Consider the following 212,030-nt stretch of genomic DNA (forward strand, 5'->3'; position numbering starts at 1 on the left):
TAAGTAAAATTTCTTCCTATCTGAACCTCTATTAACTATTTACTCAAATGATTACATCAGACTGACATATTCATTGATTCAAAATAAAATATTCTTGAATGTCTTACACATTAGTCACTATTGGCAGCTGTTAGGGATAGGCCCTTACATAGAAATGTTTTTTGCCTTTACAAATCTCATAGTCTAGTCAGGGAGGAATACACACATCCAAAATAAACTCTGATAAATACTAGGAGGGAAAAGATGGGTGTCATAAAAGTCTATAATTCATATTCCAGGGGAGTAAAGAGTATGTTAATTCATAGTAATCCAATTATAGATATTTACATATATAAGCAAATATTTATTGAGTACTGACTATTCTGTTTGATTTAAATTATTTCTAATTTTACAACAGTTATATGTAGAGGCATTATTTCTAACTTTCTGTTACAAATTATTTAACCAAGTTGTGATTAACATCACAGAAGTGATTCACATCCAATTCTAATTTATAACCTGTACTCTTTAATTCTGAGATGATTGTAAAACCAAATTACTTTGACTCCAGTCTCTTTCCAATCATTTACTCTCTTCTTCTTTTTTCTTTTTGGTACTGGGGATTGAACTCAGGGGCACTTTCCCACTGGGCTACATCCCTAGTTCTTTGTTTTTTGAGCTTTTCCTCCCCTTTTTTTTTATTGAGTTACTGGGGATCGAACCCAAATTCCTTAATTTAATTTAAAATTTTTAGTTGTCAGAGGACCTTTATTTTATTTATATGCGTTGCTGAGAATTGAACCCAATGCCTCACAAATATGAGGCATGCACTCTACCACTAAGCTACAACCCAACCCAAGTCCTTTATTTTTTATTTTGGGACAGGGGCTCACTAAATTGTCGAGGGCCTCGCTCAATTGCCCAGCCTGGTCTTAGGAATTTACCATCCTCCTGCCTCAGCCTCCCCAGTCGCTGGGATTACAAGAATGTACCACTCCGTAACTCTCTTATTCTTACTTTATATAATACTCTAGAACTTGTTCACTTTGAAGGAGGAAATCAGTTACAGAAATTTCAAATATAGTTCTTGGAACATTATAAAGGTATAGTGATTAGTTTGTCAGCAAATTCTAAAATTTGAGTAAGAGACACAGTCACAATTCCGTGACTGTTCATGGAAGAGTTCATGTTGAAGGTGTCATTCTTGATCACTCACTAACGTGCATGGCGGAGGATAAATCACAGTGAAGAAAACAGACATAGTCTTTGCGGTCAGGAGTTTATAGTCTGTTGGGCGTCAGACATTAGACAAATAAATGAAAATATGTATACAACTTGTGATAAATAATTTAAAGGAGTAGAAGGCATCCAAGTAAACATGAAAGACTTAATTTAGACCGGGGACAGAGGCTCAGGAAATTCTATCATAAACCACACAAAAAAGTGCTTTTTCTTCTAGAATGCAAGGTGCTAAACCTTACAAAAAGTGACAGGGGAGTGCAGCGGCGAGATCTTGGCGTCCTATTGTGCGGACCGTGCGAAGCGACTTAGCGGATTTCACTGCGCCGGGCGGGGCGGGGTGGGGGAGGGGACCGACCTTATTCTACATTGTTGTGGCCTGAAGAGTTTTCATCACTTGCACTTTCTGATTTTTATTCTCCAGTGCTTTCCTTACTAGCAACTTTCTGCCAGATCCTCCTATCGGCCGTGTGACAGTCTCCTGTCATATGCGTCTACTGCTGAAGCCTGAGTTGGAGTTTTTTCTCTCCTTGTGCCCTGCAAACCTATTACTTCACACAGATCGCTCGCGGCGATCATTTGACGCGGTCACTCAGTTCATTCCTCTTTGGCCGGGAGGCAGGCGGCCTGGAGTCGCTTAGGATGCGCTACGCTTCTCGCTCTTCAGCTGCCCGGTCGGCAGCCCAGTGCAAGCGCTCGGCGCGCGTTCTGGTCTGTCTGCGCCTGGAACGCGCCGGGGGCCCGCGCTCGCTCCCGTGCCTCCTCGCGCTCGCGGTGGCCGGGACAGTGCGCGCCGCCTCTCGCTCGTCCTCAGGACAACCCTGTCGGCCCTTGCGGCGCGCGCCCGAGACCGGCCCAAGCTTTCCACTCGGGCCGGCGGGCTCGTGGGTTCATTTGCCCCGCCCCCCGGCGCCGCTGCTGGGCGCTTGCGCGGGGCGCGTGGCCGTGGTCCGGGTCTCCGCCGCAGACCGAGCTGCTGCCGCCGCCGCCGCCGCTGCCTCAGTCAGTCAGTCAGTCCCCAGCAATGGCGGAAGGAGGTGAGCGAGAGGAGCTGCTCTCGCCACCGCCGGTCTCTCCGGCAAAGCGGTTGTGCTCATGGCCCAGCCCGCAGGCTCTCCACCCCCGCGGTTCTCCGGGGGCTACTAGCGGAGGAGCGGGGGGCATCGGCAGCAGCTGCCTGGCCCCAGGGGCCCGCCCCCACCTGCAGCCGGAGTCCTTGCTGGACTGCGCCGCCAAGACGGTGGCGGAAAAGTGGGCGTACGAACGGGTGGAGGAGCGCTTCGAGCGGATCCCGGAGCCGGTGCAGCGCCGCATCGTCTACTGGTCCTTCCCGCGGAATGAGCGGGAGATCTGCATGTACTCCAGCTTCCAGTACCGGGGCGGCCCCGGCGCCGGCGCGGCTGGCGGCGCCACGGGGGCTTCGCCGGCCGAGGAGGGGCCGCCGCCACCCCCTGGGGCCGCTGCTCCGGCCGGCTCCGCCCCCGGGGCCGCTTCGGCGGGGGCATCCCCTGGGCTAGGCACTGGGGCTGGCGCGGCTGGTGGCGGCAGTAGCGGCGGCGAAGGTCTGCCGTTCCGCCGGGGCATCCGTCTGCTGGACAGCGGCTCTGTGGAGAACGTGCTGCAAGTAGGTAGGTGCTAGTCCGGTCCCTCTCTGGTCCCTGGCCTCCTCTTTTGCAGGTGCTTCCTCTCTGCTAGAGCTTTGAATTGAGACCGCGGCTTTCTGACCAACTCCTGCCCCCCTGCCGAAGGACAAACAAGTCACACAAAAAACTTTTCTCAACATTTCGTGCAGGTCCACTTCTGCTCTTTTTCCCCACTGGCCCTCTGCCCTTATTTCTTTTTGTTTCAAGATCGAATGGGTCTCTCCTTTTCACTCTTCGTGATATTTCCCACACCGAAGGCAAAAAGGATGGGGAGGTGTGCGGTTTTGCATTCAATAATTTCGGAAATGTGTTGTTTTTAATTTTAAGTTTAGATAGGAGAGGATTATTAGTGAATCTGGAACAAGCCATCTTGGAGTGTTTGAGGGGCAGGCTGTCACAGCTAATCTGTAGTCCTAGCAGATTGAATCTGAGTGTAATTAACTTTAACATTGAAAAAGACAACAAAATACTGTGCATTTTAGACGATTTTAATTGTCTACTTTAATATTTTTTTCCCCCTGACCAGTGATGCTTGGGAATCTAGGCTGAAAACTAACAATAACCGAAGATGGAAATGTGACAGCTTCTTTCTCCACACCCCCAATCCAAGGAAACACACACACACACACACACACTCCCTCTCTCTCTCTCTCTCTCACACACACACACACACACACATACACACACACACAATCTGGAGTGGGGGTGGGGTCTGTCTTCCTTGTCAGAGCGGAGTAAATCAGAAGCTGGTCACGTTGGGTTTTTCAAATGCTTCTCATTTAACAACTCTTCACATTTGCTTTTGTTTTATGTTTTTGTTTGTGCGAAAATGGAAAATGGTTTCTTTTATTCCTCTGGGCCTGCTACTCAGTTTGTTAGTCTTACTAACCATATAAATACAGTACACCTGGATTTATGGAATGGTTAGGATGAAAGAAAAAAATGACATTGTTTAACATTGACTTACTATGTGGAAAATTAAAACACTATTTTTTCCTATTTGTATTATTATAGCATTCTGGAAGTATACATTATCTTTATGTGTTTTATTATTTAATATATGCTTATATTTACTGAAGAAGATACTGATTTTTGAATGGAGTTGAAAGGAGGTTGTTTCACAAGTGCGGGCGCGCGCGCGCGCGCACACACACACACACACACATACACACACACACACACACACACACACACACCCCAAACATCTAGCTTTTTTTTTCAGATAAAACCAACATATTTGAAATTCTTTTCCTTTGAGGAATAGTACATCCCAATGTTTTATATAGAGCAATATACTTCTGATTATTGAGAATCATTGAATACTGAGTTTCTTATTAGAATAACAGCATACCACAGTGTGTTTTGCAAATGTGAAATGTTAAGTTTATCCTGTGCCAGAATACAGTTGACAGTAGATTGGGAAAATTTTGCTTATTTTAAAGAGGTTAGGCCTTTGTACATTTGTGTATATTTTAGAAAGAATGAATTGGATTAACAGGTAATTAAAATATATTGCTTTGAAACTGAAATATTGAAAACATGAAAGTAAATATAGGTTTTTAAAAATCTATAAACTTTAATCTTTCAATGACTGTAGATCAGTTAACTTTTAAGATTCTTATTTAAAATATTTTAAATTGAAAAGACTCAATTTATAATAGATGGATTTGGAATAATTTTCAAATTTGAGGGGGCAAATGAGTTTGAAAGAGGTATCTATTTTTAAAATAATTAAAATGTCAAGTTCTAGGTGAAGTCAGATTTTGTGGGTGGGCCCAGATCATGTTTAAATCAGTTATTCTCTTTTATGGTATGATAGTTGGTGTGCTTATGAAATGATGGATTGTTACACCATAGTTTTAGGGACCCTGGAAAAAATACATTTGAACATTTTCTAATTCACTTCATCAGTTTACACATGAAGATAGGAGAAAGAATGAATCATTTTTAGGTAGTGCTGTTTGAGAATCATGAGCTTTGTAATCTTTATTTTTTTTTCCTGACCATTTTGTAATTTCTGATTATTTTCTGCATTGAATCAGTAGTGAGAAATCAGTGGACTCATGTATTCTGTAGAAAACAACAAATTTTGAATCAGAACTAAAACGTCTCACCTTGATATCAACTACTGGGAAAACTATAGGTTTGTTATGCTGAAAGGATAATGAAGTGAATCAGAAATACTGTTCCTTTTAAAAAGGGAAAATTGCAAATTAGTCTTTTCATGGATATCTGTAGGTTTGAAACTGTGTCAATAGATTTTTTTTTTTTTTTTTTTTTACTAGAGATTGAACCCAAAGGCACTTTACCACTGAGCCACATCCCCAGCTCTATTTTGTATTTTATTTAGCAACAGGGTCTCACTGAATTGTTTAGCGCTTCACTTTTGCTGAAGGCTGCCTTTGAACTTGTGATCCTCCTGCCTTAGCCTCCCAAGCTGCTGGGATTACAGGTTTGTGCCACCATGCCCAGCTGGATTTTTTTTTTTTTTTGCTATCATGTTTTAAATTAATTTCTCTCATATTTGGTAAACTTAAGGGAGGGAAATTTCTCAGAAAAGTCAGATTGATTAAAGGAAAAGAAGTATTAGTGTTCTTTTCTTTCTTAAACACAGAATTTATTTGGAGTTTTAAAAATTGTATAAAGTCATGAAGGGGCCTTCTGTACCTAGTAGAACGTAATTATATAAGTATTTATCCAGAAAATTTCCGTAGATTCTCACAGGCAACTTTGTCTAATCCCAATATTTTTTTTGTCTACACATTATCAAATAAGTACATTATTTGTCCTTACATGGTCTTCAAGATTAGAGCCACAATGCTAAGTACTATTTTATTTTGAAGAGGTGCAATTACAAAGTTAATAATTATAGTCAAAAAAAGATCCATTTCAGGAAGTTATCCATATCTTAAACAAGTAATAAGTCTATAATTAAGTGCAGTTGTATATCATCAATAAACATGTCTGTGAAGTTTTTCTGTAGTGTAATTTTTGTGAACTGGCAGCAGTCAAGTGCTCTACCACTGAGCTATATACCTGAATTTTCCCAGTTGTTGATTTTTATATGTAATTTGTTTTCATCTATATTGTTTGGAGGAAACAATAGATATATATCTTTTTAGCATCTTGTGTAAATTAGAATAGACAAGATCATAATAAAATTTCATGTGGGGGGGAAAAATGACCTAATTTATATTTAAAAGATATTTCATCACAGAGGTAGCTGTGTTCCTTTAAGGGATAAGTGTTGACCTTTTTTTAAAAAAAATATTTATTTTTTAGTTGGATACAATACCTTATTTTATTTATTTATTTTTATGTAGTGCTGAGGATCGAACCCAGGGCCTCACACATGCTAGGTGAGCGCTCTACTGCTGAGCCACAGTCTCAGACCCAGTAGTGACCTTTTTTTTTTAAATATTTATTTTTTAGTTGGACACAATATCTTTATTTTATTTATTTATTTTTATGTGGTGCTGAGGATCAAACCCAGGTCCCGGCACATGCTAGGCGAGTGCTCCACTGCTGAGCCACAACCCCAGCCCAGTAGTGACCTTTTTTAAAGCATAGAAATTTATTAAGTTTTAAATCCTTTAAATGCCTTTTTTTTTTTAAAAAAAAGTAATGAGTTATCTTCTTCCCCCCAAACCCCATCACATCATATACACACATCTTAATGTTTAATAAGTGATTGTTGAATGAATGAATGTTAAGAATGGACTTTCCATTGTTGTGAAACTGAAGGGGCTGGATGCCAGTGCACTTGTAGTTCAAGCTTCTTGGGAGGCTAAGGCAGGAGGATCTCTTGAACCCAGGAGTTTGAGATCAGCCTGGACAAAATAATGAAACCCAGTGTCAAACAAAACAAAGCAACCCCCGCCCCCATCCCCCCTCTACCCCCCTCCACCCCCTCAAAAAAAACCCACCACCACCACCTGGGTTGGGGATGTGGCTCATTTGGTAGAGTGCTTGCCTTACATGCACAAGGCCCTGGGTTCAGTCCCCAGCACCACAAAACAAACAAACAAACCCAAATTGAAGGTAGTGGGGAGATAAGGCTGTTTTTTTGTTTTTGTTTTTGTTTTTAATGTTTGGAACCTGCATATTTAAACATAATGCATGAGTTGTTCGTTCTTTCACTCTCTCTTTCTTCTTCTTTGTTTGTTTGTGGTACTAGGGATTGAACTCAGAGCCTCATGCATGCTAGTCAAGCATTCAACCCCTGAACTACATCCCCATCTCATAAGGCTGAATTTTTATTATGAGTGTGACATTGAAAGATATGGAGAAAACTCCAGACTCTGCATATAATAAACTGATAGCATTAAATAATATAAGTGTTACAACATGGGTATGTCTTCTGTGTTGACCGTCTGTTTTGTGGAAGAATGGTGATTTATCAGTTTCTTCAAATGTAAGAAGAAATGTATATGAATTCATATAAAGGATAGAGATTTAAATATATTGGGGAAAGACAGTGAACTTTATTTAAGAAGTTGTCTCTAGGAATGAAAACATCTAATAGTATTGAAGTATGAATATAAAGCCCAAATTTTAAAATGAAAAGGCTAGAAATTTATTTACACCTACATGGAACAAGTTATTTCTTATTTCAACAATAGATATGAAAAATCAAGGCATTAACTGTCAGTATCCTATAATGGTAAGGGTTATATGAATATATACATGTGTTAAATACAGAATTGTACACCAAAAAAATCAGTGTTCGATATTAGAAATAGACAGTAATTCAGTGCTATGGGTTTAGCTCAGTGGTAGAAGTCCCGTCTCTCTTGTATGAGGCCCTAAATTCAATCCCAAGCACTGGGGGTGGGAGGAGACAGTTCCAGATTTCTTTTATATGAATTTTCTGTCTTATAATTTGTTCATGTACTCATTTCTTTACTGATATTGGCAGCATGAGGGCTTTATGGGCAAATGTAGGCTATTGTTGGGATGGTATGCTATGGAAACCAGATTCATTTTAATATTAGCTTTAACATGATGTGATCATATGCTAAAGCTTATATTAAAATTAAAATATTTTGTCATACTTTTCACAGTGATATATAGCCACAGATTACTTTTTGGTTTTCATTGTAACTCTTCTCTCTCTTAGAATGGGTAATGTAATTTGCCCTAACTGGTGCTCATAAGTTTACTAAATGAATGAGTTAACATTTATTCACTTGTTTTTAGTGGAAGTGTTTCAAAAATTCTTGGTATTTTCCTGTCTTATAAAAATCTAGGTTGGACACCAAAGCTAAAGTTTCTAAGGACTATATTATGTTGCCATTTTTTTAGACTACTTTTTGTTGCTACCTTTATGTGAGTGAGCAGTTATAAACTCAGTGGGTACTTGACTTTGAGCCTCCAGATCCTTTTTGAAAAGTTCTATGTACACCTGTTTTTTGGCCATTTTTTTTCTCTTTATAATGGAGTGGTAAGTATGGTACTCAGCAGTATAGCATTGTTACCTGTTTAAAGAACAACTATTGAGAACTGGGGATATAGCTCAGTGGTAGAGTTCTGGCTTGCCATGCATGAAGCCCTGGATTCGATCCTTCGCAGCACTTACGTGCACACACACGTGAGCACATACACGAACATAAGATTGTTGAAGCAAAAGATGACATGCTTTTCTCCCAAGTGGTTTTCTTGTCTTGAGAACAGTTGTCTGTATAATTATTATCATTTAGTACTTACAGAAATGCAAATTAAAGCCCACAGAAATACCTACAACACACACACACACACACACACACACACACAATTGGTTAATACTAACAGGGATATGGATCAGTCAGAACTAATGCTGGTGGTAATACAAAATGGTGCAGCTACTTTGGAAAATAATTTCTTATAAAGTTAATCAAGCACTTAACTGTAAGGTTTAGCAGTCCTATTCCTATGAGATTATGTGAGAGAAATGAAAACAGGTTCACATGAAGACTTGTACTTTATTTGTTGTTCATAATAGCCCTAGGATGCAGACAACCCAAATGCCTATCAAATAGGTGAATAAGCTGGCTCTGTGGTGTATACCTGTAATCCTAATGGCTCAAGAGCCTGAGGCAAGAGGATCAAAAGTTCAAAGCCAGCCTCAGCAATTTAGTGAGGCTCTAAGCACTTAGGGAGACTGTCTCTAAATAAAAAATAAAAGGGCTGGATGGAGCTGGGGTTATGGCTCAGTGGTAGTGCACTTGTCTGGCATGTGTGAGGCACTGGGTTTGATCCTCAGCACCACATAAAAATAAATAAAATAAAGGTATCGTGTCTATCCACAACTAAAAAATATTTTTAAAAAAGGACTGGAAATGTGGCTTAGTGGTTAAGCACCCCTGGGTTCAATCCCTGGTACCAAAAAAAAAAAAAAAAAAAAAAAAAGTATATTCATACAATGGAATATTACTCAGCAATAAAAACAAACAGATACCCCAGCAAAATGGATGAATCTTATGAGCATTATGCTAGATAAAAGAAGGCAGACACAAAAAGACTACGTGTAATATAAACGTATGTAAAATTTTCGAAAGCCCAGAGCTATTGGGACAGAAAATAGATTGGTGGTTGCTAGGGAGTAGGGGAAGTGAGTTTGAGTAAACTTTTATGGGGAGGATAGAAATGTTCTATATTGTGATGTGGAGGTTACATGATTGTATTCATTTGTTAAAACTTATCAGATTTTATGCTTAAATGAGTAAATTTTGTTGAATGTAAATTATACCTCAAAATTGATTTAATGGGCTGGGTCTGTAGCTCAGTGGCAGAGCACTTGCTTAGCATGTGTGAGGCACTGGGTTCAATCCTTAGCATCACAGATAAACAAAAAACAAACAAATAAATAATAGAGTTTCCTCCACAACTTAAAAAATATATTTTAAAAAGTTTGATTTAAAAGAAAAGAATTGTGGGTCTTTTTGCCTCATATACCATGAGAATGAAGACCATTCTCAGCAATCAGACTGTTGAAGTTCCAGAAATTGACAGTATCACTCTGAAGGAACACACAGTTTTCATGAAGGCCTCAGAAGAACTCTATAGAGAGACTTCAGTCACATCAGTGTGGAAGTTAGTCTCGTTGGAAAGAAAAAGGACAGGCTCTGGTTGATAAATGGTAGGGAAAGAAAAAGGAACTGGTTACTTTTCACACTGTCTGTAATCATGTATACAACATAATCAAGGGTATTGTGCTGGATTTCTGTTGTGTACATTCACTTTTTTTGTGTACATTCACTTTCCCATCAAAGTTGTATTCAGAAGAACGAGTCTCTGGTTCAAGTCCAAAATTTCTTGGGTGAAAAATACATTCAGGGTTTAGATGATACCAGATGTTATTTGTTCAATATTTCAAGTCCAGAAGCATGATTTAATCCTTGGAGGACACAACATTGAACTTGTTTCAAACATAGCTGCTTTTATTTAGCAAGGTAAAACAGTTAAAAAAAACAAGGATATCAGGGTTGAGTTGACTCAGTAGTAGAATGGTTACCCAGTATACTCGAGGCCTTGGATTTAATAACTAACACCCCACCCGCCAAGGCTATCAAAAAAAATTTTGAATGGTATCTTTCCAATTTCTTAATAAGACACCTATAGCATAAGAGTTAATACCATAACTTATGCTATAGGTGTCTTATTAAGAAATTGTTCCTCTGAAAAAGGAACAATTCACCAACATGATGAATAAGATCTAAGAGTAGTCCAACTGCAGAAATAAGATCCTGGATTATGAAACTAATTTGTGATATTTTAATGATATAATAAAAGACCTCTATTGGTTTTGGGGAAAGAGTATGGACTCCAATCTTGGTTTCACATTAAAAATCATCTGGGGAGATTTAGAAAAGGAACAGGACTCACCCTAGATCAATTAAATCAGAATCTGTTGAAAATGAAGACCACATTTTAGAATTTTTAAAAAGCTCCAAGGTAGTTTGATATCTGGCCAAGGTTGAGAAATATTGCTCTTGAAAAGTGGTTACCTTGATTAGTGTTATCACTGTTTCTAAACTTGTTGACAATCAACATATTTTTTTTATGTGAATCATATCAATTTTCTTTTCTATGTCTATTTCACCTGTCTTTAGGTTTATTAATGGATCTCAAGGAGGATTATTCTCTTACCACTTAAGAATGTTTCTCTATATTTTGGAAAGTCTTATTTTAAAGTATATAAATTGTCATAGTTGCCATCATAAAAAAATCATTACATTATCAAAATATAATGCCAAGCTATAATTTCCTTCATGTTTGTTTACTCATTCATTTATAAAATTTTATATTTTTACCAGGCATGGTGATACATGCCTATAATCTCAGCAACTCCAGAGTTTGAGGCAGGAGGTTTGAGTTCAAAGCAAGTCTCAGCAAATTAGTAAGGCCCTAAGCAACTTAACAACAAGACCCTGTTTTTTTTTCTTCTTTTATTTATTTTTTTTAGTCATACATGACAGTAGAACGCATTTTGATATATAATACATACGTGGAATGTACATACATCAATCATATTGTCTATTCTATTCTGCTGCCCTTCCTATCCTCCCTACTCCTCCCCTCCTCTCCCATCCTTTCTCTCTATCCAATCTAATGTGACACACTTTTTTTTCTTTTTCTCATTACAACATCATATATGTATTCTGTATAACAATGAGGTTCTCCTTCCATCTTCTGTGCAACTCCCCTTCTCCCTCTTTTTCCCTCCCACCTCTCTTCCCTATTTAGTGGTAGTCTTCTTCTCATGCTCTTCCTCCCTATCCCATTTTGAGTCACCCCTCTTATATCAGAGAAGACATTCAGCATTTGTTTTTTAGGGATTGGCTAACTTAGCATAATCTGCTCTAATGCCATCCATTTGCCTGCAAATGGCCATGATTTTATTATTTTTTAGTGCTGAGTAATATTCCATTGTGTATAAATGCCACATTTTTTAATCCATTCATCTGTTGAAGGGCATCTAGGTTGGTTCCACATTCTAGCTATTGTGAATTGTGCTGCTATAAACATTGATGTGGCTGTGTCCCTGTAGTATGCACTTCTTAGGTCTTTTGGGTATAGTCCGAGAAGGGGAATAGCTGGGTCAAATGGTGGTTCCATTCCCAGCTTTCCAAGGAGTCTCCATACTGCTTTCCAAATTGGCTGCACCAACCAATTTGCAGTCCCACCAGCAATGTATGAGTGTACCTTCCCCGCCCCCCCCATCCTCGCCAGCACTTATTGTTGTTTGATTTCATAATGGCTGCCATTCTTATTGGAGTGAGATGGTATCTTAGAGTAGTTTTAATTTGCATTTCTCTGATTGCTAGAGATGGTGAGGATTTTTTCATGTATTTGTTGATTGATTGTATATCCTCTTCTGAGAAGTTTCTGTTCAAGTCCTTGGCCCATTTGTTGATTGGGTTATTTGCTTTTTTTGTTAACTTTTTGAGTTCTTTGTATACTCAAGATTAGAGCTCTATCTAATGTTTGAGGGGTAAAAATTTGTTCCCAGGATGTAGGCTCCCTATTCACCTCGCATTTTATTTCGCTTGCTGAGAAAAAACTTTTTAGTTTGAATTCGTCCCATTTGTTGATTCTTGGTTTTAACTCTTATGCTATAGGTGTCTTATTAAGAAATTTGGGGCCTGCCCCCACGTGATGAAGATTAGGACCAACTTTATCTTCTGTTAGACACAGAGTCTCTGATCTGATTCCTAGCTCCTTGATTCATTTTGAGTTGACTTTTGTGCATGGTGAGAGAAAGGGATTCAATTTCATTTTGTTGCATATGGATTTCCAGTTTTCCCAGCACCATTTGTTGAAGATGCTATCCTTTCTCCATTGCATGGTTTTAGCACCTTTGTCTAATATAAGGTAGTTGTAATTTTGTGGATTTGTCTCTGTGTCCTCTATTTTGTACCATTGGTCTACCAGCCTGTTTTGGTGCCAGTACCATGTTGTTTTTGTTACTATTGCTCTATAGTATAGTTTAAAATCTGGAATCGTGATACCACCAATTTCACTCTTCCTGCTTAGAATTACTTTAGCTATTCTGAGTCTCTTGTTTTTCCAGATGAATTTCATAATTGCTTTTTCTATTTCTGCAAGGAATGTCATTGGGATTTTGATGGAAATTGCATTGAATCTGTAAAGTGCTTTTGGTAGTATGGCCATCTTAATAATATTAATTCTACCAATCTATGAGCAATGTAAATCCTTCCATCTTCTAAGGTATTCTTCTATTTCTTTCTTCAGGGTTCTGTAGTTTTCATTGTATAGCTCTTTCACCTCTTTTGTTAAGTTGATTCCCAGGTATTTTTTTTTTTTTTTTGAGGATATTGTGAATGGAGTCGTTGTCCTCATTTCCATTTCAGAGAATTTATCACTGATATACAGGAATGCCTTTGATTTTTTGGTATTGATTTTATATCCTGCCACTTTGCTGAATTCATTTACTCGTTCTAGAAGTTTCTTGGTTGAATTTTTTGGGTCTGCTATGTATAGGATCATGTCATAGGTAAATAGTGCTAATTTAAGTTCTTCTTTTCCTATATTTATGCCTTTAATTTCTTTTGTGTGTCTAATTGCTCTGGCTACAAGACCCTGTCTTTAAACAAAAAATAAAAAAGGGCTGGGAATGTGGCTCGGTGGATAAGCGCTTTGGACTTAATCCCCAGTACCACAAAAAAGAATTATATTTTTAATATTCCTTACAAAATATAAATCAATTCCTATATTATAAGTAGTACATAGTTTATTATAGGATGCACATATAAAATAGCCTTTATTGCAGTGTTTTGTAATAATAGATGTACTACCAAAAAAAGCAAACAGTAGGAAGTGACTAACTGGGAAAATGGGTTCAACTGGATATATTATTTTATTTTAATGTAAGTCCAATTTTAAGAAATATTAAAATTATATCTAATATTGCAAAAAGACTGATAATACTATTTATTATTACAAGTTAGATTATTAACCTTTCATGAAATTCCTTCTGTATGAATGTTCCTTATGCTCTATAATACTTTAATACATACTTGATTCAAATGGATAATACTGACAAGCAGGAAAATGTCAAAAATATCAGATTCAAACCCTTTTTTTCTCAAAACAAACTTTACAGATTTTTGGCTTTACAATGGCTTTGTTATCTTCAGCTAATCCTTTTATTCTTCTTTTAAAAAATTGTTGCTGCTTTTAAGTACCAACATGATGGAGCTAATCAGTAAAATAGATTTTTGTCCATCCATCCATTGTCATGTGGTCTGAAAGCACATGCATTGTGTCTTTGAAAGTCTTGGTGATAATTAAATCTTTCCCTCTATTCATTCATGGTTTTATTGAATGGAAGCCTGTAGCATTAATAGATTCAGGAAGAGCCAGCCTGTTCTTATTTTGCCTTACTCTATAAATACTTGATAAACTGACATTACTAGTAAGCACCACCAACATATATTGATGTTATTAGTAATAAAAAATTCTTCCCCACATTGTAAGAGTGAAAAACTCTTAATCTTGTTAATCATTTTTTAACTTAATATTATATTATCGTATTCTGTACTACCATGTATGTTTGTAAATATGTATATGTGCCGCATGTGCAATTTAGTCTCCTTATTATATTTTAGTTTCCTCAACTGTAAATAGATAGGATGATAAGACCTACTTCACAGATTGTTTTGAGGATTAAATTAGTCAATATGTAAAGCACGTAGGAAGAGGCCCACCACATATTAAGTGTTTGTAAGTATTCACTGTTATTATTATGGCCTTTAGCAAGGTTGTCAAGAGTATTTGGTGTTTTTTAACTTCCCTTCTGTAACCTTCATCCCACCTCTGAAGCCTTTGCATTCTGACTTGTGTTTGCACTTACAAAATTAAAAAATTGATCTCCTAAAGGTTGCTAGTGACCTCATGGTTGCTAATCACAGCATTCCTTTTCCAGTCCTCATTCTTCATGACCTCTATATAGAATTATCTGTTGTCTACTGCACCTTCCTCTTGAAATTCATTCCTAGATTATTGTTTTACTTCACTATTGTGGTTTTCTTCCTATCTTCTTTTTTTTTTTTGTCCCATAAAAGTAGGATATACCTTCTTGCCTCAAGTCTTCTAATTTAGCAATCTAGTTTATTTCTACAACTTCAATTAGTATTTTATGAACATAAGATAGCATGGTATAATATAGCAGTTTAAATTGTTTAAAACAACTGTACTCTCATTTTTGAAAGAAATTTTTGATGAAATTCCAGTTTTTTCAGCAGATACAATCTGAGCTGGTTTGAGGATTGGGATGGAGCCTAGAACTCCGTCATGTTGCCAGATACTTCCTCCCTTTGAAATTCTGAAACACTTCCTAATAATCTTAATGTTGAAATTTAGAGTCAAGAGATATGCCTTAGTTTTGTAGAACTGTCAATTTTTGTGAGACTCTAAATAAGCTGATATATATGAAAATACTTTATAAATGTCACTGTGTTTGATGACCAAGTCTGTATCTTTGGTTCTTCCTCTGGAGTTCAAGATCAGCATGTATATTTGTCTGGAAAGATTTTTAAATAGATAGCCTACTAGCCACTCAAAATGAACATGTCTGATAAGGAGTTAATGTCTAGGATATGTGAAGAACTCCAACTCAACAAAAAACAAACAATTCAATTAAAAAATTGGCAAAGGATTTAAATAAATATTTCTCCAAATAAGTTACACAGAGAATAAATGCAAGAAGAGATGCTCAACATCACTAATCATTAGGAAAATGGAAATCAAAATATCAATAAGATACTGCTTGCTACTCATTAGGATAACTGTTAAAAATCAAATAATCCTCCCAAACAGAAAATAACAGATGTTGGCAAGGAAGTATAGAAATTGGAACTCTTGGGGCTGGGATTGTGGCTCAGTGGTAGAGCGCTCGCCTAGCATGTGCGGGGGCCCTGGGTTCCATCCTCAGCACCACATAAAAATAAATGAATGGAATAAAGGTATTGTGTTCAACTACAACTAAAAAAATAAATATTAAAAAAAGAAATTGGAACCCTTTGTGAGAATAAAATTAGGAAATTACATGGAAAATGACACTGTGGGGCCTCAGAAAATTAAACAGAAATGAAATTCAGCAGTCTGCTTCTGGGAATATAAACTAGAAGAATTAAAGGAACTTGAACAGTTATTAAACACTCATGTTTACAGCAGCATTATTCACAATAGCCAAAAGATGGAAGCAGTTCAGATGTTTGTTGACACATGAATAAAGCAACAAAATGTATTATGTGCATAAAAGAAATATTATTCAGCCTTAAAGAAGAATGGAATACTGGTATAGGTGCTAAACATGGATGAAACTTAAAGAAATTATGCTAATTAAAATAAGCCAGGTACAAAAGGACAAATATCTGATTGTACTTAAATGAGATACCTAGAATAGGCAAATTTATAGAGATTCAAAGTAGGATGGAGGTTATCAGGGCTTTGGGGAAGGGAGGATGGAGAATTATGGTTTAATTGGGTTCAAAGTATTATTAATATGGGATGACTGAAAATTTTGGAGACCGTGGTGATGGTTGTACAACCAGGCAAATGCCACTGAACTGTACATTTAAAAATGGTAAATCATGTATATTTTACTATAATAAAAAGTTAAGGCCACATATTTGATTCTATTTATATGAAATATCTAGAAGAATCAAATTCTAGAAATAGAAGGTAGATTCTTGGTTTTTCAGAGATGGGGATAGGAGAAGTAATTGCTAATGGGTATGGTGCTTCCTTCTGGGGTGATGATAATGTTCTAAATTCTCATACATTTATGAATATACTAAGTACCACTGAATTGTAAGTTTTTATTTTTTCCCCTTGCAGTGCTGGGGATTGAATCCAGACATGCACATGCCAGACAAGCACTTTACCACAGAGCCACATCCCCAATCAGAATTTTATGCTCTAGAAGAGTGAATCTGGGGCTGGGGATGTGGCTCAAGAGGTAGCGTGCTCGCCTAGCATGCGTGCAGCCTGGGTTCGATCCTCAGCACCACATACAAACAAAGATGTTGTGTCCGCTGAAAACTAAAAAATAAATATTAAAAAATTCTCTCTTTTTTATTATTAGTTGTTCAAAACATTACAAAGTTCTTGACATATCATATTTCATACATTTGATTCAAGCGGATTATGAACTCCCATTTTTACCCTATATAGATTAAAAAAAAAAAAGAAAGTTTAGTCCATATTACCAAGTGAAAGAAGCTAATCATGCTGCATGATTCCCACTACATGATTTCCAGGAAAAGGCAAAACTATGGAGACCATAAGGCCAAGGTTTGGGGACAGGGGATGAATAGGTAGAACACAGGATTTTTAGAGCAGTGAAAGTATTCGGTACAACTCATATTGGTGAATACACATCAGTATACATCTGCCAAAACCCATAGAATTAATATACACTACTTAGAGAGAACCCTAACATAAATCATGAATTTTGGGTAGTTATAGTGTGTCAGTAGAGGTTCATCAATTGTAACAAATTGGTATGGAATGTGGATAGCAGGGGTTGTAAGTATGAGGAAATGGAGGTTGTATAGGAATTCTTTGTGAACCTAAAATTACTCTAAAAATAAAATAAAAAAATTCTCTCTCTCTCTTAAAAAAAGAATGAATCTGATGATTTATGAATTTTATTGCAACATGGTATTATTAGAAAAGCAAATATTTCAAAAAAGAAAGAAAAACCTTCAAAATTGTTTTGTAGGGAATGAGGTCTAAATTCCTAAGCATTATGTTTGGAGATGTAGGCTCAAATCTTAGTTCTGCCACTTTCTAGCTCTGTAACCTTGGATGAGCTATTTAACTTTTCAGTCTTGGTTTCTTGCTCTGTAAAATTGGGACACAAATGTCAATACAATAGCCAGGTGCAGTGATGCATACCTATAATCTCTGCAGTTGGGGAGGCTGAGGCAGGAGGATTGCAAATTCAAAGCCAGTCTCAGTGACTTAGAGAGACCCTGCTCAAAATAAAAAATACATTGGACTGGAGGTGTAGCTTAGTGGTATAGCAGCATTCCTAGGTTCAGCCCCCAGTACCACCAGGGGGGGTGGAAATGTTGATATGATAATTATATGAGAGAATGTATGTGAAAGTTGTTCAGAATTTCTTACATGTTGTTAAAGGTACTGTGAATATTAATTCTCTTTTCCCCTTCTCTGTATTTAAAAAATTCTTGCTATTCTAAAACTTCTATTTTCATATCTAGTTAGTTGAAGTTAAAATTACCTTTCAATTTTGTTATTTGACAATTGTTTATTGAGTACCAGTGCACCAGACTCTGATTTACCCACTGAAGACATAGTAGTGAATAAAACAAAGTTTTTGCTTATGGAGCATATATTTTAGTGAGGCAACAGACAGAAGCACTTGCATCTTCTGCTTGTGTTATAACTGTTTTTTACAATTATTATACTCCTTGCTAGTCTCCAGTCTCTCCTGTGACAAGGATTGTATCCTTTAATTTTTTTAAAAAATATTTTTTAGTTGTTATTGGACCTTTTTATTTTTAAATTTATTTATATGTGGTGCTGAGAATCAAACCCAGTGCCTTACTCGTACCAGATAGTGCTCTACCACTGAGCTACAACCCCAGCCCTGTATCCTATAAAATTATAGGATAATTTTAGGTTCAGCGCTCTATCTAGTAGGTTTCTTAATGAACTTTATTTATTTATTTTTTCCTTTTTGGCTTCTGGGGCCTCTTGCATGCTAGGCAAGTGTTTGACCATTGAGGTTCACTCTTGTAATAGACTTTAAATAGATCTTATTTAAATGAGTTGAGAACATTATTCTGTTCATTTGTATAATTTTCAAAATAGTGATCCCAGCCCTGACTGCTTTAGAGTCACTTGAGGAGTTTTGGTGCCAGATCCTGAGGCTCCCTTGGAAATTCTAGTTACCAAGATTAGAGTTTGGGTTCAAGAACCTATATTTTTGACAGAGTCTCAATGTTTGTTTTTTCAAATTAAAGTGTTTTTTTTCAGTATTGGAGATTGAATTTAGTGCTTCACACATACTAGGCAAGCACTCTTCTACTGAGCTACATCCCTAGCCCATGTTTAAATGCTTGGAAACCACTATCCATAGCACTTAGAACAGTGACTTAATTATAATAAACTTAGAAAATGTGGTTGAATTGAAGTTTGTTGATTTATGCTCTAGATTGTTCCAAACCAGATTTGGAATTTATGAGTTAAATTGAATTAAAATGAATAGACTGGATTCAAGAAAGAGTTAATTTGAAAAAGTTACTGAGCTTAGAATTATAATTTGCTTATATTATTTGTGAAAATAACTTGTTGTTATTATAGCTATCCTTTGTTGTTTTTATATGCTAGCTCTTGTCCAGCATGCTGGCACATGCCTGTAATCCCATTGGCACAGGGGCTGAGGCAGGAAGATTGCAAGTTTGGGGTCAGCCTGGGCAACTTAGTGAAACCCTGTCTGAATGCATGTGGACATTTTTCATAGAAGACAGTACATACTTTAATTTGATATTCAAGGGGGTCCATGTCCCAAATAAATTCAGAAAGCAGTAATTTATGTAGGAGAATAAGAATTCAGTGTATTTGAAAACTCTGCAATTAATTCCTGTTTCCTTTGAGACTTGATGTATATAAAGTAGATGAAAGTGATCCATAAATCTTTTTATCCTACCTATTTTCAGGTTATGAACAGAAGAGTTTTAGGTTTTGTTAAGATTAACATAGCTCTACTCTTCATTTCTTTTATTGGTTAAATATTTTAATTTTGGAATCTCTAATGCATTTATCTCTTCTGTTACTTAATTCAAATGCTGCTGTGCAAGTTGCTTTTTAAAAATTGTTTGAACAAAATGATGGCCTAACATTATTAAGCCATAGACACCTGAGCTTTTACAATTTTCACTAGCTCAAGTAAAGTACTACCCTATGAAACTACTGAACAGAGTAGGTCCTACCTATTTCTTTTTAAAGTATGTTTTTAGTTGTAGATGGACATAATACTTTTATTTATTTTCATGTGGTGCTGAGGATCAAACCCAGTGCCTCACATGTGCTAGGCAAGCACTTTACCACTGAGCTACAACCGAAGATCCCCCTACCTATTTCTTTATTGAATCTTCTTTTGGAATCTGTTTTTTTTTTCCCCCTTGGGTTACATTCCCTGGGAAATAGACTCTGAGATGGAAATTTGCTTGCAGAAGATATATTAAGGAGTGCTTTTAGGGCCAAGAACACTTACAAGGGAGTAAAGGAAGCAAGATTAGAAGGTCAGAGAGATTGAACTGATATAGTTGTAAGAGACTTTGGCAAGTTCTAGGTAGAGCTCTGGGAGTTGGAATGAATATGGGTTGACCTGAGGGGGAGCAGGCATACCTTGGATATGACACTTTTATTTCTGGGTAGAGATGGAGATGAACTCCACAATTCCTCTTCTAGGAACTACTTGCTGTTTAGCTACAGGAAATGCTTTTATAAGACAGATTCCAGCTTTCAGCTGGTTCAGACATCAGCTGTGATATCTGCCTCATCTGAAGTTACACTCTTCTAAAGTCAACTTACAGATGGCTGAGCAAGGTGGGAGTATAAAAGTCTAACTTTATAAACTGCTCTTTTAGCCTAACAGGTACTTCTTTGACCAAGACAATACTTGTATAAGGGAGTCATACCTGTTGGCTGAGCTTTTGTCAGGACTGTGTTGCAGTTTGACTTCTCTTTTCAGTCCTGTTTCGGCTGCCTTTGCTTCCCAGGTGTTGCTCCCTAATAAGTATCTTGCATCCTGAACTCTATCATGTTTGCTTTCAGAGAACTCAACCTGTTTGAGGGTAGCTTATGTCAAGGACATAGCTGTGAACTTCCAGCAGCCAACTCTCCAGGTAGTTATGATTGCCTTGATCTTGAGGGAAGGATCTGGTGAATGTATTTCCTGTGACTTGTGGATTCATTTCATATAATAAATCCACCCTGTATAGGAACAACTCCTCCAGGATTCTGTTTAGTCTCTTTTTCTGGGAAAATTTAAGGAATAGGATTAGGGGCCAAATTGCAACCTCTGCTACTGCTGCTAGTCTCCATAACATAATATTGTCTGCTTCCTCTAGTTTCTATTCTAAATTTTTGGCCAGAATCTTCACTGTTCTTGTGGTTTACCTAAGTGGTAAAAAGAGGGTGACTGTCTTCTCAAAGGAGTTCCATCCTTATTACCATATCCTTTCTCAGGCCTTGGCCACTGTATCTGTTCATTTACTGTCAACATTAGGTAGGACCAAGACATGCCTCAGTGATAATCTAGATGCTAAATGTGACTACTCCCTCATGTTACTCTTCTTTGTGTTGGTGGATTCTTTGTTTCATGGCCACCATCTGTTGTTAAGGTAGTATATTATGTGACATTAAAATCATGCCTGTTGGGGCTGGGGTCGTAGCTCAGTGGTAGGGCACTTGCCTAGCATATGTGAGGCATTGGGTTTGATCCTAAGCATCACATAAAAATTAATAAATAAAATAAGGTATTGTGTCTATCTACAACTAAAAACATTTTAAAAAGCCAGGTCTAGGGCTGGGGATGTGGCTCAAGCAGTAACGTGTTTGCCTGGCATGCGTGGGGCGCTGGGTTCGATCCTCAGCACCACATAAAATAAAGATGTTGTGTCCACCAAAAACTGAAAAATAAATATTAAAAAATTCTCTTTCTCTCTTTAAAAAAAAGGTATATCATTGTAGATTTTGACATCAACTATAACATTGTTTAATATGCTGTATTAATGTTTTGATACATTATTGGAGTATTAGTTGCAGAATTTTGTAAATTTTGTAGACAGCACAACCTCATATGTTGTCTCTTGCAAATACTAATATAACATCAGAATAATCAACCACAAAAGAAGTCACTCAACCAAAATCTTATGTTTTTATATTCTATTTTAATGTAGTTTCATTTAGAACTTTACTAGTGAGTGGTTTTCACTTTGAGATTAGAATTGATCATTGAGATGTTGGATTTTTTTTTTTTTGGAACCAGGGATCAAATCTAGGGGTGCTTAACCATTGAGGCACATGCCCACCCTTTTTTTTTTTCATTTTATTTAGAGACAGGGTCTCACTGAATTGCTTAGGGCCTCATTATTTTGGTGAGGCTGGTTTTGAACTTGAGATCCTCCTGCCTCTGCCTCCCAAACTGCTGGGATTACAGGTGTCTGCCTTCGCTCCCAGATGAGATGTTGGATTTTGATTTGTTATGTTTTATGGCTATATGATAAATATGTCATCTATCAGACCATAGACTTAAGTTAGTATTATTGAGGGATTTTATAAGGAAGCTATCTTCTTCTTCTTTTTTTTTTTATTGCTATCTTCTTCTTGCTTTGAATATGAGGCTGACTGATGAGATCTTGAGGAACTCTTAAAGAAGTTCCCCGTCAGTACCTTTAATGAGATATACTTAATGTGCCATACAACTCACCCATTTAAAGTGTATAATTTGGTAGTTTTTAGTATATTCACAGCTATGGGACACTATCATCAAAGTCAATTTTAGAATATTTTTTATTACCTTGAAAGAAACCCTATATCCTTTGGTTATTACTCTCTAGTCTTGTCCCTGCTAGTCCTAAGCAATAACTAATCTACTTTCTGTCTTTATGGGTTTGCCTATTCTAGACATTTCGTAAGAATTGAATCATATACTGGGTGAGGTGGCATACACCTGAAAACCAAGTGATTTGGGAGAATAAGGCAGGAGAATCACAAGTTCAAGGCCAACCTCAGCCGCTTAGTGAGACCCTATCTCATAATAAACATAAAAAGGTCTTGTGATATAGCCCAGTGGTATATGCCCCTGGGTTCAATCCTCAATCCTCAATACTAATAAATAAATAAAGAAGTAAATAACTTGAATCATAGTATGTAGTCTTTTGTGACCGGCATCTTTTAACTTTAGTATCTTGTTTTCAAGGTTCATCTGTGTTGTAGTCTGTATCAGTACTTCACTCCTTTTTATTGGTGAATAACGATCTATTACATGGATATAATACATTTTGTTTATCCATTCATTAGTTGTTGAATGTTTGGGTTGTTTTCCTTTTAATTATTATGAATAATAGTGCTGTAAGCATTTATCTACAAGCTTTTGTGTGGATATGTTTTCACTGCTGTTGGGAAATGATTGTAGTATGAGTAGAATTATTGGGTCATACCATAACTATGCTTAACATTTTGAAAAACTGCCAAACCATTTCTGTAAGTGGCCACACCATTTTATAATCCCACCAGCAATATATATATGAGTGTTCCAGTTTTCTTCACAACTTGATAACACTTTGATTATTGCTATCCTGTGTACATGGGGGAGTGTAGCTCATTCCGATTGGTTTTGACTTCCATTTCCTTGATGAATAATGATTTTTTTTAACATCTATTCATGCACTTTTCTTTGGTCATTTGTGTATCTTCTTCAGAGAGATATCTATTCAGATAATTTGCCTCTTTTTGAATTGTCTTTTTACTGTTGAATTATAAGAGTTCTTTATTTATTTTAGATATGAGTCCCCTATTGAATACATGATTTGCAAATAAATTATCATTTTATTTTTCTTGATAGTGTATTCTAAGGCACGAATGTTTTAATTTTTTGGGGGGATATCAGGGATTGAATTCAGGGGTACTTCACCACTGAGCCAACATCCCCAGCCCTATTTTGTTTTTTATTTAGAAACAGGGTCTCACTGAGTTGCTTAGCGCTTTGCGTTTGCTGAGGTTGGCTTTGAACTCATTATCCTCCTACTTCAGCCTCCTGAGCCTCTGGGATTATAGCATGTGCCACCATGCCTGGCCAAATGTTTTAATTTTTTATAAAGTACAATTAATCTATTTTTTCTTTTGTTGCCTGGTTTCAGCTAGAGGCTGTTGGGGAGGGTCTCTTTCCATACTTTTTTTTGGCTTCTAAAAGTACCTGCATTTCTTGGCTCATGGCCCTTTCCCCCTTTTTTGCATTGTATCACTTGAACCTCTGCTTCCATTGCCACATTTCCTTTCTCTGACTTTGTCTCCTGGCTTCCTCATATAAGTACCCTATGATTTCATTGGGGCCACTCAGAAAATCTAGGATAATTTCCGTGTTTTAAGAACTTTAATCATATAGGTAAAGTCTCTTTTGTCAGGTTTTGGGTATTAGGACATGCTATTGTAAATGAAATTGTTACTTTAATTTCATTTTTAGATTATTTATTGCTAGTATAAATAAAGTTTGTTTTTGGATATTGATCTTATACCTGTAACCTTTCTGATGTTATTTCTTATAAAGCAGCTTTTCCTCTTCCTTTGTAATCTGGAACCCTTCATCCTTATCAGGTGATAAAACTGTTTTTTTGTACCATAGAGTGCACTGGACTAAGGAATAGTTTTTCTTGCATTGAATTGGGAAATTCTTTTTTTATTTTTTATTTTTAGGTGAACACAATATCTTTATTTTATTTTTATGTAGTGCTGAGAATTGAACCCAGTGCCTCATGCATGCTAGGTGAGCACGCTACCACTTGAGCCACATCTCCAGCCCCGGGAAATGCTTTTTTAATGTGCTATTATGTCATTAGGGAATGCAGTTCTAGGGAAGCAAGAGTCAGAGAAAATGAAGTGACACAGGGAAGGGGGGAGAAGTGATATAAAGATGTATTATAGATTTGATTATCCTTTGGTATCAAGTAGCACCTGACTGCTCAGTCTCCCTGAAGGGCAGTGAGAATATTCTCAGGCTCTTGTCTCCCACTTAACAAAATTCATAATTAAGAGAAGTTTTTCTAATGAAGTATATCCCTCTCTAATTTTGACCATTATTGATTTTACAGTTTGGGTTGTAGGGTTTGGTTGTAGGGTCAAAGGAATTTCTTTTGCCACTCTGCATTGCCTACGACTTAAGAACTTTAAATTCCTTGTGTGTATAGTGTGTGTATGTTTTCCTCAATTACCAGGTGGAAAAAAGGGCCTGACCTTGTTATAATCTATGTAGTTCTTAATGGTTGGATATATAAGTAAAAACAAGATTGTATTATATACATAAGAAAATATTTTTTCTTCAGCATCATATTCTTTATTTCTTCCCTATTATTTCTTGTATTGATTATTCCTTATTTTCTGCATAGGTTTTGGGAACAAAAGGAACCATTATGTAGCAAAGTAGCCAGTGTTAAGTTATCATAGATGATATTTGTTCTCTTCCCTCTTGTCTTTAGTCCCTGAACCCTTAACCATTCTCCCTTCTTTCTTCTGAGTTCCCTTCCTGAAAAATTCAGGAACATTCAGTACGTTCCTGAGAAAAGGAACAGAGGAGAAGGGAGAATGACAAGAGCCTGATTTCAAGAGAGTATTAGAGCTCATCTGGAACAATGGCCTAGTATAGATGTAAACTTAACTGTAATAAGAAGAGTATCCACATGGAGTCTGAAAGAGTTGAAGATGACTTTTGCATATAGGTGTGGGGGGCCACAAAGGCATGGAGTATTAGAATTCAAGTGGAGTGAGCAGGGCATGTCAGGAGGTAGCAACAGTGGGTGTAGGCTCTATCTGAGGAGAGAGAGGAGAGTGTTCTTAAGGAAGGGGGTTGTGGTAGCAATGGAAAATAGATTACTTTCTAGTATTGATCAACTAAGTACAGTACTAAAAGCCAACAAAAGCCAGGCTTCTCACTATCAGAAGAGTGCTAAAATATAGACAGGGAGATAAGCTAGAATGAACCTTGAGATACTGGATTGTAATTGGAGATACCTATGTTAACTTGTGGGGGTGTGTGTGTGTATTTTTTAAGGTATATGTGTATATATATATATATATATATATACACACACACACACACACACACACACACACACACACACGCACGCACACATATATACATATCATATATATAAAATTTTGTTCTCTCAGAGGACCTGGGAGCAGTGCTATCCCAATGGTAGTAAGCATACCTAATGTTCAGATCTTGGTTTTAAGTACTTTTCTCCACTAAAAGAATGGGAACTCCTTGGAAAGCTGGCTCAATCTAGGAGTTGAGGCAGAGAAAGCCCTGAATATGTTCTAGTGTCACAAAGCATGGAAGTTCTTAAAGAATCATGACAGTACGTCACAAGATCACAAAAAGTAGCTTGTGGGGGGTTCCCACTGGCCAAATATGGGACAAATTGAGCACCAAATTATGATAGTAATGGCTATATTCCAGTTAGTAAAGAGAAACTCATGTGGTCATTATGTTATTTATAAGAAATGAGTAATTTGAAAATTCCATGTGTATATTTGTATAATGTGAATATAGCTTTCCATGAGATATTTTAACTATAAGTGGAAAAAGCGTAACATGTTATAATAGGAAAGCCTGGCAAACACTACTGTCAGATAAGCAAAATTAACCTTACCAGTAATAGGCCAAATTCTAATTGTATGCCATTTTGATAGGATATAATAGGAATATAGCACCACTTCTATGATATTTCTGTTAAAGATGCATAACTTGTCTAATCCTGATGAAATAATAGACAACATAACTTGTATCTAATCCTGATGAAATAATAGACAATGAAATAATAGACAACATTTTTCAAAAAACTGGTCTCTAGTCTTTAAAAGTATTGGTTATAAAAGTCAAGGAAAGCTGGGCATGGTGGCACATGCCTGTAATCCCATCAACTTGGGAGGCTGAGGCAGGAGGATTGCAAGTTCAAAGCCAGCCTCAGCAAAAGTGAGATGCTAAGCATCTCAGTGAGACCCTATCTCTAAGTAAAATACAAAATAGGGCTGGGAGTGTAGTTCAGTGGTTAAGTGCCCCTGAGTTCATTCCCTGATACAAAAAAAAAAAAAAAAAAAAAAAGTCAAGGAAAAACTAAAAGAGTTCCAGGTTGAAGGCGAGTAAAGAGATCAAAACCTAAGTGCAGTATATGACTTTGGAGTGGATCCTTTTTGAGACATCATTGGGACAATTGACGAAACTTGAATGTGGTCTATGGGGATTGTACGTTTCAGTGTTGATTTCTGATTTTGATTTTGATTTTTTTTTTGGTTATGTAGGAGAATGTCCTTATTTGCTTTTTTTTTTAGTTGTTTGTTTTGTGGTGCTAGGGATTGAACCCAGGGCCTTGGTATATGCTAGACAAGCTCTATATCACTGATCTCTGTCCCCAGCCCAAGAATATCCTCATTTGAAGGAAATATACAAAAACTATAGGGTGATGAAGCAGCATGTTGATAAACTTATTCCCAAATGATACATAAACAAAATTATTGGAGGGCTGGATTTGTGGCTCAGTGGAAGAGTGCTTGCTTCGCACATGTGAGGTGCTGAATTCGATTAAACAAAATAATGGTATTGTGCTTATCTATAGCAAAAAATAAATAAATAAATAAATAATTATTGGAATTGTACTTGGCAACATTTCTTCAAGTTTATGATTGAAAATAAAAATAAATAAATATAATATTTAATCTTTAATTACCATTACTTCTTTTGCTTTGAGTTAGAGAATGTTTTCTTTAGCTAACATTTCAAATCTGTAGTTATTTGAATAAGATTCATTTTTGAATGTTTTAGTTTTATTTCATGTTCATTTTAAAGGTTAAGTTATCAGCAGTACAAATGTATACTTCTTAATTTCATTTTAAATAATATTTGGTTATTCAAATTACAGGATAAAATTTTGAAGGTTTTTTAAAACAGTGACTCTTGCCTTTGTTACTTATAGTGTTCTAATTCTTAAAGCTTTGTAAATATTGGCATTTAATTTACTCTTTATTTACACAAAAATGGCAAAAACAATATTAAAGATTAACACATAGTATTTACTATGTGTCAGGTACTGTGCTACTTATTTAATAAGTTTTAATTTATTTAATTCTCATTCTTTTGGGGTATGTAGTGTTAATTCTCCGAGTTTTACAGATGAGGAAATTAGGGCCAGATTTAAAACAAACAAACAAACAAACAAACAAAACTTGTCCAAGTTCATATAGCTAGTTAACTGCGAACCCTGGTGTTACCGATCTGCTGTGGGTTCTGTAATTCAAGTGGGATAGAAATGACAAATAGGCAAAGTGCAGCTCCTTCATTGTTAGCAGCTTTAAATACCAGACTCTCTGTTCTTAGTGTTAGCAGCTCTCCCCACTTAACCTTAGCAGCTGAAACCAGCAGCTACTGGGAATTCTTTGGAACTCTTAAAATATGCAGAGCCAGCAGCTTTCCATCATTCCCTGCCATTTTTCTGTCCGCTAGGCCCCTCAGTGTTACCATCCTTGGCTGCTGGCTTATTTCAGTGCCAAGAGCCTTTCACATTACCAGCTCTTAGCGCAACCATTTCAAGATAGGAATCATGAATAGGCTAAATAAAACTCTCTGAAAGAGGCTTTAATTAGGACTTATACTGCAATTTAAAAGGAAAGCAGTACACAAACTGTTTCAATAAGGTTGAGGGGAAGGCTGCTTATATAGACCAAAAAAAGGCAGGCTCAGTCATACTTATAATATCCTGTGGCTTACTGCAGTCTTTCTGCTTAGTTTTGGGGAAGAGAGGAGATCCTCACAGACCAGAATGGGGGATATCTGGCTGCAGAGGAGGTGGAGTAATCTGAGGTGGTTGCCATGACCCAAAGTGCCACAGCCAAAGCAAATCTTTTAGTGGGGGAGGTGATTGGGGCAGCCATGGCAGTCAAATATAGAAGAAAGAAAAATTTTTAAAGTACCTCTTGGGGAACATAAGGCTCTTCTTTCTGTCTCACAGGAGGTCTGGTTCCTGTGAAGGTCTTAAACACTATGCTACATTTAGTTTTGCATAATGAAAAATAAATGATCAATTTTATTTATTTATTTATTTTTGGTGGACACAACATCTTTATTGGTATATGGTGCTGAGGATTGAACCCGGGCCACATGCATGCCAGGCCAGCGCGCTACCGCTTGAGCCACGTCCCCAGCCCATGAACAATTTTAATTCCAAAAAAATGTTTGAGAAAGGCAAAAAAAATCAGTTAAAGGAAAAAATTATATAGTGACATTATTTCCTTTCCTGTCTGTAAATAAATAACTCAGACAGGTTTTTTTTTTTTTTTTTTTTTTTTTTTTTTTTTTTTTGTATTCTGCTGCCTTTCCTATCCTCTACTATCCCCCCTCCCCCCTCCCCTCCCCTTTTCTCTCTCTACCCCCTCTACTGTAATTCATTTCTCCCCCTTATATTTTTTTTTTCCCTTTCCCCTCACTTTCTCTTGTATGTAATTTTGTATACCCCTGAGGGTCTCCTTCCATTTCCACAGACAGGTTTTGTATATAGCTTTATCATCTTAAGAACATCCATTCATTCTTATTTTCTCTTATATCAATCACATCTTTAATGCACAGACATTTGTAACTGGCTAGCAGTACTATACCAGAAAAATAACTATGTAGTTGAGCTCAATATATTCATTTCATATATTGTGAATTTATTAAGCATTTGTGTATTAAATATTAAGCATATTAATAGGCATTTATTGACCTTTTTTCTGTAGTACAAGATGGTTTAATTTGGTGATGGTTATACATTTTAACAGAAAGAAAGAATTTACTTTGTGGTATAGATAGAAAAACCAAACAGATACTTTTATAAATGGGGAAATTTTATAATAAGTGGGCTGATTTTATTCATTTTTATTTGCCTTTATGATCCTCCCATAGAAGTTTTAGATACTCTTAGATTACTTTCTGAATTTGGTAAAAAGCAGTCAGTTTTAACAAGGGAAGAAAAGAAGTGCAATGTTTGAAAGTTTTACCTAAGACTGGTTTATAAAATTTGCTATGATGGTTATAATCTAACCATGTGGTTTGTTTAATAACTATTGTAAACTCTGTGATCTTAGCGATCCTGGTAAGGTTATGAGGACATGCTGTAAGAGAGGTTTGCAGCAATTTTTAATAGCTCCTTTTATGGGAGGATATTTTTTCCTGAAAGAGTTCAGCTGCAGAAGATTATGTATCTAAAGTTCTTGTTAAAATATAAAGTTCTGTTTTGATATTAGCAGTTTCTTATTTGTGTAGTTTATTTGCTGCAAAACTATCAATTATAGTTAGACCATGCTCAATGATTAGAGTTCAAACTAGCCCCCAAACAGAATTTTTAAGCTGTTTTTTTTGGGGAGTTGGGGGGTTGTTTGTTTTTTGTTTTTGATACTGGGGATTCAACTCAGGGTTACTCTGCCAGTGAGCTACATTCCCAACCCTTTAACATTTTTTATTTTTAATTTTTATTTTTTATTTTTTGAGAGAGAGAGAGAGAGAGAGAGAAGAGAAGAGAAGAGAAGAGAAGAGAAGAGAAGAGAAGAGAAGAGAGAGAGAAATTTTCATATTTTATTTTTTAGTTTTCGGCGGACACAACATCTTTGTATGTGGTGTTGAGGATGGAACCTGGGCCGCACGCATGCCAGGCGAGCGCGCTACCGCTTGAGCCACATCCCCAGCCCTTTTTTTAAAATTTAAAACAAGGTCTCACTAAGTCTCTGAGGCTGGCCTCAAACTTTCAGTCCTCCTATCTTAGCCTCCCGAGTAGCTGGGATTACAGCCAGAATCATATTTGTTTATTTTCAAAACTATGAGCCACATTTTGACTCTAGCAATGAATGGATCATCTTTCCTTTATTTTGATCATTATATTTGAGTTCATACATGAATATGTTCTTTTTTAAAAAAATATTTTTAGTTTTTGATGGACCTTTTATTTTATTATTTATTTATTTGTATGCAGTGCTGAGACTCGAACCCAGTGCCTCTTACATACTAGGCAAGCACTCTGCCACTGAGTCACAACCCCAGCCCCATGAATATGTTCTTATAAGTAGATTTTCCCCTGCAGTTTGGAATTGTTTTGAAGGTGTCAAAACAAATGTGTTTAGGCCTGAAATTGGGCTCAATATCAGGACACATGCTATTGGAGGTAACAAATTCAGTTGACTTTCTGACTTTATAACAAAGAAATACCATAAACTAATTTTTTTTGACATCAAATTAATTTTGGGGGCAGGTCTTAATTGCTGTGGTTAGTGCCAGATCTTGTTGAAAAGACAACAGAAGAATGTATGTGGCATTTTATTAACTTTTTAAAGAAAATGTAATTTTAGGGAACCGAAAACGTATAGGCAGGAACATGGGCTAATCTGGAAGCCAACACAGGGTAGTTGATGCAGTGGCAAAATTTTTCAGTAAGTAACAACACAGTTAATTGAATAAATCTTTATGTTGAAATTTCTTAGTTTTACATTGTTAAATGTATTTTTTTCCTCTCAAAAAGTGTAACATTTAAGATAGATATGAAAAATATATGTGATTTCTAAAATTAAAAAATTTAAAAATTTCTGTATTGTTATAAATGTAATTATTTTTCAATAAACATGTGAAAGAATGTAAATTCAGTACTGTGCTGAATATTGGTAATTATTCAATCATTTTAAATTTGATAAGAAGTCATTTCAGGGCCACCATCTTTTTTTTTTGGAGTGTATAACATGCCTCTATTTTTTAATTTATGTAGATACTTGTTCTTAGGACCTTAATGTTTACTTCTCAAATGTGATTTAGTTTGTTTTTGAGCGAGACAAGAGGGAATATGATTAATTCCATGACTTTTATGGATTAGAAAATAATTATTTTTTAAAATAGCTTTATTATTTTTTAATTACTCATTTTAAAAGCTCAGAGGAAAAGGTAAAAATCTAGACATTCTTTGCAGATTCTAAACACTTTCTTAGTATATGGGTGCAGTGATTCATGCATACAATGTTATATAAATAGGCTCATATAGTGTTTTTTGTAACCTTTAAAATTCTTTTGTAGAACCTTTACCTTTAAAATGAAATGAAATAGCCATGTACATGCTCACACACACACACACACACACACACAAACAAACATACTTATGCATACATACAGATGTTGCTCAGTTTTAATATTTTACCATCTTACAGCCATCATGTTACTGTTGAGTTTTTTTTTTAATTAGGAAGCTATCTCATAACTGGTAATGTTTACATGCATAATATAGTTTTGGTTTGGGTTTTTCAATGCTGGGGATTGAACCCAGGATCTTGTGCATGCACTTAGGCAAGCACTGTACTACTGAGTTATATCTCCTATCCCTCTTACAGATTTCAGTACAGTTTACATGCTTTGTTAAGAGAGCATTGCAATACTAACAGTAAACTTGTCTTGCATGAGTGGTGCTGAGGACAGGGGACAGATAATGAAACCAATGTTAGAGGTGCAGAATCTTCTTGGCAGCTCTGTTTTCTGAGCATCCTAAGTGTGCACCAAAGACAGTTTAGTAATAAATGATTTCTGAGTGATGCCAACACAAATTTTTTTAAAAAGCATCACATAATGGTCACACTCCACTTTTTTTTTGTTTTGCAGAAGATTTGGTATAAAATTTGTGACAATTATGTGGTGAAATAGGTAAGCAAAGGTAGTGGCAACAGTTAAAAATGGGAGGAGATGGATCAATGAGATAATATCAGGGCAATGCTTCCCAATACTTTTCCCTTTAGTGGAGCACTGCAGATTTACTTAATAGAAAAATTTAAGTCTTACAAATAAAATGTATTTATTAGTAATCATAATTCCAGAAAATTTATTTGTAAATTTATTTGTAAAATTTATTTATTCTATAGGAATAGGGTAAATAGTGCAACCCTCACTGAGTTGATGGGATTATAGTTTATTATAAAAAGAAAGAAAAAGGAAATACTAGTGTTGTGGTTAGTGTTTGCAACTTTAACTGTTTAAAGGGAATGTGCACAATTCTTTTTGTCCCCCCAGTATTGGGCCTTGTGTATGCTAGGCAAGTATTCCACCACTAAGCTGTGTACCCACACCCCAAATTTAAATGCAAGTGAAAAAAAATAGCAAAGAGAGAATAAGCCATCCAGAAGTTTGAAAGACCATAATATGCTTTAAATGAAGAGAATTCATATTTTCAAATCAGTGCTTTATATCAGTCTCAAAATTTTTGTCTCAGGACCCCTTTGCATTGTTAAAAATGAATGAGGACTCCCAAGGAGCATCAGTTTATATAACACATATCTATTGATATTTAATGTATTAGAAATTAAAACTTATATGAAAAGTACATCTCTTCAAAAAAATGACATTTAAGCTAGATCTGAAGGATGTCTATCAGTGATTTCCAGTTGGTTTAAAAAATGAATGGTTATCATATTCTCAGTTACCTCTTCAGATTAGAAAATGTGAAGCCATACCTAGTCACTGAAAATTAAAAAACAAAAACAAAAAACTTGACTACCATGCTTTAAGAACAACAATAGTAAATAACTAATGTTTAGTGGGCACTTACTATATGCTAAATACGGACTTTATAAACTTTATTAAGCTTATGCTAAGTAAGGACTTTATCATTTGGTCTATTCTGGAGTGATATACAATTTATAATATTATCTACACTTTACAAATGAAAGAACTGATACCTAGGAGAATTAACTTGACTACTTAAGAGGACAGAATTTTGATATAGAACCTGATTTTTTTTTTTTTTTTGGCAGTACTTGGGATTGAATCCAGGGCTGCTTTATCACTGAGCTATACCCCCAGACTTTTTATTTTTATTTTAAAATTTTGAGACAGTGTCTCACTAAGCTACTTGAAATTTTGAGGCTGGCCTTGAAATTTTGACCCTCCTGCCTCAGCCTCCCAAGTTGCTTGGAATACTGGTGTATGCTACCTACCATGCTCAGCAGAACCTGAAATTTTTTTTATAACAACAAATAAACATAGGGACAAAAAAACAACAAAAAAGTTCTGTGTGTTTAACGTATACTTGTTATTATAACTTATACTAACTTTTTTTCATGTGAGCCATTTCCATTTACTATAAAATTAAAATATATTAACTTGTGTTTTATAGTAAATTTTTAGTATAACTTACTTAAAATATTACTAACAAGCTAAAGTTGACACCCTAAAAATGCTGTTGGGTTAAAATTTATTATTATTTTTGTTGTATTGGCGATTTAAGCCAGGGGCAATCTTATTACTGAGCTGCACCCCTCAACTTCACCCCTAGTCTTTTTTTTTTCCCCCTCAGTCCCAGGGATTGAACACAGGTCCTTAGAGATGCTAGGCAAGTGCTCTACCACTGAGCGTACACTACCATCCCCTTTTAAAATTTTTATCTTGAGTAGAGCCTCCTGTGTTGTCAAGCTGGTCTCAAACTTGTGACTCTCCTGCCTCAACTTCAGAGTTGCTGAGATTATATGTATGCCACAGGTGCTAAAATATTTTTCATATGACTTTCTCATGTAAGAGATGAAATGCAACTAATTCTAGTATACACAGGATTCAGTACAATTGTTTGTGCAATAACAAGTCACTAAAATTTTCCAGATGCAATGGCAGATAACTCTCAGCACAGCATAATATGAATTCTACACATTTTTCTTTTTAATTTAGCCTCCAGCTGAATTTCATTAGATTTGACTACATTTAGGTTTAACCTTATTTTGCATATGCTACTGAAGTATAATAAAAGAAAGTCATTAATCTCTTCCCATGAGCCCTAATTTTTTTGTGGGGAGGTACTAGGGATTGAACTCAGGGGCATTCGACCACTGAGCTACATCCCTAGCACTATTTAGAGACAGTATTTTATTTAGAGACAGTCTCACTGAGTTGCTTAGCACCATGCTTTTCCTGAGGCTGGCCTTGAATTTGTAATCCTCCTGTCTCAGGCTCCCAAGCCACTGGGATTATAGGCATGCTCCACCGAGCCCAGCAAGCCCTAATTTTTTATGGTCTTTTATCTCAGTGATTTGTACTATTGTGAAAATTCAGAATTTTATAGAGTTTTGCAGACCTAATAATTAAAGTTCAGTTATTTCAGGCGGAAACTGCCATATTATCATGGAACTAAAATAAAGAAGAGCAGAACTAATATTTACTGAGGACCTTCTGTGTGCTAGATGCATTGAAATTCATTGTATAAATTGTTACAACCCTATAAAGATAAGTACTATCTCTAAATTATAGAAGCAAGAAAATGCCCAAGAAGTTAAATATCTTCCTCAAACTCCCACAACTAGTTGTATGTATAGCCAGTATTTGAATCCGAGTCTCTAATTTCAAAGAGAAGAGTTCAGTAGCATTACTTAAAAATCTGTAAGTTGGGGCTGGGGTTTTGGCTCATCCATAGAGCGCCCGCCTAGCATGTGCGAGGCCCTGGGTTCAATCCTCAGCACCACATAAAAATAAATAAATAAATAAATGAATAAAATAAAGGTATAAAAAAATCTGTAAGTAGTTCATTGAATAAATACTTGTCCTTTGGAGATAATATTTGCCAAACATACATTTGACAAGAGATTGGTATCTAAGATATATAAAGAATGCTTACAACTCAGTAATAAAAAAGATGATCCAATAAAATATGGACAAAAGATGTGAACAGACACTTTACAAGATTTTATATTTGGCTGGGTACAGTGGCACATGCCTATAATCCCAGTAACTTGGGAGGTTGAGGTAGGAGGATTGCACATTCAAGGCTAGCCTCAGCAACTTAGTGAGACCCTGTCTCAAAATAAATAAAAAGGACTTGAGGTATAGCTCAGTGGTAGAGCACTCCTGGATTCAATTCCCCCACCCAAAAAGTATTATATACATATCTGGGAGTTAACTCTGTGATAAAGCATTTGCCTGGCTTATGTGAACTCCTGGGTTCAATTTCTAGTATTATAAATAAATAAATAAATTAAATAAACACAAATTGCTAATAAACACATGGAAAAGCTTCAACATCATTTATCATTAGAGAAATATAAATCAACATTCCCACTGCTCTAGCTAAAATTAAAAAGCCAAATATTGTTAAGGAGTGAGGATGTTCTCAGTGGTAGAGTGCTTGCCTAGCATGCATGAGGTCATGTGTTCAATTCCCAGTACCACCATCAAAAAAAAAAAAAGGTCTCAGATATATATTATTATTAGGAATATAAAATAATATAACCTTTCTGGAAAATGATCTGAACATATACTTACTTTATGACCCAGGAATTTTACTTCTAAATATTTATCCAAGTTAAATAAAGTTTATTTTAACAACATCAACAAAATTGTTGATAGTAACAAAATTATGTACAAAATTGTTCATAGTAACTTTGCTCATACTAGCTCCAAATTGGAACAGCCTAGTTGTACTTGAACAAGAGAATTGTTAAATAATCCAGTATGTTCATACATGAACTACTACTGTTCATTAATTAAAAGGCACAAACTACAACTACAGATGTACATAGCAAAAATATGTCTTGAAAAAAATGCTGAATGGAAAAAACTCTACTCAAAAGAATATGTATTTTTAAATTTTATTATATGAAGTTCTAGAATAAGCAAAATTTTAATCAGTGGTTTTAAAAAAATCAAAACAATGATTGTCTCTGGAGGAGACTGTTTGACTGGTAAGGACATGAGGGAAATTTCTGGTGTAATGGCAAGGTTCTTTATCTTGTTATTAATTACATTTTTGTATCAATCATTAGAAATATGTATAAGTACAACTGATTTTTTAATATTGAATATTGTAAACTTCCTAAATGAAAATTTTTATTATCTCTTATACTTTTGTGTGGATTTCTTAGGATTTTCTGTATGTAAGATTATGTCATCTGTGACTAGAGATAGTTGTTTTACTTCATTCCAATTTGGTACTTATTATTTCTTTTATTTGCCTAATTAGTCTTTCTCAATCACCTTTGCCTCCTGTTCCTAGTCTACCCAATCTTGTATAATTAACTGCCTTCTGGATATCTTTTGAATCCATCAAACTTGGTATATCTAAGACTGAACTTATGTTTTCCACCCAAGTCTTTCTCCTCTAAAGTCTCCTTTGTTGGAAGTAACATCACATTCAGATAATTGTTTAGCAAGAAAACTAAGAATCAGCCAGGCATGATGGCATATACCTATAATCCAGAGACCTGGGAGTCTGAGGCAGGAGGATCACAAATGCAAGGTTAGTCTCATTATATCTAACACATCACTAAGTTCTTATGGTTTTGCTTCTTAATTATCTCTTAAATCATTCTAAAACTTGTCCTCTCTGCCACCACAACCCTTTGCCAAACTTTCATCATCTCTTGTCAGGATTATTACACTTGCCCAATAGGTTCCCCCAGAAACCACTCTTGACTTTCTGTTATATGTTCTTCACCTTTCTGTCAGTATGATTTTTCTGAAAAGACAAATGTAACCATGCCATTACCTTACTTAAAACCTTTGAATGGCTTCCTGTTCAAGTTAAGCATGACTTGAACCTGTGGCTCTTTGTATAAAAATCAAAATATGGTATGAAGGCTCTGTAGGATACTACCTCCCCAGACATAGTTACCCAGGCCTTCTTTTACTTCTTGAATAGATACCTATTGAAGTATAAAAGGACAGGGATCATATACCAATATATATCCAATATATATGGTAGGTACCAATAAATCTTAATTGAATAAATAAAAATTCCATATTACTGGGTGTAGTGGCATATACTTGTAATCCCCACTACTCAGGAGGCTGAGAAAGGAAGATGACAAGTTTAAGGTTAGCCTGGGAAGCTAAGGAAGATCCTATCTCAAAATAAAAAATTAGAAGGGCTGGTAGAGTGACCCTGGATTCATTACACAGTTACACACACACACACACACACACACACACACACACACAACAAAAACAAAAACAAAAACAAACAAAAAAACCAACCAAAACAAAAACAAGAAGAAATCAAATTATATGCCAAGATGGATGCAGATAACATTAATTCTCTGGATTGCGGTGATGGTTTCATGGATGTATGTCTAAACTTACATCCAATTTAACACATCAAAATTTAACAAGTCATATGCTTTATATTAATACAATTTATTGCATCTCAATTTTTCTAAATAAAGCTTCTAAACAAAAAACTGTATTCCTTTTTAGAGTCTTGAGACATCCTTTGTGTCTGAAATCTTTCACCCTTCATTGTTCAAATAATTTTTATTTATCCTTCAGTCTTTGCTTAAATGTATTTCTTCAGTGTCTGGCTTGGACTCTCCCTTACTGTCTTCCTAGGTCAGGTTTCCCTCTCCTAAACATTTATTATAATTATGAATAATTACATAGTGTTTAATATTTTCTCTTATTGTAGAATCTAAATGAAGATATAAATCTTGCCATTCTTATTTATAAATCTGTCATTGGAATACATTATAGGCATTCAATATTTGTTGACTGTGTTAGCAAATGAAATGTGTATTCATTTTTACTTATTGTGCAAATATCTGTTGAGCCATACCGTAGGCCAGGTACTATATTAGGTTTAGATTTGGATCAATGAATAAAACAGGCTTTTATATTTGTTCCATGGAACTTACTTAAAGTTAGGACCCAGAAAACATCACAGTCAGATGGTGATAAATGCTATGGAGGAAAATAAAGTAAGGAAATGGTGTAATAATGTTGAGATATGTGGAGAATTTGTCTCATTGCTCATATTGACCTATGGGCATTAGAATCTGGGTGGAATCTGAGCATTGAGGAATGACCTGGGAGCACTGAACTCTTTGGAGTTAAGTGGGCATAAAAGGCATTATGAGGGTCTGAAGGTGATTAAGGAACCTGTTCAAGTTGAGCAAGGGGAGGGAGGATCAGGGATCTTGCCAGTATCACACAGAATCCTGGGTTCCTTTTTTTTTTTATTCCAGAAATGGTGGTATTTAGGTGATCTTATTTATGTTCATAAAGAGGTCTGGTTCTTACCTTGATAGTTGCTGATAGATTACTAAGTACTCATTATGGGCTCAATTCTATGGGACAAACAAAAATCTATCTGGATTTAGTCTCTCCTTTCCCTAAAGTAATACAATCTTGTGGACAAGACAAAGTGTAGAAAAATAATTATAATATAAAACAGAATGTAATTGTAGAAATATAAAAGTACTAAAGGATCGAAGAAGGCAAGAATGATTGCAAAGGATTGAGGGTATATTAGCAGAAATGGGAGCTGGATGGTGGTAGAAGAAGGATAAGATTTCAGTAAACAAAAATGTATGCATTCTAAGCAAGCAGATACTTCTATTTAGATGTCTTTCTTCAGTGCAAAATCATCATGCCTAAAGACAAATATTTTCCAAACTCAGATCTTTCTCCTACTTTTTCCTTTTCGTAACCATTCTCCCTAATGTTTAGACTGTAAACCTTTTAACAACTTTTGTATCTCTCTCCCTCTAAAATAATAACAGCTGCAATGAGTACCATTTATTATAGATTAATTGCAATGAGTCAGACACTGTGCTAGATGTTTTACACACATTATCATGCAACTAGTATGATCTGCTTCATAATACTTAGAGTAAAAATGTAGTCCATTTCTTATTTCTCTAATTTAGATTAAAACCAACCCAAGTCCCTAGATGCTGTATTTAGCAGACAGATGAATATTATCCCTTCCCATATGTTGTCTAAAATATAGGCATTTCCCTTTCCCCTGCAGTTGTCTTAAAACTTCAGAGAGTTTATTCATTCTAAACATAATGTATATCTGATTTCCACTAGTCAGCAGGGAAGAATTTTGGTGACTTTACTACTGTTTTTTGTTGCCAGATGGTTCAGAGTCAAAACACTTGTCTCAGCTGTCTGGTGCTGCTGGTCCCCAGGCAGCAATATTTAACTCGTTCAGCTTTTGGTAAAGACCTGTAAGGTCTTTTCAAGTGAGGATGACTTCATGGACAACTCACTTTCTCAGTGCTCCAGTTGACCTAGGGTATCTCTCTTTGTACACTTATTAGTTTCTGGTCACTTCAGGCACACAATTTAGTCCACTCTTTTATAAGATCCTGCTGTCACAGAAGAGTTGTGCCTAGCTGAGTTTGGGTTTCTTTTTATTTTGCAGACCCTACAATTAGTGTCTTTCTATGAGATTCTCTCAAGGATTAAGCTATTTTTTTTTTCTGCCTTCCAATGCAAAAAACTTGTGTTGTTCCCCTGGTTTACCTTGGTTTGCTTAAGCCAGTTAATCATCCCTGTTAACTAGGGAGGGAGGGGTCTAAGGTGTGTTATTTATTCTAGAACCTTAAAAATTTTTGCTAGTCTCTGTTGACTAAACAGGAACTTTTTTCTGTCTTCACATTTATATAAAAAATAAAACTACTTAAATGACTGTTTTTAGGACCAAGGTCAGTTTCCCTCTATTAAAAAAAAATATCACCTAAAGTTTTTGAACTGATGGGCATAAGATCTTTTGGGCTGTTGGTAAGATTATAGATTATTGGGCTCACAACTCCAGAGATTCTGATTGATTAGATCCAGGATGAAACCTAAAGATCATATGTTTTTTAAAATGCCCAGTAATTCTGAAACAGATATTCTGCAGATCACCATTGTTAAGTACGAAGAGGATCTATCACTTCCTTGTGCTTTATTTTACTACAACACCAAATTATTTGTTCCTGATCCTCTCTCCTTCTTCTGTCCCCTCCTTAAAGCTTTTCTCATGCCCTGTCACATTCATGTTTTTGTGTATCTGTTTGGATACTGTGCTTACTTCTTCCCTTGTGTGTGTGTGTGTGTGTGTGTGTGTTGAGAGAAAGAGTGAACTCACTTCATCCTTTAAAACTGTACAGATGTTGCCTTGTCTGTGATTCTTCCAGGTAGAAAAAAAAAGACTTTAAAAAATTTTACCACTTTTCATATATTGTAATTACCACTCTATATTATGTTGATTTATACTAATGTAAGAGTTTGGGCACTTACTTAATCTGGAAAATAGGGTAGAGCCTAAAGTAAGTGATGCTTAATTTGAGACGTGGAATTTAAGTAAGAATGAGCCAGGTTAAGAGGTATAGAGAAAGCATATCAGGTAGAGAATATTGAATTATATAGAGAATGTAGTTCTAGGGGTGAGAGTTAACATGTTTGAGACTAAAAGAAGTTTAATAAAGTTAAGGGAGTTTAGCTAGGATCCTATCAAAGAGGTCCTACTAGGAGTCTTAAGCCAATTAGAATGCTAACTCTGAAGTTTGGAGAAGGAATTAGAATTATGCTTAGAGTAGAGGCCAGGAGAATGGGTTTCAAAAACTATAGTTTTTAGAAAAGATGCCCTTCAATAGATGAATGGATTAAAAAATGTGGCATATATACACAGTGGAATATTACTTAGCAACAAAAGAGAATAAAATTATGGCATTTGCAGGTAAATAGATGGCGTTGGAGAAGATAATGCTAAGTGAAGTTAGCCAATCCCAAAAAAACAAATGCCAAATGTTTTCTCTGATATAAGGTGACTGACTCATAGTGGGGTAGGGAGCGGGAGCATGGTAGGAATAGAGGAACTCTAGATAGGGCAGAGGGGCGGGAGGGGAAGGGAGGAGGCAGGGGGTTAGCAATAATGGTGGAATGTGATAGATATCATTATCCAAAGTACCTGTATGAAGACATGAATTGGTGTGAACATACTTTATATACAAACAGATATGAAAAATTGTGCTCTACATGTGTAATAAGATCTGTAATTATTCTGCTATCATGTATTTAAAAAATAAAATCAATTAAAAAAAGAAAAAAGAATGTTGAGTGCTCCCTTCATTAGAACATATACTAAAATTGGAAACATATAGAGAGATTAGCATGGCCCCTGTGCATGGACAACACATACATTTATTAGCATTTCATTAAAAAATAAAATGACAATATTGATTTGGGATACTTGGTACCCATTAAGCATATATAGGAAGTAGTCAACATGACTTATTAAGTATGAGGCAGTAGTTGGAACAAGGATGATTGCCAGATTTCCGGCCTTATGGTAATGCCATTTACCAAGACGAGGGGGCTGGAGAAAGAACAAATGTATTTGGATGATTAGGGGTTATGTTAGATGGAAAAAATGTTGAATTCAGTATTCAACGTGTTGAATTTAAAATGTATGTGAAACATCCAAGTGTAGATAACAAGTGGAGTTTGAAGAAAGAGGAAGAGGTTTGATGTAGCTGTTGCTGAAAAAGAAGACCAAGCTGATGAAGAAAATATAATAAGAACGTCTGATAATATTGTGGGCCCAAATAAAACTTGTGAACCTGAATTCTCAGTAGCATTAGTTAGTCTCATTGTATGTTTTTTGTTTATCAGTGCTTTCTAGTTTAAGTGCCAACATAGAGAACACAGATAGTTCTAGAATTAAGGTTTTGCCAGGTGGTTTTCAAATGAAGAATTGAGTAACAGATTTTAGACAAGAGAGTATTTAAAATAATGAACCACAGAATCTAAGCTGGATGATGGTGATTTTATTTATCAATATTTTAAAAGTGATTATTATAGACTAGGTACCCAAGAGAGCAATGAAGAATAGAGAAAATGAATGGACTAATGACTGGAAGTTCAAGTGATATAGAAAACATCTATAATGGGATAATTGAGTGAACACTGAAAAAGAAAAGGCATTAGTAGATGATGGGATATGAGACTTAGTGATTTTGGAGGTGGAACAGTTTGGGGTGATGCTGAGGTCTAAAATGTGGATAAGCAGAGGTCTTTTTATTTCTCAGACAGTCTCAGTTTCTGGCACTATCTTTTAGTCCCAGGTTGTTAAAGCTTTTGTCCATAGAATACTCTTAAAAAAAAACTCTTGGGGGAAAAAAAAAAGCATGGCCAAGAAAGTATGTAGCTAAAATGAAGTATGGGATAAAGTTTAGAAGCAGGTTGTGTGGATAAAGACAGTCAGCATAATGGCATGGACACTGGATGGAGTGGAGAGATGGGGTCAGTGGATAATGCCAACAATTATCTGTGACCTTGGATAAGTTGCTATGAAATAATAACAACAGTAGTAACTATTTCACTTGGAACAGGCATAAAGTAAATATAGATAAATTCTATTTTAACTTTGTTTTGAAATAATTCAAACATACAGCAAAATTGTAAAAAAAGTATAGGGATGACACCACTGAATATGAGGATATTGAAGCAACTAGACCTCTAATATCTTGTTTTCAGAAATGGTATAAACCACTTTGGGAAAAGATCTGGTGGTTTTTTATCAAACTACACGTACAACCTACTTATGATCTAGCACTTCTACTTGTAAGTTTTTACTAAGATAAATGAACACATGTCCATTAAGAAAACATGTATATTAGCAGACAACTGAAAATATTGTCAGCAGGATAAAATATCAACAGAGGAGTAGCTAAAAAACTGATATATTTATGTAGTGAATTAGTAATCCATAATAAAAATATATTTATCAGTAGTTGGATGTATATGTGTGTGTGTATGAACAGAGATACATGTATGTGCTTTTATGTCCCGTTTCATTCTTGCACAGAATAGCATACTTTATATACTCGTTTGCAGTTTGCTTTTTTCACTTCACTATATAGCCTAGAAATCACTCCATATCAGTTGAGGGTTTTTGTTTAACTGCTGCATAGTACCTCATTAAGTATATATACAATAATATAGTGTTGTTCAACCAGTTTCCTGAATGAATATTTATAGAGTTTCCAATACTTTCAAACAACAAATAACCTTGCATGTGAGTATTTTGGCATTATTGCAGGATAAATTCATATAAATGGGATTGCAGGGCCAAAGGATATAACTGCATATGTAACTGTTTTAGTCAGCTTTTTCACTGCTGTGATTGAAAGACTCGACAAAAACACTTTTAGAGGAGGAAAAGTTTATTTGACTGATGTTCGTGGTTTCACAGTCTCAGCCAATAGACAGACAGCTTCACTGCTCTGAGCCTGAGGTAAAGCAGAACATCAAGACATAAGGGTGTAGAGGAAGAAAGGAGCTCAGGACATGTCAAATAGAAAACAGAAAGAGAGCTTCACTTACCAGGGACAAAATATATACCCCAGTGGGTTGGGGTTGTGGCTCAGTAGTAGAGCACTTGCCTACCATGTGTGAGGCAGTGGGTTCAATTCTCAGCACAACATATAAATAAATAAAATAAAGGTCCATCAACAACTAAAAAAATTTTTTTTTTAAATATATACCCCAAAGACTTAACCCCAGTGAACTGCCTCCTCCAGTCACACCCTACCTACCTAGAGTTACAACACCCAGTTAATCTATTCAAGTGGATAAATATATTGGTTAGGCTAAGGCTCTCATAACCCAATCATTTCACCACTAAACTTTCTTGTATGTTGTCTCATACATGAGCTTTTGGGTGACACATCTTATCTAAACCATTGCAATAGCTTTATTAGACATTGCCAGATTTCCGTCTAAGTGGATTAGGCTACTTCTCATTTCCAGCAGCAACAAATCAGAGTGCTTATTTCTGCATGGACTCATCAAGAGAATTAAGTTGTATTTTAAAATTTATGCCAATCTAATGGGCAAGAAATAGTAACTAAGAATAATTTTAATTTGTATTTTTCTTATTCTGAGTGAAGTTGAACATCTTTTTGTATGTTTAAGGACCATTAAAAATTGAATATATTGGGCTGAAGATGTAGCATTGAGCCAGGAATATAACTGCTTGAGAACTTGCTCTGTGTGTGTGTGTGTGTGTGTAAGGCCCTGGGTCCAATCCCCAGTAGCACACACAGGCAAAAAGCAAAACAAAACAAAAAAAACCCCTGATAACATTTTAAATCTTTTTTTAAAAAATAAATTGGTCATATCCTTTCCCATTTTTTTCTCTCAACATTTTAAAGAACTCAGTTATTAAGAGGACCTTCAGTTTTTGTGGTTTTCCCTCTTGATTTTTATAAGTCCTTTAGCAGTTGTCATTTGTCTTTTAACTTTGTGGTGTTTGGGGTCATGCAAATTTTTTTCTTTTCATTTTTTTGTAGTCATAGTTAATAATCTTTTCTCTAATTTTTCTGGACTTTGGAACATAGCTAGAAAACTTCTCCTGCAACAGATTATGGAAAAACCTGCTAATTTTTCTTCCAGTACCTGTGTAATTTAACTTTTTTACATTTAGATCTCTCATTCATATTAAGTCTGTGTGTATGGTATGAAGAGTAGAGCTAATTTTATCTTTTTTACAAATGCTATCCCGTTTTCCCATCATCATTTATTTAAAAATCAATCTTTTCCCTTGCATTTGAAATACCACCTTTTTCATACACTGAATTTCCAAATTGAGTCACACATATGTGTATATATTTCCACAAAATCTTATTGTTATATATATTCATTCTTACTTTTGTCCACTTAGCCTATCTTTTACTGATAGTGGTATGTCAAAACTTCCTGTTATTAGTGGTTTCTATCAGTCTTGTTACTTTACCTCCTTGTTTCTGCTTTATATGGATGATTTTTGTCTTATTGATGTATAGATATGAAGAATTGTTACATAATCACTTTTAATTTTGATTTTAGCAATATAAAATATCCTTTGTTTCATTTTTTTGGCCTAATTCTTCTGTTTGATATCAGGAATACTTTCTTATCATTTTCATTTGTCAGATATATCTTTTTTCTGTCTTTCTTTTTTAATCCTTTATGCCTTTCTAAATCTCCAATTTAGGTGTAACTCTTGTATGCAACAGAGTTAAATTTATTTTATTTATTTATTTTTTGAAAGCTATTTCTCAAAGATCTGAAATAACACATGTATGTCCCCTTTCACTACTCTTTTTCAACATGATACTGGAAGTCTTAACAGATTAATTAGGCAAGAGAAAGAAATAAAGGACATTGAAATTGGTAAGAAGGAAGTCAAATTATGCCTGTTTGTAGATTATGTGATATTATGTAGAGAAAATCTTGGACTCTACCAAAAATTGGTTAGAACTTATAAGTTTTTTAAAAATTTTTATTGTTGGTTGTTCAAAACATTACATAGTTCTTGATATATCATATTTCACACTTTGATTCAAGTGGGTTATGAACTCCCATTTTTACCCGGTATACAGATTGCAGAATCACATCGGTTACACATCCATTGATTTACCTATTGCCATACTAGTGTCTGTTGTATTCTGCTGCCTTTCCTATCCTCTACTATCCCCCCTCCCCTCCCCTCCCCTCCCCTCTTCTCTCTTTGCCCCATCTACTGTAATTCATGTCTTCCCCTTGTTTTTTTTTTTCCCTTTCCCCTCACTTCCTCTTGTATGTAATTTTGTAAAACCCTGAGGGTCTCCTTCCATTTCCATGCAATTTCCCTTCTCTCTCCCTTTCCCTCCCACCTCTCATCCCTGTTTAATGTTAATCTTCTTCTCATGCTCTTCGTCCCTACTCTGTTCTTAGTTACTCTCCTTATATCAAAGAAGACATTTGGCATTTGTTTTTTAGGGATTGGCTAGCTTCACTTAGCATAATCTGCTCCAATGCCATCCATTTCCCTGCAAATTCTATGATTTTGTCATTTTTTAATGCAGAGTAATACTCCATTGTGTATAAATGCCACATTTTTTTAATCCATTCATCTATTGAAGGGCATCTAGGTTGGTTCCACAGTCTTGCTATTGTGAATTGTGCTGCTATGAACATTGATGTAGCAGTGTCCCTGTAGCATGCTTTTTTTTTTTTTTTTTGTTCTACCACTGAGCTATACCCCCAGCTCAAGATTGCACTTTAAATGCAGATTTCTTGGCCTCCAGAATTTTTGTAATTGAGTATTATCAGTAAAGCCTGGACTTTGAATTTTACCCCCTCACCCACACCTGCAGTGATGAAGGAATGTGCAGATGTGTTCTCTAATGTACCGCAGATTGACCTTTGAGAAATTCCTGAGCACAAAAATGGGTCAGTAGTATACCATTTTCAAAAATGAGAAGAGTAGATACCAGAAGCCAGAGACTTGTTAAGTCTAACTCTGGAAAAATTCAGCTTCCAATGAATGGAGTCAAAGCATTTCTGGAAAGCATGGTCTTTTTAGGTCTTTAGGAAATAGACCGAGAAGGGGAATAGCTGGGTCAAATGGTGGTTCCATTCCCAGCTTTCCAAGAAATCTCCATACTGCTTTCCAAATTGGCCACACCAATTTGCAGTCCCACCAGCAATGTACAAGTATACCCTTTTCCCCACATCCTCGCCAGCACTTGTTGTTTGACTTCCTAATGGCTGCCAATCTTACTGGAATGAGATGGTATCTTAGGGTGGTTTTGATTTGCATTTCTCTGACTGCTAGAGATGGTGAGCATTTTTTCATGTACTTGTTGATTGATTGTATGTCCTCCTCTGAGAAGTGTCTGTTCAGGTCCTTGGCCCATTTGTTGATTGGGTTATTTGTTTTCTTATTGTTTAATTTTTTGAGTTCTTTGTATACTCTGGATATTAGGGCTGTATCTGAAGTGTGAGGAGTAAAGATTTGTTCCCAGGATGTAGGCTCCCTATTTACCTCTCTTATTGTTTCTTTTGCTGAGAAAAAACTTTTTAGTTTGAGTAAGTCCCGTTTGTTGATTCTAGTTATTAACTCTTGTGCTATGGGCGTCCTATTGAGGAATTTGGAGCCCGACCCCACAGTATGTAGATCGTAGCCAACTTTTTCTTCTATCAGACGCCGTGTCTCTGATTTGATATCAAGCTCCTTGATCCATTTTGAGTTAACTTTTGTGCATGCCGAGAGAAAGGGATTGTTTCATTTTGTTGCATATGGATTTCCAGTTTTCCCAGCACCATTTGTTGAAGATGCTATCCTTCCTCCATTGCATGCTTTTAGCCCCTTTATCAAATATAAGATAGTTGTAATTTTGTGGATTGGTTTCTGTGTCTCTATTCTGTACCATAGGTCCACCCGCCTGTTTTGGTACCAGTACCATGCTGTTTTTGTTACTATTGCTCTGTAGTATAGTTTGAAGACTGGTATCGCTATACCGCCTGATTCACACTTTCTGCTTAGAGTTGTTTTTGCTCTTCTGGGTCTTTTATTTTTCCATATGAATTTCATGATTGCTTTATCTATTTCTACAAGAAATGCCGTTGGGATTTTGATTGGCATTGCATTAAACCTATAGAGAACTTTTGGTAATATCGCCATTTTGATGATGTTAGTTCTGCCTATCCATGAACAGGGTATATTTTTCCATCTTCTAAGATCTCCTTCTATTTCTCTCTTTAGGGTTCTGTAGTTTTCATTGTATAAGTCTTTCACCTCTTTTGTTAGGTTGATTCCCAAGTATTTTATTTTGCGGGGGGATATTGTGAATGGAGTGGTTGTCCTCATTTTCATTTCAGAGGATTAGTTGCTGATATACAGGAATGCCTTTGATTTATGCGTGTTGATTTTATATCCTGCCACTTTGCTGAATTCGTTTATTAGCTCTAATAGTTTCTTTGTAGATCCTTTTGGGTCTGCTAGGTATAGAATCATGTCATCTGAAAATAGTGATAATTTAAGTTCTTCTTTTCCTATTTTTATGCCTTTAATTTCTTTCGTCTGTCTAATTGCTCTGGCCAGTGTTTCAAGAACTATGTTGAACAGAAGTGGTGAGAGAGGGCATCCCTGTCTTGTTCCAGATTTTAGAGGGAATGCCTTCAATTTTTCTCCGTTCAGAATGATGCTAGCCTGAGGCTTAGCATAGATAGCTTTTACAATATTGAGGTATGTTCCTGTTATCCCTAGTTTTTCTAGAGTTTTGAACATAAAGGGATGCTGTACTTTGTCGAATGCTTTTTCTGCATCTATCGAGATGATCATATGGTTCTTATCTTTAAGTCTATTGATGTGGTAAATAACATTTATTGATTTCTGATTATTGAACCAGCCTTGCATCCCAGGGATGAATCCTACTTGATCGTGGTGCACAATTTTTTTGATATGTTTTTGTATCCAATTTGCCAGAATTTTATTCAGGATTTTTGCATCTAGATTCATTAGAGATATTGGTCTGTAGTTTTTTTTTCTTTGAGGTGTCTTTGTCTGGTTTAGGAATCAGGGTGATGTTGGCCTCGTAGAATGAATTTGGAAGTTCTCCCTCTTTTTCTATTTCCTGGAATAGCTTGAAAAGTATTGGTATTAGTTTCTCTTTAAAGGTTTTGTAAAACTCTGCTGTATACCCCTCCGGTCCTGGGCTTTTCTTAGTTGGTAGTCTTTTGATGGTTTCTTCTATTTCCTCAATTGATATTGGTCTGTTTAGGTTGTCTATATCCTTCTGACTCAATCTGGGTACATCATATGACTTAAGAAATTTATCAATGCCTTCACTATCTCCTATTTTATTGGAGTATAAGGATTCGAATAATTTCTAATTATCTTCTGTATTTCTGAAGTGTCTGTTGTGATATTGCCTTTTTCATCCCATATGCTAGTAATTTGAGTTCTCTCTCTTCTTCTCTTCGTTAGCATGGCTAGGGGTCTGTCGATCTTATTTATTTTTTCAAAGAACCAACTTTTAGTTTTGTCAAATTTTTTTTAATTGTTTCTTTTGTTTCTATTTCATTAATTTCAGTTCTGATTTTAATTATTTCTTGCCTTCTACTTCTTTTGCTGTTGTTTTGCTCTTCTTTTTCTAGGATTTTGAGATGAAGTGTGAGATCATTTATTTGTTGTTTTTTCCTTTTTTTAAGGAATGATCCAGGCAATGAATTTTCCTCTTAGCACTGCTGTCATTGTGTCCCATAGATTCTGATATGTTGTGTCTGTGTTTTCATTTATCTCTAAGAATTTTTTAATTTCCTCCTTGATGTCTTCTATAAGCCATTGATCATTCAGTAACCTATTGTTCATTCTCCAAGTGATGCATGATTTTTTCCTTCCTTCTAGAGTTAAATTTATGAGTCAATTGAAAATATTTTTTTCAGTAAGTGAGTTAATAAGCCTATTCCATTTATTAATGTATTTAACATGACTAGTCTAAATGCTGTTGTATTAATTTGTGTTTTCATTACTAACTGTATTTCCTCGTGAGTCCTTCCTCCCATGCCTTTGTTATTCTTTTTAAATTTATTTTGATATATGGGAAGGTCTGTTTTTGTTTTTTTGTTCTAGTGGTTTTATGTTTATACCTTATATCATGCCCACAATCATTTTTTTAAAACTTAACCTTTTGCTACATGGTTTGTCACTTTTAAATGATATCCTTTGAATTTCCTATTACTTTTACCATAGTTAATGATCTTATTTTACTTTCCAGTCTCTCCTTCTAGAATATATAACATTACATCTAACTTTAAGTCCTAAGTTAGAAAATTTATAACTGCCTTTCTTTTGTTTTTTATTGAGATGAAATTCACATAACACAATTGTTTTGAAGTATGCAATGCAGTTTCATTTGGTGCTTTCACAATATTATGTATATACCACCTAGCTCTAGTTTCAAAACTTTTTCATCACTTCAGTAAAATACCCCATTCCCATTAACTTTTATTCACCATTTGCCTCTTTACTCATCCCCTGGCAATCTCTAAACTGCTTTCTGTCTCTTTTCTGAATATTTTATATGAAAAGAATCATACTATATTTCATTTTTTGTGTTTGACTACTTTCTTAGCTTAATTTTTTAAAATATTTTTTTTAGTTGTTGATGGACCTTTATTTTATTTATTTGTTTATATGTGATGCTGAAAATCAAACCCAGTGCATCACACATGCTAGTAAGCAAGCGCTCCACCACTAAGCCACAACACCCATCCCTCTAAACCATTTTATATTTCCACCAACTTTGTTCAGGGTTCCTGTTTCTTTACAACCCCACCAAAACTTATTACTTTCTGTTGGTTATAGTAAAACAGCAATCTGAGTGTGAAATGTTATCTCATTGTGGTTTTGATTTTCACTTTCTTAATAATTGAGGATGTTAAATATTTTTTCATGTGCTTATTGGCCATTTGTATTTCATCTTTTTTTTTTTTTTCTTTTCTCAGTACCAGGGACTGAACCCAAGGCCTCATACATGCTAGGCAAATACTGTACCACTGAGCTACATTTCCATTCCTTTTTATTTTATTTTGAGATAGGATGTTGCTAATTTCAGGCTGATCTGGAGTTTGGGATCCTCCTGCCTCAGTCTACTGAGGAACTAGAATTATAGGCATATAATTATAGGCATTGTACCTGGCTGTAATTTCTTCTTTGTAGCAACTTTTCAATGGTAATTTTAATGTTATTAGATAATTAACCTTTTTTTATATCTTCATTTATTTGTTTTATGTGGTGCTGAGGATCAAACCCACTGCCTCACAGATGCTAAGCAAGTGCTCTATTACTGAGCTACAATCCCAGCTCCTACTTTTTAAAAACATGGTTTATATGGGCAAATGAATAAAGCATTGTTTTATAAAGAATACAATAAATGTGAAATAGGATTATCATAAAGATACATTTTTTTTAATTTAAAGAAATATTTAGCTTTCTTTGTATTCTGTACTACCATATGGGTACCATAGGTGATGAGCCTTTTGTAAATAATAAAAGCAAAACTCAACTCTCATATTATTGTTATGTACGTGTTTTCATACTTAAATCCTTGATTTAACTTAGTTCCCTTATGCATTTTGTTAAGAAGTTTTTTAATTTTTAATTTTTTTAGTTATAGATGGACACAATATCTTTATTTTTGTTTGTTTATTTATTTATTTATTAATTATGTGGTGCTGAGGATCGAACCCAGGGCCTCACATGTGCAAGGCAAGCACTCTACCACTGAGCTATAACCCCAGCCCCAAGGAAGTTTTTTAAAGGCTGTTTTCAGTCTGGATAGTATAGATAGTGCTGTTTAACACATGTGCCAATATGTAAAATTACTTTCACCTATAAATTATAATTTAACACTGGTATAATGTTTATATATGCCTTACATGAGCATAGCAATTCCATAAAGATCTATGCTAAGTTGTATATTCAATTGATTACATTTATCATTAAGCCTCATAAAGTCTATTAGTTTTCAGTTGGTATTTATAGGTTATTTTACTATTCGTAAAAATTATTAGGTTTTGTTGCTATTGTCCTTCCTTAAGCAGCTGTGATCTTGTACTATGTTCATAAAAATTAAAGGAAGAAAAAAATGGTATAAATGTTATAGGTCAAGAGCTATAAGGAAAAATATCTGTATTTGGTATATTATAAAAGGGTTCAATATCTACCTTTGAGAAATGAGGGACTACTGAATATTATTAGCTAACCAAGGGAGGCTATTGCTGTGTACAGCTTTGCTCCTTTTAGAGAACTTCATGATGCTCTAGAATATGCAGTTACAATGCTTTGGATCTCACTCACAAAAGCCTGAATACATCTTTGATTGGTTATATATTAAAGGAAATAGCCCACAGCATGGTGCCAGACAAGTGTAGAGCCCAACCAATTTGATCCTTAAGCAGAGAGAAGAATTCTATTCATCATTGAGAGGTTACATTGTAAAATGTGTAATTATTTCAGCCTAAATTGGTTTACAGCTATTTTTTTTTCAATAAAACTTCTCTTCAAATTGTGAGGCAAGAAGACAGTTTTCATTTTGATGACCTTTCTTGCATTGTGTTTTTCTTTAAGTCCTCCCATCCTACCCTGTGGCCTACTCTGTTTACTGTTCAAGTCTGAATCATAATGTGCATCTGGAGCAATCCTGAATCATGTGACTGACTGAAGTGTCTCTTGTCATTTATTAGACACTCTTTGAATGTCTAATTTTGACATAGTATTTGGTTATATCATGAAGAAACTTGTTCCTGCTCTTGGTGGCTTTTGGGGTTCCTGCATACGTAACGTTTTTTTCTCTCTCTTTTTATCTGTACACAATATTTTTTTTTGTTTTAAATTACAAAATGGAACAAAGAATGACAGCCACATTGGGCCTTGACAGGGATCCTTCCACTTGAAGGACCACTTCTATATTGAATGATTTTTTTATTGAATATTCATATATTTCTCTGACTCTAATTTGTATGAAATGACAGCCTGCAAACCATTTTGTTTGATTACAATCCCTTTACCTTCATTATCTTTTATGTCTTTTTAAACTCTGGACTTGCCATATCCATCTTGACCCTCCCCCACATCTCTCTGTTTGTATTTTCTTTCATTGCAATTTTCCTCTTTTCTCTTCTACGGGTATTCACAGATTGTTTTTGGAGTTCATTAAAAAGGGAGTGTGTTGTCTGGGTAGAAAATTACATTTGCATGCTTGAGAAGGGCCTAAAGGTTTTTTTTTTTTTGTGTGTGTGTGTGTGGGGTTTGGCAAGGATCCTGCTCATTGGGGAGTGGGAGGGAGGAGATGAGAAAAAGGAGGCATAAGATGGGATTTTTTAGAAAGGAAAAAAGAGATGTTGAGATGATTTCTCCTATTCCCATTTTTCCTTTCCATATTATATATGTCAGATTTTTTCTTGGGTGTGTAAACCACTTGACTAACAATGAAATAAATTAGAGGCCTTTCTTAGAACTGTTTTTGAATTCACAGTTGAGTTCTACAAAGCAGAAACCTTTCTTACATGGTAATTGTACATTTACAAGTGAAACTGGCAAGTTGCTGTATATAAATATGTGTATATACACATTCACACACACACACTCTCCCCCCACACACAAATACACTTTGTGGTAATTGAAAGAGGTTTTGTGGTAAAGTTTTTTTTTTTTTTGGTATTAATATGACACTTCATCTAAACTGCTATCTACAAGAAGTTTAGACATGTTTTGAATTAGGATTTCCAACTTTAACTATTTAAATTTTTGGGTTTGGGATGTAACTCAGTGGTAAAACACTTGCCTGGTGCGTGTGAGACTCTGGGTTCAGTACCCAGCACTGCCAAAAAAAAAAAATTAAAGTTTTTAGGCATAATTTTATGCCTTTTTGAAGTTAAAAATGTTTATAATAATCTTTTATTAAAGATGATGACATTGGGCTGGGGATGTGGCTCAAGCGGTAGTGCACTCGCCTGGCATGTGTGCGGCCCGGGTTCGATCCTCAGCACCACATACAAACAAAGATGTTGTGTCCGCCGATAACTAAAAAATAAATATTAAAATTCTCTCTCTCTCTCTCTATCTCTCTCTTTAAAAAAAAGATGATGACATTTATTATCAAGAAAATGTCATTTGTGACCCTTAGAACATGAGGAAAACATAGAACATTTATAATAATAGGCTATTTCTCAGCAGTAAAACCTTCAAAGAATCCAGGTAGGCTTATAGTTAATATCAGAAATGTGGTGATGTAGTAGGTTAGGAGTGGGCAGGAAATTATAAGTTACTTTGACTGTGCTATAAAGGTATTAAGAGAAAAGTTGGTTTATCCTAGAGCTGGCCAATGGAGGTAAGGAGTTTTTTTTTTGTTTTTTTTTTTTAAGTCTAACATTACATATTCTAGCCATTTAGCAGATTTTTTTTTTCTTTTTACTTTTTTTGAAAGTTATTATAATTTATTATTTTAAAAATTTTGTTTTGATTTATAAATGTAAAGAAATATAATTGATTTTTGTATGACGATCTTATACCCAAGTCCTTGCCAAAAGCATTTATTAATTCTAGTGTTTTGTAAATTCTGTGAGATGTCATCTTTAAATAAGTTCTAATCTGTATGCTTTTTGTTATTTTTTATTCCCATGTTGTACCAGCATGTAAATTCCAGTGTGATGTTGAATAGGAGTGATGAAAATGTACATTTTTGCCGCCTTCCAGGTCTTAGGAAGAAGGAATTAGTTTTTCGATACTTAGGATTTTGGTCAATACCCTTTATCGGGTTAAAGAAATTTCCCTTTATTCTTGGTTTACTAAGAGATTTTTTAAAAACCATGAATGAATATTGTATTTGTCAAATATATTTTTCATGTTAATTAGTATCATATTTTTTCTTCTTTAGACTGTTAATATAATGGATTATATAAATTTATTTTCAAATATTGAACCAGCTTTCCATTTACAGAAGAAAGCCCACTTTATTGTGGTATATTATTCTTTGTTTATATTTTTGGACTCAATGTTAACATTTCACATCTTGGTTCATGAGGAATATTAAACTGTAGTTTTCTTTTTCTCTTGCCCCTTCCCCCCATTTTAGTACGAAGGTAGTTTTGATCTCATAAGAGGAGTTTGGAAGTGTTCATTTCAGAATGTTTAGATTTTTCTCTTTACTCTTTGGCAAATTCAGGTAATTTGAATTTTTTAGAAATTAGCTCATCTCATCAAAGTTGTTTAATTTGTGTATGAAGAGTTATCCCTGATAATTCTTTTTAAAAAATTTTTTTAGTTGCAAAGTATCACAATATCTTTATTTTATTTATTTGTAGGTGGTGCTGAGGATCGAACCCAGTACCTCACACATGCTAGGCAAGTTCTACCACTGAGCTACAACCCCAGCCCTAATAATTTTTTATTATTCCTTTAATGCCTGCATGGTCTGTAGTGGTATCTCCTCTTTCATTCCTGAAATTGGTAATTCATATCTACCTTCTCTTTTTTCTTTGTTAGCATTGGTGGAGGTTTATCATTTTCATTGACTTGACAGAAACAGTTTTTGACATCATTGATTTTTCTCTATAATTTTTCTGTATTCAGTTTATTATTGCCTCTTTTCTGCTTGATTTGGGTTTATTTTGCTCTTCTTTTTCGAGTTACGTAAGATTAAAGCTTATAATACTGAATTGAGATCTTTTAAGAAAGAAACATTTAATGCTGTAAATTTCCTCTAAACCCTGCATTAGCTGCATCACACACATCATTTTCAATAAGTTTTAATATTTTTCAGTTTCCCTTGAGACTTCTTTAATCTTTGAATTATCTAGAAACATATTGTTTAATTTCTAGGAGTTTAGAGATTTTTACCATTTCTTCCTATTCTTTATTTCTAATGTAATCCATTTATTATCTAAAAACATATTTTGTATAATTTCAGTTCTTTAAAATTGTTAAGGTTTATTTTGTAATCCAGGATATGAACTATTTCTGGGAATATTCTACAGGCATTTGAAAAGAATGTATATTTCACTGTTGTGGAATCATTTTCTATAAATGCCATTACATCCAATTGTTGATCGTATTATACAATTGTGTATATCATTGGCAATTTTCCCTCTACTAGCTCTACTTCTTACTGATTGAAGAGTGTTGAAGTCTTCAGTTAAGATGTGTCTTTGTCTAGCTTTTTTTTTCTTGGTGAGTTGACCCTTTTATCATTATATTGTTTATCTGTGTTTTTAAAAAATATTTTTTAATTGTTGATGGACCTTTATATTTCATTTATTTGTATGTGATGCTGAGAATCGAACCCAGTGCCTCAAGCATGCTGGGTAAGTGTACTACCACTAAGCCACAACCCCAGCCCACTGTGTTTGTTTTTTAAACTGAAGTCTACTTTGTCTTATATTAATATAGTCATTCTAACTTTATTTTATTTAATGTTTGCATAGTATATTAATTTTTTTCTTCTCTTACTTTTAGCATATCTATATCATTATATTTGAAGTAATTTTTGGTTTAGTCAGCTTTTTTTTTTTTTTAAAGACTCTGGGAATTGAACTCAGGGACACTAGGCCACTGACCCACATCCCCAGCCCTATTTTTGTATTTTTATTTAGAGACAGGATCTCACTGAGTTGCTTAGTGCCTCACTTTTGCTGATGTTGGCTTAGGACTCGTGATCCTCCTGTCTCAGCCTCCCGAGCTGCTGGGATGATAAGCATGTACCCACGGCACCTGGCAGTCAGCTGGTTTTTGATAAATCTTATGGAGGGTGTTGATAGTTTTAGTTTTAGCAGGCAGTCTACCTGATTCAGATCCCAAGTTTGATTACAATGTGTTTTCTTTTCTAATATAGTGTATGTGCCACTCAGTGACCACCTTGGTACTTGGTGGTATTTGTGTTAGTTTAGTTCTTGAGGTCTTCAATATGCTTAATGGAATCCGGTCCACGGGTCCTTGGCTTGGACTGAGCTCAGGAGTTCATAAACAAATTTATGGGGCTACCCTCTGAGTTCTATCTCTGTGATTTCCCCAGTATGGCTCTAGTTACTCCTTTCTTCTGTATAGGTCTTTTCTTCTGCATCTAGATCCATGCAGCAGTAAAACAAAACAATAAAAAGAAAAAGAAAGAAAAAAGAAAAGGACAATGGGCATTGGCCCCACCTTGTTAGAACTATAGCTTTACTAAACAGAGGAAAGTCTCTGTCTTTCAGATTTTGACTCTGGATGACTCCCCTTGCCACCGATTTTACAGCCACTGCCTTCAGTGTTACCACTTCAGCTTTGCCTGGGAGTTGGAGTAGGAGGGGAATGGAGAAAACAAAGGGAAAAAAGTGGGGAATTTTTACACTCTCTCTGAGCATTAAGATTTCCCTTTCTTGTTGCTTGAAAGGCCTTTTCTGGAGCTTTCCCAGTTCTCACTACTGTTTTTTTTTTTTTTTAAATAAATTTAGACTGGGCATGGGGGATAGGGGAGAGGATAAATTCACCACTGCTTCAGTGTACTTTGAATTCTAATCTTCTTCCTCAATCTGCTTATACTAATGACTTTCAAAGTTCTCAAATACTACTACAAGCATACTATACAAATTTTAAAGCTCTCCTCGTTGGGAAAGATAGAGTGAAGTGTGCTTCTCCCATCTTATTCAGCTCTAGAACCTGAATTCTTTTGTTTTAAGCAATTTGTGTTTTTATATCTTAAATGGGTTTCTTGTAGGAAGCTATATTAGTCAGTCTTTCTTCACTGTGCCCAACATACCTGACAAGAAAACTTAGGGGAGGAAAAGATTATTTTGGGCTTACAGTTTCAGATATTCAGTCCATGGTTGGTTGCTGTTGGCCTAAGGTGAATTAGAAAGTCATGGCCAAAGGTGTTGGTAGAGGAAAACTTCTCAGCTCATGGCAGCCTGAAAGCAGAGAGGTTTTTCAGGGGGCAGTGTAGGTAGGGTACTGTGTGTGTATATATATAAGGAACTAGGGACAAAATATAATTCCCAAATATATGTCCCCAGTGACCTTCTTTCTCCAGCTATGCCCACCCTTGCCTACAGTTACCATTCAGGAGTTCATTCAAATTATTAATCTGTCAAATTAATCCACTGATGAGGTTACAGCTCTCATCATTGCCTAAAAGCTACCCCTCTGAACCTTACTGCATTGGTGATCATGCTTTCTTAAATTTTGGTGGGGCGGGGACATTTTTAGATCCAAATCATAATAGCAGCATATAATTAAGTCTTGATTTTTATCCAATTTGATAGACCTTGCCTTTTTATTTGACTGTTTAGACCATTTACATTTAGTACGATTATTGATATGATTGTATTGAATCTACTACCTTGCTATTTGTTTTCTATTTGTCCCATTTGCATTTTGAGTTTTTAAAATATTTTTAGTTGTAGATGGACATAGTACCTTTATTTTATTTATTTATTCAGACCCCAAGTTTGATTACAATGTGTTTTCTTTTCTAATACAGTGTATGTGCCACTCAGTGGCCACCTTGGTACTTGTTGGTATTTATGTTAGTTTAGTTCTTGAGGTCTTCAATATGCTTTAATATTATTTATTTATTTTTATGTGGTGCTGAGGATCAAACCCAGTGCCTCACACATGCTAGGCAAGCACTCTACCACTGAGCTAATAACCCTAGCCTCCATTTACCTTTTGTTCTCTTCTTACTTTTCTGTTTTCTTTTTCATTATCTTTTATGATTTCATTTTGTCTCCTTTGTTGGCATATTAACTCTACTTCTTTTTTGACAGTTTAATGGTAAATAGAATGTACCAGGGGTCATCAAACTTTTTCTGTATAGTGTCTGATAGCAAATATTTTAGGGTTTGTGTGCTATCTCTGTTGTAACTATAGTTCTGTTGATGCACAGAAGCAGACAGTAAATGAATGATTGGCTATGTTCCAGTGAAACTTTATTTATGAAAACAGGTGGCAGGTCAGATTTGGCCTCAAGGCCATGATTTCCAAATCTCTGATTATACCTTTAAAACCTTCTGCTTTCAAGTAATATTATACTGTACTACTTGATTTAAAGTAGTAGAACCCCCAGCATAACTAAATAAAGAAAGAAAGTAGTAGAGCTATGTTTTTCTGTGCAAGTTGTTCCTAATTTAACTAGTGGAAGGCTTTTCCAGCTGGTGTGTGTCTGTGTGTGTGTGTGTGTGTGTGTGTTAACATCTTTTAGTGCTTTTTTGATTTTAGGCAATAATTGAAAGGGGAAAAATGTATCTTCTCTTTAGACTTAGAGAATTCTAGGATTAAAAGAACTCTTACTACTTTTAGTAAGAAATGGTTTTTAGAAACCAAGATCTAGATGATAAGAGTACTTATCACCATAATGGTGTCATTGTTTTTAAGTGTTTTCAATGAGGGAGGATATTTTCAAAACAATTCATATCAGTATTTCCAAATTAAATTTAATGTTACAGCTTTTTACTTAAATTTCTTTAATTTTATACTTCTCTTTTGCACAGAAAAATTTGGCTCTTAATAGCATTAATGTTTAATTCTTGCCTTATCTATAATATATGTAAAATAGTATTTAATATTTAAATTACTTCCGACAGTAAATCATACTGTGTGATCCAAGAGTAATCTCTATGAAGTTCTGTTCTCTTTAGGTTATATCCTACTAAGGATAAATAGAAAAAAATTCTTTTTTTAAATTTTTTTTTTTTTTTTTTTTTTTGTAGTTAGAGATGGACAGAATACCTTTATTTTATTTATTTATTTTTATGTGGTGCTGAAGATCAAACCCAGTGCCTCAGGCATGCTAGGCAAGCACTCTGCCACTGAGCTACAGCCCCAGCAGGAAGAAATTCATTTTTAAAAGTTACTTATTATGGTACATATTTGATACACTTATAGGTATTTGTTTCAAGTTTTCAGCTTTTTATTTTTAGTTTAATTTTTGAATATGTGTGTGGATACATACTTTAAAACTGACACTTTTATAAAACCATACTCAGACATTTATTATGCTTCTGTTGGTTGCCTGAGAGGTTTCATTGCTGATCCTCAGATCACTCACATAGCTGAAATCAGTTAGGGGATGTGCTAGGCTGGAAGGTTCACAGTGGCTTTAGTCATGTGTCAGAAAGTTGGTTATAGCTGAGTGTGAGATATCCTGCAGTAAGCTATTCCAGCTTCCTTTAATGACTGTGTCAGGGCAGCAGTCCAAAAGAACAAAAGTGGAAGCCTGTTAATGTCAGCTCTAAAACTGGCCCAGTTGGGGCTGGGGATGTGGCTCAAGCGGTAGCGCACTCGCCTGGCATGTGTGCGGCCTGGTTTTGATCCTCAGCACCACATACGAAGATGTTGTGTCCGCTGAAAACTAAAAAAATAAATATTAAAAAAAATTCTCTCTCTCTCTCTCTCTCTTTAAAAATAATAATAATAAAACTGGCCCCGTTGGTTAAAGCAAATCAGATCCAAAGCAGGAAAGAGATTGGGAAAATGTACCACCCTATTGATGGATATTAGGATTGTCTTCATTCTTTTGTTATTACAAGTTTGTGAGGGTATAAGTTCAGGTATTTCCTAGAAATGAGATTGGTAAGAAAATAAACCCTAGGAGGTGGAGATGGAGGTCAGTAAGCACAGCACTAGAGCACTTGCCTAGCAGCGTGAGGCCCTGAGTTCAAACCCAAAAAACAAACAAACAAACAACAACAACAACAAAACTCCTGACTATTTCCACTGGTTCACCACTCTAATCCAAGCCAGCATGATCTCTCCTGAATCTCCTGAATTATTACAGCAGTTATGTTGTATATTCTTTATCAGTATATTCTCCACACAGAAACCAAAATGATGATCATGGTCTGCTGAAGACCCTGCAGAGAGTCTTCATTCCACTCAGTTTAGTTGTCAATGGACCTTTATTTTATTTATATGCAGTGCTGAGAATTGAACCCAGTGCCTCACACATGCTAGGCAAGGGCTCCACCACTGAGCCACAACCCCAGCGGCACCCCCCCCAACTCAGTTTAAAAGCCAAATTTTATACAATGGTTTTTATAAGGCTCTGCCTAATCTATCATTCCCTCCCCTCTATGACCCCTCTGATTTCTCTTACCACTGCCCCACTAGTTCATTTTGTACCAATCACAGTGGTCTCCCTGCTAGTCCTTGAACACACTGGACATGTCCTTGTCTTTGGATCTTCATATTTTCTTTTTCCTCTGCTTTAATAGTTTTTGTTTGAAATATCCATATAGCAAATACCCTCACCTCCTTCAGATCTTTGCTTGGTTGTTACCTTCTCAAAGAAGCAGGCCTCTCTTGTCCTCCATACTTAAAATTACAACTTAACTTTATAGCTCTTTGTGCCCAACCCTGATCTTTTTTTTTCTATAGTAGTATCTCCTAGTGAACCACAGTTTACTTATTTATTGTTTTTATTTAATATTAATACTAAAATGGAAGCTCTACAGAAATGGATAAAATTTTTTAAAAAATCTGTTTGAAGGCATCAAAAAGTACCAAGACAGTGAGAATTCATGGGGCTAAGGTCTGGTAAAGAGAGAAGCCAGGAATGTAAAACCAGCATTTGGGAATACTTCAGGTAATTGCTGTTTCCAAAATCGTGGCTAAAAGACTGAGAAACTGAATATAGCTACTAACAGTCTTTTTTTTTTTTTTTTTTTTTTAAAGAGACAGAGAATTTTTTTTTTTAATATTTACTTTTTAGTTTTCGGTGGACACAACATCTTTATTTTTTATTTTTATGTGGTGCTAAGGATTGAACCCAGTGCCCCGCGCATGCCAGATGAGTGCGCTGCCACTTGAGCCACATCCCCAGCCCTACTAACAGTCTTATGGCACTAGAAGAACAAAAAATTAGAGTTGCTGTGGAGAGGCCCTCAGGAAACTCACCCAGTTTATTTTTTATTTTTTTATATTTCCCACTTGTAGTTGGACACAATACCTTTATTTTATTTATTTTTATGTGGTGCTGAGGATCAAACCCAGGGTCCCACACCTGTTAGGCAAGTGCTCCACCTCTGAGGCACAACCCCAGCCCCACTCACCTGGTTTTTATTGGAACCCTAGAAGTAAGGGTGAACCAGCATAACATTAAAAAGAGCTAAAACCCAATTTTTAATAATCTCAGTCCTGATGAGATGAAGATCAGATTAGATTAATTATATCATTCAATGTATGGATTACCCAAGTAACTTGTTTCTGCTTTTCTTTTACTTCCCTTCTTTCATTGTTTACTCTTTGCCTACTTCATACCTTCAGAAAACGAGAATGAAAATTAAATAGTTTTTGTTGTTGTTCAACAGCTGTATTCAGGAATTTGCTAAGAAAGAATATTGAGACCTATGGCTAAAGTTAGGCTTTTAGAATTGCCAGTTTTCACTATTTGTTACTTAATTCTTTGCAGAGATGACAGAAATTTTTATTATAGAAATAGGGCATTTGAATTTCTGGTTACAAAAGAAAGGCTTCAGTGATATTTGTGACCTATCTTTCATTTTTTTTCTGATCAGAAAATATCAGTACTATATTGTTCTCAAATAAGAATAGAATAGACTTAGCCTGTCATCTTTTTTTAATATTGCCAATAAATGGAATTTTGACAATCTTTCCACCTCTTTTTTGTGTGTAACACTTTAGCTGAAGGTGTTATTTAAAAGGTTTCTCTTTTTTAACTGTAGTCTATCTAGGACCTATTTTACACAGGAGAGTATTTTGTAGACTATTTCATTTGATAGTATCTTACTATCAAGGAACAAACTCAAAATTAACAGTACTATCATATGAAGATTCTTCCATCTCATTACAACAAATTATATTATTATCTAGATTACATAATTATTTTGACTTTTGCTAATACTTTTATCTCTTAAAATGTCCTCCCCTAAAACATGGCTAATTTCAAACTTAGTAAAAGTTGATCATTGAGAGAACTAACATTTATATATGAATTCCCACTATAGCATGTTTCAACTTCTTTTTAGATAGAAGATTGTAATTTAGAGAGATACTCTAAACTTCTCTTTATATACTATTCATGAAAAACATGGCTTATGTATATCCATGATACCTCTTTCTTGTGAAATATGCTTTTGTGCCCTGAATGTTGGCATAATCAAGTTTCAGTGATATTTGTGACTTATCTTTCATTTTTTCTGATCAGAAAATATCAGTGCTATATTGTTCTCAAATAAGAATGGAATAGACTTAGCCTGTCATCTTTTTTTATACATGCAGAATGTATATAATTTATTAAATTTTGGAAAATAGGGGCTGGGGATGTGGCTTAAGCAGTAGCACACCCACCTGGCATGTGTGCGGCCTGGGTTCGACCCTCAGCACCACATACAAATAAAGATGTTCCGTGTCCACCGAAAACTAAAAACTAAAAAATATTAAAAAAAAAATTTTGGGGAAAATAAACTAGCTTAGTATGTTGCTAAATTTTCCTGTTCAAGTAAGTAAATGTTACACACCCCCCTTTTTAAGCAACAGACTACTTAAAAACCAGCAACTAGAAATTTACAACTATTCTAAAATTGAATGCTTATTTAAAAAATAAGCATTCAATTTTAGAATAGTTGTAAATTTACAAAGAAATTGAAAATAGTAGAGTTCTCATGACCTCATATCATTTCCCTTACTATTAACATTTTACATCTGCATGATAATTCATCACAATTAATGAGTCACTCTTGATACATTATTATCAAGTAAAGACTGTATTTTATTTAGCTTCCTTTAATTTTTGCCTAGCTTCCTTTTTCTGTTCCAGAATTCTCATCAGGACACCATGTTACATTTAGGCATGATTTGTCCTTAGGCTCCTGTTAGCTGTGACAGTTTCTTCAAATTTCTTTGTTTTTGATGACCTTGACAGTTCTTTGTTATGTTCCATTTCTTTTTTGTGGGGCTGGGAATCAAGCCTAAGGCCTCATGAATGCTGAGTGAGTATTCTATTGCTGAGTTATACTCCCAGCCCTATCCTTGATGGTTTTGATGAATATTGGTTACATATGTTGTAGAAGAGTTCTCAATTGGATTTTGTTTGATTTTTTTCTTATTATTAGATTGGGATTATGGATTTGGGGAGATAAAATGCCATTCTTATCACATTATCAAGGGTACATACTATTATCTTAATGTCAACTCTGATTACCTGACTAGGTTGTGTTGATGGTTTCTCCACTGTAAAAATACTTTCTGTACTGAAAAAATACTTTCTGTACTGAACTTTTCTTAGGAAGGAAGCCACTATGTGTACCCCACTGTGTGTTAGTGTTCTTTTACTCTGACTAAATACTTAAAAGGAGGAAGGGTGTATTTTGGCTCATGGTTTCAATCCATGGTCAGTTGTCCCTGTTGCTTTTAGACTGAAAGTATGGCAGTACATCATGATAGGAGATAGAGAGAAGGAGAAAGAAAAGAAGAGGGAGAAGGAAGAGGAGAGGGGAGAAGAGGAGAAAGGATGGGATCCCAATATCCCTTTTAAGGGCACATCTTTAGTAATTTAACTTCCTTCCATGAGGCCCCATCTCCTAAAGATTCTACAACCTCAGAATAGTACTACGGACTGGTGAGTAAGCCTTTAGCACATGCACCTTTGGAAGACATTCAAGATCCAAACTATAGCACGCACACTTACGGAGTAGGAGTTATGTTCTACTGTTTTGCAGGCTGAATGTCAAATATAAATTATTTGAGATGCTTCTGAAAGAAAAAAATATCTCTTCTTCCCCAATTATTTATTTGTCCAATTATCTTTATCAGTATTATACCCATGGATTTTTTTTTAATATTTTGGGTTATAACCAATACTACCTTATTTTCTGCTTAAATTGTTCCAGCTTTGACCATTGGGAATTTTCTCAGTGTCCCTTTGACATCCTCCTTTATTGTAGGTTTCTTTGAGCAGTAAGAAACCACTAGGTTACTTTTTGGTGCAGTAGACCTTTTTTGACACATTAGCCCTTTGCACTTGATTTTATTTTTTAAATATTTTAATTGGTTTTGTTTTATGAAATTTTATGATCATGAATTATAATATTCATGTATTATGAATTTGACATATCATTTAATATATAAAATAAATGATATATTTAAGATTAATGATTGCTAGAAGGGAGTATTAGTTTTTTTGCCTTTTTGTGAACTTTAATATTTCAAACTTTTCTAAATAAGTTACATATTTTATATTTCCTATTAAATAAGAAAGTCCTACCAAGACTTAACACTTTGAGGGTCCTTTCTCAATTGGAAAGCTATACAGCTGAAAAATTTTGACAAATGTTTACCGTAAGAAAGTAAATGACTGAAAGGAGAAGGTACTATGTCTGTAGGATAGTGAAAGCTGGTTGTTCTTTTTTTTTTTTTTTTAAATATTTATTTTTTTAGTAGTTGGACACAATACCTTTATTTTATTTATTTATTTTTATGTGGTGCTGAGGATTGAACCCAGGGGCTCACACTTGTGAGGTGAGTGGTCTACCACTGAGCCACAACCTCAGCCCAAGTTGGTTGTTCTTATCATAGATTAAAAGTCAAAGAAGGGCTAGAATTGTGGTTCAGCAGTAAAGCTCTCGCCTAGCATGTTCGAGACCCTGGGTTTGATCCTCAGCACCACATAAAAATAAATAAAATAAAGGTATTGTGTCTAGCTACAACTAAAAAATAATACTTTAAAAACTCAAAGAAATAGTCTTTTTAGTTTGTTATCAGTATTATTAAATTCACTAATCTTAATTCTTAGTAGACATGTATCTCTAAGAGAATTTTTCCAAAGTATTATCATGTATAATTGTAGACTATAAATCACACAGTGCAAACTGTTAAGTCAACCTATAAGCATAAATAATTAAATCCAAGATTTGGCAAATAATTTCTTTTTTTTTTTTTAAGGAAACATTTTTATTTATTTATTTATTAGTTTGTTTATTTTTATGTGGTGCTGAGGATTGAACCCAGTGCCTCACGCATGCTAGGGCTCTACCACTTTGCTACAATCCTAGCCGGTGGCAAATAATTTCAGTAAATTCTTCCTAAAAAACTAAGTTCTTTTTATATCAGTGACATGATCTAATTTTTTGGTGGGAAAAAACACATTAAGTTCACCATCTTACTCATTAATTGTATAGTTTAGTGGTGTTAAGTGTATTCATATTGTTGCATAACAGTTCTGTAGAACTTTTTATTCTGCAAAATAAACGATAACCATTAAACACTAATTTGCTCTCCCCTCAACCTTCATTTTTTGGCAACCCCATTTCTACTCTCTGGTTCCATAACTTTGATTACTTCATATGAATGAAATCATACAATATTTGTCTTTTCTTGGATGGCTTATTTCACTTAGCATAATGTCCTCAAGGCTCATCTAGGCCATGTAGCATGTGACAAGACTGCCTTCTCTTTTAAAGCCTACATAATATCCCATTGTATGTGTGTACTGTATTTTTTTGATCCATTCATCTGTCAATGGATGTTTGAATTGCATCCACCTTTGGCTTTTGTGAAAGCCCCCAAAATGGAATTCCTTTGACATCCTGCTTTGAATTCTTTTTTTTTTTTTTTTTAAAGAGAGAGTGAGAGAGAGGGATAGAGAGAGAGAATTTTAATATTTATTCTTCAGTATTTGGCGGACACAACATCTTTGTTGGTATGTGGTGCTGAGGATCGAACCTGGGCCGCACGCATGCCAGGCGAGCGCGCTACCGCTAGAGCCACATCCCCAGCCCCGAATTCTTTTGAATATATACCCAGAAGTGAGATTATTGAATCATATGGAAATTGTTTTTTTTTTTTTTTTTTTTTGAAGAATCTGTGTAGGTATTGTCTATAATGGCTGGGCATTTTACATTTCCTTCCAGCAGTGAACAAGGGTTCTGATTTTTCAACATTCTCACCAACACTTGTTATTTTTTTTGGTTTCTGATAGTGAATATCACATGAATGTAAGGTGATACAACTTTTGAAATTTTTGCTGGAATTTCTCTTATGATAGTATTGTTCAACATCTTTTCATATACTTGTTAACTATCTTTGGAAAATTACCTATTCATCTTTTTTCTGTGTTTTAATTGAGTCATTCTTGTTGTGTTGTAGAAGTTCATTATATATTCTGGATATCAACTCTATCAGATACCTGATTTGCAAATATTTTCTCCCATTCTATAAGTTACTGACATGATCTAATTTGGTTTATATATTTTTTTATTTTTTAATTTTTAGACATGGTCTTGCCAAGTTACGTAGGCTGCCTGTGAACTTGGGATCTTCCCACCTCAGCCTCCCAGGCAGCTGGGATTACAGGCATGTACCACCACTCTGGGCTGGGCATCTCTCTTGGTGATGGCAGAAGCACAAAATGATTTGTAAGTTCTATATTCAGAACTGGTATCTCATCATTTCCATTCACATTCTATTTGCCAAAGAAAGTTCTATTTCTGAGCCCAAAGTCAGGAGGTAAAGACTAAAAAAAAATCATGTGGTGAAGTGTGTACAATCAGAGTATAAAGAATTGAGGCCAGTATTTCAGTCTGTCATAGAAGGAGGCAGACATTAATCCAGTGACTCCACAAATATGTAATAAACTATGACACATGTTCTTTTTTCCCCAAAGTTCCTCCCTTTCCCTATCCACGCCCCCCCCCCCCCCCGCCCCCATTATGGATCAGCATCCACTTACCAGAGAGGACATTTGGCCTTTGTTTTTTTAGGATTGGTGTACTTCACTTAGCATGATATTCTCCAACTTCATCCATTTACCTGCAAATTCCATAATTTTATTCTTTTAATGCTGAGTAGTATTTCATTGTGTATATGTACAACAGTTTCTTTATCCATTCATTTGTTGAAGGGCATCTAGATTGCTCCCACAGTTTAGCTATTGTGAAAAGAACTGCTATAAACATTGATGTAGCTGCATCACTGTAGTATGCTGTTTTTGAGTCCTTTGAGTATAGACCGAGGAGTGGGATAGCTAGGTCAAATGGTGATTCCATTCCAAGGAATCTACATACTGCTTTCCAGATAGGTTGCACCAATTTGCAGTCCCACTAGCAATACACTGAGTATGCTTTTCCCCCCCACATCCTCACCAACACTTATTGTTGTTTGTATTCTTGATAACTGCCATTCTGATTGGTGTGAGATGAAATCTTAGAGTAGTTTTTATTTGCATTTGGTTTATATTTTAATAAGAGCACTCTGGCTGCTTATAAATTGTATAAACTATAACAAGAGAGGCAATGGAAAACCAGTTAGAAAGCTCTTTCATAGTCTAAGCAGTAGATGATTGGGGCTTGGCAGTGGCAATGGAAAAATGTGAAAGGAGCAAAGTAGTAGTTTTGGAAGTAGAAGGAGAAGACTGAAGAAGAAGCAGATTTGGACAAAAGCTATTCAAGGAGAAAGGGTAGAGGAAGGTACCTGGTTGAGATAGAAAGTGTATATACTAGATATGATGTGGCCATGTGGCATCTTAATGGTGACACCAAGTAGGCACTTAAATACAAGAATTTCTTTTTTTTCTTTAATTTTTTTGTAGTTGTAGATGGACAGCATGCCTTTATTTTATTAGTTTATTTTTATGTCATGCTGAGGATCGAACCCAGTGCCTCACACATCCTACCACTCACATATTTCTACCACTGAGTCACAACCCCAGGCTGATAAGAATTTCAATTTAAGAAGTATCCAGAACTATAAACATCAATAACTATTTTGGAATAGTCACATATAATCTGAGACTTTAGTGTAAAACACATAATTCATATAACAATTGAATAAAACACCTCAACATACTTGTATACTTGATCACAACAAGATTTCTACTGTTGTAGTTTATCCTTCTTTTTAAAGAAGTATAACTCTTTTTTTGGGGGGGAGGGGCGGTACCAGGGATTGAACTCAGTGGCACTCGACCACTGAGCTCCATTCTCAGCCCTATTTTTTTTTAAAGAGAGAGAGAGAGAGAATGAATTTTAATATTTATTTTTTAGTTTTCAGCAGACACAACATCTTTGTTTGTATGTGGTGCTGAGGATCGAACCCAGGCCCCACGCATGCCATACGAGCATGCTAATGCTTGAGCCACATCCCCAGCCCCCTATTTTGTATTTTATTTAGAGATAGGGTCTCATTGAATTGCTTAGTACCTCACTTTTTCTGAGGCTGGCTTTGAACTTGCAATCTTCCTGCCTCAACTTCCCGAGCTGCTGGGATTACAGGTGTGTACCACTGTACCCACCCAGCAAGAATTATAACTCTTCTTGATTGTTCTACTTATTATAATAATGAGGAACTAACAGAAAGTACTTCTTTGTTTTTTTCCCCCCCTCCCAGTGCTGAGGGGCCTCAGACTTGGGGGCCTCATGTATGCTAGGCAAGCATTCTGTTCATAGTGGCTTTTCTACTGACTTTCATAGATGTTGTTTCTATTCTGCTATCTTACCTCAGGTTTTGCTTGCCTCCCAGCATCTTTCAGCATCCTGCTTTTTTCCATTCTAACTCAAAAGGAAAGGAAATGATTCTGTTTACATATGCACTGTTTTCCCAGGATTATACTCTGCTGCTTTTTTCAGTCTGGATGGAAGTTCTCTCTTGAATTCTCTGCCACTTCCTGTTCTTTGAAGGCTGGAATTGGCATTGGATACAAAAGATTATTCATTAACTTTTCTCTGAGATCCACAGCTCCTTCCAAGCCTGAGTCTAATATCTTTAAGGGACCCATTACTTTCTTCTGAATAGACATTTTACAACACATTTGAATAGAACATGCACAATTTTTAAACAATTGCTTTATATGCTATATTTAGATTAAAAGTTATTTTACCATAGAAGCATTATAAATAGTGGTTTGATATCCCACCTAACTTCAGAGTGTAGTTAGCTTGTGTCACAAGCTATTTCATTTATAATTGACAATAGTTATACTCTTGTTTCTAGGGCACAAGCTATATTTCCCATGAGTTCTTCTAGTATTTCACAGAAACAGGACTATAGGGATCCCAATACTTTAACTTTCTACTGTTTTTAAAAATTTTTTAGTTGTAGCTGGACACAATACCTTTATTTTATTTATTTTTATGTGGTGCTAAAGATCAAACTCACGGCCTCGTGCATGCTAGGTGAGCACTCCACCGCTGAGTCACAACCTCAGGCTCCTAACTTTCTATTCTTATAGTGTGTGTGAACTCGGAGGAACTTGAGAGATAAATAGTCCAAATTACTACTTTTATAAAGGAGAAAACAGAGAACCCAGAAAGCTGAATGACGTCTCTTTTAGTGGAATCTTATACATTTTATACATTTATACATTTTATTTTCACTGTGTGAGTTTCAGGTGTACAACATGATGTTTTGTTTTAAAAACACATAGTGAAATGTTTACTACAAAATTTACATTTATTGATACTTCTGCTTGAAATATGTGATAAGCTTTTTAGTATTCATCAAGAATCAGTTCTTACTTGAAAGTAAGATGAAAGTTAAAATTTCGAAGAACTGATTCTTGATGAATACTAAAAAGCTTATCACATATTTCATACTGTACTTCACTTTTTCAACCCATAAAATAATAATAGTGATGATGCCTACCTCAGGGTTATTGTGAGATAAAATGAGTTAGGTATAAAGAGTTATGACAGTGTCTGACACATAGTAAGTGCTATATAATTAGTTATTATTATCATTAATGAATTGTGATTTTGACTTAGCACCATGCCCAGCTGCAGATGCATTTAATTTGATGTCATCCAATTATTCATTCTTGGTTTAATTTCCTGAGTTTTAGGGGTCTTATTAAGAAAATTGTTGCGTATTCCTGTATGATGGAGTATTGATCCTGTTTTCTTATAGCAGTTGTAAAGTTTCTGGTCTAATTGCTAGGTCTTTTATCCACTTTAGGTTGACTTCTGTTCAAGGTTAAGAGATAGGAATCTAGTTTTGTTCTTCTGTATATGGATATCCTGTTCTCCAGCACCACTTGTTAAAGAGGCTGTCTTTTCTTCAACATACATTTTTGGAGCCTTTGTCAAAGATCAGCTGACTGTATCTGCATGAGTTTGTCTTTGTCTTCTAGTCTCTTGGGAGGTATAGTGGCCACATCTGTGATCCCAGTAAAAAGAATCACAACTTTGAAGCCAACCTTGTCAACTTAGCAAGACCCTGTCCTAAAATTAAAACAAAAAAATTAAAAAGGGCTAGAGATATAGCTAAGTTATAGAGTGCCCCTGGGTTTGATCCTCAGGAGTGTAAAGGAAAAAAGAAAAAAATATGAGTGTCTTAAGTAGCATATAATAGGTCTTGTTTTTTATCCATTCTGCAGATTCGTGTCTTTTATTTATTTTTGTTTTTTTATATCTTTATACCACCATTTATCATTTCTCTGTTTGTATGTAAGGTATGTTGACACCAAATTCACATCTTCATACAGGTTTGTGTCTTTTAAAAAATTGGAGAGTTGAGACCATTTAAATTCAGTGTTATCCTAGAGAGATGTGTATTATTACCTGCCATTTTTAAAAATTCCTGATGTTTATTTCAGTTATAATTCTATTTTGGATAGTTACCATTTTCATGAGATTCATCCATTCTCAGGCTCTGAAGCTTTTTTTCTTTCTTTTAAATTTATCCTGTAAGTTTTTTCCTTAAGTATTTTCTGTAGTGATAGGTTAGTAGTCATAAATTCTTTCAGCTTCTGATTATCTTGGAAGAGTTTTTTTTCCCCTTTAATTCTGAAGGAGAGCTTTGCTGGCTATAGCAATATTCATAGGCAGTTATTTCAGTTGGCTTAAGAGTCTTTGCTATGAAGTCAAGAGTTGATTCTTACTGGCTTACCTCTAAATGTGACCTGATATTTTTCTCTTGAGGCTTTTAAAATTCTATCCTTTTTCTTGATGTTAGCTATTTAAATTATAATGTGTTATAGAGATTTTTTTATTACTATTTTTTATCTTGTCTGAGGGCTTTGGATGCCTCCTGAATATGGATATCCATCTCATTCACAAGGTTTAAGAAATTTTCTGATATTATTTTTTGTTTTATTTTTATGGTACAGGGGATTGAACCCAGGGGTTAGCTACATTCTCAGTCCCCCATCCCCACCATTTATATATATATATAATATGTGTGTGTGTGTGTGTGTGTGTAATTTTTTTTTAGTAGTAGATGGACACAATACCTTTATTTTGTTTATTTATTCTTATGTGGTGCTGAAGAATCCAGTGCCTCACACCTGCGAGGCAAGCGCTGTACTACTGAGCCACAACCCCAGCTCCCCAGCCCCCCAGCCCCTTTTTTTGAGATAGGGTCTTGCTAAGTTGCCCAGGCTGGCCTTAAATGAGTGATCCTCCTGCCTCAGCTCCTGAGTGGCTAGACTTAGGAGCATGGAACATTGTGACCAGCTATAATGTTATTTCACTAAAAGGTTGTCCATGCCCTTCCTTTATATCCCCAAATCTCTTTGATTCCAATAATTCTTGGATTTGGTCTCTTGATACTGTCAGAGATTTCCTGAACATACTGATCATGGTCTCTTGTTATCTTTACTTGATTGCTTACTGAGTTTTCAGGATTGTGTACCTTGTCTTTGAGGCCTGAAAATCTGTTTTCTAACCTACTGATGATATTTTTAACTGCATTTTAAATTTTATTTATTGAGTCTTTTATTTCCAGCATATCTCATTTGGTTCTTTTTCAGAATCTCTCTTTATTGAAATGGTCTTTCACCTTCTGTATTTTCTCTTTTAATTCACTCTTTAGATCTTCTTTTAGTCCATTGATTATTCTAACCAACTTTCAAATTCTTTGTCTGGGATTGCATCCTCTTTGATGTCAATGGATTCAGTTATTGAGGGATTATGGAATTTTGGAGGCATCTTCTTTCCTTGCTTTCTCATGATTCCTATATTTCTGCATTGAGATTTGCCTATCTTCTGGAATGGAGTTCTCTCCCACTATTGTCTTTTTTTAAAATTTTTTAAAAAATTTTTTAGTTGTAGTTGGACACAATATCTTTATTTTATTTTTTTATGTGGTGTTGAGGATTGAGCTCAGGGCCTCGCACACACTAGGTGAGCACTCTTCTGCTGAGCCACAACCCCAGCCCCCCATTATTGTCTTGAGGACTTTTTATTAGGCTTCTCTCACTTTACTATGTGTCCTAAGCCAGGGTCTATCTCTATGTCAAAGGATCAAGTCAATGTGGTCTTGGTACTTTGATCAATTTGTTACATCACTTTCAAGGAACACGAAGAAGATCATCTGTAACTGTGAATATGTGAATACATCTCCAGAGGGGAATGCAGATCTGCTTTTGAGTGATTCCAATTTGTTGTGCTGTATTTGAAACTCCTTTTGGCTCAAGCTGTTTGCACAATGGTACTATCTGAACTCTTGAAATCTTTGTTCTTCTTTTTCCTAGCACTCTGGATGGGAATGTCCCTTCCTCCATTGGGCAGCCATATGCCTAGCATCATTGTAATTTATTACTGTGTCTTTTCCCCTCTTTCTTATTATCTAAAACAACAACAACAACAACAACAACAACAAAACCACATTATTCTTGGGCTTCAGCTGATTGCTGCTTCTCAAAGTTGGCATGTTGCTCTGCTTCCCTGTCTCATTGTGAAGCTGCATCACTTGATCCATTTCAAAACTACTGATCCAATTCAAATTATACTGGCTGCCAGTCACTCACCATCTTCTCTGCATCCCAAGATTGGCTGTTTTCACTCAGCACAATTCTCTGGAGATGAAAGTTGTGTACTGCTCTTGTGTGTTATAAGGTGGTTATTATTTTTTTTTAATTGTGGGAGAGTATTCCATGGTATGGGTGTATAGTATGATTTAACTGTTCATCCATAGAAGGACATATGTGTTTTTTTCCAGTTTTAAGCTATCACGAATAAAGCTACTTTGAACATTCATATACAGGATTATGTATGAACATTAATTTCCCTGAATGCCCAAGAGTGCAATTGTTAAATCATATAGTATTTGTATGTTTAGTTTTTATTTTTTTTTTAAGTGCTGGGGATTGAAACCAGGGACTCATGCGTGCTAGACAAGTATTCTATCACTGAGTTATACCCTCAGACTCAAATGTTCAGTATTGTTTTGTTTTTTAAGGAATTACCAATCTAGCGCATGCCTGTAATCCCAGTGGCTTGGGAGGCTAAGGCAGGAAGATCATGAGTTCAAAGCCAACCTCAGCAAAAGCGAGATTATAAGCAACTCAGTGAGACTCTGTCTCTAAATAAATACAAAATAAGGGGGCTGGGGATATGGCTTAGTGGCCGAGTGCCCTGAGTTCAATCCCTGGTAAGTCCCCACCCAAAAAAAAAAAAAAAAAAAGATAAAAAGAAAGAAAGAAATGACCAATTTGCTTTACATAGTCATATACCAGTTTACATTCCTGTCATCAACTTATGGATGGTTCCTTTTTTTTTCTCACCAGTATTTGATGGTTGTTATTGCTTTTTATTTTAGCCATTCTGATAGATATCTAGCAATATCCCATGGTGTTTTAATTTGCATTTCCCAAATGGCCTATAATGTTTGTTGGGGGTTTTCAGTCCCCGTTTTCTCCTGACCTGTGGGAGAGATGGGGAAAGCACACCCCGACCAGGACTGAGCCAAGAAAGGCAAAAAAAGGCAAAAATCGCTGGAGGACAATCAGACGTGCCAGGGAGAGGAGTCAAAGCAGGATCTCCTTTATTGAGGAAGTACACACAGCTTGCACAGGAGCCAATCAGGATAAAGGTCAGAGGGGTGGAGCGAGTTCACCTGTACACCCATCCCATGATCTGTAAGGGAAGGCGGAGCTGTCCAGGAGGGCGGAAGAGTCCTGGACCTATCCTGGAGGTGGTCTCTTTTTTTCTGTCACCATCCACAGCTGATCGCCAGGTGCCATCCCAGCCACATGTGTGGCCCCAAGACCGGGAAGTGGGCAGCAAGTCATGCCCTACAAATGTTAATATCTTTTCACCTGCCATCATTGTATCCTATGTGGTGAAATGTCTTTTGCCTATTTGTAATTGGATGGTTTGTCTTTTACTATTGAGTTTTAAAAATTTTTTGTATATCCTAGGGCTGAGGCTCAGTGGCAGAGCACTTGCCTATCATGTTTGAGGCACTGGGTTCGATCCTTAGCACCACATAAAAATGAAACAAAATGAAAGTATGCTGTTCATCTACAACTAGAAAAATTTTTTAAAAATAATTCTTAATATATTCTAAATATTAATCTTTTATTTGATATGATTTTCAATTTTTCTTTCAAAAATTTTTTCTAGGTTTTTAAAAATTGTCATTAGAGCTTTATGGTTATCCATAGTAGTTGGGCTCATCCCAATAAATTCATACATGCAGGGAAATCAATTTCAATTCATAATTCCCCCTTTCCCTTCCTTCCTCCTTATCCTTCCTTCCGTCTCTCATTCTTCTCTATTTTACTAAACTTCCTTTTGCTTGTCTATTAATTTGTATTTGATTTCTTTGTGTAATCTTATCCTCCCCCTTTCTTTTATTTTACTCTAGCTCGTTTTCAAATATTTTATTGTAGTCTGTAGCTTATCTTCTTAGCCTATTAATGGGTTCTTTCACAGAGCAAGAATCTGTAATTTTGATGACATCTCTTTATAGTATTTCTTTTTATGTATTATGCTTTTTGTGTTAAGTCTAAGAACTTTTACTTAGCTCCTGATTCTGAAGATTTTCTCTTTTTCTTCTAAATGTTTATAGTTTTACATTTTGTATTTGAGTCCTTGAGCCCTTTTGAGTTAAATTTTATAAAGGGAGTGAAGTTTAAATCAAAATTTAATATTATTATTTGCTTATGACTATCCAGTTGTATAATTTTAAAAAATTTATCTTTTAATTGTAGTTGAACATAATACCTTTATTTTATTTATTTATTTTTATGTGGTGCTGAGGATCAAACCCAGGTCCTCACATGTGCTAGGTAAGCGCTTTTTCACTGAGCCACAACCCCAGCCGTGTATTATTTTTTTCTTAAGACTTTATTCTCTAATGAACTGCTTTTAGACCTTTTTTAAAAAAAAAATCAGGATTATATCATGGTTGAAGAAATCAAAGTTATGTACAAAAAGCAGTTGTTTTTCTACATACTGGACAATTGGAATTTGAAATCTAAAGAATACTATTTACATTAGCAAAAAAAAAAAAGGGAAAAGAAAAAAATGATAGGAATAAAGAGAAATATATACACATAACTCTAACAAAGTATATATAAGATTTATTTTAGGAAAACTATAAAACTCTGATGAAAGAAATCAAAGAAGATCTGAGTAAAAGGAAACTCAGTATTATTAAGAATCCAGTAGGTGAATGGACAAATAATCTATGGTGTATTTAGACAGTAGAATATTATTCAGTCCTAAAAAGAACTGGGTTGTCAAGTTATGAAGACATGGAAGAACTTTGAATTCATATTGCTAAATACAAAAGCTACTCTGGAAAAGTTACATACTTTGTGTTTCCAAGTATATGACATTCTAGGAAAGCTAAAATTTTAGAGATAGAAAAAAAAATCAGTGGTTGCTAGAAGTTTGTCAAATGGTAGTAGGAAAAGAATGAGTAAGTGGTGTACTGAAGACATTTAGAGCAATGAAACTATTCTGTATGATACTGTAATAGTAGGCATGACATTATGCATTTGTCAAACTCATGGGCCCATACAACATAAGGAATGAGCCTAGTTTAAAGTAATTACTAATGTACTTTAAAAAGCATAAATAAATGTCAATTGACCATATTTATGTGCCTATCCCTCCAACACTATAGTGTTGATTACTATATCTGTTTAACAACTCTTGTATAATGTAGACTTTCTTCCTATTTTATTCTTCTGTTTAATTTTGTTTTGTTTTGTTTGTTCTTGCTGTTTTCTGTTGCCTTTCTTTTTCTATGGGTTACTTGAACAGTTTTTAAGAATTTAATTCTGTATATAGTGGTTTTGAGTGTATCTGTTTGCATGGTTTTTTATAGTAGTTGCTTTAGGTATTATGTTTTATATATACACATAAATTTTTGTGTGTGTGTGAACTGGGGATTAAATCTGGGGCACTCTTCCACTGATCTAGATCCCCAGCCCTTTTTATTTTTTAAATTTTTAGATATATTACCCAGGCTGGCCTCAAATTTGTGATCCTCCTGTCTTAGCCTTTCAAATCGCTGAAATTACTAGCATGCACCACATGTTCAGCTTATATAATTACAGATGAGTCATAGTCTACTAATGTTGGTGTTTTACCATTTCAAGTGAATTACAGAAACCTTAATTTTCTCTTTTTTAAAAATATTTATATATATATTTTTAGTTTTAGGTGGACACAATATCTTTATTTTATTTTTATGTGGTGCTGAGAATCGAACCCAGTGCCTCATGCATTCTAGGCAAGCGCACCACCACTTGAACCACATCTCCAGCCCCTAGTTTTCTCTTTATACTTTTACTTTCCTTCTTTATATAATAGTTGTCTTAAATATATCCTTGACATGTTTAGAAGCAGATCAATGTTATAATTTTTAATTCAACATAATTTAGAATTTAGCCATAATATAGAAAACTCAATAGGAGAAGGACGGCGTGTTTTGTTTGCCCATATTTTTGCTTGTTGCCTTTTGTCTTTTTGGTGTTCTGAGGTTCCTTCTTTTCCGATTTCCTTTCTGTTTTAGAGAACTTCCTTTAGTTGTTCTTTTAGGGTAGGCAAAACTAAGATTTTTACTTATCCTGAGAATGTCTTTTGATTTCCTTTTCATTTCTTAAGGATGTTTTTGCTGAACATAAAATTGGAGTTTATAGTTGTTTTCTTTCAATACTTGAAAAGCATGCTATTTCCCCTGGCCACTGTTATTTGAATTGTTTATCTCCCATAGGTAAGGTGTTGTTTTTCTTGTTGCTTTGAAGTGTTTTTTTTGTTTTGTTTTTTGTCTTATTTTTTAGGAGTTTGACTTTTATGTATCCTGATGTGGATTTCTTTGTGTATAATCCTTTTGGGGGTTCACTAAACTTCTGAATATTCAGGTTTGTGTCTTTAGTGAAATTGGAGCTGATCAGACAGCATTTCAAGTATTTGTTTTTCATCCTTGCCTTCTTTTCTCCTCTTCCAGGGCTCCAGTGACATTAGTTCTTTTGTTATTTTCTGCAGATTCCTGAGTCTCTGTTTGGTATTATTTTTTGTTTTATTTTATTTTGTTTTTTAGTCTGTTTTTCCTCTGTTTGTTGGACTGGATAATTTCTATTATTCTGTCTTCAAGTTTACTTATTCTCTTTTTTAAAAAATATTTTTTAGTTGTAATTGGACACAATACTCTACTTATTCTTATGTGGTGCTAAGGATTGAACCCAGGTCCTTGCACTCTACTGCTGAGCCACAACCCCAGCCCCTCACTTATTCTTTTCTTTGTCCTATCTGTTCTGGTGTTGAGTCCATCCATTGAATTTTTTATTGTGGTTTCAGTTCTAAAATTTCCACTTTAAAAAAAATTTTTTTTAGTTGTAAATGGCCACAATACCTTTATTTCTTTTTATGTGGTGCTAAGGATCAAACCCAGTGCCTCATACATGTGAGGCAAGTGCTTCACCACTGAGCTTCAACTGTAGCTCTCCATGGTTCTTCTTTACATCTTCTGTTTCTTTATTGAGAATTTCTATTTTTTTCCATGTGTTTCAAGTATGTTTTTAATTTCTTGTTGAAGCATTTTTAAGAAGACTCCTTTATAATCTTTGTCAAATAATTCTATCATCTCTGTCATTTTGATGTTGGTATCTACTGATTGTCTTTTTGATTCAAGTTGAAATTTCCTTGGTTTTTGATATAACTGATTGAAACCTGGATTTTTGGGTATTATAAGACTCTGAATTTTTAAATTGTTTAAATTTTATTTACTTATTTAGCAGTGCTGGGGATTGAACTCAGGGCCTCACACATGCTAAGCAAGCAATCTATCACTGAGCTGTACATCCCTATTTAGACTTTCTGTTTTAGCTGGCTCCTTCTGACACTGTTGAGACTACTTTATTAGTGCCAGGTGGAGGTTGAAGTTCAGATTTTCTGCTTGACTTCCTCCATGCTGATTTTAGAGGATTAGGAATGTCTTATTGCTGTTTGTTGCATGGCCTCTACTGTTAACAGGGGTGGAATGGTGGAGACCTCATCACCACTGAGTGGTGAAAGTCCTGACTTTGCACTAAGCTTTATCTGATACCAATTTAGCAGGGAGAGGAAGACATCAGGGGCACCTTGTTAAAGCTTAATGGACATAGAAGGCTCTTATTCAGCCATTGCTGGTATTAGTAAGGGATAGGATTATGGTTTTCTCAGTGCTGTTTATCAGGTGTACAGTGAATCTTGTGTGGAAGTGTTTTGTTTTACTAGGCTGCTCTTTTCCTGGTCTTTCTGGTAGAGAGAGTAGGCTTTTGTTGGACTGGGTTTGTGTTTGTTTTGTTTTTGTTTGTACTTGTTGGCACTTGTGGGTTGCCAGTTTCTTTACCTCCAAGTCAGAAATATATGAAAAAGAAAATTCAGAGAATTAACCACCCTGTCATTTCTTGAGCCCAGATGTTTCTAGGCAGTTCACCTTCTACTCTCCACTTTTCACAGTCTTCTTACGTTTGTTTTATATATAAAATCTTCAGGGTTTTCCTATGTACTTCATGAGAAGAATATGAAAAGTGTATCTACTTCATCTTCCTAGAAGCAGGAGTTTCTCATGGTTGTAATATAAATTTTAATTATTATCGTCATTGAGTCATTGAGTGCTCACCTTATGCCAAGCATAAGTGTTTTGTATATATTTGTTATTTGATTCTCATTAATTGTTTAAATAGGATTTGTAACCATTTTGCATATGAAGAAGCTGATGTACTGAAAGGTCAAGCAGCTTTCTTAAGATACACAGATGCTAAGTGTCAGTCAGTATTTGAACCCAGGTCTTTTCTAGGGCCTATTTTTCTTAACACTTTGTAATACTGTTTTTCTGGGTATCAGCCTCATATACTGATATTATTTAAAACTATTAAGTACAGTTAATAAATAAGGCTGAATATAATTGTGTATTACAGATAATAAATGCCAAACAAAGGGAAAAATCAGCATAACTTGAGATCATCAATTCACCTTGGAGTTAATGGAATTTGAATTGGTCAAGAGGAATAAATTGAATTTGAATAGATAGAGGAAAACAAGGAGTAGTTTTAATATGACCAGCCATAAAGATAGAAATGATGTAGTCTGTGGACCCCCACCCTCACCACCATTCCTTTTTTTTTTTTTTAATTTTTTTAGTTGTCATTGGACCTGTATTTTATGTATTTATATATGGTGCTGAGAATTGAACCCAGCACCTCACAATGCTAGGCAAGGGCTCTATCACTGAGCTACAACCAGACCCCTCACCACCATTCTTAATTGCTTACTATACCAATTCATGTCCTTTCCATTCTTCAAGACTCAATTGAAATCTTAGTGAGTTCATTGACATTTATTCCTTTATTTGTTCCACAAACCTTTACTAATGACCTACTTTATTCAGGCTTTATACTAGCAAAAGAAGAATTCTAATCTTGGCCCTTATGAAAATAAATATATTACAGTTTTTCCAATGGATATATACATATAACATGCAAAATACATATACAGACACACAGTGCTAAAGTGGGAATAGTCAGTATCTAAATTCAACTTAGAAGAATTAATAGGGTTCTTGTTGAGGAAGTCAGTTCCTAAGCCAATGTGTTGGAATGTTAGGCCTACATTTTCTTCTAGTAGGTGCAGGGCTTATGGTCTAATGCCTAGGTCTTTGATCCACTTTAAGTTGAGTTTTGTGCAGGGTAAAAGATAGGGGTTAAATTTTATTCTGTTACATATGGATTTCCAATTTTCCCTAGACCATTTGTTGAAGAGACTATCTTTTTTCCAGTGGATATTTATGGAACCTTTGTCTAATATGAGATAACTGTATTATGTGGGTTTGTCTCTTTGTCTTCTCTTCTGTTCTATTGGTCTTTTTAAAAAATATTTATTTTTTAGTTGTAGTTGGACACAATACCTTTATTTTATTTATTTATTTTTATGTGGTGCTGAGGATCGAACCCAGGGCCTCGCATGTGCTAGGCGAGTGCTCTACTGCTGAGCCACGATCCCAGCCCCTGTTCCATTGGTCTTTATGTTTGTTTTGGTGCCTTTGCCATGCTGTTTTTGTTACTATAGCTCTGTTGTTTAATTTAAGTTTGGTATTGTGATTTTTCCTGCTTCATTTTTCTCCCTAAGGATTGCTTTGGCTATTCTGGGCTTCTTATTTTACCAAATGAATTTCATGACTTTATGACATTTGCTGGTAAATGGGTGGGTCTGGAGACTATCATGCTAAGTGAAATAAGCCAATCCCCAAAAAACAAAGGTTGAATGTTCTCTAACATGAGGATGCTATCATACAACAAGGGGAGAGTAGTATAGAAATTCAGTGGCTTAGACAAAGGGAAATTAAGGGAAGGATGAGGGGATAGGAATAGGAAAGACAGTGGAATGAATCTAACATGACTTTCCTGTGTACTTGTATGTACACCACAGTGAATCTCCACATCATGTACATCCACAAGACTGGGATCCTAATTAGAATAAGACATATTTCATTTTTGTATAAATATGTCAAAATATACTCTACTGTCATGTATAACTAAAAAGAACAAAAAAGGAATTAATAGGGGATTGCAATTTTTGAAGAAGTAAGACATTCTAGTTACAGGAAATATCTTATTTCCTTATTCCAGTGCCAAACCATATGAAATTGCTAATTTTATGATTCATCCTATTATTAGGATACTAACAAATTGTCATAGCATTACGTATTTGAAGGAAATTAAACAGATTTATTTTCTTACAGATCAATGGAAAGGAAAAAGGCTTGAGAAGCCAGTAGGGAGCAGATCACTATTTCATGCTAATGAGCTCAGACTTGACCTTATGCCTGTGAAGAGCTTTAGGCAGAGAGGTTACATGATCATCACCTTGATTTTAGTACAGAAGACTGGAGGGAAGTAATGTTTTGTCATGTGTGTCCACTCTGAGAAAATGGTGGTGACTACCAAGAGTGCTAGATTGAAATGAATAGTGAAGCTCTGTTCAGTTTCAGGAGGGGAGAGTGGCAACATGGTTTTCATGTATTTCCTATTTGTGAATTAAGGGTTTAGAGAGTAGTTAGGAGACTATTGAAGTAATCCACACAAAAAAAGGTTTGAGAGCCTGAACCAAGCCAGTAGTGATAGGGATAGAAAGAATAGATAGAACAGATTTGCAAACTTCTGTACTTAAAATGATAGAATCAGGAGACTCCATCATCAGTTAGGTGTTGGGGATGAATGACAAGAAAGGAACATAGAATGGCTAGCAGGATTCTGAATGAACGCTGTGTTACCAACTAAAGCAAAAATTCCAGTGCCAAACAATATGAAATTGCCAGTTTTATGATTCATCCTATTATTAGGATACTAACAAGTTTAGACATAAGGAAGATGAGAATGTATGAAATGTCTAAGGAATATTTAAGGAGGAAGTGCCCTTTTGATAGTTGTCTGTGTTGGGTTGTAGCTTAATCGAGAGGTCTATTTCATTGAGATATCAGCCTATGTGGTGTTTTGATAAGATTACCTAGAAAGAGGGAGAAAGTAAGATAAGGAGAGGCAAGGACAAAACATGAAGAGGTATTTAAAGTATGAATAGAGAATAATGGTATAATGAGAAAAACAAAAATGTCAAAGATGAAGAAACAGAACTAGATGAGAGTATTATCATAGAAATCTAGGGAAGAGAGAAGTTACAAAGGAGGGGAGTTGGTAACATTGTCAGATGCCAGACAGGTCAACACAGATAAGGATTGTGAAAGTAACACATTTTTATTTTTAAAGAGATATTATTAATGACTTTTGTAACTCCAGTGAAGTGGGGTGAGTAGATGCCAAATTACAGTTTGAAAAGTGGAGGCTAGGTAAAGAATTGATGACATTATACATAGAGTACTAATTTAAGAAGCTTTATTTATTCATTAAAATAATAATATACAATAGTACTATTTTAAGCCTTGGAGATACAAAGAGAGATGAAATGTAGTTCCTGCTGTTAAGTAGCTCACAGTTTATTTGGAAAAATAGACACAGTCAGATCACTTTAAAACAGCATGAAATGTAAAGGTATTTTTTTTAGAACTCTGGGCAGGTGAAGGGAGTGGAGAAACATTCAGGGAAAGCTTCTAGGAAGAAGTGTTACCACCCTGGATTTTATAGATTGAATTGGAAATAGTAAGATGGAGAAAAGAAGAAAGAATATTATAGGCAGAAGGGACAGTCTGAATAAAGAGTATAAAGGTAAGAAGCAATATGGATTAATTATATGGAGGAACTGAAAGCAGGTGTTGTTGGGACATTAAAGTGAGCCACAAGAAATGAAGATATATATGCCAAACAACAAATTAGCAATATTAGTATTTTGAATAAATCACTTAGGTATCTTTGTGGAAAATGGATTTTAGGAAGCAAGGAAGACCAAGTTAAGGATTTACTGAGGTTTCAGCAAAAGATGATGAGTGATTCAATTAGAGAAGTAAAATTATAGAAGGAGAAGGGAGGGCAGATTGGAGAAATATTTACAAATTGAAAGATTGGACATGGAAGGGAAGGGGAATAGAAATTTAGAATAACTTCCAGATTGCAGCCATGAGCAGAACAAACTTTTTGCCCTTATAGTCTACTGCTGGTTGGATGGTAGGGCTAAAGGCTGACAATTAAAGGCAATTATAAAGTATACAAAGTTCCATGGTAGTAGAAGTGCAGGATTCAATATGAGCAGTTAGTAAGAACAGCTCTTTTTATCTAAGTTACTGGTGTACCTTCTTAAAAGAATGATATTTAGCTAAGTCTTGAAGAACTAGTTTGAGCCAGAGAAAGGTATGGGAGAGGAAGAACTTTCCAAGGGGGAGGGGGGAACAACTTGTGTGATGCCCTTGAAAGCAAAATAAAAATAGATGTTGGGGAATTGGAAAATGTTAGCTAAGATGGAACACTGAATTTTAGGGAGGGAGTGATATGAGAAGATGCTAGGATCAGGCATTTGCAACTATTAAACCAGTCCCTGGGCTTGGTTTTAAGAGAAGGGGGTTTTGAGTAAGAGACTGATATTATCAGGTTTTCCTTTCTTTGAAAAATGAGGTTAGTAGAATAGAGAGAAGCAAGACCAGATGCCAGAAGACCATTTAGAAGAGGGGTAGTTCAATAATCCATACAAGAGATGATGACTGCCATATCTAGATTGGTGGCAATGAGAATGGAAAGAAGAAGTAAGATTTGAGAGATTTGACATGGTAACTGGATGATAGATATATGGGAAAAGAGGCATTCTGGGAATCCTGGGACCAGGGATACCCCACTGTATCATTCTAGCTTTAGTGGTAGAAAACTTGCCTAAGGTGCACAAGACCCTGGGTTCAATTCCCAACCCATACCAGGAGCGCATGTGCATGCGCCCTGGCGCACACACCCACACAGAGATTCCTACCTATAAATAAGTGGATAAAAGAAAAAGTTTTAGGGTCAGGGTTGTAGCTTAGTGGTGGAGCGCTTGCCTAGCATGCGTGGGGCATTTGGGTTTAATTCTCAACACCACATATAGATGAATAAATAAAATAAAGATCTACCAACAACTAAAAAAATATTAGGAAAAAACTAGTTTAGGTGAAGAGGAAGAAGAGTTCAGTTTTAGACATTAAAATTAAGTCTTTGAATAATAATAATGACTAATAATTTTATTAGTCAGCTTCATGTTCTAACAAAATATCTGATGTAATTAACTTATAAAGAGAAAAGGTTTATATATCTAGTGGTTTTGGAGACTGGGCAGCCCCATAGCTTTGTGCCTCTAATGGCGCAATATCAAAAAGTGTGTGTTGGCGCAAACCACTCATCTCTTGAGCCAGGAAGCCAAGAGAGCAAGAGAACTTGAAGGTGACCAGAGGTTATAGTTCTTCATTAAAGTAAATGACCTAAAGACATCCCACAAGGCCTCCTCACCGGCTAAAGGTCCACAGCAACTCTCTTTGTGTACCAAACTTTTGGGGGACACTGCTCATAAAACCATAGCAGTGATTAATTGGTTATGAGTTTGAACTAGATTCATGGCAATTGAGGTCATAAATCCTGAGAGAGAGAGAGAGAGAGAGAGAGAGAGAGAGAGAGAGAGAGAGAGAAGGCAACTCAGGACAGAATCCTAAGGAATATTAAAGTGATATAACATGTTATAGAACATGTAGAGACTGAGAGGCAGCTAGTGAAAACTGACTCCTACATGAGAGGAAATAATCCAAAGACCCAACATGAAAGGTGATAGGTTGCCCTCAACTAGGAGAGAGACATATATTTTAATAAAAAGGAAGGTGAGGGCTGGAGAACAATTTACAGGTTTAGAAGCAAAGAGCCAGTGACTTCTCTTTCTCTTTAATGTCATTTGTTACAAGTGAGATGAGAGATGGAGGGGTTAGAAGTTTGAAGATAGTGTGAAAGTTTTTGAAATAACCACTTTGGAATAGGATAGAGAGCTGAATATGGAAAACAATATGAAGAAATGAGGGTTAATTTCAGATTGGTAGCTATAGTTAGCATATTAGTGTCAGTTCACACAGTTGTGTGAGTTTTCTACATCATTGTTCAGCAACTCCAGGAAATTAGAAAGGGCAGATTATTAAATTCATCTAGAACTGGGGTTCTACCATTGGGTAAAATGAAAGGATGGTTGTATAAACAAGAACTGAGGAAGGTAGAGAAGGGTGGATATGCTGAAGTTATTTTTATGAATAGAATATGGGAAATGACTGCTAGCTTCTAATTTCTCTGGAAAATAAGTGGTGAGATATCAGAAAAAAAGTGAAAATGGGAAGTTTTGAGTGGTCACTACCCAACTATGTTAGGTATGAGGATATAAAGGCAAATAATAAATAAGACACAACTCATAATCTTGAGTGACTTATAAGTTAGTATGACAGCAGTTGAGACAGCTGCTGAAGAGGGTGGGAGAAGGGTGCATTTCAATTCTGCCTTTGAAAGAAAGGCAGAATTTCTCAAAGAAACTAAGATTGGAAATCATGATGAATTGATGATTAAAGTTTATACCTCTTTCACATTCTTCCAAGGCCTGCTGAAAACTCAACAAATTGGCTCTTCTCACCCCCTAAGAGTACTTGAAATGAGGCTACACAGTTAACTTAAACAGCTTTAAAGAAGGAGTTTTCAAAGTTAAAATATAAAGTTTAGAAAAGAGTAAAGTGAAGGATGAGCCTGTGTGTTTAGCTTCTGAGCTAAAATATAGTAGCATAAAGGATGGATTATGGAACTGTTTCACAAACTGTGATCCAAAAAACAATTTTTATAAGAAAGGTTTGGAATAAGAACAAGGGGCTAAAGGTGCTGGTGAGAAAGTACAATGAGGTAAAAAGGAGGACTATTAACTCAGAGGAAAAAATGGGTGGGCAATATGGCCTTAGCCCTGAATTGAGCTATATTCCCAGCACTAAAGTATTCCTTAAAATACATTTGTAGTGCTGGGCACAGTGGCACATGTCTGTAATCCCAGTAGTTTGGGAGTCTGAGGCAAGAGAATCACAAATTCAAAATCAGCCTTAGCAACTTTAGGAAGACCCTGTCTCAGAATAAAAAACAAAAAGGGCTGGGGAATGTAGCTCAGTGGGAGAGCTCCCTTGGGTTCAATCCCTAGTACCAAAACAACAACAAAAAACACTTCTGTAGTGATTTTAGCTGGTGGTGTTATGCAAACATTTTGAAATACTTGTTGTTTAAAATACTTTCCTCCATAAAGTCCATTGCACACATATGCATATCTTCTGTAATTGATGAAGACACTCTCTCCACTAGTGGTTAAATAGTTAACCCCTCTACTTTCCACCTCACTTCTACCAAAGCCACTGTATAACCTTTTCTTAGACTTCAGAATTTATCTATGAATGATTCCTATCTACTTTTATGAAAGAGTATCTTGCTGACAAAAGCTGTTGAGTATTTTCTGCCATGTTTGCTGAATTAAACAAGGCAACTTAAGTTATAGCATCTAATTTATGTATACTATATAGTCTCTCTGTACTCATACAACCCAAACCTATTCATTTATAAATTAGTTTAGATGATTAAGGGGGAATTTCAAATTACTTTTATGAGGAGAATTTAACTGGTTAATTTAAATTTAACCATTTAACCAATGCGAGTTTTTTACAGGACTTGATCTCATTATTGTACTCTGCTAATGATTCTCTCTAGCAGTTGAAGGACAGTATCTCAATCGTGATTGGATAAAAACACTCTTGCTACATTTTCCACTTCAATCATTGACTGTCTTCCACTAAACACCCTTTTCTTTTTTTGTGTCATGCTCCTTTTGATTTGGGTCTTAGACATGAGGATTAGTTATCAAATTTATAAAAATCCAGTCACTTTTCCTATGTTTTGGGTTTCTTTGGCCTTTATGTGGCTCTCCAACTACTACATAATAACATGAATTTCCTCAGTGTTTGAAATGATTTGATTTGTTGTATTCAGCTTTTTAAGATTATAAACAGCCTAACTATGCTAATTATCTCCTTAAAACAAAGTTCTTTCATGTTTTATATATGTTCTTCCTTTCCTATCTACAGGGGGTATGAACAGAGGTGGTGAACAAATGTATATCATAGTATTATGAATTTCTAACCATCCCTTGGAATTCATGTATTACTAAGCAAGTATATTCTTGCTGATCACACTGAATAACTTTAAAAAAATTAGTCCTAGATAGCTAAACTTGATAGTCAAATATTTTCATTGTTCAAGGTAATTACTTATTATTTTTAGAAGTTAGACTATTTGTCCACCGTTTTTTTCTGCCCTACCTACCAGCCTTCAGTTGTATTCTAGCCAATCTCATAACAGGTGTTTATTCTGCATTTTAGCATTACTGAAAATAAGCTGTGTTGATAAAGCTAGAAGTAGTTTTATTTGTTTTTTCATCAATCTACTACCTGTACTTCAAGCTTCAGACTCTGAATCTGTGTTATTAATGAAGCACTTTATACTTAGGAGAGTAAAGATTGCTCTTCAGGTATTTCTGAAGTCAAAAAAACTGATTACCATACTGATAGTTCGAGTGCCAGGTGTTGATTAAAATCTTCTATGCTGTCTTATGAGAAAAATCTGAAGAATTGGAATCAGTTTCTTATTTCCAATTTTATAAGTAATGGAAGCAGTGAAATTCCTACAATACTATAGTATACAAAACATCATTAAACAGAATGATACAAGGTTGATTAATAGGGCTGGGGATGTGGCTCAAGCAGTAACGGTCTCGTCTGGCATGCGTGCGGCCTGGGTTCGATCCTCAGCACCACATACAAACAAAGATGTTGTGTCTGCCAAAAAAACTAAAAATAAATAAATAAATATTTTAAAAAAACAATGTTGATTAATATCTTTGACTCTGAAAAGAGAAGATATGGAGTACAAACATGCTGTATGCAAGATGAGATGCTAGTTGAAAAAGAGAGTATAGCAGAATTATGTGTTCTTGTTCTATCAATAATTGAAAAAAAGAGTACTGAAATCTCCAAATAAAATTGTTAATTTACCTATGCATTCTTTCAATTTTGTCAGCTTTTATTCCTGTATTTTGGAAATCTTTTATTAAGTATATATGCAGGTTGTGTTGATCCTTTCTATCATTATAAAATTTCTTTCTTTAGTAATACTCCTTAAAGTCTGTTTTCATAACCACAGCAGCTTTTTATAATTACACTGGGGAAATAGGCATAAACCCAAATTGTACTGGGCATGCTGGGTAGTCTTAGAATGTTTTTGGTGCATTTTTGCCCCCGTGAAGAATTGTCTTCCCAAGCTTCCATACAGAGAGATAATTATTTAGGTTGATTTCTTTCCTGATGCTGGCATCACATGATCCTCTGAACGTTCTTGACTCTGAATTTACTACCCCTTCAGGATAAGCCTAGAGAAGCAGGTCTTTGATTATATCAGGTTTTTTTTTTTTTTTTTTTTTTCTGTACCTAGGGAGTATAGATAGTGCCAAAGTAAACCCCAGTCCTGGAGTACTAACATTCCACTTCTATCTCTACTTTCAAGAATGTTTAGTGGCTTTTTGAGAATTCCCCTGTTGTTTATGAGAAACTTCTCCATAATGACACCTCCTGAAGACAAGGTATGAATTCTCCTGGATCTCATCTATAATTTATACATTCAAGATACTAAGGTCCTTGTAACTTCTTCCCTCTTCCACCTTTCTTGTCCCAGAATACCTACAGATAGTGTGTAGATGAATATTTTTAAGATCAGAGGAAAGAACTTCTCTTTCCATGGACTTCTGGAGCAGTGACCCTTATATAATTCTCACACCAATGGATATGATTGAAGTCAGTTATTCTCAACCAATCACATCCAGTATTGCCCTTTATGAAAAATTTAGGGTTCCCTTTACTTTCCTAAAATGAAACTCATAAATACAATGTAATTTAGTTATCACATAATATTTTTAGATTTCTGCTTGTGCTAAGAATCGAACCCAGGGCTAGGCAAGTGCTCTGCTGAGCTATATCCCCAGCTCATCACATAATTTATAATAATAACAACAACAACAACAACAACAACACTACCCTACCAACAATATCCTCTACAAAAATAAGTCCATACAATTATTTTTTAATTTGAAGAGAATATTTTCTAACTCATTTTATAATGCTGGTATTATCCTGCTACCAAAACTAGAGAGAGGCATTACAAGAAAACTACAAACCAAAATGACAATTTATAATGATATGTTTCAACATGTAAATGCTTGAGCATTTGGAAGAAATAAGAAAACATGATTAAATAATCACATTTTTTGTGTCTGTTTATAATTTAATTCATCAGTATGTTGAATACTTAACTCTGTGTTATATACTTTGGGACTGTGACTATAGCAGAAAAGAAAGACAATTTTTTAAAAAGTCAAAACTAAGGCATGGTGCTGCATGCCTATAATTTTACCTACTTGGGAGGCTGAGGCAGGATTATCACAATTTCAAGCCAGTTTACACAATTTAGCAGACCCTCTCTTAAAATAAAAATGAGATAAATAAAGGACTATGGATGTAACTCAGAGTGCTTGCCTAGCATGTGTGAGGAACTTGATTCTCTCACCAGTAAACACATACACACACACACACACACACACACACACACACATATAAAGAAACAAAACAGACAAAACTACCCTATATTCATTGAATGCATGTTCTACTAGGGGGAGATAAGTAATAAACAAGAATATATCAGGTAATGAGTGCTACAGAAAGAAATAGCTAGCCTGAATAGCCCTAGTAAAAAAGAAATTGAATTTGTAGTTAAAAATCATTCTACTGAAAATTCTAGGCCCAGATGACTCAACTGATGAATTCTAAAAAAAAAAAAAAAACACTACGGATGAAATAATCCCAATTCTACACAAATAAGTCCATACAAATATTTTTTAATTTGAAGAGAATATTTTCCAGCTCATTTTATAATGCTGGTATTATCCTGCTACCAAAAGTAGAGAGCTATTACAAGAAAACTACAAATCAAAGACATAAAAACATGACCAGATGACCCCAAAATTCTAAACAATATTTTAGCAAATCTAGTGATAATGCATCATAGCTAACTGGAATTTTTCTTAGGGTGTTGATTGAACATTTGAAAATTTGATAAATATAATTCACCACATTAACAAAACTCCGTAGATGCAATAAAGCATTTGACAAAAATCCAAAATCCTTCCCTAATAAAAACCCAAAACAATGAAAGGGAGAGACAATTTAGCAATTCATCCTATGTAGCCAGCAATATCCTGGTACCAAAATTAGATCAACATGTTAAAGGAAAAGAAAACTATAGACCAATGTCTGGTGTGAATGTGGATTTATCCATTCTGAAGAATTTTAGCAAATTAGATTTAACAGTATGCTAAAAGAATACTACATTATGACTAAGTGAGGTTTCTTCCAGGGATGCAAAGTCAATTTAACATTTAAAAATTATTTAATGACCTATAGTTACACTCCTAGGTATTTACCAAATAAAATTAAAAATACATGATCAGCCAGATGCTGCTGTATATTCAGAATATATGAAGAACTCTTATACCTGACAGCCTAAAAACAAAAAGCCTAATTAAAACATTGGCAAAGAATTTGAACACAACTTTTTCCAAATAAATGGCCAAAAAGCATATATAAAGATGCTCAGCATTGTTAGCTATTTGATAAATGCAAATCAAAACTGCAGTGAGTTACTACTATGTAGCACTAGGATGGCTATAACAATTAAATAAAAAAGAAAGAAAAATATGTTGTTAGTGAGAATGTGGAAAAATTAGAACTTTAATACATCCTTTCTGGGATTATGAAATGGTGCAGCCATTTCCTTTTTTGTCTCTTTAAATACATCTATTTAACCAATAATTTATGGTTCCTCAAAATGTTAAAGAATTACCAATATTCTTCTAAATATATATCCACAAGAGTTGAAAACAAGGACTTGGATAGATACTCTTATACCAATATTCATAGCAGCGTTAGTCACAGTAACTGAAAGATGGAAACAACCCAAATGTCCATCACTTGGTGGTTGTATAAACAAAATGTGATATATCAATGCAATGGGAAATTTATTGGGATATAAAAAGGAATGAAATATTTGCACATGCCACAACATGATGGACCTTGTGCAAAGTGAAATATGCCAGACACAAAAGAAAAGTTATTCTATCTTCCCACTTATATGAGATATCTAATGTACAGTTACATGAGGACAGGACATAAAATAGAGATCACCAGAGATTGAATAGGATGAGTAATGATGATTATTGTTAGTAGATATGGTGTTTCTTTTTGGGATAATGGAATATTTCTGGATATAGTGGTGATAGTTGTGCAACATTGTGAATGTTCTTTTTTTAAAAAAAATTGTAGTTGTAGATGGACAGTATGCCTTTATAAAGCTTATTTTTATGTGGTGCTGAGGATCAAACCCAGTGCCTCAGACATACGAGGCAAGTGCTCTGCCATTGAGCTACAGCACCAGCCCTGAGAATGTTCTTAATGCCATAAAATTGTTCACTTTAAAATGGTTAATTTTATGTTATGTGAATTTTACCCCAATTAGAAAATAGATTTATTTAGCTGGGCATTGTGGTGCACACCTGTAATACTAGCAACTCAGGAGCCTGAAGCAGGAGAATTGCAAGTTCAAGGCCAGCCTCAGCAATTTAGCAAGGCCCTGAGCAACTTACGGAGAACTTGTCTCAAAATAAAAAAGACTCAGGAAGTAGATTAATGGTAAAAGTGCCCTTGGGTTCAATCTTAAATACCAAAAGATTTTAAAAAATTAAATAAATGTATTTAAAGAGGCAAAAAAAAAAAAAGGAAGGAAGTATTGTTACATGCTACAGAAGGATGAGTCTTTACATTACACTAAGTGAAATACCCCAGAGGCCACATATATGATTCCAATTGTAAGTAATGTCAAGAATAGGCAAATCCAGTGGCTGTAGCTGTAGCTCAGTGGTAGAGTGCTTGCCTAGTACATGTGAGGCACTGGGTTCAATCCTCAGCAGCACATAAAAATAAATAAAATAAAGGCATTGTGTCCATGTACAACTAAAAAATTTTTAAATAGGCAAATCCATAGAAACAGAAAATAACCACTGAGTACAGTTTGGATGGTGAATTTTGTATGAATTTTATCTCAATAAAAATGTTTAAAATTAGGAAAGTATAAGCCAAATAATAATTCATATTAACAATTTAGTTAATTCACCATATTAGTAAACTAAAAATGAAAAACCATGTGATGATCTCAGTAAATTTAGAAAAAGAATGTGACAAAATATAGCATCCATTCTTCATTTAAACCCTTCTCACTCAGGAAATAATAACAGAAAACAACAAATAACTAGGAATAGAACTTTCTCCACCTGTTAAAGATTGTCTACAAAAACCCTAAAGGTAAAATCATGTTTAAAACCTTCTTCCTCAAGCACAGGAACAAGAGAGAAGGATTTTTGCTTTCAGCCTCTATTTAATATTATATGGATGTTCTAGCCAGTGTAATAAGGCAAAGGTAGGGGAAAGATTTTTAATTGGAAAGAAAGAAAATATTTGCAGATGATCTGATTTTCTATGTAGAAAACCTGATGAAATCTAGAAAAACCTACTAGAACTTAAAGTATATTTGATAAGGTTGCAGGATATAAGATCAATATACAAAAATCAAATCAGTTATATTCCTATTACTAGCAATGAACAATCTGAGATTGATACTAAAAATTCAGTTCCAATTACAGTCATCAACACACACAAAATTCCTAGGAGGTAAATTTGGCAAAAGAATTGCACAGTGAAAAGCACAGGACATTTGTTTGATATAAATGAAGGAAGGGGCTAGGGTGGTGGCTCAGAGGAAGAGAACTCACCTAGCATGCGTGAGGCACTGGGTTCAATCCTCAGTACCACATAAAAATAAAGGTATTGTGTCCACCTGCAACTAAAATAAAAAGCAATGTTTAAAAAAAAAATGAAGGAAGGCCTAAGTAAATGGAGAGATCTGCTGTTTTATGGGTCAGAAGACAGTATATTGTTGAGATTTTAATTCTCATAACTTGATACATAGATTTAATGCAATCTCAGTCAGAAGTCCAGCAAGCTTCCTGATAAAATTATCTCTAAAATTCTGTGCAAGTTCAAAGTAACCTAGGATAGTTAAAATTACTTTAGGGAGAAGAACAATATTGGAAGACTAAAATGACCTGAAATCAAGACTTAAGTTAGCATAATCAAGACAGTGTGGTATTAATATCAGTGAAATGAAATGGGGAATCCAGAAATTGACCTACATATTGTATGGTCAATTTGGTTTTTTAAAGATTGGTTTTTTTTTTTTGGAGCAGTTTTAGGTTTACAGCAAAATTAATAGGAAAGTACAGGGATTCCCCATACACCTCCTGCTCCTACACATGCATAACCTCCCCATTGTCAGTATACCCCATCTGAGTGTTGCAATTGAAAGACCTACATTGATATATCGTAATCACCTAAAGTCTGTTGTTTACATCAAGGTTTACTTTGGGTATTGTATATTCTGTGGCTTTTGACAAGTATAATGGCCATGTATCCACCATTATAATATATTCTGAGTATTTTCAGTGTCCTAAAAGTCCTTCATGCTTCCCCTTATTAAACCCTTTTTGCCCCTAACCCCTGACAACCATAGGTCTTTTTACTGCCTCCATAGTTTTGACAACCACTGATCTTTTTACTATCTTCATAGTTTTGCTTTTTCCAGAAAATAACTATAGTTGGGTAACTTTGGAGCAGTATGTACTGGGATTTGAGCCCAGGGTCTTATCCCTGCTAAGTGCAAGCTCTACCACTCACTAAGCTACACCCCCATCCCTGAAAATATCAGTTGAAATCATACAGTATATAGTCTTTTCAGATTGGCTTCTTTCACTTAGTAATGTGCATTTAAATTTTCTTCATGACTTTTCATGGCTTGATAGCTAATTTCTTTTAGCTCAAACTGCTTAAAACTTCTCTTAAAAATAATGTTTTTTAAAAAGTTAAACACTTGCCATATAGTACAATCTCCTCTTCTCTAGGTATTACTCTTAAATAGAAGTAATTAAAAAGAAATGAAAGCATATATCCATACAAAGACTTGTACCTAGGATTGGTTGAAGTCCCTAATTCTTGCAATTGAGATTTTGGTGCCTGGGATTTGGATGTTTGGGAGCCTTCTAGTATATTGCACCAGTATAGCTTATTTTTAACCAGCAACACTTCAGTTTACCCTTTCACTTATTTAAATTTCATTATAATCTAGTAAAATAAATCAATTAATATAATTAAAGATGAGGACAGTATGATGGAAGGAGTAGTTTCCTGATTAGGGTTTGCTAGTCATTGACTAACATAGACCCAGACTAACAAAGCTTTTGATATAAATTGTAGCATACTCTTCATTCTACCACAGCTACCTCTACTTGTGCCCAAGTGCTGGTTAGTTTGTAGGAAGGAGACTAGAGACTTAGAGAGCATTGGGGGTAGTAAACTAAATAAGCAGTAGTGAGAACCTAAGCTAAAGTAGTATTGGTAAGATTAGAAAAGGAAGTAGAGTGCAAGTTGTATTTTTGCCATTCATTTTGTTATTTGCTATAATTTTTACACAATTCTATCTTGAAACTTTATTTTAAATGATTCTCTTAACTGTTGCCATATCTCTTCAGATTATGATATACTCATGGACTATGTGTATCTTAATTATATATCTTCACTGTTCAACTTTAGCACATTGTTCCAAAGATGTTATCTAATTTATTGCCAGGATGATTGGCTGAGTGAACAAATGAGTAGCTTATAGAATCTTTTTCTGAAAACTTGTCAGCTGTGTATGTGGGAGGCAAGGAAGAGTACTCTCAGTTGTAGAAGTCAGACCATTTTGAGTGACCAGAATGCATCTGGTCAGACATTTTGAGTGAACAGAATGCATTCTTGAATAGAGAATGAGAAATCAGGAAGAAAACTGTTTTTTATTTTTTTTTTCCAGAGAAATGATGAGTTCACAATGAATTTAAAGTGACTTCCTTAGGAGATGTCCAGCAGGCAATTGGAAGTGTGATCTGGAACTTAGATTTCTAGAGACACCCTTTTGGGTATTACTAGCAAAAAGTAATCATTGAAATTATTTTAAACTATCCCAGTTTTCACCATCATTTTCTTTCCTATAAATAACTATTACAGCCTCCTAAGAAACTGGTCTACTTCCAGCTAGGTATTTATAGTTCTTAACAGTCAGGAATTGTTGCTGCTCTCTTTCATTCAATTCTCTGTGTTCCTACAAGAATGATCTTTGTAAGACAGATATTGCTGTACTTAAAATAACATTTTAACAGTTCTTACTTGTCTTCAGAAGAGAATCAAAATTTTTTACCTGCCAGGTGTGATGGCACATTCCTATAATCCCAGTGGCTTGGAAGGCTGAGGCAGGAGGATCATGAGTTCAAAGCCAGTCTCAGCAACTTAGTGAGGCACTAAGCAACTCAACAAGACTTTGTCTCTAGATAAAATATTTTTTAAAAAAGAGCTGAGGATATGACTCAGTGGTTAAGTGGTTGAACCCCTGGGTTCAATCTCTGGTATCCTGCAACAAACTAACTCTTTACTGGTTACCTGTATAATCTCAGCCTTCTGTATCTCTTCAGGCTCATCTCCACTATTCTCTCCTTTATACTCTACCCTGTAGCCATTCATGACCACTTTACAATCCCACATATGGACCAATGGAGTGGTAGTGTTACTACTAATAGCAGTATTTTTTTAACAAGTGTTAGGATTGTGCCAATCATTATTCTAAGTAGTTTCTGTACATACCATGTATCAGAACCTTTCTTATATAGCTAACAATATAGTACATACCATGTATCAGAACCTTTCTAAGAGCTTACACTTTGCCACATCTATCAGGAGAATCTTCTTAAGTTCCTTTAGACATTCAGACTCATAAGACCATAAGGCCACACTTACCATCATTCTACTCAAAAGTGTATAGGAACAGGGATCAAAGTTTGCCAGCAAAACATTAGGCATTCTTCTACAATGAGACCTTGTATGTATTCATAGAACTGTGTGTAGTTTTCCAGGAGCTATTCTTTGCCTCTATTTCCCCAGGTACAAAGAAATGAGGTCCACATTTGATATATGTAGGAGTTATCCTGGCTCAAAAGCCTCCCGTACCACAGGAGACATAGGCATAGTGTCTAGGGTCCTTGAAAGGGTCATGCTAAATTTCAAGAGTTACCATACTCATTGGGCTTCCAGCTAGGTATTTATAGTTCTTACCAGTCAGGAATTGCTGCTGCTGTTGTTGTTTTGCAGTGCTGGACATTGAACTGGGGGCCTCATGCATACAAGGCAACCACTTTACCACTAAGCTATATGCCTTATCCTCAGAAATATTTTTTTGTGGGGAGGTGGGTACCAGGGATTGAACTCAGGGCCCTCAATCACAAAGCCACATCCCCAGCCCTATTTTGTATTTTATTAGAGACAGGGTCTCAGTGAGTTGTTTATCACCTCTCCGTCACTGAGGCTAGCTATGAACTCACAATCCTCCTGCTTCAGCTGAGACACTGAGACACTTGGATGACAGGCATGCATCACTGCCCTAGCCCCAGAAATCAATTTTAACTTAAAGGAAAAACATTCCTTTATTAGGCTTTCAGGGATACACAATTAAATATTTAATCAAAAGTTGATGTCCCATAAGAAGAGTCTCCATTTACCTACCCACATATTAACTCATTAATTCCTCATCACAACAAAATGAGATTGTAACTATTATTAACCCATTTTACAGAAAAGGATACTGAGGTATAGAACATGAATCCAGGCAATATGAATCCAGCATGTACACTTTTTTAAATTTTGTTTTTTAAATACATGACAGCAGAATGCATTACAATTTTTTTTTGAAAGAGAGAGAATTATTTTATTTTTCAGTTTTTGGTGGACACAACATCTTTATTTTATTTTATGTAGTGCTGAGGATCGAACTCAGCACCCCATGCATGCCAGGCGAGCGCGTTACCGCTTGAGCCACATCCCCAGCCCTGCATTACAATTCTTATTACACATATAGAGCACAATTTTTCACATCTCTCTTAGTATATAAAGTATGTTCATTCCAGTTCGTATCTTGATAGTATACTTTGGATAATGATATCCATCACATTTCACCATCATTGCTAACCCCCTGCCCCCTCCCTTTCCCACTCACCCCCCTGCCCTATCTAGAGTTCCTCTATTCTTGCATGCTTCTCCTCCCTACCCCACTATGAATCAGCCTCCTTATATCAGAGAAAACATTCAGCATTTGTTTTTTAAGGATTGGCTAACTTCACTTTGCATTATCTTCTCCAACGCCATCCATTTACCTGAAAATGCCATGATTTCATTCTCTTTTATTTCTGTAATATTCTATTGTGTATATATGCCACATTTTTATTTATCCATTCATCTATTGAAGGGCATCTAGGTTGGTTCCATAGTTTAACTATTGTGAATTGTGCTGCTATAAATATTGATGTGGCTGTGTCCCTGTAGTATGCTGATTTTAAGTCCTTTTGGTATAGACCAAGGAGAGGTATAACTGGGTCAAATGGTGGTTCCATTCCCAGATTTCCAGGGAATCTTCATACTGCTTTCCATATTGGCTGCACCTACTTGCAGTCCCACCAGCAATGTAAAAGTGTACCTCTCCCCGCCACATCCTTGCCAACACTTATTGTTGTTTGTCTTCATAACAGCTGCCATGCTGAATGGAGTGAGATTATATCTTAGACAAGTTTTGATTTGCATTTCTCTAATTGCTAGAGATGATGAACATTTTTTCATATTTTTTTTTCTTTTTGCATTGTATTGTTTTCTATTCCTTTTTTTTCATTTTTTCAAATTTTTATTGTTGGTTGTTCAAAACATTACATAGTTCTTGATATATCATATTTCACACTTTGATTCAAGTGAGTTATGAACTCCCATTTTTACTCCGTATACAGATTGCAGAATCACATCGATTACACATCTATTGATTTACCTATTGCCATACTAGTGTCTGTTGTATTCTGCTGCCTTTCTTATCCTCTACTATCCCCCTCCCCTCCCCTCCCCTCCCCTCTTCTCTCTCTGCCCCATCTACTGTAATTCATTTCTCCCCCTTGTTTTTTTTTTTTCCCTTTCCCCTCACTTCCTCTTGTATGTAATTTTGTAAAACCCTGAGGGTCTCCTTCCATTTCCATGCAATTTCCCTTCTCTCTCCCTTTCCCTCCCACCTCTCATCCCTGTTCAATGTTAATCTTCTTCTCATGCTCTTCGACCCTACTCTGTTCTTAGTTACTCTCCTTATATCAAAGAAGACATTTGGCATTTGTTTTTTAGGGATTGGCTAGCTTCACTTAGCATAATCTGCTCTAATGCCATCCATTTCCCTGCAAATTCTATGATTTTGTCATTTTTTAATGCAGAGTAATACTCCATTGTGTATAAATGCCACATTTTTTTTATCCATTCATCTATTGAAGGGCATCTAGGTTGGTTCCACAGTCTAGCTATTGTGAATTCTGCTGCTATGAACATCAATGTGGCAGTATCCCTGTAGTACACTCTTTTAAGGTCTTCAGGGAATAGACCGAGAAGGGGAATAGCTGGGTCAAATGGTGGTTCCATTCCCAGCTTTCCAAGAAATCTCCATACTGCTTTCCAAATTGGCCTCACCAATTTACAGTCCCACCAGCAATGTACAAGTATACCCTTTTCCCCACATCCTCGCCAGCACTTGTTGTTGTTTGACTTCCTAATGGCTGCCAATCTTACTGGAATGAGATGGTATCTTAGGGTGGTTTTGATTTGCATTTCTCTGACTGCTAGAGATGGTGAGCATTTTTTCATGTACTTGTTGATTGATTGTATGTCCTCCTCTGAGAAGTGTCTGTTCAGGTCCTTGGCCCATTTGTTGATTGGGTTATTTGTTTTCTTATTGTTTAATTTTTTGAGTTCTTTGTATGCTCTGAATATTAGGGCTCTATCTGAAGTGTGAGGAGTAAAGATTTGTTCCCAGGATGTAGGCTCCCTATTTACCGCTCATATTGTTTCTTTTGCTGAGAAAAAACTTTTTAGTTTGAGTAAGTCCCATTTGTTGATTCTAGTTATTAATTCTTGTGCTATGGATGTCCTATTGAGGAATTTGGAGCCCGACCCCACAGTATGTAGATCGTAGCCAACTTTTTCTTCTATCAGACGCCGTGTCTCTGATTTGATATCAAGCTCCTTGATCCATTTTGAGTTAACTTTTGTGCATGGCGAGAGGAGGGGATTCAGTTTCATTTTGTTGCCTATGGATTTCCAGTTTTCCCAGCACCATTTGTTGAAGACGCTATCCTTCCTCCATTGCATGCTTTTAGCCCCTTTATCAAATATAAGATAGTTGTAATATTGTGGATTGGTTTCTGTGTCCTCTATTCTGTACCATAGGTCCACCCACCTGTTTTGGTACCAGTACCATGCTGTTTTTGTTAATATTGCTCTGTAGTATAGTTTGAAGTCTGGTATTGCTATACCGCCTGATTCACACTTCCTGCTTAGACTTGTTTTTGCTATTCTGGGTCTTTTATTTTTCCATATGAATTTCAAGATTGCTTTATCTATTTCTACAAGAAATGCCGTTGGGATTTTGATTGGCATTGCATTAAACCTATAGAGAACTTTTGGTAATATCGCCATTTTGATGATGTTAGTTCCGCCTATCCATGAACAGGGTATATTTTTCCATCTTCTAAGATCTTCTTCTAGTTCTCTCTTTAGGGTTCTGTAGTTTTCATTGTATAAGTCTTTCACCTCTTTTGTTAGGTTGATTCCCAAAAGCGGGGGGATATTGTGAATGAAGTGGTTGTCCTCATTTCCATTTCAGAGGATTAGTTGCTGATATACAGGAATGCCTTTGATTTATGCGTATTGATTTTATATCCTGCCACTTTGCTGAATTCGTTTATTAGCTCTAATAGTTTCTTTGTAGATCCTTTTGGGTCTGCTAGGTATAGAATCATGTCAACTGCAAATAGTGATAATTTGAGTTCTTCTTTTTCTATTTTAATGCCTTTAATTTCTTTCGTCTGTCTAATTGCTCTGGCCAGTGTTTCGACAACTATGTTGAACAGAAGTGGTGAGAGAGGGCATCGCTGTCTTGTTCCAGATTTTAGAGGGAATGCCTTCAATTTTTCTCCGTTCAGAATGATGCTAGCCTGAGGCTTAGCATAGATTGCTTTTACAATGTTGAGGTAAATTTCTGTTATCCCTAGTTTTTCTAATGTTTTGAACATAAAGGGATGCTGTACTTTGTCGAATGCTTTTTCTGCATCTATCGAGATGATCATATGGTTCTTATCTTTAAGTCTATTGATGTGGTGAATAACATTTATTGATTTCTGATTATTGAACCAGCCTTGCATCCCAGGGATGAATCCTACTTGATCGTGGTGCACAATTTTTTTGATATGTTTTTGTATCTGATTCGCCAGAATTTTATTGAGGATTTTTGCATCTAGGTTCATTAGAGATATTGGTCTGTAGTTTTCTTTCTTTGAGGTGTCTTTGTCTGGTTTAGGAATCAGGGTGATGTTGGCCTCGTAGAATGAATTTGGAAGTTCTCCCTCTTTTTCTATTTCCTGAAATAGCTTGAAAAGTATTGGTATTAGTTTCTCTTTAAAGGTTTTGTAAAACTCTGCTGTATACCCCTCTGGTCCTGGGCTTTTCTTAGTTGGTAGTCTTTTGATGGTTTCTTCTATTTCCTCAATTGATATTGGTCTGTTTAGGTTGTCTCTTTCCTCCTGACTCAATCTGGGCAGATCATATGACTTAAGAAATTTATCGATGCCTTCACTATCTTCTATTTTATTGGAGTATAATGATTCAAAATAATTTCTGATTATCTTCTGTATTTCTGAAGTGTCTGTTGTGATATTGCCTTTTTCATCCCATATGCTAGTAATTTGAGTTCTCTCTCTTCTTCTCTTCGTTAGCATGGCTAAGGGTCTGTCGATTTTATTTATTTTTTCAAAGAACCAACTTTTAGTTTTGTCAATTTTTTCAATTGTTTCTTTTGTTTCGATTTCATTAATTTCAGCTCTGATTTTAATTATTTCTTGCCTTCTACTTCTTTTGCTGTTGTTTTGCTCTTCTTTTTTTAGGATTTTGAGATGAAGTGTGAGATCATTTATTTGTTGGTTTTTCCTTTTTTTAAGGAATGAACTCTAGGTAATGAATTTTCCTCTTAGCACTACTTTTATTGTGTCCCATAGATTCCGATATGTTGTGTCTGTGTTTTCATTTATCTCTAAGAATTTTTTACTTTCCTCCTTGATGTCTTCTATAACCCATTGATCATTCAGTAACCTATTGTTCATTCTCCAAGTGATGCATGATTTTTCCTTACTTCTTTTATTGTTGATTTCCAGTTTCATTCCATTATGATCAGATAAGATGCATGGTATTATCTCTACTCCTTTATATTGTCTAAGAGTTGCCCTGTGACATAATATATGATCTATTTTTGAGAAGGATCCATGTGCTGCTGAGAAAAACGTGTAACTGCTTGATGTTGGGTGGTATATTCTATATATGTCAATTAAGTTTAGGTTGTTAATTGTATTATTGAGTTCTATAGTTTCTTTATTCAACTTTTGTTTGGAAGATCTGTCCAGTGGTGAGAGAGGTGTGTTGAAGTCTCCCATAATTATTGTATGGTGGTCTATTAGACTCTTGAACTTGAGAAGAGTTTGTTTGATGAACATAGCTGCATCATTGTTTGGAGCATATATATTTATGATTGTTATGTCTTGTTGGTGTATGGTTTCCTTGAGCAGTATGTAGTGTCCCTCTTTATATCTTTTGATTAACTTTGGCTTGAAATCTATTTTATTTGATATGAGTATGGACACTCCTGCTTTTTTCCGAAGTCCATATGAGTGATATGATTTTTCCCAACCTTTCACCTTCAGTCTGTGTATGTCTTTTCCTATCAAATGTGTCTCCTGTAGGGAGCATATTGTTGGATCTTTTTTTTTTTTTTTGATCCATTCTACTAGCCTGTGTCTCTTAATTGGTGAGTTTAAGCCATTAACATTTAGGGTTATTATTGAGACATGGATTGTTCTTCCAGCCATATTTGTTTATTTATGTTACTTAACATGGTTTCTTTTTCCTCTTTGATTATTTTTTCCCTTTATTGTACTACCTTCCACTGTTGGTTTTCATTGTTATTTTCCATTTCCTCTTCCTGTAATGTTTTCCTGAGGATGTTTTGAAGAGATGGTTTTCTAGCTGCAAATTCTTTTAGCTTTTGTTTATCGTGGAAGGTTTTAATTTCATCTTCCATCCTGAAGCTTAATTTCACTGGATACACAATTCTTGGTTGGAACCCATTTTCTTTCAGCGTTTGAAATATGTTGTTTCAGGATCTTCTAGCTTTCAGAGTCTGTGTTGAAAGATCAGCTGTTATCCTGATTGGTTTACCCATAAATGTAATCTGCTTCCTTTCTCTTGAAGCTTTTAAAATTCTCTCCTTATTCTGTATGGTGGGCATCTTCATTATAATGTGTCTAGGTGTGGGTCTCTTATGATTTTGCACATTCGGCGTCCTTTAGACTTCTAGGATTTGGGATTCTGTCTCATTCTTCAAGTCTGGGAAGTTTTCTCGTATTATTTCGTTGAACAGATTGCTCATTCCCTTGGTTTGGACCTCTATACCTTCCTGTATCCCAATGACTCTTAAGTTTGGTCTCTTTATGTTATCCCATATTTCTTGGATTTTCTGCTCATGGTTTCTTAACAGTCTTGCTGAGCTGTCTATGTTCTTTTCAAGTTGAAATACTTTGTCTTCATTGTCTAATGTTCTATCTTCTAAGTGTTCTACTCTGCTGGTAGTATTCTCATTTGAATTTTTAAGTTGTTTTATTGCTTCCTGCATTTCTAGGATTTCTGTTTGTTTGTTTTTTATAACCTCTATCTCCCTGTATAGTTGATCTTTTGCTTCTTGGATTTGTTTATGTAATTCATTGTTGAAATGATCTTTCATTGTCTGATTTTGCTGTCTAATGTCTTCCTTGAGACTCCAGATCATCTGAAGTATGAATATCCTGAATTCTTTATCTGACATACCATCTGCTGCAGCTATTACCTCTTCTAAAGTTGAGTTGACCTGCATTGCTTGTGGTCCTTTCTTTCCTTGTCTTTTCATACTGCTCGTGTTTCTTTCTGCTTGGTGAAACTGTTGTGTTATTGAATTTTCCCCCTATATATTTATATTGCTGTTGTATAATTGCAAAGTCTCCCTTGCAGGGGCGGGCAGCGGCTGTGCTCCTCCTCCAATTGGGGTGATGTGTCTATCACGCCGGTGGGCTTCTGGGCCCCTTCTCCAGGTCGCGTGGTCTGCCTACCTTGCAGGCGACGGCTGGGCCCCTCCTCCAATAGGGGTGATCTGTCTACCATGCTGGCGGGCCGCTGGGCCTGTTCTCCAGGTTGCAGGTTTGCCTACCTTGCAGGCGCGGGCGGTGGCTGAGCCCCTCCTCCATTTGGGGTGATCTTTCAACTAGATCAGCGGGCCGCTGGGTCCCTTCTCTGGGACTCGTGGTCTGTCTACCTTGCGGGCGGCCACTGGGCCCTTCCTCCAATTGGGATGATCTGTCTACCACGCCTGCGGGCCGCTGGGTCTGTTCTCCCTGTCCATTGCAAGTCTGCCTACCTTGCAGGCGCGGGCGGCGGCTCTGCTCTGCCCCTCCTCCAATTGGGGTGACGTGTCTACCCTGCTTGCGGGCCGCTGGGCCTGTTCTGCAGGTCTGTCCAGGTCTGCCTACCTTGCGGGTGCGAGCGGCGGCTCTGCTCTGGCCATCCTCCAATTGGGGTGATGTGTCTACCCTGCCGGTGGGCCACTGGGTCCTCATGTATTTGTTGATTGATTGCATATCCTCTTCTGAGAAGTGTCTGTTCAGGTCCTTCGCCCATGTATTGATTGGGTTATTTGTTTTCTTGGTGTCTCCCTTTCTCTTGGATAAGGAGAATTAATATTATCAAAATGACCAAACTACCAAAAGCACTATATAGATTTAATGCAATTCCAATCAAAATCCCAAAGGCATTCCTCATAAAATTAGAAAAAGCAATCATGAAATTCATCTGGGAAAATAAGAGACCCAGAATAGCTAAAGCAAACCTTAGCAGGAAGAGTGAAGCAGGTGGCATCACTATACAAGATCTTAAACTATATAGCAGAGCAATAGTAACAAAACCAGCATGATATTGGCACCAAAACAGACTGGTAGACCAATGATACAGAATAAAGGACACAGAGACTAACCCACAAGATTACAATTATCTTATATTAGTCAAAGGTGCCCAAAACATGCATTGGAGAATAGATAGCCTCTTCAACAAATGGTGCTGGGAAAACTGGAAATCCATATGCAACAAAATGAACTTAAACCCCTATCTCTCACCAAGCACAAAACTCAAAGTGGATCAAGGACCTAGGAATTAAATCAGAGACTCTGCGTCTTATAGAAGAAAAAGTAGGCCCTAATCTTCATCATGTGGAATTAGGCCCCAACTTCCTTAATAAGACTCCTATAGCACAAGAATTAAACCAAGAATCAGTAAATGGGATACATTCTAGCTAAAAAGTTTCTTTTCAGCAAAAGAAACAACATGTGAGGTGAATAGAGAGCCTACATCTTGGGAGCAAATTTTTACCACACTGCACATCTGATAGAGCACTAATCTCTAAGGTATGTAAAGCATGTACACATTTAATCATTCTGTTAGGCAGAGTAATAGCTCTCCAAAGATGTTCACATCGTCAACATCAGAATGTAACCATGAATGTGTTATGTTCCATGGCAAGGGGGAATTAAATTTACCAATCAAATGGTCTTGAGTCGGGGAGATTGTCTTGGATTATCTGGTAGGTCCAATGTAACTATATGAATTTTCATAAATGAAAGAAGAGATTCAGTATCAGATTGGTACAATGTGCGACATGCCCATGGCTTGCATTGAAGATGGAGGGAGGGCAGTGTGCCAAGGAATAAATGCAACCTGAAAAGAGCAAAGAAAACAGATTTTCCCCTAGATCTTCAAGAAGCAGTGCAGTCCTGCCAACATTTTGATTTTAGCCCAGTGAGACTCATTTTAGACTTGACTTCCAGAACTGTAAAATAATAAATTTGTGCTGTCAGCCACCAAATTTGTGTTAATTGTTACAGGAGTAATAGGGAATTAATATAATCACTAAATCATAACTATATTTCCGGCAGCCAGGCTTTCTCGCTGCTGTTTTTCTTCTCTAACATTTGCTTCCTTTTCCCATTTCTGGAAAGCCTTTCTTTAACCCCCTTTTAGTCTGTATTGGTTGTTTCACCTCTTTGTTATTTTACTCTATAATACTACTTCTGTTTCATGCCAAATAATACATAGTATCTCCCTTCTTTCTTTCTTTCTTTTTTAAAATTTATTTATTTATTCTAATTTGTTATACATGGCAATGGAATGCATTTCAATTCATAGCACACATATAGAGCACAATTTTTCATGTTTCACAAAGTTCTACTCACCTCTCAAGATTTAATTCAGAGGCTGGGGTATAACACAGTAGTTGAGCATGTGCCTAGCATGTTCAAAGCCCTAGGTTAAATCCCCAGCATGACAGTTATAGTTAGCTAGGAAGATAGATAGATTGATTGATTGATGGATTGATTGATTTAACTCAGACATCACTCAATGATACCACTTGTTCATTTTGTCATAAGATTTACTCCCTTAATTATAAATGTTTACTCATCTGTTTCTGCCACTAGACATTCCTCCTTCTCATCTTCATATTCTTGGTACCCATTCTAGTATGTAGCACACAGTAAGAGTTTAAATAATATTTGATGAATAAATGGATTCTATCACTTGGAATTGTTATTGAAATATTATATTTATCCTGAAATTGAAAACATAGTTTTTCCTCATTAGAAACAAAAAATAAGAAAACAAGCTCACTGTGGCCACCATAAAAATTATAAGAGCTCTAGTGCTGCTGATCAAATATTTATCCCTTTAAGTATTCATTCTCTCAAATAGTTATTAAATTTTAGCACTATTTCCATAGAAAATATCCTGGTTCTTTTTCCTTCTCTCACAAATTTTATGTGGGGAAAAAAATCAAATACCTGGCATAATATTTTAGAGCAGAGACTGGGATTCTATTATATGGTCCTAGACCTTTGAGACAAAGAAACTTATTTGGATCTACAAGGACTCTTTAGGTTTTTATTTTGTAAGCTACTTCTCAAATAAGAGTATTTCTATCCACCCTTCCGCACTCTGCATATTCTTGCCTGCAAAAACATTCCAGAGCATTCTCTACCACATTCTTGGTCTTGAGAGACCCTTTATCAACCACAGAGGAACTTTTGAATCTAGAGATGGGTTAGATGAAAGAAAGCTGTATCTATTTGTCTTTTTGTTTCTTCAATCTGCACTCCAGTATGCAAGTTTGAGTCTTCAGACTCATAGAAGAGCCAGGGATAGTGAGACATGTCTATATTTTCACCTACTGGAGGGATGGGTGCTGAGGCAGGATGATTCAAAGTTCCAGGCCAGCCTCTGCAACTTAGTGAGACCCTGTCTTAAAGAAAAAAAAAAAGGTGGTGGTGAGAGGGATATAGTTCAGTAAAGTACCTCTGGGTTCAATACAGGGTACTGGAAAAAAAAAAAAAAAAAGATTTTCTTTTTTCCCTTGATGTTTTTATACTTTCAGAGCTCTAGTCTGTTTTAATTCTTTGATCAGGCCAGAGTAAATTTCACTTTAGCTCAGATCATGACTGTTTTATTAATAAATTTAAACTTGGTTTAATAAATTATATTACCCAGAGCATGAGTACATATAAATGCATAATTTACAATTTAGATTTTCTAAAGGTGAAAGTTTCAGAGAAACTTTCTAAAGAGAAACATTCTATGAGGAGGAACATTCTATATAGCAGTTTTGTTCACTGCCTTTGAAGTTAGAATAGGAAAGGAATTAAGATATAGAAGAACATAAGGAGATGCTGGCCAATTAATGGGAATTATCTATTAATTATTTTCAGAAAAGTTGCCGACTCTAGAGATTTTTTTCTATGAAGAACCTCTCCTCATATCCAAAGGATGATATGAATGTATTTAGAACTCTGAGTGAAAACTTTTTTTTTTTAGAGAGAGAGAATTTTTTTAATATCTATTTTTCAGTTTTTGGTGGACACAACATCTTTATTTTATTTTATTTTATTTTATTTTATTTTATTTTATTTTATTTTATTTTATTTTATTTTATGTGTGCTGAGGATTGAACCCAGAGACCCGCACATGCCAGGCGAGTGCATTACTGCTTAAGCCACATCCCCAGCCCTCTGAGTGAAAACTTATTGGGAATGCCTTCTATCTGATTTGGAGTTTATGGAGTCAAGTTACTGTAGAATGTGGGAAAAAAAATGGTTTTGCTCCAGTTTCTAAAGAGAATGAAAAGCATTGTTCTTATTGAATTTGTTTTGACATTCTTGCTGCCCCACACAGGTCAAGTTGCAAGATGGAACAAAAGAATAGAGCTAGAGGGTAATATGAGGCATTGACCAAAATGCTATAAATGTTAGGAATGGCATTGTTACTGGCATATGAAGCCTTTAAGTAAAGAATGTTATGTGGGATATGCATTCATTTCCATATTAAAAAGGCCATGTTGGAAATAAAATGTCATGGAGTTTAGAAAAGATGAGGCTTAAGATTGCCTGAAAATTAGTCTTCTGATTACTGTAAGAATTTGATTACAGTTCATATTATATTTATGCATCGGCATTTTTCTTTAGATCATTTGAGGTTAGGCTGTGTTTGAAACGAAGAAGTCTTTCGATATTGTAATAAGGGAGCCAGCTAGGGTTAGGACTGCATCTTAGCGGTAAAGTGATTGCTTAATATTTGTGTGAGGCCTCAGATTCAGTCCTTAACACTGCAAAAACAAAAACAAAAACAAACCCAAGTCCCAAATTCAAAAGAGAGCCAACAAGAGTTATAGGTGGGAACACTAATATCATTTTTTGGACACTATTGTATGCCAGAAACTATTCTAAGTTATATTTATATACACATGCTGGGGCGCGCGCACACACACACACACACACACACACACATAAATATGATTCCAATATATTCTGATGACTTGATTCAGTGTACACTTTCTCAAAAAATTAGCCAGGAAATATTTTTCCTCCTGGAAAAGGGTGTCTGGGTAGTTTTTCAATACATTAAAATAAATCCAGATACTAATTTTGAAGAGCCAAAAATAAATATTTGATCATTGAACATTGTGGTTGATCAGAAATAGCTGTGTATATCTTTTTTCCTTTTGAAAAGCTATTTATTATTTTTATTCTCCCTACCTCATTGGTATGTATAGGCTACTGAATGAAGTAGAGTAGTTTCTGACAAACTTTACAATTACATATTGCCCTTTTCTCTGTTTCAGTCAAGAACCCAGGTGATAGTAGCATTGGCCTGTAACATCCATTTTGGCAACATATGTGGCATGTTTATGTTCCCCCTATTTCTGCAGGGAGCTGCTTAAGAAATATGCTATATATTTTTTCCAATCTATAGTCACATCTGTAAACTGAAAATGAGGCATCTGATTTACAATTCCAAATAGATTGGATATTTCCTAATATACATTATAAACTGTTATCTAAGTCTTATGCATCACAATGTTACCAGGAAAATGAAATTACTATTTTTAAAATAATTATGTTTTATGAATGTTAGATTTTTAAATGAACCTTCCAGATAAGTTCTTCCATTTCTTTCTCTCTCTCTCTTTTTTTTTTACATAAACTATTTCTAAAATAACAACAACAAAAAAAATCTCAATCTTTTAAAGCAACACCTAATTCCCCTATAGAGTACCACGTATAAGAATATTGGAAAACTAGGTAACAGAAGCTTATCTCTGAAAGTGAATGCCTGGGCTTGGGAAGCCTCATTGTTCTTTAACTATCATTGCTGCCACAGATGGAGAGCAGAGACCACTGCCTGCTTAAAAAAAAAAAAGTACTGAGAAGGGACATAGCTGTTCTTCAGAGGTTAGTATAAGAAAAAATTATTGATTTGCCAGAGAAGTCTGGAAGGGAAGCAGATGGTGGCAAGAAGGGCCCCTCCAGCTTACTCAGCTGCTTAGGGTGACCTCTCTAATACAAACCAACCAAGTAGCTCTCAGGGTAATAGGGCAGCATCATTTGTATTCCCTAATAACAATACTGCCCCTCACTCTGCAATCACTCACACCTTACCCAGTGTGTAAGCACCATCTGCTTCTTGTGAACTTACATAGGCCCTTGCCCTGACTAGTTGGAACTACCATTGAATGATATCTTTGGGAAATGTGATGTTTACAAATTACTTTCACTTGAATCTGATAGGCAAATAAGTATTATCTTCATTTGCATAATTAAGAAACTGAGGCAAAATAGAATTGAGGGATATTGGAATTATAACTAAAGTATTATGATTCTTGATCTCTTTGTTAATAGTCCACAGAGCCATTCCAGTGCTCTTAGTTTAGGTATTAGTGACCCAGCATTTGAGTAAAGTTTTCTGAAAAGGAAATTACTTATTTTGTAAATATTACCCTCAGTTTCAATCCTTCTCCTGTCTTCTGTTTTGCTAGGTGACTGAAAGGAGAGAAAGAAGGACTTTTGATGTAGCTAGTGGTAGAATGCTTGCCCAGCATGTTTAAGGCCCTGGATTCAATCCCTAGAACTGCATTTAAAAAGAGAGAGAGAGAGAGAGAAACTTTTTCTGCTGGTATATTGCCATGACCTTCCAGAAAACAGGAATTAAGTGAAAAGGTCTAATTTACTCTGTGCAATTTCATCAAAACCAAATTTATTTACAAGGCAGCGTTCTCATTCAATGGAATTACGTAGTTTATATATTTGCATATATATTATATATATGAATATACACGTTATATATTTAAACTGACCCCCCAAAATATTTGTTTTTTAAAAACCACATTTCTTCTTTTCCCTGCCATTGACCAAAATGACACTCATTTCCATGCATTAGCACCTGCCTAGGGGCCTAGTGAATCAAAAGAGCAGTGAGCAAAGTGGTTTTAATTGTCCCAGCTTTGCTAGAGCTTTTCTTGCTCTCAGAAACACAAAAGACGTTGAATGATGTCAGAGGGCTGTACTGAGAAGTGTTTTCCTTTAAAACTCTAAGCAGATGATTCAGTTACTGTGGCAGGACATTGTCTTGTACATATGAGTACATGAGCCCATCTTCATTCCAACTGTGAGAGCATCACAAAGCAATTGTGAGTTGCAGTTGCCTTGAATACCCAGGAAAACCAGGCAATTGTCAGAGTTTACTAACTTGTCATTAATGCAGGACTCTGTCCTCTTAGAATTGTACTTTCTAATTACTTGAATAAAGTTTTGTGTACAAAATTTATATGAATAGTGTCATATTCACTGTAACAAAGTGTTTAACAGGCTGTGGAACCAGTCTGTTCAAATCCTGACTCTACATTTTGCAAGTTGTATGTATGATCTTAAACAAGTTCCTTTATCTTCCCTGAGCCTGTTTCCTTTTCCAAAAAAGAGAATAATAGAATTTACCTTGTAGAGTAGTTGTGGGAATTTAGTTAATACACAGAAAGCATTTAGAATACTATGTGGCATGTAGTAAGTGTCCAGAAAATGTTAGCTAATAAAACTGTTTATGTTTTTAAAAACTGGTTATAAAAATTGGCAGAAACATGGGGCTGAAGTTGTGGCTCAGCAGTGGAGTGCTTATCTAAACACGTGCAAGGCCCTGGGTTTGATTCTCAGCACCACATAAAAATAAAATCAAGGTATTGTGTCCAATTACAACTAAAATAAAATATTTTTTAAAATTGGCAGAAACAACCAGACATGGTGGAGCATCTCTGAGGAGGCTGAGGAAGGGATGTTGCAAATTTGAGGCCAGCCTTGGCAATTTAGGGAGATCTTGTCTCAAAATTTAAAAAAAAGAGAGAGAGAGACAGGGATGGAGCTCAGTGGTAATAGAAGCCCTAGATTCAATCCCCGTTATGGGAGGCGGGGCACAGAGACACAATTATAAATTACAGAAAATAATCTTGGTGTATCAATATTGTTAACATATATAAATTATTGTTTGCTCACCGTTCCAATAAAATTCTTTATTTATTTGCTTTATAATCATTTTAATCACAAAATCAGGAATTTCTTAAACATGCCTAGTCCTTTCTGGATTAAGATATGAATAAATTTACATCTAATGTAAATTAAAGATGCAGTTTAATGTTCATTTCTAATCAGTATTCATTTATACTTAATTTTTATCTACAAACAGACACTTATTAAGCTCTTACAGTATGCCTAATGAAAATATAGAGATGAAGAAGATATAACCCTTGCTTTCAAGAAGTTCACAATCTAAAGGGAAAAGGCAAACATAAAAATTATTAATTATGTTGATAGTTGTTATGGTTTAGATGTGGTGTTCCCTGAATGCTCACATGTGAGATAGTGCAAGAAGGTTTGGAGGAGAAGTGATTGAGTTATAGCCTTAGCCTAATCAGTGAGGTAAGCCTGGATGGGATTAACTAAAGTGGTAGAGTGTGGCTGGAGGAGGTGGGAATTGGGGCGTGGCTTTGGTGTATATATTTGTATCTGGAGAGTGCTACGTGAGTCTCTCTGCTTCCTGATGTGAGCTGCTTCCCTCTGCCACAGTCTTCTACCACGTTGTTCTGCCTCATCTTTTTTTTTTTTTTTTTAAGAGAGAGGTGAGAGAGAGAGACAGAGAGAATTTTTAATATTTATTTTTTTAGTTATCGGCGGACACAACATCTTTGTTTGTATGTGGTTCTGAGGATCGAACCCGGGCCGCACGCATGCCAGGCGAGCGTGCTACCGCTTGAGCCACATCCCCAGCCCTCTGCCTCATCTTGAGCACCGAGGAATGGAGCTGGCCTTCTCTGGACTAAGACTTTTGAAACCATGAGCCTCAAATAAACTTTTCCTCCCCTACAGTTGTGCTAGTCAGTTCCTTTAGTCACAGCCATTTAAAAAAAAACAAAACTGATTAAAATAATATTCAAGTTCTAATAGATATGACCAATGGAAAATGAAAGCTCAGGAAGAAGCACTTAATTAGTTTTCTAGGAATCAGGGAAGACTTCTAAAAATAGGTAGTATTTAAGTCAAGAATTCAGAATGAAAAGGAAGTGAGGTCATGCCTGCTCTAGGGAAGTTCACATACAAAGGTGTAGATGCTAAGAAAATGGAGAAAACATACCATAGTATCCAAGTACTTTGGTGTGTTTCACGTGTTGAGATGTAGTGGGGAGCAAGTCTGAAGAACTGGAAGCTACATCATAAGAAATATGAACTTTATCGTTTATCAGTGGGAAACCATGGAAAGATTTAAAGCAATTCAGTTCAGCAAATATTTGTATAAATGTTAATTCTGGGCCAGATTCTGTGTTAAATACCAGAAACATAAGATAAATAGGTTACAGTTTTATAAGAATGATATGATTTTCTTTATCTTTTGAAAAGATCATTCTGTTATGTTACAGGAGAGTAGAGGAAATAAAATTTGGAGGAAGGAAGATTAGTTAATCTAAGCAAGACATTATGATCTTGAGTTGAGTTGTTGTTTAAGGAAGTTAAAGAGAAAAGGCTGGAATGGAACCAGGTCGTGGCGCATGCCTGCAATCCCAGAAGCTTGGGAGGCTGAGGAAGGGGAATTGCAAGTTCAAAGGCAGCCTCAGTGACAACAAGGCATTAAGCAACTTAGTGAGACCCTATCTCTAAATAAAAATACAAAAAAAGGGGGGCAGGTGCTGGGGATGTAGTTCAGTGGTTGAGTGCCCTTGAGTTCAATCTCCAGTACCCACCCCCTCTGCAAAAAAAATAAATAAATAAATGTTAGAATGGAGAGATACTTAGGAAGCAGAATCCCAGGATTTAGTGACATTTTGGATGTGGAACTGGAGAAGCTGAAGATAAATTCCAGAGCAAAGGCTCCCACTTGTCTCTGTAGCTTATTGCATGCCACTTTATCCCTTCCTGTTGGGTTTTTCAGTTATATTCTTTGTTCCTTCTGCCTCAGCCCCTCTGCATATTCCCTCTCCCCTCCTTTCTCTCTCTTCTCCCTATAGTCCTTTGTATCACTATTACCATTTCCCTTCCTTTCACTTAATTAATTCTTCCTTCTTCTATCAAATTCTACTCAAGATGTTATTTCCTCAAGGAACTCATCACCTCTGCTCTGAAACCAAGTCAGGTATACCCAGTTGATACTATCCTATCATTCTGTACTTCTTTATATATAACTCTGTATGGACACAGTACCTTTATTTTGTTTATTTTATTTTATTTTTTATGTGGTACTGGGAATGAACCTCACAAGTGCTAGGCAAGTACTCTGTCACTGAGTTACAACTCCAACCCCCATTCTGTACTTCTTTATTTGCAGAATTTGTTGTTTAATATCTCTCTCCCTAACTAAACTATAAATCCCATAAGACCAGGAATCATTAAGTCTTTTTTTTTTATTATTGGTTGTTCAAAACATTACAAAGCTCTTGACATATCATATTTCATACATTAGATTCAAGTGGGTTATGAACTCCCATTTTTACCCGAAATACAGATTGCAGAATCACATCGGTTACACATCCACATTTTTACATAATGCCATATTAGTAACTGTTGTATTCTGCTACCTTTCCTATCATATACTATCCCCCCTCCCCTCCCCTCCCCTCCAATCTTCTCTCTCTACCCCATCTACTGTAATTCATTTCTCTCCTTGTTTTTTTTCCCATTCCCCTCACAACCTCTTATATGTAATTTTGTATAACAATGGGTGTCTCCTTCCATTTCCATGCAATTTCCCTTTTCTCTCCCTTTCCCTCCCACCTCATGTCTCTGTTTAATGTTAATCTTTTTCTCCTGCTTTTCCTCCCTGCTCTGTTCTTAGTTGCTCTCATTATATCAAAGAAGACTTTTGGCATTTGTTTTTTAGGGATTGGCTATCTTCACTTAGCATAATCTGCTCTAGTGTCATCCATTTCCCTGAAAATTCCATAATTTTGTCATTTTTTAGTGCTGCGTAATACTCCATTGTGTATAAATGCCACATTTTTAATCCATTCATCTATTGAAGGGCATCTGGGTTGGATCCACAGCCTTGCTATTGTGAATTGTGCTGCTATGAACATCGATGTGGCAGTATCCCTGTAGTACTCTCTTTTAAGGTCTTCAGGGAATAGTTCGAGAAGGGCAATAGTTAGGTCAAATGGTGGTTCCATTCCCAGCTTTCCCAGGAATCTCCATACTGCTTTCCAAATTGGCCTCACCAATTTACAGTCCCACCAGCAATGTACAAGTGTACCCTTTTCCCCACATCCTTGCCAGCACTTGTTGTTGTTTGACTTCCTAATGGCTGCCAATCTTACTGGAGTGAGATGGTATCTTAGGGTGGTTTTGATTTGCATTTCTCTGACTGCTAGAGATGGTGAGCATTTTTTCATGTACTTGTTGATTGATTGTATGACCTCCTCTGAGAAGTGTCTGTTCAGGTCCTTGGCCCATTTGCTGATTGGGTTATTTGTTTTCTTATTGTTTAATTTTTTGAGTTCTTTGTATACTCTGGATATTAGGGCTTTATCTGAAGTGTGAGGAATAAAAATTTGTTCCCAGGATGTAGGCTCCCTATTTACCTCTCTTATTGTTTCTCTTGCTGAGAAAAAACTTTTTAGTTTGAGTAAGTCCCATTTGTTGATTCTAGTTATTAACTCTTGTGCTATGGGCGTCCTATTAAGGAATGTGGAGCCCAACCCCACAATATGTAGATCGGAGCTAACTTTTTCTTCTATCAGACGCAGAGTCTCTGATTTGATATCAAATTCCTTGATCCATTTTGAGTTAACTTTTGTGCATGGCAAGAGGAGGGGATTCAGTTTCATTTTGTTGCATATGGATTTCCAGTTTTCCCAGCACCATTTGTTGAAGATGCTATCCTTCCTCCATTGCATGCTTTTAGCCCCTTTATCAAATATAAGATAGTTGTAACTTTGTGGATTAGGCTCTGTGTCCTCTATTCTGTACCATTGGTCCACCCACCTGTTTTGGTACCAGTACCATGCTGTTTTTGTTACTATTGCTCTGTAATATAGTTTGAAATCTGGTATCGCTGTACTGCCCGATTCACACTTCCTGCTTACAGTTGCTTTTGCTATTCTGGGTCTTTTATTTTTCCATATGAATTTCAAGATTGCTTTATCTATTTCTACAAGAAATGCCGTTGGGATTTTGATTGGCATTGCATTAAACCTATAGAGAACTTTTGGTAATATCGCCATTTTGATGATGTTAGTTCTGCCTATCCATGAACAGGGTATATTTTTCCATCTTCTAAGATCTTCTTCTATTTCTCTCTTTAGGGTTCTGTAGTTTTCATTGTATAAGTCTTTCACCTCTTTTGTTAGGTTGATTCCCAAGTATTTTATTTTGCGGGGGGATATTGTGAATGGAGTGGTTGTCCTCATTTCCATTTCAGAGGATTAGTTGCTGATATACAGGAATGCCTTTGATTTATGCGTGTTGATTTTATATCCTGCCATTTTGCTGAATTCGTTTATTAGCTCTAATAGTTTCTTTGTAGATCCTTTTGGGTCTGCTAGGTATAGAATCATGTCATCTGAAAATAGTGATAATTTGAGTTCTTCTTTTCCTATTTTTATGCCTTTAATTTCTTTCGTCTGTCTAATTGCTCTGGCCAGTGTTTCAAGAACTATGTTGAACAGAAGTGGTGAGAGAGAGCATCCCTGTCTTGTTCCAGATTTTAGAGGGAATGCCTTCAGTTTTTCTCCATTCAGAATGATACTAGCCTGAGGCTTAGCATAGATTGCTTTTACAATATTGAGGTATGTTCCTGTTATCCCTAGTTTTTCTAATGTTTTGAACATAAAGGGATGCTGTACTTTGTCAAATGCTTTTTCTGCATCTATCGGGATGATCATATGGTTCTTATTTTTAAAGCCTATTGATGTGGTGAATAACATTTATTGATTTCCGTGTATTGAACCAGCCTTGCATCCCAGGGATGAATCCTACCTGATCATGGTGCACAGTTTTTTTGATATGTTTTTGTATCCGATTCGCCAGAATTTTATTGAGGATTTTTGCATCTAGGTTCATTAGAGATATTGGTCTGTAGTTTTCTTTCTTTGAAGTGTCTTTGTCTGGTTTAGGCATCACGGTGATGTTGGCCTCGTAGAATGAATTTGGAAGTTCTCCCTCTTTTTCTATTTCCTGAAATAGCTTGAAAAGTATTGGTATTAGTTTCTCTTTAAAGGTTTTGTAAAACTCTGCTGTATACCCCTCCGGTCCTGGGCTTTTCTTAGTTGGTAGTCTTTTGATGGTTTCTTCTATTTCCTCAATTGATATTGGTCTGTTTAGGTTGTCTCTATCCTCCTGACTCAATCTGGGCAGATCATATGACTTAAGAAATTTATTGATGCCTTCACTATCTTCTATTTTATTGGAGTATAAGGATTCAAATAATTTCTGATTATCTTCTGTATTTCTGAAGTGTCTGTTGTGATATTGCCTTTTTCATCCCATATGCTAGTAATTTGAGTTCTCTCTCTTCTTCTCTTCGTTAGCATGGCTAAGGGTCTGTCGATTTTATTTATTTTTTCAAAGAACCAACTTTTAGTTTTGTCAATTTTTTCAATTATTTCTTTTGTTTCGATTTCATTAATTTCAGCTCTGATTTTAATTATTTCTTGCCTTCTACTTCTTTTGCTGTTGTTTTGCTCTTCTTTTTCTAGGATTTTGAGATGAAGTATTAGATCATTTATTTGTTGGTTTTTCCTTTTTTTAAGGAATGAACTCCAAGCAATGAATTTTCCTCTTAGAACTGCTTTCATTGTGTCCCATAGATTCCAATATGTTGTGTCTGTGTTTTCATTTATCTCTAAGAATTTTTTACTTTCCTCCTTGATGTCTTCTATAACCCATTGATCATTCAGTAACCTATTGTTCATTCTCCAAGTGATGCATGATTTTTCCTTACTTCTTTTATTGTTGATTTCCAGTTTCATTCCATTATGATCAGATAAGATGCATGGTATTATCTCTACTCCTTTATATTGTCTAAGAGTTGCCCTGTGACATAATATATGATCTATTTTTGAGAAGGATCCATTTGCTGCTGAGAAAAAAGTGTAACTGCTTGATGTTGGGTGGTATATTCTATATATGTCAATTAAGTTTAGGTTATTAATTGTGTTATTGAGTTCTATAGTTTCCTTATTCAACTTTTGTTTGGAAGATCTGTCCAGTGGTGAGAGAGGTGTGTTGAAGTCTCCCATAATTATTGTATGGTGGTCTATTAGACTCTTGAACTTGAGAAGAGTTTGTTTGATGAACATAGCTGCACTATTGTTTGGGGCATATATATTTATGATTGTTATGTCTTGTTGGTGTATGGTTCCCTTGAGCAGTATGTAGTGTCCCTCTTTATCCCTTTTGATTAACTTTGGCTTGAAATCTATTTTATTTGATATGAGTATGGGCACTCCTGCTTGTTTCCGAAGTCCATATGAGTGATATGATTTTTCCCAACCTTTCACCTTCAGTCTATGTATGTCTTTTCCTATCAAATGCGTCTCCTGAAGGCAGCATATTGTTGGGTCTTGTTTTGTGATCCATTCTACTAGCCTGTGTCTCTTAATTGGTGAGTTTAAGCCATTAACATTTAGGGTTATTATTGAGATATGGGTTGTTCTTCCAGTCATATTTGTTTATTTATGTTACTAAACATGGTTTGTTTTCCTCTTTGATTATTTTTCCCCCCTTTACTGTACTACCTCCCGCTGTCAGTTTTCATTAATATTTTCCATTTCCTCTTCCTGTAATATTTTGCTGAGGATGTTTTGAAGAGATGGTTTTCTAGCTGCAAATTCTTTTAACTTTTGTTTATCGTGGAAGGTTTTAATTTCATCTTCCATCCTGAAGCTTAATTTCGCTGGATACACAATTCTTGGTTGGAACTCATTTTCTTTCAGTGTTTGAAATATGTTATTCCAGGATCTTCTAGCTTTTAGAGTCTGTGTTGAAAGATCAGCTGTTATCCTGATTGGTTTACCCATAAATGTAATCTGCTTCCTTTCTCTTGTAGCTTTTAAAATTCTCTCCTTATTCTGTATATTGGGCATCTTCATTATAATGTGTCTAGGTGTGGATCTCTTATGATTTTGCACATTCGGCATCCTGTAGGCTTCTAGGATTTGGGATTCTGTCTCATTCTTCAAGTCTGGGAAGTTTTCTCGTATTATTTCATTGAATAGATTGCTCGTTCCTTTGGTTTGGCCCTCTATACCTTCCTGTATCCCAATGACTCTTAAGTTTGGTCTCTTTATGTTATCCCATATTTCTTGGATTTTCTGCTCATGGTTTCTTAACAGTCTTGCTGAGCTGTCTATGTTCTTTTCAAGTTGAAATACTTTGTCTTCATTGTCTGATGTTCTATCTTCTAAGTGTTCTACTCTGCTGGTAGTATTCTCAATTGAGTTTTTAAGTTGGTTTATTGCTTCCTGCATTTCTAGGATCTCTGTTTGTTTGTTTTTTATAACCTCTATCTCCCTGTATAGTTGATCTTTTGCTTCTTGGATTTGTTTATGTAATTCATTGTCGAAGTGATCTTTCATTGTCTGATTTTGCTGTATAATGTCTTCCTTGAGACTCCAGATCATCTGAAGCATGTATATCTTGAATTCTTTATCTGACATTCCATCTGCTGCAGCTATTACCTCTTCTAAGTTGAGTTGACCTGCATTGCTTGTGGTCCTTTCTTTCCTTGTCTTTTCATACTGCTCGCGTTTCTTTCTGCTTGATGAAACTGTTGTGTTATTGAATTTTCTCCCTATATAATTATATTGCTCTTGTATAGTTGAAAAGTCTCCCATGCAGGGGCGGGTGGCGGCTGTGCTCCTCCTCCAATTGGGGTGATCTGTCTACCACGCTGACGGGCCACTGGACCTGTTCTGCCGGTCGGTCGCAGGTCTGTCTACCTTGCGGGCGCGGGCGGCGGCTCTGCTCTGCCCCTACTCCAATTGGGGTGACGTGACTACCATGCCGGCGGGTCTCTGGGCCTTTTCCGGGCGCGGGCGGCAGCTCTGCTCTGCCCCTACTCCAATTGGGTGATGTGTCTACCCTGCCGGCAGGCCGCTGGGCCTGTTCCACCGGTCCGTCACAGGTCTGCCTACCTTGCAGGCGTGGGCGGCGGCTTTGCTCTGCCCCTACTCCAATTGGGATGACGTGACTACCACACTTGCGGGTTGCTGGGCCTATTCCAGGTGCGGGCGGCGGCTCTGCTCTGCCCCTACTCCAATTTGGGTGATGTGTCTACCCTGTCGGCAGGCTGCTGGGCCTGTTTCACCAGTCGGTCGCAGGTCTGCCTACCTTGCGGGCACGGGCAGCGGCTCTGCTCTGCCCCTACTCCAGCTGGGGTGATGTGATTCCACGCCGGCTGGTCGCTGGGCCTGTTCCGGGCACCGGCGGCGGCTCTGCTCTGCCCCTACTCCAATTGGGGTGATGTGACTACCACGCCTGCAGGTCGCTGGGCCTGTTCCGGGCGCGGGCGGCGGCTCTGCTCTGCCCCTACTCCCATTGGGGTGAGGTGACTACCACGCCAGCGGTTCGCTGGGCCTGTTCCGGGCGCAGGCGGCGGCTCTGCTCTGCTTCTACTCCAATTGGGGTGACGTGACTACCACGCCGACAGGTCGCTGGGCCTTTTCCAGGCGCGGGTGGTGGCTCTGCTCTGCCCCTATTCCAATTGGGGTGACGTGTCTACCCTGCCGGCAGGCCGCTGATCGTGTTCCGCTGGTCGGTCGCAGGTCTGCCTACCTTGCGGGCGCGGGAAGCGGCTCTGCTCTGCCCCTACTCCAATTGGGGTGATGTGTCTTCCCTGCCGGCAGGCTGCTCTCCATTGTCTTTCAGTGTTTGAAATATGTTGTTCCAGGATCTTCTCGCTTTCAGCGTCTGTGAAGAAAAATCCGTTGTTAACCTTATTGGTTTACCCCTGAATGTAATCTGTCTCCTTTCTCTTGTAGCTTTTAATATTTTCTCTTTGTTCTGTATATTGGATATCTTCATAACAATGTGTCTTGGCGTTGGTCTACTGTGATTTTGTATGCTCGGTGTCCTGTATGCATCTACAATTTGTATATCCGTTTCCTTTTTTATTTCTGGAAAGTTTTCTATAATTATTTCATTCAGCAGATTGCTCATTCCCTTGGTTTGAACCTCTATACCTTCCTCTATCCCGATGACTCTTAAGTTTGTTTTTTTTATGTTATCCCATATCTCTTGGATGTTTTTCTCGTGATTTTTTACCAGCCTTTCTGAGTTGGCTAAACTCTTTTCAAGATGGTATATTTTGTCTTCGTTATCTGACGTTCTGGCTTCTGCTTGCTCCACTCTGTTAGTGATACTCGCATTTGAGTTTTTAATTTGGTTTATAGTTTCCTTCATTTCTAGAATTATTGTTTGATTTTTTAAATAATCTCTATCTCCTGATAAAGATGCTTAATTTCTTCTTTTATCTGTTTATGTAATTCATTTTCAATGAGTTCTTTCACTGTTTGAATTTGCTGTCTCATATCCTCTTTAAGGTTCCATTCCATCTGTCTAAGGTATTTCTTGAGTTCTTTATTTGACCATTTTTCTGATTCCTCTAGGTCCTCCTGAATATTTAGGCTATCTTGCATAGTTTGTACTCCTTTTCTTCCTTGCCTTTTCATGCTGCTCATGTTACTTCTTGTTCTGTTTGACTGCTGAGTTACTGTTTACTCCTATAAATTTATTTGATGCTTGGGAGGAAAGGTATTAGAAGGGAAGGGAAGAAGTCACTAAAGAGAATGAGAGTAAACAGGTAGAATTCAAGGAAGGGGGAATAAGGAAATTGAAAAGACAAAAGAAAAAAAATACAAAAGAAAAAAAGATTTTAAAAAATAATAAAAAAATTAAAATTAAAAAAATAATAAAAAAATTTTAAAAACAACAAAAAAAATGAAAATAAAAAAAAAATTAAAAAAAATTAATAAATGTATTCTTAGAGTTTGATTAACTTCTTTTCCAGTAGGTGGAGCTGTGCCCACCGGGCCAAGCTTCTCCTCTCAGTACACGGGAACCAATCACTGTGCAGCAGCTCCTCCTCCCAGCCTGGGCGGGTCTCCAATCCTGAGTGCCTAGGGCCTTCTCATGTGTCTATTCACTTCCCCACTTTTCCTCAAGCCAGTCCTGGCTCACCGGTGACGCTCACCACAATACTGGCTACACGCCAGGTCTGCGGCTCCCGGGATCCCTATTTTCATGAACAACTGGGCACACTCTCCCTGTTTACCATTCCCTCAGACCCTAAGTTTATAGAGCTTGGGTCTGAGAATCCTCAGCGAATTTTGCTTGCCCTCCGGTAGCCAGGACTTCAGTAGCTGGTGCAAGAGACCTCAGGTGGGAGCGGTAGCCGGGAGTTCCGCGCCGCGGGTCCCGCGCCACTCCTGATTCCCTCGGTCTGGCTATCGCTCTCACGGGAGAGCTGGGAGGGGCCCTTACGGGAAAGCTGGGAGGGACCCTTAAGGTTTCCCCTATGCGTGGAGAGGGAAGGCTAGGGGGTTACACACCTGTCGCCGCTGGTTTCAGTGAAGTTATCTCCTCCACTGAATTCTGGTGACGTCAGTTCTCTGCCAGGTGGTATCCCATGCAAATGGCGACAGTTCGTTCCCTTTGCCAGTTGACCAATGCAACGGGTGGGTCCTGACTGGCTCTCCCAAGCCCCGTTTCAATCCTGTGGCCACTGTCTATGAAGGCTCGGTTGGCATTAACCTCCGTAGGTTCAGAAGGGCCGACCAGTTGTTTCAGCGGGATCGTTTAGTGCTGAATCACAGCAGTTTGTCTGCGAGAAGCAGGCGAAGGGGAGCTTGAATTCAGCCGATCCGGGCTTGGTGTGTGTTCTGAGAGGCCCAGACTGTTCTCCACAGATCCAGGTCAGCTCAGCATTGCCTAGTGATCCTGAGCAAACAGCATTTAGAAGGTTTACAACTCCCTATGCCCGCGCAGCTGAAGAGGTCAGAGACTTGATCTCTCCACACCCACCACCATGTTGGATCCGCCCTCATTAAGTCATTTTAACAGATGTATACATGAGGCCTAAAACAGTAAATATTAAATAATTATTAGTTGAATATGTTAGCCTTTATTTAAGGTTTTTTTTTTTTTTTTTTAAGAAGGGAAAAGAGCCACATATGGTGCACAACCTGTAATCCCTGCTACTCAAGAGGCTGAAACAAGAAGATTGCAAGATTGAGGTCAGCCTGGCCAACTTAGCAAGACCCTGTCTCAAAATAAAAAAACAAAAAATGTTGGGAGTGTAATTCAGTGGTAGAGTCGCACTCCACCCCCCCCCCCTTCACCCACCATAGACTCAGTCCCCCTATGAGCCAAGAAATTAACTTATTTCTGGGTTTTGTCTCTTCAAATTTCCTGTGCTCCCAAAGGGAAAGACAATTGCTGAGTTTTTGGTTACCAAATTGAATCTGGACAGGAAACTGAATGTTGAATATTCTCTGTCATTTATCTCTGTTAGGATTCCATTTTTCTATTAGTTTGGTAATTGAGTGAGTATTATGGTAGCAGGCCATATATAAAAAAAGATTAAATTTTTTAAAAAAGATTAAATTTAATTAGTATGATTTAGAAATATCCTAATTTTAGAATTTTTTTTCAAGAAGCAATACCAGGCATCACTCTGATTTTCCTAATCTATGAAAATGACATTGATGTTTTAGAAACATAATGGAAATAAAATTTAGTTGTTAGAAGCTTAGATTCTGAAGCCAGACTTCCTGGGTTCAAATCCTAGCTGTGCCCCACTTTCTTTACCAGCAAATAGGAATAATAATAGTACTAAGCACATAATATTGTGGTAAGTATTAAATGATTAACATATATATATATATATATATATGTTATAATATACATATAAAAGTGTTAAGAAAAAAATACCTAGTACATGATAAGTACTCAAAATATTATCACTTAAAATTATTTATTTTCTTTCTTGATTAAAAGAAGCAATTTATTGTATGTATTCAGGAAGTAAATTAAATTGAAAGAAACACTATAAACTTATTTTTCCTATTTTTTATAGCCCAAGTTGTTTCAGGATGTGAAATCATGATCATTTCAATTTCTATTCTCATGACGATAATCATGCAATGAAATTAGGACAAATCATGTAACTATTCTGAGTTGCTTCCTCATCTATGAAATGATTATCTCTTAGGATCTTTGTTCATTCTGGGAAGAATCTTTCCTTTTAAATGAATATAATCCACAGTCATAAAAATTAAAGTGTCTTCATTTAGCTAAGGTACCAGGTAGTTTCATATGAAAATAATATTTGAATTAAGCCATGAATAATATGATTTTCTTATTTGGAAACGCACACATGCATACTGCATTATATATGTGTATATATTATATGTTTATATATAACATATATGTATTAATGTATGTCCAAATGGTCCTTAGTACTTTCTGTTCAATCTCTGGTTCCATTCAGCCTATACCTTGGATTCCCTCAGTCTTAATGTGGAAAAGAAAATTGTTAATGAACAATTTCAGTTAATTTCTTCTGCTTCTTGTGCTACTGTTCAGTCTAAAAGTCAAGAGAATCAGAACTCTTTTTAATCCTTGAACCACTCATAGGTTTTAAACAATTTCTTCCTGATCTTGAGGTTCTTATAGCTCTTGGTTCGTATTTATGCATGGTAATCTTTAGCAAGGAACCTCCTGTAAAATGTTGGTTGTTAGGGCCCTATGAGGCCATTTTGGCAATTTTTTGAATCTTGCTTAAGTAGCACATAGAGCATGTTGAAGGAAAAGAAAGCATGACACACTTACAAGATGATAGAGCTCACATAATAGTAGGTATTTATAGAAAAAGATTTTCCTAGAAGTTGAGATGCCAGAGCCCAGTGATATGTAATCAAGAAGGAGCTATGGAACAATTTTATTGTAATATTTCTAAACAATGTAGAGGTCAGGAAGAGAAACTATCTTAACCACAGGATAGATAGTTGAAACAAAGCATCTCTTTCTCAGGGTAAGCCTTGCTTTGTGATTTGGGGCTGAGGATGGAACACTGCTTGCAAAACTAAACAGGAACTCTTTGAAAGTATTTTGTGTTTTATTCTGGGTCTGTTCAGTGTTAAAGCATTTGAGAGCTTTTTCTTTTTTTTTTTAAACTTGTGTATGAAGTGATAGAGCTACAAGGGGTACTGCTCCCTGATTGCCTAATCTACTATTCCTGACTGTTTTGCACCCAAAAATAAAGGCAGGCTATAGAAAGGAAGGAAATATGGATGTTGACCCTTATGGCCTGCTACAGCCACTAGTGAAGCAAACATCATATGTAGCTTCCTTTTGTGCCTGGCTACTCCCTCTCCCCCTACTCCATTCAGTATTTTAATCACTTCAAGTCCTGAAACTGTTTTAAAAGTCTATATAATTCTTGGGCATTTGAGTATTTGATAAGTAGAATGATTTCACAGTATCTGTGGGGTTTGAAGGATTATTGCAAAGATAATATTCAGGAAAACTGTTTATAAAATAGTTTACTTTTCTCATGAGTTCTAAGCAGTTTATGTGGTTATTTCTGTTACTTCTTTTGTTATGAGCCCACCATGTTCCAAGTACAAGCTAGCCACTTTGCATAGTTTTTTCCCCTTTATTTTATAGGTAAGAGAAAGTGAGAAAGTGAAAGAAAGTGAGAAAGGTAAAAAAATAATAATGATATACAAAAGCACTTCTAATGAAATAATAGGTGGAGAAGGTGATTACTGTTAAAAATCACGATGTGAAAAGCTGAAGCGACTTTTTAATAGATGGATCAGTCCTACAACACCAGAATCTACTGATCAGTCCTAACTTCAGAAAAAAAAAAAGCAAGCAATCAGGCATTATGTCTCCTGATATGATGCAATATAAAGTATTACAACCTATGAAGTAATTTCAACAAGAAATTATAACCTATGAAGTAATTTCAACAAAAACAAAAAAAATCTGATCAAATCTCTACAGCTGTTATTTTCAATAAATAATTGACATATGGGGGAAGAAAGGGAACTTGTAGCTTAAGGGACATATCAATCATAGTAAATATCTAAGCCTTGTACACATCCTGATTTGAACAGATCTCCTTTCTTCCTTTTTTCTTTTTTAAAGGTCAACTATGGAACTCTTAATACCAGATATTTGATGTTAAGGAATTATCACTTATTTTAAGTTCCTCTATTTTAGTAATGCACACAAAGATGTTTACCAAAGAAAGGATATTTCTGGAATTTGCTTCAATATAATCCATGGGAGATTTGAATTGTATTGAGGTGGGAATTGGGAATGGGTAAATTAAATAAATTTGTCTTTTGTTGATATCATTGAAGCTGAGTGATGAACATACCTGGGGACTCATACTGTTCTTCAGATGCCTTTTGTTTTGTTTTGTTTTAAATGTTTAAATAAAAGTTAAATATTAAAAGTCAGAACACACAGTGGGTACTCAATAAATACATGCTGGAATCAAAAAAGATTTTTAAAAATCAGGCTTCTATGTGTTTTCTTATATTGGTAGATTATTGATGGACATGTTTATAGCAATTAGGTTTGCAATGAGTAACATTTCATTGAACCTATTCTATTTAGCTTTATTCTCAGGAGTAGTGATACTTTTAAAAAATGTTATTAGGTTACAATAAGGCAAGAAGTATGAATATTTGAAACCAACTTTTCCTTTATCTTCTAAGAGATATGATGGGGAAAAGGAGCTACCAGCAAGGAAACTTCCACTGAGCTAGTCAGAGCCTTCTGCCTTTCAGTTGGGCCTAGTCCTGGTGCCTGAACTGTACCAATGTTAATACAGTTGATGGAACCCAAATATTTATTCAGCTCGAATGAACATGTTCCCAAGAGCATCATGAGCCTTAGCCAAAGTCTCTAGGGAGCCATATATGATTAGCTTTTGAAAAATTTTTTACATAGAGTTTCTCAGTTGTTTTAACATTGACCTGTGGTGGAGACAGCTGGAATCTAAATTGAAACTTGACATTTTCATTCAAATTCTAACTTAATCTAGAGGGCTCAAACCATTATCAATGTTGTTAAATTGAAATTCTTGTGTTTTGGTTCTTATGGATCTGGGAATTGAACTCAGGGCCTCATGTCTGCTAGGCAAACACTAAGCCATATCCCCTAGTTCAAAATTTTAGAATTTTAATAAGCCTGAAAGTTATTTTCCAATGTTTCTAGTTGCATTGTTTTATAGTTTATAATTCAATTAGTTAATTATAGTATTGATTGACATATAATATGCTATTATATAGAGAAAGTATGGTGTAATAATTAAGAGTGACCTGGCTGGATGTGATCTGGCTTTGACACTTACTAGAAGAGTGATCTTAAGTAAATTATTAAACCTCTCTATGCTTATTTCCTCATTCATAAAATGGAAATAATAATAGTTGGAATTTTCCAGAGAAACAGAACCAGTATGAGATACATAGAGGTAGAAGAGGGAGAGAGATTAATATTTATTTCAAGGAATTGGCCTGTTTGAAGTCTGAAATCTGTAGAGTGGACGGGAAACTTTTGTGCTCTGATGTTGCAGTCTTTTGGTTTGTTCTTAATCTACATGATTGCTTTTTTTTTTTTCCTTTAATCTACACTACTGCATTTTTTTCTCTGATGTTGCAGTCTTGAGGCAGAATTTATTCTTTCTCTTCAGAAATCTGTTTTGCTTCTAAGGTCTTTCAGTTCATTGGATGAGGCCCACCCACACTATTGAGGATTTAGTCAGACAAATTTCCTTTGTAGGTGTGGTTAACACCTACAATATACCTGCATATCAAAACCTAAAGTAGCTGGGTGTGGTGGCGCATGCCTGTAATCCCAGCCTCAAAATCACCCTCAGCGGAAAAATATAAGGGGGAGAAATGAATTACAGTAGAGGGGGTAGAGAGAGAAGAGGGGAGGGGAGGGGGGAGGGGGGATAGTAGAGGATAGGAAAGGCAGCAGAATACAACAGACACCAGAATGGCAATATGTAAATCAATTGTTGTGCAAATGATGTGATTCTGCAATCTGTATATGGGGTAAAAATGGGAGCGCATATCCCACTTGAATCAAAGTGTGAAATATGATATATCAAGAACTATGTAATGTTTTGAACAACCTACAATAAAAATTAATTAAAAAAAAAAAAATCACCCTCAGCAATTTAGTGAGGCACTTAGCAACTCAAGGAGACCCTGTCTCTAAATATAAAAAAAGGCTGGGGATGTGGCTCCCTGGTTAAGCACCCCTGGGTTCAATCCTCAGTATCAAAACAAACAAACAAACAAACAAACAAAAAACCTAGAGTAGTGTTTTAATAGCTATGTACTATAACCTAGTCAGATCAATACATACAACTAACCATCATACTATCAGTTCATAAAACTCTGATAATTAAATGAATTAATGTGTACATAGCATTCAGAACTGATCCTAACACATATGAGGCACTCATAAAGGAAAAGTAACAGAGCTTTGCTGCCTGTTGATGATAGATGAATGGATAAAGAAATTATGATGTATATGCACAATGGAATATTACTCAGCCATAAAGAAGAATGACTTTATGACATTTGTCAATAAATGGTTAGACTGGAGACTATCATGCTAAATGAAATACCCCAATACTAATAAAACCAAAGGTCAGATATTCTCTCTGATATGTGGATGCTAACCCACAACAAGGGGGTAGAGAAGAAAATAAAAGTTCAGTGGATTAGGCAAAGGGGAATGAAGGGAAGGGAGGGAGGATAGGAATTAGAATGACAGTGGAATGAATCTGATATAACTTTCCTATGTACATATATGAATACACTGCAGTGAATCTCAACATTGTGTACATCCACAAGAACTGGGATCCTAATTAGAATAAGATATGTTCCATGCTTGTATAAATATATCAAAATAGATTTTACTGTCGTGTATAACTAAAAAGGACAAATAAGATAAAAATAAATTTCAAAAAGAGCTTCGTTGCATAAAATCAGCTAATATTTATTAAGTACCTATATTAGGCAGAGTTTTGGGCCCAACATGGTGAGAGATTGAGTGGTAATCACTGTAGAATCATAATCTGTCTGCACTTAGAGTGATCCTTAATGTGCATCTAGACAAACCTCATTCTAAAAATGAGAAGGGTGATTCATAATATTTTTTCCACCCAACTTGAGTATTTTTTTAATATTTATTTTTTAGTTGTAGTTGTGGCGTTGAGGATCAAACCCAGGGCCTCGCATGCACAAGGCAAGCGCTCTACCACTGAGCCACAACCCCAACCTGAGGTGTTTTTTTTAAAGTAGTGGTTGTGTTAGTCAACTTCACAATCATATAAGGAAATACCTGAAGCAATTAACTTCTAGAGAAAAGATCTGTTTTGGACTGTAGTTCTGGAGGTGCCAAGATCAAGTGGCCCCATGGTTTTAGGCCTCTAGCAAGAGCAATATATCATAGTAGGAGTGTGTGGAAGAGTGAAGCAGGTGGCATCACTATACAAGATCTTAAACTATATAGCAGAGCAATAGTAACAAAACCAGCATGATATTGGCACCAAAACAGACTGGTAGACCAATGATACAGAATAAAGGACACAGAGACTAACCCACAAGATTACAATTATCTTATATTAGTCAAAGGTGCCCAAAACATGCATTGGAGAATAGATAGCCTCTTCAACAAATGGTGCTGGGAAAACTGGAAATCCATATGCAACAAAATGAACTTAAACCCCTATCTCTCACTAAGCACAAAACTCAAAGTGGATCAAGGACCTAGGAATTAAATCAGAGACTCTGCGTCTTATAGAAGAAAAAGTAGGCCCTAATCTTCATCATGTGGAATTAGGCCCCAACTTCTTTAATAAGACTCCTATAGCACAAGAATTAAAACTAAGAATAAGTAAATGGGACACATTCTAGCTAAAACCAAGAATAAGTAAATGGGATACATTCTAGCAATATGTGAGGTGAATAGAAAGCCTACATCCTGGGAGCAAAATTTTACCCCTCACACATCAGATAGAGCACTAATCTCTAGAGCATATAAAGAACTCAAAAAGCTAAGCACCAAAAACACAACCCAATCAATAAATGGGCCAAGAACCTGAACAGACACTTTTCAGAAGAGGATATACAATCAACAACAAATGTATGAAAAAAATGTTGATCATCTCTAGCAATTAGAGAAATGCAAATCAAAACTACTCTAAGAGATCATCTCACTCCCATCAGAATGGCAGCTGTTATGAAGACAAACAACAATAAGTGTTGGTGAGGATGTGGGGAAAAAGGCACACTCATACATTGCTGGTAGGACTGCAAATTGGTGCAGCCAATATGGAAAGCAGTATGGAGATTTCTTGGAAATCTGGGAATGGAACCACCATTTGACACAGCTATCCCTCTCCTTGGTCTATACCCAAAGGACTTAAAATCAGCATACTACAGGGACACAGCCACATCAATGTTTATAGCAGCACAATTCACAGTAGCTAAACTGTGGAGCCAACCTAGATGCCCTTCAGTGGATGAATGGATTAAAAAAATGTGGCATATATACACAATGGAACTGTGATGAACTGTGATGTTGGTCAGATCTGACTCTAATCCTACATCTACCACTTGCTAAAGTTTTGGACAAATTACTTAAACTTTCTGAGCCTCACTTTACATACTTTTAAGATAAGGAAAATAATGACTTCTTAAGGTTGTCGTGATGTTACATTACATACACAAAACAGTTCTGGAATGTAGTAGGTTCTTAACAAATCCTTGTTTTTTGTTACCACCCCGAGGCATGAAAGTCCTATACCTAAGGTCTTATTAAACTTTTGTTGAATAACTGAATGATTAAATGAATGCATATTCTTGTCAGAAGAATTTTACATATATATGTATATATACACATCATATAAACCATAAACAAATAATATTATAGAATGTATTGCTATTAGTTTTACTTTTTTCAGTTTAGTTGTAACTTAAAAACATATTCTGTCTGCCTGTCGAAGTTATTGGTGCTTTGTGTCTATTGAGTAGAGATGGAATTCTAAGTAGTTTCACTGCACCAGTCTCTGCCTTCCATATCTTAGAAGGTTTTTTTTTTTTTAAAGAGAGAGGAGAGAGAGAGAGAGAGAGAGAGAGAGAGAGAGAGAGAGAGAGAGAGAGAATTTTTAATATTTATTTTTTAGTTTTTGGCGGACACAACATCTTTGTTTGTATGTGGTGTTGAGGATTGAACCCAGGCCGCACGCATGTCAGGCAAGCACGCTACCACTTGAGCCACATCCCCAGCCCTCTTAGAAGGTTTTTTTGCCTTTAAGATATTCCATGTGGTCACCATTTTGGAATTGTATTTTTTTTTTCCCCAGTACTGGGTATGAACCCAGAGGAACTTTACCACTCAGCTACATCTGAGAGCTTTAATTTTTTATTTTGAGACAGGGTCTTGCTAAGGTGTTGAGGCTGGCCTTGAACTTGTGATTCTCTTGCCTCAGCCTACCCAGTAGATAGAATTACATGTGTGCACCCTCACACCCATCACTTGTATGGTTTAAGGAATAAATGTCGTCCTTGATCATCCTCCTGTCCTTCCTTGTGGCATTCTTTTCGTTTCACTTTCATTTATAGCATTCCCTTTAGATTTTACTGATACTAATTGTAGACTTAACTTTACCTACCACTTAGAGCTCAAAATCTACTATTGGAAATTCTTATGGGGTTTCCTTGTTTATATTTGTGACAATTTAGAAGCTATGAACACTCCCCCCCAGAAAAATGTACATATGGACAGGTGGGATAGAATATACCTATAATCCCTGAAACTTGGGAGGGTAAGGTAGGAGGATTGCAAGTTTGAGGCCAGCCTCAGCAACTTAGCAAGACCCTAAACAACTTAGTGAGACCATGTCTCAAAAATAAAAAGGGCTGAGGATGTGACCCAGTGCTAAAGCACCCCTGGGCTTCATCCTCAAATTCCAAAACTAAATAAACATTTCAGAAAAAATAAAATTTAAAAATTTAACAAAGTACAGTTTGTCTTCACTTATCACCATTTCTCCTTTAACTCTGTAGAAAGTACAAGTGTACAAACAAAAGTTCTTATATTAGTTTAGGAGGTTTGTGGACTCCTTTTCTAGATTGTGTGTTTCTTCAGAGCAATTCCTGAGTTTTATTGACCTCTGTGTCTATTGCAAGCCTACACCACACATAAGAGATACTCATTAAATTGTTTGTGAATTGATGAAAGTAAGACTCTTATTTTCTTACTATAGAATCTCTAAACAGGAATTTCTTTTTTTTTGTTTTTTGTTTTTTGTTTTGTTTCCTTAGGCTTTCATCTGAGTGGCACAGTAACTGAGCCACCCACTGCTTCTGAACCAGCAGTGACTTACAAAGTCGCAATCAGTTTTGACCGATGCAAAATCACTTCAGTGACATGTGGCTGTGGGAATAAGGACATATTCTACTGTGCTCATGTGGTAGCACTCTCACTCTACAGGATCCGGAAGCCAGACCAAGTCAAATTGCGTCTTCCTATCTCGGAAACCCTTTTCCAGATGAATAGGGACCAGCTACAGAAGTTTATTCAATATTTAATCACGGCACACCACACTGAAGTTCTTCCTACTGCACAAAAGCTGGCAGATGAGATTCTGTCCTCCAACTCAGAAATCAACCAAGTGAATGGTAATTGTATAACATTTTCCTTGCTAAAAATGGTTATTTTCACCACCATTGTCACTAAGCAACCCTCTTTTCTGTACCATAGTGCTTTACTGTATTTTTAGAGGTTGGGATATTTCTGCAATTGTAGTCATTTAACCTTACAGTTCATTCTGTCCAAAAACTCTGTGTTTAATTCATAGTTTCTTAAAGCAGTCAAATTGTAACATCCTTGTATGCATATATAGAGGGCAAAAGACTGGAAGGAAATTCATGATAATATTAACAATGGTAATCTATGGATATTAGAATTATAGGTATGGTTTTTAATGCTGTAGTGTAATTTCTATAATAAGTGTATGTTATTTTTATAATTTAATAAGAACATTTATGTTTAAGAATGAAAAAAATGGTTCCTTAGATTTAATAATTCTCTCAGGACTAGTCTCACTAGACAGGCTGATGTTAACCTGGTGCCTCAACCCATACAATGATTTGTCTCATAATGATTTATAAAAGACATCCTTTCCAAATTTGTCTTCACTTATCACCATTTCTCCTTTAACTCTATGAAAAATTCAGAATATAAATATTATTTAGTTTGTAGACCCACGTTACCATTTACTAGAAGGTAAGTAGTTTCTCACCTACATTTTTTTTCTTTTAATTTTTTTTAAATGTAGATGGAAGCAATACATTTATTTTATTTATTTATTTTTATGTGGTGCTGAGGATCAAACCCAGTGCCTCACACATGCAAGGCAAGTGCTCTACCACTGAGCCACAACCCCAACCCTCATTCTCATCTATTTTTATGAAAAGGCTAAAATATTCTAACCAGTGAACCAGCATAGGGGCATTATAATTTTATTAAATCAAGAGCTTTTTAAAAAATCTTTCAGCTGGAATTTGAAGAACAGCTGAAGAAGCCAATTTTGAACTCCAGTCGTAGTTTATCTTGTTAAAATGATCTATGGTCTTGTTCGTTCATTCCTAAATACAGTCCCCTCCTCTGCTCTCTGAACTTTGAACATTGATATTTCTTATTTAGTCTCATTTTCTCTTTTTTTTTTTAACTTTTCATGATCACCATCTCAGATACATCCTTGACTTCAAATGTCGTCTTATACTATGACTCATAGATTTTATTTCCCCAGCCCAGATTTTCTGAGCTTTAGGCTTTATATCCACCTGATTGATCTTAGGATGTCTCTGTGATGTTAAACAATCCTAAGATCAACATATCTAAATGTGAATTTATGATAGTCTTCCCTAAACTTGCTTATTTTCCTGTATTTACTATCTCAATAATTAGCACTACTGTTTAGTTATTAGATTGTGATGGAAACCTCATAGTTAACCTTAGCATCTTTCTTTCCTATATTTCACGTGCATTCCACTGCAAGATCTGTTAATTTTACCCCTTAAATATATTTCATCATTTTCTACTTTTATTGATATTGTTGTCACCTTAAATTAATCAGTCTCTCATCTAGATCGCCATGTAGCCTTCTGACTGGTCTTTCCATATCTATCGATGTTCCCTTCTGTTCCATTCTCTGTACACCATTCAAAGTAATTTTTCTGTAACTGCAGATATTGTGATATCATTTATCATTTAAAATCCTTTAGTGGCCTCATTTTTCTGGATGCATGATCTGGTTTTTGTCTTCATTTTCACATGATATTCTTTCTTTTTAAGGGAATATCTCCTTTCTGACCTCTCTTCCTATCCCATTCCACTTACAATGGTTATATTTAATGAACAGAATGACTTATGACTTAATGCTGTTTTCAGACAAAAAATATAGTATTTCCTCCTCTCTGTGCCAGACTAATTTCCATTTATTCCTCAGGTGTCATCTTAAATGAGACTTTCTCAAGGAAAGCCTCCTTTGACCCATCTTTCTTTCTACAGAAAAAAAAAAAAATGTGTACATATGGCAGATGAGGAAGTTGCTCAGTGGTAAAGTGTTTGCCTAGCATATGTGAGATCCTGGGTTCAAGCCCCAGCAATGCAAAATAAAGAAAGAAAGAAAAGTACACATGTGATCATTTACTTAACATCTCCCTCCCCAACTAGTCTATAAGCTCCATGAAAACAGGAACCTTATCAATTTTGTTTACCACTGGGTTCAACCTCAGGGCTACAAATGCCCCAAGTATACTGTTTACTGATCCCAAAGGAAGAACTTGGAAGACTCAGTGGAGAGGTTTTAGGCATTTTATTACTTACTCACTCTTTGGCAGCAGCAGACTGGGATACAGTGGAGGACCTCCCTGCACCTACAAGTAAGAACCTCAGTTATTGACTTACTCCCTTTTTTGCTGCAACCACCCATTTTGGCAGCTCGGTTTCTCCCCTCCTGGGTCCATTGTAGACCAATAAACAGTTACACTATTTACCTTTTTTTCTCTCCTATCAAATAAGCACATCTGGCTGGGCAGAGTGGCACCACCTGTAATCACAGCAATTGAGAGGCTAAGGCAGGAGGATCACAAGTTTGAGATCAGCCTCAGCAATTTAGTGAGACCTTGTCTCAAAAATAAAAAGGACTGGAAATGTGGCTCAGTGGTAAAGCACCTCTGGGTTCAGTCTTTAGTGTCTAAAATGAAATAAGCAAAACCTTCTGAAATTTTTCTGCTAGTGATTCTCAAGGGCTTTGTCTTATCCAATGGTACTAAATATTTATAAATTGTACCTTATTTCTTCCACAGGTACTGAAACTACCACCATGTGGGTCCCAAGTGTTCTTCACTTTTCTCCATGTCCCTTCACATCCTTAGAGGGTTATCATTCCATGCCTCCAAACCAGGCCTACTTCTTCAGGAAACTGAGTCCTAATCCTGCTTTTTCATATCCTATTGAATAACAGAAGGGTGAAAAATGGTATTCAAACCATCCTTGCACTCTGCTGCTGGTACACCATTGCTATTCTTTCCTTACCCCTGTCCTTAGTTCCAAGTTATTTAGAATTCCAGTCCTTGGTTTAACCTCATTTATTTCAGTTCTGTCTCTCTTGAGCTATTGAAAACCAGAATCCTTAGAGGCAAGACTTTACAATCTACATTTTAAACACAAACCCCAGATGATTATTCTATACATTAACATTTGAGAACACTGTTTATCCTCACTGTGAAAAGTGCATTATTCTGACTAACTTCATATTTTGTATAGTAGAGTAGTCCAAGAAAGAATGGGATAATGGGATTTGGCTCTTTTCATCAGTTTTGTACAAAGGGCCTGAAACCAACTGGTAGATCATGACAGTATACTACTGGAGACCAAATAGGTACAAGCTGGTAGTAAAGAGCTGAGGCTTTAGAGAGAGGTCAACATACAGATCCTGGCTTAGGTATATTCTGTATGTTAAGTTACTTACCCTATATAAACTTTAGTTTCTTCATTTTAAAACTAGTATAATAATACCACCTTGTTATGAAGTCAACAAAAATTAATTGACTACTACTATGAACCAGGCACTTTTCTACATGTTGCAAATATATCAGCAAACATAAATTTCTACCCTCAGAGAGCATACATTCTAATGGACATATGTATATAAAGAGTGCTTACCTTCTTGTCATATAGGAAGCATTAGTAAATGGCTATTAAAAAATACTTAAGGATAAGGGATTTGGCTTTACTGCTTTTGGAATATAGAAGAAGTATACATTATAGAATTTGCCAACCCAGAACTTATATCTAGATGGTCAGTGAGACATAGCTTTGCTCATTCTATAAATATTAACTCAATACTATAAATTCTATAAATGTTAACTTAGTACTATAATTAATCAGCACTGTGAGGTACAAAAATGAATCTGTTCTTTTAAATTTTCAATTTAGTTGGAAATATGAAAAATGTACTTTTTTTTTTTAGGCACCGAGGATTGAACCCATGGATGCTTAACTATTGAGCTGCACTCCAATGCCTTTTTTTAAAAAGTATTTTTTAGTTATACATGGACATGATATTTTAATTTTGTTTATTTATTTTTATGTGGTACTGAGAATTGAACACAGTGCCTTACATGTGAGAGACAAGCTTTCTGCCACTGAGCCACAACCCCAGCCCCCATCCCAACACTTTTTATTTTTTATTTTCAAACAGAGTCTTGATAAGTTGTTTAGGGCCCTAATAAATTGTGGAGACTGGCCTTGAACTTTCGATCCTCCTGTCTCAGCCTCCCAAGTCACTGGGATTACAGGCATGTGCTACCATACAATTTTAATACAATACAAAATGTAACAGAAATAATGAGTTCTATGAAGAGTGTTTTGCCTTTTTATACTGAATATAAGATGGGCATACTTTAGATAGATGGCAGTGAGTTATATGACTAATTTGGTGAGTGGGTAAAGAAAGAGCCTACCCTGTCAAGTGAACTAAGCAGTACATAAACCTCAGCAGTGTTAGCCTTGTCATGTACTTATAGTTTGTGTTTTTCAAACTGATTCTAGAGCTGAAACATTATCGACAGTGAGAATGGTTGACTTTTTTCTTTTTAATCAAAGGACAAGTTAGAGGGAATAGGAGGGAAGTGAAGGGGAAATAAAAGTAAAGTTGTAAGGATATAATGGTTGACTCCTAGGTACACTGTTTCTAGCTGAAACATAGCATAAGTGTAAGAAAAATATGACCAGAAATGAAAGATAAGGACAAAACTGAGGGCTTTGGATGCCAAGCTAAGGCACTGAGACTTAATTTAGTAAGTACGTCATTGAAGGCTTTTGACCAGTGAAGTGATACAATTAGAATTATGCTTAGAATAAAACATTTGAGGAAAAGTAGCATATAGTAGATACCATGCACTGGCAGATTATATGAGTTAATCATTTGTTGTGGAATGAGTGAATGTGAACCATCCTAATTCCCTAGAGAGTAAGATGCACTAAAAAAGCTTAGCAGAGGGGCTGGGGCTGTGGCTCAGCGGTAGAGCACTCACCTAACAGGGCCCTGGGTTCAATCCTCAGCACCACATAAATAAATAAAATAAAGGTAAAAAAATATAAGATATACAACTTGGTTTTAAAGAAAATAGCAGAAGAGTAACTTTGTTGTGCAAACCCAGATTTCATTTAAACAGGGTTCTGACATAGGAGAAACAAGGAAAAAATGTACTAACTGATTAAAATGTGTTATGTGTTTATACTCTATTGCATGACTACATTTATGGAGTGTTGACTTAGGGTCAGTCTCTTATTACTTGGAATCAATTTTCTAAAAACTTGTCAGAGGACTCTGTCTATAAGACAGTAAGAGAAGATTCAGTTTTCATTCCAAAAACTTTTCCAAAATGCCTGTCACAATACATGCTATAGTTGATGTAGTTATGGATTCAATTGTGAGCAAGGGGCTAACAACCTACTTGGGAAGAGGGCAGCTTATACGAATTGCATTAAATCTGTACAGAACTTTGAGTAGTACAGCCATTTTGATAATATTTATTCTGCCTATCCAGGAGCATGGGAGATCTTTTGAGCTATTGAAAACCAGAATCCTTAGAGGCAAGACTTTATAATCTACATTTTAAACACAAACCCCAGATGATTATTCTATTACATTAACATTTGAGAACACTGTTATCCTCACTGTGAAAAAAATGCATTATTCTGTCTAATTTCATATTTTGTATAATAGGGTAGTCCAAGAAAGAATGGACTACTCTGTAAATAGTATAATGAATCCATAACTGCATCAACTATAGCATGTATTGTGACAGGCATTTTGGAAAAGTTTTTGGAATGAAAATTGAATCTTCTCTCACTGTCTTATAGACAGAGTCCTGTGACAAGTTTTTTTTTTTTTAAAGAAAGAGTGAGAGAGAATTTTAATATTTATTTTTTTAGTATTTGGCGGACACAACATTCTTTGTTTGTATGTGGTGCTGAGGATCGAACCCGGGCCGCACGCATGCCAGGCGAGTGCGTTACCACTTGAGCCACATCCCCAACCCCATGTGACAAGTTTTTAGAAACCTGCTTCCAAGTAATAATAGACTGACTCTAAAAAGCAGCTTTATAGTGAATTTTTAAATAGTTTTTTATGTTTTAAGAAATAATTTTTTGTTTTAAAATACTACATAGAGGGGTTGGGGATGTGGCTCAAGCGGCAGCGCGCTCGCCTGGCATGCGTGCGGCCCGGGTTCGATCCTCAGCACCACATACAAACAAAGATGTTGTGTCCGCCAAAAATTGAAAAATAAATATTAAAAAATTCTCTCTCTCAAAAAAAAATATTACATAGACATTAAGACATATTTGAACTTATTAGAAGAGCAAACAGAAGAAAAAGTGTCAATTACTAGAAAAAAATATTCATCACTGTTTTCCTGTTGTGTTTTGAGAATACAAAGAAAAAACAAAGTCAGTTTCCCCTACCATACCCTCTGAACACAACACAGAATGCTTCTATGACCAAAAATGTGGGGATTTTCCTCCACACACTAATCAAACAATTCTTCAGCTGACACCTGATTGTCCTAACCAATTCAATTCTGAGAGTATCAACCTGAAGATAGCTAAGATGCTACAACTGATGTTCGAGTCCTTTCCCACCCCACTTCAGATGCCAATCATAGGTTGACACTATGAAGGCAGTTCTAAGGGGAAAGTTCATTGTATTGAGCTTATTCATTAAAAGAACAGAAAATCACCAAATAAATAACCTAACTTTACATCTCAAAGCCTTAGGAAAAAGAACAAATCGGCACCAAAAGCAGTAGAAGATGGGAAATAATAAAAATCTGAGCCAAAATTAATGAAATTGAAACCAAAAAATTAAAAAAAAATCAATGAAAAAAAAGTTGATTTTTTGAAAAAAATAAAATAGGTAAACCCTTAGCCAAACTAATGAATAAGAAGAGAAAATACACATACTAAAATTCACAATGAAAAAGGAAATACTACCATGGACACCACTGAAATACAGATGATAATCAGAAGCTGCTTTGAAAATCCATACTCCAATAAAATAGAAAATCTGAAAGTCATCAGATTTCTAGAGACATATTAATTACCCAACTTGAATCGAGGGGACATAAAAAATTTAAACAGATCAATTTCAAGCAATGAAATTGAAGATGCCATCAGAAGCCTGCTAACAAAGAAAAGCCCAGGACCAGATGGATTCTCAGTCAAGTTCTACAAGACCATCAAAGAAAAACTTATACCGGCACTTCTTAAATTATTCCATGAAATTGAAAAGGAGGGAACTCCAAACTCTATTATCTTCCTGATACCAGAACCAGAAAAGACAAAATATAGTCCACCATGAACAAGTGGGGTTCATTCCAAGGATACAAGGTTGGTTTAACATACAGAAATCAATAAATGTAACTCACCACATCAATAGACTTAAAGAATCACATGATTATTTCAATAGATGCAGAAAAGGCATTTGACAAAATTCAGCATCCACTCATGCTTGAAACACTAGAAAAACTAGTGATAGTAGGATCATACCTCAACATTATAAAAGCTATACACACTAAACCCAAGGCAAATCTAAATAGAGGAAAAACTCAAAGCATTCCCTCTAAAAACTGAAACAATACAGGGATGCCCTCATTTACCACTCCTATTCAACATAGTCCTCGAAACCCTAGCGAGAGCAATCAGACAAGAGAAAGAAATTAAAGGGATATAAATAGGAAAAGAAGGGCTAAACTATCCCTATTTGTCAACGACATGATTCATATTTAGAAGACCCACAAAACTACTAGAAAATTACTAGAACTCATAAATGAATACAAAATAGCATGGTTTAAAATCAACACTAATAAATCAATTGCATTTCTGTACACCAAAGATATATCAGCTGAATGAGAAATTAGGAAAACTATCAACTTTACAGTAGCCTCAAAAAGTGAAATATTTTGGGAATCAACCTAACAAAAGAGGTGAAAGACTTCTATAATGAAAACTGCAGAACTAAAGAAAGAAATTGAAGAAGACCTCAAAAAAATGGGAAAGATCTCCATTGCTCCTGGATAGGCAGAATCAATATTACCAAAATGGCCATACTACCAAAAGTGCTGTACAGGTTTAATGCAGTTCCTATAAAGATCCCAATGATATTTTTCACAGAAATAGAAAAAACAAACATGAAATTCATTTGGAAAAATAAGAGGCCCTGAATAGCCAAAGCAATCCTTAGCATGGAACGTGATGCAGGAGGCATCTCAATACCAGACCTTAAATTATGCTACTGAGCTATAGTAGTATAAAAATAGCATGGTATTGGCATCAAACCAGTCATGAAGACCATCGGAACAGAAGACATAAGCCCACATAAATAGAGTTATCTCATCCTAGACAAAGGCATCACAGACATACATTAGAGAAAAGGTAGACTCTTCAACAAATGATGCTGGGAACACTGGAAATACATATGTAATAGAATGAAATTGAACCCCTATATCTCACCCTGCACAAAACTCAACTCTAAGTGGATCAAAAGACCTAGGCTTTAGACCAGAGACCCTGTATTTACTATTAGAAAAAGTAGGCCCAACACTCTAACATGTTGGCTTCAGAATTCCTCAACAAGACTCCTAAAGTGCAAGAAGTAAAATCAAGAATCAATAAATGGAATGGTATCAAACTGAAAAGCTGCTTCATATCACAGGAATCAATTAAGAATGTGTACAGAGATCCTACAGATTGAGAGAAAATCTTCACCACCAATACCTCAGATAAGGCATTAATTTCCAGGATACACAAAGAACTCAAAAAACTTAACATGAGAAAAATAAATAACCCAATCAATAAATGGGCAAAGGAACTCAACAGGTACTTCACAGAAGAAATATGAGTGATAAAATATATGAAAAAATATTCAACATCTCTAGCAATTAGAGAAATACAAATTAAAACTACAACTTACTCCGGGTTAGAATGGCAGTTATAAACAATACAGGTAAGAATAAATGTTGGTGAGGATGTGGGGGAGAAAGGTACTTTCGTACATTATTGGTGGGACTACAAATTGGTGCAACCTCTATGGAAAACAGTATGGAGATTCCTCAGAAATGTTGGAATGGAGCCACCATTTGACCCAGTTATCCTACTCCTTGGTCTGTACCCCAAAGACTTAAAAACAGCATTCTATAGTGATGCAGCCACATCCATGTTTATAGCAGCTCAACTCACGAAAGCTATGCTATGGAAACAACCTAGGTATCCTTCAACAGATGACTGGTTAAAGAAAATGTGGTATATATACACAATGGAATATTACTCAGCCATAAAGAAAAATGCAATTATGGCATTTGCCAGTAAAAGGATGAAACCAGAGAATATCATGCTAAGTGAAATAAGCCAATCCCCCCAAAAAACAAAGGCCGAATAGTCTCTGATTTGTGGATGCTCTCCCAAAACAAGGAAGATTGGGGAAGGAAATAATAGAAAATAGATTGGACTATACATAGGGTAATGAAGGGAAGGGAGTAGGGAGGGGAATAGGAAAGGGTAGAATTAATTAGTCGTAACTTTCCTAGCTTTGTATTTGTATATACACAACCAGGGTAACTCCACATCATGTATGACAACAAGATTGAGAACCTGATAGAATAAGTTTTACTTTATGTATATATGTTCTTCCAAAATATAGTGTTTTTTTTTTTAAAAAAGCCCCAGGTTGTTTTAGCTGTGCTTTTGACTACAAATTGAGGTTCCCACAACTCCCCTCTCAATCTTGATTAATTTGCTAGAGTGGCTTACCAAACTCAGGGAAACATTTACTTATATTTACCAGTTTATTATAAAGAATGTTACAAAAAATACAAATGGAAACGTACAGGACAAGATATGAGAGAAGAGAAGCCAAGCTTCCATATTCTCTCCCAGTGTGCCACTCTCTAGGAACCTCCCCATGTTCTGCCATCTGGAAGCTCTACAAATCCTGTCCCCTTGGGGTTTTATGGAGGCTTCATTACATAAGCATGATTAATTAATTTATTGGTCATTGGTTGGTCAACTTAACCTTCAACCCCTGTCCCTTTCTGGAAGGTTGGGGTATAGAGCTAATAGTCTTACTTACATCCTTGAATATTCCAAGGATTTTAGAACTTGTGCCAGGACATAGGACAGAGACCAGATACACATTTCATAATATCACCTGTGTATTTCCTAATAGGCTAATCCCCTGATGGTTTTATGTCCTTGGGAGAGGATACAACTGTGACTTATGTGAATTTGAAACTAGCATTTGATCTCTTACATTTATTTTGACAAAACCCATAAAACAAAAAATAACCCATCTGTGTTTGATTATGCTCACAACCTGCCTCTAGCTGAGTGTGTAGCATGTGAACTCAAGGATTCATTTCACTGTTCCCATTTCTTACAGGTGCCCCTGATCCCACAGCTGGGGCCAGCATTGATGATGAGAACTGTTGGCACTTAGATGAGGAACAGGTAAAAGAACAAGTGAAGCTCTTTCTCTCCCAGGGAGGTTACTATGGCTCTGGAAAGCAGCTCAACTCAATGTTTGCCAAGGTAAGAAATGAAAAGGCTTAATTGTTTTAAACTTTTAAGTAAACTCAGCTCACCATACTTCTGTCTTCATGCATTAAACATATCACACTTGACTTAGCTAGCTGCCTAAAACCTAGTGGGAGGGTTTAAGCAGAGCAGCCCTAAGAAGACTGTATCCAGGGAGCACGACTACCTTATCCTGATGTCCTGTTTCTTCTCCATTCTAAATAAGCTAGTGTTGCTGGGGGCATTTAATGAGGAAACCGTCTTCTCTCTTTGAACCTGAGGTTGCTAGATGAAGCCTCAAAGACTAGTTTCAACAGTGGAAGTCAGTGTTTTGAAACTGGGGACCCCTATAATCAGCTTTCTTTCTTTTTTCCCCCACATACCTTTAGTGAGATATGACCCACATACCATACAATTCATCCATTTAAAGTATACAATTCCATAGTTTTTGGTATATTCACAGATATATGCAGCCATCATCATATATCATCATCATCTCAAAAGAAAACTTTTTTCATCATCTCAAAAGAAAACTCATACCTTAGCCTATTCCACTCTCATCCTCCATATCCCTTTACTCTAGTCCTCTAATGTACTTTTAGTCTCTATAGGTTTCCCTGTTCTGGACTTTCATATGAATAGAATCATATAGTATGTAGTATTTTATGACTGACTTCTTTCACTTAGCCTAGTTTTTTTTTCCCTAGGTTTATCTGTGTTTTAGCATGAATCAGTACTTCATTCCTTTTTTTTTTTTTTATGGCCTAATGATAGTCCATGGTATGGACTCTCCACATTTTTTTTTTAATCTTTTTTTCCTGTAGATAAATGGATGTGGACATTTGGATAGTTTTTACCTTTTGGCTATTATAAATAATGTTGCTATGAACATTATTGTACAAGTTCCTTGTGGGCCATTTTCCAAGATGGTTGCATCATTTTTACAATCTTACCAACAGTATATGTGGTTCTGATTTGTCTATATTTTGGCCAACAATGTTATCTGAATTTTTAATTCTAGCCAGCCTAGTTGATGTGACAAGGTATCTCGTTATGTACAACAAGCTTTCTTGGCACATGCAGAGACCTTGCTTACAGGTCTTGCTTCTTTCTGGCTCTTTGGATATGTTGTGCTCAATACATCAACATACCCTACTCTCCTTCCTTCTTTCCTATCCTTTTATTCTCTCTACTGTCTATCTCTTGCCCTTCCTTATGTGTCAGGTTCGAGAGATGCTACGGATGAGAGATTCTAATGGAGCCAGGATGCTGACACTTATAACTGAGCAGTTTATGGCTGACCCACGACTCACACTTTGGAGGCAGCAAGGAACAAGCATGACAGACAAGTGCAGGCAGCTCTGGGATGAACTAGGTAAGTTGCCATCTCTCAGAGAAGTGCTATGTCCAACCACCTCACCCTCTGGTGACATTAGTGATCATTTGCTATCAGTTATTGCCTGGGTCTTTGCTGAATCTAACTGGTGGAATATTGAAGTTCTACACCATAGTAACTCTGAACTTACTTTTTTTTGCTTCTGTAGCATTGTGCTTTGCTATTGACATTAGCATTCTGTTCCATATGATACCCACATAAAAGCCCTGGCTGAAATAAAACCTCTTCACTTAGTTTTTGTTGAATAGCACTAGCCTCGTTTTTCACATATTTGTCAGGCTCACCCTTGTTGCTTTCTCTGAGTCTTCTCTTCTATATCACTCATGGCAAGAACTCATATACATAATATGACAGTTTCCAAGGCTTAGACTTTGACTTACTGTTCCTTCTCCATACTCTCTTAAGAATTTTTTCTTTGTGGGGGGGTGCTACCAGAGATGGAACTCAGGGATACTCAAACACTGAGCCACATCCCCAGCCCTATTTTGTATTTTATTTAGAGACAAGGTCTCACTGAGATGCTTAATGCCTGCCATTGCCAAGGCTGACTTTGAACTTGTGATCCTCCTGCCTCAGCCTCCTGAACCGCTGGAGGCAAGAATTTTAGCCACTGTGCCTGGCAAGAATTTTTTTTTTTTTTAAATATCATGACTTCAGAACTTACTTGCAGATCTCAAACTTACTTCTTTCCATTCATCTAGTCCCATGTTAGAGGCTACCCATTTGCCATTTCCACTGGGAATTCCAAATTAACTTGGGCCTTCTACAAAAATAGGTTCCCATGCTAGCATTGACCCCAGTGTTCCTTACTCTACCAAATTTGTTGTCAGGCACCCATATTTCTTTAATTCCCTACATCCAGATTCCAGCTTCATTTGATTTCATGACCTTTAAGTGCTTTTAGTGTCCATTCTAATTTTTTCTTCCCTATCACCTCTAGTCTGATAGAAGACCTTAGAACTTTTAGATTAGATTAGAACTTTGGCCTTCTGAATGGCCTCTCTATTCTAATTTCTCCCCAATCAAGGCAATCCTCTTTGGTCATTATTTCTTTTTTTCATTCCCCTGCTTCAAGACAAATTTTGCAATGCTAATACTTAGCTCCTCTACCTATTGACAGAATCTTCTATACCCTGAACTCATCATTCAACCCTTGCCGTATTTGGGGTTATATTGAGAAAGTTCTCAAATGGTATATTCTAAAGTTCTAATACAGCTCCTCCATATGTACCCTGCCCCAGAAAACAAACTTCCCACTCATACAAAATACCACAAGAAATGATGGCAGCCAACTTGGGATTTCAGAGTTCTAGAATGAAGCCTGTGTTTGATAGTATAGCTCTGAAGATGTCGAGGTTATGGCTTAATGACTTTGGTACCATCCTTGGTTATTTGGGGACTGGTAAGCCTGGGTTTTTGGTTTGGGTGGTGAGGCTTTTCTATACAACCTAGAGTAATAATGGCTTTGCTGTTCTTATTAATTGCAAATAGGGGAGGAAAAAATGGGGGGGATCATGAACTGAAATCAATTTCCATGCATGTATGAGTTTTTCAGGATGAGCAAAACTACTCTTATAACCATAAAGCTCTATGGGGCTGGGGATGTGGCTCAAGCGGTAGCGCGCTCGCCTGGCATGCGTGCAGCCCGGGTTCGATCCTCAGCACCACATACAAACAAAGATGTTGTGTCCACCGAGAACTAAAAAATAAATATTGAAAAATTCTCTCTCTCTCTCTCTCTCTCTCTCTCTCTCTCTCTCTTCTTAAAAAAAAAACTATAAAGCTCTAATAAAAATAATAATAAATAGGTACATTATTGGTATGTGCTAGTCTTTGTGTTGAAGATTATACTCTCATTATTTCATTTAATTCTCATAATAATTTTATGAAGTACTTGTACACTTAGTGCAAGGAAACAAACAAATCTGGTTACTGCTACATACAGAATAAAATAAGGAATTATAGATAAAGTCTCTCTGCTGTGATGTAGTGACACTTTCTGGAGTGTAAGAATGTTACACTATGAACTGGGTTGTGGCTCAGTGGTAGAGCACTTCCCTCGCATGTGAAGCACTGGGTTTGATTCTCAGCACTGCATATAAATAAATGAATAAAGTAAAGGTCCATCAACAACTAAAGAAACATTTTTAAAAAATGTTATACTATTAGTCTATAGCTACAGTTCAACCAGTTGTTTTCCAGAGGCTGACTTTGAACTTGTGATCCTTCTGCCTCCTGCCTCATGACACAAAGCATGGAAACTTAGAAACTGCTTCTAAACTATTCCCTTGAGAGGGATTGTAGATATGGACTTCCTTCCAGGGTAAGATACTTCTGTATGAGAAAACGTAGCTCAGAAAAATTCAGTATTTTCTTTAGGGTCACACACTAATAAGTGGAGGTTCTAACACTGGACTCCTGCTCTGTCTGATTCTAAGTCAAGCATTCCTCAGTTCTATCTTATGTCCTTTCCTCAATCCCACAAAAGTGTATGTTGCTTGAGAATTTGAAATTATCCTTCTTCAGAGAGTCAGTTTTATCTGAGACCTAAGTGTCTTAGAGTGACTTCTGTGCCAATCATGGGATTGTGATTTGGATTTGGACTTGGCCTTTGGGACAAAAAGTAACTGTGGGGCTGGGGATGTGGCTCAAGCAGTAGTGCGCTCGCCTGGCATGCGTGCGGCCTGGATTCGATCCTCAGCACCACATACAAACAAACATGTTGTGTCTGCTGAAAACTAAAAAAAAATAAATATTAAAATTCTCTCTCTCTCTCTCTTTAAAAAAAAAAAAGTAGCTGTGAGGAAGTAAACAGAGCTGTTTCACAGGGATTTTAAAGTTTTGTAATATACTTGTGTTCATTATGAATAATTCTCATTTCTGACATTTTCATATCTAAGAAAATGCTTTTAGTTCCTGAGCTAGACAAAATAAAAGCAGTCAGACATGATGATTCCTCACCTTCCCACTTACAAATGTATTTACCCAGTCACATCTGTACCTGTATGCTTGGCCTTCTCTTCTTTTAAAATCTAGTGAATGTGTTCCCATGAAAGACCAATCCTTATTTATTTGCTCTGGATTCTTCCTATCTCCTTTTCTCAAGAACTACGCTCCTACAGTTTTCTCCTTTCTCTGACATTACTAATTTCTCTTACTGTGTGTGTGTGTGTGTGTGTGTGTGTGTGTGTGTGTGTGTGTGTGGCTGTCTGTCTCTCAGATCATTCCTATCAATGTGCAATTATGGGGCTGGGGATGTGGCTCAAGCGGTAGCACGCTCGCCTGGCATGCGTGCGGCCCAGATTCGATCCTCAGCACCACATACAAACAAAGATGTTGTGTCTGCCGAAAACTAAAAAATAAATATTAATAAATAAACACCACAGTTTCTTTAAAAAATGTGCAATTATGCTCTGATATCTTGAATCTCAAATTTAATAAAGTTTGTTTGATGTTCCAACCACCCCTCCTTCAACTACCACTCCATTTCTCACCTTCCCTTCAAAGTAATACTTCTAAAAATAGTGGTCACTCTTTCCATTTCCTTACCTCCACTCTCCCTTGAGCATACTCCGGTTGGGTTTCCATTGTTCATTGCTGCCACTCTACTAAAGTAACTCTTTTCAGAATCACCAGTGATTTCCATATTGCTAGACACAATATGAAGACATCTTATCAGTTGTCATCTTATTTGACTTCTTAATAGTTTTCAATAAAATTAACCATACTCTTCTTGAAGCTTATTCTTCTATTGGTTTCTATAACTGTACATGCTCTTGGTTTTCTTCCTATATTTCTGACTACTTTTTCTCAGTCCCATATGCATCCTCCTCTACATTCCCCCAGTACTTCTAAATACTGAGTATCACACATATACAGCACAGTTTTTCATATCTCCAGTTGAATATAAAGAATGTTGACACCAATTTGTGTCTTCATACATGCCCTTTGTATAATGATGTCCATCACATTCCACCATCCTTTCTAACCCCCTGCCCCCTCTCTTTCCCTCCCACTCCTCTACCCTATCTAGAGTTCCTCTATTCCTACCCCACTATGAATCATCCTCCTTATATCAAAAAAAAAAAAAATTGGCATTTGTTTTTGGGGGGATTGGCTAACTTCATTTAGCATTATCTTCTCCAGCGCCATCCATTTACCTGCAAATGCCATGATTTTATTCTCTTTTATTGCTGAGTAAAATTCCATTGTGTATATATGCCACATTTTTTAAATCCATTCATCCACTGAAAGACATCTAAGTTGGCTCCACAGTTTAGCTATTGTGAATTGTGCTGTTATAAACATTGATGTGGCTATGTCTCTGTAGTATGCTGATTTTAAGTCCTTTGGGTATAGACCGAGGAGAGGGATAGCTGTGTCAAATGGTGGTTCCATTCCCAGATTTCCAAGGAATCTCCATACTGCTTTCCATATTGGCTGCACCAATGTATGAGTGTGCCTTTTTCCCCATATCCTTACCAACACTTATTGTTGTTTGTCTTCATAGCAGCTGCCATTCTGATGGGAGTGAGATGATATCTTAGAATAGTTTTGATTTGCATTTCTCTAATTGCTAGAGATGATGAACATTTTTTTCATATATTTGTTGATTGTATATCCTCTTCTGAGAAATATCTGTTCAGGTCCTTGGCCCATTTATTGATTGGGTTATTTGTGGTTTTGGTGCTTAGCTTTTTGAGTTCTTTATTTACTTTAGAGATAGTGCTCTATCGGATGTATGATGGGTAAAAATTTGCTCCCAGGATGTAGGCTTTCTATTGACCTCCCAGATTGTTTCTTTGTGCTGTATATGTATAATAAGAATTGTAATGCATTCCACTGTCACTTATTTTTTTAAAAAAAGCAATCAATCAATACTGATTATCCCTCAGCATCCACCTCCCTGTATATGTTTGCTACGTGGATGATTACATTCATTTCCATGGTTTTAAATGCATCCAGATGAAGGCAAGTAACAAATTTCCATATGTAAGGGTTGGGAGTGTAGTTCAGTGGTAGAGTACTTGCCTAGCATGCACAAGACCCTGGGTTCTAACCCCAGGACCCCAAAAGAACAAAAACAAATTTATATCTCTAGCTTTGACCCTTTCCCTTGAGCATCAGACTGTGTCCAGCTGCCTGTAACTTCTAAGAATTCTAAGAAACATCTTAAACTCAATATAGCCATTACAGAACTCTTAATTCCACTGCCAAACCCTTATTTTCCCTTGTTGTCCCCATTCAGTACACAATATCAGATGTGGTTTTGGTTTTTTTTTTTTTTTTTTTTTTGGTACCAGGGATTGAACCCAGAGGCCCTTAATCATTGAACCACATCCCCAGCCCTCCCCCCATTTTAAGACAGGATCTTGCTAAATTGCTGAGGCAATTGTAATCCTCCTGTCTCAGCCTTCCAGGTTGTTGGGATTACAGGTATGTGCCATAATGTTCAGCTGTGTCTAGTTACTTACAAAGAAAATGTAAGCAAAATTCTTGTTCCCCCATTTTCTACCTTCTATATCTAAACCAAGACTATTTTATCCTTAAGAGTTTGAAGAGCGAATGAAATAATCTATATAAAATGCTTAAAATAATACCTAGATGATAAAAAGAAAGAGAAGATTGCTATTCTTATTATATGTTATATAATAATTATGTACATTTTAAACTTCCATAATAGCTACCTTTGCTTAGAATTTTTGACACTGTTTTAAGTTGCAGGAAAACACACATGCTTTTGGATACTGATAACACAGTATTATGAATGCTATTATATATAGGCAACTGTAGGATTTATCTTGCTTTGGACCTTAGAGATGTGACAGTTTCTGAAACAAATTAATAAAAGACCCTAATTAATAAGAGAGAAAACTCATTTTAAATTTATAGGTGAAAGTACTTAAACTTACTTTCTAGGGCTCCTCTTCTTAATATCGGAATAATGAAATAGGAATTCCTATGTGACAATAGCATTAGTACTGTTCCTTTACCTCTTAAAGCCTCTCTCACCTTACTCAATCTGTCTTCCATTCCTATTATCTTAATGATTTTGCCATTTTTAGATCACAAGTCTTTCAAGTAGCCAAATATAGTGGCTTCCTTTTGGTCTTCATTTCTATGTATGAAGATTAAATGTGAAAATCTTTTTCTTTGCTATAGATGAAAAGCATTTCTTCAACTATAAAATAAATACTACTATTATAATTACCTTATGAGCCATTATTATAATTATTACATAGTATTCTTTCTTCTTTATAGCACATTTTTAAAATGGAGTTGAACCAATAAAATGAACTTTCATTTTCAGTTAGCTATCTCAAATTGAGGCTAAGATGACCTTTTAAAACATTCCTGTTTGATTTTGAGGACCTTTGAAATACTGTTTGAATGTACCTCCATCCATGGAGGATGTAACTCCATCACAAAATATATTTAATTAAGAAGCACTTCATCCATGGTTATTGCTGACTGGAGATTGAGAAGTCATCTGGCATAGCCACATAACTAAAAAATAAAAATAAAAAATAAGCAGCTTTTCTTTAAAAGGAGGTTGATGTGGTCAAAGAAACAGTATCCCTGGTTATATGAAATATGTGATACTGTGCCGCAGTCTCTGGCTGGGCACAAATCACGAGTCTCCACACAGCTTGTAGATTCAAACAGCAATTCTTTATTCCCGAACTCACACCGGCCATCTACAAACACGTTCTGGGGGAATCCACATTCTCTGCCCAAATCCACACTCTGCCCAAATCCACTACTACTGGGCTTCTGTCTCCCAAAAATATACTGTCTGACCCTAAGAACTCAAGAGGAACTCAGCAGCAGGATACGCCCTATTCTAAAGGGGGAACACCCTAATCTCCTATTAGGCTAAACCACCCTGGTCCTTGAGCAAGGTCACCTTTCAGAAGTCCTTCCACTAGACAGCATGGGAGTAAGCTGGCAAGGAGATTGTCATACCTACTTGGCTGATGGTTCCCAGCATCACTGTGCCTAGTAACAGAAAATTGAAGAAAGTAATGGTTTTAAGGCATCACAAGTTGATCAGCAGTTTCAGAATCTAAGTCCCAAAATAAATCATTTTCCTTGAAAAAAGGAAATACTAAGATTCTACTCTATACCAGGTAATATACTAGACTCTTAATAAACATTATCCCATTTAATTGTCATACTATCCCTACAAAGTAGATATTTTTATGTTATTGGCTTTACAATTGAGGCTTTTACAACTGATTGAAGGTCACAAAGTCCAACTAGCCAATAAGTGAGACTTTTTCTGAGCACTTTCCTTCCACCCCTTGTCCTTGTACTAAATTCCTTTCTTCTGTGGTACTGTTATACCCTGAAAATATCTTTATATCAACACATTATGTCTGAATGGTTTTGTATTTATTTATCAGTCTCTCCCATTAGACAGTTCCTCAAGGGTAGGAACAGTATCTTCTTCACCAGTACAATACTTTAGTGAATAGAAGGCTTTAAAAAAATATTTGTAAGACTACAGATTTGAGCTAAGTGTTCGAGCCTAAACCTGTCTTGTTTGTCATCGGAGGCACACAGGTGCAGATATCCAGATAGTTATTGTGCTTTAAAGTAACTTTGAGATGCAAAAATAAGACAGGTTTGAAAATCCTTGCAAGTTTTTGTTTTTTTGTTTTTTGTTTTTTGTTTTTAATTGAGAAAAGCTGATGCTTGGTTGTTTTTGTTTGTTTTTGTTATTAGAGATCTTTTTGGTTTTCCGCTACTGTACCATAATTAGTCGTCAGTGTATTTAAGATAATCAAGGCAGTGAGTGGTGAAAAGGCTACTATTTTGTCATTCTGTTAAGCACATGCTGATAAATGTTATCCCATTTAATTGTCATATTTTTATGTTATTGGCTTTACATTACTAATTTCTCCAGCCACTGTGGCTTTGGAAACTGAAATGAAACCTAAATGAAACTGAAACATTAAAGCTTACATGTATATCAAAGGAGAGTTATCAAGAATGTGGATTGCTGTCTTTTCTAGGGGCTTTATGGGTGTGCATAATTTTAAATCCACACTGCAAACTGGAGGAGAAGTCCTGTTGGCTGCAGCAGCTGCAGAAGTGGAGCGACCTGGATGTCTGTCCCCTGGAGGATGGGAACTATGGGCATGAACTTCCCAACATCACCAATGCACTTCCCCAGAATGTCAATCACAGCCCAGGTGAGTCAAGTATCCTTTTAGTTCTTTGTCTCTAGAACTTCAAAAGGTAAGAGGGTAAAGCCCTAGAACAATGGTAGCTGCACAGCCTCTTGGTTGTCCAAATTACCATTCTAAATATGAAAAGTCTGTCTTTTTATTCATTCTAAGTCTTAAATAAGGATAAGCCTTTGTCTTTGACATTGGGTATGTTGTTTTTTTCCACATCTAGAGTATCCTTACAGTACCCAGCACAAAGTCCTAGAGCCCTCTTCATGATTCCCCAGTACCCTTCAGGATCTTTGTGTCTAATGGATCTTGGCCTCCGTTTGATGTTGACTTTAGCCCAGAAGACCTTTTGAAAAGTGGAAAAAATGGCCCTTTCTTATTCTGTTTCTTGTTCTCTTTTCCCTCAAGTTTTTATATAGCATATATTTGGAGTTGGGGGTCATCCTCCAAGTATTGCCAGGATTCCTGCCCCATTTTAAGACAAATTCAGGGCAGTGGCTCAGTGGTTGAGTGCCCCTGAGTTCAATCCCTAGGATTGGAAAAAAAAAAAAAAAGAATTACAGTCCTAATTAATCAAAGAATCACTGTCTTTGCCCATCTACTCTGCCTCTTGCCTTGTTGTTCTTTGTACTTCTGTCCAAGTCCAAACCTTCCACTTATTCTCAAGATCCTATTCTTTTTCTTTTATCCAAAATAATGCTGTAGGAATTATCTCCCATCTCTCCTGCATCACAAATTTTTCCCTCCCTCTGGACCATTCCTATAAGTATGCAAGCACATTATTATATGTCCCATTCTTTTTTAAATATTTTTTTTAGTTGTAGATGAACACAATACCTTTATTTTACTTGTTTTTATTTTTACTTGGTACCGGGACCCAAGCCAGTGCCTCACGCATGCTAGGCAAGCACTCTACCATTGAGTCACAACCCCCGCCCCATATGTCCCATTCTTAAACAAAACAAAACAGAAAATACTCTTGCTTCTCCACATGCCTGTCTAGTTACCAGCCTATTTTTCTGAGGTGGTTAGAATTAAGAAAAAATGTTCGAAAGAACAGTGTATACTTATCTTCTTTTCCTCTCCTCTGATTCTTTTTTTTAAATTCATTTTTAAAAAATGACAGCAGAATGCATTACAATTCTTATTACACATATATACCACAATTTTTTATATCTCTATTTGTATATAAAGTATGTTGACACCAATTCGTGTCTTCATACATATACTTTGGATAATGATGTCTATCACATTCCACTATCCTTGCTAACCCCCTGCCCCCTCCCTTTCCCTCCCACCTCTCTGCCCTATCTAGAATTCCTCTATTCCTCCCATGCTCCCCCTCCCTACCCCACTATGAATCAGCCTCCTTATATCAGAGAAAACATTCGGCATTTGTTTTTTGGGGGATTGGCTAACTTCACATAGCATTATCTTCTCCAACGCCATCCATTTACCTGCAAATGCCATGATTTTATTCTCTTTTATTGCTGAGTAATATTTTATTGTGTATATATGCCACATTTTTTTATCCATTCATCTATTGAAGGGCATCTAGGTTGGCTCCACAGTTTAGCTATTGTGAATTGTGCTGTTATAAACATTGATGTGGCTGTGTCTCTGTAGTATGCTGATTTTAAGTCCTTTGGGTATAGTCTGAGGAGAGGGATAGCTGTGTCAAATGGTGGTTCCATTCCCAGATTTCCAAGGAATCTCCATACTGCTTTTCATATTGGCTGCACCAGGTTTTCATTCCCACCTCCACTGAAAAAACTCTTATACTAGTCACTAAAGCTTTGCTTGATATCTTTGCTTTTGTAAAAAGGTTCTTCTGATAGAGGGCTAAACCTAGTGATTGTCAATCATAATCTTTTTTTTTAAGGCATCTTCAGATTTATTGTTAGAACTTCTATATTAGTTGAGGTAATTGTATGAATCTTTGCTCCTTGCAAAGACAGTCAAATTAACCTAAATATTAAATTTGAGGTGTTTACATATGGTGGTAAAATGCCTCTTCATATGTATCAAGAAATTATGAAACCCACAGTTTCTGAAACTTACAGTCTTAATTGCCCTAAACATTGTTCATACATTTCTCTCTTTTTTTTTAAGTCAGTCATAATCTTAAATAACCTTTTAGCAGTATTTGACACACTGACCATTCTCTCCATGGAATATCTTTGTCACTTCATTTCTAAGACATCAATCTCTCTTGGTTCCCCTTACTTCATTGGCCCTTTCTTCTAAATCTGAAGTGTCTCTTCCCCTCCTTCCAAACCTAAAAATGCTGTAATGCTCAGGGCTTAGACATCATATCACTTATCTTTCTATATTAAATTGGTGATTGCATTGTTTTAATAATCATCTATATGCTAACAATTCCCAAATGGATATCTTCTATCCTCCTCAATTCTATTCTTGTATATTTAACTGCTTTTTGATATATCTGCTTATATATTAATAGGCATCTCAGTGGATTTCTTTCTTTTAAGCCCTACCCAAATCTGTTTCTCCTACATTCTTCCCTGTCTCCGTATCTGGCATCTTTATCTGAAAAATCTTTGTGTCGTTCTTGATTCTTCTCTTTGTCCTTCTCCTCAAATCTAATCTGTGAGCAAATCTCATTGCATTTTCCTTCAAAGTATATTCATTATTCAGCTGCTCACCATTTCTACTGTTGGTTACTCTGAGCCAGTACCATCATTTTCATAAATTATTGTAGCAGCTGCCCATATAGCTTGCTCATTCCATCCCTTGCTGTTCTCAAACATTCCAAATATATTCACATATCAGGACTTAGTACTTTCTGGGTCTTCTACCTGGAATGTTCTTCCCTAAATATCACTAAAGCTTGCCCCTTGTTCCTGCAGATCTTTACTCAAATGTTTTCCTTTTTTTTTTTTTTTTTTTTTTTTAATGGGGTCTTTCTATGTTCCTGGACCCAAATGGTCCTCTTCCCTTAGCCTTTCAAGTGGCTGGGACTATAGGCACAGACCACTGTTACTGGATGTTCAAATGTTATCTTATATTCTATATAAAACAATAACTCTACTTACTATCAACTAGCCTTTCTCCCTAACTGTACTTTAGTTTTTTCCATAGTACTTGTAACCAGATAATATAGCTGAAATACTGTATATTTAACTATCTCTCCCCATTTGGATGTAAAGTTCTATAAATATAAGGACTTTTTATATCCTGAGCACCTAGAACAGTACTGCTATGTATTAGGCATACAATATATTCTAATTTAATGAATTATAAAACATACTGAGAGCCCAGTCCCCCTGGAAAATTCTCAATTCAGCAGGAGGGAGACTTAGACTATAGCCAGCAGAAGAGTTAGTGTGCTTCCCCTGAGGGACTGAACAAGAAGCAATTTCAATAAGTACTTTCAGAGCTACTCTGATGATAATATCCTTTAATTATCTGAGCCTATACCCGGTGGGATATGTTAAATTCTAAAGAGATGAGCAGATTCCAAAGCCTTTTCCTATGTGGTTAAATATGTTAGTTTCTTTCTTGTTTAATTCTGACTTTCCTGGACAGTTTTTTGTATGTAATCAATAGATATACACCTACTTGAGTATATCTGGAAATATTTGTATAGTTCAGGTCTTGGTCCCAAATAGTTTTAACTGCTCTTAATCTGGCAAAAAATATCTAAATTATCCCTTTTTAAATTTTTTTCTTAAATGTCATTTCCCTAAGTTCCCCAAGTCATGGTTTATGACAACATATTTCCATTTGATTTACCTGCATACCACCCATAAGAATTGAGTTTATCTATAGTATTCATTTCCCTGTTACACTTTTTCTGAAAAGAGATGACATGGTAAGAGTCCAGTGAGTAAACAAGTTATTCTTTCACCAGCATCAGCTTTTCTTATAAGGAATAAAATTTTAAGTCTGAAGCTATCAGTGAGATTTTTTAAAGTATCAAATTATACAGGGCTTTAACTCTTTTTTCAACTTTTAATATGAATTCCATGGAAGCCCTAAGTCTGCTAAGGATCATGCTGCAAATGAAACAAATTGTGGATTAGTCAGGGAAATTACCTGACTGCTTCCCTCTACCATTGACCTCTATAGAAAGAGTTTGTATCCTCATGATTGAGCAACTGAAAACCACTGCCTCTCCTAGTTTTCATGAACCTCTGAGTCCCAGTAGATATTGGTCTTCTGTAAAAGGAGGAAGGCAGCCATAGATTTTTGTAAAAAGGTTCTTCTGATAGAGGACACAGATATACTAATGATTATCTAGGAAGGAAGCAGCACAACAAATATCCAGATTGTGGAGTGGTTGTTCTCATTGCTCTTATACTATTCTTCTGCCCAACTGCTCACCCTGATGAAGACCCAGGAATTAGAACTTCCGATTATCTGACATTGTGCTGCTGCACAATGTTTTTCTTTCCCTAGACTCCTTATCCAGACCAAGACGAACAGTGTTCACTAGAGCCATCGAGGGCCGTGAGTTACATTGGCAGGACAGCCACCTACAGAGAATAATCAGCAGTGATATATATACAGCTCCTGCCTGCCAGCGAGAAAGTGAGCGACTACTCTTTAATTCCCATGGCCAGCCACTGTGGCTTGGTAAGTCTAGCCCTCATCTACTCCAAGATTTTCAGAGCCCAACCTCAACTCATATGAGGCCCAAAGGAGCCATCTGTGTAAGTACCAGCCAAACCAACTACAATTTGGATAGTCTTTATATAGCTCTTTTGAGGCCTTTTGAGATTCAGGATATTTATTTGAAGCTGTTTGCATATATGCTTAGTTGAGGTACAGTAATTTCAAATAGGATTTGTATCCTATCCCCTAAACTTTGGGAGGATGAAGGAGTTAATACATCTCAAAGAGTATAACATAGCTATTAGATATCAGTTTATAGGCTCTCTCAGTCATTGGTTATTAAGCAACATTATATTCTACTCTGAAATTATATATTTTGCTTAAAAAAAACACCATTTCCTGGGCATGATGGTACACCAGCGGCTCAGGAGGCTGAGGCAGGAGAATTGTGAGTTCAAAACAAGCCTTAGCAACTTAGCAAGATCCTGTCTCAAAATAAAATATAAAAAGGGGAAGTGTCTCAGTGGTTAAGCACTCCTGGGTTCAATCCCTAGTTTAAAAAAAAAAAAAAAAAGGACTAGGGTCGTAGTTCAGTGGTACACCGCTTGCCTAGCATGTGTGAGGCACTGGGTTTGATTCTCAGTACCACATATAAATAACTAAATAAATAAAATAGAGGTCCATTGACAACTAAAATCAAAAACAAAAAATAAACACCAAGTTTGAAACTTAAATTACCCTGTTCTGGCAACTAGGACACAGTCTTCATTTGTCATCAAGCTGTCTTCCTCTTTTCTTTCCCAACTTCCTACTTTCCCTCATAACAGGATAAAACTGTTCCATCTTAAGTTTAAACCTTCCTCTGAGAGAGTATTCTTTTTTTAATATTTATTTTTCAGTTTTAGGTGGACACAATATCTTTATTTTTATTTTTATGTGGTGCTGAGAATCGAACCCCATGCCTCTTGCATGCTAGGCGAGCATGCTACCACTTGAGCCACATCCCCAGCCCGGAGAGTATTCTTACTATCAGTCTATCCTTGACTTTATTATAGAATACCCACTCCAAAATAAACACTTTTTAAAAAATATTCATTTTTGAGTCTTCAAATAATCACATATATTTTCGTTATTTTACCCAATCCCCTACTCCATCTCTCACCCCATAAAAGCACTAGCTGAATCTGGATATGTCCCTGTAAAAAAACAAAACAAAACAAAAAAACTTGGTCAAACTCCCTGTAGGTCACCACCTAAAATTACCTCTGATCATCTTTCCTCTTTTCTCAAGTACTTCTAAAACATAAACCTAACAAGCATGTGAAAAATGTACACCTCATTAATAAACAAAGATATAAATTAAAACTATACTGAGACCAGACACAGTGGTGCACGCCTATAATCCCAGCAGCTTGGGAGGCTGATACAGGAGGATCACAAGTTCAAAACCAGCCTCAGCAATTTAGCAAGGCCAAAGCAACTCAGTAAGAACCTGTCTCTAAATAAAATATAAAAAGGGGCTAGGGATGTGGCTCAGTGGTTAAGCGCTCCTGGGTTCAATTCCCCAATACTAGAATAAAACAAACAAAAAACAGCACTGAGATACCATTTTTAATTATCAAATGGCCAGGAATTTTTAAAATAAAGATAATTAGTTTCTGGGTGTGAGAAGTTGCATGGGATAGGTAGGAATTTAAATGCTTACAGCCTTTCTGAAGGATATTTTAGTAACACCTTATCAAGTCTTTAAAATACTTTTTTTTTTTTTTTGTACTAGGAATTGAACCCAGTGCCTGACGCTTTCCAGTCAAGTGCTCTACTACTGAGCAATATACCCAGTCCTTTTTAAAATTTATTTTGAGACAGCATCTCTTCAAGTTGTCCATGCTGGCCTCAAACTTGTGATCCTCCAGTCTCAACTTCCTGAGTACCTGGTATTACTGGCAGATGCCACCACGCCCAGCTCATTTATACCATTTGATAAGGGAATTTCACATTTTGGAATTTATCCTGAGCAATAATTAAAGATATGCTTAAAGCTAAGAGATTCATTAGGCATGGACATAAATAATGCACAAATGGGAAAATTGGAAATAATCTAAATATCCACCAATATGAGATTAATTCTGTGGAAGTACAGATATTCATTGGAATGATATATATATATATATATATATATATATATATATATATTTATAATGTGCTATTAAGCAAAAAAAATCTACTTACAAAACAATAATTATATCCAATTTTAGTGAAAAATTAATAGCTTAAATATGAATAAAACTGGAAAGAGTATTATTTGGTTTTTATTTTATATTTTGTTTATATTTTTAAATCTGTGATTATTTCTAAAAGAAATAATAATAGCCTTAAAAGAAATGGATAAACCATAAAGCTTGTTATAATCACTTGGCCATTTATAAGCCTTTAATAATCTTCCATTATCCCTAAGGTGAATCTAAACTCTTCCTAATGATGTTCAAACCTCTTTACAATCCAGATCTACTTTTCCAGGCTATATCCAGCCATATAACCTAATGCTAGCTACCCATATATGCCATTCTCCAAAGATGTTTTGTTACATAGAATACTTTTTATACTTATATGCCTTTTCTTATATGTTACCTTTGCAAAGAATGCCTTCCCTATTTACCAGCCATATAACCTAATGCTAGCTACCCATATATGCCATTCTCCAAAGATGTTTTGTTACATAGAATACTTTTTATACTTTTACTTATATGCCTTTTCTTATATGTTACCTTTGCAAAGAATGCCTTCCCTATTTATCTACCTATTCATGATCTTGCTTGTCCTTCAAAGCACAGCTCAAATATTATTTTTTCTGTGTATGTATCTATCATGTCACTTTTTTGTTAACTGTTTATGTATCATTTGTGAGCTCTTTGAAGGCAGTGGTCATTTCTTATTCATCTTTGTACTTTTAACATACTGCTGGGTGTTTAGTAGGTCTTTAGGAAATATAGAATAGACAAATGAATAAGGCTTTTCCCATTGGGCAGTTAGTTTTTACCTTCAGTGGATTCCTATAATACATGTTCACAAAGAGGTTCTGTATCTTTTTAATTTATTTTATTTTATTGGTGTAGATGGACACAACACAATGCATTTTGTTTTTTTACGTGGTGCTGAGGATCAAACCCAGGTCCCACCCGTGCTAGGCGAGCGCTCTACCACAGAGCCACAATCCCAGCCCCAATTTATTTTATTTTTAAATTTGTTCTAATTAGTTACAGGGACTGTATTTTGTCATCCTAGTTTGTGTGTCCCTTTCTACACTCTACCACTGGACTGAAGCTACAAGATAGCTCTTTCAAGGAGGCAACTGTGACTTATTCAACTTTTTAAAAAATATTTGTAGTTTTAGATGGACACAATACCTTTATTTTATTTATATATTTTTATGTGGTACAGAGGATCAAGCCCAGTGCCTCATACATGCTAGGCAGGTTCTCTACCTTTGGGGCTACAACCCCAGCCCCTTATTCAACTTTTTTTTCCTGAAAGATTTAAAAAAAAAATACAGTTCCTTGTATTAAATAGATATCAGGTTGAATTTGAAGAACTAGACTGAACACAAACTCCCTTTGTCAAGTATGAATTTTTCTATTTTTTGTGTTTTTTTGGGGTGCGGTGTGGCAGATTGAAAAACCAGGGGTGCTTTACTACTGAGCCACATCTCTAGTCCTTTTTATTTTTCACTTTGAGATAGGGTCTTGCTGAATGCTGAGGGCCTCTCTAAATTGCTGAGGCTGGCCTTGAACACAAGATCCTCCTGCCTCAGCCTCCTGAGTTACTGGGATTACAGGCGTGTGCCGCCATGCCTGGCATCCTGATTTGAAATTTTAACTCAATCAAGATATTTTCTTTTTATCTGGTAGAGCATGTGCCTACAGCTTGTGCTCGTGTTGATGCCTTGCGTTCTCATGGTTATCCAAAAGAGGCCCTCAGACTCACGGTGGCCATTATTAATACTCTGAGGTTGCAACAGCAGCGGCAGCTGGAAATCTACAAGCATCAGAAGAAAGGTATGATGATTAGGAGTCATCTTACCTCTTTAGACCCACGGCTAATGAGGATCCTCAGGGGATATAAGACCTAGAACCTATTTTTCATTAAGTATCATGGTGTGGCAGGAGCTAGGGAATTCCAGGAATTCTGCCTGCTGTGTGAAATGCCTCACTTTTTCTCTGTGGATCTCAGTTTTCTCAGCAGTAAAATGGAAACAGTGATGCCTTCCTGCTTCCTCAGAGGTGCAGATGAAAGGACCACTAACTAAGGTCTGGCATGAGAGGACCCTTTCAAAGCTGTAAACCTGTATCCACATATGAACTACCAGCAGGCAATCTAAATTTACATCACATGGCTTAACAACTGGCTGGTGAGATTATGACCAGTCCTGTCAACCCAAGACAAGATAATAAAGGAAGCTTTTGTATAACTTCCAGGGTTAAGACCTGAATGAGACTGATAAGGAGAGCTAAGCAGGGGAAAAGAGCAATGTGTCTAAAACTTTGAACCTGCTTGTTTTTTAGAACTGTTGCAGAGAGGAACCACAACCATCACAAACCTGGAGGGCTGGGTGGGCCACCCCCTGGATCCCATTGGCTGCCTGTTTCTCACTTTGACTGAAGCCTGCCGTCTGAATGATGATGGCTATATGGAAGTGTCAGGTACAAGGGTCAGCTTTCGATAAGCCAGGACTGTCCTTGGCAGCCCTGTCCTCCCTGCCAAACTATGTTCCTCTCCTCTTATAGCCTTTTTTTTTTTTTTTCAATCTTGTCCAAACTCAGCATTCCTGAGAGATTTCTTTCTTTCCTTTCTTTCCCACTTTCCATTCCCACCCTGTGGTCTGTCCCTGTCTATTTTACCTTACCAGCTTCCTTGCTCCTCTGATTTCCCTACCACAAATGGCTAAAGAATGTAGTCCAGGACTAGAAGAATATCAGAAATCAGAGGCCATAACTTCAGAGCAGTCCAGAAATGGAAGAGAACATCCACCAAAAAGCTGTATCAAGCCAGGCATGGTGGCACATCCGTATAGTCCCAGCAACTTAGAAAATTGAGGCAGGAGGATTATTTGCCCAGAAATTTAAGCCAGCCTGGGCAACATAGTGAGACCCTGTCATAAGAAAAACAAAAAAAAGTATATATCCCTTGCAATTGAATAATACTCTCTGATTTCCTTTAAACATTCACCTTCATGGTGTTTTTGCGCCAGTTTTTCAAATGAGAAATAGAGAATAGTCTAACAGAATCACAGAGTGGCCCAGACTAGAAAGAGACAGAATTTATTCTTCTTTCCTTTATGGCTTTACTATATTATTTACCTATATCTACTTGAGTATTTATTTAGCACACTGCATTATAATTTGTTTACAAATTATTATCTTTTTATCAATTTTATCAGTTACTTTTTGAAAGCATAAATTATGACTTAATTGTCTTTGTAATCATAACACTCAGTATAGAACCTGCCATTTAATAGTCTTCTGAAAATACTTACCAGATGAAGGAAAAAGGAAATCAAGATTTTAGCTTTGTTTTTTTGTTTCAATACTAGGACTTGAACCTGGGGATTCTATACCACTAATCTACATCATCAGCCCTTTTTATTTTTTGTTTTGAAACAGGGTCTTACCAAGTTGTGGAGGTTGGCCTTGAACTTATAATCTTCCTGCATCAGCCTCCCAAATAACTGGGATTTCAGGCGTGTGCCATTTTTTTTGTTTGTTTTGTTTTTGAAAAGAGATCTCACTGTGTGTCACCCAGGCTGGCCTCAAATTCCCAGGATTAAGTGATCCTCCCATAGCAGCCTCCAAAATAGCTGGAACCACGGGCACATACCAATACACCTAAGACTTTGACTTTTTTTTTTTTTTTTTTGGCAGAGAGATACCAGGGATTGAATTTAGAGGCACTCAACCACTGAGCGACATCCCAAGCCCTGTTTTGTATTTAATTTAGAGACAGGGTCTCACTGAGTTGTTTACCACCTTGCTTTTGCTGAGGCTGACTTTGAACTCTGATCCTCCTGCCTCAGCCTCCTGAGCTGCTAGGAGTTCAAGCATGCGCCACTGTGCCCAGCTAGGACTTTTACTTTTAAACCTGTACTCTTTCCCTGAGATTGTGAATCCATTGGTGGAACATATAAAATAATAATAACATAGAATTTGTGTTACCAAAGTAAGAGTTTTAACTGGATACAGATTTTTTTTTCTATGTAGAAATGAAAGGATTAGCCCAAACTGTGCTAGGGTTGCCATTATCTTCACACTGATACCCTGGTATGGATTCATCATCTTTAATGAGTTTTATCTGCACAGAAACATTTATAGCTTGAAAACCTGAGGTTGCATTTGGTTTATTTGTTCACCACTGATGTATATTTAACTCCTTCCATATGTTAGGCCCTGGAGATACATGGAACAAGTTAGTCTCATCCCTTTAAGGTGTTCACACTGTAGTAAAAGTATCACTGGACAATTGTGATATTTTATAATGTATACAATAGCAAAAGATAAGTATTCAATTTTATACTTCTCAACAGGCCTGGCCAGTTCATTATGTTATGAAGGAGGTGGAAACCTTTGTGCCTCTGTGTAAACTTTTTTTCAGTGAATTTTTCTTACTGCTCTGGGGTTCTGATTTAGCTTCTGAAATATCTATTGACCAAGCAGTATTCCAAAGTGGGAGGGTCTGGAGGGATAGAAGAATCTGCCAGGCCTATCCTAAAGAACCTGGTACCCTGTTACCCTCAGATATGAGTGAAAGCAAACTCCCTGTGTACCAGCATGTACCTGTGGCTACAGACTGCGCAAACAGCAGTGAGTCCTACCTGTCATTAGCCCTGGAAGTTGCTCTGATGGGCATGGGTCAACAGAGGGTAATGCCTGAAGGCCTCTATGCACAGGACAAAGTATGTCGTAATGAGGAACAACTTCTAAGCCAACTCCAGGAGCTGCAGCTGGACGATGAGCTAGTACAAACACTGCGGAAACAGTGCATCTTACTACTAGAAGGTAAGTAGAGAAGGGGATATTGTCACACTGTCTTTGCTTGTGACCCTGGGCACCCTTCCTCTACCTGTACAGATACAGGAATATTTATGACATTAAAGTACAATGAAGGTTCCCATGGCTAGCAAACATGTATGAGACCCTGAGGCCCTAAAGTCTAGCCTGGTGAATGGAAGCATACAGATAAATTAAACTGTCTGGCTTATCTTCTTCCTGCAGGAGGCCCCTTCAGTGGTCTAGGAGAAGTCATCCACCGAGAGAGTGTCCCCATGCATACCTTTGCCAAGTATTTGTTCTCAGCTTTGCTGCCTCATGATCCAGATCTGTCCTATAAATTAGCCCTTCGTGCCATGAGGTGGGTAGCCCATTTCCAGTCCATTGTCCCTACCAAATCAGAAGTCTTCAGTGCTCTCTCTCTCTGCTTATCCTACTATCTTCTCTTTTCTTCTTTGTCTGTTCTGTTCATCTGCCACCAAATCTGCTTTAAAATGGCTCTGATATTTTCAACTGATCTAGGATTCCTATCTGGGATTCTATGTTGAAGACCCACTTCACTCCCTTGCTATACTCATGGTAGAATGTCTGAAAAAGCCCCTGAGACATCATGATATATTATTAGATAGGAACACCCAGGACTTGAGTCTTTATATTCTGGAGTCAATGAGGCAGCCTGAGAAAGTGTTGGAGCCCTTCCATAACTCACTTGAGTCATGGTTCCCAAGTACATGTCCTCAGAGGAATCTAGAGGAAGTAGAGATAAATAGGTATATTTCAAGACTTGAAAACTAGTGAGCTTTAGGGATCTTGCTTCCAAACTAGAATAGAATCCTTGGTTTAGGCATGTTAACTTCTGTAGGTAGCAGAGTATACACAATAATATTAATTAGATTGTAAGACTGAGAGAACTCCTCAGCTAAAACAGGAAAGTCCTTGGCATATACTTATGTTTTTAAAAATAACCCTTGGGCTGGGGTTGTGGTTCAGAAGTAATGCCTAGCATGCGTGAGGCACTGGATTCAATTCTCTGCACCACATACAAATAAATAAAATAAAGATCCATCAACAACTAAAACAAAAAAAATTAAAAAATAAAAATAACCCTATTGCTCTTGACTGACTTTTCAAGTTCATGTGTAGTGGGGACTATTCAGCTTGGGTTCTACAAGTGCTCAATCACTCACTTCATGTAGAGTATAGACCCATATGTTTTGAAAACCTCCAAAGTTCTTACTTAATCCTTCCCTCCTAAGTTCCTCCCCAGAAAAGAGCAAGCTTCTCTAAAGTGGCTCAGATAGCCAAGGTCTAGATGATAACTGATGACTCTTCCTGGTTCTTTTAGGTTACCTGTTCTAGAAAATTCAGTTTCTGCAGGCGACACTTCCCACCCTCACCATATGGTGTCTGTGGTACCCAGCCGTTATCCTCGATGGTTCACACTTGGACATCTGGAATCACAGCAATGTGAACTAGCCTCCACAATGCTGACTGCTGCCAAAGGTAAGTACAGATAGACCTTAGATACTGGTGTCCCCACTGTACTTGCCTAGCCATGGCCATCAAAGGGTTGGCCTGCAGTCTCCTGAGGAGACAGTCGACTTTAAAGTGATAGGAATCCTTACTTTCATTGCTAATAAGAAAGAGCACCTGGGTCCAAAATTTTGCCCTAGTTTCTAATTGTAGGAACCTGTGTATATAGAATTAAGTTATTTTTAGTTAACTTCTAATATAAACTTTCATATAATAAAGTCAGTTTACTTTCCAAGCTTCAGTTTCAGAATCTATAAAATGGGGATCATTGTCAATGACCTATCAGCCTCCCAGAGCCACTGGAGGATGTAATGAAATGATGACTAAGATAGAGCTTACAGATCTCCTTACAAATCAGAGTTCTTAATTTTTCCAGTACCCCCTGGTCAAAGGTAGAGATTCCAGGGTGACACTTAGTCCTTTAAGCTCACATACTACCTATGCAGGCATCACTGCAAAAAGAAATGAAAATTAGCACCTAGATGAAGAGCAATAATAAAACACCAGCTTCCATGGATTCTTGAGTATTTTGTATTAGGAAACTATATGGGTTTTTTAAGCATTTTTGCTTTGTTTTTGTTTTGCCGCTGCTTTTTGAGATGGAATATTGCTTTGTTGTTTTGTTTTGTTTTGTTTGTTTTTTAATAATTTTTTGATGTTGATGGGCCTTTATTTATTTATTTAGGTACCGGGGATTGAACTCAGGGAAACTCCACCGCTGAGCCACATCCCCAGCCCTATTTTATATTTTATTTAGAGACATGGTCTCACTGAGTTGCTTAGCACCTCGCTGTTGCTTCGTCTGGCTTTGAACTTGCAATCCTTCTGTCTCAGTCTCCTGAGCTGCTGGAATTACAGGGGTGTGCCACCACGCTTGGCATTCATTTGTTTTTATGAGGTGCTAAGAATCAAACCCAGTGCCTCACACATGCTAGGCAAGCACTCTACCACTGAGCTACAGCCCCAGCCCTATTGTTTTTTGAGATGGGGGTCAAACTGATCCTGAATTCCCAGGCTCAAGGAATCATTCTGTTCTACCATTCTGTGCTAACACTCACAAGTGTTGACACTCAGGCATGTGCCCAACATTTTTTTTAATTAAAAATAACTTTATGTTTTATTTTCTTATTGGCAAAAAAATTCATGCTTATTGCAAAAAAAGGGAAAAGATATGGATAAAGCAATGTACAAATGATCAAGAAACCAGTAGAAAGGATATGATTTTACATTTCACAAAAAAAGATACAAATGATATTTTAAAAAATTAAAGTGCTTGTTCTCACTTGAGATATGCAAATTAAAATTACACCTGAGATAACACTTTTCATTAGTTTTATTAGGAAAAAAAATCAAATTTGATGATAAGCAACCATGAGAGGAACAGGTAGCCTGACATGGATTATTAGATTCCTAGCAGGATAAAGAGGATGACTGCTGAACCAAGGAACTCAGGGAACCTCAAGCAGAAGAAACGTGCAGAAAACTATACCAAAGCACATAATATTCAAATTGTTTAAAACCAATAGTTTAAAAAAATCTTATTTAAAACAAATAGAGTTAAATAAAAAAAAACACAAAGGACAAAAGACAAGTATAATAGCAAATTCTTATTAAAAAACAATGTAAACCAGAAGACAGTTGAGAAAAAAAAAATTCTTTAAAAGTACTTAAAAGTCTGGTGCTGTCATGCATGCCTGTAATCCTAGTGGCTCAGGAAACTGAAGCAGGAGGATCTGCGAGTTCAAAGCCAGCCTTAGCAACAGTGAGGCACTAAGCAACTCAGTGAGACCATGTCTCTAAATAAAATACAAAACAGGGGTAGGGATATGGCTTAGTGGTTGAGTGCCCCTGTGTTCAATCCCTGGTACCCCAAAATTTTTTAAAAGTACTTAAAAAAAGTCAACCTAGAATTCTGCACCAATGAAAATGCCTTTTTAAAAAAATGAAATAAGACAAGTGCTGTGTCAGACACCTGTAAACCCACCAACTAATAAGGCTGAGGCAGAAGGATTGCAAGTTTGAAGAGCCAACCTGGGCAACTTGGTGAAACCTTGTCTCAAATTAAAAAACACAAAAGCTACGGTAGGTCTAGGGTTGCAGCTCAATGGTAGAACACTTGCCTAGCATGTTTTGCCTAGCATTGGGTTTGAGACTCAGCACCACATAAAAATAAAAGTATTGTGTCCATTTACAACTAAAAAAAAATGTTTTTTAATTTCAAAAATAAGGCTAGGGTAGAGTTCCCCTGGGTTTAATCCCCAGTATTTAAAAAAATTTTTTTTCAAGCACATGCCTATAATCTCAGAGACTTGGGAGTCTGAGACAGGAGAGTGACAAGTTCAAGGCCAGCCTCAGTAACTTAATAAAACCTTGTCTCAAAATTAAAAAATAAAAAAGGCTGGGATGTAGCTCAGCAGTAGAGCCTCCCCGCCAAGGGTTCAAGCCCCAGTACAAAACAAAACAAAACCCATTTTCAGACAACCCCAGTGGAATTAGAAATAAGTAATAAAAAGACATCTGAAAAATACTCCAATAATTTGGATAAATCACATTTTTATACAACTCATGAACTAAAGGGAAAGACACAAGGAAAAAAAAAAAGCTCAAAACACCAAAACATGTGGAATGCACGTTTGAAGGAAATTTTTAGTGCTAAATGCCTGTATTTGAAAAGAAGAAGCAATGCAAATCAGTGATCTTGGATCTATGTCAGTGGTAAAAGACTCTTAAATTCAATTCCTAGAACTTCAAAAAAGAAAAGCAAACAGCAAAAAGGAAAACAATGAAAAATGTTTTTTTAAAGGTAGACATTGTGTTAAATGTTCTTAGCAGAGTAAAGATTTTTAAAACATTAATTAAGCCAGTGTCAGGGCTATAGCTCAGTGGTAGAACATATGTTTAGCTTGTGCTGGCTCTGGGTTCAATCCCAGCACCAAAAATAAATAAAACAAAAAATAAACCAGTCACAAAGGATCATGTATTGACACTGGATAATTTCATTTAGAGATCCACCTTGACTTACAGTGGGGATAAACCCATTTTAAGTTGGAAAAGAAAAAAAAAAGTGTGTGTGTGTGTGTGTGTGTGTGGTATTTGGACACAATACCTTTATTTTACTTATTTTTTTAGAAGGTGCTGAGGATTGAACCCAGGGCCTTGCATGTGCTAGGCGAGCACTCTACCACTGAGCCACAACCCCAGCCCTTAAGTTGAAAATATTTTAAGTAAAAAATACATTTAATATACTTCATTTATCAGCATCATAGCTCTACCTAATTAACCTTAAATGTGTTCAAAATACTTGTGTTTGCCTGTAGTTGGAGAAAATCACCTAGCAAATGCCTGTTTTATAATGAAGTATTGTATATCTTATGTAATCTATTGAATATTGTACTAAAAGTGAAAAGTAGAATGGTTGTATGCTTATGCTTTCACGTTATCATGAAATTGAAGACCCTAAGTCTAATCATCATCCTAAGTAGAAACATCATAAATAGGGGACCATTTGTATATCAAATATTCTGAAGAAGCAAGTCTATAGAAACAGAGTAGATTAGTACAGTGCCTAGGGCTAGGAGCAACATGGGGTAAGAGGTAAAATGTAAGGGATGCAGGATTTCTTTACAGGGTAATGAAATGTTGTAAAATTGTGGAGCCAGACATGGTAGTGCACACCTGCAACCCCAGCTACTTGAGAGACTGAGACAGAAGGGTAACAAGTGTGAGGCCAGCCTCAGAAACTTAGCAAGACCTTGCCTCAAAATATAAGAATAAAAAGTGCTGGGGATATAGCTCAGTGGTAAAGCACCCCTGGGCTCAATCCCCAGCACTGGAATAATTAATTAATTAATTAATTTAATGATTGTGGGGGTGGCTCTGCTAGTATACTAAAACCAAATTGGACATTTTAAATGGATGAGTTATATTTTAATAAAGCATTTAAAAGAGAGAACTAGATATGGCAGGAAGATTCCAAGATCAAGGCCAGCCTTGACAACTTAGCAAGACCCTGTCTCAAAAATAAAAAATAAAAGGTCTGGGGATGTGTCTCAGTGGTAGAGTTCAACCCTCAAAATAAAATAAAGAAACAAAAAAGAGAGAAAGGGAGTGAGAGAAGAAGAAAAGATATCCATATTGGAAGGGAAAAATAAAACTGTTTTCTGATGACATCGTTGTCTACATAGAAAATCCTATGAAATAAACAACAACAATATAAACTGTTAGAATTAAGTTTAGCAAAGTTGTAGGATATAAGATCAATGTACAAAAATCAGTATTTTTCCATATCAGCAATGAAATGATCAGAAATTAAATTTTAATCATCTTTATAACAGCATCAAAAAATACTAAATACTTGAGGATAAATCTCGACAAAAGATGTACAAGATTTATATAACAAAAACCATAAAATATTGCTGATGGACATAAAGACTTACATAAATTCTGTGCACATGGATTGAAAGACTCAGTATTGTTAAGATAGTGATTCTCTGAAATTGACCTACAGATTCAATGCAATCTCATTCAAAATCCCAGCAGATTTCTTTGAGTAGAATTTGATGATATGGAAATGCAGAGGACCTAGAATAACCAAAAACAACTTTGTGAAAGAAGAATAAAGTGGGAAGACTCATATGTCCTGATTTCAAGACTCATTTAAAGAAATAATAATTAGGGGTTGGGGTTCTGGCTCAGCAGTAGAGTGCTTGCTTAGCATGTGCGAGGCCCTAGGTTCTATCCTCAGCACCACATAAAAATAAATAAATAAAATAAGGATATTGTGTCCAACTACATCTAGAAAATAAATATTAAAAAAAGAAATAATAATTAGTACATAGTAATTAGTGTAATCATAGACAAATTATTGATGAAAAAGAATGATGAAAAAATAAACCTACATATTTGTGTTCTATTTTGATAAAGGGGCAAAAACATTTGAGCTGAAAAAAATTTTTTTCAGTCAACCATAAACCACATATAAAAATTCATAAACAGATTAAGGACCTAAATATAAAAGCTGAAAATATAAAACTTTTAGAAGAAAACATTGGACAAAGTAATTTTCCTTTTGAGTTAGACAAAGATTGTTTAGATGTAACACTAAAAATACATTTTTAAAAGTTGATATGTTGGGGCTGGGGCTGTAGCTCAGTGGTAGAGCACTTGCCTTGCAGGGGTGAGGCCCTGGGTTTGATCCTTAGCACCACATAAAAATAAATAAATAAATAAAGATATGTGTTCACCTACAACTGAAAAAATATATATAAAAAAGAAATTGGTATGTCGATGGGAAGGACAGTAGAATGAGACACACATTATTACCCTATATACATGTATGATTACACTACTGGTGTGACTCTGCACCATGTCCAGCCAGAGTAATGAGAAGTTATGCTCCATTTGTGTGCAATGTGTTAAAATGCATTCTACTGCAAAATAAACAAACAAACAAACAAATAAATAAAAAGTTGATATGTTGGACTGGATAAAAAAAACTACAAACTTTCACTGGGAAAACCATTGTGATAACATAGATAATAGCTACTGGTATAGCCACTGATTATAATGCATTGAATAGGTTTATTCTAATATGCATCTGTATTTTATACTGATATGAGTAAATAAACAAATATAGTGGAATGAGGATCTGGCAACCATATAATACTTAATTCAGCCAAGAAGCACCAATGGGTACTAAAGCTATTGGAAAGTACTTTATGAGGAACAGGATATTTACATAGTCTCAGTATCTCTCCACAAAATACTTACAAATTATAAAGGGAAAATGTACAACTTGACAGTAGAAAAGCCTGGCATATTACATAGAAAATGGATTTCATTGTGGCATATTTGTACATACATATAACATACTTTAATTATAACTTACCTTTACCCTCCTTTACCCTGCTATTCCCTCCCCCTGATCCCCTTCCCCTTTTCTAATAGTCTCCCTTCTACTTTCACATTATCTTCCCCCTCCCCACCCCTAGATTCCCTAAGAAAAACATATGATTCTTGTCTTTCTGAGTCTGGCTTGTTTTGTTTAACATGATCTTCAGTTACATCCATTTTCCTTCAGATGACATCATTTAGTTCTTCTTTATGGCTGAGTAGTCCTCCATTATGGATAATACCACATTTCTTTTTTACATTTATCCATTTAAGAGCACCTAAGCTAATTCTGTAACTTGGCTATTGTGAATTGTGTTGTATGATAAAATGGGTATGCAGATATCTATGGAATGCTGACTTTAGTGTGTTCAGGTACAGCTGTATCATATAGTAGTCATATTTTAGTTCTTGAGGAACCTCCACACTGATTTCCAAAGTGACTATACTTTCCCACCAATAATGTATATAAAAGTTCCTTTTTCTCTACATCCTTACCAGCATTTATTGTTTTTTTTATTATTCTTAATGATAACCATTCTGACTGGGGTGAGATGCATCTCCTTATAGTTTTGTTGTTGTTGTTGTTGTTATTGTTGTTGTGTTAGTTGTAGATAGATCCAATACCTTTATTTTATTTATTTATTTATGTGGTGCTGAGGATTGAACCCAGCACCTCACATGTGCTAGGCAAGTGCTCTACCACTGAGCTACATCTCCAGCCCTCCTTATAGTTTTTCTTTTCCTTATAGTTTTGATTTACATTTCCCTGTTGGCTAAAATACCCAAACACACACACGCACGCACACACAAAATGTGCACGCGCACACGCGCACACACACACACACACCATTCCAGCGTATGAGAACCAGCCACAAGATGCCATAAGACTAAAGAAAGGCACATCCAGGATTTCGCGGAATGCAGTTAATTGGGTATTTATGACAGAAGCATAGTCAAAGGTGGCAGCAATATTAGTGAGTCCCATGATTTGAGTCAGAGGGAAGAGGAGGCTTATATAGCAGTCAGGACAAAAGTGATTTTTATCCAAGCTAGTGTGAACCTGGTTTATCTCAAACTAATTTCAAAGATATCAGACACGTTCCTGGAGCTTACAGCAACAGGCCTTGGTCATTAAACTCCAAATAACCTTTCTAATGGTTTTGTTTATTTATAGAATGCCTGAGGAGCTGTGTGGAGAAAACAGACTAGGATTACTCAGGGGTTGTAATGGTGGTTTTGACCAAAGATGGCTACAGTCAGGTCAAGATGAATCTCTATAGAAACCCAAACTACTTTTTCATAAGTTGGACAGCTTCTAAAACCTGACCTTAACCAACATTAGGCATTAGTTGTTTCATTACCCTTTTCCCAGTCACAGACATTTCTGCTACTCACTAATATTGTGTTCCCTTTTTGTGTTGTTGGATGTGTTTTGTCAATTAAATTTAAGTACCTTATAAAAAATGCCCCCAAAATTGAAAACACTCCCATGGATAAAAAAAGAAAGAAAGAAAAAGAAGCATCTATCAATATTAATAGCACAAAATATAGAGTTAAAAGTTAAGTACACCTAAGAGGTATCTTACTAAAGAATATGGTGTGAAGGGCTGCGCTCACCTGCCATGCGTGTGGCCTGGGTTCGATCCTCAGCACCACTTACAAACAAAGATGTTGTGTCCGCCAAAAAAAAAACCTAAAAAATAAATCCCCTCTCTCTCTCTCAAAAAAAAAAAAAAAAAAAAAAAGAATATGGTGTGGAAATTAACACCACTTATGAGTTGAAAAATAGACAAGGCATTGAGGTTTTATAATGTTGACAAGGACCAAAACTAATGAAGACTAGACAAAAAAATTTTAGAGGATGAAAAATGAAGATGTTGGGCTCAGTGGTAGAAGATTTGTCTAGCATGTGTAAGGCCCCGAGTTCAAACCCTGGTACCGAGAGAGAGAGAGAGAGAGAGAGAGAGAGAGAGAGAGAGAGAGAGGGGGGGGGGGGGAGAGGATGTTGACTTAATCATAATTGAATGACTTCAATAATAAATGAGTATGAATATGTCACTGATTGGTTTTTTGGTCTTTAAACTAGAATATTTCATGAAGGATTAAACATTTAAGGTAAGCACAGAATATCAGAAGATGGGCTGCAGCAATTTATGATGCATCATGATGTAAATACAGTAATCCCACTACTGGGTATAAATTAAAAAGAAGTGAAGTCAGTATGTTCAAGAGATATCTGACTTCTCCTGTTTATTGCAACATTTTTCATAATAGCCTTGATATAGAATCAACCTAAATGTCTATCAATGGATGAATGAATAAAGAAAATATGGCATATATGTATACACACGCACACAATGGGATGCTGTTGTTCAGTCATTAAAAAAAGAAAGAAATCCCACAATTTGTGACCACATGGATGAACTTGGAGAGTATTGTGTTAATTGAAATAAGCCAGACACAGAAAAACATTATCTTACTCATATGTGAAATCTTACAAAGTGATCACATAGGGACTAGGCATGTGGCTAAAGCGATAACATGCTCGCCTGGCATGTGCAGGGCGCTGGGCCTGATCCTCAGCACCACATAAAAATAAAATAAAGATGTTGTGTCCACCGAAAACTTAAAAATAAATATTTAAAAAATTCTCTCTCTCTCTCTCCCTCCCTCCCTCCCTCCCTCCTCTCTCTCTTTAAAAAAAATAGAAAAAGTGATCACCTAAAATAGTAGAATGATAGATACCAGAGGTTGAGGGAGATAGTAGTCAAAAGATATGAAATTTCAGTTAAAAATGAGGAATATATTTAAGAGATCTATTATACATCATGGTGACTATAGTTAATAATATATTCTCCGCCCCCCCCCTTTGAGTTGAGGTCTTGCTATGTTGCCCAGGCTGACCTTGAACTCTAGCGATCTTCCTACCTGGGTCTCCTGAATAACTGGGACTACAGGCATTTGCTACCAAATTGCATTCATGAAAAATGCTAAGAGAGTAAATGTAAAGTGTTCTTACCACAAAAATTATTAGCTACATGAGGTAACATGTGTTAATTAGATAGATTTAGTCATTCCATAATATATATATATACTCCAAAACATTTTGTACATGGTAAATACATGTAAAATGTAAAAAAAAAAAAATAAAATGTAAGAGATTTTAAATTATGTTTTAAAAAGCATTATGGTATAATCTTAAAATCTATAATGAAAAAACTTATGCTTATCCTGAAGATGAAAATTATATTGACAGATACACTAAGATTTTGGTTCTAACATATATGTAGGTCTGATGAAACAACTCTGTTATGGCCTATATTTTTAAAAAATACACATTAGGGGCTGGGGATGTGGCTCAAGCGGTAGCTCGCTAGCCTGGCATGCGTGCGGCCCGGGTTTGATCCTCAGCACCACATACAAACAAAGATGTTGTATCCGCCAATAACTAAAAAATAAATATTAAAATTCTCTCTCTCTCCTCTCTCACTCTCCTCTCTCACTCTCTCTTTAAAAAAAAAAAAATACACATTAGCAGGGGCTGGGGTTGTGGCTTAGTGGTAGAGCACTTGCTTCACATGCATGAGGTACTGGTTTTGATCCTCAGCACCACATAAAAATAAAGAAATAAAATAAAGGTATTGTGTCCATCTACAACTAAAAAAAAAATTTTAAAAATGCACATTGACAGTGATTGATGGGCAAACACAAGAAGTTTTAAGAACAGTTAGCACAAGCTGAAAGTTTTTAGGATATGCCAAGGCAGCAGACACATAAAGCTAGGAAAGCCAATTGCCAAAATGTTCCAAAAGGTGTTCATAGTTTATTTATTTTTGTGTACAAAGATGCCTGGTTAATCAGATATTTTAACTAGTTCAATAATATGTACCAGTAACATGATTTCATTGCACACAGCTGGAATGGATGAAAATTATGTAATTGGATTTATTATTTCTATACTTCACATCCCACTCTTGAACTTTTTGTGAAAATAACATTTGCACCATTTACTTTGTCTGATTGCAACATCTATAATACAGCCTTGTGACCAAAACATTTTACTGTCAATGAAGAATATGTTTTTTATTTTTATACTCTATACTTGCAGCACTTGACTCTCAAGTCTTCCTAAAAGAGTTATTGCAGAAGCTTGGAAAGATGTCTCTTAATGATCCCACATACATAGTTGTTGATATTTAGAATTATTGTTAAATATTTAACATACTTTGTTTGAATTAATTGAAAGTGAACCTACCTGTAGATATAGACTTTGAAAGGTTTTGTGTCACTAAAGAGAAGATATGTAGTCTTATTACACTAGAAAGTGTATTTGCTAAATAAGTCATAGCTTTGCTGCTCAAAGTATGGTGAGAGAATCAGGAGTATCAATAGCATCTCCTTGAGCTGGATGGAAATGCAAATTCTCAGACCCAGCTCCAGATCTGCTGAATTAGCATCTCTAGGGGTTTAGCCAAATAATCTGTTTTAACAAATTCTCCACATTACTTTGTGATTACTGAAGTCATAGAAGTAGTGATTTAGAACAGCTGATATTTTAAAAAACACTGAATATCTTAAGTCACGTACCTATTGTATAAATATCCTTGTATGATTTTAAAAAATGCTAAAATTATGTTAACATGAATAAGCATAAGACCAGTAGTGATGATGATGATATGTAATACATATGGAAAAAATCTCCATAAACTTCATACAGGGCAAATATGAAAACAGTTACTTGATCATAAATAATACACACTTATCAGTGAAAATAGATTATAATTCTTTACTTAATTGAAGAGACTGCTTATGTAAAAATCCATATTAATGAGACATGACCTAGAAATATACCTTTTTAATTTTTAATTTTATTTATTTTTTGCCATACTGGGGATCAAACTCAGGACTTTGCACATGCTAGGCAAGCATTCTACCACTGAACTGTACCACCCACCAGCGCTACACATAAAGGCCATGTATTATATAATGTTGCTTCATCATTAAACCTATTCCTTGCCCAGCTTGAGTAACCAGTTCTAATCTTCAGTGACAATAGCAATTCTTATAAAACCTTTTTTCCACAAAACCAGAGGTCCTCAAGAAACCTGATGTAACAAATACTTATTGCAAGCTTAGTTTAAAGTTTTATTGAATATTTAGATTTATTATACTATCTTTTTTTTAAAGAGAGAGTGAGAGAGTGAGGGAGAGAGAGAGAGAGAGAGAGAGAGAATTTTTTAATATTTATTTTTTAGTTGTCAGCGGACACAACATCTTTGTTTGTATGTGGTGCTGAGGATCGAACCCGGGCTGCAAGCATGTGAGGCGAGCGTGCTACCGCTTGAGCCACATCCCCAGCCCTATTATACTATCTTATTTATCATTTTACTACTATATGAATGTACTATCATGTAAATTTTGCTCCTCCATACTGTGAACATTCATATATTCCCTATGGAAATAGTAATGTGTTTAATTATGAGATGCTGCCCCAGACCCACAGAAAATATTACGTATGATACATGCACAGATTATCTTTCTGAAATTTGAAAAATTCTAAGTTCCAAGACACATTCAAATGAATAAATAGAATAGTAGGCAATCAATCCCTAAAAAACAAATGCCGAATGTCTTCTCTGATATAAGGGGGGTGACTCAAAATGGGATGGGGAAGAAGAACATGAGAAGAAGACTAACACTAAATAGGGAAGAGAGGTGGGAGGGGAAAAGAGGGAGAAGGGGAGTTGCACAGAAGATGGAAGGAGAACCTCATTATTATACAGAATACATATGTGATGTAATGAGAAAGAGAAAAAAAAGTGTGTCACATTAGATTGGATAGAGAGAAAGGATGGGAGAGGAGGGGAGGAGTAAAGAGGACAGGAAGGGCAGCAGAATAGAATTGACAATATGATTGATGTATGTACATTCCATGTATGTATTATATGTCAAAATTCATTCTGCTGTCATGTATGACTAAAAAAAATAAAGAATTAAAAAAAAGAATAGTAGGCAATCATGTAAAAGAATAAGAAGTTCTTTATGTATCAATATGATATAATCTCTGAGATCACAACTTAGAGAGACATGATATGTGGGAAATAACATGCAAATCTTTGTCTATACTATGCTATTATTTGATTTTTTAAAAATACTTGTTTTTTAGTTGTACAAAATACCTTCATTTTGTTTATTTATTTTTATGTGGTGCTGAAGATCGAACCCAGAGCCCTGCACATGCTAGGTGAGCGCTCTATCACCGAGCCCTATCATTTGATTTTTAAGGAAGAGAAAATTATTTTCTTGTGGCTGGGATTGTGGCTCAGCGGTAGAGCGCTTGCCTAGCACATGCAAGGCCCTGGGTTCCATCCTCAGCACCACATAAAAATAAATAAATAAAAATATTGTGTCCATGGGCTGGGGATGTGGCTCAAGCAGTAGCGCACTCGCCTGGCATGCGTGTGGCCCGGGTTCGATCCTCAGCACCACATACAAACAAAGATGTTGTGTCCGCCGAGAACTAAAAAAATAAATAAATATTAAAATTCTCTCTCTCTCTCTCTCTCTCTCACTCTCTCTCTTTAAAAAAAAAGATATTGTGTCCAACTAAAAAATAAATATTTTAAAAAAGAAAATGATTTTCTTAATATATATAGAATATACTGAAAAAATGCAAAAAAACCTGATAAAATTGATTGTATATAAAGTTAGATATGAGTGAGCGAAGAACAAGTGTGGAAGAGAAAGAATACCTTTTACACCTTTTGAATATTGAACCATGAGAATATTTAATTTTTTTGTTTGTTTTTTTAAATTTTTTTAGTTGTAGATGGACACAACACCTTCAATTTTTTACTTTTATGTGGTGTTGAGGATCAAACCCAGTGCCCCACACATACAAGGCAAGCACTCTATCACTGAGCTACACAACTCCAGTCCAAGAATATTTAATTTTAAAAAAAATTATAAATGTCAATAAAAACTTTGCAAATTGAAATGCAGAGAGAAAAAATGAATAAAAAGACTATCTGAGAACTGTGGGACAATTACAAATGGTATAACATATGCAGAGTGGCAATATGAAAAGGAAGAGAAAGGAGAAGTATTTGAAGTAATATTGGCTTTGAGTCTTCCAGTATTATGACAGACACCTAAATCCAAGAAGCTCACAGACACCAAACAGAATGAATAATAAAAATATTCTAGGTATATCATATTCAAAATACAGAAAAACAATGACAAAGAGAAACCCCTTGAAAGAAACCATAGAATAAAACCACCTTGCCTATAGAGAAATAAGGGGGGAAAATACATTAGACTTCACAAACTATGCAAACAAAAAGAAAGTGGAGTGAAATATTTAAAGTATTGAAAGAAGAAATGATCAACTAGAATTTGGTATCCAAGTAAATGATTATTCAAAAATAAAGTGAATCCAACTGTATGTTAAAAAGATCATGCATCAGAAGAAGTGAGGTCTATACCTGGAATGCATGGATAGTTATTACCATACAAAAATCAATTATGATACACTAGATTAACAGAATAAAGGATACAAAATCTCATGTTCATCTCAGTAGATACAGAAAAGGAATTTTCTAAAATTCAACATGGAACAGGAATTCTCATGAAGCTAGGAATAGAAGGAAATTATCTCCACATAATAAAGCTCTATGTGAAAGATCCTTAGCAAAAGTACTACTCTTGCTCTTTCTATTCAATATAGCAATGAAATCCTGGACAAAATAGTTAAGTAAGAAAAAGAAATAATGGTCATCTAAATCAGAAAGGACAAAGGTAAATTGTCAATTGTTTGCTAACAATATGATCTTACATATAGAAAACCTTAAAGATGTCATTTTTTAAAAACACAAAATTGTTATAATTAATCAATATATTCAGCAAGGTTATAGAATGCAAAATCAACATACAAAAATCAGTTGAATTTCTGTATACTAACAGTGAGCTACCAAAGGGAAATTTTTCCAAACACATTTATCATATAACACAAAAGAATAAAAGGCCTGGGAATAAACTGAGCAAAGGAAGTGAAATCCTCGTGCAGATAAGTGCTTAGGCATTACCTTCCCTCCCTGGAGTGCTCAGGAATACTGAGTTTGAAAGGAGAGATGGCATGTTCTTTTAACGATGAGTGATAAATTCACTATGATCAGATCCAAAAGTGAGCAGATAATAGGGGGATATGGACAGATTAGTAGGCCCTTGATGCTAAAGGATCTCATCTATCATCCCTTGGTATCTGGGAAATTCTGGAACCCCCAAATGAACACCTAAATCCAAGGATGCTCAAATATTATATAAGATGAAGTCATGGGCCAAGCACAATGGTGCACCCTTGTACTCTCAGGTACTTAGGAGGCCTGAGTCGGGAGTACTGCTTAAACCCAGGAATTGAGGCCTAGCAAGGACAACATAGCAAGGTGCTATCTCTTGGGGGAAGCAGCCAAAATAATGAGAGCCATCACATAGTGATAAAGGAGTCAATTCATCTGATGTCAACAATGGTGGTGAGGGTGTATGATATAGTCTTCCATGTATCCTTAATGCTTGGGGATTAACCAGCATTATTAACTAAAAGCTGATAAGTTTGCCTAGTTCAGTGGAAGTGCAGATACCCTGTGGAATGCCCAGAAGGACCTAAAAGCCCTATGACTTCTTGAGTTCTGGACTGTAGAAAATTTTAAAACTACAATATGATTAACCTTGAGGCTCTAGTGAATAATCCATGTATATGGACCATAGTTTGCTCTTCCTTAATATGGGATGTGAGCTCACAGAATCAAAGTCCTGGCTTGATTTAATGCTTCCAATATGAGCCCTTGAACAAATAAAATTAACTTAATGTAAAGAAAAATGAAAATGCACAAGCTGCAGGCTGAAAAATTATTTGAAAAACGTATCTGATAAAGGACTTGTATCCCAATATACAAATCAACTCTTAAAACTCAACAATGAGAAAATAACCCAATTTAAAAATTGTTTAAAGATCTGAAGAAACACTTCCCTAAAGAAAATACACAGATCGTAAACAAGCATATGAAATGATGCTCAATCTTATATATAGGGGATTCCTAATTAAAACAATAGAGAGATACTGCTGCATATGCTGTTAGAATGCTGCAATCCAAATGACACTGAATACTGGTAATATGTGGAGCAACAGGAACCCTTATTCATTGCTGGTGAGAATGCAACCATTTTGGCAGTTTTTTACAAAACTAAATATAATGTTACCATATGATCTAGCAGTCATGCTTCTAGATATTTAACCAAATGAGTTGAAAACTTTTGTCCACACTAAAACCTGTACATATTTATAGTATCTTTATTTATATTTTCTCAAAATTGGAGGCAGTCAAGATGTCCTTCAAAAGGTGCACATTCAGCCCCTTAGGGATCTTATCTTCTGCCAATTGTCACTATACCAGAAGTGGGTATAGTGATATGATATATATCATATATAGTGATATAGTTTGATAAACAAAATGGGTATATCCATACAGTGGAATATTATTTAGCAATAAAAAGAAATGAACTTGGGATTGGTGTTGTGGCTCAGTAGTAGAGTGCTTGCCTAGCCTATGTGAGGCACTGGGTTCAATTTTGAACACAGAGTATAAATAAATGAATAAAATAAAAGTCCATCAATATCTAAAAAAATTTTTTTAAAGAAATGAACTTTCCAGAGGGGGAGAGGTAAATGGTGGGAAGTGGTAATGGCCAAATTATATTGTTATATTGTGTGCACATATAAATATGTAACAAAAATTGTGTCATTGTTTACAATTGCAGTGTTCCAATTTTAAAAGGGGGGAGGAGGAGAACTATCAAGCCATGAAGAAAGACATGATGAACCTTAAATAACCTTAAATGTGCATTGCAATCTGAAAAGGTTACATGCTGAACAATTCCAATTGTACATTCTGGAAAAGATAAAATTATGGAGACATTATAATTGCCAGAGGTTTGGGAGAAGGGGAAAAGTTTAAAAAGGTGAAGCACAGGAAACTTTGAAGGCAGTGAAACTTTTCTATGTGATACTGTAATTAATGGCAGGTCCATGACATTATGCATTTGTCTGAACCATAGAATTAATATGATACAGAATGGACCATAACATAAATACTTGAGTTAAGATGTTAATAACAGGATGTATGGGAATTCTGTACTATCTGCTCAGTTTTCTGTAAATATAAAACTGGTCTAAAAAGTCTATTAATTTTAAAATCACTTTAAAAAAATAATAGAAGAATAAAGGAAATCTCTTCTATAATCCTGATACTCAAATATTAACTATTACAAGCCAGGTGCTCTGGTGTATGCCTGTAATTCCAACTACTCGGGAGGCCAGTGCAGGAGGATCACAAGTTAGAGGTCAGCCTGGGCCAGGTCTTATCTCAAAAAATAAAAAGGGCTGGGAATGTAGCTCAGAAGTAGAGTGTCCCTGGGTTCCATCCCCAGTATTTAAAGAAAGAAAGAAAAAGATAATATTATAAGACATTGGTATAAATAGTTCTGGAGATTTTCTATTTGTATTTATGCACATACACTACATACACACTGTTATTTATCTTTTTTGTTAGAAAAATGGAATCATAGACTATTAACTATGCACAAATTGTTTATAATTTTCAAAACAATCCTGAAGGTTACAGTTCTCATTTTATAGAAGTAGTAACTGAATTATTTAATGGCTATACCAGATTCAGTCCTCAGTGTATTTTACTCCAAAGCCTAAACTCATGCCTCTTTGACTTTATCAACAACTGCAAAGCAAATCATAAGACATAGTTTTGTTGTCTTTAGTTCATATATTTACCCTTCATAAGATACACTAATTTTTTATACTGCCTTCATGAAACAACCATTGTTTCATATGGTGATTCAGTTCCTTAACTCCATGTACTAGTTCTTTGTATAGAATCTTTGTCTATAGAATAGGAAGCATTCGCCTAGCTCCCCTTTTCTCCAGAAAAAGCAAATAGTGGCCAGGCACAGTAGCGCACACCTATAATCCCAGCAGCTCAGGAGGCTGAGGCAGGAAAATTTAAAGTTCAAAGCCAGCCTCAGCAACTTAGCAAGGCACTAAGCAACTCAGTGAGACTATAAATAAAATACAAAAATGGGCTTGGGATGTGGCTCAGTGGTTAAATGCCCCTGAGTTCAGTCCCAGGTACCCAAAATATGTATTTATGCACATACACTACATACACACTGCTATTTATCTTTTTTGTTAGAAAAATGGAATCTAAAAGAAAATAGTGGGATCAGCATAGCTGGGCATGGTGGTGCGTGCCTGTAATCATAGCAACTCAGGAGGCTGACATAGGAGGATCACAAGTTCAAGGCCAGCATTAGCAACTTAATAAAACAAAATAGGATTCAAAATAAATAGGGAGTGGGTACATTGTTCAGTGGTAAAGCACACCTGGGTTCAATCCTTAGAACCACACACAAATACACACACACAAATGAACTGCATACTTTTTTATTATTTTGACAGTTATTTGGCTTCTGGCCACCTGTATAAGAGGTTCTCAAAATTTAGGTGTTCAAGAAAATTGATTTTCAAAAAAAAAAAAAAAGAAAGAAAATTGTTTTTCATCTCTAAAAAGCCTAAGGATATAGTGGATGAAGAGTAGGGAAAGAGGAAAAGGCGTAAAGAAGTGAATTCATATGGATACCTAGATACAGAATGAGCTACCAGTGAGTTCACTGGAGACAGCTTGGCTACCCAGAAGGGATGGTATCATTCAGGAGCATTCTACGAATTGATATTTCAACCAGTATTTATTGTGATCAACTGACTGCCTAGGGAAACTTTAAGGCAAACCTTGTCACTGCCCCTTCTCTCAACGCCTTCAGGGGATACTCTGAGACTCCGAACTATTCTGGAAGCAATACAGAAGCACATCCATTCTTCCTCCCTCATCTTTAAACTGGCCCAAGATGCATTCAAGATTGCTACTCCCACGGACAGTGGTACAGACAGCACCTTGCTCAACGTAGCCCTGGAGCTAGGATTACAGGTATGGGGTAGGAGTGATCTGTTCCCAGGCTTCTGGTATAGTGACAATTGGCAGAAGATAAGATCCCTAAGGGGCTGAATGTGGACCAAGTCTGGTTCTTTGTCCCCAGAACACAAATTCCAAGCTAGGCATAAAGCAAATTGGGTTGTAAACTGGGTTCCATTTTTACGTTAAGGCCAGAAGTAGAATAGCTTTAGGCTATAAGGGATCCCCACCTTCTCCCCACCTCTCCATTCTTCTGAGCCAAGCAAAGTATAGGAATTTTCTTTGTTATGGGTTATTAGAGAAGCTTCTTATCTAAAGAGAGATGTGAAGCAGAAATTAAACCTGTCCATACTTACCAGGGGAAAGAGTACTGTTTCTTTTGTTTTCGTTTTTTATATTTATATTTAATTGTTGGACACAATACATGTATTTTATTTATTTATTTTTATGTGGTGCTGAGGATTGAACCCAGGATCTTGCATGTGCCAGGCAAGCACTCTACCACTGAGCCACAACCACAGCTCGCAAGACCACTGTTTAAGGCACCAAAAAATACTTGTTGCATGAATGAATGGCAAAAGGAAGTGGGGAGAAAGAGATCATAATAGTCAGGCTTAGCCAACTAGATATGCCTCTTTTGTTCCCAGGTGATGCGGATGACCTTATCAACCCTTAACTGGAGGCGCAGGGAAATGGTACGATGGTTGGTGACCTGTGCTACAGAAGTGGGTGAGTCTCCCACCTCACTCTACCCCCAGGGAAATTTCTAGTACCCCTAGGGAAATTTTTAGGCCCAACTCTTGGGACAGGCTGATGAGCTGTCACATACCCATTCCTTGTGTCCTAGAAAAGGAGAGGCTGCTGATAGGAGAAAATGGCCTCTATTTAGTCAGTTCAAGCTCTGCCCTCACTGGTTGTACCATGTCCTGATGTTAGCAACATTTAATTATTTATTTAATTTGGGTACCAGGGATTGAACTCAGGGGCACTCAACCACTGAGCCACATCCCCAGCCCTATTTTGAATTTTATTTAGAGACAGTGTCTCACTGGGTTACTTAATGCCTCATTAAATTTTTGAGGCTGGCTTTGAACTCACAATTCTCCTGCCTCAGCCTCCCAAGCTGCTGGGATTATAGGCATGTGCCACTGTGCCTGTCTCAGCTGTACTTTAATCCTCAGAGACAAATCTGAATGATGCATTTTCAGTCCCCAATACTCAGGTGCTCCCTTAGGAGGTAGTGGGCCCAGTGGTTTGGTTCCAGTCCCTGCCATGCTTCTGAGAAACTTCAGACAACTTGGAGGCTTGGGATACCTTCTAGAGCCCAAAGCACCAGCACAAGAGTTTTACCTCCAGAGGCCCCACTTTAGGTAGAAACCCCAGGTGGACCTGCAACCCCTGCCTTGAGGCTTGCAAACCACAGGCTCTGTTGTTCTATCCATGGGAGGGGCTAAGAGCCTTGCAGAGACCTTTAATCCTCTGACCTGGGCAAGAAAGGGGTGGGAAGAGACCCCAAACAGGGTCTGGCCATCTGGGATGTTCCCCTTGCCCTGGTTTGCCTCAGATCATCTCAAGGCTGCTGTGGAGGAGGGAGAACTCATCTCTGCAGGCCAAGTTCAGACCCCAAATGGTAATCTGGGCAGACCTGCATCGGGACCTGGATGGCCACTGCTGAGCTCAGGCTCTCCCTGACAGGTGTGCGGGCCCTGGTGAGCATCTTGCAGAGCTGGTATACACTCTTCACCCCCACCGAGGCTACTAGTATTGTAGCTGCTACAGCTGTATCCCATACCACTATCCTGCGTCTCAGTCTTGATTACCCCCAGCGGGAGGAACTGGCTAGTTGTGCTCGCACACTGGCCCTGCAGTGTGCTATGAAGGATCCACAGAGCTGTGCCCTGTCAGCCCTCACACTCTGTGAGAAAGACCACATCGCCTTTGAGGCAGCCTACCAGATTGCCATTGATGCTGCCGCTGGTGGTATGACCCATTCACAGCTGTTCACCATTGCCCGCTACATGGAGCTCCGTGGCTATCCGCTACGTGCCTTCAAGCTGGCCTCACTGGCCATGAGCCATCTTAACCTGGCCTATAACCAGGACACCCACCCGGCCATTAATGATGTGCTCTGGGCTTGTGCCCTCAGCCACTCGCTGGGCAAGAATGAGTTGGCAGCCCTCATCCCCCTGGTGGTGAAGAGTGTGCATTGTGCCACTGTGCTTTCAGACATCCTGCGGCGCTGCACAGTGACTGCACCTGGCCTGGCTGGCATCCCAGGCCGCCGCAGCTCTGGAAAGCTCATGTCAACTGACAAAGCTCCATTGCGCCAGCTGCTGGATGCCACCATCAATGCCTATATCAACACTACACACTCACGCCTGACACACATCAGCCCTCGCCACTATGGAGAGTTCATTGAGTTTCTGAGCAAGGCTCGGGAGACTTTCCTGCTGCCGCAGGATGGCCACTTGCAGTTTGCTCAGTTCATTGACAACCTCAAACAGATTTACAAAGGCAAGAAGAAGCTGATGCTGCTGGTTCGAGAGCGCTTTGGCTGAGAAAGCAGATAGCTTACTTCCAGGGCAGCCTGGGCATCCAGGTACCATCAAGTCAGGCCAAGGACACTGAAGCATTTGTCTACCCTGGGAGGACTCTGAGCACCTATGGCTGAGGCCAAAGGACCACAGGGCTAAGATTAGAAAGAGTCCAACTCTAGCCAATTTTTATGCCTTGGCAAACTTCTCACTACAGCCCACTGTTCCTGGAGGAGCTGGGCCCTGCAGATTGATCAGAAATCCCACAACATGCCACCTCACGCCCCTATATCCTGCGTGTCCTGGGCATTGGCCCTATCTCCCTTGGCAAACACAGACACTGTTCCGTCTCAGGGATTGCTTAACCAGAGAAACAGAAGCATTTATGGTACTGTAAATACTATAGTATATGTGTTGCCAATAATTGTAAAGTTGTAACTATTTATAATTCTGGTTCTGATTTGATGGGCACTTAAAGTAGCTGTGGGTGGGAGGATAGGCTTGTTTTCTGAGGAGACTCACAACCATTTCTCAGGTTTCCCTTGCAGAGTGTATGCTGTTAGCAATGGACAAGTAGGGGTGGCAGGGAGAAAAATGGCCAATTAAAATGAATCCCAAGCTTGTCTATGCAGAAACCCCAGCCTGTAAACAGGGCATCTGTAGTCCAGTGGTGGGTGAGGGAGAGGCCAAGACTGGACTTAAGACTCTTGCTATGAGGACACTGAACTCTTGCTCCTGCCTCACACAACCTCTCCAGGAGCCTGCTGGACACCTCAGTAACAAGTGCAGGGAGAAAGTGAAGGTCTGGGAAGCCATTTGAGCTCATAATATTCATCTACTCTGGTCACCTTTATGTTAGAGAGTATCTGGTTTCATCTCTAATTTGTGTATGTGATACATGTGTGCGTTGGACTGTGGGTTTGTGTGTTCACTGTTTCATTTGTGCATGTGTGAAAATACATAACTAAGTGTACTCATGTTTGCATGGTTAGTATATGTGTGTATCTGGGCACATGAGAACAAGTTATAAATGACTGTGTCTGTGTATGTATGCCTGCTGTTCATGGATCTGTGTGTCTTTATAAGTGTAACTGAGATATTTCTACATGGGTATGTCTGTATTCATGTTGGAAGATCTGCATGAATGTGTCCCTTCTTTTTCTGCCAGATCTCTCTTCCCCCTTCCTCTCAATCTCTCTCAACAACTGAACATTTGTTCCCATCTCTATGCTCCTCCCTTCACCATTCTTTCTTGACAAACAAGCTTCTAAGCACCAGTGTCCCCTCTAAGATTGGCTGCTTCAGCTCTACAATTCTCATCCATACGTGCTTTCTCCCCCTGCCTTTCTACCTCAAGCTTCCTCTGCCTGCTTTTGTCATAGTCCCAGTGGTCACTGATTTGGAGATTAAGGCTGGTATCCCTTGGCCTTTCCCTTTCCCACCAAATGGGCAACCCTTATCTTAGCCCTAACTGACTGCCACAGTGTATCATGTTTCTGCTACCTTCCTGACCCTGGAGTTCAACCTGGAGTTATTATAGGAGGTAGCAAGAGCATTCAGAAGAGTCAATTGGATACCAGTGTCTTGGGTGTTTACTGTTTTTTGTGTCTTAGTTCCTGAGTTGGGATGGGTTTTGATAGGGAATGGGTGATATAGCTAGAGTGTGAACCAAGAACCTGTCTGCTTTATTTTCCTCTTGGAAAACTGTTTGTCATCTTTTTTATTCCAAACTGACCAGAAAGTTGTATTTGCTGTTTGTGGCTACTAAAGTCTTGCCCTCCAGCCAAGGGCCCCTACAACATCTCAGCCCAATGGGTTGGTAAACAAGAGAAGCCACTTCCATTTCTGTATCACGATTGCCCTTTTTTAGCAAGTGTGTGAATTCACAGTGCTTTTCTATGAATAAATCATGAATCACAGAAAAGATCATTTTTCTAAAAGTAGAACTTGTGTTCTCTTAATAAATGAGGCCCTTCTCTGCTTCTGCATTGCTCTAGCTGGGACAAGGAACTGTTTGGACCTAACAGGGATGTAGAAAATGACAGATGAAGAATTTCCTGCCACACTAGACTCCTCTGCAGAGTTCACAAGCACCTCAGAAGCTTGTCCTCAAAGGTGTCACCATGATGGGCAGGATCCCAAGATCCTGAGAAAATTAAAGGGTTTGCTCAGAAAATAATACAAAGCAACACTTGAGTGCCAGAGGGCCTTTTAGCTTCAGAGGCCTTCTTGCCTTGGTGTTGGCCTATTCTAAGGCTTAAATCCCAAACAGCTTAGCTTTGAGTCTTTGTCTTCCCCATCATTTAGTGTCAAAGCTGAGGGTTTCTTAGCTTCTCCCTCCTTACCTAGATTGCATCTTTCTTTCTTTCTAGGACTCCCTGAAGTGTTTTAGGCACTTCTGTGCCTCTCTTTGATCAGTATTCCCCTTCTTCCCCAGACACAAAGCCTATTAATTTGGGCTTTGTATGCTGTGGGGAACCCATCCCTTTCTATGCAGTGTCATAGTCCCAACTTCTAGGAAGCTTTACCCAACTCCTTGAAGTTGTGGGACTTGGACATATGAAGGAATGGTAGTGAGAACCCTAACTTTAAGTGCAATAGTCCATGTTCACTGATAACTGAGCCTTGACACTTGTGGGAGGGGATACAGGGGAGGCTCCAGGGAAGGAAAGAACTGAAGATTAGAGCACAATCTCTCATAAACAAAACCACATACTAGGGGTGGGGTTGTAGCTCGGTGATAGAGCTAGTTATATGTGAGGCACTGGGTTTGATTCTCAACACCACATATAAATAAAGGTCCACTGAAAACTAAAAAAAAAAAAATTAAAATTAAAAAAAACCACATACTAGACTTCAATTATGGAACTTTATTTTCCAGAAAACAATCATCCATATACTTAAGGGAAGAGGTATATATGCTTAATTCTGTCGAAGTAGACGTGAATGTCTGTGCACAGCATCCACAAAGGCCCCTACGTGTTCTGGGTCCATGTCAGGGTATAGCCCATGGCCTAGGTTGGCAATGTAGCGTTTTGGCCCAAAGTCATCAAGCATCTGCTGCACCAATCGCCCAATCTCCTCCTGGGGGACCAAAAATAGGGAGATCTATAAGCCTCTGTCCTCCCTATGCCTAATAGTAACATACACACGTAGGCATGCTTTTACTTGGTGTTATTTTATCATTTAATCAATAAAATTTATCAGATATTGTATATGGGCCAGACACTAAGAAAAAACAAATGAGCAACAGCAAAAATTCTTGCCTTTCTCAGGTTTACGTTGTATGTATGGAGTAGAGAAGAGAGACAAATACATCAGACACATAATCACATAGCCATATCAGAGAGACAAACTTGTGCACCCATCGAGGCCCTGATTATTACCTCAGATGCATACAGAGCACAGGGGTCCAGATTGCCCTGCAGGGTCACCGACTTCCCCACACGTTCCCTAGAGGCAGAACCAGGAACACATTCTGGTGACTGCATACTTGGCATCTTCCCACCGGCAACCCCTGCCTTAATCTCAAAGGTCCAACCTCTATCACTCACCGGGCTTTCTTTGGGGCCACTGTCCAGTCAAGCCCAACCACCTCATAGCCAGCCTGGGCCAGCTCCTCCAGGGCAAAATGCCCATCCTTAGCAAAGATGATCTGGAGGAAAAAGCGGATCTGAGACTACACACAGGGCCTTGCTGTGCCCACTAACCTTTCTTGGATGCACTTCTGCTGCCCTCCTGTGGTCACTTCAGTCCATGCAAGACTTACCCTGAACACTCTACAGACCCACCTTTATTCAACCTATCCCAATCCTCACCATGGGCACAGGTGCCAGGCCTGCCTCCTGCAGCCTGGCTTTTACTCGCTTGGCCACATCACGGATATAGGGCAGTGCAAACTTGTTGAAGAGCTGTGGGCCAAGATGCCCTGCATGGGACTCAAAAAGCTGTAATGCCTATAGTTACAGGGTGGTGAAGAAAAATAAGGAAAAAAAAAAAAAGAAATACCTCAGGTTCCATATACAGAATGTGCATCATTTTCCCAGGTGACTAAGCCCTGATACTGCCTGAGCCTATAAACCCAGTTCCAGTCAAAAAGTTTGCCTTCTCCAGATCCCAATGCTAGCTTTGATCTTCACTCAAGAATATTAAGCCCCCACCCTCACCCCAGGGTCAGGGTGGGCTTGGCTGCTGTAGCCAGATCAAGGCCAATATAAGATCCCTGCCCTCTCCAGTTCAGGAGACTATTGTTTTTTATTCTTATAGTCCAAACCCCAGCCTATTTGTCTCCCCCTCAGGACTCACCTGGGCACCAGCAGCTACTTGTCCTACTAGATATGGGACCAGAGCATCAGTGAGGATGCGAAGCAGCTGGTGACTGGCCTGAGGTCTTTGGTAGAGCCAGCGCTTGGACTGAGCCATAGTACTTGAGCTGCCACCCTCAACCATGTATGTCATCAGGGTCCACTGCAGAAGGATACAAAGATGTCACAGTGCAGAAGCCACACTGACACTTCCTTCCCTGTCTACACCAGATATGCCAGAGTCATACCCCAATTCCCTGCTTTTCCCATATTACCGGGGCACCAGCAAAGCCAATCAGTGGCACACGCCCAGCCAGCTGTTGTCGGGTAAGTGTGATAGCTTGGAACACATAGCCCAGCTCAGAGGTCACTACTTCTGGATCCCGTAGACGTTCCAGGTCCCGCTCTTCTCTTAATGGCTCTGGGAAACTGGGTCCTTTGCCAGGTACCATGGTCACCTCCATGCCCAATGCCTGGAGGGGGATAAAACAACTGGATCCCAGCCAGGTGCAGCAAAGTATACCTGTAATTCCAAAGACTTGGGAGGCTGAGATAGGAGGATCACAAGTTCAAGGCCAGCCTCAGCAATTTAGTGAGGCTCTCAGCAACTTATTGAGACCTTGTCTCAAAAAGTCTGTTCTGTTCAGCCCATACCAATAGGAAAGGAAATGGAGAATAAAACTCAGCTAAACTCATCTCTTTCAGTCTTAATTTTTTCCCTCTATCCAGCTATAATATGTACTTATCTTGAATCTTGGCAGGACTAATAAGATTTCCAAGGAATCCTTTTCTTTCTTTCTTTCTTTCTTTTTTTTTTTTTAACACATTTCAGAATCGGGTTTAAGTGGGTACCTGGGGTACAACAAGGATGTCGGAGAAGATGATGGCAGCATCCAGAGGGAACCGACGCAGTGGCTGTAGGGAATGGAAACGAGTTGCTAGGTGGCAAGCTGAGGGCATAAATACCTCCCTCTGTGGACCCCTCACCTGCAGAGTCAGTTCACAACAGGCCTCAGGAGAGCGACAGGTGCTGAAAAAGTCCTGGGTAGCCCTGGTTTCCCTAAATTCTGCCGAGAGAAGGAAGACAGACCTCAACTTTCAGGCCTCCAGAATCCTCCCCTGCCTCCCCAGTTATCTAGAATTCTGGGCCCTGATCCTGACCTGGTAAGTAGCGGCCTGCCTGCCGCATGCACCAAACAGGAGTGTAGTCTGTTTCCTCTCCCCAGGCTGCTCGAAGGAACGTGTCATTCTTCAGCTCCGGAAAATTCTGAGATCTAGTGATCAGATGGGGTTGGGGGAAGGAATCAATACTCTAAGCCGGTGGATGGTGAGAGCAAGGGTTCTTAAAGTCGATTAAATCGGGCACTGCTATCTACCTCCTCCAGACCAGCTAGCAAACTGTGGCTCCCCGCGCATTAGGCCTCCTCTCTGCCTATCAGGTAGAACACAGACTCAAGGGCCCTCGCTGGGACCGCTTTCCTACACGTACTCCCAGCTCTCCCAAGCTCTAAAAGCCCAGTAAGAATAGGGAAATGGTCACTAGACTAATGAATCTCCAGGCTGGGAAACAGTCAAAAAAGGAGAATAAATGGTCCCAGAATAGAGATCCTAGTTAGAAGTTCTGGGGCATCCCCTAAGAGAATGTCTGGAGGACGCAGTCCATAAAACGGTCCCTGAAATGAAGGTCTCAGAAATCCCATAGTTGGGAGCATTCGGGATCCCAGCGACTGGAGTCCACAATTCGAGAACTCCAGGAATATGAGGGTATAGGGACAGATAACTGAGTTGGAAAATTCAGATCCCAAGTCTCGCTAGCCACCCCGCTTGCAGAAGAGAACTCACCCCAAACCGTTCGCTTCCATGGTAAACTCTCAGTAACTGCGCGCAGAACCAACACACACAAGAATTTGAGCCGGCCCCCAGTCCAAGCTCCGCCCCTTCCTGAAGTAAACCAAGGGGTTCGCCATGTTGAAAAACACGTGATCAGGCTCCACTGACAGCTCTAGGGCTGCCCCGGCTGCTGCCTGGAGGACCCCAATCACTTTCACCGTAAAGTCCATTGTAGCGACGCAACAACAAAAGCCCAAAAGAACTCAATTGAAACTACTTTTTCAGGTAGAGTGAGGAATTTGTTCTCATGTGATCTAAGGTTAGCGCGCAACACAGCCCCTGCTTTTCAGAACAAACTGCTCTTCCAGTCTGATGGGGAAACGGAAATTGGCAATCATATTAAATAGAAAATGACTGTGAATATCCTGGGATTAGGAGTTGCAATCGATCCGGAATGACTTAAGCCTCCTGTCAGTGGTCAGGGAAGGCACCATTCTCCCAAATATGTTAATTACACCACCCAGGCGCATGCCTGTGATTCCAGCGGCTCAGGAGGCTGAGGCAGGAAGATTGAGAGCTCAAAACCAGCCTCAGCAATTTAGTGAGGCACTTATCAACTTAGATCCTGTCTCTAAATAAAATATGTAAAAGGTCTGGGGATGTGGCTCAGTGGTTGAGCACCCCTGGGTTCAATCCTCAGTACCAAAAAAAAAAAAAAAAAAAAAAAAAAAAAAAAAAAAAAAGGAAGCTGGGTGGGGAGAAAGGCTATTGTAATGATACAGGATAGATAGGGCAGTGACTTGAATGAGGGTAGGAGCATTGGAGATAAAATGATAGTAGCGATAGCAATGGAGAGAGAGAAATTGGTCAGGTAGAAACCACTAATCTTGGGTCTGGCTGGCTGGGTGGGAGGACACAGATGTACGTGTAATTGCGTTGACCATCAGAGTACTCAGGATTATACAGCAAAAGTGTAGGATGCGCTTAGTCTAGAACATACGGCGAAGGTTGGCCGAAGGCGGAGCAGGGCGTGGTGGGAAGCTCTGCTGTGGTCGCGGCTGGTGCTCCCAGGGCAGAATTACTCCTAGTGTCCCTCAGCTAGTTCGCCATGGCAGGCCCTGGCCCGGGCGCGGCGCTAGAGTCCCCAAGGCAGCTGCTGGGTCGCGTGCGCTTCTTGGCGGAGGCAGCACGGAGCCTCCGTGCCGGGCGACCGCTGCCGGCAGCGCTGGCTTTCGTGCCGCGAGAGGTGCTGTACAAGCTTTACAAGGACCCGGCAGGACCGTCGCGCGTGATGCTGCCGGTGTGGGAGGCAGAGGGCCTAGGGCTGCGTGTGGGTGCCTCGGGCCCAGCCCCTGGAACCGCCTCTGGGCCCCTTCGCGCAGCCCGCGACAGCATCGAACTTCGGCGCGGCGCCTGTGTGCGCACCACGGGCGAGGAGCTATGCAACGGCCATGGTCTCTGGGTAAAACTGACCAAGGTAAGCTCTGGCCTACCCGAGACTCCTCAAAAGATCTCCGCGTCCAGAAACGTCTCCGTTCCCCTTTCCTGACCTATATTGAGCTGGCACTGTATTCGGCGCCCTTTACCCTGGGCTGGGCAGGGCGAGCAGCTGAGCAGTTCCCTGATGGCTATCCCCATCTGGCGGTCCCTGCAGGAGCAGCTGGCGGAACACCTGGGTGACTGCGGACTGGACGAAGGCTGGCTGCTGGTATGCCGCCCAGCGGAGGGCGGGGCCCGCCTTGTACCCATCGACACTCCTGACCACCTCCAGCGGCAGCAGCAGCTCTTTGGCGTGGACTACCGACCAGTGCTTAGGTCCTGCACTTGAAGGGGCAGGGCTTGCTATCGGATATCGGGCAATGAGGGGCTGGGACCACCAACACATCTAGGGTGGAGATTGGCGGGGGAGGATTTTGAAATGGAGGTAACATTAAGAGCAGAAAGGAACAGGACCTGAGGGAGTTGGCATAGAGCTTATGGAGGCAAGGAGCTAGAGCTCTGGAGAAGGTTCCAGATCCTGCTGGTGATATCCTGCTGTCCACTCATGCCTTCCCACCCACCTACCCTCAACTGTGTGCCCACAGATGGGAACAGGTGGTGGACCTGACATACTCACATCGCCTCGGATCAAGGCCTCAACCAGCGGAGGCATACACAGAAGCTGTACAAAGGCTACTGTGAGTGAGCTGTACCAGATGGGGAGGAGGGAGCTCCAAGTCTGGGCCCAGCCTAATTAGGGGCTTGGGGTTGCTTAGCTATGTGCCCCCAACATGGACCTACGAGTGCGACGAGGACCTGATCCACTTCTTGTATGACCACCTGGGCAAGGAGGATGAGAACCTGGGTAGCGTGAAGCAGTATGTGGAGAGCATAGACGTGTCCTCCTACACGGTGGGTGCTGGGACTCCTCCCTCTTGAGGAAAATATAGTCGCATCCCTCAAGGTTAGATCCAGATTTCCCACCTCCAAACCAGGGCCACACTCAGTCCAGCTCCCCATCTTGGAAGTCCTATAGGAACCCCTAGACTCCCTCCTACCTTACCCCAATCACACCTTTACCCCATATCAGTTGCCCTTTTAGCCCATCTTCACTATGCTTTCTGTTTTCTGCTCCCTGTCCCAAAGCAGAAGTGAGGGTAACAGCTGACCCCACCACTCTGTCTCTCCTTAGGAGGAATTCAATGTGTCCTGCCTGACGGACAGCAATGCGGATACTTACTGGGAGAGCGATGGGTCCCAGTGCCAGCACTGGGTACGGCTTACTATGAAGAAGGGCACCATTGTCAAGTGAGTAGGCTCTAAGCAGACCTGGGTTGGGTGACTCATGTGCCTGTGGGTGCATAGAGACTCAGTACACACTCTGACCCCTTAGGAAGCTGCTACTCACAGTGGATACCACAGATGACAATTTTATGCCTAAGCGAGTGGTAGTCTATGGGGGCGAAGGGGACAACCTGAAGAAGTTGAGTGACGTGAGCATTGACGAGTGAGCAGGCTGGCCTGGGGTAGGAGGTGGGATGTGATCTTAGCAATGAGACCTGGTCCAGCTTGGATGCTTAAACTTGGGTGGGATCCCAGCAATCCCTAAAGGCCTGAGGCATGGACTGTCTGAAGTGCCTCACACCCATCTCCTCAGGACCCTAATTGGGGATGTCTGCGTCTTGGAGGACATGACAGTCCACTTGCCAATCATCGAGATCCGCATTGTGGAGTGCCGAGGTGGGTCTAAAGACTATAAGGGAAAGGGACTGGGGAACAATATTGACCAAATTATATCATTATATCATGTATATGTACAAATATGTTACAAATCCCACTATTATGTATAATTATAATGCACCAATTTTTTTTAATGTGTTAAAAAAAAAAAAAGGAAAAGGAGCCCCTGGGTCTTGATATGGGCAAGTGAAGATGATGAGATGATGGCTGGACTAACTCCAGGATTTGAAGGTGTGGGGCCAGAGCCAAGCAAGAGGTGGTCATATAAACCTATGGCCTTAAAACCATAGGAGTGGTTGGACTCACCTAGAAGAGAAGTTGAGACATTCAAGCATGCCAGCATTATAGAGGTGCTAGCAAAGAACCAGGTGATAGAATAGGATCCCTAAGGTTCCAAGTCATAGGATGACAAAAGGCTGAACATTAAGGAGCCATTCCCTGATCTTAGGGCCAAGAAGGCAGCAAGTTCAGTAAATGACCTCACTCTGATCCCTTGCCCAGATGATGGCATCGATGTTCGTCTTCGAGGGGTCAAGATCAAGTCATCAAGACAGCGGGAACTAGGGTTGAATGCAGACCTCTTCCAGCCAGCCAGTCTGGTGCGATATCCACGCCTAGAAGGCACTGATCCAGAAGTACTGTACCGTAGAGCTGTCCTCCTGCAGAGGTGACTGGTCCTGGACCTGCAGGCCATTCCCTTACCCCTTCCTTCAGCTTTGTGTGTCTGTGTGAATCAGGCCTCAGTGTAAGCTGTTCTGCTCTAAAAGTCAGAGCAGTTCCTGACCCTACCTTCAGTCCCAATGTGTGAAGAGTTGGGGAGTCTTACATCTATGCCAAACTCTTTAGCTGCCATTATCTTTATCCACCATCCCAGATTCATCAAGATCCTAGACAGTGTCCTGCACCACCTGGTGCCTGCATGGGACCACACACTGGGCACCTTCAGTGAGATTAAGGTGAGCTTGGTCAGTGGGCTCTCCTTTCCTGCTCTTATAGATTTCATTCTTCAACAGAGTTCCTCAGACCTACTGTAGGGAAACAAGAAGAAAGGCAGACACGAAAGATCAAAATTTAGTGTTTGGGGGGATTTTCCCAGACGAGCATACAGAATGCACATGGGCTGGGGAGAAGAGGTGACAGCAGGGGCAGGGCAACTTGTGTGAAATGTGTGCACTAGCTACCAGCAGCTCCATATGACTCAAGAAAAGTATGCAGGTAGGTGAGAGGATGACGTGGGGATAAGGCTGGTAGGGGCTGGGCAGGAAGCAGGACCTAGCAGATGAGGGCTCTGAGGGCCAGGCTGTGAAGCAGGGACTTTGTCCCAGTCTATGGAGTCATTGGAAAAGTTTTAATTAAGGTAAAGACAATGTCAGATTTTTTGTTTTAGAAAGCTCCCCCTGGAGGCAAGGACAGGGAATGGACTGGGCTTGGAATGGAATGGAATGGTGAAATTGAGACCAGGGATAGAGGAAGTTTCCAGAGCCTGGAGAGAAGCTAACTGTCCATTGATCCTGTTCTGGCCACCTCTCCTCTTCAGCAAGTGAAGCAGTTCCTACTGCTGTCACGCCAGCGACCCAGCCTGGTGGCCCAGTGCTTGCGTGACTCAGAGAGCAGCAAGCCCAGCTTCATGCCACGCCTGTACATTAACCGTCGCCTTGCCATGGAACATCGTGCCTGCCCCTCTCGGGACCCTGCCTGCAAGAATGCAGTCTTTACCCAGGTCTGGACCACCTAGGGTTAGACTGAGGGAAGTTCAGTAAAAGGCCTATGGGCCCAAGCCTAGAGGGGCCTGAGCAAAGTCTTTGGGCAAGAAAGGACCAGGCCTTGACACAGACAACTCCCTCCCCTTTCCCTGCCCCCAGGTTTATGAAGGCCTAAAACCCTCTGACAAGTATGAAAAGCCCCTGGACTACAGGTATGGCATGAGGGTAAGGGATTTGGTCAGGGAACTGTGCACACATATACCCGCACACTGTTCCTGACACCCCTCACCATCACCACTCCGTAGCTCTTCTGCTGTCTCATGTCTGGCTGCTGAATCATAACCCAGTATAATAGAGATCTACCCCTACTTATAGATGGCCCATGCGCTATGACCAGTGGTGGGAGTGTAAATTCATTGCTGAAGGCATCATTGACCAAGGTAAGGCCCTGCAAAAGGAAGACAGAGGTCCGGCTTGTTGCCTTATTAGAGTTGTAGAGGCTTCTGGGATCACCAGCTAATGAAGATAGGAAGCCTGCTTATAAACACATTCTAAGGACTGGGCTCTTGTGCCCGCTGAGAACATCTGTCATTTCAGGGGGTGGTTTCCGAGACAGCCTGGCAGATATGTCAGAAGAGTTGTGCCCTAGCTCTGCTGACACCCCTGTGCCTCTGCCCTTCTTTGTGCGCACAGCCAACCAGGTAATCTCCCACCCCCATAACCTCCACTCCCCCAGGTTTCTACTATTCCATCTCTGAAAACCTCTCAGGTGCCAGAATGAGCTAGAGAGAATAGAAGAGGGACTGAGCTACCCAGGAATGCCTTTGGGCAGACAGGGAAAGGAGAAGCTTTTGTACATTCAGAAGGGTCATACAGGGATCCCAAAGAGATTTGGGGGGAACTCTTTGAGGTGTTTAGGGCAATAAAGTGGGCTCCATTGCCTGCCATGCTGACAGCTCTATCTCTGGGGCAGGGCAACGGCACTGGTGAGGCCCGGGACATGTATGTACCCAATCCTTCCTGCCGAGATTTTGCCAAGTATGAGTGGATCGGACAATTGATGGGGGCTGCCCTTCGGGGTAAGGAGTTCCTGGTGAGTAGCCTGATCCACAGCACTATCAGATTAGCCTAGGTCCCTGGAAGGAAGAGCCAACAAACCTGTGCAGCTCAAGGTGAGAAGACAAACTATAGTGAGTGTTTGTTACACAGGTCCTGGCTCTGCCTGGTTTTGTGTGGAAGCAGCTCTCTGGTGAGGAGGTGAGCTGGAGCAAGGACTTCCCAGCTGTGGACTCAGTGCTGGTGAGTAGGGACTAGACCAATGCCATTTCCTGCAGGATGTCTTCCTCAGCTTTCAAGGCTGGTTAGGCATTGTCTCCAGGCTTCCACAGCCTTGTACTGGCCCCCTCACTCCCAATTGCCTGACTGGGGATTGCCTTGCCAGGCTGCCTCTCTACTTCCCTGTGAGCATCTTGAAGAAATAACAGAGACTGCCTCCCTAACGAAATACTGATCTCCCTGCTTCTCCCCAACTCCCAGGTGAAGCTCCTGGAAGTGATGGAGGGAATGGACAAGGAGACATTTGAGTTCAAGTTTGGGAAGGAGCTAACATTTACCACCGTCTTGAGTGACCAACAGGTGGTAGAACTGATCCCTGGGGGCACAGGCATCATAGTGGGATACGAGGACCGTTGTCGTTTCATCCAACTGGTGCAGAAGGCACGGCTAGAGGAGAGCAAGGAGCAGGTAGCAGCCAGGCACAACTACCCTCAGCCCCAGCCTCAAATACCCAAAACCCTTCCTGATAGGCCACTAGGACCAATCATAAGAACTTTAGCCCCCACCATAACTCTGCCCCACACTCCTACTGATCAGAGGGGTAAAGAGATGCCCCCAAAGGAAGCTAAGAGTTGTGCCTTCTCTCCCAGCTAGGCCTTTCTCTCCTCCCCAGGTAGCGGCCATGCAGGCAGGTCTGCTGAAGGTGGTGCCACAGGCTGTGTTGGACTTGTTGACCTGGCAAGAGTTGGAGAAGAAGGTGTGTGGGGACCCAGAGGTCACTGTGGATGCTCTACGCAAGCTCAGTGAGTTCTAGATGCTGGAGCAGTGAAGCTCAGGGGATGGAGCTTAAGGACTGGACAGGGTGAAACCTAAGAATGAATTCTGACATTATCCCCTCCAGCTCGATTTGAGGACTTCGAGCCATCTGACACGCGGGTGCAGTATTTTTGGGAGGCGCTGAACAATTTCACCAATGGTCAGTGGAGGAGGGCAGAGTGATGCTTGCACTGGGACTCTGCTTATGGGATTCAGAATCAGGGTAGAAGCTGTAGAACCTCCCTCATTTCCTTCTCCACCCAGAGGACCGGAGCCGCTTCCTGCGTTTCGTGACAGGCCGCAGCCGCCTGCCAGCACGAATCTACATCTACCCAGACAAGCTGGGGTGAGTGCAAGTACAGCAGAGAAAGCCGGAGGTGCCCACCCTACACACACACACACACACTCATGTGCCCCTGCAAATCTCCTAATCTGTGGTCCCTCAACACCCCCAGATATGAGACCACAGATGCGCTGCCTGAGTCTTCCACCTGCTCCAGCACCCTCTTCCTACCACACTATGTCAGGTGGGTTTTCCTAGGCTCCAGCCTGGGGTGGCATCCTTGGTGTGGGAGGACTTCTGGCAGTGAAATGCACAACTGGAGCCCATTTGCCCTTGGGAGTGGTGGAGGGGCCCGACTGAGCCCTGCCTCACCCCCACAGCGCCAAGGTATGCGAAGAGAAGCTCCGCTATGCTGCCTACAACTGTGTGGCCATCGACACTGACATGAGCCCCTGGGAGGAGTGAGGCATCCCTGCTCAGGCCCCATTGCCCTCACCTAGGAGAGCATACCTTCCCTGCCCAGTCTGGGTCCATGCTCCTGGTGAGAGCTGCCATGTTCCGGAAATCTTCAGTGAGCCCTGCTCATGTGTGGGGTTAGAGCAGGGGCGGTGACTTGACACTGGTGGTCCACCCCCACAGAAACACAAGCCCTACTGTGCTGGGGCTTGCTTCCTGAGGTACTTAGCTTCTGTGAGAGGGACTCTTCCACAAGCCCAGCACAAGCTGCCAGGCCTGAGCTACTTGAAGGGGGCCACCCAGCTCCCCACCCCATGGATTTTGCTTCCATTTTCGATTCCACCTAATTTTTTTTTCCTTTTCTGGTTTCAGCCATGGCTCAATTTTTTAAAAACTTTAGAGGATGGCGTATGCCCCTCCCTAAGCAAAGAACCAAGGATGGATAGAAAATAATAGTCATCCTCTTTGGTCACCTATCCCAAAAATAAAGCCAGGCTGATCATCTTCTCCCTCACATACTGGTCTTTTCCTCCTCACCCTCCACATCAGAGGTGTGAGATTTGTCCTTGCTCCAACCCAGTCTCAACTGACAAAAGTGCCACTGCCTTTCCTGGCTCAGAACCTACATCCACTCAGCAGCATTAAATCTTGACCACCACCTCATATTCATCACTTCTGTATCACCTCCAGCCTGAGTCCCCATCTGCTATTTTACCCCCAAGATTTTGCACAGGCTAAAGACCAGTTATGTCCTCTCTGAAATCTTCAATAGTACCCCTTTACCCTACTCTAAAATGAAGTCTAGACTTTAAACTTGCTCCTAGGGCTATGCACGCCCCTGTCTAGCCCTCCCTCCCTTGAGGGCCTCCATGATACTCCTTCAAAAGAAGGGCTTGCACATGGGAAAATAGAATAAACAGATGAATTCATTTCTTCAAATGTGTTCTTGGAGCTCAAAGTCTGTTTATTGGGCTGTGTGCTAGGCTCGTGGAGTACCTGGAGGATTGCTATATCCTGGAAAAGCCTTCCTCAGGTGAAGCTCAGGGGATGGATCTTAAGGACTGGACAGGGTGGTAGCCAAGGACTGGTATGGAGCTTAAGGACTGGACAGGACTGGTAGCCAAGGAGATATATGCCTAGTTGGAGAGATGGGGCTTCTCAGTGACAGACATTACATCTGGAATGGATGGGGTAGGGAAATAAGGGCCCAGGAGTGTGTTGGGTGACACTGCTGGCCTGGCATCTTCTAAGATAGTTGTAGTGATTTGGAAGTCCACTTCTAGAACCAAGTAGGGAGAAGAATGTCACATCAAAGAACAAATCCTTGGGATGACTGACAAACCAGCCAGTTGAGGATTTTGACAAACATGAAAGTAGCAACATCACTGCCAACTCCCACCTGCCTCCTGTATGCACTAAGGTGCAGAGATCCAGTGTGGGCACAGCATCCCACCGGGGGGCAGTCACAACCCTCAAGCACCATCCCTGGGACCCAGTGATCTGAGATAGTACATTGTGAGACTGTGAGGAGGCAATTTTCCCAGAGAAGAGTCCTGTTCTCTCACCTCTTTCCCACATTGTCCTCTAGGGCTCACTCTAACACTGCTTGGACTAAGAAATTTCTCCCCCACGCTGTGGCACGAGCACCACTCCACACAGTGTGCTAGAATAAGGCCTGAGCCTAACACCGGTTTAGCCTCCTGAACAGGCCCCATTCTGCCCCTCCCCCATCCTTGTGCTTTGGATGGTTTACAGGAAAAGACATGTCCACACACATACACCTTCCCCCAGGGAGCTAAAGAGGCAGGAACCTGAGAAGCCACCACTCCCATCCAGCTCCTACCCGTAAGCTCTGCCTCTTCACCTTCTCTACCCTCTGGGAAGGGCCTGGTCTGCAGGCTCATGCCAGGTTTGAGGTAAGGGTAGTCCATTTCTGTACCTGGTACTAGCCACGTGTCCTTGGTCCCTCTTTTAGTCACACGATTTTGTAGTCTGTTTTTCATTTAATCATTCATTCATTCATTCCTCCCACAAACCAGCATGGAGCACTGATGCTGGGCACCACAGTAGATGCAATGAATAAACAGGTGGCTCAAGTAATGATTATTTTTACCTTTATGAATTTAAACACTTATTGATAGAAAAGAGATACATACATTCAACAAAGAATCATGTAAACAGCATTTAGTAACACTTGGGTAAGAGCTACAAAGAGCAAGTGAAGATACCAGTACTGTTAGAGAACACAGTAAGATAGTTAATTCGAGTATTTATTGATTTTGTTATATTTTTCTTATATTTGTAACAATTTTTGCATAGTATTAAAAGTTTGGTCTTAGTGCAAAGCACTGTGCTAAGTGCTATCTATACTTGTTATCATGTCAACTACTTTAATCTCCTCAACAACTCTATGAAGTAACTAGGATTACTATAATCTTTTCCAGATGACAAAACTGGAACAAAGAGAAATTAAGTAGCCCCCCGGGGAGCAGTAGTAAGTGATGAAGCTAGGATTTAGATGGTAGTCTGCCAGTCCCAAAGCTGCAAACCTGAAAACTTGTTTGTTTTGGTTTTGTTGGGACTGAAACCAGAAGCACTTAACCACTGAGCCACATCCCCAGTGCTTTTTATTTTTTATTTTGAGATAGTGTCTCATTAAGTTGTTTAGGGCCTTGCTTAATTGCTGAGACTGGCCTTGAACTTGCAATCCTCCTGCCTTAGCCTCACAAATCGCTGAAATTTTGTCTTTATGGAAAAAAAAAAAAACCTATATATTGGATATATACCAAGGGAAGCAATAAAAGAAACTACTTAGGAGAACATTCTTTGAAATAAAAAAGAGACAAGATTATTTGGAGTCAGCTTTCCTCTATTCATAACCTGGCTTTACCTCACACTAGCTGTTGACCACAGGCCTCAGATTCCACCTTTTTAAAATATAAGACAATTGTAGTGGGCTGGGATATAGCTCAGTTGGTAGAGTGCTTGCCTCACATGTACAAGGTCATGGGTTCAATCACCAGCACCACACACAAAAATGACAATAATAGTGCCTTTCTCACAGGTTTGTTACAAACTAATTCAAGGAAAATCTTTGAAAGGGTACCTGCACATAGTAATTAGTTAATGTTAATTATTATTACAGAATTCTTTTTTATATATTTTTAGTTATACATGGGCACAATATCTTTATTTTGTTTATTTTTATGTGGTGCTGAGGATCGAACCTAGGGTCTCACATGAGTGAGGCAAGCGCTCTACCACTGAGCCACAACCCCAGCCCTACAGAATTCTTAAAATCCTTTCCCAGCAAGAGTACATACAGGATTGCCTAATATTTTTTTGTGGGTTCTTCCTTTTTTTTTTTTTTTTTTCTTTTTTGGCCTAGGGATTGAACCCAGAGGTGTTTAACTACTGAACCTCAGACCTTCCTATTTTTATTTTGAGAGGTTCTCACTAAGTTGCTGAGGGCCTTGCTAAATTGCTGAGTCTGGCCTCTAACTTGTCATTCTCCTGCTTCAGTACTCCTCCCAAGTGCACCACCGTGCCTGAATGAAATTTATTCTTATATAGAAGATGTTTTGTGTTTTATCTTTTTCAAATCTGTAATCAGTTTCTTTAACTTCCTTTTTTAAAATTACCTACCCTTTTACTTTTGATTTAAAATGATAAATTTTAAGTACTTCTTTTTTTAATAATTTTTTAGTTATCAATGGACTTTATTTATTTATATGTGGTGCTGAGAATCAAATCCAGTGCCTCACACATGCTAGGTAAGCACTCTACCACTAAGCCACAAGCCCAGCTCAAATACTTTTTTTTTTTTTTAATATTTTTTAGAAGTAGTTGGACACAATACCTTTATTTCTTTATTTTTATGTGGTGCTGAGGATTGAACCCAGGGCCTCGCACGTGCTAGACGAGCACTCTACTGCTGAGCCACAATCCCAGCCCTCAAATACTTCTTTTTTTTTTTTTTTCATTCTTTTATTTATTTTTTAGTATTTGGCGAACACAACATTTTTTGTCTGTATGTGATGCTGAGGATAGAACCCGGGCCGCACGCATGCCAGGCGAGCGCACTACCTCTTGAGCCACATCCCCAGCCCTCAAATACTTCTTATATGCTAATTTTTTATAAGAATTCCTTGGGCTGCTGGGGTTGTGACTCAGTGGTAGAGGACTTGCCTGGCATGTGTGAGGCACTGGGTGCAATTCTCAGCACTGCATATAAATAAACAAAGATCCATTGACAACTAAAAATAATTTTAAAAAATTCCTTGGAACTGGGAATGTAGTTCAATATTACAGCACTTGTGCTTGAGCCCCCAGCACTGAAAAAAAAAAAAAAAAGCAAAACCAAGAATTCTTAGTTTTGTACAGTTGTGTCAGACTGTATCAAATGACCCTAAAAGTGGAAAAAAAGCCAAGAGATCTTAATAATCTATGGGAAAAGATGTTTGTTCTGTGACCTTTAAAAATCTTTGTCAAAACCTTAAAAATTCTCATTGTCAATGTAAATTATAAGGAAATTTTTTTAAAAAGTAAAAGTAATTGTGGGAAGCCACCTGTGAATTACTTGAGGGTGGAGCCAGGGAGATTTAGGTTTGGCCTGGAGAACTATTTTGTGGCTCCTCCCACTCACTGGATTACCCAATGCTTGTGACCTCTATCTCTACTAGGAAGACCCCTCTGGTAGCTCCAGAGTTGGGCAACCTGTTGGGAACTGGACAGCCCACCTCCTACCTTATTTGGCAAAGAACATTCCATGGCAAACCTTTGATGTGCCTGATATAAATAAAGCAAGTAGGGACTCCATCTTGCTTTTGCTTGAGTCTCTTTTTAGTGTGGAAGCTTCGTCCCAAAAATAGCCTGGCTAGCCCATCCCACCACCACCACCCTTTTTAAAATTACTTTCCATGTCCTGTTTTTTTTTTTTTTTTTTTCCATTTTCTTTCTTAGCTTTTATTCTGCATCCAGCCCATTCTACCAAGAGAAACTCATTTCTGTCGCCTGTGCAGGCTACAGACGAGAAGTAATGTTTAAATGTACTTAGATTTAGGTTAGTACACTAAAGCATTAGAAAAATAAATAATTGCTGGACATGTGGCATGTGCTTTTAATCGAAGCTCAGGAGGCTGAGACAGGAGGATTGCAGCAAATTTGAGGCCAGCCTGAGCAACTTAGTGAGACTGTCTAAAAAATAAAATAAATAGGTTGGGATGTAGCTCACTGTGTTATAATTCAGTGGTAGAGCAAGTGCTTAGCATGCTCAAGGACTTCAGTTCAATCCCTAGTATCTCTCACCCATCCCCAAAAAAGGAATAGTTAAAACTGTGCTTGCATCTTTTTGTTGTTGTTGTTGTTGTACAATGTAATGTGGAGCAGCATCTCCAAGCTTCAATGAGTTGTCATACTCCTAAATCTGGATCTGCTAAAACATTTTTATGCTTTATATATTCAACCTCAGGAAAATCATGAGGATCTCTTTAATGTGAAGGCTTTTGCTGCCATTGTTTCATCTAGTACATACTTTTTATCACAACTTCTTTCCTCAGTATTATAAATAATGTAATTTCACTTGGTGAAATTCTACCTTCACTCAATTCCTCTGACTATAGTCTCATGACAGCAGAGTCAACATCCCCATGATCAACTCTACAACTCCGTTACATTCCCTTTTAATTTCACTTCCAGGATTATCATTTTTTCATTTCTTTGCTGCATTTCTGTTGACTAATTTTCTTTTGATTATTTTTGAAAAATGTTGCATGGGTTAGCTCTAGGAGACAAGGAAGCAACACCGTTATACTCCTTGTTGTCTGTGTATAAAGGTATAAACTGGATAAGAGATCTGCTGTGACCAATTATCAACAGATTTTTGAAAAAGCTACATGCCAAAGCATACAAGCCTGTAATCCCAGCTATTTAGAAGGCAGAATCAGGAGGATGGAAAGTTCAAAGCCAGACTCAGCAACTTAGGGAGACCCAGACTCAGGGTAAAAAATAAAAAGGACTTGGGGGTGTAGCTCAGTAGTAAAGAGCTCCTAAGTTCAAAAAAAAAAAAAAAAAAGGAAAAGAAAGAAATTGCATCTTTATAAAAAACATTGATTTTGGCAATCTTTGATAGTATTCTTTTTTAAAAAATATTTTTAGGGCTGGGGTTATGGCTCAGCAGTAGAGCGCTTGCCTAGCATGTGCGAGGCCTTGGGTTAGATCCTCAGCACCACATAAAGATAAATATATAAAGGTATTGTATCCAACTATAACTAAAAAATAAATATTTTTTTAAAAAAGAGGGTATTTCTTTCCATAAAAAAATTTAAAGATAAATAAATAAAAATTAAATTAAAATATTTTTAGCTGTAGATGGACACAATACCTTTATTTTGTTTATTTAGTTTTTTTATGTGGTGCTGGAGATCAAACCCAATGCCTCAGGCATGCTAGGCAAGCACTCTACCACTGAGCCACAACCCCAGCCCCTGATAGTATTCTTATTGTTTTTATAGAGGACAGGTTTTCAGAAGACCTATACTTCACCATTTTTATTAATGTCAACTGTTTCGTTTGCTTATAAATTTATTTAATAGAAAGTTGTAGAAAGATTTAAATGAAACACAAATCCCAAATTTCAAAAATACCTATAAAACTCCAAAAACCTTACAAGTGTCAATATGGTTTTCTCCATGTTCATCATTTTCATATTCCCAAAGTACTATAATAGTGAATTAGCTTTTGCAAGAAGTACTGACACTTCATTTGTATTTGTTGATGCCTTATGATTAATTAAAAGAGAAAGTTTGGCGCTTTTGCCTTCTTTATGTATTTGTCCCCTTTGCCTTAAATCTTGGGTCAGATTCTTGCTAACTGCACTTAAGCATGTTAGTAATTTAAGAAGTATTTATCAAAAAACTGGTATACAAGTTTGATTAGCTCTATTTTTACGTAACCTATCTGGTCCCCTTTTGAGACCAAAGACATCAAGATAAGAGTAATGTATTTCAAGATTTGCAGGGACATTCAACTGCCAGCTTTTATAAGGTTCTATTCCAGACTACTGCTGGGGCACTACATAAGATCCCAGTCATTGCCTGACACCTTCCTGCAATAGCAAGCTTGCAGGTTGCTCCCTTAAGCAAAAGCAATTGTCTCATGGGAACCAAATTTCCCCTTTTGAGGACTACAGATCTGGTGGGTAAACATCCTGAGCAGCAAATTAATTTGCTTTCTCAAGCAGTAAGGACTTCTTCAGAGCTGTCTTGCAGAACCAAAACTGAGACAATGATGAACCAGACCATAGTTTGACCAAGACTGTTTAATTCTGGATACCTTTTGCCCCCTGACCCATTCTTCCTCTGTTTAAACCTAAAGCTCAGTCTCTGGTGGTTTACACAAAAGATTCAGAACCCGAGTTTCACAAGTTTAACGGTCAGGATGAAATGGAAGCTGTGGGCAGCATCACCAAGAGAAAGGTGTATGGGTATCTGATGCCTATGGAGGGGACCACTTTCCTCCCCTAGGGGGCGATGAAGATGGTTATGAAGAAGAGGAGGACAAGAAGAGCAGCCAGAAGATGACGATTCAAAGACTGAAAACCTGAGCCTAATGACCCCCCAAATTGGTGTTCCAAGAAGAAAAGAGCTAGTTCAACTTGGAACTCAAGAAATCACAACATGTACTTTCTCTTGAGACAGCCATCTTACATTGGCATGCAACTAAGTGTTCATGCTCCCAGTGACTTGGGAGGCTGAGGCAGGAGGATCACAAGTTCAAGACCAGCCTCAGCGACTTATCGAGGCCCTAAGCAACTTAGGGAGACCCTGTTTCAACATAAAAAATTAAAAATGCTGTGGATATGGCTCAGTGGCTAATGGCCCCTGGATTGATCCTCAGTATCCACCCACCAAAAATGTTCATGCATACTTCTCATGTGATCGCACACAATGTTAAGAGTTTTGTACTCAAGGAGCGAAGAGGGCAAGATTTAATAAAACTACTTATTAAAAAAAAAAGACCCTAAAGCTCATGTTAGCATCCTGAAGAGAGGGCTGATAAGCTTGATCTCACTTTGCCTTCCCAATACAGCCATATTAACTTAAGTTCCTTTCCTGCTTTTCCCAATTTTTCCACTTGGTTTTTGGGGTAAATGGCTAGACCTGATTTATTAGGAACCCCCAGAATCAGATCTTTGGCAACAAACAGTATTTATCACCTTTTAATATATTGTCAGTTTATTCATTTATTACTTAACCTTCTTTATTACTTATCCTGCCCAGGGCTTGGAATGTAGCTCAGTGGTACAGTACCAAGTGCAAGGCCCTTGGTTCAAAGGCAAAAAAAAAGTACATTTCTCCTGCCTATCTCTGCAAGAACATAAGCTCCATAAGGGCTGTATCTTTCTTTTCTTCAAAAATGTATCCCAGGAGCCTGCACTGTCCTTGGAAAGGAGATTGGAGGCAGGGAGTAATTCCAAACAGGCACTGATAATTAGGTAAGGAACAAACAGTTGTTAATGAATAAAGCTACCATGGTTCCAAAACTATACTTTCTGATTTAAAAGCAAGGGAAATGAGCCATCTGAAAAGTTATTTTTTTTACACTCTGTTTTTCATCAAATGTTTAATTATGTCAAGTTATTGTTTTAAATAAAGGTGTGTGTGGGGGGGGGAAATCACTGAATTGATTAAATCACTTATTTAAAAAATTGATATATCAGTTTAGAACATGAATAGTCAGATTTTTGAACTTTAAAACCACCAATGACCCTTTTGTATTCTTAAAAGAAATATTAAAGTTCTAATGAAGGAAGATTCTTTCCAAACTTTTTTATACTAAACAATGTAGCATCATTTGCTCTCTAACTTATTATTACTGGTTTAGGCATTGGTGGGACTTATATACAAAAATAAAATGCAAGTATTTTAGGACCTGAAATTGACTGCCAAAGTAGTTTCTTTCTTTTTTTTTTATCTTTCACTCAGCACTATAAAAACAATAATTCCCAGCCCCACTGACAAGTCCACAGCCAAATGGAATAGATGAATATTATGATGTGGCCAGAAATTCCCAAAGAGATCTTTAGCAGACTGTGGGAAGAACAGTTGTGAGCCAAGGCCCAACTTTTGAAAGGTTTCTTTTGTCTCCCACAGTTCAGAGAGTTTGCTCTTCTTTTTGGTGGGAGGGGTACCAGGGATTGAACCCAATGGTGCACAAGACTGAGCTATATCCCCAGCCTTTAATTTTTAATTTTGAGTCTTACTGAGGGTTGCCCAGGCTGACCTCAAATTTGCCAGCCTCATCATCCCAACTAGTTGGACTACAGGCATGCACCTTTATGCCCAGCAAGTTTACCCTTCTTAACCTAATTCCCACCCCTTGGAGAAAAAATGAGAAATAATCACTGTGAACAGAAAACAAATATTATAGGAAGCAGCCTGTATTTAATAAGCATTTATTAAGTACTTCCTGTGAACTTAAAGAATAATAAATAATGAGCATGAGGCTAGTCATGAGGAACAATAATAGGAATTGATTTAGAAGAACTTCAAAAGAGATGACAGTGTGGGCTTTCAGCCCAGTTTTCCCACCATCAAAAGGGAGGTTAAAGGAAAATTTAGGAGAAAATTTCAGTTAATTCAAGATTATTGACTTAGCACATCCCAGTTCCCGAGCTAGGTCTATAGATCAAAAAATATACTGCCCTTATCCTCAAAAGATTTCCAGTGTGATAGAGCGAACATGAAAAAGATAATAATTATTTATGGTAAGCGCCACAATGTTAGTACTAGAAGCAGTGGGAGCCAGGAAGAAAGAACTCTAATACAGCAGTTCTTAAAGTGTCCTCCACAAACCCTTGGGGATCTCCAAGTCCTTTCAGGGGATGTGCTAGGTCAAAAATATTTTCATCATAATGCTGGAACATTTTTGTCCCTTTGCCATTTTATTGGTAGTGCAAAAGCAGTGGTGGGTAAAATTGCTGATTCTTTATATTTAGCATGAATCAAAGAGAGACACCAAAACTGACTCAACGTCATTGCATTATTCACTGCCACATACTTGTAATAAAAATAAAAAACAATAAAGCAAAGTCAGTTTTACTTAAGAGGGTCTTTCTCGAAGAAATAAAATAATTTCTATTAAATCTTGGCCCTTGAATATATATGTTTTTAATATTTTTGTGGTGAAATGGGAAGCATGCATTTAATACTTCTGTGCATACAAAAGAAATATGATAGTTTCAGGAGAAGCTTTTGTGTGACTGAGTTGTGATTTTAATGGCTGCTTTTTTCATACAACATAATGACATATTTGTCACTATGGCTGACAATTTATCAAAATAAAGTGAGCTAGTCATTTCAAGGAAAACCACTAACAGTGTTTGTTGCCAATGCTAATATCTGAGCTTTCAAGAGAAAATTAGAATTTTAGAAAATTGTATCACGCATCAAAAGCTTTCCAGCTTTCAATGTTTAAGAACTTTTCTGATGAGATTGATGGTGATATTAACAAATGTGATTCTTTTTAAAAAAAATTTAAAAATCAATTGTTGATTGACCTTTATTTATTTACTTATGTGTGGTGCTGAGAATCAAACCCAGTGCCCCACACATGCTAGGCAAGCACTCCACCACTGAGCCATGACCCCAGCCCAAATGTGATTCTTTTATATCATGTAAATGAGACATCTTTGGTAAGATCTGCGCAACTCAGGGAACCAATATTTTACAAATGATCAATATGCCAAGTTGTAAACCATGCATTTGTAAAATGTCCATTCAAAGTGCAGGTATTTTTTTTTTTTTTAAAGAGAGAGTGAGGAGAGAGGGAGAGAGAGAGAGAGAGAGAGAGAGAGAGAGAAAATTTTAATATTTATTTTTTTTAGTTTTCGGCAGACACAACATCTTTGTTTGTATGTGGTGCTGGGGATGGAACCCGGACCGCACGCATGCAAGGCGAGCGCACTACCGCTTGAGAATGTAGCTCAGTGGTACAATACCAAGTGCAAGGCCCTTGGTTCAAAGGCAAAAAATAACCCAAAGTGCAGGTTATTTTAATGTAACCAGAATACAGATTGTTAATTTATGTGTAATTTCAGATTTTATTTGCAACTAACCTTTAAACTACCACTTATAAAGTTTTGGTGTAGTACAGCATACATACACAAAAAGGCTATTAAATATTAAAACCTTTTTTTTCCACCTCTGTATCTGTGTGAGGTCAGATTTTCACTCTTCAACCAAAACAATATATCACAGTTGAAGAGAGCATCTAGCTGTTTCCTTTTCTTCTAATATTTTTTTTTTAGTTGTAGATGGACACCAAATCTTCATTCATTTATTTATTTTTATGTAGTGCTGAGGATTGAACCCAGGGTCTTGCACGTGGGAGGCAAGCACTATACCACTGAGCCACAACCCCAACCCCACCTTTATTTTTTTAAAGCTAGTTTTTTAGTTGTTGATAGACTTTTATTTTATTTACTTTATTTATATGTGGTGCTGAGAATTGAACCCAGTGCCACACACATGCTAGGCAAGTGCTCTACCACTGAGCTACAACCCCAGTCTAGTCGCCTTTATTTTTATTACAGAAATCAGACTATTCCTCCTAACTGGCAGGAAACTAAAGCAATTTAGGGTTTAAGAGACATATAAGAAGAAAAAAAAAGAAGAAAAAGAAGACTTCCAAAGATTAGGACAAATTGCAGGAATTGTGGAGAGACCAGCCATTGTTCAGGTTATCTACTGTAGCTTAACAAACCACCTCAACAATTATCTTATTATTATTTCTCACAATTGTGGAAGTTTCTAGACTTAGGCCTTTGATGTCTCTCAGTCAATTGCAGCCCCTTAAGTGGTCTCCTTGCTTACTTCCAGGGAGTTTATTGTCAATACAACCACCAGAGTTATCTTTTAAACCCTGTCATATTTCTCTGCTCAAAATCTGTTAGCTTCCTAACTCACTGCAAATTCAATACCCTCAAAATAACCCACAATCCCCAAAGGATCTGGATTCTCCACCTTCTTCCCACTACCTTTCTCACCTCTTCTACAGCAATGCTCTCTCCCCCCTCATTGGACTCCTTGCTGTTTTTTGAACAAGCAATCTGTCTCCGGGCCTTTGCACTTGCCTGATTCAACTCTTTAAATTATTGTTCAGTGGCAC

The 212,030-nt window shown here is 37.3% G+C and overlaps 3 protein-coding genes and 1 non-coding gene across 5 annotated transcripts; 3 read left to right on the forward strand and 1 right to left on the reverse strand.

The window, feature by feature from the left end:
• Positions 1 to 2,242: 2,242 nt before the first annotated feature.
• Zswim5 (zinc finger SWIM-type containing 5) lies at positions 2,243 to 186,811 on the forward strand. Its single transcript, XM_076862828.1, has 14 exons — positions 2,243 to 2,846; positions 131,967 to 132,323; positions 142,655 to 142,803; positions 144,013 to 144,163; positions 152,203 to 152,382; positions 156,790 to 156,966; positions 160,851 to 160,997; positions 161,505 to 161,642; positions 163,731 to 163,991; positions 164,208 to 164,343; positions 165,328 to 165,485; positions 183,294 to 183,457; positions 184,090 to 184,171; positions 185,138 to 186,811. The coding sequence occupies exons 1-14, from the start codon at positions 2,243 to 2,245 to the stop codon at positions 185,998 to 186,000; spliced, it is 3,567 nt and encodes a 1,188-aa protein (XP_076718943.1). The 3' UTR covers positions 186,001 to 186,811.
• LOC143405301 (U6 spliceosomal RNA) lies at positions 41,470 to 41,575 on the forward strand. Its single transcript, XR_013092020.1, has one exon. It is a non-coding gene; the product is annotated as a U6 spliceosomal RNA (small nuclear RNA).
• A 2,015-nt stretch (positions 186,812 to 188,826) lies between the features above and the next one.
• Urod (uroporphyrinogen decarboxylase) lies at positions 188,827 to 192,228 on the reverse strand. Of its 2 annotated transcripts, XM_076862830.1 has the most exons (10): positions 192,123 to 192,228; positions 191,442 to 191,554; positions 191,268 to 191,347; positions 191,133 to 191,195; positions 190,556 to 190,753; positions 190,282 to 190,443; positions 189,795 to 189,932; positions 189,531 to 189,631; positions 189,363 to 189,429; positions 188,827 to 189,060 (listed from the first exon to the last, which is right to left on the reverse strand). In XM_076862830.1, exons 1-10 carry the CDS (start codon positions 192,140 to 192,142, stop codon positions 188,899 to 188,901), a joined length of 1,104 nt encoding a protein of 367 aa, XP_076718945.1. In that variant the 5' UTR covers positions 192,143 to 192,228; the 3' UTR covers positions 188,827 to 188,898. The 2 variants fall into 2 exon arrangements, with proteins under 2 accessions (XP_076718945.1, XP_076718946.1); XM_076862831.1 differs by lacking the exon at positions 191,133 to 191,195.
• A 908-nt stretch (positions 192,229 to 193,136) lies between these two features.
• On the forward strand, positions 193,137 to 200,801 carry Hectd3 (HECT domain E3 ubiquitin protein ligase 3). Its single transcript, XM_076860560.2, has 21 exons — positions 193,137 to 193,587; positions 193,765 to 193,925; positions 194,195 to 194,287; positions 194,366 to 194,501; positions 194,782 to 194,897; positions 194,983 to 195,096; positions 195,247 to 195,329; positions 195,831 to 195,996; positions 196,204 to 196,285; positions 196,867 to 197,049; positions 197,192 to 197,244; positions 197,408 to 197,472; positions 197,630 to 197,733; positions 198,006 to 198,125; positions 198,242 to 198,331; positions 198,569 to 198,775; positions 198,981 to 199,110; positions 199,209 to 199,283; positions 199,388 to 199,469; positions 199,579 to 199,650; positions 199,787 to 200,801. The coding sequence occupies exons 1-21, from the start codon at positions 193,219 to 193,221 to the stop codon at positions 199,869 to 199,871; spliced, it is 2,586 nt and encodes an 861-aa protein (XP_076716675.2). The 5' UTR covers positions 193,137 to 193,218; the 3' UTR covers positions 199,872 to 200,801.
• Positions 200,802 to 212,030: the final 11,229 nt, after the last annotated feature.

This window comes from Callospermophilus lateralis, chromosome 7, assembly GCF_048772815.1.
Source record: "Callospermophilus lateralis isolate mCalLat2 chromosome 7, mCalLat2.hap1, whole genome shotgun sequence".
NCBI lineage: Eukaryota > Metazoa > Chordata > Mammalia > Rodentia > Sciuridae > Callospermophilus > Callospermophilus lateralis.

What these genes read in the sequence shown, in the direction of transcription:
- Zswim5 (XM_076862828.1), top strand. Translation starts at nt 2,243, where the DNA reads ATGGCGGAAGGAGGTGAGCGAGAGGAGCTGCTCTCGCCACCGCCGGTC. An exon ending in TGGCTATATGGAAGTGTCAG is followed by an intron (nt 161,643 to 163,730) that starts GTACAAGGGTCA and finishes TGTTACCCTCAG; the next exon opens with ATATGAGTGAAAGCAAACTC. An exon ending in CCCTGGAGCTAGGATTACAG is followed by an intron (nt 183,458 to 184,089) that starts GTATGGGGTAGG and finishes TTTTGTTCCCAG; the next exon opens with GTGATGCGGATGACCTTATC.
- Urod (XM_076862830.1), bottom strand. Translation starts at nt 192,142, where the DNA reads ATGGAAGCGAACGGTTTGGG. An exon ending in ATGGAAGCGAACGGTTTGGG is followed by an intron (nt 191,555 to 192,122) that starts GTGAGTTCTCTT and finishes TCTGATCACTAG; the next exon opens with ATCTCAGAATTTTCCGGAGC. An exon ending in GTGCTCTGTATGCATCTGAG is followed by an intron (nt 189,061 to 189,362) that starts GTAATAATCAGG and finishes TTGGTCCCCCAG; the next exon opens with GAGGAGATTGGGCGATTGGT.
- Hectd3 (XM_076860560.2), top strand. Translation starts at nt 193,219, where the DNA reads ATGGCAGGCCCTGGCCCGGGCGCGGCGCTAGAGTCCCCAAGGCAGCTG. An exon ending in TAGACGTGTCCTCCTACACG is followed by an intron (nt 194,502 to 194,781) that starts GTGGGTGCTGGG and finishes GTCTCTCCTTAG; the next exon opens with GAGGAATTCAATGTGTCCTG. An exon ending in ATCTACCCAGACAAGCTGGG is followed by an intron (nt 199,470 to 199,578) that starts GTGAGTGCAAGT and finishes CAACACCCCCAG; the next exon opens with ATATGAGACCACAGATGCGC.